At 49.0% G+C, this 238,813-nt stretch overlaps 12 protein-coding genes and 1 pseudogene across 23 annotated transcripts; 9 read left to right on the top strand and 4 right to left on the bottom strand.

The window, feature by feature from the left end:
- Positions 1-22,663: 22,663 nt before the first annotated feature.
- On the top strand, positions 22,664-37,755 carry SYMPK (symplekin scaffold protein). The gene is made up of 27 exons (XM_007437667.4): positions 22,664-22,864; positions 23,538-23,709; positions 24,094-24,159; positions 25,156-25,209; positions 25,505-25,578; positions 25,759-25,885; positions 26,164-26,413; positions 27,008-27,178; positions 27,706-27,945; positions 28,051-28,205; positions 28,564-28,714; positions 29,079-29,295; positions 29,965-30,115; positions 30,196-30,431; positions 30,928-31,009; positions 31,580-31,693; positions 32,660-32,807; positions 32,950-33,110; positions 33,202-33,310; positions 33,458-33,558; positions 34,241-34,331; positions 34,547-34,648; positions 35,244-35,431; positions 35,557-35,733; positions 36,041-36,181; positions 36,961-37,266; positions 37,493-37,755. Exons 2-27 carry the CDS (start codon positions 23,596-23,598, stop codon positions 37,700-37,702), a joined length of 3,936 nt encoding a protein of 1,311 aa, XP_007437729.1. The 5' UTR covers positions 22,664-22,864; positions 23,538-23,595; the 3' UTR covers positions 37,703-37,755.
- A 321-nt stretch (positions 37,756-38,076) lies between these two features.
- Positions 38,077-45,920, top strand: DMWD (DM1 locus, WD repeat containing). Of its 3 annotated transcripts, none has more exons than XM_088139779.1 (4): positions 38,077-38,379; positions 39,103-39,285; positions 40,054-41,307; positions 41,653-45,920. In XM_088139779.1, the coding sequence occupies exons 1-4, from the start codon at positions 38,092-38,094 to the stop codon at positions 41,698-41,700; spliced, it is 1,773 nt and encodes a 590-aa protein (XP_087995905.1). In that variant the 5' UTR covers positions 38,077-38,091; the 3' UTR covers positions 41,701-45,920. The 3 variants fall into 3 exon arrangements, with proteins under 3 accessions (XP_087995905.1, XP_087995904.1, XP_087995903.1); XM_088139778.1 differs by having other exon boundaries at positions 38,077-38,394; XM_088139777.1 differs by having other exon boundaries at positions 38,077-38,547.
- DMPK (DM1 protein kinase) lies at positions 45,562-71,124 on the bottom strand. 5 transcript variants are annotated; one of them, XM_088139781.1, is made up of 14 exons: positions 70,265-71,122; positions 59,611-59,702; positions 58,460-58,543; positions 57,423-57,518; positions 56,598-56,746; positions 54,637-54,730; positions 54,112-54,312; positions 53,693-53,941; positions 52,554-52,639; positions 51,743-51,848; positions 50,956-51,098; positions 49,842-49,939; positions 48,184-48,260; positions 45,562-46,947 (listed from the first exon to the last, which is right to left on the bottom strand). In XM_088139781.1, exons 1-14 carry the CDS (start codon positions 70,422-70,424, stop codon positions 46,849-46,851), a joined length of 1,734 nt encoding a protein of 577 aa, XP_087995907.1. In that variant the 5' UTR covers positions 70,425-71,122; the 3' UTR covers positions 45,562-46,848. The 5 variants fall into 5 exon arrangements, with proteins under 5 accessions (XP_087995907.1, XP_087995908.1, XP_087995906.1 ...); XM_088139782.1 differs by having other exon boundaries at positions 49,838-49,939; positions 53,678-53,941; positions 70,265-71,121; XM_088139780.1 differs by having other exon boundaries at positions 53,678-53,941; positions 70,265-71,121.
- A 5,866-nt stretch (positions 71,125-76,990) lies between these two features.
- SIX5 (SIX homeobox 5) lies at positions 76,991-85,311 on the top strand. The gene is made up of 3 exons (XM_088139776.1): positions 76,991-77,822; positions 80,020-81,302; positions 82,289-85,311. Exons 1-3 carry the CDS (start codon positions 77,026-77,028, stop codon positions 82,894-82,896), a joined length of 2,688 nt encoding a protein of 895 aa, XP_087995902.1. The 5' UTR covers positions 76,991-77,025; the 3' UTR covers positions 82,897-85,311.
- Positions 85,312-89,508: 4,197 nt separating this feature from the next.
- LOC103059358 (homeobox protein six1b) lies at positions 89,509-94,355 on the top strand. Its single transcript, XM_007439469.3, has 3 exons — positions 89,509-90,455; positions 92,318-92,481; positions 94,106-94,355. Exons 1-3 carry the CDS (start codon positions 90,072-90,074, stop codon positions 94,353-94,355), a joined length of 798 nt encoding a protein of 265 aa, XP_007439531.2. The 5' UTR covers positions 89,509-90,071.
- A 2,111-nt stretch (positions 94,356-96,466) lies between these two features.
- MEIOSIN (meiosis initiator) lies at positions 96,467-109,500 on the bottom strand. The gene is made up of 13 exons (XM_088140164.1): positions 109,421-109,500; positions 108,884-108,974; positions 108,588-108,690; positions 107,543-107,671; positions 106,760-107,011; positions 105,691-105,811; positions 105,044-105,144; positions 104,642-104,791; positions 104,036-104,112; positions 102,447-102,563; positions 100,212-100,462; positions 98,262-98,351; positions 96,467-97,388 (listed from the first exon to the last, which is right to left on the bottom strand). The coding sequence occupies exons 1-13, from the start codon at positions 109,498-109,500 to the stop codon at positions 97,217-97,219; spliced, it is 1,734 nt and encodes a 577-aa protein (XP_087996290.1). The 3' UTR covers positions 96,467-97,216.
- Positions 109,501-115,923: 6,423 nt separating this feature from the next.
- LOC112542073 (adenosine receptor A1 pseudogene) lies at positions 115,924-119,327 on the top strand (annotated as a pseudogene).
- Positions 119,328-122,131: 2,804 nt separating this feature from the next.
- On the bottom strand, positions 122,132-125,797 carry SNRPD2 (small nuclear ribonucleoprotein D2 polypeptide). The gene is made up of 3 exons (XM_007439468.3): positions 125,713-125,797; positions 124,425-124,604; positions 122,132-123,870 (listed from the first exon to the last, which is right to left on the bottom strand). Coding segments are annotated over exons 1-3 (357 nt in total). The 5' UTR covers positions 125,715-125,797; the 3' UTR covers positions 122,132-123,695.
- Positions 125,798-130,206: 4,409 nt separating this feature from the next.
- On the bottom strand, positions 130,207-131,190 carry LOC112542072 (forkhead box protein G1-like). Its single transcript, XM_025173959.1, has one exon. It carries the CDS (start codon positions 131,188-131,190, stop codon positions 130,207-130,209), a length of 984 nt encoding a protein of 327 aa, XP_025029727.1.
- An 8,236-nt stretch (positions 131,191-139,426) lies between these two features.
- HIF3A (hypoxia inducible factor 3 subunit alpha) lies at positions 139,427-178,317 on the top strand. Of its 5 annotated transcripts, none has more exons than XM_025173956.2 (15): positions 139,427-139,542; positions 159,797-159,987; positions 161,207-161,352; positions 162,342-162,426; positions 163,067-163,176; positions 163,759-163,973; positions 164,622-164,728; positions 165,521-165,668; positions 166,520-166,680; positions 166,770-167,002; positions 167,811-167,906; positions 168,801-169,183; positions 170,250-170,361; positions 170,477-170,582; positions 171,407-178,317. In XM_025173956.2, the coding sequence occupies exons 1-15, from the start codon at positions 139,517-139,519 to the stop codon at positions 171,556-171,558; spliced, it is 2,271 nt and encodes a 756-aa protein (XP_025029724.1). In that variant the 5' UTR covers positions 139,427-139,516; the 3' UTR covers positions 171,559-178,317. The 5 variants fall into 5 exon arrangements, with proteins under 5 accessions (XP_025029724.1, XP_025029725.1, XP_025029726.1 ...); XM_025173957.2 differs by lacking the exon at positions 139,427-139,542 and adding an exon at positions 141,555-141,618; XM_025173958.2 differs by lacking the exon at positions 139,427-139,542 and adding an exon at positions 142,507-142,658.
- A 6,293-nt stretch (positions 178,318-184,610) lies between these two features.
- On the top strand, positions 184,611-199,472 carry PPP5C (protein phosphatase 5 catalytic subunit). The gene is made up of 13 exons (XM_088139774.1): positions 184,611-184,842; positions 187,660-187,901; positions 188,021-188,168; positions 190,282-190,403; positions 191,171-191,236; positions 191,992-192,090; positions 192,935-193,040; positions 194,519-194,661; positions 194,877-194,964; positions 195,516-195,556; positions 196,483-196,661; positions 197,376-197,457; positions 197,589-199,472. The coding sequence occupies exons 1-13, from the start codon at positions 184,698-184,700 to the stop codon at positions 197,649-197,651; spliced, it is 1,524 nt and encodes a 507-aa protein (XP_087995900.1). The 5' UTR covers positions 184,611-184,697; the 3' UTR covers positions 197,652-199,472.
- A 4,219-nt stretch (positions 199,473-203,691) lies between these two features.
- Positions 203,692-223,103, top strand: LOC103052990 (protein jagged-2-like). The gene is made up of 13 exons (XM_088140201.1): positions 203,692-203,760; positions 207,427-207,729; positions 211,342-211,405; positions 212,158-212,412; positions 213,218-213,278; positions 215,132-215,262; positions 215,979-216,098; positions 217,208-217,342; positions 219,318-219,431; positions 219,905-219,951; positions 220,994-221,170; positions 221,610-221,751; positions 222,659-223,103. Exons 1-13 carry the CDS (start codon positions 203,692-203,694, stop codon positions 223,003-223,005), a joined length of 1,965 nt encoding a protein of 654 aa, XP_087996327.1. The 3' UTR covers positions 223,006-223,103.
- Positions 223,104-229,103: 6,000 nt separating this feature from the next.
- CALM3 (calmodulin 3) lies at positions 229,104-237,977 on the top strand. 2 transcript variants are annotated; one of them, XM_007432439.4, is made up of 6 exons: positions 229,104-229,256; positions 234,273-234,303; positions 234,740-234,883; positions 235,417-235,523; positions 235,690-235,825; positions 236,500-237,977. In XM_007432439.4, exons 1-6 carry the CDS (start codon positions 229,254-229,256, stop codon positions 236,526-236,528), a joined length of 450 nt encoding a protein of 149 aa, XP_007432501.1. In that variant the 5' UTR covers positions 229,104-229,253; the 3' UTR covers positions 236,529-237,977. The 2 variants fall into 2 exon arrangements, with proteins under 2 accessions (XP_007432501.1, XP_087995899.1); XM_088139773.1 differs by lacking the exon at positions 229,104-229,256.
- The last annotated feature ends 836 nt before the right edge of the window (positions 237,978-238,813 follow it).

The raw sequence follows: 238,813 nt of genomic DNA, 5'->3' as shown, positions 1-238,813 counted from the left end.
ACTTGACCAGCCAAGCATGACTTATATACAGCTACTCCTACCTTATCTCACTTTATGGTCACCATCCTATCCTTCTTTCATTCCTTATGTCAGGGCATGCAAAGAAACATGGTTCCCTAGAAAATTACCCATCAATAAAACCTTCAGAGGGAGTTTGATCAAGTAGATTGGCAAACTCTTAATTCTGCTCTTCTCTCCCCACTGATTATACAAAACCTTTTAAGAAAGCTTTAATGGGAGGCAAAATTTGTAGGCATGCCCCATCTGGCTTTCTAACTTCAAGGGGAACCTATCATGTTTGCTGTACCATCCAATGGGATTATTAAATAATATATGTGATGTATTTTAAGAACTACCTAGTGGACATTAGCACAGGCAAGTGTTTGCTTTACTGTACTAACCAGTAATGTGATTAAGGTGGAGGAAGTTACATGTTTGTTGCTGCCAATCCATTTTGGTCTATAAAACGCAGGTCAGCAACTAGGAGGGCCAGTTTCACAAGGAATAAGAAACAGTGGGCCAAAACTTCCACCCCACCCTTGTGAGATCACAACATGCCTTTTTCTTCTGGGATGGGCTATTTGGGAAGAAAAAAAAGGAACAGATAAAATTCTAAGAGTGCACAAAAATAAATATTACATTTGCCAATGCTTTTCCAGTTTAAATCCTGAGAGGCCTAAAGCGTTTGGAGAATATGTACAAAGCATTATTCTCTATATGTTCCAGAGAATGTAAGGGGTTTGCTTTTTAAGTGCACCTGAAGATGAATTAATGTGGAATTAGTCAGGCCAATAAATGCTTTGCTTCCGGGACACCCGTGGGCTTTCATCTCCCCATTTTTCTCCTTTGCTGTGACAGTTTTTCCTCCTTTGATTTCTCTTGATAAACTCTTATGGATTAGGTCAGGTCATCAACTTCCATCATATGGTTTCCAGGTCTCAAAATGGGGAGAGGGTATTGTTGTCTCCTGCAATTGTTAGGGAGTCCTTGGAAACAAAGCCCACAGGGCTCAAATTAAGCCAAATTGTGGAAGGGAAAGAGTAGGAAGGAGCACTGAATTTGGTTTTGGAACACAAATCTGCTCCTGCTTCGTTACTTAATTTCCCAGGGAAGATACAACTTGGAGGTCTAGGGTGAAGAAACAACTCTGTGATTCCATCTTAGCTCCACGTGTCATTTCACCTTCCCAAAGTTGAAGGTGGCTTGGAGAAACATATGACTGAGAGTCCTCCCCCACTCACACTTCTGGGGAAAATTTTCTCCTTGGCAGAAAGTATCTGTTAGCTGGTACAACCTGTAGGAGAAGGCAATGGATTCGTGCTACATTCCATTTCAAATTCCTTGGACACGCACACACACACAAGTCAACATTTCAGGGTGAACGCTAGATCATTCTCCCTGACATGCTAGCTTTCTATTTGGAGTAAAGTGGCCAATTGCACATTTCCCAACATAAGGAAAATGTATTAACTGACTCAAGGGGAAAAAAAGCAACAGAGAACACAAGTGTGTATGATCGAAACATTTGGATTATCACAATTTAAAATAAAAGGCAACCCAACTCACCACAGTGGCTAGGGTGGCCTGGATTGCCTGCTCAGCCTCTAACAGGCCCAGCAATTTCATGGTTTTTGCTCTGCCTTCTGGTGATTTTTTATCTTGAGACCAGACTTGGACAGAGAATGGTTTCAGACAACTAACTGTCTTCTGTGAAGCAGAACCTCAATTTGCTTCAAGACAGAATTAGAACTGGGTTTCCATTTACCCCAGATCTGCAAACTCTTACCATTTTAAGATTAATCTGCTCTAACCCCTTCTATCTTAAGTCTCCAAAAAAACCAGAGCAACAGAGGACCATCTTCTTTGCAACCTTCCTCTGTTTTCAACACTTCATTAATCTTTCGAATCCAGCACATCCAAAGAACAAGAGTTACAAATAAAGGTATCAGTTTAAAATGCATAGTTAATACTGCTTTGGCTAATGTGAAAACACACAAAAATGGCCATAAATGTAGCTTCATCTTGCAATTTAATTTGAGAATATAATTTCAAAGGTGGGTCTTTAATCCTCATTGAAAACCAGTAGTCTAACTGAAAAGGGTGTCCCTTTTCCAAGCTGTCCTAGTCATGCATTTTGCTGGTAAGTTTCCCCTCCTTCAAGGGATTGAATGCAGTGCTGGGAACAAGGAAATTAATCTTGGTTTGTTAGAGGACCACAAGACTCTTTGAAAAAGCAGATGGACACTTTTGTAAATGCATTAAAATGTCCAAATGGAAACAGAGCTCTTTGCCAGACTCCAGCTTCTTTCCAAGGTAAGATCACACCTGGCTGATTTTGAAGTACTTGGATAACTCAAACCTAAGGCCAATTGCTGATAAATGAAGAAAGGAGGTCTTGCTAAGAATTTTACCAAGTGGAATCGTATTTGGGTCAAGTGTTCTAGGTTACACAGTGTGGCATTTGTTTATGAGCAGGCTGTGATATGGAAGAGCAACTGGAGAGAGGGGCAGAGGACTCTCCCTCCCACTAATTTCAACTTCCATTTAGCTCCTGAAGACCCCCTTCCAAGAAGCCCCAGGCTGTGGCTCCAACCTTTACCTTTTACTGCCACCCACACAGGGCAGTCCATGACCCCAGGATTTGTTTACTCCTCAAACACAATGCCCACCTCTTGGGGGGGCACCGAGGGCCTCAGATCCCACTCCTGCTGCCCTTGCCGAGCAAATTAATCACTAACTTGCCGGGGCACCGACACCTGGGCAATGGGGTCAGGGAGGAGCCACGTGGCCAAGCACAGCAATCTTGGGGCACGTCCTGATTTTGCACGTCGCCCTGAATGAGATCCACTCCTCTTCCAGGAAGGCCCGGAACAAAAGCCAGGGTAGGTGGCAACAAAGCGTTGGAGAAGGAGCAGAAGACCAGCCCCACAAGCCTGGCCCACCTGACAGGGTTGTGGTGGTGGTGATGGAGTGAAGCATAAATCTAGATATGCCTAGGCAGGAAGACTAAATTCCTTGGAATTGGATGGACTGTTACCAGGGAGATTGAGGTCCGATTCTCTGCTCAGCTCTGGAAAGTGACTCTGGGTCTGTCGCACTCTCTCAGGCTGGCCTACCTGACAGAGTGGTTGTTGTGATGAAAAACAGGGAGTGCTATGCACACCACCTTGAACTGCTGAATGAAAGGAGGAACACAAATCTAAGCAAGAGTGGGGTTGAGGGCCCATTAATGGAGAGAGGAGAGGCAAGGGGATGGTTCCCAGACTAGAAACACCTTTCGGCAAAGGAGGTTGAGGATAAAGGCTGGGATAGGTCTTCCAAGCCAGGTTTCAGCAACCTGCAACTCATCTTCCTCACCTCTTTTTAACAGGTTTTACAGACACACAGAGCACATCCCAGATGTCTTGACTGGGCTAGCCTCAAAGTGAGGGGCTTGGAAATTTTTCACATGCTCAGTGGTACTCTTGCCCTGTACAGGCACCTTGAGGTGGCATCCACTTCAGACTGGCAGGGGGGGGGGGCACTCCCTCCTTGTAAATTTCCTGGCAAGAAAGAAGGGATAGGAATAGGGAGGAGGAGAGGAAAATCTTGACAACTCAGCCTGCTCCATTTGAGTGCAAGCTTTCTGCTTTGAGGCATCATAGCCACGGAGAACACGCTACGAAGCATCTCAGAGGCTTGCTCTTGAAAGATCCATTTTCAGTCCTGAACTTCTGTGAAAGGGTCAACCCAGATCCTGTAGGAGAGGAGCATTAGCCTATGGTGGCAAAAAAATCAGGAGTCTGGAAGCATCTTTTTCATCTAACAGGTTTTATCTGAAGGGAGAAGCTTTCTTGCAGCTCACGAAAATGTTTAATGCTGTACAATTTAACAAAATTGATTAGATGGAAAAAGTGCTTCCAGACTCTCCTGACTTTCGGCAAAACAGACTCGAAAACATTTCGGATTTTCCCTTCTCCTCGGTCCTGCCACATCCGCCTTCCCCAACGTGGCGCTCTCCAGAAGGGCGGGACCGCTCCCTTCCTCCCATTCTGGACTTGGCAGCCGGCCCTGATGACGGTTTACGGCCAGTGATGGCACTTGCAGTCCAGCGCCTCGCTCGGAGGGCACCACCAGGCCCGGGGAAGTAAGGCGCTCCTTCGCCCTGGCCCCGCCGGCCGCGATGCCTCTTCCAGGGGCGGATTCGCCGCTGCCCGCGGGGTGCCAGCCAGCCAGCCCGCGGTGCGGTTGCTCCCGTCTCGGGCGCCGGCGTGAATGGAAGCAGTGTGCGCGTATCCGCCGGCTGGCCGGACGCAGCGCGATTCCGCACATTCCTGGAAAAAACAACACCCCGGCGGGGAGGGAAAAAGGGGCCTCTATGCCTGGGGCGGCGGCGGCGGCGGCCCGGCCAGCTCAAGGAAGGGGCGGCGGGAAGCGCGGCGGTCGCCGACGCCCTCCTCCCCGTCGGGCGGGGACAGACGAGAGGACGCCCGAGCTGTAACCCCCACCGCCGCCACGGCCCCTTTGGCTTCCTTGCTTGCTAGGCAGAAATCAGTCAGGTAAAGGTATATGGCCAGATGTTTCGGAAGGCTGCCTGCTGTGCGTTTGTACGGCCCCTCTGATTGGAAAGGGCGCACCTCTTACTCCTTGATAGGCTGGACTACAGCACCTCTCATCCCTAGCCAGCGCCTCTTCCTCTGATGGTCCCACAATCTGGGTGGGAAGCCCTTGTTTCCAAGGGTCCAAAATGCTTCAGGGGTCAGGTTCTCACACCAGTCCTGTCAGGTAGGCCGTTGGGATGGTTGTGACTCCCATCCTGCAGATGGAAAGTTGGCATGGGGCGAGGTCTGCTTAGCTCACCTGGCTTAAGGCAGCTGATTTGAATCTGGGCAATTCCAGACTGATATTTATACTCCGATTGCTACGCTGCACTCAGTATTAAAAGGCCTCCCTGTGTAATCATTTTGGCCAGGCAGGCCTGCAAGGGGAGGGCTGGGTCCCAAGCCCCCCCAGCTGTAGGTTGGGACAGCTTTCAGGGACTGCCTTTCTGCCCCACCCACCTCCTGGGCTGCTGCAAGAGGCAAAACCAGGGATGGTCGCAACAGAGCCGTGCCCCACATCCTTGGGGATAGGCGTGCTCCCAAGGCCTTTCCCAACCAGATGCCTTTCAGATACGTGGGGCTGTAACTCCCCTCATCCCCAGCTAAACCTGAAGATGAAGGCAAGCCTGACACAGTATCTAAGAGCCCAGGGGTGGCCACACATAAAAAAGAGGCAGAGGCTTGATCGCCACTGTGACTGCGACGGCGTGCAGAGGCGGAGGGCACAAAACATCACTGCAGCTCCAACCAATCTCTCCGTAACCTCCAGCCCCTGAAACGGCAGTTTTCCCAAGTGAGAAGATAGGTGACCGCAGCCGCCGCCGCCGCTGCCGCCTCCTCCTCCTCCTCCTCGTGCCTTGCCCATCTTTTCCGTTTGACCGTCTCTCTCCTTCCCTTTTTAGGGCTGTTTTTAACAGTTTCCAGGCCAAGGCGGGCTAGGATAAAACACTGACCAGAAAGAGCTCTTTATTCAGAGAGCTGGACAGGCAAAACGTCATTCCAGCAACACCTTCTTAATGAAAGCTCCACAGACTTGCTGGGAGACGGTCAGGGCTCTGCAGCTTCTCTGCAGCCCCTTTGCCACGGAATGGAAACAAGACCGAGGCCCCTGAAGTGAGCTAGACAAGGGTGCTGCATATCCGTGGAACACTTCTGTGCTCTTTCCAACAGAGGAATCCTGCTCTCCAAAAGCTCCCTAGGAGGAACTTTTGTGTTTGATGAGTTGGCCTCACTGGGCCATCTGTACTTTGTCCCATTTTGCTTGGAACGCGCGATGGATGATGGTAGAGTTGGGTCTACTGGTTGCAAAGGAGGCTACAGCTCAACCCACTGGTCTTTCCCAGCTCCCTGCCCACCTACTCCAGAGGGCATGGTTGGCTGGTATGGAGAGTGCCTCCTTTAATTCTTCAGCAGGGGTATATTTGCAGCTGTGGCTCTCCTGAAAGAGAGGCTGCCGCCAAGCTACCATCTAGTCAGCAACTCTATGGGCTGACCTTGCTGAGGGTAACGAGCCTTGTTTTGAGGCTTGACTGCTGTATCCTATTCTGCGTAGGTTCCCCTAGGCCACATTTGTCCTGCATCCAGCACCAAATGAGCACCTGCGAATATTGCTTCCTGACTATTGTAGATTATCTCTCTTCCTGTATCGAGGACTGAAGCAGGGAGAAGGCGCATGCAGGCATCTCAACTTCCTGGTTGCTTCTCCTTCACTGTGATAAAAGCAAGGTGTGGCGGCAAAGGCCCCAGTGAACAGGATATTGTTTCCTGGTTTGGGATTACAGTTCTTAGTTGTAAAAACCAGTGGGTGATGCCCATTCTCTGAGTTAGCTTGGAAGGACGCCAATGGGCCAGCTCCATCTTAACCAAAAGGAGGACAAAAACCGTTTCAAAAATGGCCCAGGCCCACCAAAATATCCCAAACTGAGACGGGCCTCTCTCATCCGGAAGGCTCTTCCACCTGCCTGAGTCATACAAATGGATGCTTGAGCTAAGAGTAGCTTTGCATTTAAAAAAATAAAAAACAAAACAAAACCACAGCAGGTTGATTGCCACTAAGTATGTGCAGAGGACAAACTTGCTTTTGTTTTGTATGAAGAAGCTAAAGTTAAACTGAACACTTTTCTTTTCCAGAGCCAAGAAAGTGGGAGGGGGGAGGAAGGAGGCAATAAGTAAGATGCTTCATAAAGACTCAGCCAAGAGGAAGTAAGTTTCCCTGCAACCTTTAAACGAAAGGAACCCTGTTACTGGAAAAGGGTGACACTGCTACCCTTGGAAGTGACGAAGTATGGAAATGTGACCATCTGATGATGAGTGTCATGTATGGCAGCCTTCCCCAACCAGGCATCCTTGAAACACCTGGACTACAATCCCATTAATTCCCAATCAATGCAGAAAACACCACATTGGACAAGGGTGATACATACTTAGTGAACCTCAATATGTTGGGGAACCCAAGCAACCATACATTAAGGGATATTAGAAATAGAAATCTTGGGGAATCCTTCCAAAAGCAGAGTCTACAAGACTCTGCCTTTCTACCAGCTGCATGACATTTCAGGTTGTGTACCTGATGGAGCATAGAAGGTATGGACAATTCCACTTGTGGCGAAAAGCAGGAGAGGAGTAACTGCTCATTCTAGGTTTCTACTGGAGCAATGCTATTATTCCCTTTTGTTTTTGCTCTGCTTGTGTCATTACAAAGCACGCACCCAACAGCTCTGGAAGCATCCCCTGAACTAATGAAAGTACCATTCCAGTCTGAAAATATTTTCATCAGCATGAAAGAGATGAACCTAACCTGTATGGGGCCCGGGAGAATGTTTCTTCAGTATCCTTTTTCAAGGGGGTTCAGGCTAGACTGAAAAGAAAAAAAAACAGCCACCTGGATTCTAAGAGATGCTAAATTTATCTGCCAGAGCCCACGACCTGGCGTCACCCTCCGTTCCCATTCCAAATGAAAAACACTTCAGTCCATCTTTTTTTTTTCCTTCTTCTTCCCGTGGACCCTTCTGAGCAAAGCACTGATTATACTAAGGCCTGGTGTGCTGGCTGGGGTTTACCACAATGCCCATATGGAACCTGCAAATAAGATCTTGAAATCAGCCCCGTGCTTGGCACTGAAGTCCAGGGCAAAGAAGGCAACGTGAGGAGAGAGGAAGGAGGCAGAGAGAGAGAAGGGAGGCTGGGAAAGAAAAATAAGAACGGGTACAACTCAACATGGATGGAAAAGTACAGGGAACTGAAACAAGGTAGGCAGCACTTGCAGGTAGGACTTGTGAGGAACCTTGGAGGCAGAGATCCTTCACAGATGGCCAAGGAAAGGAAGACTTTGTACGGCATTCAAGCATATGAATACAGATTTTTTTAAAAAAAATTACCAGCCTTCCTCAACCTGGCACTCTCCAGATATGCAGGGCTGTAATTTCCTTTGTCTCCAACTATGCTGGCTGGAAACAATGGAAATTGAATGTGGCTGGAGGCTGCCAAGTTGGGGAATATCAAGCAGCCAGGTGCACCAAGATTGCACACTCTTGGCAGATATCCCTTGACTTCAACATAGATATGTAGGTAGGTAGAGAAAAAGGTCTCGGCTTGATAATGCTGCTTTTGGAGTCAACACCCATTTAAGTGATCCCAGATGATTAGTCCTGGAGTTGATGAGCAAACAATCCATTACATCTGCATACATTTCTATGCAGGTAAAAATACTTTTGAAATAAAAGTGTACCATTGCAGAAAGTCTAGCCTACAACCCTGGGATTCCCTGGTGATCTCACATCCATGTCCACCTCTGCTGAGCATTTTTCAAGGTCAGCTAAGTGCCACCCTCCGGATTTAAAATGTAAACGATTGTCCAAGAAACATGAGAAGTCAGAGCATTGGTCCATCTCTCCATCAACCTTCCTCAAGCCTAGGGCCTTCCAAATGTATTGAGATTGCAACCCCCAGCTACCTCAACCACCATAGCCCATGGATATGGAGAGCACCAGGTTGGGGAATGCTGGTCTCCATTGACTGGCTTGCATTGTTGTCTCTTCAACTGCTGTGTGCTGCTTTATGGAAAACCCACCTTTAAATCAATCAACAAGCAAGCAAAAGGTAGCCTTACAACATGAGAACTGGCTGCCATAATATCCTCCTCCTCGAGGAACAAAAATCTTCCCATGAACCAGGATTTTGTCATCCTTCTCTCTCTCTCTCATTCTCCCCACAAGATGTATCCCCAGCATCCTCACATGGGAAGCATTTGCAGGTGAGCTTACCCACTAGACAAGCTTCCCCCTGGGTGAAGATCCCATGCATCCACCCAATCTCCACCAGGATGCCCCACATCCTGATCCACACCCATGAAGCTTTTGTTGAGGCGTGGAGGTGGAGGTGGCAGGTGATGCCGTCGTCCCAGGTCTTAGCCTCTTCTCTCAGTACAATTTAATCTGTTTGCTTTGCCATGGTGAGTCCTTCCCATTCGTGCATTACAAGGGCAAACACAGCTGAAGAATCACCTTGGCCAGCTGGATGCGCTCCTCTTGCTTGGTGAGGAGAAGCTGAGCTAGTGCTCTGGGAAAGCAGGTGGGATTTCCTGAGATGGCCAAGGCAGCCAAGACCACACAGTTTTCCTCCATTTTCTCCTGAGAAGGTCGAAAGCTAGACCTTCTCTAGGCTCAAACCAGAGGTCAACAGAAAGAATGTCAAAATAAGAAAGGGGGGGGGAATTCTGAATGGAAATCCTTCATATATTTGGGTTGTTCTTTCTCAAAAGATTGCATCTGAAAATGTAAAATATTCTCTTAAAAAAAAACCTGATTTTGAGGGGACAACGTTTTTTGCCAAAGACTGTAAGATCTATTGGAAGCATTCTCTCCCCCCCCCCCCCGCCCCCAGATTGGGACTCTCTTGACAGCTTGACACCTTCTAGCCATGGTGATAGCTATAAGACACACTAGTGAAATTTAGGAACTGAAGTTTGATTCTTGGAAAGGCAGCAGGTTGGGAAAGGGTGGTGTACAAGAAAGGAGCTACATGGAGGCAAAGGAAAAAGGAATTTCAGAGACCCACATCTGAGGAGCTAAATAGGCTGAATTCAGCCCAGAACTTAATTATGGTGATGTGGGAAGACCAGGTTGACAAACAACACAAAGCCAGAACACAGCCTGCTTCTTTGACGCTAGTACATTGGAAACCACGTTTTATGATTTTAGGCACTGCATGAGCCCAGTCAATGGGGACCTGTTCAACAATCATGGTTAAACAAATCTCAGCTTAATATAAAAACAGGCTTTCTTTCCAGCCTATAGCAGAACCATTGCAACTTTAAAAAACAGGAACTCCTTAAAGGACAGGCATATGAAATGAATATATGTATAAATATGTATGTTTATATGAAATATGCTTCCATACTTGCGTGCAAAAGCAGTGTTACGTGGAATGTGTGAAAGGATTATGGTATTTACAACACCAGTGGCTGGGGGCTTTGTAACAATGCTTTTTGTGTGTGCAATAATCTTGGCTCAAAGACTGAATTTTGCTGATGGGATGGGGGTTAGTGGAAGCAGAGCCCCTCATGTGCTGTTGCTAATTCTCTCATTTTTCCCAGCATTTCCTTCCCAAACAAAGGCAGGCAAGGAGGCTGGAATAGCTTTACAGGAGCTCTTGATTGACAACTGGAGAGCCCTCGGGGCCTTAAATATGCACAGTGGCTATTCCAGCTAGAAATGTGGAACAGGACCCAAAAGATGCAGTAGGAGCTCCCAAATCAGGCCTAGAAAGAGACATTCTTTACGCACATGCACTCCTGACCTCACCTTGTTGGGGACCCCTGGAACCTGGAAGGAGGCACTGGATGATGTCAGCCAACTTTTGACTAGCCAGAGTTTGAGCTCAGGGCCATGGGAGGCTTGCAACTGCCACGCAAGATCAGGTGAGTTTGCCTTAGGCTCTGGCAGTGGGCTGGGGGTGGACGTGGAATACCTGCTGGCCCTTATAAATAACTGGCAGGAGGGCACAGTACCCTGCCCTTTTCCCTGGCTCCTGGCATGCCCGGCCTGAGACTACAAAGGCCCCTTTCATGCTCCTGTGCAGGGGCGGTGGCTGTTGCCGCACTCGCCAGAGACCAGTCCCTGGCTGCCTCCGTTACTTTCACGACAGATGGGACTGTTGCTCTGGTTAGCTGCCTTCCCTTCCACCAGCCAGGCCTTGCCCAGTTGCACTGTCTTTCTTTCAGACTCCTTCAAAACAGAGTGGCTAAATTAAGTGCACTTAATAGAGTATGCTAATCTGAAAACACTGATAAAATAAATCAGGAACATCGATGGGCACTACAAGTAAAACCGGAACCCAAAGAAGCCTCAGTAAAGCAACTGTGAAAATCCTTCCTTCCTTTATCATTAGAGGTACTGACAACAAATTCCCAAGATAAAAATGGGAATGAATCACAGCGTGATTAAAACAACAACATACTCCCAAACAGGAAATAAGATCGGGAAAGAAATAGGGCCTGAGGCAATTGCTAAAAACATAAAGAGCGAGGAGAGGTATTCAGCTACTTAAATGAAGAAAAAAGCAAATGTTTCAAAAAGCACTGAAGATGTTATCTAGCCGGGTAACGAAATGTTTGCAAGAAAACAACCAAGCTCAGGGAACCCCAAGGACTCCACAGTTTCGAAAAGAATCAAGTTGATTAGAGGGAAGTGCTTGATTTTCTATATCTGTGAAAAAGGTGGTAAATTTGACCACTGATAAAGAAAAAAAACAACCTTCCTTCCTTGATGACATAGTAAATCAACATATATACAAACAATAAATAAAACAGCAACATAACCGTTTACCTAACTACTGGAAGAGCTATTGTACACCATAGTGAAGCTAAGTTTCAGATCATCACTATTACCCTTAAATCTTAAAAAACCAGAGGCATCACAAAGACAGGGTAATTTCTGTCTCATACACACACACACACAAATATGTCAATAATAATAAAAATAACCATACAATCTGAATTAGCTGACATTAATTTATAGTGTTTAATGCTCTTCAGTATTCTATTGCAAACCGCTGCAAGCTGGTGTGCCAGGAGTACATGGGCATAAATTCAATAATTAATTTAAAAAATTAAAAAGTAGTAGCATAAACATCTGTAGCTTTTTTGAAGGGCTATCCTAAGCTTGACATGCCCTCCAGATGTGCCAAACTCCACTGTCCAGTGCTGGCTAGGAGTTATAGTCTCAAAGCTTTCTCAACCCCAGCAACTTTAAGATGTGTGGACTTCAACTCCCAGAATTCCCCAGCCAGCATGAAAAACGTGAACCATAGTCCAGGGCAACCTCTCCTTCAGGTGCTCATCCAGTGCCACACGACACTGTGAAACTCGCTGCCTCAGGACTGAGGGCTGCCCACTTGGGTGTCTTTAAGGGAGGACTAGAGGTGTCTCACGTAGGGAAAACTGTGAATGCCCATTTGTCAGATTGCTTTTTTAGACCAGTGTTTCTCAACCTCAGCAAATTCCCCAACTGGCTGGGGAATTCTGGGAGCTGAAGTCCACACCTTAAAGTTGCTCAGGTTGAAAAAACCACTGGTCTAAAACACCTGGAAGGCACTCAATGGGGATGCCCAATTCCATGCTCTGTAAAGTGAGCCATCCTGATTTTGCAGGGTGGCTGGAAAAGGCTAAATGGGAGACTGTTTGCCAAAGACAGCCTTTCACAGCTTGAGGCTCTCTTTGTCTGTTGGGACTACAACTCCCAGGATTCCCTGCCAGCCTGGCCAAGAGCCATCAGTATTTGACTCTTGAAATTTTCAGCCAACCTCAGCATCAGACAATATCATTTAGGTAAGAAGAGCAAGCTGTGTTCCTGAGCCTATTGGGGTCCTTTTTGGAGCAGGGGGACCAGAGATTGGTGGCAGCTCTGGAGAGGGGGAAGCACGTTAGCCAGTTTTGAAATGGCAAGGTGTTCATTAGGGGTTGATGGGTGGGAAGAATGGACAAACCTTCTGCGTCCTCTAATTATGAGAGAGTGGTTGCTCTGCTTCCTCCACCCATCCCCAAGTTAGTGGACCAGATCTCAACTTCAGAAATGGTCCACTCTGGCACTCCAAAAAGTCATAGCATGGAAGAGAAGAGATGGCAAGAAATAACGTTGGATTGTTTCTTCTTTCTCCTCTTCTCCCCCGCACCACTGCCTTTTTTTTTTTTAACCAAGCAGCTGGTTTTCCTCCAACATTCACGCTGCTGGGTTGCTGCCTGTCCACCCTTCTTCACATCCTCACTCGGTTTCCCTGAAAACATCCGTCTCCTGGCCCGGTTGCTTGGAATCGTTTTATATAGATCCATACATTATTAAATCAACACATCGAGCCTGTGTCTTTTCCAGGCAGTTGGGCCTTGGAGAACAGGCGAGCCGGGTGGGGGGGGAGGTGACGACACCGAACACTCGGCCCTTTGTATCTGGCTAGGTGGGCTGGATGCGAAGACCTCAGCTTCCTTCCAGCCAGCATAATGATGCGCCTGTGCAGGCTGCCAGGTTCCTCCCAAGGTGCAGGACAGAAGGACAAATCAGATGGGCAGAGCGTGCGTGCGTGTGCCATGTGGAAACAGATGGGCTGGAGGACGCGGGGGGGTGGGGTAGGGAGAAAGAGGCCACAGATGATGTGGAAGAAGGTGGATTCTCAGAACCCACGGAGGGAAAATGAGGCTCACAGTGTACAGTCCTTTTTTCCACCTCTGCTCTTTCAGCCTGAAGGGGCAGTGCCAGTTTAGCAGCCTCGAGGCCCTTCTGCTGGTCTCCTCTAAATGTATTGGACTACAGCTCCCATCCTCCCTGGAATGGGAGTTCTAGCCCAACACACATGGAGGGACCATGGTTGGGAACAGACTGAAGTCATTAAAAAGGTAACATCTCTCTCTTGGCGACTTCCTGGACACATCCATGAAGTTCTGGGGGCCACAAGGGGTTCGCCAGTGCCTGCTTCTGGAATGACTGTTCAGTTACAGCAAAGTCCTAAGCAGGTCTAATTCCGATTAGCTCTTGGAGATCAGCCAAGGTCGTTGCTACTTTGCCTCATAATGGCTGCCCATTCTTGGGTGCAGGAGCCAGACCGCTGGCATACCATTAGGCTTCAGAGCTTTGTTTTGGTAAGTAGTACCTTTCTTCTCCATTCTCTAAGAGCAGAATTTGAACCCAGAGCTAAGGCTTGCCAACATCAACCAAACCGGGGTGGTAGCATTCCAAGAGCAGGAACTGAGAGTGTGCCAAGCTGCCTTCGTAGGGCCAAATTAAGAGGTTGGCATTAACCAACGGGTGCCACCCAAGCCCAGAGCACCCAGGAACGCCCTCCTGGCGCTGGCTGGGAGGCAGCAAAGCCTACCCCAGGGTTAATGGTTAATGGGCTGCCAGCAAGCGTGTCCCCATTTGATGGATTACTTTTGCCCTTGGATGCTGTGCGGGTGATGGGAGAGGCCCGGCTGTTTCAGCCAGAGGGGGAAGAGTCTATTGGGAGGCCCTCTATCTTGAGCACACAAGCGGTGTTCGCTCGCCAGGAGGGATTACCTGAGGGCTATTTCTCTCTCCCCCCTCCAGGTCTATAAAGGGAGGTGTTCAGGCTAGCTCTTAAAGGGACAGGTGTGGACCGGGACCTTTCCAGGGAGGGCTGGAGCCTGGGCGCCTCTCCCCGGGCTGGGTGCTCAAATGCCTCATCGGCATATTTTTTTCAGAAGTGCCCAACTGCCAGTGGCTGGATGTTTTCGTATTTTTTTTCAGGACCAGGTTGCTGGGGGGGGGGGGGCGCATCTCAGTGGCTAAGAAGGGAAACAGCTTGAACCAGTCTCTCTCTTCTGAGCTTCAGGCAGGGCAAGATGCACATCAGCACCTTTTTTACGGTTCTGGTTTTTTGATCACAGATGTTGATTACCTTACAAAAAGATGAGGAGATTGGTTTGAAAAAGGCAGAAACTCCCAGGAGGGGATCTTTTTTTGTGACTATAGGTAAGGGGTGGCCATTCTTCTATCAGGAACTGGATTCTAATGTCTCCTAATGCCTTAAGATGTTCTAGTTCCAGAAGGCAGGACTTTTCTGTGGTAGCTCGATGCTTTGGAATACCTTCCCCCCAGAGGTGTGCCAGCCCCTCCAGGGGCATCCGAAGAGTGTGGTCAAAAAAGTCAAGATGGCAGCCTTGGTGGTGCCCCCAAGCTTCTGCCCGTTTCTTATGTGTGAAACGTCACATTGACTTCTTTAACACATCATTCAGGCACCCTGGGCCCCTCATGACTGACATTTTGGAAGCAGGGGGGGATACTTTTTACTCTGTATGGGAGGGTTATGTCAGGGTATTGTCTTACAGGATGTTTGTATATTTTTATACACTACCTGGAGTCTGGTGATAGGACAACATAAATGTACTAATAAATAAGCAAAAAGAATATATAAATAACTGAATCCTTGGAAAAGGTCCCAGGTGGTACCTAGCATTCCAGTCTGACATCCCAGAGAACCCTAACCCTAAAGCTGATATTTTAATAGTCCCAGTAAAAAGGAAAAGGAAAGGAAAAATACAAGACTTTGTATTTCACATAACCAGTACTGGGAAATTCACCCCCAGTATCCATAGCTAAGGCATGCACAGCGGTCAGATGGTTTCTCAGTTTTAACAGCTCCTTTATCACGATAAAACGCTATGAATCAAGGCTTAGTGAGTAATACTTTTGGCCAAACTGAAGCACAGCCAGTGTTGGATATGGTGTGTGTGTGGGGGGGGGGGGGGGAATCCAGCATGGGGGAGGATGGTAGGAGGAACTGCAGAACTGCCAGATTGCAAAAAATCTGAGTGGTGATTCAGATTTGTGACAGAAAAAACTGTGGAAAAATAAAATAATTGAGCCACGTATCTCAAATTGAATGCCTTTGTGCTTCATTCTGCTGTGAGTGCTTTCCACCATCATGAGAAGACATAATTTACTTGACTATGGCTTATTTAATAAACCACTATTGAGTAGATTCACACTGTATGGTAAAACACAAGCCATAATTTACAAAACACAAGGGCTGGGTTTGTACATGCTAAGGCAAAATACACACACACCACCTAGAGGCTTTATGCCCCTGGCTGTTTATTCCACCAGTTTGCAAAAGTTGGGTCACTGCTGCCAGTTCTGCAGGAAAGCCATCCCTTGGCTTCTGCAGGACAGGCACAACTGGGTCAAAGGTAATGCTAGCCCAGGAGGGGATCAGATGTTGTGTTTGATCCTTTTATAGATATAATAATAAAAATTTATTCAACTTGTATGCCGCCCAATTCTCAATGACTATAGGTGAGGGGGGACCAGTCAAGATGACAAAAATCCGGTCTCTTTGGTTCTTACTAGCTGCTTTCATACAACACACTTAACCTGACTCCTGATTCCTCCTGGATTTACAGAATAATTAGACTATAAGACTGACCAGATGAGATGGGCTAACTTCACACAACATATGGAGCCATTAAAAAAAAACCCTAACAAAAGGTTAACACGAACCTAGTTTCACTATGCAAACACAACTGCTAGAACTTTCCCTGACCAGGTTTTTATGCTGGGTGATCACAGCCACTGAATTTCCCCCAAGAAATTGCTGAGCCGCTGCATATGGCTTTCCCCAACCTGGTGTCCTCCAAACATGTCAGGAGGGGCTGGGGAATTCTGCGAGTTGCAGTCCTAAAATTCCTGGTGGTGCAGATTGGGAAAAGATGAGCTAGACCATGCCCTGTGACTCCAAGCAGAGCCTGGAAGCAGTCTTTCTCCTTTAAGCTGGTGGCAGGCAACCATTCTTAGGAGCTGAAAGAGCACACACCCATCTCTTTGTCATCTCTGTTCAAATAAGTGGGGTAAGTTTTTGAAACCACACACACACACACACACACACACACACACACACACACACGATCTTCCAAAGATGTTTATCAGAAGTGAAAGTGAGATAAGTATAAACTCTGCAAGGGCTGATTTCCATTTGCTTTCAGTCCTGAAAACAAAACAAAAAAGCTACTAGCTCCCCAGCAGCTTCTGCTAACCTGGTGCCCTCCTGGTGGGTGCGCTATGTTTTCTGTGCTGGCTGGTGATGAAGGGCCCTTCGGTCCAACCCTTCTAGAGGGCACTGAAGTGGGGAAGAGCCTTGCTTTGACGAAGACTCTCTATGTAGCTAATGCTAAAATACGCCTGCCTGCTACTTACCTACTTTGGACCATGGGCAACTGGTGAGGGAGACAAAATGGACGTCAGGTTAAGCACAAAGGGATGATGCTGTACTTTCACGTTTGGGAAAAAGCAGCATGGAGGCCTCGTTTGCATCTCGGTCGTCCAGCCCATACCTCTGAGCCATCTTTTTGTTCTTCAACTACCTGGCAGAGTCCCTAGCTGCAAAGGAGTGACTCGCTCAACCTTTTCCCCACATTTAGCTTGAACCTATTTTTCATAACCATTTCAGAGAAGAGAGTTATTCTCTGGGATGTTCCATGTGCTCTGAAAAAAGTACACCCCAGATTGGTATTGCTGGGGAATCGGCGACACACAAAACACACCATCTAGATACCAAGGGCCGTTCAACTTCCTGGAACTTATCCTCAAGTCAAACAGGTATCAGAATCGGCCTGGTCCATCCGCTTTTGGATTCCCTTTCAACTCTTCCTCCTGCTGCCTTTTCAAAACATATGGAAGATGTCTGTGGGCTGGAAAAGGTTAAGCGACAGCTCGGCTACGCGTTATCTACGGGTGGGTCCCCTCCAGCTCCACCACTACCACCAGCACCGTCTGTTTCCTTATCTCTTGGCGTCCTTGGCCCACACCTGTCACCGTGGGGCTGCCCAGTTGATGATTAACCAGGACTTCCTGTTTGCTGCTGAAAAATGGCAGAAAGGCCTGGTCTGCTGGTGCAGGGGGAGATGATCAAGAGACACCAGAGAAAGAGAGGAGGGAATATGATCTAGGCCTTTCAGCGGGCTCGATAAGCATCCTTAGAGCTGAAAGTTACAAGGGTCTGCCTCAGGAGTTGCATGGGCCTAGAAAACGGAGAATCCAGAGACTGAATATTCATATTTTCATCCTATTTCATCCTATTTATAATGTTAAATTATAAACATTATAACATTTATAATGTTAAATTATAAATAAATTGTTTTTATATCACACTGTCTTATAGTTTTTTATTGTATGCCACCCAGAGTCATGTTTTGTGAGATAGGTGGCTACCTAAATATGATTAATAAATATGAATTTGATGAAATATTTCAGCAAGTAAACCATCCTTCCACTTCTACAATTTCCAGATGTTGGAGGCCACAGGTTGGCAAAGGGAGGAGGACTACAGTAGTGAGAATGACGATCAATACAAGATAACTCCATGTATTCACCAACATGTGGACTAGGACTGGAGAGAATCAGGTTCAAGTCCCTACTTCACTGGGGGCTCAGGGGGATGACTTCAGGCCAATCATAGCCTCTCAGCCTGACTTACCTCACAAGATGATTGCTGGATGTTGTGTCTTGGCCTGCCAGAGAAAAGATGAGATATAAATAAAAGAGTAATGAAAAGAAATCAAACAGAAATATCCATTTTTACAGCTGGGAAAGGGGACCCTGGTTGGATTTATATCTTTCAAGAAGCCATAACATAGTTTGTTCTCTTCATGCATTCTGTAGACCCCGTCATTGTGGTTTGTAAATAATAATCTGGGCTTACGTGAAGTCAACAAACCACAGATTAAACATGGTTAAACAAACCATGATTTAGATTGATGTGTGACCCAGCCTATCTTCTTCTTGAGGAAAGAACAGTAGTATCCGAAAAGCAAAGCACCATAATCTCTACATCCAAAGATACTTATGGACCCATGTTGGCTTTTGAGGCATCCTTATAAAATAAAGATGTTATAGCTGAGGGCTTGGCTTGAAAATATGCCACTTAACTAGAAAAAAGACAAAAGGAAGCTTGAAGGGATGGCAGATATCAGCCTCACTATCTGGCTTCTTGGAAGTGGGTCTTTCATCTTCTGGGAAACAGAGCTCTTGCCCCCTCCCCCCATGCCCAAAGCAGCCATTTTGTTTGAGTGCCCGCTGCATGCTTTCAAAAGTCCCAAAGTGCCTATAGCTGTAACAAACACCACACAGGAAGGCTTGTATCATTCTTAAAATCATAAAAAGCCCAATCAGAGTATGGTCAATTTTCAGCAGGTAAAGGGAAATAAAAGAAGAACGAGTAACAGTGAAGTTGGGTGCTAGAGAGGTGCAAGGGAAGTTGGATCCCACTCCAAAGGTTTTCCCAGTTAGCTTTGGAGCTGTCTTGGATTCTGCCTCCTGTGTTTCTTGCTGGAGTATGTTTATCATTGCCCCCTCCTCAATCCTACATGGGGAATGATACTTTGGACCCTTCATTGAGACTTATTATTCAATCCTGGTTTCTCCCCCATTGTCTGGGGAATTAACTATGTAATTCCAACATGTAACATGCTAAAGTGCTTTGTCTGCTTCTGGTTTAGCATGCTATAGGTAGCCAGCCAACTGTAGATAATTCCATAAACCATGGCTAAGCTAGTCACAGCCAGCGTGCGAACTTTAGCCAGGTCTCCCAACCATTTTCTTTACTGAGACAAAATTCTTGCACCATGGTCAAGGGAGAAGATTGTAAGGGCCTCTGGGTGGTGGCTCATGTAATTAAAAAACATTTAAACCAGGCTTGGTGGGGGCGCGGCCCTCACCCATTAGCCGATAAGGCTCTAAGACATATGAAAACAGAATTATAACCTTTAAACACAAGCATTATACCCAGGAAAGGGTAGAGTTAGGACCTGGGTGCTCATTCTTCACAAAGAATTGAGGCCAGTTTTTTTCCACAGCTTTTTTCATGGTTGTCTTTTGCTGCATCTCTGGCAGATTTTGCTAGTATAGGAAAGTAACTCAGAAGCAGTGGTAGGCCTCAGCCCTTCAAGCTGGATGCCAACAGCCCTGGCACCTAAAAGATAATCATCCCAGCCAGATTCCTTCCATCTTCCATTCTGTCAAAATTACAGCATCCGGATTGCAGCATGTGCAAACAATCTTAGGCAGTGCAACTGGATTCCTCTATGCCTTCCACCACTGACCTTGGGCCATTCAAAAAGATTGCTGGCCAATACAGGTTCACACACAGCACTAAGCAATGGTTTGTTTTAACCACGGTTTGCAGAATAAGCTATAAGGCTGGGTCCACACAACACTAAGTTACATTAGGGCTCAATGAGTTTTGTGACACTAGGTGTTGTTTGTGGAAAAGCAAACCTTTTTTCACCTGTGTTCACCACTACACAGAGGATTTGCTTATACTCCTGCTTTTGTTCTCTGTCATCCATGTCAAATTGGCCTTTTCATCATTCAAAAGACAAGAAATGATACAGCTCTGACTGGTTAATCAGGCTACAAGAACAATCAAACTGCCTGATACTCTTTACTTAACTAGGCCTTTATGAAACAAATGCCCAGTTCTCTAGAAAACCATCCAGGAATATTGTTATATGTATATTTTTATATTCATTCTGCTTTTCCACCTGAGCGAATTTAAAAGAAGTTATAGTATTCCGCCTCAAAAGCTATATAACTCCAACATTATTCCAACATCAAATAAAACAATTAGGACAATCTGCTGTCTTCTGGAGGCACAGTTGCATCTTAGGAGTTTGTGCAACAATTATTAACATCCCAGGGCGGCAGCACCCACAAGTGGTTTCTGAACTCTGCTTCTGAGCAGCAGAAATGAGGGATGAGCATCCAGCCGGTGGAGAACTGCCTCCCTCTAAAGGACTCAAAGGGGATTTTTCTTTTGAAAAATAAAAACAAGCGGGAACTCCCCCCTCCCAAAATAACCTTTTTCTAATCTACATACAGGACCCTGCAAAGGACATGGCACTAGAGGCTTTCTCCTCTCCTCCAGTTTTGAAGCACATTTGACTTGTTTAGTTTAGTTCTGGTATCACTTTTAATTGAGGTTTTATGAGCAGATTTTTCCTTACTGTTGTTTCTATTTTTGTTTGTCTTGTTTTAAATAAATCTTGCAACAGTTATAGACAGTTTTAGCCTCTAGACCAGGCCTGCACAACATATACCCCATAGGACACATGCAGTCTGCCAAGAAACCTTCTGCAGCCTGCTGGTATTTTCTGAAAACTCAGTAAATCCGTTGCTGCCAAAGGGATCTGCCAGCATCACCCTGAAAGATATACTGCCAAGCACCTCCAACGCCTCGCCAACAGTGCCAGCTCCCTCCCTGCCACCACGTTGCTAAATGTCGAACAGTTATTAACAGTTATTTTAAGCTAAATGTGGAACATTTATTGTTATTATTAAGGCACACCAGCTATTCCTTTGTGGCCTATAATGATTTTTAATGTATCAATGTAGCCTTTTCCCTTCTCTGAGCTGTGCGTGCTTGCTCTGGACTTTGCACTCAGATTAGGAAGGTGCCACTTTAGACGATAGTATGTATTATTTTTACATGCTATTTAGACATCCAGAATATGTTTTTTAGGGCTCAAATAGAAACTAATAGCAATTAATGTTAGGTGCAAACTTCAACTTCGTTGGAGATTCAAATGGAAGGGAAGGGGAGGATATAATTTAGTTTTCCCACTATTTTTTTTAATTCAAATGTTGCATCATCTTTTCTTTTTTCTTTGTATTTCAATGTTTTAACAATAAAGATTAAAATAAAATAAAATAAAATAAAATAAAATAACACCCACCTAACCAGCTGTCAAATGGTTAGGAGCAAACCATTGCTTCAGGTCTGAGCAGACAAGGGAAGCCAACCTGAGCCTTCTGTTGCATAAAACATGCAGCAAAAAGGAAATCAAAGTAAGGTAGGGTGGATGCACCTCGCTAAGCCTTAATGGGTTTTGCTTGGTTTGGGCCTAGCATGATGGGGGAATCCACCTAGGATGCTTGGTAGATCATATATTGATTATGTGCCATCAAGTTGTTTTCAAGTCCTAGTGACCACAGAAGTAGATCTGTTCCCAACCTGGTTCTTCGGGACTTCTGACAGCTACTAAGTCCATCCCCCTGGGTGCTGGTTGCCTTCCACCTTTCCCAGCCATTACAGCCTCTTCCAGACAGCTGGGTCTTCACATCATGTGTCCGAAGGAAGATAATTTGAGTCTGGTCATTTGTGCCTTGAGAGAGACATATGGGCTTATTTGTTCCACGATCCATCGGTTTGTTTTCTTGGCTGTGCATGGGATTCTCAAGCATCTTCTCCAACACCAAAGTTCAAAGGCGTCAATACTCTTCCTATCCTGGTTTTGCTTCCATAGAGTGTCATGGCTTGCACAATCATGTCATACATACATACATACATAAAATCTACCAGCTGGTTAGATGGGCTTTATATAAAATGAAATGTGTGTGTATGTATATATACACACATACACTAATTTACTGATTGATGGGGGTGCAGTCCTAGCCTATGGTGGTTTAAAACAAACAATGGCTTAGCATAACATCTGAACTTGGTCTCAGAACAGGGGAAGGCAGGTAAAAATTCAAAGGTTGGCAATAGCTCAGTTCTTCTGGTGGGAAAAACCCGCCTCTTCTCAATCCTCCTTTCACTTTCTCACGAAAGTTATGGGAATACCGTGTCGGTCACAGTATTCAGATTTCGTTTAAATGAATGTTTCTCTCCCTCCCGGTCAGAAACGTTCCTGAGGACAAATAAACCAGCCATTCCCAACAAGGCTGGACTTCACTAACGTAACCAAAGGGATTCCAACTTATGCGACGAACACCTCGTTGTCCCATTGAGGTAACGCATGCTGACAGGAGCGCGACCTTCCCCACATTTCTCCGAACGCTATAAAATGGAGGCGCTTAAAGGCTCCGTTTCCCAGAATTCTCCGCGCCGACGACGTTGCCTCGCGGGAAAACTACGCCACCCAGAACCCTTTGCACGCAGCACCTCCTTGACCCGTTGGGGCGCGTGACGCCACGCGATCGTCGGAGCTGCTCTACCCAGGGTGCCGTGCGGCCCGCGCCAGCCTCCTCCTCCTCCTGATCCTCCCCTAATGGCAAGGGGGAAGCGAAGCGGGCCGCCTTTGGGGCGGACGAAGCAAACTACGCTACCCAAGAGGCTTTGCTCTCCGCGCATGCGCGGTGGCGCATTATTAAATGCGAGGGGGATTTGCGTTTGCCAACATGAGGGTCTTGAGGAAGCCTGACTAAAAAAAGGGGGGGGGCAGAAAGCAAAGGAATTAGTTTTCGCTTACTGAGTTGAAGGAGAGGCTGTGCCCGATTGTGTCGGTAAGAGGAGGCCACACTGAAGGAGCAGGCCGGCGCTAAAGGAGGGGGGAAGAGGAGGCCTACCAGTTGTCATGGAAACTCAAGAGGGCAGTGGGGGTGTCGGGCCCACAGGGAGAGGGAGGTCAGCTCGGGGTGGGGGGTGCTCTGCGACGGCTGGGTGTTTTGGGGGCACATAGGGCGAGATGGCAGCAATCGGGCGGGCCAGCGATTGGCCTCCTGGAAGTGCTGGACTGGTACCCCCATCATCCCCAGCCAGCGTGACAAGTGGGAGCCGTCATCCACGCATCCTGTCTTTCAGGGGCTCATCCAACGCTGTGTGGCCCTGTGGAGCTCACCAAGCAGCTCCTGTGGGGAAAACTAAGAACGCCCATTGGTTAGGCTGGTTGTTTAGACCAATGTTTCTCAACCAAAGCAAGGTTAAGATGCGTGGACTGCAACGCCCAGAATTCCCGGCCGACTGGGGTACGCCAGTAGCTCTGGGTGCTCCAGAAGATCCTAACTAATTGAAAGATACTAGCTGAGTGGTGAGGGGAAAACGTCAGCAGCTTTTCTGTTTGATCTAACAGGCCTGGCGACAAAGCTCTCATAACGTATCTTTGCAAGTTAATCTCTGGAATCACTGTTAGTTTCTTTCTAGCTTGTTTTAACGTTACGCCCTGTGCCTTGTTTCTAGGTCTCAGCCTGCTTGGCTGGATTTTGTTTGTTGTTGGCCTGATCAAGGGTGGGAAGCCATGGCGAACACAAGCGGGGTGGGAGACCCTGGCCTTTCGCGGATGAGCATTGCATCCCAGTTCTTCTCTGGAGAGGAAACGGCGGAGATCGACACCATGACTACGTCAGAGAGGGTAAGATTCCCAGGATATGAAGCTTGAAGAGAATCCATACTGTCATGATGTGAGCTCAGTCTGGACCCATGATCTTAAAACCAGTTGGGACTCATGTATGTAGCTTGTGGAGGGCATCTTCTCTGCAGGCTTCTCCCATCTTCCTCTAGCTTTGATCCTTCAGTCCATTTGTTCTTCGGATCATGAGTGTCACATTTGCAAGAAAATAAATCATGTTGTTAAAACAAAAGTTCAAACTTTTTTCTGTTCAGTCTCTTCTCTTTTGCAACACATTACAAATTATTACACCCATTAATTTCCCCATAGATATAATAGGCTTCTCTGAAAATGGTTTTTTTTTGTTCCTGATGCTGATTTTCTCTCTCTCTCTTTTTCAATAATCAGGTTGTGGATTTGCTAAATCAGGCTGCCTTAATAATCAATGAGTCTAAAATCACGATCCTGAAACAAGTGAGTGAAGTAACTGCTTTTCCTTTTCTTGAATTTGAACCCAGGCTTTCTTCAATTAAATGGTTTTAACTGACTTGTGCAAAGTCCCTCTCTTGAGGGGCTTGCTGTTGCAGAGGGGCTGGTAGCCTAATTTCCTCTAATTTAGCTTCTATGTATTTGAATAGCCTGATTACTTCCTAGGTAAGTTTCAAGCGTACATCGTGAGAGTTTTTAAAAAAACATTCTGATGAGGAAAAAGCAAGTTTACTTATTACTTAGAGGCTGGCCAGTTAGAAAGGGATCTAAAGGAGCTTGTCAACATAGCTCAATATGGCCAAGTTTTCCTGCACAGTAGTGATTTTGGAAGTATTGTCTGTTATTTCATATGAGGGAAGGTAACACGCCTTGTGCTTGGGTGTAACAGCTCTGTCCACAAATGTGTTGTTGGCCTAGTGATTCAGCCTCTCCTCTCCACATGAAACCTTTCTGTTAGAAACCAAAGCTCTTTAGTTTTATTCAGAGAAGTTGCAAACCTGAAAAATACTGAACATGTGAAATGAAGCTGCTTCTCTGTCTGTTCTTCATCCAGCTGAACAGAAGGCACAGGGTTTGCATATATAATTTATTAGTTTTATACTTTGCCTTTTATCCAAAAAGGGCAATCATGGCAGTTAACAGAAAAGCAAATCATACAGAGTACCATATATCACAGTTATGTTATTAGAGGATTAAAATCATAGGCAACTCTGTATGTTGGAACTGTTTTTGCATTCAAAGGCCTGATGAATTAATCTTCAGTGAATTATTAAGGTCTCTGTATTCTGCATCCCTTCCTGGGCTTTTCCCACAATCTGATTCTTTGTACAGAAAGACCATTTGCTCAGACTGTACCAGTGGGGCTTGTGGCTGGCACATTGGAAATGCTCAGATGGCCTGATATGCCAGGATTCTTCTGGTTTTCCTCCCTGCTTGGCTGTATTGTTCATTTTTTTTTCTCCCCCCCCCCCCCTTTCTTAGGTCCAGGAATTGATTATAAACAAGGACCCTACCTTGCTGGATAACTTCCTGGATGTGAGTTTGCTGGGAGTCTGCTAGAAATTCCCTTTTCTCCATGGTGTCTGCTTTTCTTCCTGTCCATAATTTGTGTCATCCAGTTGTGTCTGAACAATTGTTCCCAGAATAAGCGGGGGTTGGGGAGATGTTGGCTACTAGAACTGGACTCAGCTGAGTCTTGTTCCATGCTTGCTCCTGTCTATTCCTTGTGCTCCATTCCAGCCTTGCTTACGACTATATATGATTTTCTTTGGGACTGAGGGCCAAGGACAATGACACTAGATTCCTCCCACTCTTTACTTTTCTGTTGCAGGAAATCATTGCTTTCCAGGCAGATAAATCCGTTGAGGTGCGGAAATTTGTAATCGGGTTTATAGAGGAAGCCTGGTAAGTCTATGGTGTATTTGCCACCTTATGCTTAGTTTCCCCTCATACTTCTGAGGAAGGGGCAGGCCGTTTGACCTGGTTCCTGAGGTGCTTCCTGTTGTTTCCGTAACAGTCATATTTGTAGACACCTGGCTAGTCCTGTTTTGATTCATTCCCATTTTTGGAATTTGTTGCTTTCAGCAAACGGGACACTGAGCTGCTACTCAAGCTCATTGCCAACCTGAACATGCTGCTGAGGGATGAGAATGTCAACGTGGTCAAGAAGGCCATCCTTGCCATGACCCAGCTGTATAAAGTGGCCCTACAGGTGAGTTGCTCCCCAGTGGCTAAAACAGCTCCCATGGTCATCATCACTTCTTGAAGTAAAAAGTGGAACCTGAGATTGCACCATCACAGAGTAACAGGATGGTCACAAGTGAACAGAACACAAAACCCTGAGCGGGAAGTGGGTGGCAGTCATGAAGGTGCAGGGTAGTAGCAGAATTTCCACGTCCAAATATCCCTCATCTGCCTGTGCCCCCTTGAACCTGTCTTGCTAGCGTGCAGAGCTGCTCACGAACCCTCTTCCTCTTGTTTGCTGCACAGTGGATGGTGAAATCCAGAGTGATCAATGAGATGCAAGAAGCCTGCTGGGAGATGGTGTCAGCCATGGCCAGCGAAATCATCCAGCTGCTGGACTCCGACAACGATGGGGTCCGCACTCACGCCATCAAGTTTGTGGAAGGGCTGATAATTACCCTCTCGCCCCGTATGCCAGAGTCGGAGGTACCCAAGCGACATGAGAACGACATCAGCCTCGACCGGGTTCCCACAGACCACGCATACATCAAATATAGTAAGAAAGGCAGAGGGGGAAGCCCAAGGGGTATAGTCCAAGGGAAATCGTGTTTACCCTTCTGACCTCAATTTGGAGCTGGACCAACTGCTGGGTGTGGAACAGGAGGGAGACTTTAGAGCCAGACACCAGGTCCCATCTACCTAGCCAGCATGGCTCACGGCAGATGGGAATGCTAGTCCCAGCCAGATTAAGAGGTCTCTCATTCCCCAGCCCTGCTGTAAAGCAACAGGAGTTATTAAATCCCCAGAACAACCCCTAGGAGAGGCTGCCCATACGTTAATCTTCTTCCTCATCCTGGATTGCCCTGCAGATGCAATATGGTGTGGCCTTCTTAGTTAAGGCATTGGACTAGGGGAACCCAGATTTAAATGCATTCTGTGATTTGGAAGCTCACAGGGGGACTTTGGGCCTAGCCCAACCTACCTGTCAGGGTTGTGTGGAGATCCCATTGACAGAGAGTGTTGTATATACTGCTTTTTGCTCCTGGAGGAAAGGCAGGATACAAATTTAATGAAATTAGCAGAATAATACTGTGGTAACAATTTATAACTTGATTTTTATTAACTGCCTCCCTTTTCCCCATCCCCCCAGATGTCCTATGGGAGGAAGGGAAGGCTGCACTTGAGCAGCTCCTGAAGTTCATGGTACACCCAGCCATCTCCAGCATCAACCTGACTGCAGCACTGGGCTCTCTGGCCTCCATCGCCCGACAGCGGCCTATGTTCATGTCAGAGGTGATCCAGGCCTATGAGACACTGCATGGTAAGCCAGTCAGGGTCACTGCATCAGGGATTTGGTTATACATTTCAGGTGATCTGACCCAAATTAGTTTCGATCTTTTTGTGTGTGTGATGGGGAAAAAAAACAGCAATACAATAGTTTTCAAAACCAAATCCAGAGGACTCTCAGTGACATCCTTCTAATTTTTCTAACTAGGAGCTTATTGTGGCAATATATGTACCAGGATAGAATGCAGTGTCCTTTTAAAAATCAGCTATCTTTGATCTTTCAGATTATTGTTATCAATTATGGCATATTATTAGTTTAAGTTGCAGTCTTATATTTGTCCTGTTACTTTGGGTAGGTACGTTTAGGGTTATCGTATTAATTGGCTCTCCTAGCCAGCTCCGAGAGAGACCATGAAGATATAAGGTGGGCTAGAAGTCCCTCGTTTCTCTTCTAGTTCTTTCCCCTAGCTTGTTTCTCATGGGAGAGAACCTGGGGATGTCCTTCAGGTTGCTGGCTGCCTGACCTACTTCCTGTCCTGTCCTATCCTGTCCTCCTGACAGCCAACCTCCCTCCCACGCTGGCCAAATCCCAGGTGAGCAGTGTCCGCAAGAACCTCAAGCTCCACTTGCTTAGTGTCCTGAAGCACCCAGCCTCCGTTGAGTTCCAGGCCCAGATCACCACCCTGCTGATGGACCTGGGCACCCAGCAGGCTGAAATTACCCGCAATATGCCCAACCTGAAGGAGTTACGCAAACGCCCTCGGGATGAGAATGACCCTACTTTGAAAAAAATGAAGATTGGTGAGTGGTCTTTTTGAGGGCAGGGATGCCTTGCAGTTAGGGCAAGCTTTTTGGCAAAGACAGATGTTCACCATTGTGCACCTTCTCTCCTCTTCCTGGTTGCAGAGCCACCCCTTGGGGAGGATGATGAGGACAAAGATCTGGAGCAGGTAGCAGTGCCTGCCCCTAAACCATCCATTCAGATCAGCACCCAGTCAGATACAGACATCACAGCTGAGTTTCTGCAGCCCCTTTTGACTCCAGATAACGTTGCCAACTTGGTGGGTATTCCTGGGTTTAGTTGCTGAGGCAGCTCTTTGCTTTTCTGTAGTTTGAGTATTTTCTGCACCTGGAGGGAAAATCCCTTGTGGCAAAGAGGCCTAGAATTCTTTGCTTTGGAGCTAGGAGGAGTGGAAGGGGCACGAGAGCAAACTCCTGAAAGAGGGTCGATCAAAGGATCTTATTCTGGAACCAGAATTAACATTTGTCACTCTGCTGATATTTGATTGACGTGCTTCATGTTTTAGTTGTAGAACTTTGGGGAAAACAGTTCAGCAAATTTAAAGTATATGTATTTCTTCCTTGCTTTCTGCCCTCCTCCCTGACAGTTGTTCCCATTCTGTGTTTTTCCACCCCCAGGTGCTCATCAGCATGGTGTACCTACCAGAGAACATGCCTGCTTCTTTCCAAGCTACATACACACCAGTGGAATCTGCTGGCACTGAAGTCCAGATCAAGCACTTGGCCCGGCTGATGGCCACCCAGATGACTGCAGCTGGACTGGGGCCAGGTAGGCCTGCATAGGGAGCCTTGGAGGAGTTGCATTGGCTACCAGTACAGATTGGGCAGGGAAGGAATTTTATGAATGCTGTGAGTTATCTGTGCTGCCTGGCGGTGGGGGTGGAGGTTCTATTTGGTTGTGGTTTATAACTCAGTAAGAACTTTTCAGAGGGTGTGTTTGGGGGGGCAGGTTTTAAAACATTACACTGTCCTAGCATGACATTTAATTCTTAGATGTTATTTTATTGACGATTAAGGAAATACTTGGAGTCTATTCATCTCTCTAATGACTTAATTTTAATGGGGTTGGAACTGGTCATTTGTGTGAGTTATGGGTGTTGGGCAAACTGTTAATTCTCTTCTCTCATTTGCAGGAGTGGAACAGATCAAACAGGCCAAAGAAGCGATGAAAGAAGAGAAGATATCCAAGCCAGAAAGTGTGCTGATCAAGCGACGCATTTCCACTCTCAACCCAGGCCAGGCCATCTCAGTGGTGGGAGCTCAAAGCTCTGCTTCCCCCACTGTGGTTGAAACGGGGGCACCACAGGCCAAGCGGCGGCCAGAGCCAATCATTCCCTCTGCCCAGCCAAGGTGAGAGGTAGCAGAAATGCTTGGCTGTGCCACAACAGAATGGGATTCAAGAGACTTGAAATACACAGCAGTACTCTACTTATTTACAAGATACAAAGACTGACATAATCTGTGACTCAGGTTTTTACTGAGAACGAAGAACCATACATAACACTTTTCCTGGCCTCCCTTCCCCCCTCATCCTTTATACCAGTGTTTTTCAACTGTGGCAATAGCATGCTGGCTAGGGAATTCTGGGAGTTGAAGTCCACACATCTTAAAGTGGCCAAGTTTGAAAAACACTGCTTTATACAGTTGGCCAAAAGGCAGGATATCACTCCCATCAGTAAAGAAATGAATGCCTCTGTCTTTCTAGCGCAGTTTTCAAGCTGGAGGCCACCTGGGCTGCCTCAGCTCCTCTGGACTGGCAGGGGGCAAGGGCAGATGCTTGGAGCCCAAGCAGGAGAAGAAGGGTGACCCCCTCCATCATCAATAGACTCCAGAGACTTTTGGCAGTCTCCAGGACTTTCTTCAAGTTTACTGGGCTATTTTACGGGCAGGTGGATTTTCCCCAATATAGCGACCTCCTAAAATCGAAAGCTCTTGCATTTTGGATAAGCACCCTCCTTGCTCATTTCTGTGAGGTCATGCCCAGTTTCAAAAGCTGGTATTTCCGTTGTTGCGTTCCAGGCTGGCAGGCGCCAGTGGCCGCAAGAAGATTTTCCGCCTGAGTGATGTGATCAAGCCTCTCACAGATGCACAGAAGGACAAGCTGAAACTGGCAGCTGTGAAGCGGATCCTGCGGTCAGAGAAGGCGGTGGCTTGCAGTGGGGCAGCCCACGTAAGTAGGTTGGAAGCTTGCCCCGTAGTCAACTCAGGTGGTTGAATATGCTTGCCTCAGCCCTGACTTTCTTCCTACAGGCCCGGGTGAAGATTCTTTCATCTCTGGTGACCCAGTTTGAGGTCCCTCTAAAGCGAGAGATCTTGACCTTCATTCTGGATGACATCCGTAACCGGCTGGACCTGGCCTTTGCGTGGTTGTATCAGGAATATAATGCTTACCTGAGCCAATACCCCTCTGGCTCCCTCAACAACTATGATGAGTGTCTCATCGGCCTCCTCTCTGGCCTGCAGGAGAAGCCCGACCAGAAGGATGGGTGAGTAGCTGGTCCTGCATATCAGGCAAGGTGGAAATAGTGGTGGTGGCAGGAATCAGGGCTACAAAAACCCTCCATTTATGTTTGGAACCCTAATTTTTATTTCTCAGTGTTCTTAAATTAGAGCTGCCAACCTAGTTTAGTAAATCTCTGAAGTTGAGGTTGTTGATTTTGAAATTGGCACAAGAATTAGCTGAATTGTTTTGAAGGGACAGGAACTGCTTCAAGATGGGGCATCAGGGTGCCCTGTCTCCTCCAGTAAAAGGTCTCTTGGAAATGATTTTGGAAATGCTCCTACTCAAAATGATATCCATGTAAATAATTCAAAAACCTGCTTCCTGTGGGGTCATCTTTTTGAGAAGATTTTAATCAACTGAAATGAAATGGTGTAACTCTCATGTTACAATGGAAGCATTACTTACCTTTATTCCTTCCTGATCATTTGATGTAAGTTTTTGACTCTCTCTGTGTTTGCTTCTGCTTTTGTCCCTGGTAGGATCTTCACTAAGGTAGTTCTTGAAGCCCCGCTGATCACGGAGAGCGCCCTGGAAGTGATACGGAAGTATTGTGAAGATGAGGTGCGTCTCCAAGACCATAACCCTTCAAATATATGGGGCTGCTGCTTCCAGCATCCCCAGCCAGCGTGACAAGTGGAAGTTAACATTCATCACAACTTATGCTTCAGAGCTTAAGTGACAATGCTGGCTGGGGATTCTGGGAGTTGAATTACAGGACATCTGGGGAGCACCAGGCTAGGAAAAATTGGACTGCAATATACCCACACATCTGAAATGCTGCAAATTATCTTAGGTAAAAAAATTTCACTCCACTCATTTTGGGTAAAAGATTAACATGTTTCTTCAGTCATTCCAAAGAGTAAATCTTGCATAGAAGTTTTGAGTGGTGCTCCCCAGAAAGGAAATTCCTTACATAGGATGACCCAATAGTACCCTGAGCCAATAGTATACCCTTCCCTCAAATCTTTTCACTACAAGAATGTCTGGAATGAGACATATAAATATTTATGGCCCTATTAAAAGCATAAGTTGGGAAAATTAATATTTTAAGCATACTAACAATATCTGTGGGATTTTTCTTTCCACCATTTGATTGGAACACATCCTGATTTTTTCTGGGCTCCCTTGCAGAGCCGGACATATCTGGGCATGTCGACTCTCCGAGATCTAATCTTTAAGCGTCCATCCAGGCAGTTTGAATATCTGCACGTTCTGTTGGACCTCAGTTCCCATGAGAAAGACAAGGTGAGCCTCCTATGGTGTGCAGTCATGGGCTGGACCATATCATCTCATGTACAGCTTTAAACATTTTAATCCTAAATTTCCCTGTACTCTCTCTGGTTATTATGATCAGCCTCAGCACCAGACAAAAGCAAGGTAATTGGCCACTGGAGAAAAGGCCAAGAGAAGTTGGTCTGGGGCTTTCTTTTTAAACACTTAAAAAAAAGTTTGGAATTTGTTAATTCCTTACTGTGATTTGTTCAACGCCGCCTTCCCCAGTTTACTTCCCAGCCAGGATGGCCATGCTGGCTGAGAACTGTGGGAGCAGAAGTCTTGGACACTTGAAGGCTGGGGAAGTTGGGTTTTGTTGTGTCTTTGTGGCCGTCTTTATTTGTCAATTTTGTATGTTCCCATCATCTCTGACTTGCACTGAAAATGTACTGGAAGCGAGTGCAGGGCCTAATGGGCAGCTGCGTTTGGTAGCAGTTCCTGAGTAGTTTTCGGAAGCAGCTCCACGGACAGCACGTTGCATTTGTCTAGACGCACGAGTCTTGTTCTGGAAGTTGCTTGGAGAACCTTTCCTAAATAAAACAAATGAGTGTTTGGGCCACAATTGTTGGACCGCATAGTATTTTGAAGCACTCTATGAATCCTTAGTTAGAGAGAGAAGAAAAAGGCAACTTATTTTTCTTTAAGATGCACTAGAATTGATCCTCCCTTGTTCCATGTGAGCTGGAGCCAAGCCCTGGAAACCTGCTAGCATGCTGGTTGTAGGGGAAAATACTGAGAGTAACCATCTTGATCTTCCCATCCACCTCTTAGGCTTTCTTAACTGTTTTATTTTCAGTCCACTTCTGAATTTTGTAGTCACATGTTTTTCCCCTTGGGTATGACATTTGTTTTAAAAACAACCCTAATCCTCTGAAATTCTTCATGCTTCTTATTGGAATTGAAAATGACTCTTCAGTGTTGGATGTGCTTCCATCTCAGGTTCGTCAGCAAGCCCTCCTCTTCATCAAGCGGATGTATGAGAAGGACCATCTGCGGGAATATGTGGAGAAGTTTGCACTGAATTACTTGCAGCTGCTGGTCCACCCCAATCCTCCTTCTGTTCTCTTTGGTGCTGATAAAGATACAGGTAACTAGTCTGATAGGGTGTCTGGAGGGGAGCAAGGAAAAGGAGGTCCTTCTGAGAGTCTTGGTCACCCTCTCTCCCTTCCTTTCTCTTCCAAGTCACAGTTGCCTGGCCTTTTTCTTTTCACCCTTCCTTTACCTTGCAGAGGTGGCTGCTCCCTGGACAGAAGAGACCATTAAGCACTGTCTCTACCTCTACTTGGCCCTTCTGCCCCAGAATCACAAACTGATCCATGAGTTGGCATCTGTCTACACGGAGGCCATTGCAGACATCAAGCGCACAGTGCTCAGGGTTATTGAGCAGCCAGTGAGTCAACAGGGACCATGCATCTCTCTTCTTCTGGGCAAATGGCTCTCCTTTCCTTGTCCTCCCCATGCTTATTCTTCCCAATTTTCAGATCCGTGGGATGGGAATGAATTCTCAGGAGCTGCTTAAACTGGTTAAGAACTGCCCCAAAGGTGCTGAGACTCTGGTGACCCGCTGTCTGCACAGTCTAACTGATAAAGGTACAAGCATCCTTTGCCACGTGATCAGTTGGATGCTATTGTCCTCTCCCACGGCCTCGTGGTGGCTCCTAGCCATTGGACCCACATCAGTTTGACTCTTGATAAATACATTGAGCTATTCAAAGTGACATGATTTTCTCTGTGCAGTTCCTCCATCTCCAGAGCTAGTGAAACGAGTTCGAGATCTGTACAACAAGAGGCTCCCAGATGTCCGATTCCTTATCCCTGTCCTCAATGGTTTGGAAAAGGTACTCTTTGTGTTCCTGTGTGAGGCTGCCTTAAGATACATTATTCTCTGCTTTATCTGGCAGTCGCTTTACTCTTGATCTGTTCCTGTTGGCATTTTCTGCAGCACTTGGAAGATCGGCCAAGCAGGAAAGGCGGCCATTGGTAATGAGTTAGATGCCTGGTTTGATGAAGAGGGATCTTGGGAAGTTGAGGGGAAAAGTTAAACCAGTGTGTAGAAAGAAGGCAAATTCCAAAGAGATCCTTAGGAAAGAGGCTGAATTATCTGAGGCAGCTTGCCTTCAAAGATCAGTTGTTGACCAAGGGTATTGTCCATGATTGTAGGCTTCTCAGAGGCCTCTGTTCACCACGGTGAGAATAGAATGCTGGCCTGATCCAGAAGGCCATCTTGCAAAAGCAGGGTTGTACTCAAGACAGAAGCTGGAGAACAATCTATTGAGGAAACTTTAATTTGAATTCCTGCACTGGGAAGGGGATTGGGCTCCGTGGCCTGGATGACTTGTACCTCTCTGTCCTATCTGCATATTGCAGAGAAGCCAGGGCAAGCTGAAGACTGACAAAAGAAGAGAAAAAGGGGGCCCTCAAAAAGGCACCGTCCTGGGTTTTACAGAATATTTGAAATGAGTCTCTTTCTCTGGGCATGGGACCAAGTGCCAATTGGTTAAACTCCCCGTCTCTTTCTAGAAAGAGGTGATCCAAGCTTTGCCAAAACTCATCAAGCTGAATCCCATCGTTGTGAAGGAGGTTTTTAACCGGCTCCTAGGAACACAACATGGTAGGAATCAGTCCCAACTGCAAGCAGCTGATCTTGAGTTTCTGTTGCCCGTGTAACAAGGAATGTCAAGGTCAGGAAAGGAAGCGGGGAGAAGACTCAACAGAGCTGTCAACTGAACAAATGATCCAAACAGCTTTATTCTGTTTGGTCAGGGGCTGCTCCCTGGGGTTCTAGGGACCCACATTGACTAATTTCTCCTGCTGCAATTTCAACAGGTGAAGGAAATTCTGCAGTTTCCCCTCTGAATCCTGGGGAGTTGTTGATTGCCCTCCACAACATTGATTCCACCAAGTGTGATATGAAGTCCATCATCAAAGGTTGGCTGCCACTCTGCATCTGTCTACCTTCAACTAGTTGAACTCATCATGGATGGGTACATGGCAGGCAGCTCTCTGAAACTTTGGGGCAAGCTTTCCCTTAAAGTGGCACCTTCCAGATGGGTGGGTACTACACCTCCAAGAATTCCAAAGGCCATATTGGCTGAAGTGTCCCAACTTACCTGAAGATGGATTGGAATGAAGGCTCTGAGGCCACAATTATATCCTGTAGAGTGGAGTTGAGCGACCCTTGGAATTCTCATAGTATTGTTGCTCTATATTTTTCGTTGGTGCTGCCTCAAGGAGGAACACAAATGTGTCGCCTGTCTTGCCGTGCATCCAACCATGGAGAAAGTTATTACAACTGAATAGGCTGCTAATCAGATTTTGGAAGTGGTACTCAAATAATATAAAGTTTATTTTACATCCCAGTTCTGGGTCCTGTTTCTTGGAGGCAATCATGCAAAGAATCTTCCTCCTCCTCTGCACGTATAGAGACTGACAATTTGTCATATTTGTAGCCCTATTTTGCATTCTTTTGCTATTTTTCTTAGCTTGGAGCATTTTCTCATCTTGTTGATTTTCCTGCATGCAGCGACCAACCTTTGCTTTGCTGAGCATAATGTATATACCTCCGAGGTGCTGGCTGTGGTGATGCAGCAGCTCATGGAACAGAATCCACTACCTATGCTCCTCATGCGGACAGTTATCCAGTCACTGACCATGTACCCACGCCTGGGTGGCTTTGTCATGAACATCCTTTCACGCCTCATCTTGAAGCAGGTGAGTAGGATGTGGGGAACAGAGTCTTGGGTCTTTAAAAAGCTGGACTTTAAGCTGATATGGCAAGACCATTCCTTTCCAGAAGAGCAAGACTCAGTCATGTTTGAATTCTGCTTCTTCCCCAGGTGTGGAAGTACCCCAAGGTCTGGGAGGGCTTCATCAAATGTTGCCAGCGCACCAAGCCCCAGTCCTTCCAAGTCATCCTTCAGTTACCTCCACAGCAGCTCAGTGCAGTCTTTGAAAAGTGCCCAGAGTTGCGGGAGCCTCTGCTTGCCCATGTCCGCTCCTTCACCCCACATCAGGTAGGGGCCCCAGATGTAGCACGTGGATTATGAAAACCGAATAAAAATGTAGAATACAGCATATCCCAGTGTGCCTGTGAGGGCATTTGCCTGGGTGGCTACGAAAGTGTATTTTCAAGTGCAGTTACTGGGATAAAACTGGATCAGAATGGTAAGTGGTTCTATATTGAAATGTTAGTTTAAAAGCTGAATCCAGAATAATATGGTATTTGTTTTTTGGAGTCTCTCTCTGGTGAGTAGGTAACATTCATTTGCTGTCTTATGTTCTGCTGGTTTGCTTGATGCAGAGTCATTCTTCTTATCCTAGCAAGCCCACATCCCCAACTCCACCATGGCCATTCTGGAAGCCAGTAGCAAACAGGATACAGAAGGCAAAGAACTGCAGCCACTGGAGGAAGGGAGAGGCACTGCTCCACCCAGGACTAAGACCCTGAGAAGAGAGAGGGAGGTCAGCACTTGGGGATGGGAGAACTGAATCGTTGTGCTAAACACACATGGATCGCACGGAGTTGCAGCATGGTGCAGGGCAAGGGTTTGGCTTCATGAACACTGAAAGAGAGGGAACTGTGGGAATGAACTACCTAGAAAATACTGGCTTTTCCCTTTCTTAGAGGGTCCAGCCAGAGAGAGGAAAATCTGGTGTTTTCCATTGCAGTTTTGGCATGGAAGCCAACTTTGGCAGAAGACTAAAAAGTCTAAAAAGAGAAGGGCAATTCCTAGCTTTCTGGACTTTTTAAGGACTATCTGTGAGCAGCCTCGGCTAAAGAATTATCATAACAAGATTAGAAAAGGATTTCTTACAATTGGAATCCAGTTTCTGTTCTATATATTTTCTTGTCATCTAAGCCTTGTCTTTCTTGCCAGCTGACCCTTGCTCCTGAACCTTTCTTTGCACATCTCCACTTTTATACAGTACATTTGATTCCGTTTATTTTGGGGCAGAGTAGATTCCCACGGAATCGTCAATCTGCAGTTGATGCACCTTTTTGTTTACTGTTGCTAAACCTATACATTTTGGAATCCTTTTCAAATGAAAGCAGCGATCATACTAGAAAGAAGTGATGGCCAAACGTGGGACATGCTCAGCCTCACAAATGGAGATAGATGCCGCTGGGGGGTAAACCACCTGAATATGTCAGGCCTGTACCTAGTCTAGCTGGATTCTTGAAGGAGGGAAGAACTTTGGTTTCTTTAGCAGATTCTGAACCAAATCTGTTTGACCCACAGGAAGAAGCAGAGCCGCAGCCTCTCCTGCCTCGGGTGTCTCAGGATATGATTGCCTTGCGCCTGGCCCAGGAGAAGGCCCTTAAGCGGCAGCTGGAAGAGGAGCAAAAGCTGAAGCAGCAGCAGCAGCAGGCTCGTCCTGCTGGCCCACCAACCCCTCTTCCTGCTGAGGAATTGGTGGACTTGCCAGAAGAGGTGCCCGAGGCCGAGACCCCCACCATCTTCATCAGCATGCAGGAGGAGGAGGAGAGTTTTGGGGGCGACAGCTCCCTGCTGGATTCCAGCTTAGAGGGACCCTGGCCCAACAAGGTACCCCACTTTTTGAACACTTGGGGTTGGGGGGCTCTTGCTGTCCACAATGAAAAAATCACCCATTTGACTCCAATGCTGGGCACAGTCGTTGCAACATTTCCCAGCTAAAGGCCAGGTTACCCCCTCGGCTTCCTACTCAGTTGGAAACATGTTTGTCTGAAACACTCCAGTTGTTCTCTCATGTCTGATTTTGACTGAAGGGTGTTGCCTGGCCTTTCCACAGGAACTGCTCAGCAAGGAAGGGGGGGCCAGCAGCAGCAGCTCAGACGAGGGGTCCTCTGGCAAGCCCCCTGCCAGGGCCCAGCCCACCCCCTCCCCAGAGGAGCCGGCCAAGGACGGCCAAGCAGCAGAAGCCAGCCCGTCGAGCCCGTCGGAGGAGCCACCGCCACCGCCAAAGCCCAGCGCCGAGGAAGAGGAGAAGATGGAGAGCTGATGGGGGGTGGGGGGGAAACGGGAGCTCTGCTTTCTCAATAAAGCATCTCAGCTGGTCCTTCCGCGGCTCCTGGTGTTCTTTCTGCAGAGGGAATCCCGAAGGCGGCGACCCTCCTGGGCAGGCAAACCGGGGGGGGGGCGGGGGGGTAACGCTGCGGGCGGCTGCTGCGGAAGCGGACCCCCGCCCAGGCCGCCCGCGGAGCCTTAAGCGGCTGTTGCTAAGGCGGCCGTCGCCCCGCCTCCTCCGTTGCCAAGGCCGGCCCGCTTGGCGGGCTGTTGCCCAGCAACCCCCCGCCCGCGTTGCCAGGACCCGGCTCTGCTCCTCGACTTCCGGCCCGGCGAGGTGACCGAGGGGTCGCGACTTCCGGGAGGCGGCGGCCCGGCGGGAAGATGGCGGCGGCGCTGGCTCCCCCCGCCCCGGCGCCGGCCCCCGACGGAGGCCCCCCGCCGCCGCCGCCGCCGCCGCCCCCGCCGCACGAGATCAAGAGCCAGTTCCGCACCCGCGAGGGCTCCTACCGGCTGCTGGGCGCGCCCGAGCCGCGCGCCCGCCCCGCCGCGGCCGCCGGAGGAGCCCCCGCCGCGGCCGCCGGCGCCCCCAGCGCCACCCCGGCCCCGCCGCTGCCGCCCTCCGCAGCTGCCGGCGGAGGCTCCGCGCCGCCCGCCCCGTCGCTGCCCCCGGTGCGCCTCTCGCTGGTGCGTCTGGGGTTGTCGGGTGGAGGGGGCGACCCGTGCGGGGACGGAGACCTGGGCGCGCTGGCCGCTGAGCGGAGCCGCGTCTGCTTCAACCTGGGCCGGGAGCTCTACTTCTACTCGGGCTCCGGGGGCGCGTCCGGGCGGGGACGCAGGGTGAGCGCGCAAGGGCCGGGCGGGAGCCCCGGGCGAGGGGCGGGCGGGGCGCAGGCCCGGGGGCTGGAGCGGGGGGCGGGGCGGGACGGGGGAGGGGCCCCGGGGCGGGGGGTGGGGGCGGCCAGGTGAGGGGAAGCTGTGGGGGCAGACGCTGGAGGGCGAAGCTGGCGGGGAGGGGCCCGTCTGGATGATGTGCAGGGTGGCTTGCCACAGAAGAGCCAAAGCAGAATTGCCGAGTGTGGCTGGCGTGATGTGGCTCCTCCGAGCTGTTGCGTAGCCAGGCAGGAAAGCTTCGCAGAAAATGAAACGTCGGGGGTCAGTATTTTGGCTAGTAACGTTTCGTACGCCCAGCTGAAACTAGCCTTTCTTAACGTGCAAGCCTGAATTATTCACAGCAGTTATAAAAGGGGTTATGACTAGCCAGAGGAAGCAACCTGCAGTTTTGGCGTGAGGCTGCATGTCCAGCTTTAGATTCCTGTGTTTGAAATCCTTGCCTCTTGCTTGCTTTTTTAAATTTTTTTTATGTGTATTTGTTTTCTTTTGTGGTATTCCCAGTCCATCGACCTGAAGAAACCCATTGACAAGCGGATCTATAAGGGGACGCAGCCCACTTGCCATGACTTCAACCAGTTCACAGCTGCTTCAGAAAGTATCTCTCTGTTGGTTGGCTTCTCGGCCGGGCAAGTGCAATACTTGGATCTTATCAAGAAAGATACCAGTAAGCTATTTAATGAGGAGGTAAGTCAAGGGAAGTATTATTTAAGGATTATTGCACTGCTCTTTCAGCTCAGCGGGGCTCAGATGGTTTCTTGATATCCGATACTGTTGTTTCCCACATCTCTGGCCATTGCCGGTGCCGACTGGGATTTATGAGAGTTCTAGAGCAGAACATCTGGAGAACACTCCCCAAAGTCTCCGATTCCAATCCGTTCTTAATGACTTCCCTTATTTCTTATTACCAACTTTGATCAGCATATTAATCAAATTGTAGCTTCATTGCAGTAGTTCTTAGACCGTAGGCTTCAGCTTGTGGCTTTGGAACCTTGACAGAAAGATGACTCAAAGTTTTAGCAAATCCATTGTCATAGAGCCGTGCCCTGGAGAAGAAGCAATTAACTCTCAAATTTGCAATGTAGATTGGGGGAAAAAAAACTCCTGAACGGTTTGGTGCTGAGATGGGATTGTATTCTTCTGCACTTAATGGTTTCCAGGGAAGCATCAAGCAAGCGTAATACTGAACCAGTAAATAGACATTTGTACCTTGCCAGTCAGTCCAACACCTCATTGATTCTGGCTTAGTTTTATGTGCTCTCCCCACACGAAGTAGAAATTCTAGATGATCTCCATCTAGCAATCAGGGTGACTTTCAGAAATGTAGAGCGGGCTGGGTTTTCTCAGGGCTGCTCGGAATCTGTCTGCACAAGGGATATTGGTGGCACCTTGGAACCCTGAGGGTTCTTCTCATGCTTGCTTCCTGCTCTTTGCCCCCCCCCAATATTTCCTTAGAGGCTAATTGACAAGTCAAAGGTCACCTTTGTGAAGTGGATCCCCGAGACGGAGAGTCTCTTCTTGGCCTCCCACGCGAGTGGTCATTTGTACCTGTACAATGTGGAGCAGCCCTGTGGCTCGGCCTCACCTCAGTACACCCTCCTCAAGCAAGGCGAGGGCTTCACGGTCTATGCCTGCAAGAGCAAGAGTGCCCGTAATCCACTCCTGAAGTGGGCAGTTGGCGAAGGGGCACTGAATGAATTTGCCTTCTCGCCCGACGGCCGCTACCTAGCGTGCGTCAGCCAAGACGGTTGCCTGCGCGTCTTTCATTTTGACTCCATGCTCCTGCAGGGAATGATGAAGAGCTACTTTGGGGGCCTGCTATGTGTCTGTTGGAGCCCTGATGGACGCTATATCGTGACAGGTGGTGAAGATGACCTGGTAACGGTTTGGTCCTTTGCAGAGGGCCGGGTCATTGCCCGGGGCCACGGCCACAAGTCGTGGGTCAATGCAGTGGCTTTTGATCCCTACACCACCAGCACGGAGGATGAAGAGAGCGGGGAGCTCAGTGGGAGCGATGAGGACATCCAGGGCTCTTCTGATTTCAGGCGGGTGCGAACCAGCAGCACCCTGTCCCACCTGTCCAAGCACAGCGCCAAAAGCACTCCCTCAGTGACCTACCGTTTTGGTTCTGCAGGGCAGGACACCCAGTTCTGCCTTTGGGACCTCACAGAAGATGTCTTGTACCCCCACCACCCGCTGTCCCGGGCCCGAACACTCACCAACACCTTCAGCGCTGGCATTCCTCCCTCGGGGAGCGGGGGGAGCAACCTGGCTGCTGAGCCAGGCGGAGGGGCTCTTCCGCGCTCCCTGTCGCGCTCCAACAGCTTGCCGCACCCGGCCGTCACCAGCGCCACCAAAAGCCACGTGGGGGACGGGGCGGTGCCCTTCAGCATCGGCAAATTTGCCACCCTCACCTTGCAGGAGCGGAGGGACAAAAACACCGAGAAGGAGCACAAGCGCTACCACAGCTTGGGCAACATCAGCAAGAGCAGCGACAAACTCAACATGGTGCCCAGAAGCAAGCTGGACACCGCCAAGGTCTTGGGCACGGCCCTGTGCCCCCGCATCAATGAGGTCCCCCTGCTGGAGCCGCTGGTGTGCAAGAAGATCGCCCACGAGAGGCTGACCGTGTTACTTTTCCTGGAAGACTGTATCATCACTGCCTGCCAGGAAGGGCTCATTTGCACCTGGGCCAGGCCAGGGAAGGCAGTAAGTGGATCCCCCCCTCTCCTGCGGGAAGGCTGCAGCTTCCTTCAGAGCGCGCCACTGCGGAGACGTAGAGCTGGGCTCACCCAGGGCTCTCGGGTAGGCTGAGGTGGGGCTTGGTAATTTGAGATTCCATCCCCTGGAGGAACCCAGCCTTTGCCTTAGCATATTGTGTGAAGCAGGCCATCACCTTTAGCCATAATATGGCTGGCTTGTGTGGGTGTCATGGCTTATGTGAATACAGCATGTACGGTTTGGCAATAAGGATCTAGGGTTAAGGTTGATTCACTCCACAGGACTAACCAGCCATGGTGGTATTTAAACTTTTCCTTAACTTTGATTTTTCAGACCCTGAACTCCCAGAACGGTGGTTCTCCAAGCGGCACAATAGTGTGATCGGCACTAACCCACGCTCAGCTGATCTCCTAGCAGGTGTTTCTGGTTCCTTGCTCAACTGAGTAAACTGGGCCAAGATGGGAAAGTTTTCCGACTTTTTCAACACGTGTACAGGTTGTTTCTTCCCTCCCTTGCCTGTGAAACCTGACTGTATGGAAATACGAATCCTAACCGTTAACCTCTCAAGACCAACGTAGTGCAGGACTGTATGCACCTCTCAGCTATTTAAAAGTATTAATTAACAAACTATATTTAAAGCTAATATTTTAGCACAGGTTGCTAGAGGGGCAGATTTTGCACAAGGGTGAACTGAGCTGCCCCCTCCCTCACCCCCCCTTCGCCCAGACAGGGATTCTGGCCACCTTTCAGCTGTGTTGCCCTGACTCAGCCAAATCTGTCCTGATCTCCATCTGCCCGGCTGCTTGGGGGAGAAAAATCAGAAGGAATCCCTTTTGTACGGGGAGATAACAATAACCCTCTGCAATGTGTAAGAGTCCTTGTCTTCCCCCCACCCCCCTTTCTTTTAACAAACAACCATTTTAGTTCCATTTTGCACAGGAAGTTCCAGTATTTCTGGTGACCTGAGGTAGCAGTGATACCTCTATCCAGCAGGCAGTTCTTTCTGACCTAACAGCAGACAGTCCTTCCCACGTCCTCCTTCCAGGGCAGCCAACTGACTCCTACAGACACTGCTTAATGTTTGAGATCCAGCACGATACTGCCAGGGAGTTCCTGCCATTGTTTTTTGACGTCTTTTGTCGTGTTGTGGACCTCTGCTTTTGTTTCCCGCATCTACTCAGCTTCATCTTGAAAGGCTTCTCAGAGGTTCTCTCAAAGCAAAATGGATTTTTCTTTCCATCGGCTGGTCCTTGTACTTGACAACAGTTTGCTGCTACCTGGTCCTTCTCCTTGACGTCCGTTTGCTGGGAGCAGTTTCTCCACTGACCAGCTCTTTTCCCCAACCACTCCCTCTGAACTGGATCTCATTGTTGAGTCAGCTATTTCTGCCCAAATTTGATTGTTTTTCTCTGTCACTTCTTTTTGTTGCCTGTCCTCCGGGTCAACAAATGTCTGTGTTTATGCACTGGAGATCCCAGCACATCCACTGTTGATTTGCCTAGATGCGTTCTACAAATTTTAAACAACCACCAGTCTGAGTCTAGACCAGTGTTTCTCGACCTCAGCAACTTTAAGATGGTGGACTTCAACTCCCAGAATTCCCCAGCCAGCCATGCATTCTGGGACTTGGATTGGGGGAATTCTGGGAATTGAAGTCCACCCATCTTAAAGTTGCTAAGTTCGAGACTGTGTAGTTGCAGCATCTGACTCTTGTCTGGTCAGTCATTTCAGTTGCCTAGCTTAGGCTCAGAGATTTTCCTCCTGAGTAAGTTGCCGATGGTTCTTGGTCACCAAAAGTAAATATTCAGGATTGCTCATGGCAAATCCTGGCTTCTGGTCCTCCATCTTGATGTGCCAGGCTAGTTCAAGTAGGCTTGATCTTTCATGAACTTTGGTCTTGCAGTGGACCAAGGATACGTGATCATGTTCTTGGGTTGGTTATTTAAGTCAGTACAGTACAGCAGCGTTTATCAACCTCAGCAACTGTAAGATGTGTGGATTTCAACTCCAGAACTCCCCAACCAGCATGCATTCTGGGAGTTGGACTCCAAGCATCTTAAAAGTCGCTGAGGTTGAGAAGCATTGGAGTAGAGACTGAATGCAGTTTCTTGGTATCTCTATGCGTACGTCTTAGGTAGCTTGGCTTCAGTCTGATTCAGGATTTGGTTTGCATAAGGAGAGTGAGTTGAAGACTGAGGTTTCAGAAATTGCACGACGTTTAGAAAAACAGCTGCTCCAAAAACGGATTCAGAGCCAACCAAAACATTTTTAAAAGCATTTTAAATTTGGTACGGAGCCTTGAAAATATCCCAGCTATGCTTTGGGCCTGTTGACAAGGATAGTCTTAGCGTCTTTTTATTTATACATCCACACACACATCCACACCCTTATTTGCTAGAATAGTATTAAAAAGGAATATGGGTGATGGTAAATATCAATAATATATACATTGTTTCCTGCAAGCGTGCTCTCTTTAAAATGCACGTCTTCGTTTTGGTTGACTTTGAATCTCTAGTTGATTGCAGCAGTGCAGACTTTTGACCAGTTGGGCTTCCCACTGGATGGGGCCGGTTGAAAAATAAGAGCCTGGCTGACATTGAGGGGCACATGAGAGAGTTTTTAATCCTGCTGCAGGTGGTTCATAGGGGGGTTGCTTTCTTTCTGCTTCCATATAGAACTGCCTGGGGGGCGGGGAAGGAGCTGCTTGGCAACGCAGGATGCAAGCAGCGGAAGCCGTCTTAGTGCATAGCCAGGAACGTGGAAAGGATCCAGCCCGCCAGTGGTGGGGCTCATCAGACTGCCTGTGAGGCTCGGAGGCCCTCTCGGCCTATGGTCCTGTGAATTCTTTAGGGGGAAGAACTGAGGTATAAATGAAGTAGCATTTCTACAGATGCCCCACTGCATCATTTTCTTCTGTCGGGCATCAGTTGGAGGGTCCCATAAGGCTCCTTGTCGTAGGAAGAGGCTCTGTCTCTCTACAAATTTTGTACTCCATCATGTTAGTAGGTTATGTGCGGCCAGGGCTGTGCCTACACATTCAAATGCGTCCCATCTGATTGCACTGGTAGCCGGGGCAGCTGTTTGGATTAGAAACGAGCATTTTGAGGAGCTGTAGGAAGAGCTGCCTGCTAGGACTGGTTCCTCAAAGCCAGCTGGTCCTAGAGATGCGTTTCCTTGGGATTCCAGAAATGGTCGTGGGTTAGCTGCAGTTCCATCACAGCTGCTCTGTACACCCGCTTGGGGGAATATTCGTTGCTTGCAGTTTCGCTTCTGATCCAGGGGGTTTGGCTCATCTCACACTAAACCCGTAAACCTGCATTCATTCGTCGGATTTTGACCGGGGTTTGTACCATTGACTGTGTGAAAACTGAAACAATTCCACACTGACAAGGGATCTCTCTCTGCACCATCTGGTTTACTGAGCGTGTCTTTAGCTCTGCCGGTTGCAAAATTGGACCCAGCCAACGAAAGACCCCCAGCCCCGCACCCCAGGGCAGATGGAGAACTTAACACCACGGGAGTGGCTCCTTTCCCAAGGAAGAAAAAGCCATACTGGTCCACAACCATGGACACCTGCTTCGTCTCTGTCTGGCAAAAGCAACTGGGGGAGGAAGGGAGAGTCTGGTTTTCCATCAGTTCTGCTTGGATCCTTTGCAGCGAGGTGGACGGGCCTCAGAAAACAGTATTAATTTGCTTTTCATTCCTCTTTCCCTGAACCCGCCCCCAGTGCATGTCTGGCCCCTCGTGGCCCGTGCAAGCCAGCTGGTGTCTGGCAGCCAAGTTCTCCCCCTTGGTCCCTTTGCCCGACTCCGCAGAAGAACACGTCCAGAAGCTGCCGATGTTCCCCCTGTGCCTTCGTCACTTTACTACCTGCTCTAAACGTTTGTTACTGTTGTGTCTGAAAAAGCGTTTAAATTATAGAATCGTGAATGCCTATTTATACTAAAGAGACCGTTTTCACAGTACAGACTCCCCTGCTAAATGTTGATTGCTGGCAGGGGGTCAGGGAAAAATTGGGGCTGACGAAGCTCAGGGTTGCAAAAATCAAACTGAGAGGCAAAGTGTGAAAGTCCTTTCCAGGTCAGCTCTGAAGGCTTGGAGTGGCTTGTGGAAACACAGCTAATTGCGCTTCTCTGTGTGTGTGTGTGTGTGTCTCACACGCACAGAGCACATTTGCTCCCTCCTGTTTTGCATTTGATTCCAGCTGCAAAATCCTAAACAACAGCCATCCCACAAAGGCCGTGGAATAGTCCGACTTTATTCTTACTCATCTCAAAAAAAGGGAACATCCTCAACTCACAGTGTCAGAATGTACAGTGTTTTCATGCACCCAGCCAATGCGCCATGTTACACAAAGAGGAGGAATAATAAATATGGGGGGTAGGTGAGAGACACCAAGAGGGGCTTAGTGAAAAACCCTACACTAGCAGTTTGCCCCTACAAGCTAGATTTTGGTTCTGTGCACTTTTATAATCATGCATACACTCTTCAAAACACGGGTTGGAGGCCTGGATCCCCAGCTTGAGGCAGAAAGGGTTGCCACTTAACCCTCACTATTCGAAATAACTTACAAAAAATGGGTGGGTTGAACTGTGGAGTGCTAGAGAGCCAGGTTGCTATCTAGAATCAGAAGTGGAGAAGTGCAGATAAAAAGTGTGTCTGGCAGTTTAAAACTAGCATCCCCCCGCCACCCCCCGGTAGAGTCCAAGGGCACTGTAAGGCGTTGCAAAAAAAAAAACAGGCCTGTCCCTTTTTTCCTTCCAGGGAGGGCCCTGGCCTTCAAGCAAACTCCTGGCCCCGAAGTGCAACAAAGGTGCTAGTTGCAGCTGGCAGAGCAAACCGCTCGACTGATCCTTAGGAGTCAGGCTTCGCAAGCCCGCTGGGGCAGGCTCTTCGTCACCTTCCTTCTCTTCAGGAAGTTGCCATTCCTGGGGGTCTGGATCTGGGTGCCCCTTTCCTGCCACTGGCCTTTCTAACCCTCATCTCCCAAGGGGCATCTGGCATAGAAGCGGCCATTGCCAGGAAGGGCAGAAATCCCTGGAAGAATCTTTTGCCAGCTCAAAATCCTTTGCAGCAACAGGAACAGCTTCCAGCAGCCTGGCAGGAGGAGACGTCGTAGCAGCTCAGGAGTCCCCAGCAGCCTTTGGGAAACTCGATGTGTTTCCATGGGAAAGTGCCGTCAGAGCTGGGCGCGTGTTCTTTAGGAGGGTGCCAGGATGCGAGAAGGCAGGATGCCTGGGTTATGCCTTCAGCTCCTCTTCCCTCCGGACTTTCTCCTTGGAGCACGTCTATTTAGAGGAGGTGGGCTGACAGTCCTGCCCTCTAGAAGCGAAAGAAGCAGATGGGAGAGAACCAGAGGCAAAGCTGAGCTAGGCTGTTTGCAGCTGGAGCTCCGGGGCCTGGCCTGGCCTGGCCACCTCTGGGCCCGAGTTCGTCCAAGCGAGTCCTTTGTTAAAGGGGTTTAGGCTAGGCTTGATCGGACAGTGGCAAGCGGCTGACGTGCCCAACTGCTCCTTGCCCCGTCAGCGTTCAAACTGCTTCCGCTGAGCTCCGAGCGGAGACCTCCAGTCCTAACCCACCGGTGCATAGAAGCAGGTATCCCACGTTGACAATGCAGGGCCTATGTACCTGCAAAGGAAATGCAGGCTGGTCAAGAGGCTGGGCCCCAAGGAGTTCATGGCGGGGTAGGGGGGGCCAAAGGGAGAAAGGGGGACAGAAATGTGAGTTGCAGAGACCTCCCCCGCCCCTGCTTTTGTAGGCAGAGAACGCCAGGACCTGTCCACGCTGAGTCCAGCTGAAGGATCTGAGGTGCAGCTCTTACGTCCCCAGCCTCCCACCGGCTGAAGCCTACTTTCATCTGAATGAGAACGGGGAGGCGCGTGTGTATTTCAACGCAAGCGACCTGTATTGCAAATACTCTTGGCCCAGCGGGAGTAGCTGGCATCGTGACGCTTGAAAAAGGCTACTCGAGCTGGCAAAAGTATCTCGAAGAGTCGCGTCGGACAATCCACTCGGGCCCACCCCTGAAAAAGAAAAGCTTGCAAATGTTGGGAGACCTTTTAGCTTGCGGAGAAAGTGGGGGGAGAGGAACACGGTGAAGAGGGTTATAAAACTACAGGGTAGGGAGAAATTTTACTCTTTGGTGGAAAATTCAGGACCGAGGAAAGCAGAGTTTACGGTTAGCCTGTAGAAGGCCGTACTGCAAGATGTCGGGATGACCGCAAACTGCAACGGCTTCCCTTGCAGGGTCAGCGGTTACAAGGTTCTGAGTGCCAGTGGCTGTGGATCGTTGGTGTGAGGGTACAGTTGCCCATTTCTGTCTGTGAGCTCACCAGAAAATTCAGTTAGCTGGTGGGGGAGAGAATGATGGATCGGACAGGCTTTTCCCCCCTCTAGCAAGACCACGGAGTGTAACTCTGCCAGGAGTCAAGCGCCAGGAGCTGGCTGTCTTGCCATTCCTGGTTCTTCAGCTCCCGGTTTTTAAAGCCTGCAGACCAAGCTGCGGTGATTCTCCCACTGGGATTGAGGGAGAAGGCAGCCCAGCAGAGCAGTCAATCATGCAGAGACAGAACGATCCCCTCCCCAGCGTCGGAAGAGCCGCAGATGCCTTCTGTGCCTTAGGGGTGCTGCAGGAGGCGGATCTGGGGCATGCCCCGCAAGGACAAGATGGGAGCATCTTGAGGCTCAGGATGTAGGCCTGTGTGGCCTTCAGTGCTCTGGCGGCGCCCCGGGCTCGGTGCACACGAAGGAAGGAAAGGTGGTGTAGAAAGCGGACAGGCTCGCTGCCAGCCAAAAGCATGCGCTGGGGGAGTGTGCTCAGCGCAAGGAAAGAAAGCGTGCGCGCAAAGAGAGCAGCCAACATACCCTGGAAAAGAGCAGCAAGTGCCGGTACAGAGGTACCACAAGCGGGTATTCACAGAGCCGTGATGCCATGGTGCCGCCTTGCTGAAAAGAGAAAGCAGAGGTCGACGTCAGCAGGCCAGAGCATCAAACCCCAGGGCAGGAAAGGGGAGAAAACACCAGTGTCGTGGCGTCTGTTCCTTGGTTCCAATCACAATCCTGCAGCACCTACAGATCCTTCGCAAACAAGTTCCTAGTCCTCTTGAAAAGAAAGCCCCCCCCAATCGCTTTCTTGCTCCCATTTCTCCAGTTTGCCACCTGTTCTTAAAATAGCTGACGGCTGAAAGGCTCTTTAAAGGAGACACGTACAGTATTCAGATGGAGGAAGCAAAGATGTCGGCATCCAAAATAGAGGTGTGCGGGGGGCACAATCCCAGCAAAGCAAGCCCCAATGGGCCTCCTTCCCCACAGCTTCGGCCTGACAAAACCCCCACCCGCGACATGCTTTTTGCTGCTGGGCATTATGGTGACCCGCAGAGTCTCACATCAGCCGGCCGTTCCACGCGGCAAAAAGAAAGGCTGGGAGGGGCTGGGGGCCAAGGAGGGCTCCACCGAAAGCAGCAGGAAGGAAAAGAAAACTGTGGGGCCCAGGGCTTCGAGGCGGGGGGGCGGGACAGGCACGCATGCTGGAAAGTATTGTGCATGCTAGCAGGTGCATTGGGCGAAACTTGCTGCCTTCGCAAAGTTCTAGGCAACATGCATTCCATGCCATGGATTCCCTTCACGTAGAAGCCCCCGGCTGCTTTTCCTGTCCCGAATTTCATATATAGTAGTTTGGACTCCCTAAAGGTGTGTTCGCCTGCCAAGAATCCCCCCCTCCTCCAAAGAAGTGGGGTTAGGCCTAAGGAAGAATGATGAACGATCCAGAAAATGCAATGATCGCTAACCTTGCTGCACATACAGGTAGCTGGGTTCACACAAGTTGAACCCTAAACCTGGGCTAACCCAAGACATTCGCTTGGGTCTCCCTGGCAGGCTACGCTCAAGTGAACAGCTTGAGTGGTTGACGGCTGGGTTCTTGGAGAATGCCACCCCCTTTTAGCCTAGCCTGGTGTGTTGTGTGAATCTCATCACTGCAACTCTAGCCTCACAGTCCAGTGAGGAAGACTTCTCGGCTACGGTCCATGAGAAGGCCCTGGCAGAAAGAGGTTGGGACTTATCGGAGGCTCGGGCCAGCCCTTCCACTCTGCGCTGCTCTCTCTGTCTCCGGGAGAGCAAGTGAGAAATCCCGGACCTTGGATGGTCCCTGAGGCCACTTCACAAGTTCATGTTGTGCCAATGGGTCCTTCAGCGGGGAGGGATTTCTGGGTGCAGTTTGGGGGTTCTGTGCAAAAGCAGCAGCTGCCTCGCTCCAACCACAGTTGCCAACAAAACGTATGAGGACCCTCGCAATCGTCAGGGCTCAGATGACGGGCAAAAGGGGCCCCTGGGGAATGCCAGAGCCTCCCCCTGCGACCCTCTTTTGGCTGTACCTCAACCCCGTCCCTTGGGTTTCCCTGCTCTCAGGCTCCCCAAAGTACATCTGAGTGGTTTGGTACACTCTGGGGCGCCCCAAAGTAAGCGAGTAAGGAAAGAGACGGCCAGGATGGGGAACAGAGTCTACAGGGGGAGACAGAACTTGCCCTCCTCGGCCGCTGGTTTCAGCCCTTCCATCTGCTCCTTCAAGCTTCTGATCTGAGCTTCCAGTTCCAAGTTTCGGCTCTCAGCATCCTTTAGCTGGCTGGGGGTGGGGAGGAGAAAACAGTTGTCAACAGAAAGATGGAGTCTTTTGGAGGGGGCAGCCATAATACATTTTAAATACAGGCAGTCCTCACTTAACAACCACAATTGGAACCCTCAACTCCGTCACTAAGCGATGTAGTCATTAAATGAAACATCACATGACTGCACCAGACTTGTAACCTCATTTCTGCCGTGGTCATTAAGCAAGGCATCACATGACCACAATTTGCGATTTTACTGCCAGGTTCTCCATTGACTCTGCTTGTCAAAAGCTTGCTGTGAGGCGCGCAGATGGAGATCGCATGATTGTGGGATGACGTTTGTAAACACCTGCTGGTTGTGAAGTGCCTGAACCTTGATCACGTGACCGCAGGGACATTGCAATGGTTGTAAGTGTGAGGACCGGTTGCAAAGTTACTTTTTCAGCGCCGTCATAACTTTGAATGGGCAGTAAACGAGGCAGTCACTAAACAAGGACTCCCTGTAATAATAATAGGTAAGGGACCCCCTTCTTTTCCAAAAAAAATCACTTCTTTCTTTCTTCAACAAGAAGCTATTATGCAACCTTCTCCAATCTGGTGCCTTTTGGATACTTTCTGATTGACAGCATCTAAAGTGCCCCCTTTTCCAGCTTTTTTGCCTTTTTTGCTGGGCGGGACTTCTCCCTCCCTCCATTGATTCAACTTTGCTTGATTGCTCCAGGTGACTTCCATAAAATACCCTCCTAGATCTGCTAGACTCTCCTCTGTTCTTCGCTCTGGACCACACAGAATACAGTAACTGGCCGGAATGAAAGGTCCCTTTTTTTGTCGACTCCTAAGCACCCTTGCCAACTGGAGAAGGTGGCTATGATCCCCAGGGTAATCTAACCCGGATGAAGTCTCTACTAGCTCCCTCCCTGATGGGCGTCTGCAGGGTGTGATTTAGAAGTCAAGATGGTAGCCGTGCCAGCACGATCAAAGCCATCTTGACTTTTTTTACCACACCCCGCAGAAGCCCCTGCCTCCAGCTCACCTGGCAAAAGTCTGATTGGCCACTTTGACCATGCTGAGCTCTTGGCGCAGCATTTCCCGACTCTTCAGTTCCTCCTCAAAGGCCGCCTGCAGTTCTAGAAAAGTGGACAGGTCCAGCTTCTGCCCGTCTGGCAGCTTGCATGCCTAGCAGGAAACAGAAGCGATGCCCGTGTAGCACAGAACTGAGCCTCCGTGGCTCCCCACCTCTTTTACAGCCTCCGGTGCACCTCCAGGTCATGCCATTAAAACCTGGCATCATGTTGAAGAGCTAGGCAATTTTCCCTCTCTCTCCTCCTCTCTTTTTCTGCAAATACGGAGGCCCGTGAAATGCAACTTATTCTCTTTTTTGAAAGTTCTAAATTGACTTATTTTACTTACTTACTTTTATTTATTAAAATGTTTAAACCACCCAGCAGCCAAAGCTCTCTGGGCGGTGTACACTAAAACGCCTTGAAAAATACAGTTTGAAGAAAAAAATACACAGTAAAATCAGGTAAAATGCAAAGTGAAAACGTCATACAAACTAGGTGACGGCAAGGCCGTCATTTGGAATCTAAAACAACCCAACTTAAAATACAATTAAAAGTAAAGGGCAGATAAAATGCAATCAGAAGGCAACTAAAAGCCAACTGAAGGAGTGGAACGTGCTGCTGCTGTGCCCTCTGGAGCAACCTGGCTGCACGAAGTGTGCCCGACCCTGGCGTTGCAAGTGCAAATAGAACCACCAGCAGCAGCAGCATCCTACCTGCAGCGACCCTTGATATGAGCATTCCCATTTCTCTACCTACCAGCTCCTCAGGAGGGGTTTTCTCTGCTTCTCCTGATGAGATCTTCCCAGCACAATCCACATCCATGGCGATGTTACTTCGGTCACTGTCCTCAGGGTCATTCTGTCTGAGAGAAAGGGATGTTCTCACGGACCCCGTCTCTCAAGCCACGGCGTCTGTATCTCCAACCGGTCCTCTCCGACTCCCCACGGCTGGGTTTATTTATTTATCTACTTAGGACAGTATACGGCCGCCCATCTTAGGCACGTAACTCTGGGCGGCTAACCACCATTCCCGAGAAAACAATATCATAAGACCTCTATGAGTAAAATAAAAAACCATCTTTAAAGTAATCGTAATGCAACAGCTGAGGTGCCGTATAACAGACTCACCCCACCAACCACACCTAACCTGGGGCTGTCTAACCTCCTGGCCCAGCCCCTGGGGGGACATCCGGGGCTTCATGGCCTTCTGTGTTTCAGTGGAAAGCGCTTGGAGGTGAGGACTTGCCCTCGTAACTCCATAAAGCTCCAAGGGATTGCGGTAACAGCCCACGTACTGACAATATAGCCCTCCTTGTTGTATCTGTGGAACCAGCAGAGCTGCACCTCCTAACCCACCCATGACCTACCCCTGGGAGCACCTGGAAGGGCGGGTTCTGCAGGTGAAGAACCTGCCGAGAAGGACCCTTGGGATCTGGCAATATCAAGGAGAACGCAGTCCACCAAAGGACCAGAAAGAAACCTTGAGGTTACAGATTCCAGCCCAGCCCTTGATGCCGAAGCTGCGCATCCCTCCCAAAGTACAAAGGGGGACCAAAAACACTTCTTACTTCACAGCCGTGTAAGTGTAGGAGTATCCCACAAAGGGCAGGTGCACCCCGAGTGGAGAGGTCTCAATCACATCCGACAGTGTCTCCTGGAAGAGGGGGACACAAACACGCAGAAATGGAGGGACGGTGCCCGTCGGAGCAGGACGGAGCCGTGCGCGATGCTGCCAGAATGTTGGGGTCTGTCCAGAAAGCCCCCTGAGCTTTTAGTGGAGAAAGCCAGAACTAAAGGCAGCTTCTCTGATAGGAGGTGGTTTTTTTGTGCGGGGGGGAGGGATTTTTCTGGATATCAAGCCGTTAAAATCATCCTGCTTGCTTAAGTTTCTTTCTTCTTTAATGAGAATTTTTCAATATAATAAAATACACAAAACAAAGATAGAAAGAAATTGAAAAAACAACAGAATACAATTGGGCCTCCCACCCTTCTTTCTATCGAGTAATTATCACCTTCGATTTTTCTCCAACCTCCTCGTCTCATTTTTAATCCCCAAATCATCCATTTGTTTTTCTGTTCTTTCAGCAAAAAAAGTCCATATAAAGTTTCCAGTTTTTTTAATAAAGTCCTGACTCTTTTTTCCTCTGACCAAACGGTCAGTTTTGCCATTTCTGCAAGTTCAGTGAATTTAACAATCCAGTCCTTCACTGTAGACATTTCATTTCTTTTCCAACTTTTTGCATCTAATAATCTGGCCGCACTGCTTGCTTAAGTTTCTGTACCTATGACTGTACTGGCTTCCTCCCTATTCCCGGCTCTGGGATCACGCTGATAAAATACAACTGCAAAACGGTGATATTTAGAGGTACGATTTTTGGAGCGGGGGAATTCTGGGAGTTGAAGTCCACACATCGTAAATTTGCCGAAGTTGAGAAACACTGCATTAGAGCAAAAGGCAGCCCCACAGGCCTGACAAGAAGCATAGGACACAACCCCCCCCCCTTACAGCAGACCTTAATTCCTTAATTTCTGAACGTTCAAATGGGTGGCTAAAGAGCTTCCTTAAGGCAAACGTTCCAAATTTTAAAAAAGAAAACCAAACCCAGCGGGGAACCAGCAAGCCTGCAATTCAGCACGGACTGGCCCCAGGTGGAGTGGAAAGGAAAGGGGAGAAAAATAAGAGATCACGTACCCCTCCCCCTCTCACCATGTCGGTGAGACAGTCATCCACCACGTCGAAGTTACACGTGTCGGTGGCATTGGCAAACTCGGGCACGAAGGACGGGGTACAGTCCCGCAAGCCCTCCCAGTCGATGCCGATGAAGAAGGGGTGCTCCTGGAAGTCCCGGACCCCGTTACGTCCCAGCCGTGTCTCTCGCGGACAGATCAGCCCTTCGATTAAGGCCTGGGCTTCCGGGGGGATCTCTGGTGCCGAGAGGGGGAACTGGAAATGCTCCTTGGAAAATGAATGTCAGGGCAAAGGTGTAAATGCAAAAAGTCAAAGGAGGGAGCGTCGCACGCGTGAAAGCTGAGCAGGGTATTAACAGCAACCTCACGTGACTGTCCAGAAATGGGGCACGTGAACCCACCCCTACAAACCCAGCTGGTTGCCCTTCTGCCACCGACCTTGAAGTGCATAATCTTGCCGTAGGTTTCCACAACAGAGTCGGCAAAGAAGGGGGTGTGCCCAAAGAACATCTCGTAGGCAAAAATGCCCAGAGACCACCAGTCGCATTCTGTGCCATAGGAATGAGCCCCATCTTCCACTGCTCGCAAGATCTCAGGGGAGAGGTAATCTGGAGTGCCCACTGCCACTGTGGAACAGACCTGCCACCGTGAGAATGGGGGTGAGAACCTCAGAACCAGACCCCAATCCACCAAATCCTGCTTCTGATATGGCCCAGGCGGGGTCTTTGGAAAGCCCACAAGCAGGGGGCAGAGGTGGGAGCTGTCACCGCCAGACTGCCTTGAAACATAGACCCTCCATTGGTAATCATGGTTTGCGTTTATGTTTGATGGGAAGTCGGAAAGCTCTTTGGTCAAACCACACCCCTTGACCATCATAAAGCTATGATGGTTATGCTCTTCATAAAGTCCGCATTCCTAGAGCTGAGCTCTAACTTGCCCACCCAGCTCTGTTGGAAGCCTCACCGTCCCATCTTCTTGAAGCTTGAGGCAGGATCCAAAATCCCCGAGCCGGATGTGCCCACATCGATCAAGCAGGATGTTGTCTGGTTTGATGTCTCTGTCAAGCAGAGAATGGAGATGATGGGCACATGAACTTAGGAAATAAGCTACTTGGGCACCTCCAAACCCCACCTGGTCCTGTCCAGGTAGGTTGGACTACAACTCCCAGAGAGTTGGCTGAGATTTCTGGGAAATCCAACACATTTCTGGGAAGTCCAACACATTCTGGAGGGCGCCCAGTTGGGAAGGCTGCCAAGCCAGCATTACCCATTCTGGCTGGCAACAGCTGTCCAAGACCCCTGAAGGCAGAGGAGGGCCCGCCTTTTCCAGGCACTCTTCTTCCAAGATTGCACTATTAGAGAGGCAGTGAGCTGAGCCCAGGCGCTTCTGCGCACACAGGATGGCAAGCACTTTTGAAAACAGTCCTCTCGCTAGTCCAAAGGCAACAGCCACCCTGCAGCAATACAACCTAAGTGCCTGGAACAACAGGGGAGGAAGGGAGCTCACCTTCTGGCCTCCCTGGCTGGACAGTGCTATTTTGTCATCGTTCAGGAAATCACACAGAAGATATTTTCAACACTGCTGTCAATGTAAAAAACCTGGGCTTTGGAGAACTCACTGCCCAAAATCCATATTTTCAGGCACCAACTGTACACTCAGGCCCAGTCAGCCTCATCATCCCCTTCTCAAACTTCTGCTGTTCTACATCAGCCGCTGGAACATGAACCTCTAGAGGAAAATTTCAGTCCTGCTCTATCCCTTTAGGACATCCAGGGCCCCAATTCCACTAGCAAAGAGTGCGCTTTTATCATTGTTGATTAACCCACTCCTTTGGATTGTATATCTGTCTCTGGCCAGAAACCTCTTTGTTAATAGCTACTGCTGCAATGTATTCTACAAACCTGTTCAGGCCACCCTACCTTGAGCTGGTGGGGAAGGGGAGTCTCTTACTGAACCTGTTGGAATACAGCCAGATCCTATGACCATGGAACATGCTTTTTTACTTGGTGATCACACTCCAGTAGCCCTGCCCTTTTTTACATGTGTCTTACATGCGCATAAAAAATGTTGGGGCTTTAATTGCATGGCTGTGGCTCCATCTGGACGTTTTTAACCCCTTCCCTGCAGGCACCCCAGGTTTGTCAGCTCAGCTGAATCACCATCTCCTCCTCCAACCCATCTCATCTCCTGCCCACCCACCACCGTCTCCTCTGTCGCATTTTCAAGCTTTGGCGGTTCACATGCTTGGACAGAAGCCCAACCGTCTTACTCAGCCAGAGATGAATTAGGTAGTTATGCATCTAGGGCAAGGTTTACAGCTGCTTTTAACTCAGAAAGGCAAGCTGTGTGCACAGAGGCCCAGCCAGGCCCCTAGACCAGCCAGTCCTCACTCCCATGTTTCCCCAACGCAATCATTTCATAATCTTGTCCAACCTTGATGATGCATCCTGCCTTTGAAGCATGCAGGAACTAGGTTGAGGGCTTTGAGAGGACCTGGCTTGCACTTCAGGGAAGGAAAAGACTAGATTTGTTCAAGGGAGTAGCCCAGACATTCCACAGGTTAGAATGAGGAGAAAATATCCTTTTTTAAAGAAATGCTGGCAGTGGAAACAGGAGAAAGGATCTGGAACCAAGAATGCTCTGAAACTTCAGTGTTAGGCTCAGTTGAACAACTTGTCTAGACTGGAGTACAAAAAATGGTCTCAGGGATTACTTGCTGCCCAACATCCCTTCCGTGTCTTCTGCACTCGGAAGCAGTAAGTAAGAAAATAAATAAAGTAAATGCATCCAAGAAGGTGGAAAGCAAGGCTCAGGACTGTGTGTGAAGAAAGAGGTCCAGCGTCATGAGAATTTTAAATATCCCTTTCTCATGTACCACCCTCTGCTTCTTCAGAGCCCTCCCCCCAGTCTATGCACCAGCTTACCTGTGCACATAACCCAAGCTGTGTATCGAGTTGATGGCCATCACCATCTCAGCCAAGTAGAACCGGGCCATCTCTAGCGGGATGCGGTCACCAAATTTGCTCAGCAGGGTCAGGAGGTCACCACCAACATAGTAGTCCATCACCAGGTACTAAAGGAAGGCAGAAGGAGAGAAGAGAAGAGAAGAGAAGAGAAGAGAAGAGAAGAGAAGAGAAGAGAAGAGAAGAGAAGAGAAGAGAAGAGAAGAGAAGAGAAGAAGGAGGGATGATTCTGATCTTAGGCAAGTTTGTTTACTTCTCCACTGTACTGCCCAAGGGTCAGACAAAAACCAACCGAAGGGGGTGGGGGTGGGAGGGAAGCTTCACATAGAAAGATTCAAACTCAAGAGGAGGAGGAATTCCTTGAACACAAGAGCTATGAAGCAGTGGAACAGCCTGTCCCCTGGAGTCACAGGGACTCCATCACTAGAGGTTTTCAAGCAAAGGTTGGAGAGCCCTTTGTCTAGGATGGTCTGAGGATTCCAGCCCTGGGCAGGGGGTGGGCTAGGAGACCCCCAAGGCCCCTTCCAACGCTATGATTTTATGACCCTCTGGCGCGGTTTCATCTGTTTCCATCATCCAGTGATGAAGGACAGGTACTCCACACTTGCCCAAATCCTTTTGTTCTAGTATCCCAAATGCAAACAAGAATCTGGGCCGAACATTGTCCACACTATCTTGTCTGCCTCTGAGCTTCACCTGAATCTGGCTCTCATCAGTTGACCCAGCCCTGGGTTGCTTATGTTTTAATTAAAATGTCAACACATCTGCTACAACAGCAGGACTCACCAAGTAATTCTCATCTTGGAAAGCAAAATGCAACTGCGTAATCCAGCGCTTGTCTCCGTTCACCAGGACGTCCCTCTCCTCCCTGAAGCAGGAAACCTGAAGCAAGTAGAATTGAGATCTCAGACAGGTGGACATCTCTGATCAAACGTTCTGCTCTGTACGGTAATAGGCACAAGCGGATAAGAATCCAACTACAGTCTCTAGCTGGTCCTGGGCAACTATCAGACAAACTTTCCTGCCAGCAACATGGGAAATATAAGATCTTCCTTTGCTGGGCTGATGCTTGGTAGAAGAGAAAATCAGGCGATGTGTCCTGCTGCTAAAAGCACAATGTGAATGTGAATGTAAGCCAGCCTAAATCCTCCGCAGCAGCCCTGCTGGCTGAAACATCTGAGGGACTGAAATGATGGATCGTCAACCACATGGTGATCTTCCCCAGAGGAGCTGTGTCTCCTGGCAAACCTCAACGCATTGGGCATGGTCTATCAGGCCTCCTACTTCTATCTACCCCTGTCCCTACACGGAAGATGCTGAATGATCTTCAAAAGATCTTCAAAAGTTGAGATGGGTTCACAGCAAGGTAAAAAGTCTTTTCTGTGGTGACACCCTATTCTTAGTACACACTCCTCCCTGCCCAGTTTCATTTGCTACTGCTTTCAGAAACTGATTTAAAACTTGGGGCTTGCTCAGGTTTTGACCATAAGATATGCTAGCCCATTTTTCTTGTTCTCTTCCTGAGAAATCGCATTACTTGTCTTCTTGAAGGTCAGTTTTGGTTCAAAAGGCAGCATCTACATTAGACTTCAATGAATGTACAGTCTTTTTTTCAGGAAATGTTGGACACCAAACAGCATGTCTTAAGAAAAGCTGCAGTGAAAAATAAATGCAATTTTTCTTGGTTTCTTTAGCGGCAAAATGATAAAGGAATCTGACTGAAGAGACTTATGCAAAACTGGAACAGACTGGGCACAGATTGAAATGGAAATCCCAACTAGACAGCCATAATGGCTTGGCAGATGTTCTGTTGCTACACTTACCTCTCCTCGTTTCAACATGTCCCATTTATTCATTATTTTCATAGCATACACCTGAGAGGTCCTCTTCTGCTTCACCACTGCCACCTACACAGGTAAAACAGTCAAGAGAGAGACAGCACATCCAAAATTCAACAAGTGACACTGACTGTATCTCCCAAGGATTGGGAATGCAAAACAAATATAAGAATGCATTGTTGCTCAGTCCATTGAAGAACCAGTAATCACAATTTAAGTCAAGGGGAACAGAGCTTGCCCATGCGTTCTCATCATCAGCTGAAGACACGCTGCCTTTGGGGGAATGTTTTGCCCAACTTGAACCAGGTCAAAGACATTGACTTTAAAAGAGATTCAGTTTGTAGCAGCCATGTTTAAATTAGGTAGAGGTGGGGAACAGTGATGATTCATCAACCAGGTAGGAACAAGGTTTGAGGAGGCCACAGATGCAATGGGAAGAAGGAAGAGCCTTGAGGAACAGGAGGAAGAGCCGCAACCAAGACAACGGTCAGATAACAGAAATCTGAGCCCGGGGCAGAAATGTAATTTGAGAAGGCACCTCAGGCTTGACCCTCCCTAGTTCTCTTGATGATAAAGGGAGAGAAGGGGGAAGCACATTCAGACTTGCAAGATTCTGTTACTATAACCTTATAATAAAAGTAGTATTAGCTTTGGTGTCTTTGGTTTCCTAGTCTGGTCTACCTTGGGAGGCTGACATCAATCTTGCAAATCTGAATGCGCTTCCCCCTCCCCTCCCTTTATCCTCATGAGAACTAGAGAGGGTCATGTCTGAGAGGCTTTCTCAAATTACATTTCTGCCCTGGGCTCAGATTTCTTTTATCTGACTGTTGTCTTGGTTGTGGCTCTTCCTCCTGTCCCTCAAGGTTATTCCTACATCCCATTATGATAGATTAGATGCCTCCTCCCAAACACCCTGCCAACCACCCCAGAATTGTCTAACAACTTTGGAATACTTTCCTAAAATGTAAGCGGAGTTTCCTTTCATACCATTCTGTCCACCTGAAATTTCTTACTCAATTGTAGCCACTTCTGCTCTGACAGAGGTCTCCCATCAATGCTGGTTTTATTGCTAGAAAACACATCCCTTCAGCCATCCCTAAAGCTAGGCCCTAGTGTGGCCCATCTTCTTTCCTCACCTCACTGAAAGCTCCTCGGCCGATCACCTTTAAGATTTCAAAGTCATCTCGCTGTAGCCGGAGTTGTTTTAGTCTGGAGGTTACTGGCTCCGCTGGAGAGAAGGAGAAGGAAATTATGGGGGTTCCTCATATAATGCCCACGTTGGGTGTAATTAAGTGAAATATCCAGAAACCCTGAGGTTGGGAGGTTGAAGAAGGAAATGGGAGACACCATCTCATAATGTCCCTCCTTAAAAGGAAGGTACAAAATCTCAAGCAGCTCTTGAGAGGGACGGGCATGGGACGGCAATGCCCAGTATTTCAAGGCTTAGCACCTCTGCAGGATGCCAGGCAGGGAGGGCTGTAGAATGACTTCCACACATTTATGGCTTGAACTCTACATACCCTGTGCGAGAGGGCGATTTGGGATCAGCAAGAGGACAGGAAAGAAATGCCTTGTTTTTCTCGTTTGCCACTGCGGGCCCCTTAAACCCCTGCCCCTCCTGGCACTGGCCAAGCTCTCTTCCACAAATACAAATGGCCACGGAGAGGATCCCATATTCCTCCACGGTCGTTGTGGATCTGGCAGCGTGACTCAGCTCTTTGTGAAGGACTACCTACTGCACACAAGGACTGAGTGCACGCCTTAAAAATAAATGTGTGGGTGCCAACTTGGGGGGGGGAGAAACCATGTGACCTGCAACCAGTAAGAGGTCAGGTGGTCATCAAATTTAACATCAACGGTTGACTCAGCTGCTGGCCTGCATAGATATCCAGATTTGGCGGGGTGCGGGGAGGATAAAATATCCCAAGGATCTAAAATGATTTCCTCACATGGTGACAAAAAGATAAAGCAAATAGATCTAGGAGGAGCAGAGAGATGCTGTCGTCAGCTTGGCAGGAGAACAACTAAACCCGCTGGAAAAGAAGCAGGCTTATAAATAGCTTAAGGATGTGACCAAGGCAGCTGGAATGGGACTCCTTTGGGGAGGGGAACTGGGGTTGCCAAAGGCGACACAAACAGCAGGAGAGATGGGAAGAAAAGTCCTGACTGGCGCCATTCAGGGGAAAGGGCTACAAGACCCATCGTCCACAGCCGGCACCTTGGGGAAGTGTCGTCAAATGCTGGGGGAGGGGGGCTTGCTGCAGTCCAGCAAAGCCGCTGCCCCTGGCGCACCCTTGGCTGACACTGAGGCTGGAGTGGCTCTGAAGCCATTCTGGCAACCCATAAGAGCCGTCCTCTCCTCTCAATCGAATTTGGCCCCCCGTCTGCCCTGATGCCGCCTGGCAGCACGTTCTGTGAGCTCATCACAGGCTCTTCAGCCCATCATTTGGACTGCATCTTCCCCAGATTCATGGAGGGAGGGAGGGAGGGAGGGAAGGCAGGCAGGCAGGCTCCTTGCTCCACCTTCTCCATAGAAGATGGAACGAGCCCTCGTGCAAGCTGAGAATAGTGGAAATGTAATCCTATACCTCCAGAAGGCACCACGTTAGAGAAAGCTACTCCGTCATGCCCCCCATTAATCATCTAAATTGGGTTTTTGTTTTGCTTATTCATTAACAGGCCAGAGCACCAAATTCCAAATGGTGCATGATAATGCAGAAGCATAAAAAGAGTTCATAAAACAATAAGTCAGCATAAAGCCCCCGAAAGCACCTAAAAGAAGAAACAGAGCGGTCCTATCACCACTGCAAAAGAACTGAGAGATGACCTCAGGGACAGTATGAAGCAGCCATTGAAGAGGGACTCAGAGAAGAGATTACACAGTTCAGGGACTGGAGGAAGTGTGAGAGAGAAACTCAAAGCAACCTTGCCTTGATTTTGTTGGGCATAAGAGGGGACAGACAGACACTCAGATGGGCGTTCAAATTTCCGTTATCATACCCTGCAAGAATTAAGAGCATTCCAGTGTCTGTTTCTTGACCTTGTCTACCTGGAAGGGCTGACACCATTATACTTCAAAAACTTGCCTAAATAAAATTGTTTCCACTGCCCTGTGAAACGTTGATAATGAGGAGTGATAGGTATAAAAAAAGGCGGAGCTTAAATCACACCATCACAGTTGCCATCTTGACTTTTTTGACCAGTCTGCAGACACCCCGGGGGAGGCTATTTTACTCTGTGTTGGAGAGGTTATATCTGTTTTATAACAAATGTCAAAGTTAATCAATGTTAAATACTAGTGTTCCTGTGTATTTGGTGATACGGGCAGTATAAAAAAACCTGTTCATAATAAATAAATAAATTCCTCCAGGCAGAGAACCAACTCCTTACAATACCTCAGGCCAACTCATTGGCGGTCCATTAAAAATGAAGGGACAAATTTGGACAGAAGTCTGCAACGGCCGAGCAACAAACCTCCTTTAACTACTTTCCACAGAGCTTCACAACAGCATCTGAGAAATGTATGCAGACATGCTAAGAAGGCGCTTCATGCTTCACTCTCCAAGCAGAAGAGGAAAAAACGGCGGCTGTAGCTGGTTCCTGGCACCCGTGAAGAAAGGATAAAAATAGGACCAAATTCCAAGGGCGGAAGGGAACCAAACAGCTTCTTTCTTTCTTTCTTTTTTTTCCATTCTCATATTTCTTAAAGTTCCGACATATCCAGAGATTGAGCAACTGGATGTAATTTTAAGGCACAATTTATGCAATGAGCCCTGTAATAAATAATGGGTACTAATTATTCTAATGGAACATAAATACTGGAGTTCTAGGCACCATCTGAGTGTAAATCCTGTTAGACAGTGAGATTCATTTTGAGTCAACTTAAGTTAGTGGCAAAGACCAAGCTCTTTAAAACAGTTGCTTGCAAAATGTTAAAAATGCAAAGTAACTAGCTTTCCTGGTGCTTCCCAGATGTGTCGGCTTTGCAACTCCCATAATTCTCCAACCAGTGTTGGCTAGGAATTCTGGAAACTGCATTCCCAACATATTTAGCATCAGGTTGGTCAAGGCTGGACAAAGTGTCTTCTGTTTTACTGTCCCTTTGCTGTATGTATGTATGTATGTATGTATGTATGTATGTTTAAATACATATGCTTAAAATATAACAATGCCATTTTATTTAACACAAGGCAAGTAATTTATTGTGTGGTAATTCTACATTGGAAGGATTGATACTGAAGCTGAAGCTCAGATACTTCGGGCACCTCATGCGAAGAGAGGACTCTCTGGAAAAGACCCTGATGCTGGGAAAGATGGAAGGCAGAAGGAGAAGAGGACGGCAGAGGACGAGATGTTAGAGAGCATCCCCGAAGCAATGAGCATGAAACTGAGCAGACCCTGGGAGGCAGCGAAGGACAGGAAGGCCTGGCGCGATTTGGCTCATGGACCCACGAACAGTCAGACATGACTTAACAACTCAGCAACAACAATTCTACATTAACTGCACTAAACCATGTTTTAACAATGAATAACCCATAGTTCTTACAACATGTTGACTCAAAAACAAGCAAACCACTTCATGGCTTAATTAGGATATATTATTCTACCCTCGGTTGAGAAATTCTAAGCCAGGCATTGCCCCATTGAAGCTGGTATGCAAAGTTGCTCACATCTTGTAAAACAATAGTGGTGTTCACCAGCAGACTTAATCCGATCACTGCTTTAACCCAGTTTCTGGGTACAGACATTACATTGCACCATAAACTAATGAAATGGTATGCGCTCATGGCACATACTAAGCCCAGGAAATACCAGCCAGTGTTAAAATTGACCACGGGTAGTCTTTAAGAGCCTGCTTAAGTCTGTTGTGTGAACACAGCCCCTAGGAGTGAGACATGTACTAGTTCAGGTCCAGAAAAATTGATGTGAAAGAAGTTGCAGAAGAACTCAGATCTTGAAACCAGCCCTTTGCTTTTAATTCACACACACAGGAGCTTTCTTACAAAATATTTCAGATGGTTAAGGCGGTTACCAATAAGACAGACCTCAGATATTCAGAGGTCATGATGTGCCTCTACCTACAAAGATCGGAATCATGCAAGCCAGGGTCTTCCCTGTGACCCTCTCTGGAAGAAAAGCTGGACCTTGAAGAAGCAGGATAGCAAGAGTATTGAGACTTTTGAACTTGGCGTTGGAGAAGACTCCTGAGGATACCGTGGACAGCCAAGAAAACAAATGGACCATCAAACAAATCAACCCAGAGTTCTCACTCGAGGCACAAATGACCAGGCTCAAATTGTCCTGCTGTGGACACATGATGCGAACACCCAGCTCCTGGAGAAGGTTCTAACACTGGGAAAGGTGAAGGAAGGAGAAGAGGAGGACCAGCAGCAAGATGGAAGGACTCAGGGACAGCAGTGATGGGGGCACCTTTAGAAGACCTGAAGGTCCAGGTTAGGGACAGATCACCATGGAGAAAATCTATGTATGTGGTCACTTGGAGTCAACATCAACTTGATGGTACATAATCAATCAATCAATCAATCAATCAATCAATCAATCAATCAATCAAGATGTGAAAGATGTGAAAAGGGGAGGATTTTCTATCTCTTTTGGAGCCTACTTACACCCATGGATAACTTCATACTCTTCTTTTCCAATGGAGGACAGGTTCAGGCCTTTCTCCAAAACATTCTGGACATTTCCCCTCTTCTTACCCCGCATCACACGCATACACACAAACAAATCTCAAAAAAACTAATGGAAAAATACCCTCTAGGCAGCTGCATCTCTGGATGTTGACCTGTCAAGCGAGGAGAGGCAGAGCTTTTGCTAACCCTCGCAAATAGGAACTCTCTCAAAGATTAAAGTTGCAATAGGGATGAGAAGTGCCAGGCCAGCAGCACTGGAGAAGGCATCTTAAGATGAGCACAGCTTTAGGTTCTAATGAAATCCTCCCTCCAGCCTCCCGGCCTCACCTGCAACCATTTCCCTCTTTAACCTGGGGCCCAAGATGGAGAGAACTGGGTCACCGGGAGGCCCCCTTGCGCCACGTAGGAGCCCAGTCCTAGCTGTGCTAACACCCAGAGTTTGCTGGAAGAACCATACAGTACAAGGTAACCAGGATGCACCATTTTTCCTGCTAAGCTGAACTGCAGGGGAGCAGCCTCTAGCTATTAATCTTCAATAGCGAGAGGCTTTTGAATCAAACTAACATTGTTAATGTAAAACCAACCCAATGGTCAAAAGTAACTTCTCCAGACCCTCTTGCCCACAGCCCACACAAGGATGCTTTTGACATGCTCGTGCACCCTTTCCTGGCTGCAAAATCACAGGATGAGACACAGAAGTGAATGAGCAAGCCCTCACACTCCCAAATCAATTCACACCTTTTTGGGTGGGGTGGGGGGAAGTATTAGGCAACAAGGCAGAATACCTGTCTGTCTGTCTATCTATCCATCCATCCATCCATCCTCCATCATCTATCTGTTATCTATCACTATCTATCATCCATCCATCCATCCATCCATCCATCCATCCATCCATCCATCCATTTATCTATCATCCATCATCTATCTATCTATCTATCTATCTATCTATCTATCTATCTATCTATCTATCTATCTATCCATCCATCCATCCATCCATCCATCCACCCACCCACCCACCCACCATCTATCATCTATTTATCCATCCATCCATCCATCCATCCATCCATCCATCATCTATTTATCTATCTATCTATCATGTATCTATCTAACCATCATCTATCATCCATCATCTATCTATCTATTTATCTATCATGTATCTAACCATCTCAGCATGAAACTGAGAAAACTCAGGGAGGCAGTGAAGGACAGGAAGGCCTGGCGCGATGTGGTTCATGGGGTCACGAAGAGTCAGACACGACTTAACGACTGAACAAAATCTAACCATCATCTATCCATCCATCATCTATTATCTATCTATCTACCTACCTACCTACCTATCCATCATCTATCATCTATCCATTATCCATCCATCCATCCATTCATCCTTTGCCTGCCTCATTCAGCTGATTCGGTTACCAGGGACCTGCAAAGGTCTCCAGCTCCTTCAGTGGAAAGCAGGCCAGAGGGTATATTTGGTTCCTCAAGACCCAAGATTATTTTTGGCCTCTTCCAACATATACACAGCCCTCCAGCCAGGAGCAGGGGAGGGGGGCAGCTGGGGTGAGCCTCCCTCCCCAGCCAAGCTAGAAGGTTTGCCAGACAGCAGGGGAGGCTGCTGCTCCGCTGGGTTCCTATTTCGGGCACCAGGCGGGTTGGGAATCTGGGCTTGCAACAATTCTCAGATTCCAGCGTGGGCCCTGGGAGACTGCGTGCTCACGGCTGGGGGGGAGGGAGGGGCACGCGTAGCATTCCTGCCCATGGAAACTTTTATGCAGTACACAAGCTGTCAAAATCCAAAGGTGGAGCTTTTCATCTGGATTCAACTCCGGCTGGGGTTCGAACTCCGAAAAGGTTGCCCGGTTGCTTGCTGGGATTTTTGCAGCCCCATCAAGAGCAAAGGGCTTAGTAGCATGCGCAGAGTGCCGCTCACCACGGGGCAGCTAATCTCCAGAGGAGGCCTGAAGCCGAGGGTGCAATTCTATCTATACTTAGGGAGTAAACCCCCCTGAAATCCTTGCCATTAACCTATGGGGCACCAGCTACAGGAGAGCGGCATCCAGCTTGAACAGACAGACACATCCCTCCACCTCACGACTCCCCTTCCGAGCAAGCAACCCGATGCTTCTTCTGTTTGTTGGAACATCCAATTTACTGCCCTCAAGGCAGCAAACAGTTAACCGAGCAAGCAATCCTCTGCCCTCCGCAGCAGCATCCCTCTGAAATTCACCCTCCCGCCATTGGCAACTTTTGCAATTAAAAGCAAGGAAAATGAGCAGGGGGGGAGAGGGGGCAGGCATGCTTTCTCCGTGGAACAAACAGTCCTGTGCAGCAGCTGAGCAGGGAGCCAGAGCGAGAAGCTGAGGGCGAAGAGAGGAGAAGAAGGCCCGGCGTGTCCTACGCAGGTGGCCTTTTATGGCATTTTCCAAAGTCGCAGCAGCCTAGAAACTTCCCACCCGAGCCCAGGAAGCCCCACGCTCTGCCGGCCGGATCTCCCAGGGAAAGGGGTGGAGTTGGAGGTCTGGACTGTGCCCGCTTGTCCACAAAAGGCCGTTGCACAGCGAGGGAAAGCGGTGCCATTGAGAAGCTAGAAGACTCTGCAAAACAGCCTTGCCCCTTCCCCTTTCGGCCGCGGAAGACAGCAGTCCTGCTGGCGATCTCGGGTTCCTTTGGCGGGCTCCTCGTTCGCAAAGACGACCATCGCGATTCCTCTGCAGGCCTGAGTTATGGATTTTATACACCAAAAATGCCTAAACCAGGACTCCAAGGACGTCGATCTTTTAAAGGTTGTGTTTGCTGTTCAACTATGCTGATTTATACACTAAAGAAGTGTCTGTCCCCACCCTCTCGTTCGGTGCCAACGGCCCGCGCAGCAGCAACATCGGGAAAATGCTTTTCTCCCCCGGTCACAAAGTCTTCTTCACCACAGCAAAGGTAGAGCAAGGCCACAGGGATTCCTAGCATCTGGTCCCAAAACCATGACCGTCTCGCAGGGTTGAACAGAAGCCCATCTCGGGCTGTCTATCTGGGCAGTTTCTCGTAACGTTTGCCGTTCTCAAATGCACACATACAAACACACACAGCTGGAGTGACTCCAGGCGAGTGAGGGTGGGCGCGGGTGTGAGTCTGCAGGGACTACCTTTTGATGGCGATAATTGTGTTTTTGTCTGTAAGTCAGCTGGCCACCGTGCGTAGCATCTTGACGCTCAGCAGGAATTATTCCCATTTCAGACAGAAACCCTATTTGGGAACATTTTCTTTAAAAAAAAACCAAGAAGACAGTTAACCCCCCCCCCACACACACACACACTGCACGATAAATCTCTCCACCAGCTGAAATGTCCGATCTTGTTCGTCACACAGCGATTCAAAGTCTATCAGGCCTCACCCAGCATCAGGGACTGTAAAAGTTGGAGCTCTCTTGAGACCCACATCTTATTTTCTCATGAGCAGACCACACAAAGAAACCAGGGAATCTCCTGGGCTCAATCGCCCCTTCCTCTAATAAGACCACTCTACGGCTCTTTAGCTAAAAGATCACGGAGAAGCAGAATGGGACGTGAACAAATACAAAGTTTGGTCCTGGCTCCGGTCAGAGGAAAATAAGGACATGCCAATTCAAAACTAAACAAAACCGAAAGCCAAAAATCCAGGCTTCTAGGTTTTATGATCTCAACGCTCAACTCATCAACTAAGAAACTAAATCATCAATATCAAAAAACAGGTTAATTGCACCCATTCCACTCTATCATTGTAGACCAGTGTTTCTCAACCTTAGCAACTTTAAGATGAGTGGACTTCAACTCCCAGAATTCCCCAGCCAGCCAGGGGGTTAGGGTTAGGGTTGGGAAATTCTGGGAGTTGAAGTCCACTCATCTTAAAGCTGAGAAACACTGCTCTAGACTCAGCTCTTCTTGCTTTTTTAAAGTTTCCCTGGACAGGTTGTGAAGATGCCACATACATACATACATACTAAAATGCAAAGAATATAGAAAAAGGCAAATAGTGGAATACAAAGAAAGGAAAAAAGAGCAAAAAAAACCCCCAAGGTGATACAAAAAAAGACTACTGGGTTTAAGTTAAAAAAAGAAAGCCATGGTAAAAAAATAAAAAGTAAATTGCATCTGTCAATATCCTGAATGGCTAAAGATAGTTCCAGCACAAAGTGCAGCCAGAGCTTGTTTTCCATGTTGATTCTGAGCAAAAAAGCTTATTGGTTGATTTTGGTTTTTCAGTTTGGGGGCAGGCGTCCCCTCCCCTTGACCTCCCAAGCTTACAAACCGACCTTCAACTAAGGAAGTAAAAAATGATTTCCAACCAACCAACCAACCAACCAACCAACCAACCAACCAACCAACCAAACAGGCCGCTGTTGTCATCTGTGAGAGTCTTTCCTTTTGGGTGGGCAAAAGTAAGATACCCTTCAAGGTGACTGCGCAGACCCAATCATTTTGCCAGTAGCAGTACAGAAGTAGTTTGCCATTCCCTTCCTCTGGAATGTTTTTCATCTTCCCAGTGTAATTTATCGCCCTAAGATTTCCTGGTCGTCCCCCCTCCAAATCCTACCCACGTTGACCCTGTTTAGCAATCTAAAAACTAAGATAAGTGAGCAGGTGGGCTTGTAAAATGTATACTTCGGGAGGAGATGGCACTTATGGATTCGAGGGAACAGTAGGGTCGGAAAGGGCTACAGTAGAGAGGGAAGACTCTGATGTGTTGTTGGCAATAGAGGTGGGTGTGCAAGTCTACTGAGACGGCAGATCTTCACTGGTTGGAAGGATGGTAGACAGCAGCCGAGAAGATAAGCAGACTCGGCCAGCAGAAGAGGGGAGAACAGAGAGGTCAGAGAGGGGAGATAGAAGCCTGGCCAGGGTGTTGAAACAGTAAAGATAATCGAGTTACCAATAATATACCTCTGGTTTCTGTGTAGAGAGGACCCTCCATAGCCCCATTAGAGTTATCTGACAAAATATGTTGCTGTTGTGATGAATAACTAAAGAGCCTTCGTGGTTTTATGCCTTCTCTTGCACAAAGGCTCACCAATCCTCTTTTTTCAATGTTCTGGTGGCTCTTCTCCCCACGAACACCACATAACAGAAATCACTGATGAAGAATTACATGTGGTGCAATAGAAAGTACGTAAATCCTGCGGTCTACAGGAATAGTGGATTTTTTTACATATCTAACTGGTGTTGATGGAAAAGGGTGTGCAGGTCACTTCCTAAAGCTTTGGAAACCCTGATACGCATCTCCTTAGAAGTAAATATTTTCCCAGCAACACAAATAGTTTTGCTGAGTCCCGAACGGAGCAAGCCTACAATTGCAATTCTGCATCCCCTCAAACTTTTACATCTTTGGTTGAGAACTTCAGATTAGGCAGTTTTGTGTTAGCAGAAAAGAGCTCTTCTTTTCCAGAGAGGGTATCCCTTTCAGATGGAAAGTAACTTGGGTTAAATAATATTTATCAAGATGGAACACTTTGGAGAAAACTAGAGCTATGCTTGCGTATGACTGCTTCTTGTGGTTCAGTTAAAGTTAAACTGATAATTTCCTCGGTATTCTGTTTCCAGTTGGGAGGGTTACTTTCACGGATGTTCAGGTGTACATTGAGAAATGCACTCTGCCCACCTTTACAGCTCCTGCGGTGAAAACTTTGCTTGACAACTGAAATCTTTGTCCCTGGAGCGGGTTGGGTACTAGATTTGACCCAAGCTCACTGCCTAGAAAAGATCTGCTCAAGAGCCCCGGGCCAGAGTCACACCAACTGTGAAACAGGGAAATTTAGAAGCCACAGCACAGAACCGTTCTGGGGATGACTTTCTCAGGTGGAAACAAATTCCCAGAAGAGTGGTCCTCAGGCCATGATTAGTTGTGGCCTAGCTGACAAGAGGGCTGTAGGTGTCTCTTTCAACCGCCCAAAACATGCCAATCAGAAAAGAATCTTTTTCCAGGTTCGAGAGGTCACTCTAACCTGAGCCCAACTACGTGGTAAAGCAGAATTGCAGATATGCCCCCAAAGCCCCTAACTCCCTGGAAATCTGTAGTCTCACCCCACCGTCTCACTCCCCCATTCTGAGTGGCACATCGACGACCACGAAGCAAGGCCTCACCCGCCCGAGACAGGTGCTTCAGACAGACTCACCCCACTCTAAGAACTCCATGATGTACTTCTCCTGGGCCAGGGGCGATGTGCTCAGCTCATGATGCACGCAGAGCAGGAGGTCCACCAAGGTCTCCAAGCCCACCACGCTGCGGTCAAGGACCAGCTCCTCCAGTTTCTTCAGTCGGACCTCTGCTGCCATGGTGCCAGCTTGGCTGGGGACTGGGGTCACTCCGGCGGCAGCAGCAAGAGCCGCTGCTGCGCCTTCCGCGGGGTCTCTGGCTGCATCCAGGGAGGGCTGGCTGCAGCTGGCAGGGGCCTATCGCGAGTGGGCACCCTCCTGGCTCACGGCGGGCACAGCCATCTCCTTCCTGGGTAGCAGCACAGCTTCTTTAATCCCCCGGCTGCTCCGGGGTGACGTGGGGACAAAGATGCTCACCCTCCCACAAACACAGAGCTGGGCAACTTCACACACACACACACACACACAGAGCCACAGATTTCTCTCCCCTGCACACCCCAGACCCGGCCTTAGTCTTTCCTCTCTCAATCACGCACACCCAACGCCTCCTTCCTGAAGACCCCCCACCAAAGACTGGCTGCACTGCCTGTGTGGTGACCACCCCGCGTTGAACGGATGCTCTTTCCCCGAAACACACAAACACCCCAGTTTTCCACGCCTTTCCCAGTGTCAGACGCGCTCTCCCTTTCGAGCCAAAATAGGCTCCTTCTCTTGGACTTGCACACTCCCTCCCCACCCCGTCGCTGGCTGCTTGTGCTTGGCACACCCTGCGGCCCTCCTCTCCTCCTTCATGCACAGACAATCTTTCCTCGCTCCTCTGCTGAGTTCCAGGCGCCCAAACTTTCTCCTCCAGTCCCCCTCTAGGGAAGCAGCACCAGCCCTCCCCCCCGCCGTGCTCCTTCTTTCCCCCTCTGGCTCGGCCCCCCACCCCCCACCCCCCGGAAGCCACACCTTGGCCTCCCTGCCTGCCCTCCTGCTCCGTCCTGCCCAATCCAGCCAGGGGTGCCTTTCTGTGCCAAGGCCTGCGCAGGAGCAAACGGGCAAGCGGTGCCCATTTAAAGGTCCCAGGGACGGGTTGGAGGCCAAGAGGCTGGTCTCCTACTTAACCCTTTCCTGCCCCGGGTCTAAGTGTCACATCCGATCAGGTTTATGAGTCCAGCAGCTCCTGGAGAGGGGGTTAAAAATAGTTCCAGCAAATCAAGTTTGTGCTTCTGCGCCTGGGGGCCTGGCACACATATCCCCCCTGAAGCATTCCTCACCACCCCCAGGGTGGGGCCCAAAGCCTTCCCCAGCCTGGGATCCCTTAGCCGTGTCCCATCCTCCCCCGCCTGGCTGCAGTGATGGAATCGGTGGACAAGGCAAGAATCACTCTGATTTTATATCCACCCGCCCAATTTTCTTTACTCAAGATTTTTCTCAAGGGGCAAGACTGGCTTCCAAGACAAGCTGGTTGAGGAATGCAAACGGGATGGAATTTCCTTTCAAAAGTCACACGCTGCTGCTCTGCCTCGCAGCAAAACACCACAGCAAACTTGCAAACGTCACGTGTTGCACAAAGGCTACCTGTGTGTGACCTTGAGCGTCCATCTCCCCCCACGGAGTACTGAAATTCATACTAGAAGCGCACCAGGGTTGCACACTGGAATGTCACTGTCCATTAAGGGGGCTTTAATGAGGGATATCCTGTTACAGGACAGTTCCAGCGGCTCGAGAAAGCATAAACCGCGCAAAGCGTGTTTCTTCTTCCACCAGCCGTGGGGAGAAGGGGTTCGCCAAGAGAGCGGTGGCAGGGCCACGTGGGTGTGGCCAGAATCCACCCCAGTGCACTGTTGCAGCTGTGAGCACACAGGCAACACTGAATTTCAAATGATTACTTCTCCCACCATGTTGGTGTCAACTTTGCCGCCGCTCACCTTTTCACCTTCCACATTCAGAGTAGGAGGATTTTTTAAAAATCTTTTTCCCCCCCCACTGGAGATCTTACTGTTGAAAGCAGAAAGTGCAAATGAGAGTAAGGGAAAGATAAAAGAATCGCTACTAAATACGAATTGGGAACATTGTGAAAAGACTTTCCAGTCACACATCCTCCCCTCCTGTTTGTGTTCCCAGCCGCTAACTGCAGATCGGACATCTCTGCTTTACATTCAACAGTAAAGACGGTGACTGGTTTCGGTTTAAATCCTACGAGCCACGTTCCGTGAGTAACAGCAGTGTTTTCCTGCACACGGATGGAGGCAGGTGATCCGTCGGTACGACGCACAGCCTTAATTAAAAAGCCACTTTGATTCTGAATGGCCAGCCTTGTCGCAGATCATGCTCAAACCATTCCTTGCTAGGGTAACTCATTCACACATGGATGGTTTGACCTGACCTGACCAGCCCTATTCTTAAAAGGGTTTCTGCAAATAAGACTGCCTTCTCCTTGTGAAAAAATACAGGAAGCCCTGTATTTGGGCCGCAGAAGTCAGCAAAAGGGGTGGGAAGGGGTCGAGATGGTCGGAGCAGCGTGAAATGCTGGAATTTCAACTGAAGGGCAAAGGCAGATGTGCAGAACCGCTGGACGCAGGCTCACCAACACCCGTTGGGGATCCCAGGAGGGATCAGGACATCAACGGGGGAGAGAGTTGGGCGGGGGGATTCTCCCCCGCCCATCCAGGCCTTGAGGGCATCTGAGGGGGGCTTCGTCTGCTGGAGGTAGTGCCCTTAAGGCCCCCCCAGCCCCCTGCTGTGACGGGGGCACTAGTCAGCTGGCTGGAAAGCGCCCCCCCAGCCGCTTCTGGCCAGTCTCCTCTGAGCTAAGTTTAGAACAGAAACATTCCTGGAGAGACGGAGCAGCCAGCCCTTTTTGGCTGGCTGGGAATGGCTTGCGACGGGTTCTTGGCCTCCCTGTCCATCCTCCTGCCCCCGTGGATGTCGATGGCCTTGCTCCGGGCCCAGAGATCTGCGCGCTGAGTTGACCCTCCCCAGCGGGGACCCTCCAGCGCACCGTGCACCCGGCTGCCTCTGCAGGCAGCAAAGGCCAAATTGCAAACGTTTCATAGCTGGGTTTCTCAGGGAAGGGCGGTCGGTTTTATCAGGAGCAGAGGTGTCCACAGGGCGGGGTCAGAAAAGTCAAGATGGCGGCTGCAGCAGTGTGATTGAAGGGCTTCATTTCTTATGCACATTGCGGGCTTCAATCACACCGTTGTGGCCGCCATATTGACCTTTTTGACCCTGTCCTGTCCATAGGGAGTCTCCTCCTTACACATCTGATCACCTGAGCTGATCCAGTTGGGATCAGGGTCTGAGCAGATCCGATTGCTCCTGCCGGTTAACTTGAGAGGCAGACGGGCGCAGTGGTCCCGGGGTGGGATTGGCACTGGAGAGACCCGGCTCACACCCCACCTCAGCCATAGAAGAAGTCTTGGGAACTCTCAGCCAACCTGTCTCGCAGGGTTGTTGTTGCGGGGAGAAACAGGAGGAGGAAACGCCAAGCGCACAGCCCTGAGCGAAAGGTGGGAGAGAAAGCTAATCAATTTGCGGATGATAAGTTTGCGTGGCCGGTTTCACACGTTGTGTCTTGGGTTTTGATTTACTGCGGGCATCTAGCCCACGGTGGGTTTGGAACAGGAGCTGGAGGGGTTAGCCAGTGGTCAGATCCTAGCTAAATCAGGCCTGGGAAACCCACCACGCATCGGCAGCCCTGGATCATGTTGCTGAAATCCAGTGGCAAAAGGCCTTTGTTTCCACAGCAGAATTTGGGGCTGTTTGGGGAGGGGGGTTAAGGATGAGGGGGAAGGGAGCCGTCTGCTTCCCAGGAGTCTCCTCTTCCTAGCCCCCCCAGCCCCCCGTTCCGAAAAAAGGGCCAACCGTTGCGCCCTAATGATCTCGCTGAGTCAACGGACAGCCACCCTTGGTCTCCAGAAGATCCAGAGGCCGAGATGCACCTCCCAACTAGCACCGGTTGCCCGTCCCTTCCTTAGTTTGCTGGGTGAATCAGCTTAAGGGAGCACCAACCCTTTCCCAACCTGCTTCTCTCTGGGATCGCTGCGCTGGGTCCCTATTCATCCCTCCTTAGAGAAGCTCTGGGAGACTTTTATTAAAGGGCAGAGAGTTCACAGAAATTTCTAATCAAATTGGTTAGTCAGAAAAAGTGCTCCCAGATGCCTGATTTTAAAATAGATTAGCCCCCCTGCCCCATTTCTACCCCAGCCTGGATATCCAACATACTACTGGAATTTCTTATCTGGAAATAGGACTTGTTACCTATAGATGTTAAGCACGTTTGGCTTTGTTTTTTCAATGTTTCTAAGTAAACCCTCCCCCCCTTAGAATTCGCCATTAACCCAACGTGCATGGCCAACAGCGTCCCCTAGTGTCTGTTCTGGGCATGGCAGGCCACCCTAGCATTCCCTCTTCAAAGCAACACCTGGATTGGGCCAAGTTATATAACAGTTGCAGATGTTCAAGTTTCTCAGAACTCTTCATCAAGCAAGGGGATTAAAGGGAGGGAAAACCACCAGATGTGTGCACTGGTTCTTATCTGGTAGGAAGCACAACTGCACAGTTGGCTCTCCTAGACCTTAATGAGGAGGAACAAGCGATACTGACGGCCAGTCCCACATTATGAAAACGGGAACCGCATTTGCTAGCACCAAAACTGATGCTGTGCTAAAATCATTCCAAAACAAAGAATATCCTCAGAATTCACCCCCAAAGGGGAAAAAATGGAAAATCTAAGCTCCAGCTGGGGTGATGAGGCTCGATTTCCTTCTCCTTATCGCCCTGGTCCCTGCTGCCCACTCCTAGTCCAACTACAAGGAGAAGCATAGCCAGCCAGAGGAGAGAACTGAGAGAGGACTGGTGTGTGCATGTGCGCGCATGTACGCACACGCCTTTGAGTCAGTCTTGACTCCGGGCGACTGCCTGGACTAGTCCCTGCAGCTTTCTTGGCAAGGTTTTTCAGAAGTGGCTTGCCACAGCCTCCTTCCTAGGGCTGAGAGTGCGTGGCTAGCTCAAGGTCACCCAGTTGGCTTCGTGCCTAAGGTAGGATTAGAACTCAAGGTCTCCCGGTTTCAGGGGGCGGCAGTTCACTTATCACTCACCTACCAGCCTTGGTTTGCCTAGGTAGATTCAAGAGGACCACAATGTTAGAGCACCCCTGCAATCTACAGCTTAACATTTAATTGGCATCAGTGACATATTGACTTCTTCCCCACTCCCGGGGCAGGGGGGCATCACACAAACTCAGGTGTTATTCGAGGGTCACAGTTCCACAAAGTTAGTGCTTTCAGGCTCAGCCCAGAAGAGTCCCCACCCCTCACTTTACAGTATTATTGGGTTGTTGTATTATGGTAGGATTTACAACCTCCTTATCTCAACAGCTCTCCGGGGCAGACGCAATCAATAAAAGGAATACAGAGAACAGTAAAACCCTGATCAAGGGAACTCAAGGCAGGCCGCTGTCCTTGACTTTCTGATGGCGCCCAAGTGGGCCCCAACCTGGCCGCCCTCTCCTGGGGAGGCCAGAGCCAAGAATGCCCCTCCCGCCCTCCTCCGCCTGGTGCCCCATTGAGGGGAGGCCCTGGGCAGATCGCACGGTTGGGGCAGAGTGACGCAGGGCGGGCAAGACTCAGGCCCTGGCGGCTCTTGCCCTCAATGGCTGCCTCTCTGGATCACACCGGAAGCGTGCAAGGCGTTTGCACCTGTTTTTCACGGCCAGCTACAGCGGCCTTCCCCAACCCGAGGCCCTCCAAGTGCATGGGACGACAGCCCCCAACGCCCACCCCCCACCCCCGTTCCCTCTGAGTGGGGCAGAGGAAGCTGTCCTCTCCAGTCAGTCCCCCTTGATGCTGCAGGCGGGGGTGGGGCGGGGGGGCTGGTTTGCCTGGGGCGGCGAGACCGGCCAAGAGAAGCCTGGGTAAAGCGCTAACCAGGATGGGGAGGTTCTGGCCGCGGAGCCACGTCGCTCGGGGCGAGGCAGCCCGGACCCGCTCCTGCCCGGCCGGGAAGGGCCGCCAACGGGGCGCCGGCCGCCTCGATCGGAGGGCGGCTGCCGCTGCCGCCGCTGCCGCCGCCGCACGGGGCAGGGCAGCCCTCCCCGCCGGCCCCCAGACGGGTCGGCCTTTGTCTCCGCGCCCCCCGGCTGAGGTTTACGGGAGCTGAAGTCCAGGACGGGGCAGTCCCAGGTCCGGGTTCGTCCTCAGACCCCGCGGGCCCCGGGGGCTTCGGCTCCGGCAACTCGTGCCGGTCGCCCCGCGCCCCTTCGCTTCCTGGGGGGGCGTTGCTCCAGGGCCCGACCGCCGCGACCCAAGCGGGCTTCCCGGCCGGGAGGGGCCGCCCGCCGGCCGGAGGCAACTTCGCGCGGAGAGGGCCGCTCCGGCGGGGCTGCGCGGCTCGCGGAGGGAAGCGCCGTCGCGGGCGGCGAGCTCCGCGGGTCGCGGGAGGGGCGGCGGGGGGCGGCGGCGGCGGGGGGCGGCGGCGGCGGCGCGCCGGGCGGGGGAGCGCGCTGGTCGCGGAGGAGGAGGAGCCGCGAGCCCGGAGGAGGAAGGAGGAAGGAAGGAGGAGAGGAAAGTTGGAGGGGCGGCCGGGCGGGCGGGCTCGGGAGAGCCGCGGGAGGGAGTTGGAGGCTCGCCCGCGCCTGGAGAATGCGGGGCGGGCGGCGCGGCCGAGGGGGAGGAGACGCGCGCGGCTAGGGCGAGGGGCCGGACGGGGAGGGGGCCGGCCGGCCGGAGGGAGGCAGGGCCGGAGGGAGGGAGGGAGGGAGGCGGGCAGGCGGGGGGGCCGGACTCCGCGCCCGAACATGGCCTCCTTCCCCGCGGAGCCCGCGGAGCCTCCCGGCCGCGGCCCACCCGCGGGGGCGCCGGAGCCCGGCGGCGCCGCCGAGGCGCGCAAAGTTCTGCCAACTTCGGCGCCCGCCCCGTCCTCCCCGGCGCCGCCCGGCCGAGAGCCCGGCGCGGGGGCGGCTCCCGCGGCTCCGGCTCCGGCGGCTCCGGCGGCGGCCGCCCGCCCGCCGCGCTTCTCGGCCGAGCAGGTCTCGTGCGTGTGCGAAGCGCTGCTGCAGGCGGGCGACCCGGGCCGGCTGGGGCGCTTCCTGGGCTCGCTGCCGGCCGACGAGGCGCCCCGCCTGGAGGCGCAGGCGGGCGAGAGCCTGGCCAAGGCGCGGGCGCTGCTGGCCTTCCAGCGGGGCGACTTCGCCGAGCTGTACCGCCTGCTGCAGAGCCGGCCCTTCGGCGCGCCCCACCACCCCTTCCTGCAGGACCTCTACCTGCGCGCGCGCTACCGGGAGGCCGAGGCGGCGCGCGGCCGGGCGCTGGGCGCCGTCGACAAGTACCGGCTGCGCAAGAAGTTCCCGCTGCCCAGCACCATCTGGGACGGCGAGGAGACCGTCTACTGCTTCAAGCGCCGCTCCCGCGCCGCGCTGCGCGACTCCTACGGCCGCAGCCGCTACCCCAGCCCCGAGCAGAAGCGCCGCCTGGCCCGCGACACCGGCCTCTCGCTCACGCAGGTCAGCAACTGGTTCAAGAACCGCCGGCAGCGGGACCGCAGCGGCGGCGGCGGCGGCGGGGGCGGCGGCGGCGCCGGCACGCCCAGCAAGAGGTGAGCGAAAGCGGGCGCGCTCCGTGCATGCCCAGAGGGCCCGCTTTGCTGCGGCCGCCGGAAGACGCTTCTGCCGCCGCGGGCGCCCCGGGCACGGCTGAGCAGAGCCTCCGCGGGCGGGCGCAGGCTATCGGGCCCGTCTCGGATGCAGAGTTAGCGGGCTGCCGCGGGTGGGACGGCCTTCCGAGGGCCTGGGATGCCGCTCCCCGTAATCCCCAGAGGCGGTGGGGCTCCAAGTCTTGCCAACTCTGCCCCAAAACGGGATGGGGGAGGCAGCCCTAAAAGCCTGGATCTGGTGGGTAAAGCCAGCCCCGGCAGGCCTGAGTCCAAGCAGCCCCCTCCCCCTGCAAGCGAGCCACCGAGCGGCGGACCGGCCTTGAGTCGGGGGATTCCACCTGCAGCCCCAGCCGATTTTGCGCTGGGGGGCACCCTTGGGATTGGGGGGATGCCATGTGGGTGTTGGAGGTCTTGCCCGCTCACAAAATGGCTGCTGTGCAAGAACCTGGCCAGGTGCAAATCTCCCGCGCACCCAAAGGCCCCCCGCCTGCACAGAATCCTCCTTTCTAGCCCTCCCTCGCTCTGACCTTGCCCTGAGCTGGCAAGCACGGTCACGAAGGAAGCCACGGTCTCTCCCGTCCCCAGCTTCATTTCTCTGGGTTCCCAAATCATCGTGGGGAGCCCGGGCACTGCTGGAGGCGCATGTGCCCGCTGGCTCCCGCTTCTTTGGCGTTATCAGAACTTTCTGAATGTGCAAAAAAAGGCAAGAGACATGGAGAACCCCGGGAGGCCAACCAGGGGCTTGCAGAGACTCCGGTGGTACCTTGGGGACTGGAGGATGAGCCTGTCAAGATGGAATTAGGGGCCGTATGAAACGCCCTCCTGAGCTCCTTGGTCTCACTGCCCCATCGTGAAAGGCCATGAATCTCTGGGGAGGTGGTATCTCTTCTAGCTTTGGAGAAGGTTTAGGAGGACCACCTGAAGGTTCCCCAGCCCTCCGCAAACCAACGATAGAAGTCGCTCAAGTGGGAGAACGTTCCAGTGCATTCCTTTGTCCCCATCCCTTCAAGGGAGGTGGGATGGAGCAGGGCCAGGCTGGCTGTTCCAGATGTTCCTGCAGCTGCCGCTGCTTTCCCACTCCACCGTGTCCCTCTTTTTCCCAAGCTGGAGCCCTGCCTCAGCTGTCTTGAGCAGCCACAACGTGGAAGGGGTTCTTCCCCTTTGTTGTGAAATCTGAATCCCAGGCGTTGAATTTCCCGGCCTTGTTCTCCTGGTCTCCTCCCTTCCCAGGGCAAGGGTGGAGACCAGAACCATCTCCTCGCCAGAGATAGCTGGCCGAGCCCCGCCCTTTCTGCAAGGGTTGGGAATCCTTACAAACATTGGCTGGGTTCGCCCAACCCTCTGAGCAGTGTTCCTCAACCTCGGCAACTTGAAGACGGGTGGACTTCAACTCCCAGAATTCCCCAGCCAGCATGGCTGGCTGGGGAATTCTGGGAGTTGAAGTCCACCCGTCTTCAAGTTGCCGAGGTTGAGGAACACTGCTCTAGAGTAAGCCTAAAGGAAGCTGGGTAGGCCGTGGTTGAGTGTCCTATGGGAACCTGGTCATTAGCTTAACAGGTTGCAGGTGGGAATCACGTGAAGCCATCCAAGGATTCATTTGGGTGCACCATGCTCTAGGAACATAGAATGGTGGTTTACTCACCCAGGGTTAAGATTTCACACGTCAGAAAGAAGGGGCTGGAAATTCCATCCTCCATCTGCACTACTACCATGGCCCCTGCAGTGCAGGGGGGCTGGGGGGGGGGAAATATATATAAGTTCACGCCAAGCCTTGGTAGTATCCAAGGAAATTGGATCTCACCTTCCGTCATTCCCAGAAAAGTTCATGCTTATGAGCTTGATAAAGAGAGGCGATTGACTCTAGGGAGGAAGCTGGGTGCTGGATCGGATGGAGATAGGGCCCCCCTGTGCATGTGCTCCTCACCTCCTAAAGAAAGTTGTAGGAAGAGAGCTAGTAGCTTGTCCTGGCCCGGAGGAATGGGGATCCCTAAGTGGGGTCCCCCACTTGAAGTCCTAAGTGGTGGCATGAATTCGGGGAGCGGTAGAGAGGTTGAAGGTTGTCTCTCCTTGAGGATTTTCTTGGTGGTGCAGCCTGTACCCCATCACTCTTCGGGGATTCACTGTTTGATCTCTCCTACAGTGAATCTGATGGGAACCCCAGCACGGAGGACGAGTCCAGCCACGGTCCTGAAGAAACGGAAGCAGCTGGGGGACTGTCCACCAGCCACGAAGGGGTCTCCGCCCCCAGCAGCCTGTTCCTGCCAGCTGCCTGCTCCAGTGCCTCTTCCATCCTCCTGAATGGGAACTTCATCACCGCTAGCTCTCCCCCCACCATGCTCCTTAATGGGGGCTCTGTGATCCAGACTCCCACCGGAGGGGTCATCCTCAACGGGTTGACTCTAGGGGAGAACCAAACCATCACCCTCAGTCCCGTGGCAGCACCCAGCCCGCCCATCCTCCTGAACGGCTCCACCAGTCTGCTGAGCCCCAAGGCCCCCAACAACCAGGAGATCAGCAAAGCCCCCCAGGAGAGCCTCTCGCCAGCCACAGTCATCCTCAGCCCAGCTGCCCTCCAGGGAGAGGTGAAGTCAGAAACCGCTGACCCGCTGGCGTTTGGCGTGGAAATGAAATCCGAGGATGGCCGGGGGGCAGCTCTTCCGCCCCTCCTGTCTCTCCCAGATACCTCCACGCTCCTCTCCGGGCGCAAGGGGGCACTCTTGGCTGCTCTGCCCTTGCCTCAAGTCGTTCCTTCAAATGAAGAAAGCCCCACTGCCCCCCAGTTGCCCGCAGCCCCTCAACCGGCAGCCCCCACCAGTCCTCAGATTGTCCCTCTTGCTAAACTGATCCCTGTGGGTCAAGCTCTGCCCACTTCCCAGGGGACAGGGGCAGCAGTGGGCAGCGGGCAGGGGTCCCCAGCGGCCCTGTCTCCTGCTGTCACCACCACACCCCTGCTCTCTGTCCCTGGGTCCTCTGCAGCCCAGGCCACGGTCCTCCATGTTTCTGCCCCATCCCTTCTCCCTCTCACCCAGGTATCACCCCCTTCCCAGGTTGTCCCTCTGTCCCAACCAGTTCCAGGAACTCAGTTGCTGTCCCCCCCTCAGATGGTGCCTGTGTCTCCCACCCAGATCTATACGGTATCCCACGGGGCTCCACCTCCACAGCTGGTCTCCATTCCTCAGGTGGCACAAGGCTCCCAGCTTATCTCCTTGCCCCAGGTGGTGCCCACCTCTCAGGTGGTGACTCTGCAGCAGGGCGTGGGCAACCCCATCCAGATACTGACAAGCGCCGCCCCCATCAAGGTGGGCCCCGTGGCCGGGACCCCGCAAGCCACGGTGGCCACCGGAGGCCTCGGCCAGAACAACGTCCATCTCCTCAACACTGGCGTAGGCGTCACGGCACTACAGCTTCCAGGCACAGCGCCAGGTACGTACCGATGGCTTCAGCAGTGGCTGAGCCGTGTGGCAGCCAGAATCAAGGACCTCTCCTGACCTTACAGAAAGATTAGGGATTCTCCGGAAAGTCGACAGTGAAAAGTTCAGAATTGGAAGGGTAGATTGCTATCGTTAGGAGTCTACAATTAACAATAAAGGTGTCGATATAGCGTAGTCAACATTTTCCAAATCGAGGCCGCAAGGCAAGGAATGCAGGCTTTATATACCAAACACGGTCTGCTTCCTGGCATCTCTGGTGTTGCTGCTATTGTGGCCGTTTCAAAAGTCTCTTTGTGTAAAGGAAGGTAGAAGTGACTGGAGGAAGGGAGGGAAGGAAGGAACCAACTGACCAACCATTAAAGGAGGAGAAATGGCAACTTGGTCCTGACAAGGAAGAGAGTGTGAGAAAGGCACTCAAATTACCCCCCCCCCATTTTGTTTGGTGTAAGATGAAGTAGTGAGAAATTCTGATGGGCTTTCAGGATTCTGTTGTCATACCCTACAACAAGAAGGAGAGCTGGTTTGGTGGTTAAGGCATCAAGCTAGAAACTGGCAGATTGTGAGTTCTAGTCCTGCCTTAGGCACAAAGCCAGCCATGCGCTCTCAGCCCCGGGAAGGAGGAGGCCAGGGCGAACCACTTCCAAAATCTTACCACAAAATCTGCAGGGACTTGTCCGGGCGGTCCCCAGGAGTCAAAAACTGGCTCAAAGGCACACACACACGTGTTCCTGGAAACTGTCTGGTGTCTGTTTTTTGCCCCCTCAAGAGTTCCTCTGCTCGTCTTATACCAGTCAAAATCAAGGTGGGGTTATTGTGAGTTCCAGGTTGCCGTTCCTCCTCCCTTAACAGTTAGCTCATTCCTTCCTTTATGGTTTGTGGCTAAATCCGGAGATGAGGGAGACGCCGGGGCTGAGTGATGGGGAGTTGGAACGGTAGAAATTTGGCCTAGGGGGATTCTCTGCTGTCTTTCTGCTCCAGGTAACATTCTCCTGGCCAACCCAGCCACCGGCAATGGCACCATCGTCGCTGGCATGGCCGTACAGCAAGGCAAGGTCATCCTCACGGCCACCCTCCCAGCGGGCCTGCTGATGACACCTGTCCTCTCTGCTCCAGCAGCCTCAACCTGGACTCTTCCCACCAAGCAGGAGGTCGCAGTGGCCACACCAGCAGCTCTGGGGGGCCCTGAAGGGAACGGTTTATTGCTTCCGGGGGTTCCCTCAGTGCTGCCCTCTGAAGTCTCCCCTCTTTCCACTTCTGACGTTGCTGGGCCAGCCCACGTGGCCTTTGGGACAGACTCCAGCCAAGCCCGCCTTCTCCCCAGCTTCTCCCAGCCGGAGGCCCTGGCCGTGTCCCAGCAGCAGGTGGTGTGGTCCAGCCCGGTTAGCATGGATCTTCAAGGGAACAGCGCCGAGGGGCTGTTTGAGATGGGGAAGGGCTCTGTAGAGGAGCTCCGGCTCACCGAGGGCGAGGGCCTTCTGCTGGACGCTTCTGGAGATGACGCCATGGGTCCTGAAGCTCTCGACTCGGATGAGAAAGTGCTGACCCAGCTGCAGTCCGTACCGGTGGAAGAGCCTCTGGACCTGTGAGACTCGGACCGCTGAGGAGCGTCACCTTCTCGGGCAACGTTCTTCAGACTGAGAATTCTTGGGCTCCTGATCTTTCCCAGAGCAACTGTGAGTTTGGGAGTTCCCAAAGTGCCTCGATAAGAGAAAACGCTTCCCTGTGAGGCCTCCTGCCCGTCAGGGCTGCGGTTCCACCTTTGCACAGGAACGGGGTAACACTACAGCGCGGGGACGGTTCTCCCCACCGCCCTTCAGGCTGACCATGACAGACCACTGCTGGGGCGGCAAACCTGGGCGCCACTGTGTGGCTGTCGGCAGAATAGCAAACGCTGCTTCCTTCACCTGCAAAGGAGGGCGGGCTTCAGCTCTCCATCCTGAGGGTCAGGTGTTTCTCTTCAGGTCCTCTTTGAACTTCCTTTCTGGTAGATACTCCTCTGGTATGTTCAAAGTCACCATACAACTTGGAAAGCTGGGAATGTCCCACCTGCTGCAAGGAGAGCTTCTAGCCCAGAGCGATATTTCCTTTCCTCTCACCCATGGTGCTAGGGGTGGGGTCTGGCTACCAAATGTGATCCCAAATCCCACTTTAGAGAGGCAGGGAAATTATCCAGCTTCCCAGCTTTCATGCTTTCGTTCTCTTTTTTTTTGTGGTGTGGAGGATAGCCTTCCCTGTCCTCCCTCTGACGCTGTGGAGATAATGATGGGGAAGAAGGCAAACGCATCTGGAGCATCCCAGGTTGGAGGAGGCGGTTTGGGGCCATGAGCGTGCAATCTTAGGGAGTTGAAAGAACCCTGTTCTGAAATAGCTCTAGTTCTCTGTGGCAGAAAAGGGCAGCTAGAATGTCTCTCCGGTCTGTATGCCTGCGTGCCTTGTCTGCGGAACAGATTTTGAGAGCTTTCAACGAAGGTAGGAGAAACTACGAAAACGTTGGGCTAACCATGACAGTCCTCTCCACGGACAATGCAAGAAACGGGATTGGATTCTGCACAGGTTGGCCCTATAGTTAAAAGGTACATAGATTTTAGATACAGAATTAGCTTCTTAAGCCACATGAAATTTAGTTACATCTCTTTATTTTGGGTTTGGGAGCCCAAGGCAACCAGTGCTACGTACACGCGGGGTGGAGAGAATGGCCCGAAAGACCAAAATAATTGAGCATTATTGCAAAACTTGAGTTCATCCCCAGGGTCCCCAAAATGTATTGCTTCCCTTGCAACACCTCTAAATCCTCAGGCCAGCAGTCTTGATTTCTCCAAGGCACGGGGGAAAAAAATACACACAAAATCTGCTTCTAAAAGAAAGGTCTTATAAAAACACATTTCCCCGTACCTTAAGTTACAACTCTCCTACCGGTATATTTGAGTTTCTGTCATGTGGATAAAAGGAAAAAGAGTACCATTTTTTCACACTACATTCATAACAGTGTTTATGAAATCTTAAGAAGTTGAGTGACCCATGAGAATGGATTTTAAGTACTGAAGCTATCCCAGTCATAAAATGAATTTGGAATTTACTGTAGATTAAAGATGTCATATATGGACAGGTGTGGGGGAGTCAAGCCTTAATGCAGTGTTTTTCAAATGCGGCCACTTACAGATGTGTGGACTTCAACTCCCACAATTCTGGGAGTTGAAGTCCACACATCTCTAAGTGGCCAAGGTTGAAAAATGCTTCCCTAATGGAATAACCTCACATCAAACATGCAGTTATAATAGGCTACCTTTTTACATGTCCTCCAGAAACAGCCTGCTTTTTAAAAAGAGAGCGCCCATGTTCTTTACAAGCAAAAACACCTTGTATAAACTGGAGACGTTTATTCTTTTGCAGAGAAAAATTGCAGATTGAAATCCTGGTTTCTCCAGCTAAAGCTGAGAAAAATTCTTGAGGGAACCCTGGAGAGCTGCCTTGAGTCAGCACAGACAGGACTAACCTAGATAAGACAGCCCAGAGCTCTGCAGCTTTCTTGCCCTTTACTACTTGGTAAGGATGAGCGGAAGCCAATTTTGTTTTCATCTGATTCTCGCTTTACCGACTGAACGTTTTATTCAGTTGCTTCAGCATCAATACGGTATACGCATTTGCAGAGGGGGAGGGTCGAAAGGATGGCAGCTGCAACTATGCAATGAAAGCCCCGCCCCTTTTACCTGCATAAAAGGGTGGGGCTTTGATCACATGAGGCCGCCATCTTGACCTTTTTGACCCGCCCATGCAGACACCTCTGCATCTTTGGCCTGAAAGGAAATATTTCATGCACGTTTCCAGTTCTTGTACCCACTCCTAAAGGGTATACTCTTGCAAGCATTCTTCCCGTTGTGAAACAGGGTTATGCGTACACTTTGTCCAGTAGACGCAAGGTGGTTTTTTTCTCCCGCTACGCATTTTTGCACATACCTTCGGAATTGCAAACAGCACTGCGGTCGTTTGAAGCGTGTCTTTTACATGCATCTCTGTTCCAGGTTCTGACATAGACAATGTTTTTAAATAGTATGATGGGGTATATTTCTCCATTATCCCTCATGCTAAAAAAGATTGCCGTTAGTTCCAGTCCTCCAGGGCAGAAATGTGTAGCTCGAGTTATTTTTTTTTTTCTTTTAAGTACATGCAAACAACACCCTCTTTTTGAACCACTTAGTAACTACGAAGGTTTTCACTGAGTTGAAGTCCGCTCGGTTCAGAAACCATCGCTGGATGGAATTAGCAGTTGAGATAGGTTTTATTGTAAAGTGGGAAACGTCACAATTCACTATATTGAGATGAATTCCATCAGTACGGCAAAGCAGTCGTCTTTTCCAACACTACCTTTTCCTTGGCGTATCCCAACATAGCATCGGAATTCCTCTACGTATGTCCTCCCTCCGGTCAGGTACTGCAGAATCACATCTCTTCCCACAGTTTGTGAGAAGCAATCATTTCTATAAGATATTTTTGTATCTCTCCTTTGTTGTTTTTTTATGTCTATTTGTGTCTTTTATATATATTTTATATATATAAATATATATAAATATATATTTTATCCTAAAACTTTGTGCGCATATTCATCCTATTGTGAATTCAGATTATACACTGATTTATGAGGCAGTTTGTCTCCGTAGTTGAGGATGGTTAAATTGTCAATACTTAAACCAAATTTTCAAGATTGCGTATAGTTTACAATCAGGATAAGTCACCAGGCCTTCTAGAGCAGTGTTTCTCAACCTTGGGAACTTTAAGAGGTGTGGACTTCAACTCCCAGAATTCCCCAGCCAGCCATGCTGGCTGGGGAATTCTGGGAGTTGAAGTCCACACCTCTTAAAGTTCCCAAGGTTGAGAAACACTGCTGGCTGGGGAATTCTGGGAGTTGAAGTCCACACCTCTTAAAGTTCCCAAGGTTGAGAAACACTGCTGGCTGGGGAATTCTGGGAGTTGAAGTCCACACCTCTTAAAGTTCCCAAGGTTGAGAAACACTGCTGGCTGGGGAATTCTGGGAGTTGAAGTCCACACCTCTTAAAGTTCCCAAGGTTGAGAAACACTACACTGGACAGTTGAGACTACAAGTCCCACAATCTCTTTGCATTGCTTTTGGTGGCTGGAACTGTTGGTAGTTCTCGCCTTTTTTGACCCCCATGGGCCCCCACCTCCTGTTAATATTTAGTAATGATAATATCTTTAGTGCAAGTTAAATACGAGGTATTATTTTGCATAGGGATTGGTGGGGTTGGCAAGCAAAACACAAAGAAATCCTGAAGGAAATGCCTTCAATTGGATAAATACCTAATTGTCTCTAATAGCCATTTGAGTTTGCTTGCTGGGAGTTTTTTAAAAATGCCAGCACAGCCAAGAATGTTTCATGACCACCCCAAGAAGCTAATTTGTATAAAGATTCAAGGCAAGAATGGAAAGAGTTTGGCTTTAGGCAACGTTGCCCATAAGAATTCAGTGACAAACTTGGCCAGTTCACCCTAATTCACTCTTCCGAATACTAGTTTCTGTCCATAATCCTAATTATTCTTCCAGCATCTCAGATTTCAAGAACCTGAGTGTTATTCCAGGTCAGAACTAGATTGTGCAGCTTTTGGCTCCCAAAATACAGGTAGTCCTCGACTTACAATCACAATTGGGACTGGAACTTCTGTTGCTAAGTGGTGTGGTCGTTAAGTGAGTTGCACCTGATTTTACCACCTTTTTGCCACAGTTGTTAAACGAATCACATGGTCGTTAAGCAAGTCCAACTTCCCCCATTAACTTTGCTTGTTGGAAGCCCCCTCAGAAGATCCCAAATGGCAGTCACATGACCCCGGGATACTGCAGCCATCATAAATGCATGCTGGTTGCCAGTTGCCCGAATTTTGACCACGGGGATGCTGCAATGGTCATAAGTGCGAGGACTGGTTGTAAGTTGCTTTTTTCAACACCGTCATAACTTTGAACAGTTGTTAAATGAATGGTTGTAAGACGAGGACTACCTACATCTCTGGAGATAGTTGCAGTTAGGGTTCACATAGACCTAGCTCTTAATTTGTCTTTTTGAAAAGTTAAAAACAAGCGTTAGTCACCCCAGATAGGAGCCGCTGCATCCCTGAACTGCACCAGTTCGAACAGATGGTCATTCATGCAGCCCTCCAGTGCATGGGGAAGAACCCAGGAGTTTCCTGTGGAAAATGCGCTTGTGAATGTGGGGCGACTTCAACTCCAGAACAAAGCCGGTTTTTCCCCAGAGAATTGAGTTGCTGGGAAGAAGTAAGGTAATCCAGGTTGGATAGTGTTACTTAGGCGGCTGCATAAGTAATACCGTCTGGGGTGGGAGCACATGGGGGAGTTTTCTGGTCCTTGTATTGAAAGATACAGCAGGGGGTGGTGGAGGGACTGAGATTGAATCTCAGGTGAGATTAACCCTTTGTAGGGATTAAATCTTGCACTGGTATGAACAATGCAGCAAGAAGAGCAGCTTGTAAATTGCTGTAAGAATGAAAATCTGGATTTAGACTGCAACGGCTCTGTGAGTAGCAACATCAAGTGCTCTACCAAGACCAGATCTGGATTTATGTATGGAATATTATGGATACGTTCACTAGATGAATATCCCACCTTACATTCGGCCGCTCAAGGCAGCCGATGTAATGCTCACTCCTCCTCTGTTGCACTCAACAGTACCAGGTGCCAAATTCAGCCTAATGGAACAACCTGTGGCTTCAAAGAAAATAAAATCTGGAAAGCACGTTTTCGGGTCCTTAAAGCTGGAAATGTCACATTTAAGATGGTTTCCTGCAGGATAGTTTCAGCAGTCCTAGAAAGCACGCTCCAGGACCAAAGAAAAGGAGTGTGCCAGCGAGACCGTTCCCCCCCCCCCCAAAGAAATGCAAAAGTTGCAGAATTTCCTTATTTGTCCTTTTTCAAATGGTACCTTGTTCTAAATAAACTCATACTTCCTGGTTGAGTGATGTTCCAGAAACAGCCCCTTGGAAGCGGGTCTGCAGGAGGTGGTCCGAAAAGTGAAGCTTGAGTGCACCGCCGTGGCCCGTCTTGACTTTTTGGACCACCTGCTGCAGACGCCCCTGGCCACTTGCCATCCTTCAGAAAGATTGGCTTCTGTGTGCTGGAAACGCTGGAGAAACAAGGTTGCAGATACTTTCCAAGAAACACTGCTGGTTTTCACTGAACGAGGAAGAGGAGAACAGCCCACCAAGGGAGGCTCGGGGTCCCAACTGAGCATCGAGCAATGACAGCCAGTAAGCCACAGCAGGGGACAGGAGGATCCATCATGCGGAGAGTTGAGATCTTGTAGATATACCATCATGAGCCATTTAATAGAATACAGCAGTGTTTCTCAAACCGTGGCAACTTTAAGATGCCTGGACTTCAACTCCCAGAATTCCCCAGCCAGCCAAGGCTGGCTGGGGAATTCTGGGAGTTGGAGTCCAGGCATCTTAAAGTTGCCACGGTTTGAGAAACACTGGAATACAGTCTTGTTTGGCAGGAAAGATTGACGCTTCTGTTCCAGTGCATCTGGGGAAATCACTCCGTCAAGGCTTTGCCTTCCAGCTTGTAATGGGTATTCCTTTCGCCTGCAGCTGCGAAAGCCTCGTTATTTGCGGTGCAACAGGTTATTTGTCTTGTGAATAGCCGCCGGCTTGGACCGAAACATGATCTCTGCATGGGAAGAGCAGGAAACGGCAGAGGCAGGGACCTTCGCTTATTGCCTGCGCTGTCACCTGGCGAGGCCAGGAACAAAGGGAGACAAAGCTATTTTCAGAGGGATCCTGGCCCCCCTATGAAAAAATTCCACTTCTTTTACTCAGGAAGATTAACAAACCACCACAGCTGCCCCACACCTGTACAGTTCTGAAAAGAGGAACCTTGTAATCACTGTGCTTCTAATTTTTTTAAATGATGGGAAGCCCTTTGAATGCATAGGGCATCCTTGAAGACAGGTTATGCTTGATAAAATTCTTGCAGCTTAGGGACAGTTGCTGAGCAGGATCCCCAGTGATTGTCGAAGCGTCTGTGTCCTGTTCAGCTCTTTGCCCCTTACTAATAATCAAGAAGGGGAAACCATCCATGTTGAAGCCAGCATTAAATAGAGTACAGATCAGAAAAGCTCTGATTTTGGACAAACAGGCTGACTTTAGCAGACCGGGGGAACAAAAGGAGAACCAGGCCTTTCCTTTTCAGTATGTCTCCTGCTCCCCCCTCTGTAGGGGGCATCTCACGTTTCCATACCCTGACAACCCCCTCCACGGAAAGGTTTACCATCCCAGGGTGACGTGGTGAAAGTCTCTCTCGCTCTTCTTGCGGAGTTGGCCAATGGCTGGCCCCAGCTGCAGTCTGTGTGGGCTGGGCCTGTAACTGATACCCCCCAAGACATCTACCCTGGGCAACTGTCTCTAGAGCCAGAAGACAGAGAAAGGGAGTCCTGAGAGCACAGAGACCTGGAGAGAGAAAAAGGGACATGGCCACCAAAGTGAGAAGCGTGATAGGCACCAGCTTGGCCCCTCACTTCCCTTGGACTCTCTTGTCTTAGTCAGGCAGATCTGGCTTCCTCCTCCAACAAAACGGCCATCTTCTCTTCTTTGCTTCAAGGGCAGCAGTGTCTTCTACAGGCAGAACGTGTAGGTGTTGGGTGGCCTCAGTGGACCTTCGTAGATTGCTTTTGAAAGCCACAAAGCTTTGGAGGCCCCACCTTACATTCTCTGGGAAAGAGTACATTATTTCCCACTCAGCCATGAATTTTGGCTTCACGCAAGAGCAAGTGGCATGTGTATGTGAGGTCTTGCAGCAAGGGGGCAACATTGAGCGCTTGGGCCGGTTCCTCTGGTCCCTGCCAGCTTGTGACCACCTGCACAAGAACGAGAGTGTCCTGAAGGCCAAAGCGGTGGTTGCCTTCCATCGGGGCAATTTCCGGGAGCTCTACAAGATCTTAGAGAGTTATCAGTTCTCACCGCACAATCACCCTAAACTTCAGCAACTCTGGCTCAAGGCTCACTACACTGAAGCAGAAAAGTTGCGTGGAAGGCCACTGGGGGCCGTGGGAAAATACAGGGTGCGGCGCAAATTCCCTTTGCCTCGGACAATCTGGGACGGGGAGGAAACCAGTTACTGCTTCAAGGTAAGTCTCCTTGGAATTATATTTTGTCTAAGGGTATTTCTCAACTCTCATAGAAATCCCACTCCCAAGCATGGAACAAAGAAAAGTCCATTTCCAACACCGAGAACTTTGAATTTCACAGGCACAAAAAATATAAATCGTTCCTTGAAAAGTTTTATGTTTGGGATAAGCCACCTAATACTTCAGTAAGATTTTTACCAACTCCTCTCTTGCCTAAATCTACAACTTTCTTCTAATTATCCTTCAATATTTCTGTCACACTAAAGTCTAGTGTCACTTTAGGGGAAAACTCCCCACTGGAATAGCTTTTACCTAGTTGCCATTAGGATGTGCTGTTTCTCCCTTTAAGCCTCTGTGTTGACTCTTGCCTTTCTCATGGACCTAACGCTCCTGTTTTCTTCTCCTGCCAAGATATCTCGCATACGGACCCCATCTCTTTGTTTCTTTTCTCTGCTTCCACCCTGCTCTTTTTCCTGATCATCTCTAAAACCCTTGGGTGGTGCGAGAACCTGCCCTTTTGAAATTTCCTCTTAACCATTGGTACCTAAAACTTTTTCAGGCTCAGGCGTTTGGTCTTTGGAAACTGGGCGCTATTTCAGAAAGTAGAGGGGACAAGACAAAAATGATTGTCAGGTGAAGATTAAAATTGCACTTGATTTAATTCATTTTAATTTAATTCATTTAAGAATTAAATATTAACTTAATTAAGCACAGGAACAAGGATATCTCCCCTGTGTTTATACCTTCCTCTTTTCATCACATTAAAAATGAAAATGTGGTAGCAACTTTTAGAGGGGCTCTATAGAGTTCAGGAGTCTCAGACTGTGTATCACTGTTCAGAACTTTGTAATGCCTTATCTACTACTTGAACAGTCTAATAGTAGTCTAAAAGTACATAACACAAGATCTGCTGCTCCTCACTCCCTGTTATCCTGGCCTTTGTGTTCATCTCCTTTGCTGCAAAATTTAGATCGGCAGATTCTTGGAGAAGAGGTTTCTTGCCTGCTTCAGTCTTTCGTGCCATGACCCACTTCCTCTAAGTTCCTCCTGAAACATTCTGAAATAATCTCCTGAGCAAGGCCAAACATTATGCATCTCTGAGAACATTCTGGAAAAGTTTCAAAACTCATTTATTTTAAACAGCCTTTGGCAGCAGAAGGAAGATAATATATGCCCTAGCTCACTTATTGCAGTTGAGTTTTTCCTTCACCATTAAATTGCATAAACTGGCCAAGCCTTAAGGCTTTGCGAAATTTCACCCTTGATTAAAAATAAAAGAAGGGGATGGTGACTGCTAATTTTTGGAAGACAGCAAAGATCAAAGTATGATGACATTGCCCCCTATAGGTTACATTGCAGCATTTAAACTGACCTTGAAACATACACACTTAAAACAATACAGTATGCTTTTGAAGTTGATCTAACCGCATATGGGGACAAAATTAGCTGCAGCAATTCAAGAAAAAGATTTTGGAATCGCATGGAAACCTCAGTGAAATTACTGATTTTGGATTCTTGCAAAAAGAAGCTGAAAGCTACTTTTGCTGTACGCTGCCCAGCTTGGGGTGGGCCTCACCCTGGGGTGAGATGGGCGGCTATATACATTGGTTTAATAAATAAATAAATACATTTACAACATATACAGGTCTGGTTGCCCTAGCTGGAAAATGTTTAGAAATTAATAATTAAAATGCTCAAAGAACGGGAGTACTGTCTCTGTGTGGGCAGGTTCAAGAAAAGATTTCAGTGAGGAGAGTCTTACAGTATTACAAGAAGTGCAGAGAGGTGATTCTGTTTTCCCAGATAGCTTACAGTTTTGGTCTGACAAACGCTCGGTTCAATGACTTTCCCCTCTCATGCAGGAAAAATCCCGGAGCGTGTTACGGGAGTGGTACCTCCACAACCCCTATCCATCCCCGCGTGAGAAGAGAGAACTGGCAGAAGCAACTGGGCTGACCACGACTCAGGTCAGCAACTGGTTCAAGAACCGGCGCCAGAGGGACCGTGCAGCTGAGACCAAAGAGAGGTGAGCGGCCTTCTCGGCCGGTGTAGAATGCAACACGGCTACTCTGGACTTCTTGCGGCAGCAGCAGACATGAAATACTTCGGGGCACGGGCAGGGGAAGGAAAGCGGTCCTGATGACGATGATGATGACATGCAAATGATGGCTTGGGTGAGCCAAGAAATTAGGGCCAAGGCGTGAGCAGTTGGAGAATAGAAGCTTTGGGGGGACTCTGCCGCTGCCGCCACTAAGAAATTCAGATTTATAACCTGTCTCGTTACCCAGCACACTCCAGAGACCTATCATTAATTCCCTCAGTTATCCAAACTTTCCCTTCTTCGCTGAATGTGTCATTCTCCATTGCAAATCCTCACTCCTTCCATTTAAGACACAACTACGTGCCCTCGGCCTCCGCTCTGCTTGACAACATCCCCTGTTCTCTGTCTTTGCTTCCCAAGCTTTCCAGATACCCCTTTGTTATGCCCCCATCGGTTTAGAAAAGCCTCATGTTGATAAATTGTGCCACGGCGACTTCTCTGCTTTCAGATCCTCTCTAAAACGTTCCTATGAAGCTTTTCCCAAACCCGCTGTGATAGCTTCATTCTTCCAGCAGGCTTTACCGTTGGTTCATCTAGCTTTGCCATTCAAAAGGTGGGGAAGCTGCTTATTCATATTCTGTTTAGATACAGAACTGTGATTGGATGCAACTGCCATTTGAGTGGTGGCCACACCTCAGCCTTAATTTCATTTATCCATCCATCCTTCCATCCAATCATTCTGTTTAGATGAGTACCCAGGGTAGCCAACAATAATAAGATCTTCTGACTTTCTAAAAGGCACTTTTAACTGAAAAGTGGCCTGAAACAGACAAGAGATAGAATAGGAATGGAGAATGTCTGGCCCACCAGGCCAGCCCATGCAGTCTGCCCCAAACTCCCTGCTCCCCCTCATTGCCAAGAGCCAAGTTTACTCTTATTGGGGCTGGTCTTGTTGGCTTCAGCTGCTCATCATCTTTCCCATGATTTGGAGATCTTTCAGGGGAACTCCCAGCCTTTCGACTTTTTGTAGTTGGGGGAAGGGCTTCTGAATGGCAGCAGCACTGCTAGAAGAAAGGATGACTGTACTCCTGAATATTCCTCTGATCTAAATTGCCTCTCTGAAGTTTCACAGAGGGAAAATCCAAATGCTCTGTGTCTGACTTTGATATAAAGTAGTACAGAACTAGGGTGTATTTATGTATGTATGTATGTATGTATGTATGTATTTATGTATATAAATTCGGGATAATTAATTTTTAAAATGAATTTTTAAAAAATTCAATGAATTTTTAAAAAATGTCTGCAGGGTGTGGTCAGAAAAGTCAAGATGGTGGCCAAGACAGTTCAATCAAAGCTTCGCCTGGTTTTTATGTAAAACGCAGATAAAAAGCAGGAGGGGCTTTAATCCCACCATCGTGTCCCCCATCTTGACTCTTCTGACAATAACCTGCAGGCACCCCTGAAATATCCCAGATCAGAGAAGGCTGAAATATTTACATATATGCAACTGATTAGACTACTTGAGGACCAACTGTCTGATCTGGCATCTCAGCAGTAGAGTTTCTGAACAATGTGGACTTGGGCACATTATTTTTCTTTTCGGCTACAGGGAGAACAGCGAGGGTGGTGTTCTGAAGGAAGGACGGGGCCTGCCACGAGACAGACATGTGATCCCCAGCTCCGAGGACGAAAGCTCCCCCATCGACAGTCCCTCCCTGCTCTACCCTGCCTTGCAGCTTTCAGTTCCTGAGGGAAACTCCATTCACAATGCCCAAAGGGTAGATTACCTGCAGCACCAGCCACTCCACAATGGTCTCCTGGGATCCCTCACTTCCACTCTTGTAAATCTGGGGTCCTGAAACAGTACAATTAGATGCCACCCCATTCTCAGTGGATTGTTTCTTTGTTCTAGCCCTTCCACGCGTAAATATTCCTGTTTCCAACTAAAACTATCACATCACATCATGTCTTTTGTAACATGGAAACTGGGCTACAAGCATATTGAATCATCACTTCTGATACTGAGCAAAAAGTAACAACCTTCATGTTGGTGGAAAAGGCACGCGTTTTTCTAAATGTGAGAAACGCAGAAGCTGTCAGCATGTGAAATTTCTTCTATCTGCACATCCCCTGAATTGCCAAAATCCATGATTTCTCTGCCCTTTGCATCCTAGAACAACAGCATGAAAATCACTTAGCTGCAAAACAAGGGTAGTTATCTCCCTATAGAACCAAGCAAAAGTGAAGAAGCAGACTAGTAACTAAAGGCACAGAACCACAAGTTTAAAGTTAGTATGGGTGTGTGCAGCAGGAACATCTGTTTAAACTAGAAAGCATCCAATTAAGGTTAATTAGGACTTAGGCCTGGACAGCTGAGCACATACAAACACTTATCCTCTAGAGAGAACAAATGCAATTTGCATATCTTGCCACAGTGCCAAGATCCAAAATGACTTGGACAGAGAACTGTAGTGAAACATTGGATGGATTTTAGCATGGAACCAGGAAAAAAGGGAGACGGAAACAGCCTGCTACTTATCTCTGCTGGTGGCTCCTTTTGCAGAAAGATTCAGCAAGAAGAATTAATTGGGTTGGGAGATGATCCTGGAATATACCTCTTGAAAGGTGTGGGTTGGACATCAAGGCCTATTTTGACTGGTTGCTTGTATAGAATCTAATGGCATACAAGTAGTCCATCAAAGCCAAATAACGTTTTACTGCCATTTTTTAAATAAATGTAAATAAAACTGGGGAAAAAAGTTTATCTAAGGCCAGATTAACCAATTCTTGGTTTGTGTCCACATAAAAAACCTGCTGCCCATTTGCTTTTTTCCTACCCAAATCTTTGGGTGGCTGTCTGTCTGTCTTCCCTCTTTACCCATCTACCGTGGTTCCACTGGCAACTGTGGTTAGCTTCAAAGAAAAATGTTGGGTACAAGGATATTATACAGTAGTTTCTTGAACTAGTGATGGAGGCTGCGATTTTCTATTTGAGGATATGTCCTAAGTGAATGGGAATTATTTTTAAGTAGACATGCACAGGACTGCACTGTGGACTTAGAAATCTCTAGGACACGAATCCTGCTTCTACTTCAAACTTGCGAGGCACGTCATTGTCTTTCAGCCCCAGATCTACATTTGCAGCAAGGGGATAATAATAATGCTGCTGTATTTTATAGCGCTGTTTTAAAGATATTAATTTTGGATATTAATGAAGAGCATACAACAATATATTCCAAAACTCAGGCATGGTCAGGAGTTCTGCTGTTTTGTCAGAAGGTGTATTGACTACTCTAGGACTGTCTTTCACTTTCTCAGCCACTGAGCTCAGATCTAAAGAGAAGAGACACGGAGGCACCAAAGCAGTCTGCTAATTTTACTGCCATATTTTATTTTAATTAAAAATAGAGTTGATGGGAAAACTACAATAAATATATAAATAGGTAAAAACAACAATGGAAAAATCCATTGAAGCCTATAACAGAATTTCAAATACAAATTGATTGTGATATGTGGAAAGAGGAGACACTCCAAAAAAGGGAGTAAGGGAAGGAGGACTCTGCAATTCCACCCAAACAAAATAGGAACCAACCAGAAATATGAGAGCCTGATTTATGCCCTTCACAAAGACAGAATTCTCCCTTCTCAGTATGAAGCATTAATTCTCCTTCACTCAGAACCAGTTTTGTCTCTCTAAAACTTCCTAACTCTCCTTGAACAAAAGCAAATCTACAGAATTATTCCTTCCTCAGGATCTTGAGGTATTTGGCCCACATATAAGGGTCAGTGGAAATGCAGTGCCATCCAGAGCAAGCTCTGAAATGGATTTACTTTAGTTAAAAGTTTAAAAAACTCAAACAATTTACTATATAATAAAGCATCAAACTTGGTGTGGAGCAAGCAAGTCTATATGGACCTCAAAAACTACATTTTGTACCCACCAAATATTCATGGAACTAAGCTGCTGGTAACTAAACTGATTGGGCTGGATATAATAACACCTACTCCCTGCACTAAGCTGTGGGAGAGAGAAGGAGGAGACAAAAGCTTAGACAAATATAGATTTTAGATTTTTTTAAAAAAGTTTCCAGCCCATTAGAATTATTTTTAAAATGAGATCCTTTCATTTCAAATGCAGTTGTGCTCTCAGATCAAGAATAAAGGTTAATCTAAAATCTCAAACTTGCATGTTCTCAAATAGACCAGCATGGTCCCATCACCTAGAGCTGTGGATTCCCTTTCCTTTCATTGCTTTCTTCCTGCAGTCCATACTGCTCTGTTCAAGACTACTAGGGATTAACTGTGGGCCACAGGCAGGATAGAACAGCATACATAATAGTTACTAGAACACCTGGGAGTCTTGTAGAAACACATCCACCTAGGTTTTCATTCTGCTCAGGGAGCAACTTAGAAAATCAAAAGCATGGCGACAGATGAAACACTGGTGGTAGGATACTATACAAGCACTAAAAAAGGAAAACAGATGGGGACAACTGATGCATTGGGGGGAAACAGAGGGTGAATGGCCTCCTCCCTTATTGCTTCTCTACAGCCCTACATTCCCCCTGTTAATGAGACCAGTAAAACTCCTATTGCTTGGTACGTTGCTAGACATGTAGTAGGCACAGGCCCATTGGTTGGGATGTTCAGACAGCATCACCAGAGAGAGGGGTCCTGACCCTACTGGATAGATATGCATTACCATCACTGTGGTGAAGAGTCATGGAATACAGCCTAATAAAGAGCAGTCGCCAAACGCCTGGGTACCAGGAATGGATTTCTCAGCAAGCAGCAGGTGGAAGGGTTTGGGCGGCTCTGGCTCCTCATCACCACTGGAGAAGTCATCCCTCACAATTCGATTGTTGAGGCGGCTGAATCTCCGAGCTTTCATGCTGTGAGACAGAGGGAAATGACATAAAAAGTAAGTTTAGAACTTAACAGGTTATTTTCTGTTGGAATTATCTGTACAGACATGCTATATAAAGCAGACTACAACCAACCAATCTACCATGGGAAAAACTTTAGTAGATGATAAAGTCATGCAAGACAAGTTCACTTAGCACAGCTTGCCCTGGAATGATAAACAAAAGGCAAACATCCCCTCTGGGGGAGATGGGCGGCATATCAATTAATCAATCAATCCTGTATATTTACTTAATTTATAAGTCTTTGTCAATCAGTTTTTAGCCCAAAGATGGCCATTAGAGGACTTACTGATTTAAAACATCATACATAGCAAAACAAAAGTTCAGTCCTTGAAAAATAGCATTCATTAACTTTTTAAAAGAAAAGCAAAATATAAGAAGAATAAATTATTGGTACAACTATTTGCCTACATGGAAGACCGTGAAGTTTTGTTTCATAAAAACAAATGCTCAAATACTAAGTATATGCATTCAGGTGACAAAATGAGAGATACAAATTTGTCAAAAGAAAGGTGCCAAAATCGGGATGGGAGGCAATAGGATATTTCCTTTCACAGTTAGGTTTACAAAGACTTAAGAAAGGTGTTAGTGGGTGTATTCCTGTCAAAAGGTTCCCATCAGTCTGAGATATAGAAATATACACAGGAAGACGCCTTATACTTGATTGTCTATCTCAGTAACTTGACTAAAAGTGGCTGGTTCTGTAAACTGAATGCCAAGAACTAAAGCTGGGATCGTCTCTCTGCATTTCCTTCATTACTGGAATGACCTACAACATGACCCATGAATTCTCCAAAGAACTACCTAATTCCATGATGTTGTTGGCCAAACCAAACGTACCAATACGGCTTCCGCTCTTGCTTTGTCATCATACGCCACAGCTGGGCCAGTTCCCTTGTAGCTGCAGTGGAGGCCATGCCTGGGCAAGTGCTATGAAGAGAAAACATTTGTTTGATCAAACTCAGGAGAAGCAGGCAGCCAAGATATTGTCAAGATGCCTAAATCCCTCAAAGGCTTCAAGAAAACAATGTTTCTGTCGCCAGCCTTTTCCCTCCAATGAGATTAAAGATTAAAAAAAAAAAAAGAAGAAATCTATATGAAACCTAACATCCTTGACACATACATCCTTTTTATATATAAAGGAATCTACAGTGTTATAAAAAGCAGTACTTGGAGAAATATTGGCACTCCTAGACCTGTAATTGCCCAGACGTTTTTTTTAGATGTTTTTATCCCGACTTTCTTATTTTTATAAATAACTCAAGGTGGCCAACATACCTAATACTCCTTTCTCCTCCTATTTTCCCCACAGCAACAACCCTGTGAGGTGGGTTGGGCTGAGAGAGGGGGACTGGCCCAAAGTCACCCAGCCAGCTTTCATGCCTGAGGTGGGACTAAAACTCATGGTCTCCTGCTCTCCAGCCTGGTGCCTTCCCCACTAGACCAAACACTGTGCTTGTAGTTTTCAGATATAACTTGTGCTTTATTGGTTTTGATCCTTGGCTACAAATCTGTTCATTAAATCCCATCATTACAGACAGGGGAATTAAATATGTTAAATTTCTGGTATTGCTAAGAAACATACAAATGGAGTACACATTTTAAAGTTTGTGTTCAGGTTTAGCAGATTAAATTGTTTAGGTGCCTAGTGTACTTGGGGATTAAAATGTATGAAAAATTGTCAAATGCGAAATATCACATTTGTTCCTGTACTGAACAACTTAGCCTAGGTACTGAATTAATTGATTTTCTGAATCCTCATAATATATCATTAATGAGACTGGGTGAATTTACACAACGTGTTAACTAAAATAAAATGAACTGAAATAAAAAGTAACCAAGGCCAACATGTTCTGCAAATAGAGTTTCTTGGTGCTTAGCTGACCTTGGTAAGTGTATTGTGTGAATCCAGCCCGTTACATTTTTTTTCCTGTATATTTATTGTATGTAGTTCCTTTATTGCTGAAATATCTGGCCTTTTGCTGGACCCAGGATTTGCTGCCTTATATATTTGTCTAAGGGGGACGTGGTGGCGCAGCGGCTTAATGACGCTGAAAGTTGCTGGCCAGAAATGGTCGACACTTCAGCGGTTCGAGTCCAGCCTTCGCGTTAGCAGGGTGAGCTCCTGTTTCCTCCCCAGTTCCTGTAAACCCAACAGTTCGAAAACTCACATGAGTAGATAAATGGGTACTCTCACTCCAGTGGGAGGAAAAATGCTGGCGGCGCCTTGCAAAGGAGTCGGGAGCAGTTGCCGGTAAAACGCGAAACCGCGCTCGCCCAAAAAGGGCACGAAGCAACGGAAACCCCGCCTCCTGCGCTTGCCAGCTGGGCTCTGCTCTAGGAAGGAGGCTCTGGCAAACCACTTCCGAAACACCTTGCCTTGAAAACTGCAAAAGGACTCGTCCAAGCAGTCACTGCAGAGTTGGTAACGACTGAGCGCAGATTAAAAAAATATATATATATTTGTCTAGGTCTGTAAATGTTCCCTGAATGCTTCCTGATGTCAATATAGTAGTTAGGAGACTTCAAATCTGTATCAGCCTTGAATTTAGAAGTCCCTATTAAATTTCAGCATAGCAAAGAACTCACTGTGGGCTTTAAGTAAGTTAGTCCCAGCTTCCACTCTATAAGAATAGGAAGTAGGGACAATAATTTACATTGCAGGACTGTTCTAGAGGTGATAATATATATAAAGAAAAACCAAAATGCTACACACCTGCTAATTGTAGGAAATACATTAATTAGATGGAGTTAAGTCTCCCTAAAAGAATTTGCTCTTCCAGTTCTCACCGGATGAAGTGCTTGCGGTTCAAGCGACAAAACATGATAAAGCCATTCACACATTTCTTCTTTAGCTGTAGAGGAGATGAGCTGCTGCGTTTCTCACAGGCCACTGGTCGGCGCCTCTGTCTCCTACCCACTTTCTTCTTCTTCTGAGAGGGTCCCTGCGATGACTTTGCCCTCTTGCATGGTGTCCAGGTGCTGTCACTGTTCTCATCACTGGAGGATACAGGACATTCTGATCTGATGAGAGGAGCCTCCTGAAAGGGTAAGATGGACTCAATGCAAAAAGAGGCACATGAAATTGTAACTGATGTCAAATAATTGTCTGGATAAGAAAGGTTATAATATAGAACTAGCTCTAACTTGAATATAACTTGTCACCTGACCCCTAGTTAAATTACCGATACAATAATTTAATTTAATGGAAAAATATTATATTGTATAAATATACAGGAGAAAGCATATACTGATCTAGTATCTGGCGTTGTAATGACCTTGAATGTTAATTTCTATAGGGAATCACAGACCTTCCCACCAACATATTATTCTCACAAAACCACCTTGAAGTATGAACAAATACACACATGTACTAAAATGATAAACATATCTTATCTTAATTGCTACACTAACATGAGTGAGTGACTATGTTGTTTAATTAGCATTTTCTGCCCCACTGGAGACATGCAGAATTCAGTCTCTTAGACAGCATCACATTCCTCCCATTTATTTTAACAAAGTTTCACTAATCCTACTGACTTTTAATAAAACCTCAGACTAAATACACACATAGGAGAGAAAGTTAACATATCACAGAATAATCAAGCTCTTAAGTTGAATAGAATACATAGTACCAACAGTGTTGTAAGTTAGAAGGTTTTACATATTTTTTATGTTTATAGTCGGTTACGACACCCCCCCCCCCGCCATCTGTAAAAGAATTTTAAAAATGAGTTGTAAAATGAGCCCTGCTGGATGATCGGATCATAGGCCTATCAGTTCTATGGGGTTTTGCAATAATGTTTTGTAATACAGGTAGTCCCTGGGTTAAGAATGCCTGGTTTAAGGACAAACCACAGTTAAGAACGGAGCCTATTATAACAAAATTCGAGTTAAATACACAATGATTTGAGTTAATTAATTACACAATGCTATTTATACAGTATTATACAATAATACTGTTCTGGTTTACATACAAATTTGACTTAAGGACAGACCTTGGGAACGGAACTTGTTCTTAAACTGGGGACTCCCTGTAATCTTATACTGCTTTCTTTATTTGTTGACCACTATGAGTATCATCCATTGGTGGAATGGCAGAATATAAACCCAATAAGCAGGAAATGAGAACAGTAGTTCTTCCTATAGGCTCAGCAATTCACTGGGATGGTGACTGTAGCTATGAAATAAGGAGATGTCTGCTACTTGGAAGAAACACTATGACAAATGTAGACAAAATGTTAACGTGCTTAGAATCATACTCAAAACAAAGTATATATTATCAAGGTTAAAGTTTTCCCAGTTTATATGAGTGTGGAATTTGGATCAGCACAAAGGATCAACAAAGAAAAATGTATGCTTTTGAACTATGGTGCTGGAGAAAACTGTTGAGCAAGAAGAATAAATAATTCAGTATTAAATTATTAAAAGTATTAAAAGAGTATTAGAAGTAAGAGTATTAAAAGCAGACACACTGGAAGCACAAAAAATGAGACTGAAGCTCAAATATTTTGGACACATGATGCAAAGGCAGGAGTTGCTAGAGAAGACACTAATGTTTGGAGGAATTGACCACAGTGGAAAAAAGGGCTGATAGAGGACAAGGTGGTTAGACAATCTAGCTAAAGCCAAACTTTACAAAAATTCAGAGACAGTTACTGACAGACATTCCTGGCAAAGTCATGTCCATTTGGTCATGAAGAGTCAAAAGTGATCGAAAGACTGGGCAATGACAACATCTGTTGATCCTAACTACTGATATTCAGGCTCACGGTGCTGCCTCTGATCCTGGAAGCAATACACTACTGATTTATAGCTACTTATAGATTGTCAATTAATTTCTTTAGTTCTGTTTTAAAGCCATGGTAATACAGGTGACAATGACTACACTTGGACAGAAAAATATAAAGTTTAAATATAAGGATAGGCTTTAATAAGGAAATTAGAAGGTTCCATGACCTGATTCCTCTGGCTCACAAATTACAGTACCACGTCCAGTTCCATTACCCACAATCCATTCCCCACCTCTTGGAATTGTTCGCTCCATGAGGATTCTATTTCATTCACTCTTGACACGGGGCTGGAATCGATTTTACCTGCTTCACTGTAGGAAAGGTAACAGTGATCCAGTGTGAATGCTGACTGCAAGAGATGAAGGAAGAAATCAGAGAGGGGTGGCATCGTAAATGGTATTAATGAGGATAGGTGAGGAAGGAAGAACAGAAAAGAATATTATGCTTCACATGTAAGATTTTATATGAATTATATAACAGTCATCAACACAAAACCCTGTCTAAAGTTCCATTCGATCTTATTTCCTTATAATTTAAACTGAAGTTAGTCTTGGATCAATTTAGCTGTGCATGATTTGCAAAGTTGTTAACAACTGTGACAGTATCTTAGTCTCAAAAGAGTTGCTCACTGAAACTTAGAAAGACAGGGCTATTAGGATAAAAATAAATAAATGTGCAGTTGGGCACTGCAAGAGCCACAGGGTCAGACCACTGAAGAAACTGCATACTGACCAAGATATTACGCACATCTTAGACCTCAAGGCAGCACATGGCTCCCACAGACTCACTAAAAGCTGTTACCGAATTGCTATACTAACTGTATTTTTCTTTGCTATTCTAGAATAATTTTCTCCTATGTCTCCTAATTTCTTTACCCTGCTGAGAGTGTGCCTCTGGCTTACAGTTCAAATGCCAAGTCTGGCCCTTAGACTAAAAGAAACCTGCATATTCTAGACATAGTCCAATGCCATCTACTGTAACTGACCAAGGGCCTTCAGAGAATTATCATTAGCTACCTTATACTGTAGCTGAAGACTACAAGGACATTACACAGTCTTCTGTATGCAAAACATCTGCTCCACCATTAAGCCATTCTTGCCTTCCCAGTCTGCTTTTAAGGCAAGTACATGTGTAAGCACTGTACATAAAATCTTTCACTGTGCAATTGCACAATGTATACAATTAGTCTTAACCCAAGTATGTAAACTGTCTCCACTGAAAAATACCCTATGTGAGTTAACAGTAGGAAACTGTGTTGTACAGTTATTCATTAACATTTACAAGTCAACATTTGATATTGCAATCAATTACAATGGGCGAGAGTGTGAGAGCCACCTCAGATGGACAGAAGTAGAACGGGCACCCAACAGAGCAGGCCGCCTTCTTCAATCTGTTGCTATTCATAACTCCTGAGAGCCAGCATCGGTAGCGGTTAAGGTGGTAGATTAGGAATCCCAGCTGAAGTCCAGTCTCAGCTACAGAAGCTCACTACCTGACTTTGTGCCAGTCACACACTCTCAACTCAATCTACTTTGCAGGTTATTGTGGTGGGGAAAAATAGGAGGAGGGAACACAGTGTACACTGCCTTGAGCTCCTCTGTGAAAGGGAGGATATAAATCTAGCAAATAAATAAAGAAATAACACGTATACCTGGAACTACACATCATGTTGCATGATGGAATTTGTAGTTCCATACTTCTGGAGAACACCAGGTTGGGAAAAGCTGGAATTCAGACTCTGCAAGCTGACTATATCTGAAACAGACGAATAGAAGATGAAGAGGGAAAATAATACATGAAGCTGAGTAGCAAAGTCCTTACCTTTCTCAGGAGTGTTCCAGAAGGGGTCTGAGAAAAACTGCTGGACTGAGGAGACAAATACACATCTTCGAATAATACTGCAGAGAAACAAAAAGTTTTCTGAAAGATCTTTTAAAGGTCATCTGCTTCCCTTCATCACATTTCAAGAGAAGGTTCACATGCACAAAAACTAACCAAGCAAGTTTTGTAATTTGCCCTTTGTTTCCCTTTTTAAATTCATTCAAATATCACATTTACTGGAAGGTAACACTCCTCCTTAAGGATCACCCTGCAGCTTTGCAGATATCTGCTTCCAGTGATTCACCATTCATAAGGCCTTGGTGTGCCCAGGGTTTAGTTCCCACAGAGGTTGCTGTCTGTAACAGACCAATAAGGATGGCAGCTTTAAAATATTCCACTTCCATGGAAACCTTTCTAAATCAATTTGTCCTGCTCATATTTAAAGAGGAAAACAAAGCAACTCAGGAGGAAAGGGGCCTGTGGGTACAGCCCCATCCCTTTTGGTACAAAACATGACAAGCTTTTGAAAAAGGCTGCCTATAAAACTGATCTCGCACAGGGTGAACATGCATCTAAGTATTCCCTCCCTCCTTTTTGCCAATTTACCTGGAGAAAGTTCCTCCTGAACACCTTGGAGAATGTGTGTGGGGAGGAGCCGAGCAGGAGAGGAGAAAAGCGAAGGGCTCAGCCCCAAATCAGAACAACTGTTGCTTTGGGTTCCAATCCCAGGGGAACGCAGCTGCATACTTCCTGTCACAGTATCAAATGAATAAAATGTACAGGATATTATTTATTTTAACATACTCATTTTTGGAAGAAGTTGAAAGTACTGAGGAACAACCCTGTTGGCAATACCTGTACCTCGCAGTAATATTTAGGTAGCAAGCCTCTTAACCATTAAATCATACCAAATTTCATAGAGTTTCATTCTTACTAAACTTGCTAGCTTGATCTCCACCAACCCTTCAGCAGTGCCTTTTTTCAAGCTATTTGTGAGCAACTTACTACTGGAGAATCCCAAAGGGGACTGGATGGAGAGCCAAGGATTGGCTTTGGGGCCTTCTTCCTCTTCTTCTTCACAAGAGGAATGATAATGCACTAGCTCCTGCCTGAAAATAATTGAGATGGTCATCAAGACAGTGAAGGAACAATATGATATTGTACAGGACTAAGAAGACAACAGAAAAAGGAATGGCTACAGATAATGTTTCCTATTTCAGGGGAACAAGATATCATTAATCTTTTAACGCTTGTGGCTGCTTTTGGTTTACAGAGGCTCCATTTGAACACCATCCTCAAAGCTTTTTCAGTTAGTTCACATTTATTTTCTCCCCAATCCTAAATTCTCCTCAAGCCACTTGTTATATAGTGAACATCATCTGTCTTGAATGCAGGCAGGCAAAGAGGTCTAATTTGTATTAATCTTATCTGATAACACTTGTGAAACAGCCAAGACACAGTCAAATGTAAGTGAGCAACTGAGGTCAGTAATAAGAGGTTTAAAAGATCTGTGTTTCATCTTCTCTAGAATGGAGATGCCATGCTTCTTGACTTTAAAAAGTCCTTGTCTGTTTTAAAAAGCCATGGACATTTTAAAAATGGTCTAATGCAAACCCAGTTTTACAAAATGTCAAATATCAACACTCAGCTCCTACCTCACCAATGTGTGTCCAGGCCCCTCGTTACATCGATGCAGCTTATTGTAAGCCATTTGTGCTACACACATAGAAAACACATTGTCATCCTTATATTCCTGGCTACCATCAAAATTCCAACCTGTCAATAACAGTTACAAGGACAGAGGAAAAAAATGGTTAAACCCTTCAGAATCCAATCCTATTCAATTTATACTTATATGAGTTATAAAAAGCAAGTTTTATTGTAAACAAAATAGGAATAGAATATAGAGAACAATTTGTGGTGATCTTTCCCCATGTTAAGAATTCCTTTCTGAAAATTGATAAAAGCCAGACCTGAATCCAGAAAGAAAAACAGACAGACTGACTGACTTACATGAGATGCTTATATATGCATGCATAGGTTAATATTTAATATAGATGAAACAATAACTCTGAAAAATAAGAAATGTCAAATATTCAGGGTGGATTTTTTTTAACAGACTCATTAAAGCTAGGATTTAGCAGACACTAGCAAGGATATTTCTGAACTATTGCATGCCATGAGTTTAACGAAAAAATCTATTTCAAGTAACCAAAAATATTTGCATCTTAATAGCAAGTTCTGTCTAAAAATACCCGGGGGGGGGGCCTCCCAATTAAAATGATTTATTGAAAACTAGCAGAATATTTTTTCCCGCCCACTGCATAATTATTTGGAATTCACTGCCATTCCACATAGACATTAGTGACCTATATAAACATATGGAAAGGATATATTCATTGCCTGTTAGCAATTAGAGTAAAGCAACTTTTTCAGACACATGGCAGCATATAGCACTGAATGCCAGACACTGGTTAAACCATCAGGACTGCAAATATCCAATGACTGCTGATTGGCTATTGTGGGAAACAGAATGCTGGACTAAGCAAATTGTTGGTCTTATACAACAGAATTCCTTATGTTCAGACACCAATAATATTTTTTCCTTTGATGGAAACAGGCCTTCATTAACCTCTCTCATATTTCAAGTTATAAATGCTGTCTGACATAAAGGAGCAATTTATTCGCCACTGAATTTTTTACAAAGCAACAAAGAAATTAAACCTGCAGGATCAAATGGGACTCCAGCTTTGGTGATATCCAGATGTTTAGTGTTTGCAGGCTGGTTAGACTCTGGTAATGGAACTTTGAAATTGGGAAAGGAAGTTGATTGCTTCTGGAAGGATGAAAGAATAGAAGACACGTCTCCCACATCAGGCAGGTCCTCCTCCTCTGGGGGTGGGACAGTGTGGGCAAAGTCCTTTCCTGTCTCCAGAGCAAGGCACTTGCACACTTTCTTGCTCACACCTCGCCGGTCTACAAAACCAAGCAATACAAGCATGCTTGAGGAGTTGAACCTCAGGTCTGACAGTGATCTGCCTCATTTCAGCAGGAGCCTTAAGACAAGATGCTTCTACCCACGTTGCACCAAAACGTAAGAAAATCCTGCACCAAGTTTATCCATCTGCTGTGTCAATTTCCTTAGCTCCCACGTCCCTTATTTCCTTTTTTAACCTCCCCAGGAGTGCAAAAACCCACTTATCTAGTTTCTTTCTTGGCTGAGCCATGCAGCTACCGTACCTCCTCTCCAGACTGCCTCTCCATCAAAAAGCAACAAGTATATTGTGCCCTGCCCACAATCTGCCCCTGCCCTGTCATCAACCCAAGGCCCAAGTAGAGGAGAAGGAAATGTCTTAAACTACGAAAGTCATCAATGGATATGAGGCATGGGCTGTAACATACAGTACTGCAACGGCTTGTCATGCAGGAAGGAAGAAAAACCTACAAAGCATAACATACAGAAATATCAACCATAGAAACCCAAAGCTTGTGGAACGCTTCCCAAACCTGATTTGCGTGTCCGTCTCCTCTTTCTGGATTTCTTGTAGACACCCAGGGGCTTGGGAATTTTTGCCCGTGGCGTGACTTCTCTGTGCTCTCTCTTCAGGGCAGATATCACCACCCGCTGAGATCCAACTGTTTTTACAAAAGAGAAAATAGGACAATCGTTTTTGCTCTATTATATCCTCTGCATCATCTGCCACCCTAACAGGTCTTGACTCTCTGTGTTTCTTATCACTCTACTTGTATCTCCTATTTCCATTTATCACTCTTCCAATATCCTTTGTAGAGTAATAGTACAGCCTCCAATCTATAACTGTATACATTCTCCCTTCCCTTGAACTCATTCCAGTAAAAGCTCAAATCATCCTGCTTCTATTCCCTAAATTGATTTGATGCCTCTCTTTCCACTCCCCTTTCCTCTTTGCTCTCATCACTCAGATTCTAAATCTGAAGGAAAAGTTGTGACTTTTATTTTTGTTTTATATAGAGTGATTAATTAAGGAGGTGCTCTAGAAATAATTATAATAATTTGAACATAATCATATATTAAAATATAATTTTACATATAAACACTCTGCAAGTGTATTTATTATTTACATTATACACCTCCAACCCAAAAGGCGTGCTTCCTTAATGGAAAAATTATTTGTGGAGAGGAGAACACAGAACATGGACAATGCTGTTTTGTAGCTGACTGGCAAATAAATGCATAAAAATGTTACTTCACAAAAGTATTTACTAGGTACTCTGTTCAGGTATATCTCATTACAGACGAGTTTTGTAACGATTTTTGCCTAGTCACCTGATGGCAATTTTTACTTACCCTAGATGAACAAGAAGTGAGCAACTTACAAACTTATAATTTATAGTACAGGTTACCTTGGTTTGCTCCTTGACTTTCCTTAGGCAACCTTCTAATTTCCCTACTGCACCTAGAATAATTTATGGGTCATATTATTTCAACTCTTTAGTATGCTTTTGCTTTTACTCCATGGGGCTCACACTGTTTAAGCCATGCTTCTTCTCTGGCTCTGTTCTGGCATTACACTACCTTTTTGCTCCCCGCCACGAACTTGTAGTAGTGATCTGGCTGTATCAATGCTTGCCTGCAGATGTTCAATGTAGCGAAGGACCCGGAGTAGGATTTCTTTCTGTTTAAAATTTAAAAATACAAAACTAAAGAGCAGAAACAGAAAAAGGAACATCTGCCATTTTTATTAATTACAGTTTGGAATCAGCACACACATTAAATCTGTTGTGCAACCAGGGCCAATTTCAGCTGTGTAGATCCAAAATTATAGAATGTTCCTTGAACATTTATGATAAATTCTATGATTACAATACCTTTGTCAACCTCTTACAACTAGTCCGCAATGGTATGGGCAACATCTGAGCCAATTCTTTAAGCGTGTTGGTGTAGTTATTGCGTTTTCTTCTGTTAAGAATAAAGAGAGAAGGAATGTTAGATATTTCTTACAAATGCACACACAGATTCTCTTTCTATGTAGGTGCTTGCTACTTTTATTCTCCAGAGGCAATAGATGATTGCACTCTCACTGTCCAAATACAACATTTAGCATCCTGTCACTCTTAGCTATTATTAAAGCAATAGTCAAATATCAATATTTAATCCAGTAATATCACTGGAAGAAGTTTCAGTACCTTCCACTTCATTCTATTCAATGGGACACCCTTGGATATATGTATATATGTACTGTATCATATGTGTGTGTGTGTATAAATAAAACAATATCTGTAAGATTGCAACTTAAGGCTGTATTAAAACAAGCTTTGCTTGACCCGATAGTAGTGGTTATTATTATCATCATATTATCATCATTGAGGATGTTGGATTTCAGGTTGTTTGTTTTCTTTCCTCACCTGTCACCACAATTCTGTTTGAAATTTTGGCTGTTTCCCTGCAATTCCTCAGAGCAAACCTGTCCTATTTGGTCCCACATCTATAACAGAGAGAAGTGAAGAGAAATTTTCTTGATTCCTGAATCATACATCATAGCAAAAAAAGTGTGTTGGGGGAAAGTGAAGAGTATGAGAGGAAATTTAACCTTATAAGACAATGTTTTTCAACCTTGGCAACTTTAAGATGTGTGGACTTCAACTCCCAGAAATCCCCAGCCAGCATGCTTGCCAAGATTGAAAAAAACACTGTTGTAAGAGAAAGGGCAAAGTTGCATATGCAGTGAAGAAAAGGGATTAGGAGGCAGGAGAAATCTCAAAGGGAGAAATCTAAAACAAAGAAAATGTGCCCTGTATGGTATGCTCCATTTTGGAACTGTACAGAATAGAATGCTCTATTTTCTTCCATTGGCTGAATGGGAACCAGGCCTACAGAACTTGTAAGCCAACCAACTATGTGTGCAGGGGCCTCAGCTTGAGACTACAACATCAGCTGTCAAATTCATTCCAGACATCAGTAAGAGCTGCACTCAGAAGAGGAGATCACAAGTGGTACAGATTTGTTCCAAAGCAGGATTTTGTCAAAGCACCAGAGAGAGTAACTCTCAAGAAAGTCAAAAATATCTACTGCAATTATTCTGTTGGGGGATCCCGGGGAAAGAGACATTGTAATTTATTACAGGAGAAATAAAATGCAATCGTGAAAGACAGGTAAACAGGAATCTTGTGCTGACAGCAGTCTGGGGAGAACCATGGAGAGGAAAATCAATCAATGGGGGAAAACACAAGTACAGTAAAAGAACAGTAAATTGAGGGATTCAAAATGGCAGTAAAGCATCTTAAAAGAGACTTCTCCAGAAAGAACAGGGAAGTGTGGGAGCACCTTGTGTTATGTGAATTATTAAGGAAAGAGAGCGTGAGAGGGCATGGGTGAATGGATTTGCTTTGGGGGGTACCCTATAATAATCAAATGGCGGTGATGACGAGACAATCCAAAAGTTAAACTTTGGTTAACTTTCTTGGGCGTTAAGAACTGAAGACCAGAGAGGAAAAAACAGCTGTTTTTGGCTACCCGTAAAAATCCCTTTTTGAGGGAGTCCAGGCCCCTCCTGGAAGTCCTGAGGGATGAGGATTATTCGGGAGGGGGGTCTAGAGAGAGAACTTTCTTTTCCCAGGGAGGTGTGAATAATCCAGATTCAGAAAATGGGTCGTTTTCATCTGATTTCGCTGGAAGGCTCCCCTCAGGAGGCCAAAAGAAGGTGGTGGGAAGGCGGGGTGGGGCGGCGGCAAATGGATGCCAGGATCAGGTGCAAGACAGAAAGGGAAACCAGCTGAAGGAGACGACGCCGGGGGAGGATGCCCGCGAGGTGGACCTCAGGTGATTTCTCTACGGGGGGCATCAAGAGATGCTATCCGGGATCCAGCCAAGGGATCCAGTTTGCACACCACTTCAAGCCCTTGTCATATTTGACCGGCATGGGCTGAACCCACCGAGGCTTGTAAACCACGATGGGGGTGTCATGTGCACCCAGACCACCATGGCTTATTCCAGAAACCTGGCTTGGCCACCCAGGGCTGCAAACCATCCAGGGAGGCTTCGCCTGAATTAGAAAAGAGGGTCAGAAAGGGTTTGGACGAAGGAGTAATTTGTGCATCTTTTTTGTGCGGGGGGAGAGGAAAGGAGAGGAGCAAGTGATGAGGAAGATCTGGATGTACCCCCCCTCCCAGCTCATAACGAAAATGGCAATAGGGGGGGCATTCATGAAGGGAGGCGAGCAGCTGAGCGGATCCCCTCAGGGATACCTTCGCTGCCTTATGGCGGACGCGAGCAATGGGGAGGGAGGGAGGGAGGCGCGGCGGCGGCGGCGGCGCGCGCTCGCTTCAGGCCGGGGCCCGCGCAATTCAGGGGCGCGCGCGGCCAGGGGGAAAAAGGAGCGGCCAGAGGGGGAGCGAGAGGACAGGCGGCGCGGGAGGGCGGGGTCTGCCCTTGTAAGGCCAGAGCGGCGCGGCCCGCCCTCGACGATGGGGCGAACCGATTGGTTCGTGGCCTCGGCGGGGCGGGACTTAAGGGAGGAGAGGCCGGCCAATCCACCGGCGTTCCGCACGCTCCCGCCAAAGGCGGGAACCGACGCCAGTATAAAAGGCGCGGGTTGTCCTTCTCTGGCCCTTTAGGGTGTGGGAAGGTGTAGATGGTGTTTATTTGAGGCGTGGATTTAGACTAGGCTCGCTCCTCCTTTTTATTCACCTGTATCGATTGAGACCGTGTGGGAAGAGAGCCGTGTTAGTCTATGGGGGCAGAAAATCAGGAGTATGGGAGCCCCTTTTCTGACTCGCACCTTTTATTCAAAGGCTGAACCTTTAGACTAGGGTTCCTCAACTTTGGCAACTTTAAGCCGGGTGGACTTCAATTCCCAGAATTCCCCAGCCAGCATTGCTGGCTAGATTGTGGGTTGATTTCCCCTTTCCTTGACATCAGCCCCCCTCTCAGCCGCCTCCTCTCAAGACACTTAAGAACAAAATTATCAGTGCCTCCTTTTCCATAAACGCAGCAACATTTTGTTTTCTAATTTGTAAATTTTGGCAAAGGTCAATCAGCTAATATCAAAATATGTACCATTGGTCTATTGCCTATTCTGGACGTTGCTGCATTTCGCTGGTTTGTAGGAAAGAGCATCTCCTTCCTCCTCTTGAAGAGTCTCCCATCTCTCTTGAAGGGCTGGGTTACCAGTCTTATCCTTATTGCTCCTCTTCACTCATACTGTATTCCTGCTTACCTGAACTGTTCGTAAAATATGCCCAGCTCTCGACCCAGTATTCAAGTTGAGGTCTGACTAATGCAGAATAAAACATATTTCCAGATACTTGGAAATTACACTTCAGTGAATCTTAATATGTGACTAAAACTGCATGGCTGTGTCTCTATAAATCATCAGGCAGAGAAGTGGCGTGTGTCTATGTGTGTCAAATGATGGAACAACAGCATTGTGCTGCCCTGATACAAGCACTGCTGCTTTTGAACCTATATCATGTGATTGCATGTACATACTAAAGGAGTGGAGTTTGGTCTACAACACAACACTGGTTTCATTTTGACAAAAGGTGAGATCCTACAAGCACCCCCAGTAGGAGAAGCGGCTGTGGACAGGTTCTCCTGGTACCCTGGGGGTCTCCAGAGTCAGAGCAGCCCCTTTTTCCCACATCCTGCACTGGTTATCTGGTTCTTCCATGCAAGCGGATACAGGCTGAGACTTGGTTCAGGAATTGAGGAGCGGGTCCTGAACCTCTACGCTTAATTCTCTTCCAGTTGTGGCAAGCCACAGCTCCGTAGAAAAACTCACTGTGGGCTTTCTGGAACAAGATTTTCCACGTAGACAGGCGCAACCCTGACTTGTAGACTGCCCACAGTGCTAGAGGAAAGCCTGCAGTTTTAAGGTATATTTTGTCCTGGAGAGGGTTTTGATACTTCATTAATCTGGGTCAAGGCAGTGGGACTAAAGTGTTTTTGAAGCAAAATATCTGTTTCAGCTTCTTATATTATCTTGCTATTTTATTCTCCTGCAAGGAAAATAATTTATTTGAGTCTAATTGATATCCAGCAACTTCTTTGCAGGTGGAACCAGGAAGTTGATACCCAGACCAAGCCAACAGGTATTTTGAATTGCAGGTACACCCTTTCAAGGGTTTCCTCACTTTAAAAAAAATGGTTTACTTTAGTGAGTATTTGAAGCAACATGAATGGAGTTTTTACTCAAAAGTGAACTTTTGAAGCACTAATTATATATATATATTTTATCTATTTCACAAGAATAACTATGGTACCCATATTATACCATTTATGCACAAATAAATGGTGGAATGTATTGATACAATACATCCCAGCCTCACACATAAGCACATGTATATCCATCAATGGAACATATATTTAATACATTTGCCAAAGTCGGTCTGGTAAAAGACCTTTGTAGTTCTTAACATTTCAAGTCTATTAGACTCCACTGTTTAAATAGATACTCTACATATTTATCTGCCTTTGAGGGGGGGGGGGAAACCTCCCAAGTTACAGATAATTGGCACTGTAATGCCAGTAATAGGATCAAGACAAGAAATAACAGGAAACAAAGCATAATTTGAAACTGGACAAGTCAGCGTATGCAGGGAAAAAACTAAAAAGCTTTCCAAAATTGAAAGGTGTTTTTTAAATATCTTTGAACTAAAATGCAGGGGAAATTATATAGAATAAAACATTCTGAGAAAAAGAACCCACCCAAAGAGAGATTGCTTTCCTCCCATCCTTTAATTCCCTTTGAAATCCCTTCCTTCTTTCTGCCCCAAATAATGAATGTTTATTTAAACAATATTGATTTAGCTCTCCAAGGCAATTGTGGTTTTCATAGAACTGTAGAACACATAACAAACAAAAATCAATCTCTGAACTTTTTCACACACAGATAAAACGCTAGCTGTTTTGTAGATGTAAAAACTAGCCTGTAATGGGTGACCTTTTCACCAAGTTTATATTCCTAGATTATGCTTTCATTCTACTGCTCGGAATGTGTATTTGTTTATCCAGTCTGTATTCACAGCTGTGCTTGGTTACTTTCACCATTTTTAGCAGCTTAACAGGTTTAATGAACCGTCCATTCGATAAAAGCTTTTACAGCGCCTTTGATTTCTTTCTCCCTGTCAGTTACATCTCCAGATTAAAAAAAAAAAAAGGCTTCCTTGTCGTAAAAGTAAATTTTTAAATATTTAAGAGAGACCTACGTGGTGACTTTTCCGAAGTGCAGAATGAACACATTCTTCAGAATTCTGTGATAACACTGCCCTGAGGATCCAAACTGTTGTGTTTTTTTCCCCGATTGTGTTCCTATATCTTTAATGCAAATGCCACAAGCAAAACAAAGCAGGAGTACATGATGTTTACCTTTAATTCACTCTCTTTGTGGGGAACGTTTCTATGAATCATATGGCTTTTTCACAGCAGCCCACAGCCTGAGAAAGCTAGGAAGCTATGAGACGGAAGAAGCGATCCCTGCTTTATTGCTGTCATCCCACATTTCACAGCCAGGCTGCAACTATACAATATGATCTCACCTTTGCTACACTCTTCATCACAGATAATCTAAAATGCATCTGGTAACTGTTTCTGTACTTCTTCCTTCTTCCACCTTCTTCTGTGGTTGCAGCAAGGCAAACCTTCTTTTTGCTGCCTAGCCTTTGTTTATCCCTTTTTGTGGAAAATGCAGCAGCTTTTGTATGCCAACCGCTACTTATCAGATCTAATTTTTATAAACAGCAGAAGGCAGAAGCAGCAGAAAAAATGAGCCACGGTTGGACCATATTGCACAAGAGGTGATGTTGGAGGCCTGCAGGTGTTTTATTCCCGCTTTTGATGATGCCCCTTTGCACTGGGGGATGACAGGAGAGATCTGTAGGTAAGTCAGATACCAGTTTTAACTGTGGTCATCCATAGAATTCATCCGCCTTGTCATATCTTTGTAAGGAGTATTTACTTTCCAAACTCGAGGCTGCTATTCTATCCCACCTCTTGCCTTTACTACACTAAATCCTGCAACATACATCACCTTGTATATCTGATGCTTCCTTGCTATAAATGTGGACAATTTAGATGTTTCCGATTCATGTGTAGGGTACCAGACCCCAAGACTATCTGCAATGATGCATCGAAAGAGAGTGCGGGGTTAAAGATGTGACGAGGAGGGATTACTTGGTGATTAAAGTGGAGGAGTGTGACTAACGAAGAAGGGACTTGAAATCAGCTTTTAAAATACAACATACTTGCTAAGTGATTTCTCTTCTCTCTTCCATGCGAATGCTCAGGAAAAAAAAAACGTATTCATACCAAACTTTTTTTTTTAATTAGAGAGCTGTACCCCATGTTTATGAAATACACAACCAATATTTGTTTATCTGCTTTTCACTATTTTTATGCCTCTGGGGTGACTTGCATAAATATTTATGGAATAATATTGGGCACACATCAAGGGAAGCCTGCAGAAAATCTGTGGAAGAACAGCAGCATTTTGACGGTGGGGGAAGCTGTTTGCCACAAGGTGGTCGTTATTATTCTGTAACACTTCCTGTTGATAACGTTTGTCATGTTGGGGAAGGGGTCTAACTCAGTGGTAGAGTATAAGCATTGCTTACAGGAGAGTTGAGCAGGATAAATCTCAGTGTTTTTATTCGTAAAAAGTCAGGTAACATGTAATGGAAAAGTGCCTACGAAGTCTTGGTGAATGACCTGATGCGTGATAGCTTCCTGTATTCCAGACAGGTACACTGGAACAGTGATTTCCAGAAAGTGTTTGACATAGTCCATTGTTCCTTGAAGCTTATCAGAATTCCTAATTCAGAAGATAAGTAATGGAGGGGAAGCTTCCATGAAAGGAATTTGGCCCCTTGCAACATACTGTACAAGTGAAAGAATTTTGCAGCATGAACTGGGAGTGCATCTTAAAACATTCCTCAAGAACCATCTACAGCATGCATGTTTTTTCTTCCAACAGATGAATCTACATGGAAAAGGCATTGTTTGAATGCAGAAAATATTAAAAGTACAAGTGTGTTATCAGCATTAACAACATACAGGAAATTTTTCACAGACTTGTGTCATGCAGCAACTATGATTGAGAAACCTGATAGAATTCTCAGTAGAGTTTTCTCCTCCTCTCCCACCCCCATTTCACAGATTCTTCATTTCCTCATGGGACAACGATCTGCAGAGATTCAAAAACACGAAAGGAAGATTCTCCTTCATAGAGTCAACATGGCCCAAATCCTGTAATGGGTAACTTGGAGAATTCATCCTCTGTGAAGCTGCAGCAGTGCTTTATAGCAGCTAATGCAACGCCCCCATCTGTTCCACACATCCCCTATTTGCTAAGCGACAGCATGACCGCTTTGCTGTCCATCGTGGGCAATCTATTCATCTGTACTGTCATCTTGCGGAACAGGAAGTTGCGTGCCATCGTCACCAACTATTTTCTGGTCTCGCTGGCTGTGGCGGACTTCTTGGTAGGGGCAGTGGTCATCCCTTGTGCTCAGTTTACTGATATGGGGTTGCCACAATCCAGGCCACAGCTGTGTCTCCTGATGCTTTGTATGCTTCTAATGTTCACACAAGCCTCTGTCTTTGGGCTTCTGGCCATTGCTGTGGAAAGGTACATCTCCATCCTGAAACCGTTCCAGTACCAGTCTCTGATGTGTCCTCGCAATTCCCTGCTGGTGATTTTGGTTTGCTGGCTGCTGTCAATATTGATTGGCCTGATGCCTCTGATGGGCTGGCACGACCCCCTGCCATCCAGTGGGGAATGCCTTTTTAACAGCATCATCACAAATACATACATGGTCTACTTCAATTTCATGGTGTGCATGCTGGCACCATTGATCGTCATGCTGATGCTGTATGGGCGCATCTTCTTGGAAATCAAGCGCCAGATCTGCAAAGTTGCTGAGGGGGAAGTCAACATCAGTGCCCAAGAGAGACGCCGGATCATTGTGCGCAAGAAGATGCAGACCGCCACCTCGCTCTTTATCATCCTCTTCTTCTTCATTCTTTGCTGGCTCCCACTTCACATTCTCAACACCATCATGCTTCTCTGTCCAACCTGCTGCATCCCCAGTCAACTTGTCCTGGCCACCATAATCCTCTCCCATGCCAACTCTGCCATCAATCCAGTGGTCTATGTCTTCCGTGTGCGATCTTTCCGGAAGGCCCTTGAAAGCACCTTCCTCTGCATTTGCTGCTCCTCCGTATTTTCCACATCTGGAATAATGCCCTCCAACATTCTAGAAATACCACCACTTCATAACACTTTACTGCCAGGGAAGTGAATTTAAAAATCTGACTTCTGGTTGGAACTATCAAACCATTCTCCAAATGGGAAAGAAAACATCAGAGCCAGTAATATTCTGGCAGGGCGAGGGAGCAAAGTATTTGTGTAATGCTGCAGCCAAACATGCCATCTGCACTGGGCACCAAGGAAGGCTGAAGAGGTAATTGCTGCTATCCTGGCATATTTTCTTCTGAGATTGCTACTCATGGGAAGGAGTAAGCTGCTGTTAAAGTCACAGGTAACTTGCGTAGCTCACCCTTTGACTTGGGAGACTGCCCCGTCCTTTCAAACGTATCTTCATACCACAAGGGCTACAGATTTGCTCGTTTTTCAAAAGCTGAAATTCTCAGAAAATCAAATTCTCTACTCAATGCCATTTTCTTTTTGTTCTCTATGGCCATGGAATTGCAGGAAATGTTAGAACATACAGAGTGAAAGGTCGTTTGGGGCTGCTTTCTCTGAGTTCCTGTGTTTACTGGCTGATTTGTACCCATTTTTGTAACTCATTCTGTTTGGGATAGGTCATTTATCTTCTGATACGGGAACTTTTTGGCCAGCATGAAATGCTGGTGAATGTTAGCACTTGCGACCAATATTCTTGAGGACCAGCTCCTCACATGGGCCTTCTGGCTTCCCAGGCTCCTTGCCAGCATGGTCCAGGTTGCTCAAAGACCCAGGTGCTGAGGGGTAAGCAAACAGCCGTGGTTGCTGCATCACATCCTTGTTGCCCCTTTTCTTCTGTTGCTTATCCAAAGGGAAGCCAGTCAAAAAATGGCAAGCCCAGAGAAGGCTGGCAGCTTCTTGCTGGTGCTCCACTTTCCAAGCTTGACTTTGCTGAGCGTCCAACCCCTGATGCTGAGGAGATCCAGTCTGAAACTGCGAGATCCAGGCAAATACATTTTTTTGCTAGCAAGCTGATCATGGGGTGAAACCTGCCTTAGAAAGGAGTCCGAAGTGTCAGGGGGCCTCCAATTCTCTTTCCATTATTTTATGATTGGTGCAACATAATGGTCAAAAGAAGCAGCACTGAATTAATTCCAAAAAGCCTTAGTCATGACCTTGTGGGAGGGGGCATGTGAGGGCTCTTTGCTTTCCGAGGACGGGGCGCACCGCAGCGCAGCAAATCTGTGCACAGTGCTTGATTGCAGCACGCACCTTCCCCAACCACAGACTCTTGCTCTCCACCCATCTAGGACTTGCAAGGTGACGTTGCCCTGCAAATAGGTCCTCAGCACTCAGCCCCTTAACACCTAGTTCAAGCAAAAGTCTGTAGGTCTGCAAAGTGGCAGACAACCTTCGCCTCCTCCCAAACGCCCTCACTCTAGCTGGGATGAGGGGCTGCTTCAGTGTGGTCGTTCCTCTTCTGGTTGCTACCGAAGTCCTGGTGGAGCTCCAGACAGGACCCCCACCACGACGTGCTGCTCCCCACGACTTGTGGTCCTGGCAGTTGGCTAGTTAGTCCTCTTGCCTGCTCGTCACAGCTGCCCAGCTTCAGAGGTTGCCTCTGCTTCCCCATCTGTGTGCCGTTTGCTTATCGTCTTTCCTCCTCCGCACTCTGCTTAGCGTTTGCTTTTCTCAGCTGAGGGCCTGGGTGGGGCGAGGCTGCCTCGACGTGGTCAGCACGTCTTTGAAAACGCCAGGGTGTAGCTCAATAAGCACACGCAGCTGGAACACTGGCTTGGATGCTTGTGAGTAAAGTTTGAGTTAGGGAAATGGGGTGAGAAGTGTTTCTGCCTGGCTGCAGCTGCTTTTTCCAAGCACAGACAGCAACCCCAACTTCATTCGCTTCTTTCCATCCCAACCCTCTCCTTCCCTGTTTGAAATAGGGGAGCAATATTAATCTTGGCCAACCTTAAAGGGCTGTTATGACTATTTATAAACTGATCTCTGGACGTGTTTGAGATTCCAAAAACACAAACCAAAAAAACCTGCCTACATACATGCAAACCCTGTGGTAGTTCCTACTTTTGGGGTGTTTTTGTTGTACACCGCCCAGAGTCGCCTGCAGTTATATGGGCGGCTATATAAATTGATTTAATAAATAAATACATAAAAGTCCATCAAGGCCAGTTTTCTTTCCAAAGGCAGGGTGGGGACAGCCGCCTCTTGTGGTTTATGCACAATGTATGGCATTCAGTGGCAGACTGCCTCTCTTCCATCCTAAGGCAACTGCTGACCGACTAAATATATCTCCTCCATGAATGCATCTAGGTCTTTTCCATTTGTAAACTGAAGCAGCCAGTGCTGCAGTATATTATACAAGCAAAACTTGCACAAAATACCCTTCTGATCACCCCTGTCTGAGCAATCTAAATCATTCAATTATTTTAGGCTTTGCATTTCTGCTCACCATTTTCCCCCTAAAATCTTTTTTGTACTTGGCAAATCCTGACCCCTCCCTAAACTGATATCTCCCCTCTTGTGTGTGATTTTTTTTACCTTAAGTGAATGAGTTCATAACATATAGGACACGTGACAGAAGATTTCCACCCAACGTTGTTTTAACTGGGTGATTCCCCGTAGTGTTGTACGATGAGAGAAAGAACAATTCCATCAACTATACAGTAACTGTCTTGTTTCATTAGTTTTATGAATTAGCTGCGGCATGAACATTCTCCACAAGAGGGGACAGTGAGACTTGAAAAGGATGAATTCTCTTTGCTATCTTAACCATGCGAGAAGACACTGAGCATCAGCTAACAACCAACTTTCTGCCCTACACAGCTCACTGCATAATTATTTTTCAAAATTGTACCAAGGATACTGCATTAGACCCACTTCCCCGGAACTAAGAATATTCCTCACATCCAGGCCAAAAACTGCTAGTGTTTTTTTTTTTTTTTTACTGGAATCTTTTCCAAAACCACTGCACAGCCTGCCATGAGTTGTGAAAGCTAAGACAGGCTGGGGAACTTAGGCGTAGGATGAGATGAAGCATTGCTCTGCATGAGATTTCTAATCTTACTATCTAATTGATAATTAGAGATCTCATGTCAGAATTAGAAGGTTGGATTGTAACACAGAGAGTGCTGCTTCCATGGTAATTTAAAATTTGGTAGATTATCTGTCTCTCCAGAAATAAAAACACTACTGTGTCAAGGTAACACAGCAGTAGCAGATTTAGGATGAAGGGTTTCAGAACTCCCGGGTTCAAAATGCTCAAGAGATGTTTTTATTTTGCTGTCTGCGCAACTGAGTATATCCCTTGAAAACCAGCGGCTTCTCTTCAGAAGCTATGGCGAATGCCAGCTTGAGGCATCCTTTTCTCCCCGGCTTCTTCTGCACTGTGGATGACGAATGTGGGTAGCGCCTTTGCTGATAATGATCAATATCCTTAACCATTTGCCTTCTCCCTACAACGCATTGAGTGAATAGCGTCTCTGTTTCCAGATCCTGTTAAAGCTGCTATTCCAGACTAGAAATGGCTATGTGTCAGGAAATGCAAGGCATCATATTGCCCACCTCTGCACTTATTGAAGGATGAGGAGGGGGGAAGCAAGCTGGTACTAGCATTTGATAACCTGCCACACTTTCTATCATATGAGGCTACAGGAAAATTGAGCCACAGATGATGGAAGCCTGAAAGTTGATAAAGCTTTTGCCATTAAGTTAATATTGCTAAGTGTACAGGATCCTTAAAAGGGCTGCAGTCTGTGTATTTTTTTTTTTTAGGCAGAAGCTAGTTTAATTATTCTGCAGCATCTATGCTGTAGGATTCGTGCTCCTCACTTAGATAACCAGGAAGCATTAAAATATTCCATCTCTTGGCCCAGGTCCTGCCTTTAACAGTCATCCTCTTCTCCCTTTCTTCCTGAATTAATAATTGGACTTTTCTATTTCCTGAAGCAAAAAATATCTGACTTGTTGAAATCGGAGCCCTGGCTTGCACTTAATCTGAGCTGCAATATCGAGCCGGATTTTCTTGCCTGGATGTGTGAACTGGGGGTGGGGGAGGAGAGCAAGAGAAAATTGAGCCACAGATGATGGAATATTCCCCAGGGAATAAGAAATGCGAGTCTCTAGGATGCTTGTCTTATTCTACCCTGAGTGGGAAATTCTGAAGTGCCTCTGAAAACCTTACTAGCACACCCAGATCCTCTTCCTGCTTTATCCAATTTACTGTTTGTTTTGGGCAACCTGTTATCACATTCTGACAAACCTGCACGTGGGTCAACTGCAGTAAGGGTATCTGCTGGGGAACCGCTGAATATGGAAATGAGGCATTCACATGGGGTCAGCTTAATGAACTAGTTTTCCTAGAGGGCTTCTTAGAAAACTGAGGATGGCTTTCTGGACCACGTAGCTGTTGGAATTGCATTTACTGAGTAGGTACATGAGTAAGGACATGTTCCAAGAGGTACATGATAGATGCCATTGACTACATGGTGAGCCCTGCTACTGATCTGATCAATGTGCAAAGGAAAGACTACCATTTATGTCACATCCAGAAATGCATGGTAGAAGTGCTTTTCCATATTTTTATCTTTGTTCCCCCATGTCTGTGATGAAAACCCTGCAGGGCACCCCGACCGTAGTCCTTCTGCCAATACCCATCTGAGAAAGCCATCTGTTCCCATATAGAATTTCCCCCAATGTGGCAACAGGATTTTGCTGCATATCCTCAGCTGATTGTTCCCTGGGGGATAATTGATACTTTAAGTAAATGTGTTTTTATGTAATGGTGCTGCTCCAAAAGACATAACCACAGGATGCATGAAATGATAAAAAAGGTCCCGTATCAAAGCAATACAAAGACACTTTCAGAGGCTGGCGAGAACTAAAGTTTCATTGGGGCTGGGCAGAATAAGAGAATGACAGCTGGGCCCAACGAGTGAGCTCATGCTAACCAAGTGGGTGGAGAAGACGCATATGGCAGAGCAGACAGCACAGCAGGGAAAATAAAGTAGATAGAAACAAAATCAGGAAATCACACTAACTTTAAGAATTATAATATAAATTACTTTTTTCTCTTACAAATTCATACTTAAGAATAGTTTTATCATTCAATTTGGCTAAAAACATTGAATTGTACAACACGTCTAATCTTAGCCTTTTGTGGTTAAGTTTAGGTTAGTTTATTTATAGATTTTATTTTTTATGCCACCCAATTCCAACTGACTCTCCAGCTGAGATTAAGTGTGTGTATTTGTGTTAGGGTTTCATCAGAGTTACGGTTAAATTAAGGAGTAAGTTTTTATCATTTGTGCTACATTTGTTACTGTGATATCAGACTTCATACTAGGCATAACAATAGATCTCAGTTCTCCAGACATTCAACCCTGTAAATCAGATACTTGCTTACAGAATCAAACACTGAGATCAGTTGCCTTATTGCAAACAAGGAAGAAGTCATATATTAGATCCGTGTACTGCACAACAGCAATCAAACCATGTGCATTTGTGTGTGAGCCCAGGGTTTAAATCCTTGGCCTTTTGAGTGAATTGATTTTCACCATTTTTTTTCTGGCCTTAAGAATCAGAAAGATCTGCTTGGCATTTATGTAATTATTCTGTTTTAGGCTAATTCTTGCTTCACCAGTTTCACCCCTTAAAGCCCAGAGATTTGGGATTGAGATTAGGATAAATTTTTGTGTTGGTGTTAGAGTTTGATCAGGGATATAATATTTAATGGAAAATGCTGGAATTAGAAAATGGATCCCCAAGTATCTCTTCCTTACCAGAGATTAAAAAAAACCCATACATTTTAAGGAGCCAAGAAGGAGGCATTCACAGGATTAAAAGTACTTATATTCTTTGAATTAAAATGTATGTGGGCGTGCATGACCAGTCTCAAACCTCTGGACAGAAAACTCTGTTCCCTTTAACAAGAGCCACGTGGCTTGCAAAGATACTCTTCATTTGGTTGGATCCAAGTAACTGTAAGATATGCTGACTAACCAGGTGGCAAAGACATAAGGAAAGATGGCAAATGACTTGTCCCAGTCAGAAATGTAACGGAATTATGCTGTCTCCAAGTGCAAACAGATTTATCTAATATCTGACCATATAATTGAGCACCAGGAAGGGAGAAGATCAACTATTCATAAATATAACTCTGTCTCCAACATCAAGAATCTCGAACAAAATACTCACTGGGCAGAAGAGCCTGTACCAGGAAAAAGCAATCCAACAAATTTAACAAAATGTTTATTACAAAAAAAAGGAAAAATCAAAAACCCACATGCAAGAACATACTCAAGTCAAGTGGGAATTCCATCAGTCAGCTCATCGGGGAACTGAATATTTGTGACACAAGAAACATCTGAAGAACAGACAGATGACTGTAAGATATCCCTGCCTTAAAACTATAGGCAAAATATTCCAGTCTCTTGACAAGGACCCTAAGCACAGCATCCTGGCATTGCTATGCCAGCCTCGACCTGTTACTTGCCAGCAATAAGGGGATTCCTCAGCACTACAATGACTGAATCTCCCCGCAGGAACATCTTCGAGATGTAGCGGTCCTTGTTGACTGGCTTGGACTTCTTCTTGCCTTTCCCACTCTTGGGCACCTCTGTCCACATCTCCTTGACATTTTCTAACACCATGTTGCAGTGCCTAGTGGGAAAAGGGTCTGTTATACAGAGACAAGATTCCCCGACTGGCTCCTGGCAAATCAGTAGGGAACAGAATGCCTGCCCCATTCCCTGATGCCAAACAACCCTGCTGTTCCAGAGGAAGTTCTGAGAGACGTAGCTAAACCCCAACCCCTGCAGAATTCAAGTCTGAAAAGTAGGGATGCACAACTATTCTGATCCGAAGTAGAAAAGGGACTTTGAATCCACTGGCAATGTGCTTGCAGTACCCGCTGGCAGCTTCTTAAAGAAGCCATGAGCTTTCCTGGGAACTGATGGTATCCATATTATTGCAGTCTGTATGGCTCCCATCTGAGCCCAGGAAGAGCACCACTTCTTTAAGGAGCCACTGACAGTTGTGTACCTATGCTGGATCCAAAGCACCTTTCCTTCTCTGGATCCCCATAGCTGCATATTCCTTCTGAATAAGAAATCTTAAGCGAACCAGAACACTACAAAATTGTTTCACTGAAAATATAAACTAAACCCGCAGATAACCATCTGACAGAATAGAGAAGTTCCCAGATGAGAACTTACCTATCAAAGGCCTTGACACGCCCCAGAAGCTTCTTGTTATTGCGACAATTAATTAGCACCTGGGTATTATTTTTAACCGATTGTGTGAGTACTGACAAAGGCCCTGTATTGAATTCTTCCTCCTCCCGCTTTTGCAGTTCTTCAGGGGTCATCTCACTTTTAGGTTTGTTTAAGAGGCTCCTAAAAAAGGAAAGGAAAATAAATAAGCGTCTTCCTCCAGCCAGTAGCAAAATTGGTTCAAAATAATGAGAAACAATTGTCTATTATATTAAGAAAGGGCTGTTTTGAGGAAGATGGTGTAGCTACCAGGTATTGAAACCAAGAGTCAGTGCTGCATCTCTCTTAGTCAAGCACAAACAAGGTCACAAGCTCAGAAGCTATGACTGTCCCCAGGTATGGGGAACCACAGGGGACCTCCTCCCTGTCTCAGAGGGCAGCAGCAAAGACATTATTTATTTACTTATTTCATTAGATTTGTTATGGCCACCCTTCCCATATGCTCTGGAGTTTACGGACTGCATTTCCACAACCTACGAATCAGCCAGCTGCGTTTTAACTCAGCGTGTTGGGCAAACACCACCCATGGGTTCATTTATGGCTTTGTGTGCCTTGGAATCTCAGAAACCAGGTTCAACCAGGGTTAACTTCAGAGAAGAACATTCTTGAAGCATAGCCATCAGTCATTACGGTAAAGGGCAATTAGAATACTACACAGCCACTGCAGGTAAATAAAGAAAAGGAGGAGCTCTACGGATCTCAAGGAAATGGTGACTTAATGAGGTGGCTACATTGTTTGTAACATCTAATGCTCTCTCCTAGCCTTTTAATAATAATATAAATGTGTTAATTGTGGAATGTTTTGAAAAATCTTATATTTGTTGTGTGAGGCCCAGAGTCACGTTCTGTGAGATGGGTGGCCACAGAAATAGGATAAATAAATACGTGCCAGGCAAGGGGACCTACAGCCCCCCCCCCCAACTTGCGGGCGTTCATCCCAGCCCACAAGGAAATGTCAGGCACCCCCCCCCAGCAAAACCTGGGGGAGGGGAGAACGCAGACAAGAAAGTGACAGGAGGAAGCCCTTCCCTGCCCCCCCACCCTCCCCGGCGGCTACTCCAGAAGAGAGCGGAGAGGTAACGGTCTTCTAACGGGGGCACCCATTCCAAGGTTTACGGTGAAGCCCAGAAAAAGCTTCTACGCATATAATACATATACACAAAAGACAACTCCGTCCTCCCCCCACACTAACGACGACCCCCCCCCGCAATCTCCCTCCTGGCTTCCTCACATGATGCCGCTGCGATAGACCCGCCGCTCGCTTGAGAAACGACTCCGCCGCGGTCGGCAGGAAACACTTTCCGCTTCCGGGCTAAGGCGAGGGCGCGCATGCGTCGGGCCAATCAGGGCAGGCGGGGTTGGCCTCCCACTGGCGGTCTCCGTGGCAACGGCGACGGCGAGCCCAGCGGGTCAAAAAAAACCCTACACGTTTTCCACAGCGCGTGCGCCGGAGGGAAGGCGGCCTTTTCCGTGGCGTCTTGATTAGGCGACGTAAAGCGTGAGGAGCGCGAAGCCTAAGCGCGGGAAGGCAGGAGGGTCGCCCATTAAAGCGGCCGAGAGGAACGTAGCTTGCGTTATACTCCATTTTGTCCAATCCTTGGCTGAACTTACAGTACTTGCTACAACAATCCTGCGCGGTAGGCCAGGATCTCCCGAGAGACCCATGGCTGAGTGGGGATTGCAATCTGGGTCTCCCCAGGCCTGGTTTCACCATCCCCAGGACTCTGGGGAGAAGACGCCGCAAGCCCAAGTGACCGTGGCCCCCCTCGTTCAACTTAGTGGTTAATGGCGGGGTCGATGATTGATTTATTACATTTATATCCCACTTTTATTTTGTACAAGGCGGGGTATATAATGCTCCCTCTGCCTGTTTTCCTTAACAACCACAACCCTGCGAGGTGGGCTGGGCTGACTCAAAGTCACTCAGCTGTTTTTCCCACCTGAGGGAGGATTAGAACTCGCGCCCTCCCAGTTCCTGGTCCAGCAGCTTCCCCAGGACACCAGCCAAGCTAACGGAGCAGCGGGCGTGGGCATCCCTGCCTTATTGCTGAAATGGCCCCACTGAGCCAGCCCCCGATGGAGCCCAACCCTCCTGGATGGCGAGCCCAGCCACAGTGCTTCTCCCCTTTGAATCCCCTTCAGTTCCAACTCTGCATCTCCAGCGCTTGGATTCTGTGGGGGACGCTGGTTTGTGACAGAGAGGGGCCTGCCTGCTTTGAGAGAAGGCGAGGCCGCCACGGCCTAACAAGGAGACGCTTTGGGGATAGGTCCAGGAATACAAAGGGGACAGCGGCGTCCTCAGGGTGTGGACGGACAGGTCAAGAAGGTGGCCACAGCCCTACAATCAAGCCAAGATATGACCTTAAAAGTCAGGATGGTGGCCAAGACAGTGCAACCAAAACTCTGTGTTTTTTATGTGCATCATGGACTGATTTTATCTGATTAAAGGTTATGTTAAGCTGCCTTGAAGATTTCCTTCATAGGAGAATGAAAACTTTCACCCAGGGATGCCACAAATTGCCCAGATTGCCATCCAATTGTCCACAATTCTAGGAATGAACATGACAAAATAATCACGTTCCAAATAAAATACAAAGACCAGTTTTGAGAAACATTTGAATATATGTATATATTTTTATTGATTCAGGGGCATTTCATTCATGCATTTCATTGCAGTATCAGAAGGTCTTTTCTTTGATGCTTCTTCCACCAAAACACATTGTTCCAACAGAATTTGATAGACACAACACCTTATGACAGCTCCCACATATAATTAATAATGTTTACTGGCTTCTCTGCGTGAACCTTCATTAATAGAATGTGCCCTTATTTTTTGAGGTTCACCAGGAATTTGGAAATAAAATAGGCAGAACCGTTAAAATAAGTTTTCATGTTAAGGAGCTTCTCTGTTTAAAATAGTGTGGAAGATAATAGAATAAAAATATGATTTTTCATTTTTTTAATAACTCATTCTCTAAGTTCATTTGTAGCCAGCTCTTAAATCTAAATCCACATTACAATAGAAATTAGAATATTTGAAAAATGTAAGTTGCATTTTGTTTCCTCGAGATATGATTTATGCAAGTTAATATTTGAGCTGCAAGTGTTTTGTTTCTCTGAATTAACATGCAGACATTATAGCAACTAATTAATAACAATATAAGAATCCTGTAAAACATTGGAAATAAATATGCTAGAAATTAATTGCTTTTGAATCCATTTTCAAATGTAGGGCACTCAAATCAATGGAACTTCACAGCATAACAATCAAGTTACAGTTCCAAATGCAGTGTTGCTTACTAAGAAATCAGTTTAAAAGAAAACAATCAAAGCTGGAGCTTCATTCAGAAATCAATTTGTTTTAGAAAAACACACACAGTACCTCTCTGGATAAATTCCACTGGGTGACTTCAGTGGAATTTTTGAACAATTGCCATCTCAGCGCTGTAATGTAGCAGATTGGATGTGCTGTTTGGAAATCACCAGCCTCGTATTCCTCTTCCAAACTGCTAGATTTTGAGATCCTTCAATTATACCAATTAACAAGTTGTAAACAAATGAAATATTTCATTTGCTAAATAAAATTAATTTTGCGATTCACTAAAAAATCAGCAAAAATGGCTTCTGGGTAACCTGATTTTTTAAAAATGACGGGTGAATTTATGAATGTTAGCCTCATAATTATAGATGCTTTCTATGTTCACCTATTGTATTCGGTCATGGTTGCTTTATCGTGGTTTGTCAAGTAAGACACAATTGGTGGGATTGGATGTATTATTAAGACAAAACATGGCTTTTAAGCTGTAATGTCAGGGTTTGCACAACACAAAGTAAAACCAAACCAACTACAGTACATGATGGGCAAACCAGGTCTCTATGTCTTGTCTAAAATAGCCTGCCTTTAGCCATGAGATGCTATTTGAACATTGTCTTTGGTCTGTGCAAGTAAAGCATTTCTAATAATAGCTGTCAATTTCTCCATTTCAGATTCATGGGTGCTTTATTCTGACTTGATCTCAGTAGGCCATATGGATCAAGAAAAGGTATGAAATCCATTTTGCACTTTGCATGATCTTTGGAGTTGCTCTTGGGAAAAATGTTTATTTCTTTTTCTGAGGGTTCTTTCTACTTTAAGTTTGAGAGTTAGACCAGGTGACCTCTGGAATCTTTTCCACTTGGGAAGTGTATGATTCTGAGATTGGGGTGAATAGCACTGGTTCAGTACCCCTTTGATGTTCCAAGACACAATAGGTTGTCTTGAAAATGAAATAATGAACCAGTCACATCTTAACACAGGATAATTTTGGGGATCTGCTGAATAAAGAATCATATTTCCATCTGCTGATTGATTATGTGCCATCAAGTTGGTGTCGACTCTTAGCACAGCAGATAAATGTTATTCAGTTAAATATCAAATATAATAAGGGGACAATGAGTTTGTGGACTCCTTTGTTTGTTAATCTTAATTCCTAGAGCGGATTAGTCTTAATCCGTTCTAGGAAGGAGGCAATGGCAAACCACTTCCGAAACACCTTGCCATGAAAACTGCAGGGACTTGTCCAGGCAGTCGCCGCAGAATCGGCCACGATTGAGCGCGGATAAAAAAAAAAAGTAATCTTACTGTCTATTCAGAGGAAATTAAAGGATATGGAGTATTATGGCTTCGGAAACATCTTAGTTGTCTCTAAAGATCAACAGACCTTAGCTGTCAGAATTAGCACTGTATAACCTGAGTATTTAAAACATAACCAAATATTACCGAACCACAGTATGCCTCAAACGGTATAGCTTCTCATCAAAACTTCCAGTCAGCTGTAGAAAGGGATGGCTGCATTCCTCACACTCTTTCATTTGTCTGTTTCTTCCGTTCTTGTTATCTTTCTTCACAGCTGAGATTGTACTGAAAGGTCCTTGTGGGCAGATATCTCTTTGCTGATAATCTAAACAACAGTCTCACCCAAAAGATAGTTTCATCCACCATGCTTGGCTCAGTTCTATTTAGCTGTACCTAAACCTTGTAAATGTAAATGGCCCTTGGCCAGACAATACAAATCTAATTACAAGGAGGAGTTTAACAGCTCAACTCGTCTAAGTTAACACTTTATTGGATGGTGCTTCAGTCGTTTTACTCTTTTTAAATGTATCTCCAAAATGGAAAAACAATCAGGCTTATTAAGAGAAATAAGTTAGTAAGTACTTCTGTAATTAAGCAAATGCTTAGCTTTGCCATTTTGCGCATATCGATTTACAGTATTAGAAAGTTGTGCTCCAGTGATACTGGAGACAACGCAAGGGAATATGTGTGCTGCTTATGGATATTATTTTTATCGATACCTACCGAAGCAGTTCTGTCTCACCTGAAGTTCAAAGCATCGACTTGATTCCAGATGAGGGAAAACCTTGGACATGTACTGGTCAGTTGTGCAATTTCATCAGTCCTTGAAGACATGACTTCTTTCAGTTCCAAATACTAGCAAAAGCATATTTCATGTTTACATCTGCCAGGGGGATATTGACATTATATACATTAGAAAGAAGCAGCAAAGAAAAGGAACACGTGGATTATCAAATTTCTCCACAGTCTCTAAATGGTAACCAAACAATACAGAACACAATATATTGGATTTTTCTGACCTTCGGTGGTTTTAAAGATTAAACATGACCAGGCAAGATGTTTTGTAGTTTTGTTTTTTAGTAAAATGGCTATAGAGAAGAGGAAGTATAATCAAAGTAGACTTGGTTTAAATGAAGCTTGGTGATTTTGAAAAGCAAAGAAGGTTGGGAATTCTGGAGAAAGCTGTCCAGGGAAAGTTGGAAGAACTCCGCCAAGGAGGTTGCCGATGGATTTCGATGGGAGGCCAAATTGAGAGTTCATTGGTAAGGTATGATGGTGTCTCCAAGAGAAGGTGGAACTTGCCTGGCCTTCCAGAAAATTGACTGAACAGGAATCCAAATGATCAGATCTGATGAGACTGTAGGGTAAGGTTGAAGCCAACATCGTTGCTACAAGGTGTTGATGACTGCCTCTTTCAATCTGCCTGTGCCTCCTTGGAGGAGTAAGAGCCTGCTGGGAGAAAGAGCTGGAAGGATGGCCCAGATAAGCTGAAGTAACACCATAGAGAGGAGGCAGAGGCAAATGGAATGATCCATCAAGGGTCATCCCAGTTGAAGGTAGCCTAGCACCCTTCCAGATTGCCATCTTGGTCCGGGAAGCAACGGTCTTCCTCTTCAACTTGCCTGCGGTCCCTCCAATGGAGATGTCTTCACTGGAAGAGTCCAGTATCCAGTAGTTTCCTTTACCTGGGTCATCGTAGTGCCGGGGTACCTTGACAAAACATTTATTCAGGCTGAGATTGTGGCGGACGGAGTTCTGCCAACCTTGCTTGTTCTCCTGGTAGTACGGGAAGTTCCCCATGATGAATTCGTAGATGCCACTGAGTGTGAGGCGCTTCTCTGGGCTCTGACGGATAGCCATCACGATCAGAGCATTATAGCTGAAAGGTGGCTTCTCAGGTTTCCCTCTCCTCTCAGCAGAAATATCTCTTCTCAACGTTTGGCATCCTTTGCTAGGAACTGCCACTACCTCCTCTTCCCCCAGCAGCGATGACAGAGATCCCTCGAGATCTTTGCTTGCGGCTACATCTTGGAGGAGGTTGGTGATGCTAAAGGGAGATTTCAGGACCCAGCTATTGGGAGTGAATTGTTCCATTGCTGCGAAAGGAAGGGATGGAGCTGGGAGATTGTGGGTCCACACAGGAGTCCACAAACTCAGCCAACCTGTCCAGCAAATGGGCTGGATCTTTAATTTAGTGCAGCAAAGGAGCTGCTGTGTGGCCACCAAGTTTCCTCTCTTTTTTAACCAATCCAGGTGGTTGGGCTCTGGCAGTTTAGCCAATCCCATTGCAGTGACTTTGGTATCCATACCCTCTCCTCTCCCATTCAGCTGTGAGCAGCAAAGTGCAAGGCATTGCTCCTGCTTTGGTGACCAAGGAGATCGTGCACAGAGAAGTGATACTATGAAGGAAAGTCCTAGAATGGCCTGTAGGTCAGATCTTACTATGGTGGAAACCGCATCGCGCAATCCTTCTTGGAATCCTGAAATGTTCTAGCTATGAATTGCAGCCGTATCGATTTGCCAAAGCTATGATGCAAAAAAAAAGTGGGGGGATACAACATGCTACATTGCCCAAATTAAAGTATATATAGTAGTTACTTATTGTTTCCTTGGAGATTTCAGGCCAGTATATATCCCTTTCTATTTTCTTTTAGCAACAAACTTATGAATTAAATGGAGAGAGACTGGTTAGTTAGTCAGTCTTTGCTGAATGATTTGACACCCATCCTCCCCACTGTTGTATACTTGTCTTTGCCACAATGCCCCCACATTTTTTATTTGAAAGAAATAAGTAACAGAGGGAACAACTGATTCCTATTTGGTGGGCATTTTTTTATCGGCGTTGAACAAATCCATTATACTCACACAATTAAAATTCCTTTGGTTGGATTCTAAACAAATAACAGGCTTAGGAAACTTGTGAAAGCAGGATTGTGTAGGATACTTTAGAGGGAAGAAAATGTTTTTAAAAATCTATACAAACAAAACAAGGTATTACAGTGTCTTCGTTCCAACCCCCCAGGGACAGATTGAATGCATTTTGCAAAAATAATCCCTCCCTTTTGCTTAAAACAGTGTGAATTATTAACAGCATGAAATCCAACTGATGCTGCGACCCAAGAAAAAAGACATTTTGAAATATACTTTTAAATGCAATATTGTTGTTGAGTCATACATTTATTTTTGCATGCTTGTCCTTCTTTCTCCTTGCCCAAACTGACTGCCACATAGACTGGAGATTTCCATCTATTTTGGGTGATTTAGAACAAAAGGAATATTAAAATAATGAAAGTATAAATTTTAAAAAACATGAAAATACCACATGTATTTTCCAAACTGACAATTGCACTGTCTAGGGCAGTTGTAGCATTATACTAAATGTGTGGAAATAATCGTCAGGGAGTTTCAGGTCAGGAGATTTACTTCTGATCAGAATGATGTAATAACCCTTTCATTATCTTCCTAAATCTTCCTAGTTTTGGGTTGGACTGCGGAAAAATCTAATTTTTTTAAACAACACAACAATAGTGGAGTCTCCATGACTCTGTATCTTTCTGTTGTCTTTTTCTTTTAGTTTTCCAAGAGCAAGTTATAATTTCTGCATCTGTTGTGATACCTGGACTGTAGATTTATAGTACAATATCTCTCAACACAAACATTATCAGTCTGTGCTTTCTGCTAGATGGCTTTTGATCATCTCATTATTTTTAAAATTAGTGTTGATAATTTTATTATTGCATTTGCTAGTTTCAAAGATAAGGGAGAACATGGTAGCATTTACTCAGTATGCTATTTTGTAAAAACAGCCATTGCCATTTTAACAACAGATTTTTCATTTTTGTTTAGAATTTCCAGGTGTTCTTGCACACCTGGAATGCTTTCATTTTGAAGCGGTATTATGAGTCATGGAAGCAGCAAGGCAATTGGATTTTAACAAAAAAATATGACAGTCAATTTAGAAGCTGGGGGATATTTTTTACATAAATTGCTTCTCATTGTTTCTTTCTTGCCCACTATCAGCACTGTCACAGTACTAGTGTGGATGGAACATAGCACGATATATACAAAATATGTAATATATCCATTTTCATGAAAAAGAAATAATTCTTTGTGTAGTTTCTGGTAAGGACTGGGAAATGCTAGGAACGGATTATCTTGAAGCAGATATAGGAAACTAACGACTGAAGAATATATTCAAATGCCTCTATTAGACCTTGCTTTTTAATATGGGCATTTTGGGTTGATCATGTGAAATTGTTAGTTTTCTACTTTATATCAGATTTATAACAAGGAAACAAATTTATCCTGATCTAAAATTATTTCTTCAAAGCAAATGTTGATGCATGTCCTTGATGTTCATATAAGAATTAGAAAACAAACTGAAACTAGAATTTCTCTGAAAATCCAGTGATACTGCTGCACCGAGTTTTGAAAAATTTAGAAATTTGTGGTTTGTATTTCTGTGTGTCTGTCTATGTACACTTATGTATGTGATTATTTGTACTATATATTTCAGAAGGGAATTTATTTTTTGCCTATTTTGAAATAAGCTTTGTTTGTAAACTAGGGCATGAACTTTACTTAAAATTTTATTGTGCATTATTTGCAATTAATTGAATCTATAGATTAAACCTTGTTCAAAGAATATTAATTCATTTTGCAATGAAATATTGTTTTCCCCAAATCTTCGTAATTTTGTTTACTTCCAACATCATTCTGTATGGCCATTATTTAAAAAACAACAAAACAATTTTTAAAAAATATTTTTTCAACATTTTTTTTCAGTGATTATTTTTTGAATAGCACACAATATTTGTCATCACTTTTGGTCAGCAAAAAGAGCCCTTCATATGAGGTAACAAATATATGTGGTAAATTTCTTAGGAACCATTTCCTGTAGATAATTCAGTTAAGTTGACCAGGTTGTTTCTCCAGTTAAATAAGTTTCCAAAATTCCTTAATTTGTGGGCAAAATCAGGATCTAAGAAACTGTCCCATTAATTTCACTGGGATGGATAAACCAGGATTTAAAAGCAGTTGACAATATGGCATGGCAATCTGTTCTACCAAATTTGGTGTAGATATTGCACGCTTCCAGGCCATGGGGCTAAATCCAGTATGAACAGCAGTGACCACAAGGCTTCTGTCTATAGTTTTAATTGGATCCTAACTTTAAAACATAACTGTAAGCAGGACAAATTCCGTGTAAGTTGATGGGAGCTTTGAAAACAAGGCGGCATGCAGAAAACATTGTCCAGCAACCTCTGTTCAAAGAAAAGTTCCCAACTTCGATTTATGTTAGATGGAATATAATGTTGTGATTGTGTAGTCATTCCAGTTTACAGGTTCCATAAATTCCTTTGCATCTTTTTTTAGCGTATATTTTTCAAGAGGTGCAGGGAAATAAGATAAAGATCTTCAAAGAGATTCAAGTGGTTCTTTGAGCTGGAATTTAATACAGCAGTTTACTCATTCTAGATAGTATACTCAATACATTTCTGACTTGCTCTCTTTTCTTTCTTTTTTGCTAGTTAAAAAAAAGAGAAAAAGTATATAAATGTTATCCCAAACGTGGGTGAAGTGTTACTGTTGTGACTTACAAATAAGATAGTCAACACTAAAAAAGAAGGGAATAATTTTTCTGTCTAAAAGTTGTTAAATAGCTCCCATGTTTGTCTGTTTTTTTAAACAAAAAAGTACTGTTTCAATGTGGCAACCAATCTGTAAATGTTAACAATGATTTTGGTGGTACTTTTTAAAAAATAGAATGGCTGTTTCAAAATAAAACAACCCACACTCCCAAACCCTAGGGTTATGATTCCTGAAGGTAACTGTTAAAAGAAACCATTGAACTAATTTTGTAAATGAAAGAAAAACAGAAAAATAGTAGCTCCTAGAGAAGGGGGTATTAAGTTTGTAAAATTGGCAAATAAACATAGTTGTTGTTTTTAACATAATTAGATTTTGTAAATACAGTAAGTAAAATTTTATTTCCACCATAGAGCACAGGTTTTTAATGGTTCCCAAAATCATTAAATCATTTTTACTGCACATGTAACAACTTGGGAGGCTAAGAGTAAATAATTAGGAGCTGACAAACCTGTGTTTTTTTTTTTAATCAAAATAATTTTTTTAAGGGAGCTGACAAACAAATGGACTTTCAGTCAGATTGCCTTTTTCAAGGCAAATAATCTGTCACTTTCAAGTTTTTCATGTCTCAGACACTTTAAAAAACTGTTCAATTTATTAATGGATTTTGAACTGGGGCAAGAAAACAATTATGATTTATTTGTGACCTTTGTTCAAAATCTGGATGATTTTTAAAAAAGGGACTTAATAGTACAGCTCTTTTTGGAAGGAAGTATCCTTTCCACATTCCTTTTAGTCATTTGCCGTTGACAAATTTAACAGACCACTGCCCTTCCTGTACCCAAGATTTTCCTGGGATCCAGACAGTCTTTGCCTTCCATCTGAAACTTCTCCCTATTTCCCCACACCTCTTCCCCCCTCTTCTTTCTCTCCACTAATTAAAGAGGACAAAGCAGCCTCTTTGCACCTTGCTCTCCATCTAAGAGCATCTCAAGAACTTCTGCCATCTACGGTGAAGTGTCACTTCCTGGTGGACGAATCCATGTTTTCAAACTTCAGCTGCCCAGCAGCTCTTCTCCATTCAGTTTCATGGCAGTTTCTCAACAGATGTGCCTGTTCCACATGAACTAGCACGTGGGATGGGTGCAACCTTGATCCCCGCCAAGGGCTTGGTGAGCGTCTTTCCCTTCCATTCCAAGGGCCATCTTGTCAAGAGCCTCCCACGCATCTCCTTCTGCCTCCCATCTATCCCAGCTGTGGTTTTGGCCTGGCGGTTAGCATCTCTCCACACTATAGGCCCCTCTCATTCCTGTCTCTCAGCATTGGGGCAGCTGGAATGGCTCAGCCTCAGCTTTCTTGGGCCTGGATCAGTTTACGAAAACGTCAGTCATTTTTGCTTGGCTGCACCCCCTACAATCACAGCAGGCCCAGGGTCACCCCTGAAAAGTTCTTTATCTTTGCTTCTTACCCAACCGTAAAACACAGGGACATTTTCAATGCTGCAGCTGCAGAGCGACTTGGGGTGTCTGTTGGGAAGCCCTCTAAGTGTACTCAACCTCTGTCATTGCTCTGATGCCTGCGATTCTCTTCTTTGGAAATCAGTTTTCTTGCGCTGGTGCCTGGATACATCGTGTCCCATTCCCATTTACGGAACTGGGGTGGAGTGGGGTACATTGGATCTAGACATGTGGATTCTAGTTTGTTTAGCTCCTTTTCAAAATCTAAGCACCTTGTCCAGAATAGAGATGGAAGAAAGAGTTCTCCTAAATTGGACTCCCAAAGCAACGTCCAACATTCAAACGTTGCTGAATGTTTTCAGACAGGATGTGGCAAGGCAGTGCACCCTATCTAATGTGTTTATGCAAAATGTCTCTACTTCTGAGTTTTGCAGCCTCCTTCCTAAGCTTTTCTCCTAAGAGGCTAAAGAGTTTCAATGGAGAACTTGATTTTCAGAAGATGCCTGTTCCTTTCTTCACCTAGCCTACCTATACATTTTTTGGGCCTCTTAAAAATACTACAATTTTTCTCATTTGCTTTTAAGAACATGGGAACACACAGATGAAGCTGGTCAATCTTGTCTGGGCTAAACAAGTCAGGCCTAATTAGAACTTGGATAGACGACCATCAGAAGATCCCAGGGCTGAGAGCTGTACTGGGAAATTGAGAAAACAGCCCAGAATAAGACTGTAGTAAACCTCTTTCTCGCCGTTGCACAGAAACGACGTGTCCAAGTTGTCACCAAGAGTCACGCTGAACCTGAGGACAACGCTACCTTTTTAACCTTCCTGTTCATAATATGTTTTCATTTTAAAATAAACAGAGTTGCCAAAGCATTTACCAGCCATAGAAACTATAAATAGGCAGCAAGAACTCTTTACAGGTACTTCATCCATTGTGGCTAGAATCCAGAACAAGGACATGGTTAAAGAAAACAGTCCGTATTCATCCTCAAGCATGAAGGAACGAACCCTGGAAAAGAGCCAGACGGGGCGAGGGTGGGGAATCTGACATGAAGCCAGGATCTTGGCCAGCTGGGGTTCAGAGGGCGTGGAAAAGAATCTGTGCCTTTTTCCTAATACTGCAGTTTATTTCCTGCCCAAACACCCCAAGGATCAGCCCCTTAATCTTCCGCTGACTGATTCCCGCTAACAGGATTTTTCAACATCGTCAAGCAAAGCGGCCAGCCACGAAGGGACTCAGCTGTCTCACCGCACCCCTGCGAGACTGGGCAGGATTTAGCCATCAGCAAAATAATCGCATAATCCTGGCCATCGAGTTATGGTCCCCCCGGTGTTAGTTCATTAACCGGGGGGGGGGGAGCTTTTTGTCCCAGACTGACTCTCCCAAATGAATATTTCTGGAGATCAGGGTCAGATATTTTAGCCCAACGTTGCAAAGTTGTGAATTTCTTCTTGTTTGAGGGGAAAAAGAATCAGGAGGAGCTTGGAAGCAACATTTCGGACTCACGACTTGTAATCAAAGGCGGGAGCAGGGTTATTGTTTGGGCATCTGTCAAGATCTGCTCTCTCGGTCTTTGCCTTTTGACCGTCCCAGCAAAGCTTAAAACACACAAAGGGCCGGTGTGTTCGAGTGGGAGTAGCTAACAGAGTTTGAAAAGGGTTTCACCCCTATTAAATGGCAGCACTACCCAAGAGGGCAGCCAGATGGCTTTTCCAAGGAACCCAGTCGGAGAGCCACGGGTGCCCTCTAGCGGATGGTGGTCATGGAGAGGCCTTCCCCGAAGTTTCCCCCCTTCCCCTTCGCCCCCTCCCTGAAATTCTGCATGCCCAAAACGAAGCCCCCCCCCCCCCCCCCCGCAGCCACTGGATACTGGAACGTCTTGGTTGGAAGTGATGAGAGTTGTAGTCCTCAAATGCAGAGGGCGCCCGGTTGGGGAATGGGGCCATAAAAGAGGGGGCGAGGCCAGGGCGATGGAAAGCCGGTTCCTGGGTGCATAAAACAGCCAGGGGCTCTGTGGGTTCTCTTCGTCGGCTTCGGGGTAGCGACTGTGGTGCTTCGTCGTACTGGGAGAAGGAATGGTTAATGCGCTGGTCTCGCCCCCCCCCCCCCCGAATTGCATACAGCCTAAAGCGCATCAACCGAGCGGGACCCCCGACCCAGATCGCGGAAAGGGTTTCGCAGCCGGAGAATGGAGGGGCGCCCCCTTCCCCGCCAGGGGGCGCATTCACACAACCGTCGGGGCGGTCCCAGCGCCTCGCCTACTCCGGCGCCAGGGCCGTCCGCCGCCGAACAGGTGTTTGCGGGACGGCCAGGCGCGTGCGATGCCAGGGGCGGCCCTGCTCCGCGTCGCGGGAGCCCCTTGCGGGGGAAAGGGGGCCCTCAGCCCCAGAGGCGCTGGACTACCGATGCCACCCGCCTCCCACGGGGTTTGGACCCGGCTCGGGGACCCGCTCGCTCCCCCGCCTGAGGGGAGCGGGGAGAACCGCGATTAACTTCCTAGGGCTGACTTCGGATTACCCCATCTGAAGTACAGTAACCATATAAACCGCACGGCTGGCGTCCAATTTTTGCGGGGGGGAGTAGGGAAAGCAAACGAGCCCCGAGCCGCCGCGCCCATCGGAGGGGAGGCTCTCCTTTTGCCCGGCGTGCCGGCTGCCTCTTTTCTCGCCTTCCCTTTCCCCCCCGACCCCCGCCTGGGCCTGCGCCCGGCCTGGGAATCGCTTTCCTGGCGCGTCCCGCAACTCTCGGTGCCAGCTTCCTTCGCGACTGCCAACCGCGCGCAGGGCAGCCTGAGACGGAGTCGGCTCCCCCGGAGTCCTGGACGGTGCCGCTGGCCCCGGAGTGCGCCCCCCCCGCACTCAGCGGAATTCGCTCCCAGGTATATCCGCCGAGGCTCCAACCTGCCACAGCAAACACGCGTGGCTCCCGGTTCGCGCTGGCTTGGAGACGCTCTGCCCGGCCAAGCTGCCTGCGCCGAATTCAGACTCTCCCCGCTCGCGCGCCCCCCCGGAGCTCCCATCCGCAGCCGCGGGGGGGCACCCTCGACCCAGCCAAGTGCCCACAAATGAGGGGGAAGAGCCCCCTGGGCGCAGGAGTGACAGCCCAGCGCCCAATGGCCGCGCGCCTCCGCAGAAGGAGGCGTGCCGAAGCGTCCCGAATCTGCCTGGCTGGAGAGGGGGGCCTCCTCGGGGGTGGGAGGGGGAGCCAATGGCGCGGATGGGGGAGGGGCGGTGGGAGTAGCCTGGAGGGGAGTGGGCTTCGGGGCGGGGGGCCAAAGGAGCGCAGGCGGAGAGACCGGAGGGAGAGCGCGCGGAGCCGAGCAGCCGGACCCGGGAAGGGAAGGGAAGCGCAGCCAGCCAGCCGGCCAGCCATGGAGAATGGGCTGCAGGGTCCCAGGTAAAGCCGGCGGGAGAGCGACGGAGATCCTCCAGGAAGCTCCCGCGTCGGTTTTCGCGCGTGGCGCTGCATCCTTTGCAGGACAGGCAGGATGCGCGAGCGGCGGACAGCCCGGTGCTCAGAGGGGAGGCGAGGGCGAGCGGAGGGGTGTTTTTCTGCAGGGGTCTCTTGAAGCCAGAGACCCAGGGGCGCGGAGGGGCGAGTTGATGGATTGGTATGGGGGGAGTGCAGACTCTAGACTCAGCACATTCTTGAATAACATCCTACCTCCCCCCTCCGTCCCCTCGTCTGGACGCGGAGGTTTCCAGCGCTCCTTGCAGTTCGCAAGGTGAAGCCCCCTTTTTTTCCTCTTGCACAGAAGACCCCCCTTATTCCCTCGAAAAAGGTCCCGTTCTTCTCCCGCCCCTTCCAGGTATCCTGGAAAAGTGTCTGGGGAAGGGTCGTGGCATCCTCCGTGGCGGAGCTCCTTTGGAATGTTGATGGGATGGGGGGGGGGCTTAGGAGTGGGACGTTTGTTATTTGGGGATTGAAAAATAAATGCATTGGCCAGGTTTGTCATTGAACACATATATCACTCCTTAGTTCTGCCTGTAGTTCTGCGGAAGAAAGGAAGGGGGAAAATGTCTTCTTGGCTGCAAGGAGATCTACTAGATTACAGTAGAGATCTTGCCAAGTGTTAATCAGCAATTGGAGAAAGGGGAAAAGGTGAGCCCTCCTTTGGGTGCCAGCCCCAAATGTGAGGCTCCATGTGATCGTGGAGCAGATCCAGAAGGGGGACTTTTCTCCTTGTCTCTTCCCTGGTTGTGTGTATGCAATTCAGCCTCCCTATACATCTTGTTTACAGTGCGGCAGACTTCCTATCATGGCCTCTCGCCTGCTGCCTTCAGACCCCAGATGGGTTATTTAATCGAATGGGTTAGAAGCGGACAGGGGTGGAGGTGGGGGCAAAGGTCTCATTAAAGACTATTTTTCAAAAATATCTCTGCTTGGATGCTTTTGCAGCATTCTCCAGTTGTGTGTGCGTGTGTGTGTGTGTGTGCAACACACACACACACATATATATATATATACTCATATTCAAAGGCACTTACAAAGGAAGAAGCCAACAATAAGGGGACAACAGCACACAGCTTGCAACTGGCAGGAATTTTTGTACAGTAGGATTGCGGAGAAACTGCCCAAGGAAAATGCTGGGAAACAGACCTGCCCATTCTTACCAATTACAGTGGCAGTAATATTGTTAACAAGGGGAATTTTTGTGACTGGGTAAAAGTAGCCAATTTCTTGGTAATGTCTAGGAATGTTGGTCTTGCCACAGGCTTTTACACCCACAAAGGTGGGAGGCTGGAAATTTAAGTTGCCAAGAAAGTGGGGGGGGGGCATTCTGGGATCAGTCTGCATTGGCAGGAATACTGTATACAGCCTGAGTTTGAGAGAGGCTTGAAGCTTAGCAAAAAAGCGGTCTTGAAGATGCACTCACAGACCAGCTCCCGTAGCATGTGGGCAGACAAGGTGATTGGGATGTAGGTCAAATCTGTCTGGATGTTCCCAGAACTGGGTCATGGAGAGTACAGAAGGAGTGGCTGGCGCTTTGGGGGACATAGAGGAATTAAAGTTGCCAGCTTGAAGCCAAGTTCTACCTGGTGCACGCTTTTCAGCTTTCCAGAAGGAATTTGGAACTTGGTAGGTTGGTCGGCTGGGCAACTGGGGCCTCACCTGGTTTGTTGGGAGGGGGCAGAGTGTGTGCCCATGGGAGCATCGCTGCCCCTGAGTGGGCGTGTTGCCCTGCTCTTCTGCATGGTTCCTGGGCTACGGAATTCTGTTCCGAGGCAGATCTTGGCCTCTCTCACTGGGTAGGACAAAACTGGCACTCTTCCACTCAGGCATTCGGCCAACACAGACCTCACTTCGCCCCTCCCCTCCTTTTCTGAAATGCTTGCTACTTGCCTATAAGAGTTCTAGTCTCTTGCGGACTCTTGCTGAGATGAGCTCGGAGAGCTTTCTAGAGGGCGGAGGTATCCATCAGCCCAGAGAATGAGTGTGTAACGCAGGGATGTCCTGGTCAAAATATCAGAGGTAAGGGGAAAGCTTCCGTGAACTAAAATAATGTTTCAGCTCCTCACTATCTCTGTCTTTGGGAATAAGGAAAGGCTCTCAGAAAGAATTTGCACCTGTCGATTCTGCCAAGAACCTGGGATCCACCTCCTTGTCTCCAAAGGATCATTGCTGTGATTGATTAAGCAAATCCCCACCCATTTTAAAGTCCAGAGCTGGTCGCCTGCCAGTCCCAGCTCCTGTTCAGAGGTCCTGAGCCATTCCTGTCCACAAAGGCACGGCTCCTGCTGGCTCCGCGAGGGCGGTCCCAGGACTCCACGGACTTTCACCTTAAGGAGAAGTCACCGGCAACTTCGTCTGTTCACGAGGAGCCTTTGGTCTCTCTCAAGCACCGCGTCAGTCCTGCAAACTCCTGCAGCCTCTGGGACGGGCTCTTCGGGGTACCCATGGCTGATGCCCGGCCACTGTTTGTAATGTCTGGAAAGTTCTTTGGGCCAGGAGGAGGGACACTTTTAAAACATTAACCTGGTGCCTGGTAAACTCTTTCCATAGGCATGATCCCTGGGCGCCCTCCGTTCTTCCGGGATTTCTCTTCTGCCTTGGCATGACTTCCCTGGCACTGCTCAGTCCTTCTCCCCCACTGCTCCGCTGGCACCCCCTAGTGGCCTCCCCGGTTCTCGCTCACTCTTGCTTTTTTGCTTCCGCATTTTCCCACTTGCAGGCATCTCGACTGGCTGCTGTCCCAACCCAGCCTCCTCCTCACACATGTCCTTCTTCCGCAGCCTTTGCTGTTGGCTGTTTTCCTCTGGGCAGGGAAGCCGGTGGCCCTCGCGTGCCGGAGGATGAACACATGACAGGTCTTGTGTACATCACGTGTTCCCGGCCCCGTGCCAGGCCGTGACGCGGTGGGTGGAGGTAGGATACAGTTCCACATATGGAGAGGAGCCCGCTCGGCTTGGGGTTGGCAACGAGTCGGCGGTCAGCAGATGGCAGAGGCGATGGGGCAGTTAGGCAGGAAGCTGGGCCCGTGGGTGCCTTTCCTGTGGGGGGCTCTGGGGCAGGTGAGTCTGAGCACTGTTCTGCCACTGTGGCATCTCTTCTTTCTCTGCTTGCTTCGTTTGCGCTTTCCGCTCACATTCTTCTCCCGTGTGATCCTTCCCGTTCATGTTTTGCTCCATTTTCCTCTCGTTTTGCATTCAGCTTTTCCCTGCAGATATCCTCCTGCTCTTCTGTAGCTTTCCTCCTCCTCTTTCCCCTTGTCTCTTTCTCTTCTGGTTTCCCCATCAGTTAATTCTCTCCTTTCTTCTCTGTTCTCCATTCTCTGATCTGCTCTAGCCATTTTATTCCTTCCTTCTCGGATGTGTTTCATGGTTAGTTGTATCTTTGCTCACCTGCCCTTCATTCTTAAATCTTCTTCTCCTCTCTGCATGTTTCGTTATACATTCCTTCATCTCTTTTTAGTTTCCTCCCATCTCTTTCCTCCCTGTTATTTTAATCAGTTCTCTCCTTCCTTTTCTCTCTCTCCCTCACACACACACACACACGCACATAAATACACATTCATGCATCCTCTGTTCTACTTTCTGTCCAAACTGAATTGGCTGCTCCTTTCCAGCCATAGTTCAGGCTTGGAGCATGGAGCAGGGGTGCCTCTCTCAGCTCGTACACATATTCCAAGCAGCTGCATCAGTGTTACAAAGATATGGTCTGCCTCTGCATTTGTGAAACAGCAAACTCTCAGGTGCATGAATCTAGAACTTGAAGGATATTAGTTTGAACCTTGTCTGTATTCAGAATCCAGACCATGTTATCCCCCTCCTTTTTTTTCCTTTTATGCTCCTGTTGATGGGACTAGGTTGAAATGGGGCTAATTTTCTTGGCAAGAGGGACTTTGTAGAGGGAATGAGACTTGAGGAATTCTCCTGGAGAATCAGAGCCAGAGCAAGATTTGAGTCTCCTGGAAATGTTGGTCTTGTCGCAGTCACAAAGACGGGAGCCTTGTGAGGACTCTTTGTAGATTGATCTGTAGTGCCTCAGTCTTCCCCTCCCATGGATTGGGTAATAGATACACTCAGGATACTTGTTTGTGGTCTTGGCTGCACCAAGGGGCACTAGAGGTTGGTCTTCCCATCTCATGATTAGCAAGAAAGAGGACAGGAGGTGTTGGGAAGGACAGAAGTATTTCAACCTTCAGAACATGAGAACTGTAACTTGGTTGGTGCGTTATTGATTTCCCTCTTGCTTGTGTACAAATTCTGATTAGACCAATAGGGTTAAAAGTTGTGCCAAAGGAGTCTTACATGTGGCAAATCTAATATAGGAGTCATCCCTACACCTTGCAGACTTCTCTAAAGGAATTCTGGCCAGCCACCAAGGTCCTTCAGAGGATATGACTGTTGGACAACCAGTGATTAATTTTCTAAAATAAGAATCTGGGTCCATATGCGCTATAAAAGAGCAACAGCGTCTATGTTGCAAGCTCTTGTTCCATAGATGTAATGACAGGCTCAGATTACACTCTTGGCTAGGAAATGTTCTCTGTGCATGTCCAGAGGCACTGCTTTGCATGTTCCAGAGCCAGTTGAAGATTGCTAAGAGTTGCAAGATTACAGTGGGATATATATATAAAAAATCAAATAAACAAACGAACAAGTAAATACAGGAAATTTATACCAGGTATAAATTAAGACCTCATGAGCCCCAAAGCACAATGCAGTAGAGAGAAAGAAGGCTGGCACCATGCACGCATATCTGTGCTGAATTCATGCCCCCCCTGGGGGGGGGGTTCTGATGTGCTTTGTTGGGTGCTGATTTCCCTTTCCAAATGAGAAGGAGACTGAAAATAATTAAGGTGGACCTGAAGGCCACATAAAAGGTGTGCCAAATCACACCCCTGTAAGGGAGGCTGAGCCAAGGGAGAGAGGCTTGCCAAGGACTGCCCCATACTGTTCCCAGTCAACTAGGACTGTTGAGGGACTTGCTCTCTTTCCTGCCAGCATGGCCCCTGAACATCCATCAGTTCAGCAGGAAGAATCTTCAGTGTGAGCTGGGGGTGAAGAGGTCATTGATAAGCTCATAGAGTAGCTAGGAGGTTTGGAAGCATCTTCTCCAACTCTCAGAAGCAATAAATCATAGAATGTAAGGATTGGAAAGGAACTGGAGATCATCTGCTCCAACTCCTGTCTACAGCACCAGCATCCCCAACAGAAGACCATCCAGCCTTCACTTAATCACCTCCAGTGAAGGAAAGTCCACCACCTCTCAAGGCAGCCCCCTCCACTGTTGACCAGCTCTTAGGTTAGGACATTTTTCCCCCCTAGGTCCACCCAAAATCTACTTCCTTGCAGTATAATCCACAGCTTCCTGTCCTGTCTTCTGGAGCAGTTCCGAATGTTTCTGCTCCATCCTCTGCAGGGCATTCTTCGGATACTTGAAGGTGGCTTTCATGTTTCCCTACTATCTTATCTTCTCCAAGCTAAACATACCCAGCCGTTCTCATATGCTTTTCCTTCCAGCCCCTTATCATCATGGTAGGTTTCCTCTGGATAAGTTCCATTTTCTAAAGTGTGGTTCTGAGAGCTGGACGCACTATTCTAGATGTGGTCAGACTAACACAGATTAGAGAGGAACAGTGACTTCTCTTAATCTTGAGATAGACTATGAGAATTGCCACAAAAATACAATTCTCAAGGTCGCTTCTTTCACTTAAAAGTTACTTGTGTGTCTATGAGCAAAACAGGAGTAGAAGGAGACATTCTAGAAAGCTCTTAAATTCTTGGGATGTGCTTTGCCCCATTGGACTTTATGGAGAAAGGCTGGTCAGTTGGCCCCTTCCAACAACATCCTTTGTTCGACACTACACTTCTTGGCCTGATTTGGCGGTCCCAATCCCCATGGTGGACCTGCTGTTCCCAATCCAGTCACTAATAGGGCCCTGGGTGTTTTGGAACAGCAGCTGCGCCCATCCAGACTAGCGGGATAACCATGGCTAGCTCTAACAATCTTCAGCTTTAGTTTTTCTATTTGTAAAAGGGAGACTATGCCCTACCTGATACGGTGAGTGTGAAAAACGAAATAATTAACTCGTACATAAAATTGTCTGAACTACTAAGCCAATGGGAGAATTGTTGATAATAAGCATAATTTATTCTAAAGAACTAGAATTTAGGAAAGTTGATTTTTCCAAGAAGGGTATTTGGGGTCTCTTAAGGCACATTATTTACCGCACGATCATATTGTACTTCATGACAGGTTTGTAAAAGCATGGATTTTTACCTGTTTCTTCCACCCGTGCTTATGAATAGAGCAAAGATTCCCCTCTGCATTATGATTTTCCATTTAGTTTGGGAAACACTTTCCACCCTGCTTTTCTGCAGTGTTCAAGATAATTAGCAAAGTTCAGGGATTTTCAGATACAGCACCAGAGGGTAGTTTCTCACCAGGACTTTTGGAACTAGAACCCCTCTAGTAGGGATGCCTTGGGGGGGGCAGGGGTCAAAAAAGTCAAGATGGGGGCTGTAAATGGGCAACTGAAGCCCCACAACTTTTTTATGCAGATCACGTGCATAGCACAAGTTAAAAGGGGTGGGGTTTCAATTGCATGGTTGTAGCTGCCAAACACACACACACACACACACACACACACAGAGTTTAGCCTCTGTTTTTCTCCCAGAATTAGGAAATGATATGTAAGCACTCTGGCTTTTATAATACACAATATTCTATTTCGGAAGATGAGTTATGTTCCTCTCCCTACCCTTCTGCCATTATACAGTAGAACACTCCCCTTTCTTCCTGGCCTTTAGAGTGGGAATCGTCATCTACATCTGCAGAGCATAAGTTGTTTTCAGATGGAGGCCAAGGGCATTTTCAATTACTGTCCTGTACTTCTCTGTTGGCTTTGATCATAAGCATCGATTAGGAGATTCATTGCCCCAGATTTTCTTCTGGGTAATGGATTTCGGGGGGTGTGCTGCACGTTTTTTTCTCCACCTTTCTGAAGCGAAATAAATATGTATTTATTGTTGTTTAACTTCTTGCAATTCTTTCCTCCATTGTCACTCGTTTTTTCGGCACATATCACCCTATGCCAGGACTTTTCTGAATTCTGGCATGCTTGGCTCTTCCGATGGGGTGTGTCTAAGCACATAGCATCCTCTTTTTTTATTTTATTTTTTATTTTTTTCTTTTATGAGCGTAAGCCGCCCAGAGTTGTTTTGGAGTTGGGCGGCCGCTCAGTGTAAATGATAACAACAACTGTGTTATTGAATCAAGAAAACTCCTTTCTGGCTCACACATCCTGCTAAGTAAACTATGAAGCATGCTTAATATGCTTTTTCTCCTATTAGAAGAAGTTGGCTGAGAATGATCAAGACATCCAGAATTGTTCAGAGTTCTAGTTTAGGGTGTCATGAAGACAGCCAACATTGTTTGTTTGCTGTGTGGGCAAACTGTGCTTGGGAATAGCTGTCTTTAGCAGTGTTTCTCAACCTCAACAACTTTAAGACGTGTGGACTCCAACTCCCAGAATTCCCCAGCCAGCATGGCTGGCTGGGGAATTCTGGGAGTTGGAGTCCACACGTCTTAAAGTTGCTGAGGTTGAGAAACACTGGTCTTTAGTATAACTCTCAAGAGTGGGCAACCTCATTGGCCTGAAGTCTTTGAGCTTTGATGTCCAGCAGCTCTGATGTTTGTCCAGTGTCCTAGTTCCTGGGAGTTGTCACTCAGCAGCAGGTGCATTGTGTTTCAGTTGCAGATTGCATAATTAATGTCATTTGCATGATACTGTCGCAGGGGTGTCCGCAGGGATGGCCAAGATGCCAGCTTGACTTGTTTGACCATACCCATGTGTCTTCAGGGTATGCTCAAACAAATCAAGATGGCACCACCGTATCATGATTTGGACCAACGCTTGGGCTGAAGAGCCTCTGGGTCTCTCTGTCTTTGACCCCGAGATCTGAGGTGGGGAATATGTCAAGGTTGGAGAGGGACTGTTGCCTTCTAGGAGAAGCTGAGAATGGTGCAAGAGACACATTGTTTTGTTCTCTTTCTGTTATCACCTCTGCTCATACAGAAATTTGCACTCCGATGAAAACCAGCCAAGGAGGGGAAAAAGAATTATGGAGTGGTCCTACTTTCCACCTCTCTCCAGGAAAACAAAAAAATTCTGATCCCAAAGTCCTGACTAGCTTCCTTTCTGGCAAGTAAAGCATTGCAGCCCATGTCCATAAGATGCCAGTAGGGCAGGTTTTTGTCACCCAGCCTTAATCCTCTCCCCATTGCGATGAGGTGGTGGCATCTCTGTGTTATAGACCTCTGAATACCAACAGCTCTCTGGGTGAAGCAACCTTCTCCCACTGATTGGCGATGATGGGTGTTGGAATCCAATATGCTTGGAGAGCACCGTTGGAGGACTTCCACAAGGGGCATTTGGGGTCTTGATTAACTCTGCTTCTCATGGAGAGAGGAAATCCTTCTTCCCCAGAACTCAAATCATGGGCTTCCGGGGTTGGAGGTATCTTTGCAACGCCTTGAGGCATCCTTAGATTGTTCTCAGGTAGAAAATGGACACCAGCGCTTGGGACTCCCAATATATGATTTTTATTTATGTTTTTTGTAAGCTTTGGAACAGCACTTGGACAGGGGTAAAGGGAGCTATAGTCCAATCCATCTGGAAAGCTCTAATGGAAGAAGGCGGACTTGTGGCTCAGGTTTGGAGTTGATGCCTGGTCCCAGGGATGTCTGTGGGAGGAGGTCCAAAAAGTCAAAACGGCACCGTCGATCACTTGGTCATGGACACCCTACTGACTTCCTTACACACGTACACCTCCCGGGGAGGCCCCTGTGCGGTCTCCAAAGCTGGCTCAGAAATATCTAAATCCAAACCTGCAAGTGAAATATCTTGCAACTGGTGATACCAGGTGTGCGACTCAAGATTGTTTAGCTGTTCACACACCATAGTTCCTCTCCTAATTGCACTGAAAGATGGATGATTAAAGAGAGGGGAAAGGGTGACAGTTTCTTCCCCCTTTTAATTGCATGCTTACAAACCCAGCGCTACGCACAGAATCCAGTGGTGCTAGTAGGGCCAGATCACTCCCAGAAAGAGATGTGTACGAATGCCGGTATTATCAAAATGGCTTCAGAACTGAGGAGGGCAAAATGTGCCTACGAAGCTAGCGAATGCCAATTTTCTCCCTTCCCTGCCATCTCTTTTGCATGAAACCCATTTTTATGCTCGCGCAAAGTGTTCCGCCTTGTGTATGCGATATCATAGCCTTCAGCTAATTCACCGGTGACTAATACGCGTCCCCCCTATTTTGGGAAGGGGAGGGGGCTTTCAACTGCAGGAATGGAGGAGTGGATCCTGCGCCTCGTCTCTGCTCCAAACACCGATCTCGGCGGGGACGAGGCTTGGTTCAACTGAAATTAAGAAGCAGCGGTGGGGATGCCGGCAGCACTTTGGCGTTACGTGAAAATGGAACAAAAAGTTGCCTTGTGCATTTTAGCAGTGGGGGAAGCAGAATCTGGAGGGGGGTATGCCTGGACTCCTTACATGCTGCCTGCTTTCCTTCCTCGCAGTGGTTTCCCAGGCTGGTCTCCTGGGTGGGGGGGGAGTTTGTTTCTCCTTCCTCTCCAGCCCCTCAGCCCCACAGCAGCAGCCGCCGTGCGCCGTGCGCCGGCCCATTTGGCAGAAGGCCCAAGTCTGTGCGTTGCAGCTGGGTGTCCAATGGCAGCGCTGTGTTCCCAACCGAAATTAGCAGGCAAACAGGAAAAAGCCCGGCCGCTGGTTGGCTGCTCTTGGCCTACCCTGTCCCCCCGCCCGTCGCTCAGCTCACGTAGGCCCGGCCTGAGCAAGGGGCCTCTGGGCTGCCTTCCAAGCGAAGGGGGGCTGGGGGAGGACAGGGGAGCGGCTCAGGCCTCTCGAGGACCCAGAGGCCACGGTGGTGCAGGCGGCAGGCTGAGGCTCACTCGGGGCCCAGGACCCCGGCTTGCCAGGGTGGCACAAGGGGAGGGGCTCCCCCAAAGCAGGGAGGCCACAGCACCAGAGGGCACCCAGAGATGGGCTTCTTGGCTGGCTCTGCTGTGGGCAACCGAGTGGCCAGCTCAAGCCAGGGAATTCCCACCATCAGCTGGGCTGGTTGCAAGTTCAGTCGATGGTGCTCTTCCAATCTCTGAGCTGCTGATTTCCCAGCCTGGCAGGGGCATTCTGGCCATGGGTCCCAGAGTGCCCAGACACCATGTGAGGGAAGCACTCTTTCTATCCAGGGGACCCCCAAAATCTCTCTGCCTCCCCCCAACCATGACTTCAGCCTGCAGAGTGTGCGTCTCTTTTTCTTCAGGATACTTATCCACCAACCGGCACTGTCCCCAAATCAGCATTTTGCAGTGAGGGAAGGGGTGGAACGGGAGATGATTAAGAGCAGAGGATTTCAGGTCATGGGGTCTTTTTTTCCAGGAAGATTCTCAGACTCCCCCAGTGCATGACCCTGGGAAATAGAATGGAGAAACGACAGTTTTCTCCGCTTGCAGGGGAAGGAGCCTGGACTGGACTACAATTTCTACCATCCCTGTCCCGCGTGGCTCGGGGATGAGGGGTGCGCTTCTCCAGCCACTGGAGGATGCTAAATTGAAGAAGGCTGAACTCAGAACCCACATCACTGAATGCTTTAGGAGGACGGTGGCCCACAGTAATTACTGCAAACCCCAGGACTCTTCCTAAGACATCTTCCCCAACCTGGTGCCCTCCAGTCTATAGCAGTGTTTCTAAACCTCGGCAACTGGCTGGGAAAAGAGCTGGCTGGGGAATTCTGGGAGTTGAAGTCCACACATCTTCAAGTTGCCAAGGTTGAGAAACACTGGTCTATAGCCTCCATCACCCCCTGGCCAGCTTGGTTATTGCTGGGTCCCCAATGCAGGGATCCGAGTGGGAGAGCCTTTCTAAGTCCCAATTTGTTTTTATAGGGCAGTGGGTGAAGTCGCTAAGCAAGGCCTGGTGTCCTGGTCCTGGCACCGTTCGCAAGGAGAGCCTCCGGCACCGTTTCCCGGCTCCCTCTGTTTATTCACACGCTATGTATGTTCTTGGCTTTCTCTGTTGGCTCAGCCTGGGAACAGGCTGTGGAAAAGCGCCAAGGAAAGTCTGCCTGGCCGGCCATTTGCGTCCCTCTGGTGCTGCAGCCCCCACCTCAAGAGCACCAGGCAGGCATCGGGTTCTCCCCTTCCAGTTGCCTGTGGAGTTTCGGATGCTCCGGTGCGGAGGCTAGAGAAAGTAGGGCTTATGCCCTGGGAAGGCAGTCCGGGTGACTCAGCCGGGGGGGGGCTTTCTCCCGTCACCCGCTGACCCTCTGACCCAGTTGGATCAGAGCCTGCCTGCAGAGAAGAGAGGGCATTTCAGGCCTGATTTAGCGGTCAGGAAGAAAATAAACTACTCACACTCACCCCACGCCAGTTGGATCTGCTCCTCTTAGAAGGGGTGGCAGACTTTGTGAGCAATGGTGACGCCTGCACCTATGCGCAACACCTGTTGAAAAGCCCAGCCTCCCAAGTAGTGCCCGTCGACTTTCCCAAGCCAGATCCATTGCCACTGATGTGCAGAAGCAGCTGTCTGAGTGCTGGTCTGGCTTCCCAAAATATCAGTGTACGAGTCCAGAATCTCACGCACAGCCAAGTAGAGGTGACCCACGAGAAGGCATTTGTGAGATCCTCTCTCCTGCTTTCTTTGGGACAAGTGGCTTTCCTGCTCATCAACAGAGATAAGGGGAAAGAATCGGCCACCACAGGGAGATGCCCACCGTTGGTTATTTCAGAATGGCTAGTGCCACAGTTATCATCTGTAACTGCGGATGATAAAGTGGAGTGGAATTGCCCCAAATCATGCAAGACACGGGGAGGAAACAACCCCCTTCTGCAGTGTTTGTGCCAGGATTAGAGACTAGAATTTGGGAAGAGGGCTCCAGCAGGTCCCATAATCTGGGGAAAGATGTGCCAACAAGCGTTTCTCTGCTTTGGAGAGGGCCACTGTCCCAAGTGAGAATAGCTTTGATTCCTCGTCCAGGTTTTAAGGAATTGTGAGTCTGCTCCCTAAAAATGGGCATGATCCAGCACACAGAGACTTGGCTGCAGAACCTTGGCCTTTTAGGAGGGCTCCTGGTTTGCCAACATTTCTGGATTCTTGGCCTGCGGAGTGGGGAAAACTGTGAGCCCTAAGATGGGGCTGAATCTGGAGAGCCAGTTGTCAATTTCATTCCGTGCATTAATGTATAGGTGAAAAATCCAAGCAGACCGAAAGCCTGCAGTGGCATTTTGTTTCCTTTTCCTTGGCAGCCCCGCCCAGTTACCCGCCACCACCCAGTGAGGGTTCAGGTAAAAGGTGATTTACCCCTCCCTTATGTACATAAACAGGGCTCTCCAGATGTAAAGATGTGGGGCGTGGAGCTCGCTCCTTGCCAGGAACATCGTGTTCCCACCCAAGCCAGAGGGAAGAGGCCTTTGTGTGGGTGTGAGGAGTGAGGTGGGGGGAGGGCTGGCTTTGCAGCGGCCCCTGGTTCGGTTTGAGGGGCAGGAAAGGGGCCCATGTGGGATTCACTTGGGGTGCTGGTACTGCGACGTGTGGGAAAAGGAGCTGCTGTTCAAAATGATTTTTAAAAGCAGTTGGAATCCTTAACTTGTCCTCTCGGGAGTGGTGTTAGGGGGTAGATCTGCCTTCTTTGGGTGGTAGAATAAGATTAGTTTGGGAATACACGTGCAGTGAGACTGGGGTGTACGGGTCCCATGGAGTACAGAGGTGTGTGACGTCCCCGTTCGTTTTAGGAGTGGTGCCCGAGGGTTGTACGAGACTCGCAGTAATGAATGAAGCCCTTCTCCTCCTCCCCATCCATCAGCCTCCTTCCACTCCCCCCCTTTTCCCTCCTCCCACGACGAGCAGTTGGCATCGGTCCCTGTTTCCAGTACACAGTGTCCTGGACTGACGTGGACAGAACAGCCAAAGGCATTGCCAAGAGCACGTGCAACAGGATTCCTGCTTTGGAGTGGGCGGGAGACAAGAGATGCACGCACGCGTGCGCGCGCACACACACAGGGTGAGGATCTCAGATGGGAGTGGGTGGGGACAGCTTCAGGGGCCGGGCACTGCAGAGCAGGATGCTGCCTCGGTGAGGCTTTGCAGCCTGCTCATGCTCACCCACGACAACGAAACTGAGCACAAGCCGGCATCAGTTTGGGTAGGGAATCTGTTTCAGAAAGCGAGGGGGGTGATCCCCCAGACTGGGAACTTGATTTGTGTTCTGTGGGGGGGCAGTGCTTCTCCCAGCTGGTTGCCAGAAAAGAGAAAGTCTGTCATGGGGAAAGTGGCCCTAAGCATGCACAAAGTTTTTTTTTCTCTCACCATGCTCAGTTTGCATTGGTGGAATGCAAATCTGGCCACGTGGGGCAGCCATGTTTAGCAGGGATTGTTCCTGGCATGGTAAGAGGTCCAAGGGCCAGCTGACCCAGAGTCCGTGGCATCACCCTGCATGGCAAGGATGGCAGGGCACACCAGCCCTCTGGGACATTCAAATCCTAAAGATCGATCTAATGAGGGACCAGGTTATATTCCTACCATCCTGGTGGATGGCCAGTCCGAGCATGAACACGTGATCCATCTCTTGGTGAGGTTCCTAATTAATTCATTAATTTACCAGATGTATATGGCTGCCCATCTACCAGAAGGAACACAGTATAATTAGAACAAAACATTGACAGGGTTCGCTCAACATGTTTGTGGGGCAGCAGGTTGTGGGAACAACTCAGCCTGTGCCGTAGCCTGCTTTGAAAACTGACCATGAAGGCAGAAGCGGGTTTGTCTGGGCATAGCTTGTGCAACTTCGTGTTATGCGGCAGTTACGCCCCTTCCTCGATCAGGCGGCCCTCCGCACAGTCACTCATGCCCTGGTCACCTCCCAGTTGGATTACTGTAACACGCACTACATGGGGCTACCCTAGAAGAGTGTCCAGACACTGCAGCTGGTGCAGAATGCGGCAGCGCAGACAGTTCTGAATGCCCCTAGGAGGGCACATATAACACTGCTGTTATGTGAGCTGCCTTGGCTGCCAGTTTGCTTCTGGGTCCAATTCAAGGTGTTGGTCATCACCTTTAAAGCCCTTCATGGCACAGGGCCAGGTTAGCTGAGGAGCCGTCTCGCCCCGGTTACTCCAGCCCACCCCACTAGATCTGGCAGAAGGGGCATGTTGCAGACCCCACCAGTCAAGGAATTTCAACTGGTGGGGTCTAGGCAGAGGGCCTTTTCTGCCGTGGCCCCCGCCCTATGGAACAATCTGCCTCCCGAGGTCTGGTGTGCCCCCACTGTCATGGCCTCCAGGAAAGGGGTGAAATCTTAGCTGTACCAGAAGGCCTGGGGGCCGGATGGGGGCTCACACCAGTGGAGGTGGCTTGTGGGGTAATTGACCTTGCCCCCCCCCATTATCTTGAATGTTTTTAGTTTTTATGTACAGGGTTTGTTGTTTAGATTTGATTTTTAATGGGTTCTTTATTTTAACTATTTATGCGGGATTTTTAATTGTTGATGGGGTTTCTGATTTTAACTGTGAGCTGCCCAGAGTCACCTGCTGGGGGGAGATGAGCAGCATACAAATTTAATAATATATAAATAAATAAACGACAGCTTGCTGCAGGAAGACGGCCGTTGTGTTTTCCTGGCCTGCGTTAAGAGTGTTGCGTGAAGTCAGCCACTGAAGAATCTCAAAGGGAAGTTGACCAAGATGCTCATCCTCCTGTTGCTGTTTTCTAGGCCTCCTGCCCCAGAGGGAAGTGTGGGGTGGGGGGCTGGGGAAACCTCTTGCTTCAGTGGGCTCTGTAAAGAAATCTCCATTTATAGTTGCCTCCTGGGAGGTCAAACCACGTCTTACCATTCACTGGCTGTCCTAGTTGAAAGAAGAAGTCTGGGTGGAACAAGGGGGGGGGGGGGGCTGCAGTTGCAGAGGTTGTTGGAATGCAAGGAGAGCATTTTCTGCCTGCCTGCAGTGTCCCCTTCTCTCTTCCGCCCCCTTTTTCAGTGTTGTGCTAATAAGGGGGAAGCTGTGCGCCACAGAACCAGTCGGTAACATGCAGCATGTGCGAAACTGAGATATTCTCAGTGGAGGAAGGAAATTGACGTCAGAGATGCCTGATCTGAGCAGAAGGCTTTGAAGATGCGCGTGAGCTTTTGCGTCGCCAGTTGCTGACGAGCGATGCCGTTGCGTGCAGAACATGTCCCAGAAAGAGCCTGGGTCTTGGTGCAGTCTGCATCCAAGATAGGGCACCAGCAGTTGGGGATAAGGGGTGGGTGGGGGGCAGCTGTGAAGATGACGGACGCCTCCCCTGCTCTGACCATGCTTTCACCTGCTCAGTCCCCCATGGGCTTTGCCATTGCAGCTTTTTTCCTCTTCAGGAGATCTTGGGTTTTTTTTAGAACTAAAATTAGAACAAAGAAAAAAATATTCATAAACAGCTTCCCAGGCAGGTAATGTGGATCCTTGCCCACAACCTCTCTAGTTTGTTTTTTTTAAACAACCTTAAGGACTAGAAGCTTGCCATGGGGGTGGGGGGATGGAAAGTTGAGGTTCCAGGAATTCTGCATTCCCAGGTGTGTGGTGATATATAATGCAGTTGACCGTTCATAGGTCAGTAGTAGTAATGCGTTGGATAAAGCAGTGGTCGCTCCTGACTTGTTCAATCTGGCTGAGAATTCTGGGAAGAGAAGTCCCAAATATTTGGAGGGTCCAGGACAGATGGAAGCTGAGCTAAAACAAAGAATGTAAGCATGACATACCCAAGAAATGACTCTTGGTTAAATGCAACTCACTGCTCAGAGAAATGCACCCCTGAAGAGTTGATGTTGGGACTAAACATGACAGTTGCCTTCAAGCCATGCTTGTGGGCCTCCTAATGGGGTCCCCAGAAGACATATGAAAACTGAGGAGTTGATGCAAATGCAGATCTTTTTGTCAGGGTCTTTAAATTATGCCTGTTTTATTCAGTGTAAAGTTTGGGGCAATGGTCTGTGAGCAAAATCAGCTAGACCACTAGTCTTCTGCTTAACATATTAAGATTCTACCTGGAAAAAGACTTGGAAAGTCTTTGGAATATGGAAGGAGGTATTTGCAAAGAGTTCCTCTGATCATAGGCAGAGTGCCTTCAAGGATACAGGTATTGTAAGGAAGGGTGGAGAAGTCCCTGTCCATCTCACCTCTCCCTGACATTTCTCTCTGTCACCCCTCCAAGGATTTGCTAACCCTAACCCTAAACCTTTTGGGGATCATCTGTGGCCCAGTGGCTGCACTCTGCCTTCAGTCCTGGCATCTCTAGATAAGCCTGGGAAAAAGTCTGAACCTCTGGATTCAAGCAGATCCTCCTATTTTTTGAAGACTCTGCCTTTACCTGAAAAGAAGGTTATGTCATTTGCCCCCAGTAATTGGCTTTTAAAATGGGAACTTCTTGTGGAATTGCTGAGAACGTAGCAAGGGAGATGTTTTTTCTTTCTCCTGTTCCTGTGAAGGGAGGGTCATTGTCTTAAATTTAGAGTTGCCTTCCTTTCAGGCACATCCGGTAAGCAGGCGTCTATCGCTAATGCATGCGCTTGCCCGGAATCTAACTCTGAACTTGTGCATCCCAGGCAAAAGATTTTACTTCCAGGACTTTTCTTTCTAAAAATAAATCATAGTCTGATCAGAGCTTTTCCTTGAAAATTCTGCAGGGTTGGGGGGAGATAAGAGGGTCCATCCCACTGAGTTTCCTCTTCTGCTGCTTTGTGGAGGTAAGGCTGCATCAGAATTCATCCTGGCCTTCTCACTTGCCCAGCCAGTATTTATGTTGTGGATGTTGATGGCTCCCGCTCACAACGCGCATGTTCACAAGGCTGGTAGATGTGGCAGGGATGAGGCCAGCCCGCTCACGGCCAGCCAGCCACAGCTGATGACCCCATGGTTGGGCTGGCTAGCAGCCATGCCTCTTTGATGACCCCTTTGCTTGGGAGCCGTTCGGGAGGCAGAGAGGATACCACTATACCTTGTGGCAAACCGTTGCCTACTCTCTGCAAAACAGAGCTCCAGGATGATGGGCAGGGTGCCAGGACACAGAAATGGAACAGCCTGTACCCTGAAGAGGGCTGGAGAGGGAGGGATGGTGGAAAGAAGCTGTGGGAGGATCAGGAAGTGCAAAGTCCAGCTTGGTCGGCTCAGGGAGCGAAGGGGGAAGCCAGAGATCGGCTATGTGGTGGCGCTGGAAGCGGCCAAGGGGCAGGAGATGGTGCAGGTAAGGGGCCTCTGGTGCTTGGATAAAGCCCCTGGGGCAGGGCCTTCTGGAACTAGGCCATGGCAAACTTCCCGGCTCCCCAGCTTGTATTGTGTCTGTGGTATGTAGAACCATCTTCTGGGGAGCTCTGTCAGTCCACCAGCACAAGTCCTCAGGGTTTCCCAGTGGGGTGCAGTGTCTTCATAGGAGATGTGTGGTTTGGTGGGCTTCCAGAAGATCCTAGAACTGTTCCAGGGCATTTCCAGGGCAAAGGACTCCAATATACCCAACCATCTGGGGTGGAAGCATGCCAAAAAGCTAAGAAACTGTGTGAATCTGTTTTCCTAGAGCTTGTGGGGTTGTTTTGTTCAGGTCTCTGTTGGGTAGGATGTCTGTGGAGCCAACTGTGGCGAGAAGTTCGTGTTTTCATTGCGGGCATTCCATTTCTGGAATTTGCAAGTCTTGGGGATTTTTGTCGCTGACATTTTTTGCAAACTAGACATGGGTGGCTCAGGAGAGTGGACCCAGGGTGCTTGGAGATCTTTCCAAAGGTTGGAATGTAAAAAGGATGCATTTGGGGGAAAGGGGAACCCAAGAAACCTGCAAAATGGGGTATCTAGAACCCGCTGGGGCTGCGAAAAAAAGATATATGGGTTTCAAAAAGCAGTGGGATCTGGAGAAGCATGTTGGTGTAGTGGTTTAGATCCAGGGGTATGAAACATGTTGGATTGTGGAGAAGATTTGAAGGGAGGTTAATTTTAATTTAACTTTAATTTTGAGGGTAGAATAAGGAAAAGGGAGGGCGCCGGGATATGTCATAGAGGAGGCAGTTGAATGTAGGAAAGTTATTGTTTTTCAACTGGGGGTGGCATCTGCCCCCCCCCCATATTTTTGCCTACTCAACTCTGCCTCCACTTCATTCTCTTCGGTCGCTTTATCTGCTTTGGGAAACTCCAACAAGAGGACACGTTTGGGCCAAAAGATTAACAGCTGTGAACGGTTGCCTCTCTTCCACCCCAAGCGTCTGTTCCTGTGCGTTTTGGAACAAGTTGTGGTTGTGACGTTGGCCCATGGTGGGCGGGTTTCTTTATCGCTCTAGGACATCTATAGGCCACCCCAGTCTGTCATGACTCTGGGACAGCTTATCAACAAAGACCACAAAAACAAAGAGAAAGATAACCTAAAAAGACCAAAATCTCCAAGAAACCAACAGCCACCTGATAAACTGAAACCCGCACAAGACCGGGGGAAGAGCCACATCGAAGGGCTTGTTTAAACAGGGTCATCGTGGGGTCCGCCTGGGTTTGGAATGTGCTTGCAAGGTGGGAGTTCTGCACACGAGAGCTTGCAGAGGGTCGTCCCCAAAGGGTGCCTTCCAGATGGTTTGGACTACACCTCCCAGAATGCTCAGCTGGGGGAAAGGACTTGCAACTGATGTTATTCTGGAACTGGATTTGGGGCAGAAGGGTTTGTTATGCGAGTAGGATCTTTACGTTGCGTCTGGTGTCATGCAGTAGTGCCCTCAGGCCGTCCCTTAGTACCCTGCGTGAATCGGCATGCCATCGTGTTAACTCAACTATGTCTGACTTGTTTGGGCACAGCAAGGGATGTGAACCCAGCCACTGAGGTTTATTAGCCCAGGTTTGGGATTCACCGTGTTGTGTGAACCTACCCTTGGTGCATGTGGGTGGGGAAGGGGGTTGACCGTGGCTGTGTATCACTCGACCTGCGTTTCATGAAGAGGGGCTTACGCAAGCCGAAGAAGCTGTGCGCCTTTGCAGTGTAATCGATAGAGCCTCTCCACTGGGTTAGAGAAAAAAAATCAGGTGGAGGGAGGGTGGGACGGACTGGGAAAACCTGGTGAGCCTCAGAGTTCGGTGGGTGACCTTGAGAGACCTCTCTCTCACACAACCCGCTTTGTAGAATGATTGTGAGGGTGAAAATGAAACCGTGCCCTTCAGAATCCTATTCTAGTGGGCTTTGTGGGGAATCACAAGTGAAACAGGTGATAATTTGGGTTGCGAACGTGGTTTTGGCAGTGCGTGTGCACCTCCATGTCAGGGATAGAACATGCTATCCCAAACTGCATATTTAGGAGTGATCAAAGGAGGTGGTGTGTTCATGGGGTTGTGTTTACTCATAACAACCTCATTGGTTAGACTAAGAAGAGTGTAGGTGTGTTACACCAGGGTTCCTCAACCTCAGCCACTTTAAGATGGGTGGACTTCAACTCCCAGAACATGCTGGCTGGGGAATTCTGGGGGTTGAAGTCCACAGGGATTTCAGGGCACTAGGGGCACTATAAGCTACAAATATTCTGTAAATCAAGTCTGAAAGGTCTAAAGAAAAGATGAGAATTGTTTTTTGCTTGTTCTGTTTTTCAGAAAGCTAAAAGTGATCAGACTCTTGATTTCTTTACTCAGTCACTCAATGATTGTAAATCAGTATGCTTTAAAAACAGTATGCTTTAAAATGGTGTTTTTCAAACTTGGCAACTTTAAGATGTGTGAACGTGCTGGCTGTGGAATTCTGGGAGTTGAAGTCCACCCATCTGAAAGTTGCCAAGCTTGAAAAACACTGCTTTAAAAAAATGTGTACACAAAAAAAGTTGTTAGTTGCCTGCTTGATCTACAATCTTAGATCTAGAAGCAGAACTCAGAAAGAGAGCTCCAGAAAACAGCTGATAATATTATATACTGATTTATATTTGTATCCTGCTCTGCTTTTCAATATTTTTTGTGAGATGAGATATAGGGGCAGAGAAGGAGAGAAAATTTGAAAGGCCCATGGTCACCTAATGAATTTTCTGCCTAAGTAGAGATTCGAACCCACATCTCTCTGGTTCTAATTGGTGTGTTCCCCATTAATCTGCCTACCCAGCAATTCCCACTCACAGGTCACAGTTTCATTGTCCACCTCTCTTTTGCTCTGCAGGTCTACCACAGAAATCCGGAAGGAGAAATCGCGGGATGCAGCACGATGCCGACGCAGCAAGGAGACGGAAGTGTTCTACCAGCTGGCGCACACCCTGCCCTTTGCTCGGGGGGTCAGCGCCCACTTGGACAAAGCCTCTATCATGCGGCTGACCATTAGCTACCTAAGGATGCATAAGCTGCTGAATTCTGGTGAGGGTTGCCACGTTTCCTTAGGGGAAGACTATAACGGTATCCTAACAGATGTTCTCCAGATAGTTTAGATGGCAACTTCTAGTACCCTAACCCTAACCCAGCCAGCAAGCAGGGCACATCTGGCTTAGAACCGGGAGCTTTAAGCTTAAAAGATAGTAAAAGATTCTCAGGTTCCAAAAATTGCCAGCACCGACCTCTTGGCTTCGTGATGCATGTGTTCTTCACCCTTAGTAGGAATCACTTGCTGATGTTCCCTTGGCCAACAGGATGGGAAGGAAACTGCTCTCCATTCTATTTGCTTGCTTGGGAAAACTTTTCCAGGGACACAGATGCCTCTTTATTTCTCCCTCTTATTGCTTTCAAGCAATGTGTTCGTAAGAGGCCTCTGTGACTGTGGAAAAGGGGCTGGGGGCCACTTGCAGCTGGGTGTCATCCGTTTGCATCCCAGTCTTAGGTCTAGACCCCCCCCAGCCTGCTTTTCAGGGGGTTAGAAGGTTCTCACCTTTCCCAGAACTTAATATCTTTTGAAGTGTACAAGTCTTTTCTATACTAAGAAAACCTATTTCCTGCTGTGATAACGCTATGCATGCATTTTCAAATGTGCCACCCCGCTCACGAGGAGTGTAAACATGCTTTAACTGAATTGCAGAGACTCTGCCCCATAAACCCAATGCCCAAAGTGAGTCCACAAGGTTTGCTTTATCTCCACTGGCATAGTACCAGCTTTTGCTGCTGTATGCAGGGAGTTAGAGAGGCAGTTTGGTGTGGTGGTGAAGCCACTCGGCTAGAAACCGGGAGATGGTGAGTTCTAGTCCTGCCTTCGACGCAAAGCCAGCTGGGTGACCTTGGGCCAGTCCTTCTCTCTCAGCCCTGGGAAGAAGGAGGCCAGGGCAAACCACTGCTGAAAATCTTGCCAAAAAAACTGCAGGGGCTTGTCCAGGCAGTCGCCAGGAGTTGACACTGACTCAAAGACATCAAAACAAAAAAAGCAGAGAATTACAGGAGGAAGGGATCAAAAAAGTCAAGATGCTGACTTTTACATTCTTTTCCATACTGTATATAAAAAAGAGGCAGGATCGCACGATTACAGCCACTACCATGACTTTTTTGACCCCCACCCCACTGCAGGGACCCCTGCCTTGTAACTTTGGCATGAGAAGTCACCCTTCAACCAGCCTTGTCCTAAAGCATTTTTTTTAAAACTCTGCTTAACCAGGAGAATGGCGAGAACAAGTAGAAGCTGAGGAACAGGTGGATGCTTACTATCTGAAGGCCTTGGATGGCTTCCTTATGGTCCTGACTGAGGAAGGAGACATGATCTACCTCTCTGAGAATGTCAACAAGCACCTGGGTCTCAGCCAGGTGAGATCCAAAAGAGAGCCAGCTGAAAGTGGGAGGAGCTTGCACAGGTGGGAAGGGGGCAGTTCAGCAAAAGATGATCCATTCTCATTGATGTTGTGCACTGGAAGCATTTCCCAAATTTAAGACAATGGTTCTCAGTCAGTCTTGTGGAATGCCACCCCGTGCTGGCATTTTCTATTCAAATTTCAGAGGGGTTAACATCAAAATTCCTCCCCCACCCCTGCAGACTGATTTTTGAATGGATCTTTTTGTTCTTCGGGTTAAGCTTCAACTTTATCTTTTAGATAATTTTTGGGAGCCGGGGTGGGGTGGGCGGATAAGTTTAAGAAGGCCATTCTAAATATTCCAAACCATGCTTTCAAATGAATTGCATTCTCCTTTTTGCTGAAATCTAGTTCAAATGAACTGTTTTTACCCCAAATGCACTGGGCTTTTTGCAAAATTCCCTGATTTTTCCCCCCCTCTAACTATTCTTGTCTTGTAAATGAAATCACATTGCTGTTGTTGCTGGATGAATGAGTTAATTTTTTTTTTTTTTTTGGCCAAACACTGAGTGCCCATAATCCTGTCCTTTCATCCTGAACAATAGCCCCACTGTCTTAGTTGTACCAAAGCAAACTTTTACAAGCTTTTAGTCCTTGTAAACCTTTGCAAAAGTTGGGCTAAGGAAGAAAGCAGAAATTTCTCGCCTGGGGGCCAAAATGCCTTTTGAAAAACATGTTCTTCCCCGTCTGAGACCTGACTGACAGTTCCGAATGCCGTAGAGGGGAGGGGGAGGAGGGCTTCCTGATTGGCCGGCTCCAGGGAGTCCCGCCAGTCCATTAGTGCCTGGCAGATGTTCAGTCCCTGGCACGCGTGCAAGCATGTGGTGATGTGCTGCTGATGTGCGGCTTAGCCGAGGCAGTGTGCTGCCTCAGCGTTCCCCCGGCTTCTCCCCTCCCTCCTGCTTTCCGATGTGCCTCATGTTTTTTCCTGCTTCCTTCCACTAGCTGGAGCTCATTGGCCACAGCGTGTTTGATTTCATCCATCCCTGTGATCAGGAAGAGCTTCAAGATGTACTGAGTCCGAGGCAGGGTGAGTCTCCGCTCGCCATGGTGGGCAAACTAGGAATGGAGATTGCAAAGAGGGCCCCTGCGCTCCCCTTTCCTTCGCCACTTTGCCTCTCTGTGCCGTCTGATCGGAGCGCATCATAATTCTGCACTGGTGTATTCAAATTGTAGGTTGCTACATAAGGTCCCCTAGCAGAAGCTTCTTCTCTTTCTCCTTCTTTTCCCTCTTCTCCTCCTTCTCCTCTTTCTTCTCCTCTTTCGCCTCCTCCTCCTCCTCCTCTTCTTCCTTTTCTTCTCCTCTTTCTCCTCCTCCTTCTCTTCCTCCTTCTTCTCCTTCTCCTCCTCCTCCTTCTCCTCCATTTTCTCTTCCTCCTTCATCTCCTCTTCCTCCTCCTCCCCCCTTTGAAGCCTCCTTGAATTATATCCGTGACATTTTCCAGTGCAATTTGCCATGTTTTGAAACAGAAATAAAAAAACGAAACAGGAAGTTAAGCATTCAGTAATCTCCAGATACCTGTTCTGCTTACACCTCTGTGGTTGGTTCCCCAAAGCCAGGAAACAGGACCAAATGTCTTGGACGCGTCCCATCCCGCTCCCTCCCTGCTCTGCCCATTGAGTCCAGGCAGCCCATATCTTGATCAGCACTTGATCCTGGCTCTCCCCAGGTTTCTCCAAGAAGGCGGAAGTGAAGACCGAGCGCAATTTTTCATTGCGCATGAAGAGCACTCTCACCACCAGGGGGCGCACCGTCAACCTCAAGTCTGCTACCTGGAAAGTGAGTGACTCCTAGGGGTTGGGGGAAGGAACAGGAGCAGATTTGGGGAGGGGGGTTGGGCCCTCCAAGAAACAGGATTCTAGCGGAGAAGAGGGCAGATCTTTTTGCAGTCGGGGCTGCGCTGGACAAGATTACTTTCCCAGTTCCTGAAGGAGCATCCTGAGCGGTCTGCAATTTCCAGCCCCTCTTGATTCTTCGGTGGGGCAGTGACGGGGAGTTAAGAGAGGCTGACTTCACTAACCCAGTAGTAGTTTAGTGTGCCTCCTTTGGCTTTATTTTGTGAAAAAGAGAAATGGGAAAAACAACCTCGCTGCTGAAGATTGGTGATTTGGGTGGCAGCGTCTCGGAGCACTGGGACTTGTCAGATGCTGCGGTGATGGAAAACAGGTTGAGCCTGTTCCCAGGAAGGCCCAGTCACATGGAAAGGCAGGACAGGGTATCCAACGGCCAAGGAAGAACAATTTTGGAAGCGTGGGCCCATCTCAGCACCCGCAGAAGGGGCACGTCGGAATAAGTGGGTGGCAAACCTAGCCCTGCCTGCGTCCGTCAGTTGCGCGTGGCTTCCTTCCTCTCGCCTCCCAGGTGCTGCACTGCGCTGGGCACATGCGTTCCTATGCACCTTCCAAGCCGGCTGCAGGGAAGGAAGGGGAAGGCGGCTTTGCGGAGCCTCCCTTGCGATGCCTGGTGCTCATCTGTGAGGCTATCCCGCACCCCGCCAACATCGAGACGCCCCTGGACAGCGGCACCTTCCTCAGCCGCCACACCATGGACATGAAGTTTACCTACTGCGATGACAGGTGAGCGGGAGATGCCGAGGAGCAGCCTCTCTTTGTCAGCCCTCCTGCCCTCCAGCAGCCCTCAGCTGGGCAGGCAGCCGCTGAGGAAGATGTTTCATCCAGCAGCCGCTGAGTTCTGTCCGTGGACGACGGGCTCCTTAACTTTGGCTACGGCTTTGTGCCAAGCGGTTGTGACTCCTTTGTACAGGGTGAACGTGGCTGATGAGCAAACAAGGCTCAAACCCAGAGGTAAAGGATCTCTCTCTCTCTCAACGCCCCCCCCTGCCCCCCAGCCTGTAGAGTTCCATACAAAGGAGATTTAATTTGACTTTGGAGGGAGCAACATGGAGGTATCCAAGCAACCCCCCTCTACATTCAGCATTTTCCAGATGAGTTTGGATTCTCCTTCCGCAGCAGCTGTTAGTCCCAGCAAGGTCTTCGATAGTGTGGTGCATACCTTGTGTGCCTTTTGAGTTCCCTCCCCCCCATGAATCTCACCCCCACTAATGTGTGGACTTCAACTCCCAGAATTCCCCAGCCAGCCATGCTGGCTGGGAAATTCTAGGAGTTGAAGTCCACACATCTTCAGGTTGCCAAGGCTGAGGAACACTGGGCTAGCCTAACTCAGCCAGAACATTTCCTGCTTATTGTCCCACCTCTCCCGGCCAGGATCGTCGAGATGGCTGGTTACACCCCCGAAAGCTTGCTTGGCTGCTCCCTCTACGAGTACATCCACGCTCTGGATTCCGATTCTGTCAGCAAGAGTGTCAACACCCGTAAGTCCTGCCTGTTCTTTGTGGCCCCGAGTTTTCAAAGAGCGAGGTCCTGGCTTTGAAAGAGCCCTTCCCAGCAGCAAAAATAAAAGTGAGGATAGCAAGAAAGGGCAGACTTGATGGAGTACAGAGGGATGCCTAAAGGACAGAAATCAGCAGGGCCATAGCATCGTCCTTCATTGATTTAAGTTTCTAGTCCCTTGGAGGGCTAAGAGAAGCTTGACAAATATATGGGACTGCCAGGGACTGATTGCTTGGCCTCCTTCCACGGAGGCCACCGTAAGTGGAGGAACCTGAACCAAATGAAAGAGATATGTGCTCATTTAATTTACAGGATGGGGAGAGATCAGAGGATCCAGATTTGGCTTGGTGCAGGAACATGTAAACGTCCAGTTGTCTGTCTCTGTGCGTGCACACATGCACACGCGTATACATGCCAGCCTAAAGAACCTCTAGAGCTCTGGATGCAGGGTTGGGTGGTTTGATGCACCTGCTCGAGGGAGACGTTTCTGGCATTCTTGAAAAGTCGCCCTGCTGTTCAGGAATGAGGGGGGTTACTGTCCATCCACATCTGGAGGACGGAGGCTCAGGGAGGCCGGCGAAGAGGGCAACCAGGGTGCTCAAAAGGGGGCCTTTGTGCGGGGGAAGCTCTGCTTTCCGCCTGGACATAATCTCTTCCCCGCGAGAGCGAAAGCAAAGCGAATCCTGTTCCGCCTTACCGTCTTCTCCCCATGTCCCCGCTTATCCGTTTGTCTGTCTGTTCTAGACTGTCTGTCTTTCACTCCCTATTGGTAGTGCTGAGCAAAGGGCAGGCAGTGACCGGGCAGTACCGCTTCCTGGCCAGGAATGGCGGCTACCTCTGGATCCAGACCGAAGCCACCGTCATCTCTAGCAGCAAGAACTCCCAGCCCGAGAGCATCGTCTGCATTCACTTCGTGTTGAGGTCAGCTCGGGGGGGGGGTCAAAAAAGTCAAGAGGGGGCCATCGCCAAAGCCCCGCCCCTTCATTACACACGTTGCGATTCCCAAACCTGCTCAGCCGCCCTGAAGAACGAAGGTGGAGACAGTCGCTGAGTCTTTTCAGATAATGCCCACCACGCGGTCTGCCTGCTGGGTGTGGCAGGAGCCGCAGAGCCCAAGAGATTTGGGGGCTTTAGGCTAGGCATCTGCAGGGTGTGGCCAAACAAGTGAAGACGATGGCCACAATAGTGCGACGCACGTTAAAAAAAGGCTGGCCTATTGCACCATCACGGCTGCCATCTTGAACCTTTTGACCACACCGTCCAGATGCCCCTAAGGCTGGTGCAATTATTGACTTGCTTATTCAGTTCATATCCTACATTTCTGATCAGCTTATAGCATCAACAGCCTACACACACACACACACACGAGGCCAAAACAAAGTATTGCACTAGAATGAAAGGTGAAATATGCTAAATATTGCAATGGTAAGATGCTTCTTTGCGCTCACATCTGGCTGGGACGGGAGCACCATGCTGCCATTCCGGCCACTGTTGGCAGAAGGTGACATTGCACTGGTGCCCAGAGCTCAGATGCGGTAATGTTCTTCAAGCTTGGCCGCTTTCAGTTATGTGGACTTCAACTCCCAGAATTCCCCAGCCAGCATGGCTGGCTGGGGACTTCTGGGAGTTGAAGTCCACATGTCTTCTACTTGATAAGGTTGAGAAACACTGCTCTAGTCTTTCTCAACAGAGTTCCAGTCAAATTTGGGGAGTCTGTTTTCCAACCTGGCCAACCTCAAAAGCCCACAACTTGTCCCCGTGTCCTTTCACAGTCAGGTGGAAGAGAATGGCTTGGTGCTGTCCCTGGAGCAAACAGAGCGCCAAGGGGAGCATCGCCGGCTGCCCCCACCCTGCCTCGAAGGGCTGGACTCAGACAGCGCCCTGGATGAGATGGACCCCAACGGAGGAGATACCATTATCAACCTCAGCTTTGGTGCGGAAAGAGGGTGGTGGGAGGAGGAGGGGAGGAATGAGCCCAAGCCCCTCCTGTTAAACATCTGTGCTTCCCCTCTTCGCCCCCAGAGCTGCGTGGCCCCAAAATCCTGGCCTTTCTGCGTCCAGCCAACATCAGCGAGGAGGAATTGCAGCTGGACCCCAAACGCTTCTGCAGCCCGGACCTCCAGAAATTGCTGGGGCCCATCTTCGACCCACCTGGGGCCCAGACCCCAGCAGGGGGGACTGTGCGGGCAAGACCTCCTGCCCCAGTGCCCAAGCTGGCTCCAATCACTAAGAAGGCTTCTGGAAATCCCAGCCCAGTAAGGCAACCTGGAGGGGCAGCTGCGGATTGGGGGTGGCGTGATCTTGGGGGTCGACTTAGTGGGCCCTGCCAGGGGGTCAGCTAAGCAGCAGGCTGTTGGTGGAAGAACACTGGCTGGCCCAGTACAGGTGTATGGCTGGTTTACTTATTTATTAGTTTCATTTAGGTAGCTGTCCATCTCAATGGCACATCTCTGGGCGGCTTACAACAATTTTAATAAATGGCCAAAAAGCAAATACGATCGTAAACAATGTTTAAAACCAGTACAGATGAATGAGATGAGAGGGACTAGGAAGGGAGGGACCATTCAGGAGCTTTTCAATTTAAAGAAATCAGAACAGCACCCTAGGTTTACAGCCCCCAGAGCAGAGCTAGGACTGTGCTATCAAAATTCAGCAGTAGTCTGGCCATTTTTGGCAGTACATATTTTTTTCTCTCTCTCTCTATTTTGAAACCAGTAAAAATTTAAGTGAGTCAAGCCTATTCCCCCCACACCCCCTGTGGTCCTCTGAGGCTGAATAAAACATTAAAAAGGAAAAGGCAACCCCCCCTCCCGGTGGAAATGAGCCTTCCTTGCTTTAAATGAATAAATAGGGGACAGTCTCTGGTTAGGAAGAGCTGGGGGACATAGCTATGCCCTCTCTCTGTTGATCCCCCGGTGGTCAGTTTCCCCAGCCTAAAATGGCCTCCATGTGAGATCCCTGGGGGTGAGAAAGGAAAAGGCCTTGCTGGGATAGAAATTGGCACTAAGGAGATAAGTTATTCCAGCCTTCCGGCTTAGTTCCTCTCTCCTCCTCTACCCCAAGGCGGACCTGCCGGAAGAGTTGCTTTTTGACATGGAGAACGTCCAGAAGCTCTTCGCATCCAACAAGGAGGGGCAGTCCATGGAGACGGCGCTGCAGGTATGATTGTTTGTGGGTCGGAGAAGGGGATCAGTGGGGAGGTTTAGGCCAAATGGCTTCTCGGGTCCATCTGTTTGGTTTAGTATTAAATTGGGTCACCTCAGAAGAACCTAGCTGCTTCTTTTCCTCTTTAAGGGAGTGGGATTTCCTTGAGACACCTATCTTCCAATTCCAGACCCTGCTCTGGATGGTCTTAGTTGAGTTTGGGCAGTAGGAGATGTACAGATCCCTCTTGTGTGGCCGCCTTTTTTGTCTTGACAAGGTCCTCAATGTAATGGTCTGTGGGAAAGTCCTTGGGAGATGGGGTGAATAGATGCTGCCTAGGAAATGGTCAGATAAGGGGGGGGGGATAGCCTGCAGCTGCATAACAGGTGGAGAAAGAGGCTCAGAAGGGACCCCCCTAGCTTCTCGGGCTGTAAAGGAGTCGGCGAGAGAATTGTACTTTCAGACTTGCAAGATTCTGTTAATGTAGCTTTACGATAAAGTAGAATTAGCTCATCCGGTCATGTTTCCTGCCTGGTCTACCTGGTAAGGCTGACACTCATCTCCCAATGCCAAAATAGCAGCCCGGAGCAAGCAGTCTTGGGGTGGCCAAGGGCAGGTTGATGATGCAAAGAGTGGGATGGTACTTATTACCCTTACGGATGAGGTAAAAGATCCTTCCTCCTTTCTCAGTTTTATTTTGTCCCATTTTCAACACGTAAGCGATGTTGCTTGTGAGTTTCCATTCCCCAAATAGTGGGAAACTGAGTTTTCGGTTTTCAGAAACCATGCTACCAAAATAATCAGCCCAGTTGGGAAAGAACCCCAAGCCACTGTTTTGGGGTGTCTTGCAGTCCCCCTTCTCCTGTCTGACTCCCACCTCCCCTGAGAACTCTCTGCTTCCTATTGCAGGATTACGAAGGCCTGGACTTGGAGATGCTGGCTCCTTACATCTCGATGGATGATGATTTCCAACTCAGCAGCACCGACCATCCTCCGTGGCTTGCTGAGAAGCGAGGAGACCCGGGGGCAGGGCCCCGGCCAACCTCGCCCCCTCCAAGGCCTCGTTCTCGAAGTTTCCATGGGGTGTCCCCGCGCCCGCCGGAGCCGGCTACCCTCCCCCGCTGGGGCAGTGACAGCAGTTTGAGCCAAGGCCGCCCCATCCAGCCACCTCTGGCCAACTCCCCCTGCGGAGAGGGCCAGATGGTGGAAATGGTGGCATCGGTCAAGATTCAGTCCGTGCAAGACGGGACCAATCTGAATGGCCAGAGGTCCCCCTTGGGTGGTAGGAAGAGGTCAGGCGCTGACTTTTCTTGCATCAGAATGTGTAGGACAGGTGACTGTGATAACACAAAAATAGAGAAAAACCAGGATGTGCTCTGTTCCCAGGCAAATCCATATTACTAGCCAATAGGTAAAAATACTATTCATTGTAACATTTAAAAGCAAACTGTTGGAATACCTTTCCCAGCCTGATGACTTCTGTGCTGACTAGAAATTCTGGGCAGCGTAGTCCAAATACATCTGGGGAGATGGGCGGCATATAAATTTAATAAAATACATAGATAGATAGATAGATAGATAGATAGATAGATAGATAGATAGATAGATAGATAGATAGATAGATAGATTAGGGAAGACTTTTGTAAGCATAATCATAGTCCGCTGCAAAGTTCCATTATAAACTTTGCCATCTGAAGTTTATAAAGATAACTGTATGAGTACTACCAAAAGGAGGGAAAAGACCTCTGAAATTTTCCAACAGTGAACTTTTTTTTTCTTTTAAACCATTTTCACCAAACCATTTAATCCAGGTTGGCATCCTGGATGAAGCTTTGTCTGGCACTGGCCATCCACCTACTTGTTCAAATGAAAAGGACAGTTGTTTTGAGGAATGGGGACAGTCTTCTGTCAGGAATTCTTTAATCTGCTCATCATCGAAAACAGTGTTTCTCAACCTCGGCAACTTGAAGATGTGTGGACTTCAACTCCCAGAATTCCCCAGCCAGCATGGGTGGCTAGGGAATTCTGGGAGCTGAAGCACACACATCTTCAAGCTGCTGAGGTTGAGAAACATTGATCTAAAGCACATGCTGTTAGTTTACCTTTTTTTTCCCCAAATAATCCATGCCCGTTTTTGCTCTGTTTAAACAGAGGCATCCGCAAGGAAGTAAAAAAAATCAAGCTGAAGCCCCAACTGTGCCCCTTTTTCACAAACAACATATGTGCAAAAAACGGGCGGGACTTGGATTGGATGGCACAACCACCCTCTTTTGTGATCCCTCCCTGCGGACACCCCAGTTTGAACCCGTGTTCCTTTCCAAGCCTCCTTGCTAAGGTTTTCCGCTGTTCCTCCAACAGGACTCGGGAGGTTAGCATGGAAGAAGAAAGGGAGCTCTTCCTGGAGACCAGCCCCCCCAAGCGTGCCCATATCCATGAGGCTGAAGGATTCCTGATGCCCTCGCTTAGCCTGGTAGGTGCCGAGGTGCCCCATCCATTGGGGAGGCAATCTCCCAGGATGCAACTGGCCCATTTGCCTGGACCCACGAGAGACCCCTTTGTGATGGGCAACCTTTCTGTTCTGCCAGGGGTTCCTGCTGAGTGTGGAAGAGTGTCTGGACGCCAGGTCCGAGCGGGGCTGCGGAGGCACTGTGGCCCTGAGCAAGAAACTTCTGTCTCTGGAAGAACCGATGGGTGAGTGCCACCAGCGTCTGGGTTTGAAGCTGTTTCGTGAACAAGGCTTGGTGGGGTAAGCATAGAACCCCTGGCCTGTCCCTCCGACCTGGTGCTCTTGAATGAACATTTCTCATGCATTGGGCCCCTGATGGCAGCTGCTTGTTGGATAAAAAGCATAAAGCTGATCCTTGCCTCTTTTGATGGGACCCTCCCACTCCCCAGGTGGCTCCTGAGAGTCAAGCACTGGCATAGGGCATAGTGTCCAGCTGGGCATTCACATGCCCATCCCTCTAATGGGCACACATTTCTCATCGGTACCTATCTATGTCTGTGGTGGTTGCCTTGCAATTGCCTTGTTTAAGACCACCCCTCTTATTCATGGGTGGCACATGATGGGCCTTGAAGAGTCTGTGTGCAAATGAGGGGGGTGGGGAAGCCAGTATCTTTCCCCACCGCTTGAATTTGCCCACAAGCAGGTTGCTCCAGTGATGTGGTTTGGGCGAAGGAAGCAGGCATGGAAGGCCATCTCTCAAAAGGGAGGCTGATGGCCAGCCCTCCCCTCTGTGCAAGGCGGTGATGGTGCTCTGACTCTGGCCATTGTGAGATGTCTCAAGACTACATCTCCCGGGATTCCTAGAGATGCCCTTGCTGACCATCAGCTAGGCCCCTTCCTGGTATCCCATTCATGCCCCGACTGCACCCTAGCTGATGGTCAGCAAGGGCATCTCTAGGAATCCCGGGAGAAGCACTCTTGAGACATCTCACGATGGCCAGATCTGGAGGGGGGGAAGGTTCTAGCTCCTGACGGCTTCTCTCTCGCCCTCCCGGCTCTCTGCCTCCAGGCCTCTTAGGAGACATGCTGCCCTTCATGGTGGACGGACCAGCGCTCTCCCAGCTGGCTCTGTACGATGGCGAGGAGGAGGCCTCTGGGCGTGGTGGAGAGCACTTCCAGCTGGGGGAGGAACTCCTTGTGGAGCTCGACCAGGCCACCTGAAGTGGCGCCCTTGACCGCCCCCACCGCACCTTCATCCCACACTCCTGCTCTGCAGATGGGACACACGGAACCAAATCCAACCAAATGCCCTTGGGGAGGGGTTCTGACCCGCCCCCCTTCCCCGCCTGTCCACCCTCCACTGGCGTTCTTAGGACTGTTCCTACCTCAGTCCCATCCCCCTCCCCAGGCAGCCTCTCCCGTCTGGAGACGGTCTGGAGGAAGGCTCCGCCACCCCATTTGGTGCTTACCCACCTGAATGTTCTTGAGCAACAGGAATGGGGGCCAGCAGTGGGATCGATTCATGGAGGGGTCTGCTCTCTTCATCCCCCAAAGGAAGAGAAAGCACCACAGAGGGACCCCCAGGACAAGAAAGAACAGTGCAGCTACCCCCTTGAGAGACATAGAACCCATGGTGCTGCACCTTCTCCTCTGTCCTCAGCTAGCTCGGACAGGTCCTTCAGGGTGTTCCCAGTGTGAGATCAGCCATTCCTGGGGCAACGGGATTCACCCATTTGAGGGAGGTGAAAAGTGGGGGGACCTGCTCTGAGAACAGGGTGAACTTCAGCCTCTCAGGGGACTCCTCGCCATGATTTCCCCAAAACACTTCTGGTGCCTCCCACTGACCTCAGCAAAAGTCTCACCTTTTGAAAAGGGAAACCAGAAAGGTTCTCCAACATTTTGGCCAGGTTAGAACACCTGTTCTGAACTCTAGACTGATCTTTCCCCCTAAGATAGCCAACGTCTGAATAATGAGTCCCTAGAACAAAACTGTGGTGCTTTGGCCATATCTGGGCCTAGTTAAAGATCTCTATATGTTTACAAAAGTGTTCTCACTTCTGCACATGTTCAATGCAGAGAAATTGGATGCAATCTAGAAACAAGGCAAGCTGGAAAAAAACTTTCAGAAAAAAAAACTATTTTAAAAAAGCATCTTATGCTAGCTTCCCTTATCAAGCAGTCACTAGATGTGTTGGGAGTACAGGGACCAGGTCCACCCTGCCAGCTGTCACTGCAGCCAGAGCACATCTGGAGAGAACCAGATTGGGGAAGACTGGATAGCTCAAAATTTTTCCATCCAACAGCCCCCCAACATGCAAGCCTAAAAAAAAAACTTGAATAGGAAGGAACCAAAAAAAACCCCAACACCCCAGGCAACATTTTGAACCTGCCAGTAGCCAAAACTCTCCAGAAAAATAGAAAGTGATTGCAAAATCCTAAACCAGACAGAAAATTTTCAGGAGCCTTAAAGTACTACCTGAAGCTTCTCAAAGACAATCTCAAACTTTTTGAGTGTGAAGAAAAAGGCCGTCCTGTTTTTGAACTTCAAGATGGACAGCCTACTACTAAGATCTTTGATAACGAAGAAAGCTTTTCATTAAGCAAGTTTGAACCGGTGCTACAAAATGTCATCTGTTGTTAGAAATGACGTTGTTGTCAATACTTCAATCATTTTTGTTTCTACTTTAAAGAGAGGGGAATGAAAATTTCAAAAAGGTGCTCCCCTTTCTTGTGTTTTTAACACCTTGATCCCAGTCATGCTTACTCGGAAGTAAGTTGCACTAAAATCAGTGCAACTTAGTTCAAAGTAATGGTGTATACCAGTGTTTTTCAAACTTGGCAACTGTAAGACGGGTGGACTTCAACTCCCAGAATTCCCCAGCCAGCGTTGCTGGCTGGGGAATTCTGGGAGTCGAAGTCCACACATCTTAAAGTGGCCAAGGTTGAAAAACACTGTTGTATAGGAGTTACGCCCAACTTTTTTAGAGCCCTATCTTATGAATATTTTACTTAGAAGCTAATCTCATGGTGCTCAGTGGGTTTACTTTACTTTCAAGTCAGCATGCCTACGATAGCAATCTTAACCAGCAGCATGGGAAGGAAACTCATTTTTGGCTCGCATGAAGAAAGGTTTTGCAGTGAAGTCACTGAGCTCCATGAAAAGGAGCAAGCAAAACCTTTGCATTTGGTACTCACTGTTTGGCTTAAAAACGAGTGACTTTTCCATTCTGCAAGCCCGATGCTCCTGAACGAGCCAAAGTTATCGAAAGGTCGAATCGCCTTACCTCTTTCCTGTCTTTTGGACTGAGAAGGCCCCCAAAGGTTTCATGCTTAGAAAGGGTTGCGCTTAATTTAATTGAATAATCTTGAATTGTGGCCCAGGAAAGGGAATGTTGGCCTGTGTTCAGTCCCCCTGTTGTCAAGTTATCACAGCGGGTGAACCAACACTGGCTGAAGTTCTCCTATCTGTGTGGCTCTTAAAATCACCGCAACCCTTCCCTACAGATATGGGAGCAATCTTAGATAATGCCTTTGGTGGGGGGGGGGGGAGGGAGGGAAGGGAGATCCCAGGAATTCCCAGTTTAGAACAAAGAACAAGTTTGCTTGTTTCTGTTTTTCATTTTTTTATATATACATATATATATATATATATATATAAAAAAAACCCTCAGTTGCTTAGCCCACGGCATTGCTACTTTAACAGCAAACTTTTACCGGCTTTTGCATGTTAAAGGTTGGATTTTGCACCCGGTCCCAAACCAGGCTTAATCTGCACAATTCACTGCTTTCCCCCGCTGTCCAAAGCCTTTGGATGAAAAAAAAGGAAAATGGAGTGTTAGGAGACAGTGTAAGCTAAAACCAGTGTTTCTCACGCCTCCCTTAGGTGTGTGTGTGTGTGTGTGTGTCCCCGTTGGTGTATGTGTCTGAGAAAACTTGTCATTTTGCTGACCAGAGACCAGGTGACTCCACTTTCCCTTAGCAGAGGTGGCTCATTGGGGTGGGGTCTCCCCCCCCCCGTTTCCTAGCTGGATAGCAGCTGTTAGAAGCTCCATACTTAAGCCAAGTTCCCTCTTGGTGCTTTCTTCTCCTCTGTCCCACACACATGTGGTGACACCCAGTGGGGGGAGGCACCCATCCACAGGTCTTCATGGGCCCACAGAGGATGGGCAAGTCCTGGCCCATGGTCCGCCACACACTTGCCCTTGTGATGGAGCAGGGGTTGAGTTGAAAAAGTGGAATTCAACCCTGAACAAGTTTTCCAGAGTTGGGGCCTGCTCCAATCCAGCTGGGGAATGACCGTTTTGCAAAAATACGGGGTCAGGCCCCCTCGCAAGGTGGCAGCAGGATGGGAGACCTGTTTCTCTGCGTCTCCCGTTCTCTTTCCTGATCAGCCGCGTTGAAAATTTCAGTCTTTAGAGGGACCAGCCCTGCCCTTACACCACTTTTGCCTCGGTCATCGTTCACCTGTGCCTTCACGTTGACAACTTCACCAGCTGCAAACGCAAAACAAAACCTGACATGAATCCAGCCCCTTCCAATCGTTTCCCGGTTGGGGAGTGAGCGTGACTCTGGTCAATGGCACAGTGGAACGGGGAGAAAGTGGCTAATTCCTGGATCCTCTGCAAAAGGTAGGTTCCTCTTTGTTTCCACGGAGCGTGGAACCCCTTCTTGAAGTGGTCTTTGGTTTCCAAGCCACGCGGCTTGGAAAGCGAGAAGGTGGTCGAGGAGGGTTGCGGGGAGAACCAGTTCTGCTAGGACCGACCAACTCAGACTGTTTCCTTTCGTTGCGAGCAAAGCTCTCACGCACACCCGCATGTACACAAAGACACAAACGCACACACCAGTGCAGTACACAAGCACGCGCAATCTCACAAATGGACGGGCCACAATTGGCTCAGGCAGCTGTTTCTCAAAAGCCGCACTTGATAAACACGCACAGAACAATAGAATCTCAAAGCCAGGTGAAGAACACGGGATAAGATGTCTCTCTCTCTCTCTCTCTCTCTCTCTCTCTCTCTCTCTCGTTTTTGTTGAGTTTGTTAGGATTCTAATTTTAAATTCCCGGCCACAGAGCAAAGGGGCACCTTTTGCTCCCTCCTCCACTGACCGTCCACTGTTCAGTTGCGCTTTCTGTGTAATGTGGGTTTCGAATCCATTTCTTCTTTTTTTTTCCCTTGGAGACCATGGTGGAAAGATGATGGCTCTCTCCAGTTATTGTATGTTGCTGTTTGCTGTTATCATAGGAGTTGTAGCTTTTTAACCGATCGTCTGCCCCAAAGCCTGACGCTGCGACCGCCTGCACAGCTCTCCTTTGAATGTTCAGCAGACCTGCTACTCTTGGGAAAAGGGAGAGAAGGAGGTTCGCGTCTCTGGGTCTCCCTGGCCTGGGCCAGCGCCCATGTTCACAACCCACCTCTTCTGGCCTGCAAGGGGAACGTTTCTTGCCTGCTGTGGCCGTTTGTACTTCTGGGGATGTGTCGTGTAAAGGCGACGCATGGTGCTAAGCTCTCCCCCGAGCAACGGTGCTCTTTCCCGCCTTGATTTTAGACCACATTGTGGCCATGGTGCTCTTGTCCCCTTTCCAAGCCACCTGGGATGGCTGCCAACCAACAAAAGCAGGGTGACGGACCGCCTACCCTATCCTGATGGAGATCCGACCTCTGGCTGGCAGTGCTGCCCAAGTGCCATGGTGCTCTGCTCTCTCACACCCCCCACACCCCCGGGTGGTTTTGCCAGACTACATAGAGGCAATGGTGCTAAGTCCCCCTGCCTCTCCCAGCCCTGACTCAGAAGTCTGTTTGGAAAGCAGAACAGCCACAGAAAGAGCCCCTCGGCTGCTCGAGTCTGACATGAACGGGAAAAGCGGCTGATGCTCTTCCAGGGACCTTCAGAAGAGATGGAGATGATGGCAGCTCGGTGCATGCAAAGAACACAAATCTGTGTCTGTGGTTGTAATTGCTAAGCTGTTAGCAAGGCCTTGTTGCTCCATCCCTCCACTCCACAGCAGTGGTGGGTGGGCTGCGCTTCCCTGTGGTGGTAGGTCCTGCCATACCCAAAGCGCTTGCTTGGTTGCAAGGGAGACCAAGATGCACCAATTGTTTGGGGCAACATGGATACTTCACTAGTTGCTTTCCCCAACTCAGTGCTCTCCAGATGTGTTGGTCTACTGCTCTCATCATCTCAGCTAGCTATAGCCATGCTGGCTAGGAATGTTAGGAGAAAACGTTCCACATGTCTAGGGGGTACCAAGTTGGGGAGGTTGGGATAGCAGAGTGAGCTATTGGCAACCTGCAGACGTCGGTGGACCGCAGCTCCCATCATCTCTTACATTGACTAGGGTGAGAGGAGTAGGACTTCAAGGGTCTCTGGAAGACCACCTGCTGTACACTGCTGCAATCTAGAGACACAACCTCCTGTTCTTCCGGCCACCACTTTTACGCACACACATTGCCTTTCACCCATATTGTTGTCATGCCAGCCAGCACTGACGGCAAGATCAGTGTCTTTGAAGCTGTCTTCTGAGGAAGCTTTCACTGGTGGACAAGTCTCCTTGAAGGTCAGCCTGCTCGACATTCTCCAGTACCGCACCTGGGGATCTTTGGTGTGTCCCAGGAATACCCTTGCTTTATCTTGGTGCTAGTGAGGCCCAATTACTTAGCCAAGTGCCATGTGGAACCTGGATGTGCACCTTCAAGTGCCTCAAGTCTATTTCCAGTTGGGGGTGTCAGTAATTTGAGTTAATGCCTAAATTAAGCCAGGTTTGCTGAGCTTACTACACCAGGCTAAACAATGCTTGATTTATTTATGGTTCAGCATTGTGGGAACCCAAACATTACCTTACCATTTTATATAAACCAGGCCACAGTTCATTTGCTTGGGCTCAGCCTGTTATACAAACATAACAATTATATTTTGTTAAACCAGATTTAGGATTTAACCAATGTAAACTAAGAATCCGTTCTATGCAGTCTCAGGAAAATGGATTTTTGAACTTGCTTGTGGCAGCTTCCTTGAGGACCAAAACCAAAATGTGTAGTTACATGAAGCGGTTAGGGATTAGAGGCCGATGACTAATAATAGTCCTTAGGCAACATTTTCAAAATCTGATGCCTTCCAGGTGCATTGAACTTCAGCCTTTATAATCCCTATTCAGCCTGGCCTGATCTAGATCATGAGGGTTGAAGTCCCATACATTCAGAGGGCACTAGGATGAGGAAGATGGCACAAAGTAAAAATATACAATTTTAGAAGTTGGGAGGGAAGAGAAGGTCACCCTGGCAGTCAGATGGGTGTATAGAGAGATGCAAAGTGTCAACAGGGTTGAATTCCTAAGACTGAGTTAATGTTAATCCAGAATTACTCTGATTTTAAGATCAGTGTAAATAAGGGGGGGGGGGGGTCTTCATTTTTGACTCAGACAATTGGCTTGAAGTATGGATTAGCTCCCTTAGACGTTTCTCACTGGGGAGGTGGCACAGATTTTTCCCATCTGCCCGATCGCCTACATTCTGAGGGCAAGAACTCGCCCAGAGCAATCCACGTGGGCATTTCAGAAACTTCTTGCCATGAGGTGTGAGAGAGAGCAATTTCCCCAGAGAGTCTTTTGCCTGTACATCTTAAACCAGGGCCACCTCAAGCTGACAAAGGACTTCTTAACTTTTGCCAAGTTAAACCTGTGGCTGAACACTAAGGTCTCCTGGTCAAACACCGGAAGGCCTGTCTTTGAAAGGCTGGCTGGCATGACAAGGACATCTGCGAAAGGCTCTTTCCAAGGAGGGAACTTGTAGGAGGCTCCAGTGTCTTTAAAGGCTTTGGGATCTGTTCATATATAATTTTTTTATATATATTATTTCCTCTATCTTTGTGTATGGTTAATTTTCCCCCTCTCTGTGGCGGGATCAGATTTGGCCCTTGTTGCGTCTGTATGTATCACTGTTGTGAAACATAAAATACGTCTGGTAACATACGAAGGACTCTGTGTGTGTATTTGGCCTCTGAGCGTGCAAGGGTGGCAAGTACCAGCAAAGCAAGCCCTTTTTTGGAAGGGTGGGAAGAGAGGAAAACCCAGCGACAAACGCTGTTGAGGTAATTGGCAAAATACATTTCAAAACTTCACTCAAGCCACCTAGGAAGTTAAGATCGCCTTTGGGGGATGTCATGATTGTAGACTCCAAAAACTACACTCAGGCAAACTAAGAGGATAGCTGAAGGACCTGTATGTCCCAGCTTTCAGTTCTCCAAAACTCTTCATCAGACAAAATGGTAATGCAATACAGGAGATGGGAAAAGTTGGCTGATGCATTTACAGTAGTTAGAGTTTTACACATGGGATGCGCTGCAATCAGTTGCTTGGAGCTAGTGAGCTTTGCTAGTTGCACTTAGGCACAGTGTGGGAAAAGAATAGACTGCATTTCCAAGCCCTTCGTAGTCCAGAGAATTCAGACAATTAAACATGGAGATTTGAACCTCCCTTAGATGACATTCTCAAGAATTAGCAGTCCCAGGTGTCATGCATAGGAGAAAGAAAGAATATACAGGTAGTCCTCATTTAGTGACTGCCTTGTTTAGCGACCGTTTGCAGTTACAACAGTGATGAAAAGGTAACTTTGCGACCGATCTTTGCATTTACAACCTTCATAGGTCGGTAAAGCAAAGGAAAGCTGAAGGAAGATCATAAGCACAGTCATGGTTTCACTTAGCAACCACTTTGCTTAGTGAGTGAGCTGCTTGTCCCAGTTGTCATTAAACAAGGACGACCTGTATAATAATTAGGAACATGGATCCACGTACAACCCTGCAGAGCTTGGGGAAAGTGCTATTAAGAATAGTTAAGGAAAAGATGGAATAGCTGCAAAGGTGTTTTAAAAAATGGGTGGCATTGTTAATCAGGACACTCCCTGGTCACTGGAAATTAATCTGCACTCTAATCCTTTGAAGCCAATTCTGAAATCCATGTCCCTTGTTCCTGAAGGCAGGACCTGTGAGTACAGACACCAGATACAGTACAAAATTGCCTAAACTTATTTACTCATTGACAATTCTCTCCATCTCTATGGAGCTCCTGAACATCACAGAAAGTCACAGACGTTTACAGTGGGGCAAAAAAGTATTTAGTCAGCCACCAATTGTGCAAGTTCTCCCACTTAAAAAGATGAGAGAGGCCTGTAATTTTCATCATAGGTATACCTCAACTATGAGAGACAAAATGGGGGAAAAAATCCAGAAAATCACATTGTCTGATTTTTAAAGAATTTATTTGCAAATCATGGTGGAAAATAAGTATTTGGTCACCTACAAACAAGCAAGAGGTCTGGCTCTCACAGACCTGTAACTACTTCTTTAAGAGGCTCCTCTGTCCTCCACTCGTTGCCTGTAGTAATGGCACCTGTTTGACCTTGTTATCAGTATAAAAGACACCTGTCCACAACCTCAAACAGTCACACTCCAAACTCCACTATGGCCAAGACCAAAGAGCTGCTGGAGGACACCAGAAACAAAATTGTAGACCTGCACCAGGCTGGGAAGACTGAATCTGCAATAGGCAAGCAGCTTGGTGTGAAGAAATCAACTGTGGGAGCAAGAATTAGAAAATGGAAGACATACAAGACCACTGATAATCTCCCTTGATCTGGGGCTCCATGCAAGATCTCACCCCGTGGGGTCAAAATGATCACAAGAATGGTGAGCAAAAATCCCAGAACCACATGGGGGGACCTAGTGAATGACCTGCAGAGAGCTGGGACCAAAGTAACAAAGGCTCCCATCAGTAACACACTATGCCGCCAGGGACTCAAATCCTGCAGTGCCAGACGTGTCCCCCTGCTTAAGCCAGTACATGTCCGGGCCCGTCTGAGGTTTGCTAGAGAGCATTTGGATGATCCAGAAGAGGACTGGGAGAATGTCATACGGTCAGATGAAACCAAAGTAGAACGTTTTGGTCTAAACTCAACTCGTCGTGTTTGGAGGAGAGAGAATGCTGAGTTGCATCCAAAGAACACCATACCTACTGTGAAGCATGGGGGTGGAAACATCATGCTTTGGGGCTGTTTTTCTGCAAAGGGACCAGGACGATTGATCCGTGTAAAGGAAAGAATGAATGGGGCCATGTATCGTGAGATTTTGAGTGAACACCTCCTTCCATCAGCAAGGGCATTGAAGATGAAACGTGGCTGGGTTTTTCAGCATGACAATGATCCCAAACACACCGCCCGGGCAACGAAGGAGTGGCTTCGTAAAAAGCATTTCAAGGTCCTGGAGTGGCCTAGCCAGTCTCTAGATCTCAACCCCATGGAAAACCTTTGGAGGGATTTGAAAGTCCCTGTTGCCCAGCGACAGCCCCAAAACATCACTGCTCTAGAGGAGATCTGCATGGAGGAATGGGCCAAAATACCCAGTTTCAACAGTGTGTGAAAACCTTGCGAAGACTTACAGAAAACGTTTGACCTCTGTCATTGCCAGCAAAGGATATATAACAAAGTATTGAGATGAACTTTTGATACTGACCAAATACTTATTTTCCACCATGATTTGCAAATAAATTCTTTAAAAATCAGACAATGTGATTTTCTGGATTTTTTTCCCCCATTTTGTCTCTCATAGTTGAGGTATACCTATGATGAAAATTACAGGCCTCTCTCATCTTTTTAAGTGGGAGAACTTGCACCATTGGTGGCTGACTAAATATTTTTTTGCCCCACTGTAGCTTCTGTGGAGGACAAACAATGCAACAACTGTTGAATAGTCACTTCAACTTCAGAGAACAACACTACGCAGATGGTCCAAGCGAGGGGGAATGACCGAGGTGAAAACTGTCAGACCCCAAGAAGAGGGCGATCTGGAGCCAGGTTCCTGTTACTTTTCTGCACAAGCCACCTTGTAATAACAGCACAGGGCAGTTCAGAAGCAGCATCTTCAGAAATAACTCTGCCTCAATGGATGATAGGAAGATGATGATGATGATGATGATTTCTACCCCACCAAGTAAACATGCACAGGATTGCAAGCATAAATGTCCAGGGAGTCAAACTGGCAAAACCTTTTTAGAGTTTTATCCCTACCCGGTGGTAGCAAAGCAAATAAATTTTTGCGGAGAGAAAAGTTGAAGCTGAATTCAGCCTGTAGTGTGAGTGAAGTTAGTTTAAGTGAGCAACTGAGCTGAAATAAACAGATCGCTATTTCCATTTTTTTTTCCATACAGTAGATGGGGAGGCCCAATAGTGACTACCTTTACCCGCCCCCATAAGTCATACAGACAACTTGAAAACAGAGAAAAGAAATTCTCCAGTTGGCACAGACGTCTGACTTTGGTCACCTGAAAACCATTCACGATCACTTCTGATTCATGGTCATCAGATAAGTGACCATTTTGACAGGGGGAGAGAAAAGAACGCTAGGAGATGATCAGAAGGTTACAGAGAAGCTCAGTTATTTCTTCATATCTGGGTTCGCTGCATATAATACACTGTACATGATCCTGAACTGTACGATCCATTCAAATGACAGATGTTAGGTACCGAGCAAGCATTGGATAAAGTGCTTAAAAGCCAAGACTTCAGTTACCGACTTGAGCAGCTTGTGCTAAGAGGCAGTGTGTGAAGCAAGCACCACAAATCTCTCCCTGGGTCAGTCACAAGTAAAGTTTTATTGGAAGCGTCTGCAAAGGCTGGTGGGCTCCGTTGCCAATAAGAAGCCACGCCCACATACACACTCCGGCCTAATTACATACATTCCCCATCGCAAGTCCCTCCCCTCTTCCCCATTGGCTAAGGTACTCAGGGTGTACAGTCTTTCCGGCCGCTCTATGATTTCTTCCCGGTCCCTCCCACCTCATCCATTGCAAGTCTATGGTAATTTGCTCAAGGTTTCAGCTAATGGCATTATACTGATAAAGACTGCCCCGGGTTAAATTAGTTTTTATTTACATTGTCCCACACGAGGAGACAACTTCCTCTCCATCTGCCACTATTTGATAACCATAACACTTAACACTACTTCCTTCTCTCTCACACAGCTGCACTTTTAGCATGCTCAAGCTACTATTTCTTTGTCAATAATAACATATTTTATCCATCTCTCACAGCAGGAAGCCAAGGAAAACTTTCTGAAGAGGAAGGAGCACAGTTGGGTGTCCCCGGCTTTCACCCCAATTTGCTGTGCTCCCTTTTAAGAGTGATGACTCGAAGAGCTAAAGCAAATAGAGAAGATTTGAATCATAGGTCTTAATAAAGCTAAAAACAAACCAATCACCCATTTCCAATGAAGAGAGATCTAAAAGAATTCAGACGTGAAATAACTCATCCAACATAGCCTTTTACATTAGAGGGGGAAACGCAACACAATTTCTGAATAGAGATTTGGGTGCGATCCAGGAAATTACCGCCATTTCGTTTATGGCCTGGTCCGGGCAAATTGGTGGGAAACCCTATTAAAAATGATATCACGGAAACGTACAAGTCTTTCTGGGGAAGAATCAGCACGGCTCCAGAAAGGCAAGCCCTTCTCACCCTTCTTTTTTATGAGCATGCCAACAAGCGTGTGAATAGGAGCGACCTAGTAGATCTAGTTTACTTGGATTTTGAATCCTGACCGAGCTTCTGAGTGGGGATCAGAAGACGAGTTTCCTAAGGGATCTGTAACTAGTTGAAGAACAAAGAGCGCAACCAGCAAGAAGGGAGAGATGACATGACTTGGATCTCCAAAGCAGTGTTTCTCAACCCAAGCAACTTTAAGATGCACGGACTTCAACTCCCAGAATTGGCTGGCTGGGGAATGCTGGCAGTTGAAGTCCACGCATCTTAAAGTTGCTGAGATTGGGAAATGCTGCTTTGAAGGACTGGCTTTGGGACTGGAATTTCTGTGCTGGTTTTTATCCTGCCTAGGGGATCCTAGGGGAGGTGGGCAAGTTAGCCTGCGACAGGTCTGATAGGTCACCAAAAGGAAGAGCGAGTTTGAGGTAGGGTTAAAGGCCCTGGATGAGAAACTGGCAGACCGTGAATTCTAGTCCCATAAAGCCATCCGGGTGACTTCGGGCCGGCTGCTCTCTCTCAGCCCCAGGAAGAAGGCGGCAAAGGCGAACCGTGTCTGAAAGTTGTGCCTTGAAAACTGCAGGGACTTGTCCAGGCAGCTGCCAGGGGTGAAGACTGGCTCTGAAACAGGGACTCTTCAATAGGTTTCATCCACACTAGTAGAACAGGCATTAAAACAGTAAATTAGATTCAGTCAGGGAGTTTATGGAACTCTGGAGTCCTTGGGGTTCTCTGAGCTTGGCTGTTTTCTTGCAAACGTTTTGTTACCTGGCTAGTTAACATCTCCAGGTAACAAAACGTTTGCAAGAAAATAACCAAGCTCAGAGAACCCCAAGGGCTCCACAGTTCAACCCTGAGCTACACATATTCTCTTCTATTAGTTTATGAAATACACTAGCCTAAACTAAGCTAGCCATATTATGCCTTTAAGGCAGTGTTTTCCTACCCTGGCCACTTTAAAACGGGTGGACTTCAACTCCCAGAATTCCCCAGCCAGCATGGCTGGCTGGGGAATTCTGGGAGTTGAAGTCCACCCATCTTAAAGTAGCCAGGGTAGAAAAACACTGCTTTATGGAGTCGCACGAATGCACCCCATTCGTTTCCTAAAGCATGGTTTCGTGGCTCAGCATGTTACGGGAACCAGCCAGTCATGGTTTATTGAACCAATCATGGCTTAGCACAAGCGGATCCTAAACTGCGGGGATCTACCAGATCTGGGTTGCAAAAAAACAGCCTGACCAGGAAGTATCGGCTGCAGTGGCGTCCTTGCTCGCATTATCAATACTTATTCGTACTTTCTGCTTCGACTCCCTTCTTAGCCCAGAATTGCAAGCCATGCCCAACTCCACGAGGGGGCCCCTCCTTCCCGAGAACGCCGGTGCGGAGGATTTCAGATGGGCCAATCGCATATGCTCCTACTTCTTAGTCATACCAAAGTAACCAATCCGGACTCCTCGAACGCCACTGCGGCCAATCCTAAAACGCCCCCGTCCTAAACGGCTGCCCTATCATGGCGCTTGCCCCGCCTTAAGCGGCGCTCTAGCCCGCTCCACCTGCAAGGGAGGAATGGCCTTCTCTATGGTGAGGCGCCCGCTTCAACCCCGCCCCCCTCGCTGAAGAGCGAACGGCTTCCTCGCGGCACTTCTGCGCATGAACGGCACCGGCCGCTGCAAGCGCCAAGCCCCGCCCCCGTTGACGTTTCCGCCGCAGGCCCCGCCCCCGCTCTTTTCCCGCTAAGCGGTGGTTTGCGACGGCCGAGCTTGACGGCTGCTGGGTTTCCCCCCTCAGCCCCCCGTCGCTGGTTGTCAGGGTGCCTCGCTTTACGGCCCGGCGGCGATGGCGGAGGGAGAGCGGGCGGAGAACGGCGGCGGGGGTGGCGGAGGAGGAGGAGGGAGCGCCGGGCGGCCGCCGCAGGAAGGGGAGCCGGGGGCGCTGGAGCGAGCCGAAGCCCTCAAGACGCAGGCGAACGATTACTTCAAAGGTAGCGGCCGCCGGGGAGGGAGGAGGGCGGGGCCGGAGGAAGGGCGGGGGTGGAGCATGCGGGGCGGGGCCAGGGGCGGGGCTTCTTGGAGGGCGGGGCCTACGACCATCGGGGGGAAGGCGACTTCCTCGACGGGTGGTCTGGGCTCGTTGGACCACGGGCCCTGTTATCCCCGGCCGGCATGGCGGATGGGAGTTGTGGTCCAGGGTGACCTCATGCTTGCCATTGGACTGGGACTGCCACCCCCGCTTCGCCGTCGTGGCCGATGGGCCTTGTAGCCCGCTGGGCGCTGGGCTGCCCCTCCATTCCCGGGGCAGCCGGACTGCAGCTCCCACCTCGGCTCGGCGGAGCGGCTGATGGGAGCGGCAGCCCGGCGAGGCCCGCGCCTGCCGCAGAGGCCGGCCGGCCTCGAGGAGGGGGCGTCCCGCGCGGGGAGCCTCCCCTCCCGCGGCCTCGGAGGCCAGCGCGGCCCGGCCCGGCCCGGCCCGGCCCTCTCGGGGTCTTTGGGGGAAGCCGCGGGCGCGGCTGCCCGTGCGCGGGGGCCTTGGTGTGGCTGTGGGCGGTGGGAAGGAGCCGGCGGGGAAGGGTCTTCTCCGCGGAAGGGGCCTGAAGGGCTGCCCCGCTCAGCTTCCGTGCCGGCGGAGTCGACAGGCGTGACGTGACCCAGAGCAGCACCCTTGCAGGCGGCGGGGGCGGGCAGCTGCTCCTGGGCCAGGAGGAAGGAAGAGCGCACAGGGCGGCCAGAGCAGCCGGGCTTTGCCTTCCTGGCGCGCAGCCGCCAACAGACTGGCCCAGAGGGAGCCGAGGCGTTTCTACAGAGCTGAACAGCGACTTAGCAGGTCCTCGCCTGGCCCAGGCCCCGGCTGCCGGCCCTTCAGGGTAGGCCCGGTCAGGAAAAGGCGCTGCAGGAGCTCCTGGAGCTCTCCTCGTGGTTGTAGGGTGCAGTCGCAGAACCTGAAAGCCTGGCAGAGTCTCCCTGGGCCCCCTCTTAAGGTGGAGTTATTTTGAGTGTTGGACTAGGCTGTCCTTTCCGTTCTCTCTCATGATTTATTTATTTATTCATTGGATACGGAGGCTCCAGAATGACTCTGGACAGCTTACCATCTACAATAAAAAAAGCAGTAAAGCTATTATCTCTTAACGGATTCTTGCATTCCTTCATCAACTTTATCTCTGCTTTCCTCTACACCGACAAGTTGAAAGTGAATGGGACAAATATTTCCTCTGCTGATTGCAGGCAAGCAAGGGAGCCCGAAGCGAAGCGCTAGAAGCGCTAACAATGCATGCAGCTCGTTGTCTGAACATCCACTAGAATCATCTTTAGTGAAGAGCCATTTAGTGATCCATCTGGAGGATTAGCATTTAAATCTGTTATAATCAGCAATTTGCAGAGCTTTGGGAATGTTGCTGAGAGCCGGGCCAGACCCACAGAAGCTCTTTGCAGCAGGTTGCTTGGTTGATAGGCTGGCTGAGACAGTCATTTCCCTGTGGAAAGAAACAGATGTGCTTTTTCTTTCACAAACTGGGAAAGGCTGCCTGCCCAGAATAAGAAAATAAGCAACAAAATTCTATTTGTTTGCCTCCTTGGGGATTCCGCAGAAAGCAATCTTGGTCCGAGTAGGCTCACATGAACCCTTGTTCTTACATCTCCAACGTTGTCCTTGAAAACTAGTTTTTAATGATGGATTTCTCTGCCTCGTTGCTCGTATGGTGCTTAACTTTTGCTCTGCCCCCGGGTCACGTTATGATGAAGTTGGTTATTAAACTGTTCAGGCATTTTGGACTGCCAGAATGTGGCTCTCCTTCAACCCTTGACAGGGGTGGCTTACGCCCTGAAGGAAGAGGTTTTTATATCCTCTTAGTTCCTATTTCATTCTGGCTTTCATGGATCCCTGTTGCGTAACATGGGAACTTTGTATATGCAGTAACGTTCTTGCCGACCTTGTAGCTGGGGGATTTGGAGGTGACAGTTCATTACAAAATCCACGTGGCTGAAAACAGTCTAAGAGCCCAATCAGCTCCTTGCCAGCACCATTGTGTTGAAGTTTGCTTCAAGGGTGGGAATTATAAATAGGACAGATTTCCCTAGGAACTTCAGTCTTTCTCAGTGTGTGCCCTCCAGCTGTGTTTTACAATAACTAACGACAGAAACTGAAACTCTAGCACTCCTGTAGGGGCGTTATTAGCAAAGATTGGGCAACACAACAGGATCACCCTTTGGGGTGGAGTGAGGGAGAAAGAGAAAAATGGAATGTGTCTGTGCTGTGGACTTCAAATTTACACCAGTTGCAAAAACACGACGTTTGGAGCTTCCATGGGTTGGCGCTGGCATGCTCTGTTCATCTAGCAGAAATGGGGATTCTTTCTTGGGGCAGTTCTGTTTCGGTGGGATGTTCTTCCCCTTCTCGGAAAAAGAAAAAGAGGACTCTGGATCCTGGTTTCTCTGCTGCTCTTGTTCTCACAACATGCTAAACTAGGCTAAAATGCAGTTGGATCGTCCAGTTCAGGGTTTTACGGGAAGCCATCTGTTAACTTAGCAAGTTGTGTGAACCAGGCCCTCATCAGTCAGTTTGATTTCCTTGTTCAGGGCAAAGCGTGTTATGCAAGTGTGTTTTGTAGTGTGAGTTTAGGACTTGCATGTAGTGTGAACTCACCCGTTGTGGGACACCGCTCCTCTGCCTTAGTAGTCTCCAAGGAGAGGAATTGTAGCCCTTTTTCTCTGCATGTGTGGACACCCTCTGCTTTGTTACCTCCTGGAGCCTAAAGGGAGCTTCAAGCTGTTCTTTTTACAGCTCTCCTTCTTTCTTTCCCTCACAGCGAAGGACTACGAGAATGCAGTCAAGTATTACACCCAGGCCATTGAACTGAACCCCACCAATGCCATCTATTATGCCAACCGCAGTCTGGCCTACCTGCGGACGGAATGCTATGGCTACGCCCTGGCAGATGCCACAAAGTCCATCGACTTGGACAAAAAATACATCAAAGGCTATTACCGCCGAGCGACCAGCAACATGGCCTTGGGGAAGTTCAAAGCAGCCTTGCGGGACTACGAGACGGTAAGCGAGTGATGTGGGGAGAGGGCAGGAAGGGGGGCAGCAAGAAGGGGTTAGACGCAGGGTGGAATTTATCAAGGCCTACCCTCCTACTTTTTCTCCCCTATCCCACTTCACCCCAGGTTGTGAAGGTGAAGCCAAACGATAAGGATGCCAAGATGAAGTACCAGGAGTGCCACAAGATTGTGAAGCAGAAAGCGTTTGAGCGAGCCATTGCCAGTGATGAGCACAAGCGATCGGTGGTCGACTCCCTGGACATAGAGAACATGAGTGAGTGGAGGCAGGAGAGGGGGCCGGTGTCCTTGGGAAACTCAGCAGGGCCCCATGGCCCAAGCCCCTGCAATTGCCTCTTTCCAAAGGCCTTTGGGGCTGCTAGCGAGGACATCCGGTCCCACCTGCCCCAAGAGCGAAAAGGAGAGAGGAGGCGGAGGGCCCAGTCATCCAGCCTCCCTGAATGGGGGCGTAGGGTATCACGCATGGCTCTCAGACTTCCTCTGCTGTGAAGGCTCCTTCGCTGTTGACCTAATTCTGGAGGGACTTCTGCCCAGGTGCTAGGAAACTCCTGCTTCTGCAGAAAACTCTGAGTCAGTCGGGTTCCAGGCTGTTTACACAGAGCCTTCAGCCTCCGTTGCATTCTGCCCGCTCTAGGAAATAGCCACTCCCTGTTTATTTGAAAAATCCAGTATTCTCCTGAGTGCTGCCTGAAAGAGGGATGTAAATTCTCTGAGTGAAGAAAAATATCCATTGGGGGAAAGCTGTCATAAAGGCCCTAAGGGAAGATTGCAAGCTGGTTACAGTTTGGGGGCGGGGGGACATTGGGGACTGCACTTGGCCTTAAGGACAAACGTGGGCCGACAGAATGAAGTTGGATTACTTTTTATTATTAATCTCCCTAAATCTGTCATTAGTGCTTCTTGCCATTTATAGATTAAAAATTAGAAATTGGTAGCATGGGAGGGAGGGGGGGAGAGATTCATGCTTTCAGGGTCCTACATAGTCACGTGGAGTCAGGTGATGCACCTCAACCAGAAATCAAGATGGGAAGCCAGTGGGGCACTCTCCTGCGTCTGTTCTGGGGTTTGGGCCGTTGTTTTAAGCTGCTTAGTGCCTGGCTGGCTGCGCCCCCTCAGGTTCCCTCAGAGACTGCTGATGCTCTGGCTTGGAAATGGAGAGAGGGGGTCTGAGCCTCCCCCGTGCTCTCCCAGCATCCGCCCTTTCCAGGGGGAGCCTGACGGCCTCATGCCAATGAGTAATGCTCTCTCACACGGGTCGTTGCGCCAGGGCTTCCTGCTTCCTGCTCGGGCCCAAAATAGACCAGAATCTTGGATCGTAAATAGATCTTCGTATGGAGAAGTTTAATCAGTAAAAATAAATAGACTGTTGCTTGCAGTGGGACAGCTGCTACAACAGCCAGATCTCTTAATCTTTTGGCGTCTGGACTGAGCAGCTGTACAGTGGCATCCGGTGGGTCCACAGTTCTGAATTTAAATGTCCTGCAAGCCACAGCTCTTCCCAACCCACCTATTCCTTAAAAGAAAGCTGGACAGCAAATGCAGGGAGAAGAATTCCCATAGGTTGAGATCGGCAGCTCAGCCGAATTTCCAGAAGAGCAGCTGCACACATCTTAACTCCAGGAAGGGCATCTTGGCATGTCTGCTAAATGTCGCAGGAGCAGCCTGTCCTGAAATCCTTGTGTGCCCCCACCTGTAGTCCGCTTCCATCCCCAGCAGGTGATTTGGGGGCTTTGCCCACAGCTGAAAAGACGGCAGCAGGGTCTTTTTTTTTTACCAATCAGGAGGGTCTTTGGTGAGAAGATTGGGAGTGCAGAGGGCTCGCTTCTCTGAGACACAGCTGACCCAGCTCGGCTGCCATTGACAGCTGCCGAAAAGAACAGGGTGCTTTCTCAGTTCACCCAGATTCCTCCACGGAGGAGTGGGAGATTTGAAAGTTCTTCAGTGACTGTCTTAGTCACTGAAAGTTTTGAAGTTTAAAGCAGGGCTGTGAGGCTGCACACAGGCTGCACGCCATCCTTCCACCCTCCTGTTCTAGCATCCTTGGCCTTCCCACTATAGATCATGCTGCTAAAATGTGGTGGCAGTGTGTCAGTTTCTGGCCCCCTCTTTTTTTTTTTCCCCCCCTCCCTCCGGTCAGTGATAGAACTGCTGTGCCCCTTCTTTGACCCGCAGCATCAGAAAATTAATAAGAAACTGAAAGGGCAGCGCCTGACTGGGGAGAAGTTGCCCCAGCTGCGCTGAGGAATAAAGCGCCGGGCCTGGTTCCTGTTCCGCCATGGAAGGAGAGATCCAGAAATGTCCTGCTTCTCCCCAGCGTAGCCGTGGCGGCTGCTCTGCCCATCTCAGTCCTCCTGTCCTATTTTCCTCAGCTATCGAGGACGAGTACAGTGGCCCGAAACTAGAGAATGGGAAGGTGACCTTGGAATTCATGAAGGAACTGATGCAGTGGTACAGGGAGCAGAAGAAGCTCCACAGGAAATGTGCATATCAGGTAACTGCCCTGCCCTTCCCCATCCCTTATATGCAGTCACATGATGGAAAGGCTGGATTCAGAGCAGGGAGAGAGCCCCGAGGCTGTTCCTTGTAATGGTACATTGCTTTAAGTAACCTGGATGGCAGGGGGTCTGACACAGGAGCATATCTGGCGGCCTGCAGAGAGGGGAGGTTTCCATCCATTGTTTTTTCTAGCATCCCAGAGCTCACCCGCCCAGCTTCTCCACAGCTTGGGAGCGAAGACAAGACGGGACAGTCTGAAGCATTTGTGTAAAGCCATTGTTTGTCTGGCCTGCGGAAGGGTTGTGTGGTTGAAAAGATGAGGGTAAAACTGTGGAAAGAGCAGATCTAAAGGTTTTATGATTTCTCAGATTCCTAGTATCAGGCACACCTTCCTTCTCAAGATGTCAGCTGCAGGAATTGCACGCATTTAACAGACAGGGCAGCCTAATTTGTCCAATGGAGGAAGATCAATTGAGGGGAAACAAGTTATTCTGGGGGGGGAAACTTTCAACCCTCTTTCGTTGGTCTTTAAAGTGCTATCAAGCTTTGGGGTGGGGGATGTTAAGGTTGTCCATGGTCCTAAACGTTGGAAATGTCTTGTCTTTGTTTTAAAATATTGGTAAAAGATTTGAGCGCTTCCCTGAATCTGAGCTGACCCGGAGAGTGGATTATTGGAAAAGGCCTCATTCTCCACCCGGGTTGTTGCATTCCTCTTTCCTCCCTGCCTGCTTGTCAGCAGCCCCTCTTTTTTCCCTCCTGCAGATCTTGGTGCAAGTGAAAGAGGTTCTGTCTAAGCTCCCCACCCTTGTAGAAACCACGTTAAAAGAGGTAAGGGTGTCTTTCTACCTGGGGTAGTTGTGTGTTTTCCTTATGCTGGCTGGGGAATTCTGGGAGTTGAAGTCCACCCATCTTAAAGTTGCCAAAGTTGAGACACCCTGCTCTAGTCACTCTCAGATTACATATGCCCTGACAGAAACTTGCCTTTTTCTGGTGTGAAAGTGGCACCTCCAAGTTATTCCCCCACCCCACCCCCAGGTCCTTTTCATTTTGTTCCGCTGGTGCATCGCAGTTCAACCTGTTTCCTTTGAGCTTGTGTATCTGTTTAACAGGCCCATCCTGTCAAGGGTCGTCTAGTTCCCAGCGCTAATGAGAAATAATTTTGTGATCAGTCTAGGAGCCCCTGAGGAATTCATTAACCTCTTTGGAGGTGGGGGTGGGGGTGGAGGTAGCAGGACTGTGCAATTAGGTGAGGTGGATTTGTGTCACCACCACGCACGTGCACTTGCTGAGCCTTGCTCAGGTTATATAGCTCGTATCCTGAGTTTGTCCCAATTCTGTGGATTTCTTATCTCTCTAAAAACGTCTGGGGTCATTTGTATCTGACAAGGCAGAGCAAAGCCTTTTGATGTCCGGTTGAAAGCACCAAAGAGGATTTTCCTGGGTCCCCTTATGAATTAGCTTGGGGCACAAGGTCTCTTGTGATTTATTTAGTATCCTGGGATGGTGATAAATGCTCATATCTGACTCATCTTTATGACCTCTGCTGTCTCTCTCTCTGTCTTCCTTTCTCTCCTTTGATCTAGACAGAGAAAATTACTGTCTGTGGAGACACCCATGGGCAGTATTATGACCTTCTGAATATATTTGAGTTGAATGGGCTGCCGTCGGAAAATAATCCATATGTATCTTTTGATGGCACTTCTCTGGGTTGCTGTAGGCTCTGCTGATCTGCTTCTCCTTGGAGAAGGGAGCTCCTGTTTAGGTTCTGGGCCAGCTGTAGTTCAGTCCGAGCCTGAACAGGATTCCTTTCTTCCTGTTGTCTTCTCAAGCCAGGACCTAGGAGAGATGGGGCCAGCTGAAGCTATCTCTGCACCCCATTGGCTGTGAACCTCTGGGGTTCTGCTGGGCAGTGCCCTGGGATCGTCAGACACGCTTGGGTTTTGCGTTGTGACATTCTTACAGAGGGAGGCTTCTTGAAACCAGTTGGGGACCAAGTATTTCATAGAAGCTAGAGCAGTGTTCTTCAAACTTGGCCACTTTAAGATGGGTGGACTTCAATGCCCAGAATTCCCCAGCTAGCATGGCTGACTGGGGAATTCTGGGAGTTGAAGTCCACCCATCTTAAAGTAGCCAAGTTTGAAAAAAACTGAGCTAGAGGATTCTGCAAGACTTCTTCAGAGTCTTTCTAGAATGCAGGGTAGCTGGAATTTCTAAAAGTTCAACTGGCTGGTTTTTGCAATTGCTCGTTCAGTTTCCCCGAAGTGGCTGGCATTAACTCGGCAGCGTCTAGCTGTCCGTCCTCTCGGCCTGGTTTCATCCTTTGGCTTCCCTTAAGCTTGATTTCCTTCCCAACAACTCTGGGATGTTGCAGAATGCAGAATGTTTTTTGAGCGGAGGGGGGGGATAAGAAGGAGCCTCCTGAGGCAGGAGCGTGGGTGCAGAGAAGCTGGTGGAATGGGAGGGGAGGAAAAGAACTGGGTTTCCTAAAGTAGACTGTGTTTTTTTCTTGAGCAAGCCCCCCCTCAGATATTCAATGGGGATTTTGTTGACCGTGGTTCCTTCTCCGTGGAGGTGATACTAACCCTCTTTGGTTTCAAGCTGCTATATCCAGATCATTTCCACTTACTCCGAGGTAAGCATCTGATTTTCCAAATATTTGCAGGTAAAGGAAGGGCAGGATGGCAGGCTGGCCGCTCCCAGGCAGCCGCGTGCTTGCTTTCGACGTTGTGCTGTTTGTTCATTCATTCGTTCGATTTGTATAGCCACCCATCTTGCCATACCAACTCTGGGGGGCTAACGTCATATAGAAACACAATCCAAATAAATATAAAAAACAACAGTATTTTGTTGGTCCCTCTCAAGCCCTTTCAAAAAAACCCCACCCCACTCTGGCTATTGCCATCTTAGGTCCTGATGGATGACAGGAGAAGTTTTCCCCAACAGCATTTTATGGCAAGACTTTAGTGCTATGTATAAGCATTTGTATCTGGACGGTTGAGCATGACGCTTGTACCTTCCCCTTGAGATTGTGTTTCTCTCTAGGTCTAGATCAGTGTTTCCTAGCCTTGGGGACTTTCAGATGGGTGGACTTCAACTCCCAGAATTCCCCAGCCAGCCATGGGGAAGTCCATGAAGTCCACCCATCTGAAAGTCCCCAAGATTGGGAAACACTGATCTAGATAGTGACCTGGCCCTTATGCCATGCTGTGGTTTATTGAATATATCTCCTTGGGCAAGGCTGATACCCTTCATCTAAACCATAAACCAGGATAAGCAAATCTCCCTGACCAAGTTGCTATTGTCATACCAGAACCAAACAACCCAGGTGAGCGTATCCCCAGTGATCATGGTTCACATCTTTCAGGCTTGCTTTGAACCAAAACAGGGGTGTAAAATGTCTCCTGAATAGTTATGCTACCACCTTGCAATTGCTTGAAATGAGAAGATGTTCTAAATCAACTTTCCTCAGCCTAGTGCCTTCCAGATGAGTTTCAAGCCTTATCACCCCTGACAACCGGTGTAGAGGAGCAGCTCGGGGGTTGCTGAGAGATGCCATCCAAGAACCCACCAGAAGGACCCTGAGCTGAGAAGCTGCCCAGAGCGTCTTCATCACAGGGCTGGCCCCAATCAGCCATCTTTCAGCTGGGAGGGGAGGGGAGGGGAGGGATCCTCCTGATGTTTAAGGCCATAGGTCCTTAAGTCTTGCTCAGCATAGCTGGCAGGGTTAAGGATTACAGTGTTGGAGACCAACCAATTTAGAGGACCCTAGGTAGCATTGTCCACTTGCTCAGCCAGCAGTCTCCGCTTGAGGGAGCCACAGCTACCTGGGCTGCTTTTAGGGGTATTGGGGGGGGGTGTTGAGCCTATTTATTTATACAGATTATTAACTACCCCAGTTGACTCAGGTGAGCTAATGTGTATCCCCAATCGCTGCTCAACGCAACACCGGAGCACTCCATGTGTGCGAGGAAGCAGGGCCCCCTCAAGTTGGCCCCTGCCTGTCCCAACCTTATTTGGGCATGAAAGTTCCTTTGGCTGGAAAATGCAAGCCTGTGCGACAACCGCTTTGGGTTGGATGTTTCATGCCTCCCGATTCCTCCCACCCTTTAGGGAACCATGAAACGGACAACATGAATCAGATCTACGGGTTCGAAGGCGAGGTCAAAGCCAAGTACACGGCTCAGATGTTTGAGCTCTTCAGTGAAGTCTTTGAATGGCTGCCCTTGGTGCAGTGCATCAACGGCAAAGTTTTGGTAAGGAGGCTGTGGGGCTGGCTTGGGCTTGACGGACAGGGCCGGGGTGTCCAGGAAGCATAAAAAAAGTCAAGATAGCGGTTGTGACCCCGTGGTTGAAGCCTGTGGGATACTTTGGGTTGTGGCCACCTTATCTGATTTTGGTGATCCTGCCCCCCTGAGGTTCTTCAGACACCCCAGTCTGGCTCAGACTGATCCCAGCTCCCCCCCACCAGATAATGCATGGTGGACTCTTCAGTGAAGACGGCGTCATGTTAGACGATATAAGGAAGATTGAGAGGAATCGTCAGCCTCCAGACTCAGGTGAGCGAAAGGCGCGGCGGGGGAGTTCCAGGGACGTATGATCGCCTCGGGTGTCTAGCTGGATAGGGAGCTCCCTGCTCTCGTGGGGCTCCCATTTGCCTGAATAAGCACACCTTTGCTGGACTTTCCCCAACCAACCACCTTCCAGACCCTTTGGGCTGCGGCTTCCACGTTGCATGACCATCATGGCTGATGGTCTGGTGGTCTGAGATCTCTGGAGGTGGAGGAAGCCGCTAAACTTTATCCCAGGTGGTTTTTATGGGTGCATATATACCCCCCTATTTGGGACTTTACCTCCTGGTCCTTTAGCAGAAGGTTAGGAATGCCAAAATATCTCAGATGGCCTGGCCTAGCAGTGAAATGTGCCAGGGTTGCGGGGAGAATCATATCTGCCCATGGAGGCTGCTGGTGAAGACAGGCAGATTGGCATCCTGAGTTCTGGTCGATGGGCAAAAACCAAGTGAGATTTAGCCAAATGTTTGGTCTTGTCAATTTTGTGTTTCCTGCCTTCCTTGTTCTCCTCACTTGACCTCTTGTCTTCTCTTGGGCAGGTCCCATGTGTGACTTGCTCTGGTCAGACCCCCAACCCCAGGTGAGTCCGGCTTTGGCACTCCTGGTGCCCTTCAACTTAGGATTCAGCTTTTAGCATCATCCAAGCCCCAACTCACCCCTGGAATCCTGGCCTGGCGTTGCACACGCGTGGTCTTCGAATCAGCTGTTCTCCCTCCCCAAGCTCCTGATTCTCCAAGATTGGATGTGGTTCTTTCTTCAGCTGCCATTAATTGAAAATCCCCCTCCCCTTCTCTTGGATCCCTGCGCCTGGCTTTCCACAACGCACCAATCCCTGATGGAATGGGGTTGGCGGGTTTGTGGGTCAGCATGCTGGGAGAAGTGCAGCTATTGTTGTAGCAACTTCCTGTGTGAACCAGGCTGTGATTCTAAACTATGGTCAGTACATTCAGGCCCTGCATGTTTGAGGAACAAAGAAATGGTGTTTATTAAGTGGGTTTCAGGTTTTAGTATGTTCTGTGAACCCAGCCAACGTGTTGCAAATAGGAAAATGCTGTGTAGGCAAGTGCTCACGAGGAAAATAGTTCTGGTTGGTAGGGATGTTCATAGAGCTGCAGGCTCCTTACAGGGAGGGGAAAAACCATCGAAAACAACATCCTCCCCTCCCCCCAGTTTTAAGAGGAGGACAGAATTGAGATAAAGCCTCATCGAAGTACGGAAGCCGCATCTCCATCCATCCGCCTCTGGGTACTTTGTCCACCGTTGTAGAGAGTAAGGAAGATGGTCGTGATGGAGATATGCAGGTGCTGTTTAGGCAAAGGGGGCTGAAGCAGTTTTAGGCCCACAACCCCCAGATAACAGCTCAGCCACAGTCCAGAAGCAGCTCAGATGCCTCCCTGATTTACTGAAGGAGGAGGAGGAGGAGGTCCAGCACAATCAGGGTTGCAAGATTCTGTTGTTATAGCTGTCTTTGACCAAACAGGAGCTCCCCTTGTTTCTCTCTCTCAGAACGGCCGGTCAGTCAGCAAGCGGGGCGTGAGCTGTCAGTTTGGGCCTGATGTCACCAAGAGTTTCCTGGAGCGCAACCATTTAGACTACATCATTCGCAGCCATGAGGTGAAGCCTGAGGGCTACGAGGTGGCTCACGATGGGAAGTGTGTCACTGTCTTCTCGGCCCCCAACTACTGGTGAGTCCGGGAGGGAGTTGGGGAGACCCCCGCGAATGGATTCTGTAGGAGGAAAGTTAGACCCATGGTAGCCAGAAATCAAGAGGAGTTGGGAAGCCCCTTTTCCATCCCTTAAATTTTATTCACATTTTTTTATTTTCATAAATGGATTGACATTGAGACCTTTAAGTGAGGATCTCTTGCAAAATCATCATTAGCACCTTCGCTGATTAGCTGAATGCCCTTCCCCGGAAGGGGAAGGAAAAAACCCGCTCCCAGCATGTAGAAACTTAGCCTCTCAGTGGAGTTCTAGCTCTGCATTTGCCCTGAGATGTTGTTTTTTTTTAATCTGCAAGGGGGTGATTTTATTTAAATGGAACAGGGCTGGCTTGCCTTCTCATCCACCCTTGGCCATGCTGTCGACTGCTAAGGGCAGCTGGCATTTTGTGCCATTTGCTGCTGGGGAAGGGGGGTTATGTAATGCCCCCCCTTACACAAAGGAACGGCAACGGGACCTGCTTCCTACCCCAGAGCCGGTCGGCTGTATCAGCAGGAACTGTCTCAAACCCAGGTCTCTCCTAAGGAGCGCTGCACGTCCTGGGAGCGAAGCGGGGAGCGTAGTGAACCCCTGCGATCCAGCTCCTCCCGGAAAGAGCCGCTTCCCACTCTCCCTGCTCCTCTGGCTGCTTTGAGAACAGCTGGGCCAACCTCCTTTTTCCGTCCCTCTTTTGCTAGTGACCAAATGGGTAATAAAGGGGCCTACATCCATTTGCAAGGCTGGGACCTGCGGCCAGAGTTCCACCAGTTCACAGCAGTGGTGAGTCCTTGCTCGTGGGGCGAGGCGGGGGCCTCGCGCTCCGCCTTCCCTCCCCTGGGCTCTGTGATCCGGGCGAGGCTCCCTGGGAGGAGAAGGCGGGTGGATTCACTGAGGTTTCCTTCCTTCCCCAGCCTCATCCGAACATTAAGCCAATGGTTTATGCCAACTCGCTGCTGCAGCTGGGAATGATGTAAGCTGCCTTCCACCACTGCTGACCGGCCCCCTCCCAGCCCGCCTGGAAGTCCACACACTGGGCAGGGACAGTGATTTTGTTCTGTTTCCCCCCCCCTTTTTTTTTTTTAACATTTCTCCCAACATCAGCCTTCACTACGAAGCAGGATTGTGTTGCAGGCAGGGGGACGGGGCAGGGCGGGGCAGCCAAGGGGCAGCGGAGGCGCTGAGAAGTCCGTGGCAGGGTGGGGTTGAGGGGGAGAGCCCCTTTCCTCCAAAGGCAGGGGTGGACCAGAGGTGGGTCTTTTCCCATACTCGCTCATGTTGCATGCTCGCCCGTGAGAGAAACGGCAGTCAGAGCGTTAGAAACAAATGATTTTTAAAAATATATATTTTGGAAGACGGTATTTATTCCCTAGATTCTCAGTTCTTTTCATACTCTTCTTCCTTTCCCTGCTGCTGTACAGTCTGGAGGGGAGAGCTGGTGGGGAAGGGGGCACTTGCTTGTTGGCCAGCACGGTGTCTCTCGTCACCAGAAGTCTCCGAGTGGGGAGTTTTCCTCTGCCCTCCCCCCCTCCTTCCTCTGCTGAGCTGCATCTGTTAGAGCCAAAGTTCAGCTAATATGTCCTGAGCTGTGGCAGCCAAAGGTCAGGGGCCATTCCAAAGAGGGACATGCTGGCGAAAGGGCCATCTCCCCCCCTCCCCACCCCAATTAGGCTCTGTCCATCCGTGGGAAGCTCCTATCTGCCCTCTCTTGGCCGGGAGGAAGGAAGGACCCGACCCTCGATCAGCACCCCAGGCTCCTGGCCATCTTGGGGGCGACGGGCGCTTGGCTTGCCTGAGCCCCGAGTGTGTCTGCAGGTGGGTCCTGGGAGGGGTGGAGGAAACCGTAGGCAGCATGTCAGAAGCCGAGGCGGGGGGTGAGGGTGAGCCTGCCCCGGCTCCTGTCTCAGACCCAGCTTTGGAAAACGGTTAAAAGAGCAACCTTCAGTTCTTCCCCAAATCTTCAGCTGACTCACCGGAGGCCGGCTTCAAGCCACCGCACGGTGAGGCTGCAAGCGAAGGCCGGGATGCCTCTGGGAAGTCGGAAAGGGGGTGATGTCCTGGGGCCCATCCTTCCATCTCTGCAGACCTCTCCTTTTGCTATCCTGAGAGATGCAGGCCAGGGGAACCCCACTTCGCCTTGCCTCAGTTCCCAAGTCCTAAAGGACTTTCCTGCATCGCCTCTCGGTGATGGTTTTGGGTAGAATTCTCCTAGCCCGGGGTGGTCAGGCTTCTGCGATTCCCGCGGTCTAGGGCCTTTCCAGCTTTGAAATCTCACGGACCTTTCGTTTCTTTGGACAGAGAAACGGCCCCCCTTCGCCTTCCCCGGCAGCGGAGGCGACGTCCTCTGCCTGCCGAGGGGACCCCGATCCTCCTCCTCTTCCTCAGAAACCTGTGACAAAGAAAAAGAAAGAAAAGAGGGCTGTGGAGGGAGCACGGAACTGGGGACGGGAACAGGGTGGTGGCATTCTAGGTGGCACTCAACGTTCCTCCTCCCTTCACATGCCCGGCGTGCCCCCCCCCCCCCACTCCCCACGTTCACTCTTGCCCTGGGAAAGAGTTCTCTCGGCTTTCCCAAACCGAAGCGAGGCTGCTTGTTTTATTTTTTTACTTTTGTGGCTGAGAAGAAGAGAAGCAAGCAAATATACTACAAGCACTTTGGGTGTTGTTTTCCCCATGCTGACTATGGAGGGTTTTTATATACATCCAGGATTCCTTTGCCACTCACCCTCCTACCTACTGAGCTATTTTACTGTCTGTAATTAAACAAGAGATGTTAAAATAAAATAACTATGGAGAGACTTGCCAGCTTGGCGTCAGCCTTTCTTTCTCACTTCCAAAAGATTAAATCCTCTACACCAGTGTTTCTCAACCTTGGCGTCTTGAAGATGTATGGACTTCACCTCCCAGAATTCCCCAGCCAGCTTTGCTGGCTGGGGAATTCTGGGAGGTGAAGTCCATACATCTTCAAGACGCCAAGGTTGAGAAACACTGATCTGTACATTCAACCTTGATGACCCAGAAAGGGCTTTGGCTTGACTTTCATCAGCAAGTTGTGGTTTACAAGCCATGGTTTATAGCTTAACATGTTGTGCAGCCAATCCAATCAGAGTTTATTTAGTAAACTCTGGTTGAGCATGCTGCGTTTGGGCACTGCGCGACTCCAGTCTGGGATCATTGCTCATTTCTAAGCTAAGTCCTACAGCAGGGCTTCAGCCTGGCCCCCAGGTTGGACTACAGCTCCCAGAATTCCTAGTGGAGTGGGCCAAACTGGGGACGCCTGTCGATTGGTGGAGCGTCTTCGAGGTCAAGGTGGGAAGGGAAGCAGAGCTGAGTGGGAACACTGCCACCTTCTGGCCAAAGAAGGCAACCGGCAGCTTCAGGGCCCTGATCACAGAATCCCTGGGATTCTCTGGAAGGGCCCTAAAGGGACAAAGGAGGGAGGGAGCAAAGAGAAATCTGATGAAAAAACAGCCCTCTTCCTTGTCTTCACAGAAAGCGGCTCAAATTGCAAATGCCAGCTGGTTCTAAGCTATTCCGTGGCAAAAGCTGCTGCTGAACCCCAGAACCCCACACAAGCGTTGCAGTCAGTTTGGGGACCCGCTCCTCCTGTGTGCCGTTCAAGCTGCTCATCAGAGGCATAAAAGACCCGGCTGGGCTTTTCCCTCTCTCTCCCCACCTTGCCCAAACCAGGCATAGCTGTCCCTTTGAGGCACTGCCAGCCCCAGTCCTGGGTTGGGAGAATCAGTATAAAAGTTTTTGGAGAGGGGAGGACCCAAGGGCTGCCGTAGAATCAATTGTAGTTTGTCCAAGAGTTTGAGTATATATTAGAGTACCAATCTGAATCAAAAAGGGGGGGGGGGGACATTTCTTTTGAAGAAAGGGAAAACTTGAAGATCAAGGGTAATATTAAAGGGTCCCCCCCCCTTTTCTTTTTTTGGCCAACCTGAAAGAATGCATAAACAGAGGAAGGAAGTGTTTACACCACGACAAAGAATGACATGAAGAAACAGGAGCGAAGGCTCGGCTCAGGACCGGGGGAATGGATCAACTTGCCCAGGCAGACTCTGGAATGTTTGCTTTCCTGAAGCTGTCAGGGCCTGGCCCAGATCCACACAATCATCTGGCTGGAGGCAGATGCCTTGTTTATTCCTGAGCTGTCTGCATGGCATGGGGGGGGGGGCTCCTGGCAAGCGCCAGGGAAGTCCCTCCCTTCCCCGCCAAAGAGCAGGCAGCTTCTTTGAGCCGTCGTGGCAGGAAAGGGGGCTCCAAGCCAGCAACGGGTTGATCTCTGCTCCAATGCCTTCGCCTTTTTCTGGGTGAGTGGGTGTGGACAGGAATTTATCTGTGGCCCTGTCCTCCTCCTTTTTTAGAAATCTGGTTTGAGCATCATCTGCCTCAAGATTCAGCTCCGGTGGAACTGGTTTTCCATCCCGGACTTTTTTCTCAGAGACGTGCCATACCTTGAGCTCCAGCCAAACATCTTCCCTGCACCAATTTTCGCCTGGAAACACGCCCACACTACAGGGCACTTCTCCATTCAGAGCAAAGATTTTAGGAGTGGAGAAGAGGGTTAGAGTTTTAATCCACCTCTGCCGTTCTTCCCTCTCCAGACATGGCTACCAGCGAGCTAAGAGTTAATTTCACCTCAGGGTGGGCTGGGGGGCTTGAAGAAGGTCTTCCTCCTTGTTTTGGCAGGAAGGGGGAGTTCTTTTTTCCCAGCCCCAAAACCCATTGAATCCCACCCACCCCCTCTGCCCAAAAGAACAAAGGGGGCTTTATGAGGGCTGCTGAAACTGGAGCAGACGTATCAAAGGCTTAGCTGCCTGATCATGCCTTAACAAACAGTCAAGGGCTGGTCCTGTTTTGGGGGGGTCTTTTCCCTGTTGGGATGAGCCCCTCTCTTTGCAGGATGACAATGGGGCAACTTCCCTTCTCCTGGCTCCCCAGCCAGGGGCCCACCAGCAGACCAGAACATTTCCTATTGAAGTATATCTAGCACTTCTTTTACTTTTCCTGGTTTCCGAGTTTGGAAAAAGAAAGAAAAACACTTTAAGAAGTGGGGGACACCTGGTGCTGATTTTCTTCCAGAGCTGTTTTCAGGGGAATGTGCTCCAAGTGCCCAAAGACAATTTAACCATAGCACTCTGCTGTTTGTGGCCACAAAGTCTCCTGAGGGAGTAAAAGTGGATGGACTTGACTTTATGCCCAGTTTAGAACACACAAAGGGGCCCTTTTAAAAAACATATATTAACACAAGACTCTGTCCTTGAGTTTACGTCCTCTCTTGCTAGCCCATCTAACATCGATCTCTTTATCTAGAGATGCAAAATATAATCCAAATCTGCATTTAAGATATAATCAAGTCCAAGAGAACGACACCTCGCCTTAATTTCACATTTCCAGACAGATTTTCTTGTTGGTCTATTGTGGCTACAACATTAGTCTTCTGAGTGAAGAGACCGGTTTTAAAGCACAGACTTTTGCAAACTAGAACTCAGTGGGAAAAGAAAGCATATAAGGTATCACAAAACTTGTTTGTTTTGAACACCCCAAATACAGTGGTGGTGCAGGAAGTGGTTTGGTATTCAAACTAGCCATTCAACCGATGGGTACCTTACAGGGGTGATTAGTAAATGCAGGACATCTGCTTGCAGGATAAAAGCGTCACCAGAAGAGACGGAGGTTCTTCAACTCAGCATCTCCGTTCTGTTGACAAGGAAGAAGACTGTCCAGTTGTGTGAACCCGAGTACCATACAGCCACTCTGAGACCACATGCGTTGCTTGGGTCCAAGCGATCAAAGGCACCAAGTGACACCACGACAAATTAAACGTGGCAAAGAGGTATGAAGACACAAGCATTTCCAAAAGTAGAATTAGCCTCCCCTCTCATTTCCCTTTCTCCCCCACTCTTGAAAATTGACTTTGCCATCTCAGAGTTGCTGTGCCTAAGAGCTGTGCCTGGATCTTTTGAGACCAGCCCATAAAACTGGATTTAGCACCAGTCTTAAAGTGCTGTGAAAGACCCTGGAATTGAGAAGCTATTCAAAGGGGAGGGGGTGAGGGACTTGGCCAGGTTTTGAAGTTAGGGTTACAGGGTTTGAGAAAAAGAGGGGACCTCCAAGGACATTTAGTCCACTCCCCAGCAGTGACCAGGAGGCAGGGCACCCCCAGCCCAGGAGTGGCCCACCTTCCTCAGGCTGAGGGTCCTTTGAGGGAGGAGCCAAGATGACCCCAATATTTGATTCCACTTCCCTGCCCCTTACCGAAGGCCACGTATGGTTAAAGCAACCACTCCCGGGCATCGGTTTCACGCTTCGTCTGCCTGGGGAGTCCCGGGGTCCCCCAAGGAGTGGGGGCTTTTGGGGCGGCGGCGGCGGGGCTCCCTCCGGCATCCGGCAGAGCCGAGCGCGGCCCCTCCGCACAAGCCGCCCCGGACGCCCTTCGCTCCCGTTCGCCGCGGCGCCCCCACCCCGGCCGCTCAGCCCGCCGCCGCCCTTCCCGTTGCCAGCCGCGGCGCCCCCCGGGCTGCCCTCGGCCGGGCGGCCGCTGGTCATCGCGCCCCGCAGCCGGCCCTCCCTGCGGGATGGAGCCCGTCCGAGAGCGGCCGCGCTGCCCGCAAGCCCCGGCCCTGGAGGCGCGTGGCGGGCGCGGACGAAGGAGGCGCGCGCCGCCCCGGGGCTGCTGGCGGGGGGCGGGGGCGTGGTCGCCCTGCACCCCCGCCGGCTGCCAGGCAGGGAGAGGCCGGCGGCCCCCGCACGTGCCCGCGGGCCGCCCGTTTCTCCTCCGCCGGGAAGGGAGCGGGAGGCGGCGGCGGGGCTGGCCGGGCGAGGCGAGGCGAGGCGAGGGGCGGCCACCGGCCCCGCCTCCGCGCGGCTGGCAGCCTGGCAGCCCGGCTCTGCCCGAGCGCCCGTCGCCGTCCCCGAGCGAGCGGCCGCGCTGTATGACCCGCGATCGGGCGGCCCAGGAGGGCTGCCTCGCCGGCGCCGGGCAGGAGGGCTCGCCCCGCCGCCGCGACCATGAGGCTGCGCCCGCCCGGCGTGCTGTGCTGCGCCCTGCTGCTGCTGCTGCTCCACGCGCGGGCCCGGGTGAGCTCGCCGGCGACCGGCTGCTGGGGCGGGAAGGCGAGGCGGGCGAGGCAGGGCAGGCACCGCCGAGCGCTCGGCTGCCGTCGGGGCGAACTGCCGGCCCGTCGTCCGCGGCCAGCCGGCGGAACGGGAGGACACCCCGAATTGCCGCTGCGCCTCTGCAGCCCGGGCAGCGGGCGGCGCCCGGGGAGGGCTTTGGGGGCCCGGACCGCTTCCGAGCGGGGCGTCCGGAGCGTCGGTCAGCGCGTCTGCGGCCGCTCCCGCCGCTTCTTGCCTCTTTTGCACGCAAGTTTAACGACTTCTTTTACTCACCCCCCCGCCCCAAAAAAGCTTATGGAGAATCGTAGTTTGGGGGTGGAAGAGCAGGATTTCCCCCTCTTGGAGTCCCTCCTCCCTCCCCCCCCGTACTTTCTCAGAACTCCAGTTCCCCCTGGGAGAGGGGAAGACCCTCTTGAAACCTGGTTTCCTTGTCAGACCAGGCTAAAAGGGGGTTGGCAGTTTGGGGGAAGCCAGCCGGTATCTCGAGGTTGGGCAATCGGACCATCCCTTAAAGGGATAATACAGTTTGCTCCTCTGGACGGAGCATGCTATGGGGACGTGGGGATTTGTTTGTTTGGGCTTAATTCGGGACTAGCATGTTGCGTGGATGCGGCCCCTGAGTCGGCAGGGCTCTACGCGGCGGGCAGCCTCGAGGCTCCCGAGGTCTTGCTCTTGACGCCCGAAAGAGGCTGGCTGAGAAGCTTCGGAATCCGGGATCTTGCTGCTCTTCCACGTGGAAAGCCACTCCTGGTCCTCCAAGCTCTTGCGTTGCCCTGAGATCAACCCTAGAATTTCGGGGACCCTCTTGGGGCCACAACTGCAAGTCAGAAGACCTTGGCGCTGCCCTGTGGATCTCGCTTCTACCTGCTGCTCCAGGTTCAGAAATGCAGTTCAGAGTGGATTGGATGCAGTCCCTCCTGGCCTTGCAGCTGCAGGGAGGGGGGTCTTTTTCCCCAGGGGCCCCTCAGTAGACAGCCTAAACTGGGGACTCTGACACCCCTCTCTCCCCCAAAGGAAAGCAGGGAGCTTTTCAGCTATACTGAAACTCCAGTGACCTCCCTGTCTTTCTCCCTGGGGGGACAAGAAGGTGTGGTCCCTCGCTTGGTTTCTCAGCACAAGCGACAATGGCGTGGCCCTTCGGCAGCTGCCGTGCCCCACCCCAGAAACAGCTGCCTTTCCAGATGCAGGGGGAAAGAGTCACCCCCCTCTGGAGGCAAGGTTGCACCATGACCCTGGCATTCGCGCCAAGCTCTGCCAGAGCCTCAAAAGTTAACCCTGACTTTAAAGCTTCAGTAAACGGAGGCTGATCTACTGGGAGGGGCCCTCCTACTGGGGCCCTCCAGAATTCCTCACTTTCCTCCGGTTGGTGGGCTCAAAGGATGGGGCCTTTTCCGTGCTGGCCCCCTGAGAGTGGAATTGATCGGCAAAAGCTGCAAAACGAAGCTCATTCTGGTCAGTTTCAGGCAGGCAGTAAAAATGCCTCTTCCTAAAGTAAAGAGATGTACTTTTGATTCCTCTTCTTCCTCATCGGCTCAAATTTCTCGTGGCTTAGTGCTCACTTTTGCAGACTACCTCCGGGAGTGAGGACCAGCAGGAGCTTTGCAGGCAATGGAGCGGATCCTGTATTACTTAGCAGGAGGGAGAATGTTTTTGCCTCCGCTTTTTTTTTTCCAGCTAACTTTTCCGCATACAGTGCTAGCAGGAAACAAAGCGGCCTCTTGGCTAATCCTTCCTTCTTTCCTTCCTATACTTAAGATAAAGGTTGGGAAACGAGGCTAAGCTATGGGCTGCATGCTCTAAGCTATGGGCTGCATGCTCTAAGCTATGGGCTGCATGCTCGCTTGCTCAAAATCCCTGAACATCAGCTGCTTGCATTGTTTTTCTCCTCTCCTCTTTAATTCCCTTCCCTTTCCCCCCTTCCTCTCTCTCCTTCCCTCCTTTCCTTCCCCTTCTTCTTCCCTTTTTCCCTTTCCATCTTTTTTTCCCTTCCCTTCCCTTCCCTTCCCTTCCCTTCCCTTCCCTTCCCTTCCCTTCCCTTCCCTTCCCTTCCCTTCCCTTCCCGTACCTCAATGTTTCTCAGCCTTGGCAGCTTGAAGATGGGTGGACTTCAACTCCCAGAATTCTGAATTCTGGCTGGGGAATTCTGGGAGTTGAAGTCCACCCATCTTCAAGCTGCCAAGGCTGAGAAACACTGCTGTACCGCATTGATAGGTCTGTGGCATTGTGGCGTCATAGGGCACGGAAAGCCCACGAGCCATGCCCCCGGGGGCTGTATTGCCTCCCCTGTCCTGGGACTTGGCAGTCACGTTGGTGCAAGACACTGCAAAAAGCAGGGAGGGAAACGTGCCTTTGCGGCAGGCCTGCTCGCAAAACATAAGCGCAGAGGTAAAATCCTCCTCCCGCTTTCTAGAAACGCCCTGCATCCCCCAGGGAAGACGAACTGGAGCAGGGTGGGTGAACTGGCCCTGTCCTCAGCTGCGGGTGGCAAAGGCAGGAGCGGGAAACGTGTCACCCCTCTGCTCTCTCTCTTGCTTCCAGGCCTTGGCAGTGCCAGATGGAGCCGAACCTTTTTATGGCTTGGCTTGGCACGGGAGCCTGCCTGCCCTTTGTGGTTTGGCTTCACCTGGCTCAGTTACTGGGTGACGTCAGGGAACCCTGATGAAGCCAGGAATGGTTGGGGGGTTCTGTAAACTCAGCTATGAACCCGATGCTAGACAGGCTATGTCAGCCTGGGATCCTTGAAAGACAGTCCCGGTCTGGCACCTGTTTCAATGGCTGGGGTTTGATAGCGAGGCAGACAACGTGAAGGATCCCTCTGAACATACGCAGAGTGCCTTTCCTGTCCGCCACTGTGGACAATGAGCATTGGACCCAGGTTTTAAGGGCATTCAGAGGAAGCAGCTCCATTCCATGAGAATTTGAGCTTGGTCTCCCCTTTCTCTCATCTATCTTTGTTCTCTGAGCATGTACAAAGAGCTATGTTTGTTTGCCCTGGAAGTGCCAAAGTGTGTTAAAATGAAAGAAAGAGGCTCGTGTGAGAACAAATTTGGGCTGAATGTTCTGCAGTGAAATGACCTCTCTCTGTTTGTGCTCAGAAAACTCAAAGCGCTGATTACACACTTGTGGCTGAGGATAGGACAAAGCACTCTGCCTATGTTCAGGGGCACTCTTTCTACTATTAGCATGACAATGGAGGCTGGGCGTTCAGAGGTGACTTTGGGCAGAAATTGATCTTGCTTGCTTCTTTTGATTTGGTTCATTTTTAACTAATTTTTTTCTTGGATGCTGTTCTGGGCCAATTCGGAATGGAGCAACGTAGAAATCTTGGCAATCAATCAATCAATCAATCAATCAATCAATCAACTCTATTTCTGGGCATGATGTCCGCTTGAAGGCTTCAGTTAACATTCCCAAACACGGGGGAAAGAGAACCATACCTTTTCCCTAAAAAGCAGGGGGCGGGGGAATTGATGTTATCTCCCTGCTTGTGGCCACTCAGGAGCTGAGTTTTGGGGGGCGCCAGGTTGGGGAAGGTGGCTCTCTTCCAGCTTTTGGTCCTCCTTGGCTCCTTAACCTCTTGCAGTTGCGTCGCTCACTCGCTGCTGTGTCTGCTCTGCCCCCTTGCAGGTCTCGGAAGCCATGGGCATTTTTGAACTTCAGATTCGCTTTCTGCGCAACGAGAAGGGGGTGCTGGCCGATGGCCGATGCTGCCGGGGAGGCCTGGAGCCGCCGTGCCCCGTGGCCGAGCAATGCCGCACCTTCTTCCGGGCCTGCCTCAAGGAATACCAGCTGCGGGCACACCCCGGGGGGCCTTGTGTGCTGGGTGCTGCCACCACCCCTGTTTTGGGGGGCAACGTCTTCTCAGCCCACCCCCAGAAGCTCTCGGACCATGCCAGTACAATGGTGGTTCCTTTTGACTTTGCCTGGCCGGTAAGCTGCTTTTTTCCCCTTGTCGGGGGCCTGGTGGCGGGGGAGCAGGAGAGTTGCAAATACGATTCCCACAACTCTAGGTTTGGACAACACCCCGAACTGTAAACCTGCCAAAATTAGCATGTTGTACAAATGCAGCTGTTAGGCGCATGTTGGAAGACCCCAGCTCTGGAGTAACTTTGGGACGTTTCCCAAAGGTACTTGCTGGATCTCCAACCCACGGTGCCCTCAGGCTGCTGAGCTTGTCCCTCGGATGGGCTGTAGGCAAATGAACTCATGGCAGAGTTAAGTTTGAGGTCCTTGCCCCTCTCCCTATCCGGCAGAATTCTCCTTCCCGGGATCTCTGAGATTTGCCCCCGCAATCTGACCTTTCTCCTAAAGCACCAGAAGAGATCTGAAGGACAAAGGGCATCTCATTTCACGAGTGCCAATTTGCAAGGTTCGGCGTTTCACAGCATTGCTCGTCGGGTCTCAGAGCCCTGTGAAATCTGGAAGAAGGCATACGGTCCCTGTTTGGGCTGCTCCCCTTCCCCCTTCAGGAAGGGTGACAATGGAGACCAGGTTTAAATTCTGAAATTGGAACCTGCGTCTTTCTCCGGAGGGAGACCCAGATGCTCTTGCAGAGAAGGGGGGGGGGTGCGGAGGGAGCCAGATGGGTTTGGCTTCCCCTCTTTTTCCCCTGGGCAAACAGAGCAGATGTCGAATCTCGCCCGACCTATACATCGGACAAGGCTGCCCGTGCAACGTGCAGGAATTGATTTCAGGAGCTTCTCCCTTGCTTTTTTTCCCAGTCGGCCGGTCTCTTTCTAATTCACGGAGTCAGTGATGGGGGGGGACTGAGGGAGGATTTGGAGCAAGAAGACATCCCCGGCTGCCCCCCTGTGTTCTTCTCACGCTGGGATGGCCCCAGGAGGTGAAAGGGATAAAGCGGGGACCGGCTTCCCAATTTTATTTATGGATGCATCTGTGTATTTATTTATTTAGCAAATGTCTATGGCCGCCCATCTCATGAAACGTGACTCTGGGCTGTCGCAGACACTGCGACAATTAAAACAGCGTAACCCATCTTAAACCCTGAATGTGGATCTAAATAAAAACATTTTAAAAAGGCCAAGATCGCGGGAGAATAACAAGCCCCTAACATCCTACAATCATCTCACAGTTCCCCATGGGATTCCCAAGGTTTCTGGAAAAGCCACTAGGTCAGTGTTTCTCAACGTCGACAGCTTGAAGATGCGTGGACTTCAACTCCCAGAATTCCCCAGCCAGCCATGGCTGGCTGGGGAATTCTGGGAGTTGAAGTCCACGCATCTTCAAGCTGCCGACGTTGAGAAACACTGTGGTTGATAGGGTTTTTCTGCAGAATCTGAAAAATACCTTAAAAGGGAAAATCTTCCACGCTCTGCTTCTCCAATCCCTATAGTGCCAGAGGAAAAGTTGCATCCCAGAAAACCCAACGTTCTTCTTAAAGGGAGAAGCACAACCCCGGGATCTGCATTTGGCAACCTGCGTTTTCCCAGAGCGGCTCTGAAAGCTGCCCAGTGATTCTGGACGCCTTGCCGATTCCCACGGGGCTTCCATTTCAGATTCCGAAAAGGCCGGACTGCAGATCTGAATCTGTTCTCGCCCACCAAACTGGTGTCTTGTGTTTAAACCGATTTCGTCCAGCTGGCTTTGTGTTGGATTTTTTTGGGGGGGGGGATAAACAACGGGATTGAGGGGGCAGAAGAGTTTCTGCCCATTTGAGGAGGTGGAGGAGAAGCATCTTTTTTGGAACCTGATTTTTTAAAACAAGGGAGCTGGGTTAAACCCACTGATCTGCAGCTTGCAGGTTGGAGAGGTGTGTTTTCTCACAAACCGGGGTTGGTTCATTTCTGGGAGGCCCCCCTGCAATCTGGCCGGCGTTGGCAGAAGCGGCTCGTTTCTGGCCCCAGGTCCTGGGAAAGGTCATTGGGCCTGGATCACCTCTGCCCTTTGGGGCTTTTGGGGGGAATGCTTTCCCCCTCTTCTCAAGGCAATACCAGCCAAGTGTGGGGGCTGTTCTGGAGAACTCAAGAGCCTGCTTTGGGTTGGTGCTCCTTCCTCCGTGGCCCATAGCTTCGACACGCCACCCATCCGTTGGTTTGGAAATCTGTGGGATATCTGGGGATAAGCCAGCTGCAAAGTTTGTCCTTCGGAACTGGGCCTTCATAGGTTCTGAGCAGCACAAGGTGGCTGCCCGCCCATTAGATGCCCCACAATGCCCTGACGAAGCACCGCTCTGGGGCGTTGTGGGAAATTCTGACGGGAGCTCAACCCTGCCTTCTGGAGCACCGCCTCAACCAACAGGAAAGCCGAGGAGCGTCTGCCACGTGCTCGAGAAAGTTTTGGTTGGATCGGTGGGCTGGGCTAACGCAACCAACGTGGTTAGCCTGTGTTTCAGAGAGTTGTGCAAACCCTAGATAACCGGGTTAATGGAGCAAACTGGTTCAGTTGGTCAAAGAGCAGCAAGCCAGCGGAGCCGCAGGGCTTGTAGAGTTCAGAACATGCCCCCGGAGCTGCAGGTTGTATGGAACAAGCCACGTGGGTTCCTGGAGAAGAACAAAGTGCTCCTTCTTCCTGGTCAGGTTTCAGCTGTCCCCTCTCTCTCAACCTAGTGGCCTCCAACCGTGATGCTCAACGTCCCCCATCCTTCTCCAGCTGAGCTTTTGGCAGGCATGGACCTTGTAGTCGTAGACCGCTGAAGAGTCCCACGTGGCCTGAACTCATATGCTTATCCTCCTTCCCACGCTTTGGCTGTGGATGAGGGTCTGTGGCAAGGACACCGGCTTGCAGAAGGGCTGCTTTGGGGGACCTGAACAGACTGGGCTGAGAAGCCGACTGATCCGCCCGTGGTGGACCTGGCTGTGCCTGGGAGTTTCCAGCCCGAGGAGGGCAAGGCAGGACGGTCTTCCCTCCAGCCTCCCCGGGGCCAGCCGTCAGAGCTGCATGACCCACCCCTCCCAAGGGGAAAGGGGAGGGCAGGGAAGAGAAACGAGATCACTTAATTAAACTCTTCTCCTTGACTGACGTGTCCCTCGTGGATGATTCACTTCTCTCCGGCTGGGACTTTGCTTCAGCTCAGTGCCCGTCTCAAGGAGTTATTGCCGAGGTGGGGAACCCGGGACCTTCTAGCAGGTGCTGAAGTGCAGTCACCGCAGCCCCAGCCAAGGGCCGAGGATGCTGGGCATTGTCATTTAGGGCCACGGGGCCCTTAGCCTCGCTAAGAGGATCCTGCCGTCTGGGCGCTCCCCAGGGGTGCCTTGGAAATAAGGTAAAAGCTCTCGGCACCTGTTCATGCAGACCAGGTGGGAGCCTTTCCAGTTGGTGCCAGAGATTAAGTCTTAGGACGAGAATGAAGAGCGCTTGGTTTTTATGTATTGATTTATTTTTCAATTAATTAATTTCTCTGAACCCAATCCAGGCTCAGTGGAGGTGCTGTTTTGAGATGTTAAAAATGATTTCATTCCCGTTCAGTGTGTTTGCATATAACTGAATGCAACTGGGGGAGTGGGGGGGGTGGTCAGATCGGTTTCCAGAAACCGATTTCCAGGCTGAGAATGCTTTGGAGAGCTTCTGTCTCGTTCCTTCTAGCGCTCGTACTCGCTGGTTCTGGAGGCCTGGGACGCTGCCAATGCCAGTGATGTCACCAACCCAGGTAAGGATCGCCTTTCTCCCTTGCTGGAGATGGGTGGTGGGTGCAAAGTAGGGTGGGGGTGGGACGTTCAGAGCCGTCTGGATGTTGTGCTCCAGTTCTTGAACCTGTACGGTGGGAATCCCTGGCACAATGCGCCTCCCCAGGTGCTGCCATCGAGGCGAAAGAACAGAGCAGGTGGCGGCTTTCGTGCCTCGAGCCATTCGGATAGCAGTTCTGCGTGCCATTTTTTTGCTGGAAAGTGGCTAAACACAGGTTGCTCACTGTGTATGCGAGACTGAGAAAATAATACCTCTGAGCCTTTTCTTTTCCTTTCAGCTACATTCCTGGTCACTGAGCTCTGAGCTCTGAGCTCGTCATTGGCCTGTGGCCTGTGAAAGCTGGAACTTCCTTGTGCAGAGGCACTCTACTCCTAAGTAGCAGTCGCCAGAAATGAGCAGGGAGACAGCCTGGGCTGTGGATTTCTTGGGGGCAGGGTTCAAGATCTGCAGCATGGCCGGCGAGGCGAATGAGTTTAGTTTTTCGCCCCTTGTTGCAGCCTCTGGGTGGACTAGTGGCTTGTGTTCACTTCCAGCGCGGCTCAGGGCACGGGATCCAGGCACTCAGGGATGAGCAAAGCGTTCGGGGTGGTTGGCGAATTATTTGAGTCTGCCTGAATGTTCCAGTTCTGGACGTTCAGACTGGACGTTGTATGCGATTGGCGACAGCGTCCTCCACACGCACCCGCGCACTCGCCTCCCACTGTGTGTTTGCAGGCTCGGGGCAGCTGATGGAGAGGGTGACGCGTTCGGGGATGGTGAACCCAGGCGAAGGCTGGCAAGATTTTTGGCATTACGGGCGCGGCACCTGGCTGGATTACCGGGTACGTGTGCGCTGCCAGGAGCACTACCACGGGCCCTCATGCAACCTGTTCTGCCGGCCCCGCAACGATTTCTTTGGGCACCACAGCTGCGACGCGGCCGGGAACAAGGTCTGTCTCGACGGCTGGACGGGAAACAAGTGCCAGCGGGGTATGTCCGGGGCTGGCGGGCTGGCATGGGGCAGGGCAGGGCAAGGAAGACGGGGCTAGAGAAGGGGAGGTCATCCCATTGCCCTGATGCTCCTCCTACTGCTGTGGTTTCCAGCCTGAACTCTCCCCCACTGGGGGATGTCTTTGGGGGGTCAAAAAAGTCAAGATGGCTGGCAGCCAAAAGTTTGCAGACATCTTTCTGAGCGCCAGGGTCAAACAAGTCAAGAGGATGGCCAAAGCCCCATCCCGTTTTTACGTGTGTCACGTGGGCACAAAAAGGGGTGGGGCTTCATCACATGGTCAGTCACCATCTTGACTTTTTTGACACCTCTCTGGTGGATGTCCCTGTGTCTTTCTATTCTTGGGATAATTGAACCTGATATTCCCCACTGAAAAATTAAGCAAGCAGCTTGCGCCCAGCCCTCCTTCCTTCACCTCGATCCCCGTCTCACCTGTACCCAGGTACACCTGTACCCTCCCCTTCTCCCCCGCACACCTAGTGATGAAAAGGAAATTGTCCTGCTGGTCCTCCAGCCTGGAGCTGCCTCCCCTCTTCGTCCTTTCGGTCCTTTCACCAAATGCAAAAACAAGGACACTCCTCATGGTTGTAAAGCCGTTGGCAGAATCCCCTCCCCTTCGCCCCCCTGTCAGCCCTTCGAGGTAGGCCAGGTCACTCGCCACCATGCCCCTCTTGGCGTGCCTTCAAAGAAGAAGAGGGCGGCACACCTTCTTTGCGGCAGCCCCCGAGACCCAGTCCGGAGCCTGATTGCCTGATGTCGCAACGCTCTTCTCGTGGTTTCTTGCAGCAGTTTGCCGCCACGGATGCCACAAGACGCACGGGTTTTGCGAGGAACCTGGCGAGTGTAGGTGAGAAGGAAGGGGTGGGGTGGGGTGGGGTGGGGTGTCGTTCTGACACGGTGGCCTCCTAGCAAGCCCCCGCTAGCTAGGAGTGACGAAGGGAGGTGGCCCAACGTGTCCCAAAGTCCGGACTGCTGCTGGTTTAGTCTGTCTTAGCCCTGCCTCCCAATCCGGGGGCAAGGCGAAAAGGAGGCGAGGGCCACGGCCTGTCCTAACGTGGAAAGAAGAGGCAAGGAAGATCTGGGGGGCAACCGTGATGTTGCAAGGTGGGTGTCAGCCCTTCGAGGAAGCCCAGACAAGAAGCACCACCAGGAGTGCTAAATCTATCTTTATGGGAAGGTCACATGAACAGAACCTTGCAAGGCTGAAAGCATTTCTCCCCTCCTCTCCTTTTCCTCTCCGGAAAACGAGGGAGGGTCCCTTCTGAAAGGATTCCCACGCCCTCCCTCCTTCTGTGGGCTGAGGTATCTTCTGCATGCCGGTTGTCCAGTCTGCGACTCTTCCGCCTGTCTCCCATGGTCATTCCCACATATCAATGGACTTTGGGTTAGTTCAAGTAGATAGAGTTTGTGCAATGTACTTGGTTTAAACAGGTGGGGTAGTTGTGGCATTAGCCCCCCATTGGAGAAAAGAACCCAATTTTGGGCTCCTCCTTTAGCCACCAAACCCCCCCACCCTTGCAAGGTGGGGAATAGCCCTATCAAGCTTCTCCCATGCTCTTCTGTCTGATTCTGTAATGGTCTGTGGGAATGGCTTTGGGAGACAGGAGGAAGAGCCACAGACTGGACCACGGTCAGATAAGAGGCAGCTGAGCCTGCAGCAGGAATGGGGGCCTGGCAAACATCTCAGAAGGACCCTCCCTAGTTTCTTGGGCTGTAAAGGGGACGGGGGAGAGATGCTCTTTCAGACTTGCAAGATTCTGTTAGTAGAATCTACAATAAAGATAGAGCTAATACTCTTGGGTGTGCTTCTTGTCTGGACTACCTCGCAAGACTGACAGACTCACCTCGCCCCACTGACCACATCTTCTTAGCAGAGAGAGGGCCCCAGAAAACATCCAAACATCCCCAAGTGATCCAAAATCTGTGGGAAAGGGGTATGAGCCCCGCTCTCCAGCAGTAAGCCACACTCCCTCAGGACTACAGCTGGGGGGGGGGACGGTCCCATGATGAGCTGGAGACATCTCTGGGCATTTGGGGGTAGCAACTCTTACATTGCCAAGAAGGGCGGAAGAATGGTGAGTTATAAGGAAGGATACGGAGGAGGGAGGGTAGTCCTTTAACAGTGGGATTGTGCCAGTGTCAGCCCAACACGTAGACTGGACCAAGAAACCAGCCCCATATTACTTTTATCATCACGGGTCTAGTAACAGAACCTTGCCGGTCTGAATGTGCTTCCCCCTCCCTCACTTTATCTTTGCGTGAATTAAGTGGGGCTTGTCTGAGATGTTTTCTCACATTACTTTCTTCGCCCGGACTCCAGCCCCTCTTATCTGACCGTTGCCTTGGTAGCGGCTCTTCCTCCTGTCCTTCAAGGCCATTCCCTATACCCTCTACAGGGAGAGACGGGCTTCCACACATGGATAAACTGGTGGGTTTAACTGGATCCATGGGATGAATGGGGGCTTTCTACCTCTTCTCCTCTCCCAGGAAGCCCCCATCTCCCTGCAGATCAGGTGCCGCCACCCCTCCCATCCCAAGATGATCCTCAGCATCTCTCTCTCTCTCTCGTGATATTTTCTCATGCTACTTTCTTGGCCCAGACTCAAGCCCCTCTTATCCAACCGCTGCCTTAGTAGCAGCTCTCCCTTCAAGGCCATTCCCTGTGCCCTCTACAGCCAGTAACTACCCTTCCCGTCTCAGGTGCCATTATGGCTGGACAGGTCCCCTCTGCGACAGATGCCTTCTCTTCCCTGGTTGCGTCCACGGGAGCTGCACCGTGCCCTGGAAGTGCGACTGTGAGACCAACTGGGGCGGCCTCCTGTGCGACAAGGGTGAGCCCCGCCTTGGTCCTGCTCAGTGGGTTATTGCTTTGAGATGGGAAGAAGTGGGTCAGTGGAGACCCTCTCCCAGCACTCAGCTCGAGGCAAACTTCTTTCGGTCAATTTTGTCTGGGTGGCAAGATAGCTACCGGCACCTACTCAATATGGTGGCCTTCAATTAAACCAGTTTCAAACCATGGGTTGTGTGGCTGCCCTTTTCTTTACTGTTGCAATCGTGGCTCCTTTTGCTTGTACAAGAGGAGGAGCAAAAGGCGCACGAGTCATTTCAGGTTTCTCTTCCCCTCCTTCAGCTCAAGAGGCTGTCCCCGAGCTGGTCGGCCGTGATCAAGGATGAAAGTTCATGTCAAGACATCTAGAGGGCACAATCATGCCAAAATCATTAACAGAAGAATAGACACGTACCAGTGTCTATTGAAGTTAATAATTGCTTCAGAATTAATAACCTTGAGAATTTTTTTTTAAAAAGAGGAAAGTGGGGGAGGCCGGAAGATTTTTGACAAAGGGGCAAGAAAGAAGACTTTAGAGAACTTTTTTTCACCCAGCTTGGAGAAGGTTGTGCCAACTAATAGTTGCAGAATCTGGGCCAAGAGCTGGCAGGGAGGTTGGTGAGCCAGGGAAGTGCCTCCTTCTGGATGCTTGATCCCGATGGAACGGGGCAGCGTTGGACCCGATCCCAAACAATCACTTTCTCTTTCCCTCTTGCTCAGACCTGAATTATTGCGGATCCCACCGTCCGTGCCAGAATGGGGGCACGTGTGCCAACAAGGAGCCCAACGAGTACGAATGTCTCTGTCTGGAAGGATTCGGTGGGCGCAACTGCGAAAATGGTGAGCCCAGGAGGCCAGCCCAGGATGGAAAGGTGCAGGATCTGAGGGTGGCCTTTCCAGATTCGTCTGCATTCTGCAGAGAGCGGGGACAGTGGGGAGGGACCAGCGGTGGGCATTCTTGCTAGGACCTATTGTTTCTGTCATCACCCGGTTACCGTATGAGAGAAGAAATCCCAATTCTTGCTTGATCAAAAGCTTGAATGAGCTAGTGAAGTTTTGTCAGCTCAGCCTGCCTGGGAAGGCTGTTGGGAAGATAAAACCAGGTCCTTCCTCCAGGGTTCATTGCCCTGAGGGGAGGCTGTGCTCAATAAAACAGAAAAGCGCCACCAGATTTTGGGACGCACTTCACCAAAATGGACTGTTAGAATTTCTAACCTTTCGGCTCCTTGGAGTGACACTTGGACCCTTTGACTCGTTCAGGCCATCCTTACCTAAAGAAGGAAAATGGTATTTAACAGTTTGGCAGCCCAGAAGAATCCAGGTTCCCCTTGCTTTCGGCCTGCCACATCCAGGATCTGCCAGACCTTCGCTTTCAGAGCAGGGTGAAGCTCCTCAGAGCTGTTTTTTCAGGCGCAGGGGAATGAAAATTGGTCTGTTGGGGTATCAGAGAGCGGAGGAAGGAGGGGGAGTGGTTGGATGGAGAAGCTAGCTAGCCCCCTTTCAAGAAAAGAAAAGGGAATCATTGATGGAGGGGGTAGGAGAAGGCGAGGCACCGAACTTGGCTTCAGTGTAGTTCAGTGTTTCTCAACCTTGTCAACTGGAAGACGTGTGGACTTCAACTCCCAGAATTCCCCAGCCAGCATGGCTGGCTGGGGAATTCTGGGAGTTGAAGTCCACACGTCTTCCAGTTGACAAGGTTCAGGAACACTGTTGTAGTCGGTGTGAACTTCAAGAATAAATTGGGGAGTGGGGGCAAAGTATCTCAGCCCCCTTCTCCAGGTGGAACCAGCAGTTCTCTCCAAAGGGGGTCCCTTTGTTCTTTATGCCAGGCCGTGCCTAACTCAAATACGTTTTGGCACACTGTCTGGACAACTAGCGGTGTGGATGGACTCACTGGCTAAACTACCTTAACTGGCTCGCTTCTCCTGCCTTCTGTCCTCTGTTCCCAGCCCTCCTTCCACCGCCTGCTTCTCGAGCACCCTGCACTCCTGAGCTTTGTGCCAACGGCGGAACGTGCCTCCCAACCCCCTCCGGACCTCGGTGTGTCTGTCCGGCAGGGTGGAGTGGGCAGTCGTGCCAGAACGGTACGTGATTCCCAGTTCACGGTGGGAAGAAAGCGTGGAGGGGTCTTTTGGGAGGCAGGTCAGAGGGGGAGGGGAAATGAAATGCATGCGCACTTCTGCCTGTTTGCACAACTTCCAGAGAGGAGGACTCCAGCTTCAAATTTAGATTCCAATTTTACAAATATTTACAATTGTACAAAGTTTTCCCATCTAGTCTCTGATACCTTAAACCCTAACAAATCAGGCTAAGTGGAAATGTCTACAAAAGTTTTTTTCTATACAGGTAGACCTCATTTAGCGACCACAATTGGGGCTGGCAACTTGGTCGTTAAGCGAAGCGGTCACTAAGCAAAATCATGACTGTGCTTACGATCTGACTTCAGCTTTCCTTTGCTTTACAGACCTGCAAAGGTCATAAATGCGAGGATGGGTTGCAAAGCTATTTTTTATCACCGTTGTAACTGCGAACGGTTGCTAAATGAGGCAGTTGCTAAATGAGGACTCCCTGGAATAGGTTTGTTACGTTTTCAAGGTGCCACAAATCTTTAGGGGTTCAGAATGTTTCCTTCATAATTTCAGCCTTTTTTCCCCCCTCTGTAATCCTGGGAGCAGGAGCTGTTTCACAGGTAGCATCATTGACTGCCTTTGTCTGAATTTGGAAGCTAAGCAGGGTCAGGCCCAAATAGTGTTTGGATGGGAGACCTCGATGCAATTCCGCTGGGCTGAAGGCTAGATTGGGAAGTCGAAAACACATCCTGAAGGAAAGCAGCGGCTGAACAATTCTGTACTGCTGCACAAGAACATGGCATGAATATGTGTACAAAGTCACCCAGGTTGAGGCCGAAAGGGGAGATTTTACTCTAGCCAAGAGGGCTAGAACCTTGATGTTCTTGGACCAAATTTATGTTAGGACCTTAGTTCTACATTCTTCTGGGCACGCTGAAAATTCCATAGTGAGTTCACCATCCCAGCTCGATGTAAGAGATGCCATCTGGCACATTAAACCATTTGGCGCGGTCATGGAAAGAGCGCGCCGTGCCATCCTTGTCCTCCTTAATGCATTTTCCCCCCGGAAGAAAAAAAGATCACGTTAAGAAGCTCAGGCAGCAGAAGTTTGATCCAGTCAAATCAAACTGGGTCAGCCTGTCACGCGGGCGGTTAGCTCCAGGCAACAGGGCACGGCAGCTTCCCCATCACACCCCAGGGTGGCCCTGGGCACGCTCACCGCTGGTGCTGTGCTGCCCACTAGAGGTGACCGCTTGCCTTCCGGAGCCCTGCAGCCACCGCGGGAGGGCATTGCCGGAACGGCCCGGGCGGCGTTGCGTGACTGCCCCGCTCGGGATGGGGAAGACCTGCCCGATTGGCGAGGCGACCTAACGTTCTGGGTCTCCCGAACCAGTTTCCCCCTGGTGCCGCCCACGATGCCTCCCATCCCGGCCCAAGAGTTTCTTTTCCTGCAATACTGACTCTTCCTCCTGCCTGTTTCCTTCCCGTGCAGCCCGTTCTCCGAATAGTTCAGCTGTTCGTTTCCTGAGCTGGCTAGCTTATGAGCAGGGTCGTCCGGGCGGGGGGCGGTTGTCCAAAAAGTCAAGGGGGTGACTGCAGCCAGGCAGCCCGTAGTGCCCGTGAAAGAAAAGAGTGGGCCTTCCATCACGCGGCCGTGGCCGTCTGGACTGTTTGCCCTCACCCCCTGGCGTTCAGCGGTCACAACACCTGCATAAGATCCGAATGCATTTAGAGAATGCCTCATTCCTAAAAAGAGTTGATTGTGGCAACGGCGATGGGATGTTTTGAGAAAAATGTTGGGCACGCACACGAATACTGGAGGGATTCAGGTATTTGCCAGCTGCGAACTTCCACTTTCAGGGGCAGTGTACCTGTGAATGTCACGTGGTGAGGACAGACCGTGGTGGTGGGGAGGAGGGGGAGGCAGAAGATGTCGGGCGGAAGGAAAGGCTCGCAAGAGAGCTCTCGCTTCCTCTGTTCTTCGTTCCAGATGTTAACGAATGCCACGGAAACCCTTGCCTTCACGCTCGCGGATGTAAAAACCTCATTGGGAGCTATTTCTGTGACTGCTTGGAAGGCTGGATGGGAGCAAACTGCAGCATCCGTAAGAGGGTTGATCTGGTTCATTCCGGGATTGCAGGAAGGGGAAAAGAAAGAAATATTTTGCCCCGATGCAGGCAAAGCCATTCTTGTAATATAGAGAAGCCGTGATCCTCCAGGGGCCACGAAACCAGAACCTCACTTCCCAGCATCCTTCACCACTAGCTGCGGTGTCTGGGGCAGCTGGGAACTGTAGTTCGCTACAGGTTCCCTGCCCCAGAGTTCAGTGATCTTTGGGGAGACCCAGGGTTAAGTCTGCCCTTGGCCCGGCCTACCTCCCAGGGCTGTTGTAGCCGGGGAAGATTGGAGGAAGGGAGTGCTGCATCCTCTGCCTGGAGTCCCCAAAGAAATCGAGAAATGTTTGAAGCGAACGCAGGACATGTCACAGCGTAACTGGTCTGATAACTGGGGTCTTCCGTTGCGGCTCTCAAGCACTTTATCAATAACCTGTTTTTTTCCTACGTTCTTTCTGGATAGGAATGAATTTGTGCCAAAGAAGATGCCAGAACGGAGGCACGTGTCAGGTGCGTGTGTCTAAGAACCTGCTGTCCTGGGGGGGAGGAGGAGGATATTTTTTTTATCCTGCTTTTTCTATCTCTAACTCAAGGCGGCAAACGTGCCGAATACACCGGCCTCCTCCTCTGTCCCCCACCACAACCCTCCTGTCAGGTGGGCCGGGCTGAGAGAGAGCGCGATTGGCCCAAAGTCGCCCAGCCGGCTTTTTAAACGTGTTCTCGCTGCACCTGCTGCCAAATTGCAATCGGGAAGTCGCCCCTAAATCGGGGGTCCCCAAACTCTTCAGCTCGTCGACCCCTTTATGAAGTTTCGGGTGGTTCGTCAGCCCCCAAACATTTATTACATGAAAATAATTTAATAAATGTTGCTTTATTCATTTATTTATTTATTATTAGGCGTATATGCCGCCATCTCCCCTATAAATACTACTTTAACTAATAATACTACGAATAGTAATAATCATACACAACATTGATCTCTTGGGTCAGTGTTTCTTAACCTTGTCAGCTTGAAGATGGGTGGACTTCAACTCCCAGAATTCCCCAGACAGCTATGCTGGGTGGGGAATTCTGGGAGTTGAAGTCCACCCATCTTCAAGCTGATAAGGTTAAGAATCACTGCCTTGGATAGTCCCATCGACCCTTGGGGGTCAATATTGACCACTTTGGAGTACCCTGCCCTAAATGGTCCTCCCTCCCACTTTCCTCCATCATCTTTTGCAAAAGTTACTTTCCTTACCTGGACACCCATGGTGCCACTGCCTGCTCCCCCAAGAAAGCTAACCAGACCCAAGAGGAATTGTGCTGGAGCCCCAGAGTGGACGATGCCCTTCCGTACCGATACAGGACATACACGATTAACAGTGCAGGACGTCCCAGGACAGCCGGTTCCATTGCTGCCCATCCCCTGCCATTCCCAGAAACTGCTGCTGCCCAAGGACACGGCTTGCCCCGCCGAATGGACGGGCCGGTCCTGCCTCGTCTCTGGGGGCATCCTGTTCTCGAGAATCCCCCCCCCAACCCAACCCTCCTCTCGTTCCTTCTCCAACAGCTGGATGGTGACCGGCAGACTTGCTCCTGCCGGCCAGGGTACACCGGGGTTGAATGTGAGACCGAACAGCGGGCCTGTGGAGATGCCCCCTGCCTACATGGCGGGCAGTGCCAGGAGGCGGAAAACCAGACGTTCCTGTGCAGCTGCCCTTTGGGCTTTAGCGGCAAGTGGTGCGAGGTAACTGACCCCGGGGTGTGGGATTCCGGCGGGATGGCAAGGTGGCAAAATCCCAGGAATGCAACGAAGTGGGGAAGAGGGGGCCACGCTGGGGGAAGTCCTTTGTCCCCTTCTGCTTCTCCTTGGCCACGGCTCCACGTGTCCTTTCCCAATGGAGCCTGGCGTGTCTTCCCCGCTCCCCATAACCTGAGCGTGTCGGATCGGTTCTGCACGATGCACATGAAGGGGCTAATTTTGCATGATGCGTAACTTTGGGGGGCCTTTCCAAACCGAAGATGCACGCGCTGGGCATTTGGGGAGGATAGGGAGATGGATGCAGCTCCCTGCTTTTCACAGATAATTTTTAAAAATGTATTTATTAAATTTATAATTGTCCGAGGAATGGCAGCTCAGAATATCTCCCCCCTCTCTCCCCCCCCTGCCCGGGTTTCTCCTGCAGGTCTTTGTCAATCTTTGCTCTCCAAACCCTTGCCCCAAAGGTGCCTCCTGCCAGGGTGGAGGAGGAAGCTACGCCTGCTTGTGCCCTGAAGGTGCCGCGTGTCAGAACCTGCAAGAGCCCTGTTTGGGTGACGGGTGCAAAGGTGGGTGCTGGGGGGCAGTGCTGAGGGTGGTCAGCAGAAATGAATTCCCAGAAGGTTGGACGTTTCAGTTCTTCCTGCTTACGTTTTGGCACGGCTGGGCACTGCCATTCATGCTGATCTTCTAAGACAGTGTTTCTCAACCATGGCAACTTGAAGCTGTGTGGACTTCAATTCCCAGAATTCCTCAGCCAGCCTTGCTGGCTGAGGAATTCTGGGAGTTGAAGTCCACACAGCTTCAAGTTGCCAAGGTTGAGAAACACTAAGACCTCATACAGAAAGCATTTCTGGTGCTGATTTATATGGCCCCCACCCTGACCCTGTTTCAGTGAGCCCTTAAAATCTGGGTCTTCCCCCCAACCTTAGATTAGAGCGGTGGGTGGATCCCTTGCGAGATGCTTGGTCTGATAGTGACGGCTACTTTTCCAGACATTTTTCCTTGCAGGATCTCTGTTCTGTTCTGGTTTTAATAGCTTTGCATGGTACGCTGCCCAGAGCCAGGGTAGAATTGGGCGCCCTACACCTTTCAGAAATAAATTCATTGTGGGAATGTCCACAGGGGTGGGATGGGGTTCCAAAATTCAAGATCCCAACTGTGCAGCCAAAGCCACGCCCTTTTCACAGGTGTGGCTTTGACCATACAGTAGCCATCTTGCCTTTTTTGACCCTCCTCCCCTTGGAAGACTTCCCCTTCATCCTTCCCTGAGGGCAGTGAATGAGAACGAGAAGCAGAGGTTTAGCATCACAGAAAGCGTGTACCTCAGCTGGGGTAGACTGCAGAAAGGATTCTGATTTCACAGTCAAGGATGGGAGACCAAGTGGAAAGGCACTGGGGAGGGGGCCTTGAGGCGTTTTTGGAAAGTGAAGGAGTGCATCGCTCTTGGCTTACAGAGAACATGGTTCCTTTTAGGAGAGAGCCACGCCGCACTCCTATCTGCTGTGCTTCCACCCGTTCTACTCCTCGCCGGGGTGGTCCCCATCTCGGTGCTGCTGCTGCTTTGGGTCCACCGCCGGTCCCTGCAGAGGCTACCCGGAAGAACGGAGCCTCCTGGCAACAACAGCCTGCAGCCGGACGCCGTCCAGCTCATTCGCAACATCCCCCACGGGGATGCCGAGCGAGGGCCGGGGGAGGCCGGTGGCACGGCCAAGGGGGCGCCCCCTCCTGCGGGGGTCCCCAAGGTAGACATCTCCAACCAGGAGAGGGCCAAACTGAACCGGCTGAACGTCGCCTCGGTTTTAGCAAGACCACCGCTCTGACCGGAAGAGGGTGGCGGAGCGTGTGGAAACGGCGCCGGAGAGGTGTGGGCGCTGGGGCAGACTCCTTTCACGCCCTCCGAAACAGCCCGTGACGCGCCTTCTCGGCCACTGAGAACACTGGTGTCCTTTCTGCTCTGGAAGGGGGTCCCCAATTCACGTCTCCTTTTCGCCCCTCTCCGAAAGCTGCCGTGCTCCGAGGGCAGGCAGAGGCCATCTGCAAGGCTCCTGGTGTCACCAGGCAGATGTTCCAGTGGTCTAGCTGTCGGGCGCTCCCTGCAGGAGGCCAGTTGGAAAGACAGGAAGGGCAAGGAAGGGTCTCGTGTCCCCTGCGGCTCCTCGGACGACAGGAGGTCCCTAAAGGAGAAGCGCCGTTGCGGCCTTTGCCGGACCTTCTGCGAGAGCAGAAAGTCGTCTTTGGTCCTCGCTCCAGAGGAGACCATTCGAAAGGGCAGCTGTGCCTGGAGGGCCCGGGCCACATCTGGCCAGAGATTGGCTACTACATTGGCCAAACAATATCCCCCAGGACAATAAGGTGGGGGGGAATCTACGTGCCCCCCGACCGCCCCTCACCCCACACGTACCAGACTGCAACCTTGTCTACGGGGCTGGTATTTGAAGCGGCTGGGAGGATGGGGCATTGTCGTCAAGAACAGTGAGAGGGCGCCTGGAAGGGGTGTGGGGGAGACCACCCGGCCCCCTTCCCTCGGCCCCCATTTTGCAAAAAGAAACGAAACCTCTCTGGCAGGCTGAATGTAGCAGGACTGTAATATACTGTAAAGATTCCTTGACGTGGTTTTGCTGTTCGCCCTACGATTCTGATGTCCCGTGTTTCTTTCGTATCGGGCGAGGCTACATGATCACGAGCGAGCATTTTGTTGCCTCGATGTGGCTGACAACCGCGCCGCCGCCACTTTTTGGGCGGTGTGCGGTGCATAACCTGATGGCTGGGTTGGCACTGAGCTTTGACTTCGGGACTGGGTGAACCTGTTTGCTCAGTTCCTGTAATGCACTGAATCATGAATTAGACAGAGGGCGAGTGTGCAGCGCGGACAGAGCCCCAAAAGGACTAACCGCAGTTAAGAGAAGATGAGCTTAACGTGGGGTACTTAATGCTGCTTTGGGGTCATCTTCTAATCTGAGGTCCGGGGCCTCCATCATTCTACAGAATTGGGGTTGCCGTGGCATTTGGAGCCTGCTGATCGGGGGACTAGCGTCCAGAGCAATGTTTCTCAACCTCGGCAACTGGAAGACGCGTGGACTTCAATTCCCAGAATTCCCCAGCCAGCCAGAACCCAGTCTTCCAGTTGCCGAGGTTGAGAAACACTGGTCCAGAGGCTCTCTGCCCCCTGGCATCTTTCGTGTTCCCAGGGAGAGCCAGAAAGGTCAAGATCGTGGCCATGCCCACCCCACTGGAGCCCTGCCCCTTTTTACACGACCCCCCCAAACGGTCTACCTGCCAGATGATAACAGAAAGGAAAGATCCTGACCCTGCTTTGAAAGGTTTTAACCTCGCTGAAAAACTCAGTCCAAGTATTGTCCCAACCGCCCGGCTGCATCAGCGGATCCCTTGTGGCGGCTCCTGGCTCTGGGTGCATCTGTTTACCCAACATCCTAAGTAGGCTAAAAGTGGGCCAGGTTGGTGGTGGTGGAGGCTGTAACCCCTCTGTAAGCACTCTAGCGCAGCTGGAGAAAAGAAGGGGCGTCACTCTAACCCAGAAAAATGTGGCGTGGAAACCCAACCCTTCTCACCTCCTGCACAGGCCATCATTCGTGTTAAACCATGACGCGGTTTGCCTGGTCACCGCATGTAATGTGAAGGTGGCAGTGGCACCTGAGTGACCTGGATGTAGCGTTAGACATAGGGTGAACCCCGCGGAAGTGTGGAGTGGTGGAGGCTTAAGAACCAGGCCAGCAAGGTGGTATTTCTGCCTACGAGTGGGCCAGCAAGGCGGGTCCAGATCTGGCCGGGTGCCTGCTCTGCAGCTGCACTTCATGAGCTCCTCCAGGGTGCCCGGGCATCGTGGGAAAGGCAGCTTTGGAGAGACCCAGGCTGGCACGATTCCAGTGGTTCTTCCCAGCCGGCAAAACCTCCCCAGGCTCTTCTGCTCACCTGTTCCTCCTCTCACCTGTCCTGCTCCCGCTCTCCCACTTCCTTCCCTTCGCTGGAGGAATTGGTGGCTGGCCAACACGGAGGGGGGAGACAGGCTGCAGCCTGCCTCATCTTGCCCTCGGCTCTCGGCTTCTGAGAACTTGGGGAAGAGGTTTGGGGCCAGGGCGGCTGAACAGCTCGCAACCTGTACGGGCAGGTGAGCTGCCTCCCTTGATGCACAATCTCAGCCCTCGTCGCTGGGGAAGGGCGTGGGAGGTGGGTGAAGGCATCGCGCTGGGGCTGGGAATCAGCATCAAGGTTGCAAAGCACCCATTTCTGCAAGGGAGGAAGCCGGCGGGGCAGACACCGGTGATTCCCAGGTACAGAGGACTGTTATGTCAGCCCGGACCAGGTGCTTCCCAAGGCCAGCCGGAGAACAGCCAAGCACCCATTGACTTGAAAGGCCACCCTAGAATTTAACTCTGGAGCAGGAAACGCTTTGATTTCTAAGTAGTGAGGTGGGCAAATCGAGGTGCAAATGGCTTAGTTCCTGTCCATAATAAAGAGGCTAATCTAGCCAAGTTGCCTCTGTCGAGTAAGCCATTTCCAGAATAAGGGATTATAAATATCTGGGGAGTTACAGGATGGAAGCTTGCCAGTCCCTCCCCCTGGCATGAAAACAGGTAATTTTTCCCCCTCCCACTGGAAATCTGGGCTTTTGATTGAAAGAGCACGTTTCTAAATCTCATGGTCCAGATCACTTTTCTCAACTTTGGCCACTTTAAGATGGGTGGACCTCAACTCCCAGAATTCCCCAGCTAGCCATGAATGCTGGCTGGGGAATTCTAGGAGTTGAAGTCCACCCATCTTAAAGTGGCCAAGGTTGAGAAACACTCGTCCAAAAATGCTTGTGGGTGGCTGGGATTCTGGAGATTGAACATAAAAGAACTAGATTCAGAATTATTTAATATGAGCAGGAAGGCCAGTCTGGGGATGATCGGGAAGGTGAAGAAGTGATCCAAGGGTGTCTGCAGCAATGCTCACTGGCTTCCAAACCGTGAGCATGACCAGACAAACGGAGCCCACCCCCTTTTTAATGGGTGTTGTGTGCATGTAAAAAGGAGCCAGGCTTTGCTCACCTGCTTGGGTGCACAACTCTGAAGCCAGTGACTGTTGCGGTTGGATACCCCTGCCAACCTTTTAGCACACCTTTGCACAATTTGCAAACCATTGTTTGAAGCTCAACCCAGCTATTTCGGAATTATTCAGATGTTCTTTTTTGCCAGGGCACACCCGGAATGAGTGCCCACGTTGTGCCAGTGCAGGTGTCCAAACTGAGCCCTGCAGTTAATGTCTCCCAGCCTCATATAGTCCTGTAACAGGTTGAATGTTTCTGCAGGCATATTGTTGCCCTGGGTGGCAATAAAATAAAATAAGATAAAATACAATCGTGAGCCAGATGCTTATAAGGAATCTAGAGCTGAAGAAGGAAATGGAGAACATCCGTGTGTCATTTCTTAAAATAAACACCCCGAAATAAATGCTCTCTTTATACAATAATAATAATGCATTGTGGGCATTAAACAGAATTCTTTATAAAAAGAACGAACGCCAGCGTAAGAGGACGAGCGGAGAAGACACAGGCCTCCAGAGGTCGCTAGACCTTTCACTGGCTCCGCTTGGGCTGCTGGGAGTTGTAGTTCAGGAGCCTTGGGAGGTGGCTGGGGCTGGCTCCCTGAACTTATAACCCATCGACCGCTGGCGATTGCAAGAGACTGAAGCTGTTTTTAAACTCCTGAGGACACGTGTCTCCCCCCCCCCACCTCCTTCCTACCCGCCTGCAACTGGCTGCAAAAAGCACCGAACAGCAGAATGCCAGTTTCTCTGGCTTGGAAGCTGGGTGCAACTTGATCCGCTTCTGACGGCCGGGGAAGGCGGCCCAGCAGAGAAGGAGGGTCTGTGTTACCAGATGGCTGGCCTGGCCTGGCGGCATCTCCTGATCTCAGAGCCAGGGGATCAGTAATCCAAGAGGGGCCAGGCCAGGCTTGGAAGGGGGTGGGGGCGGGGGCAGGCCGGGTGGCATCAGCCAAGCAAGTGATTTCCTGCATAAGAGAAGAGTGGAAGCGAGACGGGCAGCGGCACATCTTCCTGCCTCCTCCGTCTGAAGGAGAGCGAAAGGGTTGAACTCGACAGGCTCCTCACCGCTGTACCTGTGGGTTTGGCTGGGTCTGGGCGGTGAGTGGCTGCGGTTCCACTCTTCCCACCTGCCAGAAAGCATTATGGCAAGGGGGGCAGATCTGCCTGGCTCCCTCCATCAGCCAAGAAAGGAGCTCCCAGAAAGGGGCTTTGGTTCAAAAGAAAACCAGATTGCGTAGTTCACAACCAATGGCCTGTGTGTGCTGTTGGTTCTTATTTTTCTTCTTCCCTCCAAGCTCTTTTTCCTTTGGTGTTGTGTCTCTTTGACTGTATGTCAGGGGGCAGAGGGGATTGTTGTGGGGGAATTGAAAGTTGCTCCCTTTTTGAGGCTAGAGCACCCACCTTATGGCAGTCGACTAGTCCAGTGTTTCTCAACCTGAGCAACTTTAAGGTGGGTGGACTTCAACTCCCAGAATTCCCCAGCCAAGCAGCAAGGGCTGCTTGGATGGATTGTCCACTGCAGGGTTATTAGATGTCTGGGGGTCACTGATGGAAATGCACGGGCATGGAGGCTGTGCTGTAAGCGGGTCAGTCCAGGGTGAGGGGAAGCAAACGTCGGTCTAATTCTATCAAGTTGCACCCTGGCCTCTTCCTCCTGCTCCTCCACGAGAAAGGCTCCATCCAAGGAGGACGTGGGGTAGGCCACGCGCCCCTTCCAGCCCTTCCTGGTGGGTTCAAGATGAATACCCGTCCAGCTGCCATTTGCCCAGGGATGGAGGGGAGCCCACCTGGTTCTCCAGCTGAGAAGGTCTTGGTCCAGCCCAGGCCAGGGGCCGTCTCCGGCATCTCCAGGGAGGGCAGCAACCATCCCACCAATCAGCCCAGTCGGCCCAGAGATGCTCTCCGGCGGGACTGGACCTCAATCCCCATAATCCCCAGCCAGCATGGCCACTGTTCCAGTACGTTTGGATTGGGGGACTGGGAGTTGATATTTGACCTAGGTGGACCAAGAGTTCAAGGTCCAGCCACTCCCAATGTTCCCAAGGTCTTAGCAGGCGGGAATTCAACAGGTGGAGTTCCCAGCCCTCATTGCAGCACTCTCTTGCAGAAGAACGTGGCAGCTGTTCCTGGCGCCTCCCTTCCATGCGGGAAGAGGAAATCCGTTCTCAGAAGTCCCTCCAGGTAGAAAATCCGGATCTATCCTGGGGAAGGTGTGGCCTGAAACGAGTGGGCGTGGCCAAGGGAGGGTGCAGTTCAGTTCAATTGTAATCCGAGCTGTCTCTCTGAAAGAGGCGGGGCCACCGGGACCTGCCTGGTGGCCATTGGGACCACGCCTCTATTTCTAGATCGATCTATCTGTGGCGGGGAGGGGGAGGGCTATACCGTTTTAAAAAACGTGAGAGGCTTCTCTTCTTTCTGAAACCCACCAAGTCACAAAACGCTGTCTCCTGAACTATCCGGCTCTTCCACTCACGCCCCTCCATTTCGTTCCTCTCTCCGTCCCCCTTTTTCCCTCCTCCACATGGACCGCTCCAATTTTGACGCATTGCAGGTGAGAGGCGACCAATGGCTACGGGAGTCTCATCCTGCGCCTCCTTCCGGAGCCAATGGAAACACGCGAAACAATCACGATCGCTCCATTCTGTGTCCTTCCGCCAGCAGACGGCTGGAGGGAGGGGCGGGACGGGAAAGAAGCGCGAGGAGCGAGCGAGGGGAGGAAAGTAGTCCTCTCTTCCCTCTCTCCGCGAGGAGGAGGAAGTGGGCGGAGCCGCCGCCAGGGGCAAGAGCGGATTGGGCGAGGCGGCAAAAGAGGGCGTGGTTCCCGCTCCTTCGAGGGAGGAGGCCCAGCGGGGCGAGGCCGGAGGCGGCCGTTGGCGGAGGGATCCGGTGCGCGCCTTGAGGCTCCGTGAAGCGGCCTGCAGTGCGTCCCGGCTGGTGCGGCTCCTACCTCCCTTCACGACGCCGTCGCTGCTCCTCGAAGCCTCTTGACGCGACCGCCTTTCTCGCCGAGCCGGACCCGACTATGGTGAGGGGAGAGCGCGGCGCCTTCGGGGCGGCTTTCACTTCCGGCACCCTCCAGGGGGTCGGACTACAACGCCCATCCTTCCTGGCGGCGGCCGGAACGGATGGGTGTTGTAGTCCGACCCCCCTGGAGGGCACCGGGTGGAAGAGATGGCTGCAGAATTACTCCAGGGGCGGCCTGGTTATTTGGGACGCCCGTTTGGGGGGTGCAGAGCTGTAGACGGAGGGCGACGCTTCCGAGGAGGAAGACCCCCCCCCCCTTTTGCAGGGTCGGATCAGGCCCGTTGGCGGGGAGGACGGAGAGGGGGCAGCGGGGCAGTGGCCCTGCTCGAGGGAGGACCTTCGGGGCAGGACGAGAGGTTATTCTGGGGGGGGCGCTGTGGGTTGGAGGAGCGTTTGGGATCGGTGCCCGGCCGGGGGGGGCGGCCCTCGTATCCTGTTGCAGTGGGCGAGATGCGGGAGGGGGGGTGGGCCGGTTGCAAAGCAGGAGTGTTGCGAAGGGGATTATGGGAGGGGTGAGGAAGAGGAAGGCGCGGTGCAGAGGAGGAGGGGGCGGAAAGGCCCTTGGGGTGATGCAACTTGATTTGGGGGAGGTCTTGGAGGGGGATAGTGAGAGGCAGAGGGGCGGCTGGAGGGTGGGGGCTGGGGGAGTGCAAAGGAGGGAGGAGGGATGCGGGACCCCCGGGTCCTGGGCGGGTTGGCCGCCGTGGTGCCATGGCGAGGGAGACGGAGCGGGCTTGGCTACTGTTGGGAGGGGGCTGGTGGCTGATGGCAAAGGGGGGAGAAACGGGTGGGGGAGGGCTGGGCATGTAGGCTGACCCAGTGGGGGGGTTGCACTGAGAAGCAGGCAAGTGCTGTGGTGGCTGCGGAGGGGGGCTCTGGACAGAAGGCCCAGCTGGCTGGGTGCATGCGGCAGGAGCATCTGGTGCTGGCTGGCACGGGGTGACAGCACCCCTTTAGAACGAGGCCTGGCACAAGGGAGGCTTGGAGCAAGGGAAGGGTTGGCATCTATCAGCCTGCTTTTTGGTAAGAGAGGTGCCCTAGGACAAGCACTGGAGGGGGATAGGAGGGAGCTCTGCGTGCGCAGGGAGCCAGGCAACAAGTGTTGGAGAAGGTGGTGGGTATATAGGAGCTTCAGGCAGAAGCAGATTCGCAGTTCGGTATTGAGCTAATAGGATCCTGAAAGATTCTGCTGACACAATCAACATAAAAAGTGTAAAAAGAGGCGGGGTGCACTGGGAGGCTCTAATTTGTTCTCGCCTCTCGCTGAAGGGTGGCTGGAAGGGGTATGATGCCTCCCCTGCTGGCGCAAATCGACTTGCCACAATTCTGGGGGGAGAGCTGAGCATCCTGTTGCGAAGATGCAGGGTGACACAAATGTAGCCGGGAGCATCTATCCAAGGACTTTGCTGTAGGCCTGCCTGACTCTGGCAGAGGGCTGGTCTACTGCAGCATCTGACGTTTCCAGATCATTCACTGGGCCTTGGGAGGCACCTTGGTTTGCCTAAACAAGGAAATGCAGCTTTGGTAACATCTGACTTCAGCGGAAATATGAGAGTATTCGGTCTATTCAGCACGCAGTTCACGTAACTCTTACATTGCCATGCTGTATGGTGCCCAGTAGCATGACTGTTTCTGATGAAATGGTAAAAGTGAAAGAAGAAACTTACTGGGGCAAAGGTTCTGCAAGGGGCCACTGTGAAAGATTAAAAGGTCACTTGTGTGACCTTAGGGGTGCTTGGTTCAGAAGCTGAAGTTCTGGAGGAGAGAACTCAGGATGTGCAGAGTGGGTGGGTTGGGCTGCTGATTTTTGGGAAAGGATTTATTAGGGCAAGATAGAGAGACCTCCAAGTACGCTGACTTTGAAACTTCCCTGTGCTGCTTCCCTTTTCACCTATGCTGAGGACATATGTGGGCTGGATTTGATTTGGAGTTTCAGCTTTGTAGGTTGCTGGTCTAAAAGGAGAGAAGAATGCCATGATAGCCTCCTGTTAAGTTCCTCGGAGTCCTTCTGGCTTTTCTTCACTCCCCACTGCAGCTTCCGGCGCATGGATGACGCACTGGGTTCTTCAATCCACTGCTGAAGTTTCCCTCAGCCCATTGCAAAATAGAAGATTGCATGCCTGCATCACTTGTTTCACTCTTGCAGCTCTTGTCAGATCAGCCAAGCCACAAGCTAATATTTTCTTGTTCTCTGCTGTGTGCATGCGTAGCTCCCTCTGAGAGCATCTTTTCCTCAAGCCGTATCGAAAAGCTTGCCAGAATAGCTGCCATGTTATTCTGGCAGTTACTGCAAAATGAATCCATGCCACAGGTCTTCTTAACATTGGGTTTGGGGACACAAGTAGGACTGCTGCCTTCTCTGCCTTATTTGAGATGGCACGGAGGGGTATAAAGGGCAAGTTATTTCCAAAGACACGATTCCAAGGGAGATAGTGGTTTTCTTACCCTTTTCTCTCCTCTGGATTCAGACAAGTGTAGGTGGGGTGGCAGGAAGATTAGTTGGTCCAAAATTAATGCCAGGCTGTTTTTTCTCTTTCGCCTGCTTCTCTTTCGCCTGCAACCACCTTGATGGCTCTGTGCTTGAGCTCAGGAGAAGAATCGGTGCAGCCTGTGGAGCGGTATCGCTCCTTCCAAGAGGGGCCTGCTCTTTTGTGGCGCACTTTGAAAAAACCCTTCTGCTGAGTCTTCCCCTCTGTTGCTCAATTGGAAGTGCTTGATCATCCTTGTTTCCTCACCTAACAGCAGAGGGCTTCTGGGTCCACTCCAGTCTCTGGTGCTGAGCACCTCTCTCTCCCCCCCACCGCCCTTTAATAGAGCAATAGTTGATCTATGGAAAGGCCTTTTGCCTGAAGCCAAAATGGATTTTTCCAGAATGTGGAGGTGGGGGAAGTTCAGAGGGCTACTTCTGAGGTTTTCCTTTCCTGGGGGACTTTCTCCTCCCTCGGCCTGCATCATTTTGTCTGTTGCGCCCTTGGCAGTCTTTCGTGCTATGTGCACCTTGCAAGAAGGGGATCTCTGGCCATATTAGGTTTGCTTTCTGTTCCTGCTCTGACTGTGCTGCAGGGTTGGAATAGCAGGACTGCAGTTGGGGCTGAAGTCCAAATAATCTTTGCGTTTCAACTCCTGTTTCCCAGAGCATTGAATTAGACTCTTCTAGCTCTCTTAGCCGCTTGCCCTGGAATGCTTGTGACCTACAAACTGCTCTGTAGTTGCAGTTTGCATAAGTAAGAGAGGGTGACACAGCTCATTTCATCTCAGCCATAGCATATGTAATGGGAGACTGTCCCAGATAGGATGGCCAGAAGTTTCACGACATGGTGCTGAAGAAGGGTGGGAATATGCTTGTTCCTTTGTTGCTGTTGATAAATGCTTATGGTTCACCATAGGAACCCAAGCTGTGGTTCCTGCCACATGCTTGGAGGTAGGTAGCAGCTGGCCCAAGGTCACTCAGTAAGCATCACTTGCTCATCTCTTTCTGGTTAAAGTTCTAACACACTTGAGCTACTGTAACTTGTTGGCTCTCACCCAGAAGCCTAGATGCCTGCAGTGAAATTCAGCATGGTAAACACACATTCTTGCAGTTGGAGCAATGCCTTTTTCAAACTGGCCTTTTAAAAAACGAATCAGTCATATGACCCTCCTAGAGACAGAAGCCATTTTGGATCTCACTTCCAGCCTTTTTATAAGAAGAAGGTAGAGAATATGTCTTTGAGGTCCAGTTCTAGTCATTCTGTGCAAAAGATATATTGAGAGAACTTGGAAGTCTGAAACATGGTCTGTTGATGACCCAGAACACCTGTGCTCAGCTCAGTATATCTGTAATCTTAACCCAATAAACCACTTGTTAATGATATGGCTTATGATTTGAACCTGATTAGCCGTGCTTGGGATTTGCAAGGCATTTCTCCTGGGGCAGGAGGGAACTGCTGAGTCACTGGAAGGTCCAGCATCCTGTTTCTCATAATGGCTGGAGTTGCCTCAGAAAAGCTGACCACCAGGACTTAAAAGAGCCTCCAAGTCTCTTTTTGCCATCAGCACTAAGAACTGGTAGGCCTTTTCTCTGTGAATGGGTGGGATTAATGAAATTTGCTGAGATATGGTTATTGCTGTGAACTGGCTTTCAGTGGTCGTCACCAGGTCTTGTGGGAATAAATTCCAGAAATTGTGTTGTCAGACTGGCTTTTTTGATGCTCTCCTGCATGAATCAGCCACCCTTGTGGGTCTTCGTTGGCAGCTCTTGCAGTGTATCTGTTCTCGTAGCTTGTGCAGCCTGAATTTGTAGGAGTTCAAGACGCCAGTGCCTGGGAATCAGTAGCCTTCTTTAAGAGCAGGAAAGAGACAGAAGGGGCTGGGCGTCCATAGTCCAGAGCAAAGCTTAGGAAACAGGGAAATGCTTTTATTTTGTAAGGCTGTCCCTAGCCATTGGAGGCAGTTGGAGCAAGACTCTTCTACCGTCCTTGAACACTGCTGCCCTTTGTTTTTATGCTCCTTGACAGTTCCTTACGGCTGGAGCGAAGAGCAAAGAGAATGGTTGTTCTCCAGACTCCTTGCAGGAGAGGGTTAGAAGGATGGGCTAGCTCTCAAGAAAGCAGGCGTAGGCCGAACATCTGGATTCAGGGATCTGCAATGAAGGATGGGTTCACTGGTGGAGATGATTGTTCCAAGTTGCAGCTGTGTTGTGATGGAGACCAATCATGGTTTGGGCAGAATTGTAGAAGACAGGAAACGTAATAACTTTGGTGGAACCTGTTCAGCCCCTGTGATTTGGGAGGCTGCTGCATCTCAGAGTGATAGTAATCAAGATTTCATGATTTTATGGTGCGAGAATGAGGAGGATGTGGGTTCAAAGCTGAAAAAATTTGGAGGGATCTCAGTTGCCTTTTCTGGGCATTAACTGAGAGCATGGAAAATATCACTGCAACTGATGCTTCCCCACCTGATGATTATTTGGTGAAAGATACCAAGTCTGACAGAGATGGGTGAGGCCTAGCAGTTAACCTCTCTTTTCTGCTTCCAGGCTGACCAGCTGACTGAAGAACAGATTGCAGGTGAGTTCCCATGCATGAGCATAAATATGATTAATAGCCCCTGGTTGTTGAAGAGCAACAACTAGCAAAACACCAGCTCTTTCGCCAGAAGCTGAAGTGGGTGCCTCAGTCAGGCAGACTTGCTCAATAATGCATACAGAGAGGCAGTTCTTAACGTTGTTGCACAGAAGGACCAGCTTTTTCTGTTAGGCAGCATCTTTTTAATGAACTCTATCTGGCTTTGTTAGGCTGTTATTTCTCCAGCTGCAGGTGGCTTGGGCTTAGGGCTGCAAGGAACAGGTGCTAGAAAACAGAGAAGTACCATTATTAGCAGCGTAAGGACTTGGGCTTTCAAGATTTCATACGATCCATTTAATCTTTTCTCCTTCATGAGCCTTTGGGGTAAGATTGTCTGGGTATCTACACTACTTGGTTTGAGTGCTCTGGTTTTCTGCAGAATTCAAGGAGGCCTTCTCCCTCTTTGACAAGGATGGCGATGGAACCATCACCACCAAGGAGCTTGGCACTGTGATGAGGTCTCTGGGACAAAACCCCACTGAGGCAGAACTGCAAGACATGATTAACGAGGTGGATGCGGATGGTGAGTGAACCCAAAGCCTCCGTAATAAGAATGGCCAAATTAGTTCAAAACGTGGGTTCTCCACATGTTCAGTACAAGAATTTAGATAGAAGCAAGCTGTCTGCTTAGCAGGTGAAAAAGCAGCCTCTGTCTAGAACTTTTCCAGCATCTTTGCTCCAAATGCCCAGTGCTGGCTGACGTGGCCTGGCTGGGCTGCGATAGCCACGTCCAGCAAACTATTGGACCTGCAGCCTTCTTAGTGATTGTTCCTCGGACACCCTTTCTGTCTCCCTTTTGAGGTGATAGGCAGTATTCTGCTCTGGACCATAAACTGGAAGTAGATGTCCTTGTTTCATTCACATTGAAACGGGCTCTGTGGCATAACCAACACAAGCGGCCTCTCCAGCTGGAAGGAATCCGCTGGCTTGGGTGGCATTCCTTTGAGCAGGGTGGGAGTTTTCAAAGCCTGCTTAAGGGGGACAGTTCTCCATGGATGTGCTGTACGTGTCAGAAGCTGCCCGCTTGGTCTCACAGTGCCCATTGCTGCATTTCAGGGAATGGCACAATCGACTTCCCAGAGTTCTTGACCATGATGGCAAGGAAGATGAAGGACACAGATAGCGAGGAAGAGATCAGGGAGGCGTTCAGGGTGTTTGACAAGGTGAAGCAGCTAATAAGAGCTACTGAGGGGTGGAGGGAGGCAGGGAGACCTTTCCACAATAATGGAAGGAGAAAGAGTGGATCTCCTTCCCTGAAGCTGCCATCTCCCTGGGCGTGCCAGGGAAAGGTCTGCCCCTCCCTCACCTGAAAGATTTCTCCACTTTCAGGATGGGAATGGCTACATCAGTGCAGCAGAGTTGCGCCACGTGATGACAAACCTTGGAGAAAAGCTCACAGATGAAGAAGTGGATGAAATGATACGGGAAGCTGATATTGATGGAGATGGGCAGGTCAACTATGAAGGTTGGTAAAGGGGGGATGGGGGACCACAATATGGCTGCTTAGAGATTTGAGGACCTGCTAATAAAGAACCATAGGGCTCTCCACAGGTTGGTAGGGGAGCTTTCCTCACCCTTGTGCCCTCTGAAGGGGCTGGATGACTACGGCCATTTTTGATGCTGGCTGGAGAGAGTGGAAATTGATGTCACGGGGAAGACTCTGCCCAGCTTTAGCTTTAGTGTGGAAGATTGGAGGGGCATCCACATGGAGTTTTGTGAAAATAAGCTGAAATCCTGTCACAAAGGCAAGCATGGAAAGGCTCGCTATCTCTACAGTCCTTGCTTATATTTAACGTGTTCAGCTGAACCAGGACTTTCCTCACTCCCCACCTGGTGGTTCCCTTCGGAGCATCCTTCTTTGGTGCTGGGAACATGTGGTGACTTTTAACCTTTGGTCTGTTGGTGTTTGTTCAGGAGAGCAGGGCTGTTTATGACTAGGACTGTAGGGGATACTGGTTCCTTTTTTCTCTCAACTGGGGTCACACATTTAAAGCAAGTAAAAGGTTGTCTGCTGTACACCTGGGGTTGTGTCTGTGCCAGGAGCTAAGTGAGCGGAGGGGAAGGCAACGCCTGCACCGGAGACGTTGACGAGGACCCAGCGGGCGCTCACCGTGTTGCTTTGTGCTGTGTCTCTTGCAGAGTTTGTGCAGATGATGACCGCAAAGTGAAGCCTGCAGACTGGGTGGCTGGCAAGGCCCGTTCTCCTTCGATACTTTCTCCAACACACTCTCTCTACTTAAGTAACCTGGTTCTATAAGCAAACAAATCGGCTGTGGAATAAATCTGACCAAGCAATTAAAAAAAAAACACCTTCCCAAGCTGCATGATTGCACTCATCTCTCCCTCCTCTTTTCGCTTTTCCCCTTCCCTCCCTCCTTCCCTCTCTTCTTCCGTCCCTTCCTAGGAGAATCCTCTAAAATCCCCTGAGAGCCCCCCAGCCTTGTGGATGTCTTCGTTTCCATTGGGTATTCTGTTCTGTAGTCAGAGCTGGCCCATATCTCAGGGTGCAGATTCTTTCTCTTTCTTTCAAGAATCCACATGAAGGGGTGGAGAGAGTGCAAAATCTTCTCAATCATGTTGCATGTGTCTGGGCACTGTAGTTGTGCGCGTTGACATGGCAGTCACCACTGAAGGTCTTGCCCCAAGGAACACCGGGGGTACAAGTAAGAAATCGTTTGTTTTTTCTTTCCTTAGTTTTCTTTGGGTGGGAGGGGGAGTTATCCCACCATCTGGATGTATATGGCTGAAGGTGGATTCCATCAGCATGACCCAGAGGAGAGGCTGATCGAAGAGAGGGGGGCAAGTGTCCCAACACTGTCCAATTGGCGCTTTTCAAAACACCCACCAACCCAACCACCCAAAACTTCAATCTTCTGTCTCTGTTCTTAACCCTGTATAAATTGTAAATGTCCTTACAGTTTCCTAAGCATTGTGTCAGACATCAGAGCTGCTATGTACATATCTGATGCTACAGCCTCTAGGGTGCGCCCTGCGTGTGGTAACGGCGGATGCTTTTGGCTGGCAGCTTGGGAGGGGGTGCATTGGAGTGGAATCGCAATAAAACAGTGAAGCCTCCGCTGAGTGAATGCCAACTGCGCCAGAACACCCTTTTCTCCCCCCTCCCCCCCCTCGTGCAATGCTTTTTTTTCTTCCGTAGTGGCTCGCGACTTAACGCCTCTGACGCACCTTGGCTTCGGTGTCTGTGCTCTTTGCTGTGGCTTCCTCCGCCTTTTCCCCTTCTTTCCCCCCTCCCCGCTCTTCCTCCCCTCTCCTTGCGGCAAACAGCATGAGCTGCAAATTTTGCTTCTCTTTTTCTTTTTCTTTTTTAATCAAATAAAAAGATGTTTGGGGTTTTTTTGGAGAGGCAATTGAAACGAGAAGCAGAATTCTCCTGAAACTGGACGGGAGAGTGCTTTGTGCCGCCCGCGGCAGGCCTGACTTCGCTCCTTCCGGTTTCTTGCCTTCTGCACTCGGCCGTGTCAGCGGAGGGGGCTTGCCGAAGAGCGTGGGGAAGGTTGGAGCAAGAATGTCTTTGAAAGCAGGTGGCGTTTGTTCAGTTCAAGCTGTGAAAATAAAATTATATCAATGTTTTCCAATAAAATGCAGTGACTACCTGACGTGACTGGTGTTGCTTTGAAGTGTCTGCCTGTTACCCTGCTCCTGGGAGCACCGAGGGAGCACTGCTGGACTCGAGCAGTCTGGTAGCACCGTTTCTGAGTAACAAACGTTATGGGAAAGACACTACCAGACTCTGCTGTTGTGTTGTTGTTGGGTTTTTTAGGGGGGGCAACATAGACTGACAACCACCACCCTCCTATAATGACTTGGCCCTGGTATCCCTCTAAAGGCCCTTTCCCACTTACAGTCCTTGAACCACTCTCGGGTTCCCTTTTGTGCCAGCTGTTGACCTGTGGATAAGAGGAAGAAGCTGTTTGCTTGTCCCCCTCTCTGTGGCTCCTTTGACAGCCTGGAGGAGGCCAAGGGAGGGCGAAGGCCTGGCCCGGAGAAGGGCAGCGTCCCCCACCCGGTTGTGGCTCTTGGATTAGGGTGGCGCTCCTTGCAGACTCTAAGCCCAGGTGCTTGTTTTCGGGAGGGAAGGGTTCTGCAGGCGCCTGAGCAGTTCTCAGCTCTACTGAGAGGCCGTGTGTTAAGAGGGAGGTATCCCACCAAAGATGGGGAGGGGGATTATGTGACTCTCTCTAGAGTTCTCTCATGTTTTCATGAATTTTAAGCTTGTGTGCCTGACAAGCAGTTGGCTCAAGGGGGAGAACATAGGGATGGAGAGGTGGTGGTGGGGCAGGTAGCTGCCTGACGCAGCGGGAGGGCTGTCCGCTGGCTGGTTCAAAGCAGTTTGGCCACTAGGCTTGGGAATCAACAGTGGAATCCCGTCTTCTGGTCTCTTCTGGATGCGCAGGGCTACAGTGTGCATTTGGGCAGGAGGTGGTGGGGATTA

The sequence above is a fragment of the Python bivittatus genome, unplaced genomic scaffold (assembly GCF_059951505.1).
Source record: "Python bivittatus isolate LINGU-HERP-01145 unplaced genomic scaffold, Pbiv_v1 ctg000310_np1212, whole genome shotgun sequence".
NCBI classification, from domain to species: Eukaryota; Metazoa; Chordata; class Lepidosauria; order Squamata; family Pythonidae; genus Python; species Python bivittatus.
This window is presented reverse-complemented; position numbering and strand designations above follow the sequence as displayed.

What these genes read in the sequence shown, in the direction of transcription:
- SYMPK (XM_007437667.4), top strand. Translation starts at nt 23,596, where the DNA reads ATGGCGAACACAAGCGGGGTGGGAGACCCTGGCCTTTCGCGGATGAGC. An exon ending in AAGCCCGACCAGAAGGATGG is followed by an intron (nt 30,432 to 30,927) that starts GTGAGTAGCTGG and finishes TGTCCCTGGTAG; the next exon opens with GATCTTCACTAAGGTAGTTC. An exon ending in GCTCCTTCACCCCACATCAG is followed by an intron (nt 35,734 to 36,040) that starts GTAGGGGCCCCA and finishes TTCTTATCCTAG; the next exon opens with CAAGCCCACATCCCCAACTC.
- DMWD (XM_088139777.1), top strand. Translation starts at nt 38,092, where the DNA reads ATGGCGGCGGCGCTGGCTCCCCCCGCCCCGGCGCCGGCCCCCGACGGA. An exon ending in CGTCCGGGCGGGGACGCAGG is followed by an intron (nt 38,548 to 39,102) that starts GTGAGCGCGCAA and finishes TGGTATTCCCAG; the next exon opens with TCCATCGACCTGAAGAAACC. An exon ending in GTAAGCTATTTAATGAGGAG is followed by an intron (nt 39,286 to 40,053) that starts GTAAGTCAAGGG and finishes ATATTTCCTTAG; the next exon opens with AGGCTAATTGACAAGTCAAA.
- DMPK (XM_088139780.1), bottom strand. Translation starts at nt 70,424, where the DNA reads ATGGCAGCAGAGGTCCGACTGAAGAAACTGGAGGAGCTGGTCCTTGAC. An exon ending in GCCAATCAGACTTTTGCCAG is followed by an intron (nt 49,940 to 50,955) that starts GTGAGCTGGAGG and finishes CCCCACCCCCAG; the next exon opens with CCAGCTAAAGGATGCTGAGA. An exon ending in ACTTGCTGCTCTTTTCCAGG is followed by an intron (nt 46,948 to 48,183) that starts GTATGTTGGCTG and finishes TTTCCTTTGCAG; the next exon opens with GTACATAGGCCCTGCATTGT.
- SIX5 (XM_088139776.1), top strand. Translation starts at nt 77,026, where the DNA reads ATGGCCTCCTTCCCCGCGGAGCCCGCGGAGCCTCCCGGCCGCGGCCCA. An exon ending in GCCGGCACGCCCAGCAAGAG is followed by an intron (nt 77,823 to 80,019) that starts GTGAGCGAAAGC and finishes TCTCTCCTACAG; the next exon opens with TGAATCTGATGGGAACCCCA. An exon ending in GCTTCCAGGCACAGCGCCAG is followed by an intron (nt 81,303 to 82,288) that starts GTACGTACCGAT and finishes TTTCTGCTCCAG; the next exon opens with GTAACATTCTCCTGGCCAAC.
- LOC103059358 (XM_007439469.3), top strand. Translation starts at nt 90,072, where the DNA reads ATGAATTTTGGCTTCACGCAAGAGCAAGTGGCATGTGTATGTGAGGTC. An exon ending in AAACCAGTTACTGCTTCAAG is followed by an intron (nt 90,456 to 92,317) that starts GTAAGTCTCCTT and finishes CCTCTCATGCAG; the next exon opens with GAAAAATCCCGGAGCGTGTT. An exon ending in GCAGCTGAGACCAAAGAGAG is followed by an intron (nt 92,482 to 94,105) that starts GTGAGCGGCCTT and finishes TTTCGGCTACAG; the next exon opens with GGAGAACAGCGAGGGTGGTG.
- MEIOSIN (XM_088140164.1), bottom strand. Translation starts at nt 109,500, where the DNA reads ATGTGGGACCAAATAGGACAGGTTTGCTCTGAGGAATTGCAGGGAAAC. An exon ending in CCTGGACACACATTGGTGAG is followed by an intron (nt 105,145 to 105,690) that starts GTAGGAGCTGAG and finishes AATTATTTTCAG; the next exon opens with GCAGGAGCTAGTGCATTATC. An exon ending in CAAGAGCGGAAGCCGTATTG is followed by an intron (nt 97,389 to 98,261) that starts GTACGTTTGGTT and finishes TCTGTCTCACAG; the next exon opens with CATGAAAGCTCGGAGATTCA.
- SNRPD2 (XM_007439468.3), bottom strand. An exon ending in CGTGTCAAGGCCTTTGATAG is followed by an intron (nt 123,871 to 124,424) that starts GTAAGTTCTCAT and finishes TTTTCCCACTAG; the next exon opens with GCACTGCAACATGGTGTTAG.
- LOC112542072 (XM_025173959.1), bottom strand. Translation starts at nt 131,190, where the DNA reads ATGGAACAATTCACTCCCAATAGCTGGGTCCTGAAATCTCCCTTTAGC.
- HIF3A (XM_015890094.3), top strand. Translation starts at nt 156,840, where the DNA reads ATGTGGTGGCGCTGGAAGCGGCCAAGGGGCAGGAGATGGTGCAG. An exon ending in TTTACCTACTGCGATGACAG is followed by an intron (nt 163,974 to 164,621) that starts GTGAGCGGGAGA and finishes TCTCCCGGCCAG; the next exon opens with GATCGTCGAGATGGCTGGTT. An exon ending in CTTCTGGAAATCCCAGCCCA is followed by an intron (nt 167,003 to 167,810) that starts GTAAGGCAACCT and finishes CTCTACCCCAAG; the next exon opens with GCGGACCTGCCGGAAGAGTT.
- PPP5C (XM_088139774.1), top strand. Translation starts at nt 184,698, where the DNA reads ATGGCGGAGGGAGAGCGGGCGGAGAACGGCGGCGGGGGTGGCGGAGGA. An exon ending in TAGAAACCACGTTAAAAGAG is followed by an intron (nt 191,237 to 191,991) that starts GTAAGGGTGTCT and finishes CCTTTGATCTAG; the next exon opens with ACAGAGAAAATTACTGTCTG. An exon ending in TCATTTCCACTTACTCCGAG is followed by an intron (nt 193,041 to 194,518) that starts GTAAGCATCTGA and finishes CCCACCCTTTAG; the next exon opens with GGAACCATGAAACGGACAAC.
- LOC103052990 (XM_088140201.1), top strand. Translation starts at nt 203,692, where the DNA reads ATGAGGCTGCGCCCGCCCGGCGTGCTGTGCTGCGCCCTGCTGCTGCTG. An exon ending in CTTTTGACTTTGCCTGGCCG is followed by an intron (nt 207,730 to 211,341) that starts GTAAGCTGCTTT and finishes CGTTCCTTCTAG; the next exon opens with CGCTCGTACTCGCTGGTTCT. An exon ending in TGGGCGCAACTGCGAAAATG is followed by an intron (nt 216,099 to 217,207) that starts GTGAGCCCAGGA and finishes CTCTGTTCCCAG; the next exon opens with CCCTCCTTCCACCGCCTGCT.
- CALM3 (XM_007432439.4), top strand. An exon ending in TAACGAGGTGGATGCGGATG is followed by an intron (nt 234,884 to 235,416) that starts GTGAGTGAACCC and finishes GCTGCATTTCAG; the next exon opens with GGAATGGCACAATCGACTTC. An exon ending in CGTTCAGGGTGTTTGACAAG is followed by an intron (nt 235,524 to 235,689) that starts GTGAAGCAGCTA and finishes CTCCACTTTCAG; the next exon opens with GATGGGAATGGCTACATCAG.